Below are 243,793 nucleotides of genomic sequence, written 5' to 3' on the forward strand. Positions count from 1 at the left end.
CCTCCTCTGTGAAGCCCACTGAGATTCCTCCACCCCCACTGGAATGGTCATAATCCCTAGCATTATTTGAACATTTACCTTGTGCCAGGAACTATGCAATCAAGTCTAGACCTCAGCCTCTCTCTGCTGCCCAGGGACATTGGGGCACCAATCACTCCTTGGTCTTTTCACACTCTCCTTCTTTTTTTTTTTTTTTTTTTTCACCCTCTCCTTCTTGACTAGATCTTTTTCTCTCCTGTCTTGAAGAAATCCTCTATTTGTCTCACCCAGTTGTAGGCTCCCCAGTGCCTACAGGACAAAATCCAGATTCCGTTTTGTGACAGTTGGGGCCCTTCTTGATCTGGCCTTTCTCCATTTCTCCAGTTGCTTCTCTCACCACGCCTGCCTGGTGTTCTATATTCCAGCTGCATCTCCTCATCTGTAAAATGGCCTAATAACAATCCCTGCCTCATAGGAGTGGTAGAGGATAAAATGCTCTAATGGACGGCAAGCTCAGGTCACCAAACTCAGGACATCAACACCGAGGCAACATTGGGAGGAAGAGGGAGCAACATACAGAAAGACTGCTGGGATTTCCAGGAATTTCAGCTTCAGAAATCCTGGGGTTACCTTGAATCATTATCCAGGACTCATTCTCAGCTGTAAATATAGCATCAGGGGGAGGGGCAGAGGGTTTAAGATGAGTCCTGCCCCCCATTTTCCAGAAAATGTCTGTGCAGTAATGATTCAGGGCCATGGAGAGAGGCACACAGGTAGTTTCTTGGGTATGAGAGGTGAGGAAGAAAGGTGAGAGGGAGAGAGAATTTTTTTCAGTTATACTGAGCCCAGTCTCACTTATTTATCCGCAGAGCCATCAATCCACGCATCCTTGGATTGATGGAAGGTCGTGCTTGTTCCTTCAAGCCTGAGGGACGCCACTGAAGGAGACACAGTGGGAATGGCTGCATGGGACAGGGCAGACCTGGTTGTGGCTTCTTTGTTGTGTCAGACACTTTATACACTCTATGCAATGTAAACCTCACAACTATTCTGTAAATTTTAGTTTTCCAATCTGTAGAAAGGAGGGATAGTAACTGCCTCTAAGAATAGAGCCCTAATCTTACATGAGAAGTTGTCCACTGCTAGCTGGCACTCATTTCTGAAGTACCCCCCTCCCCAATTAGTTTCCAAATGAAAGATCCATCCCTTGTTTCCAGGGATGGAGGAAAATCCTTCATTTCTTTTTATGAGTAAATTACCAGCTGCTCTGCGTCCCCGTTAGTGACATCAACTTCCTCTTACACCAAATGGCTCAAGTTGAAGGCAACTAATAATAATTGCAGTAATGGTTGTAATGACTGAATTAATAGATCATTTGTGATTGCAATGACTGTGGGAATGGTGAGTGAGAAAATGAATTCAGGTTAATAGATCAGTGAGGAAAGATATTGAAAAAAGTTTGAGTGTGGGGAAAGGACAAGGCGGGGTTGGGGAGAGGATAGGGTGAGAAGGATGCTGATGGGAGCTGCTAGAGGCTGAAACCAGCCAGAGGAGGGTGACAACAGAGCTTCTCAGGAACGAGCTTTCTCCACCCATGAGGCTCAGGCCAAGGCCTAGCAGGTCTCAGGAGAACTGACAAGATGTGCCAGGGCTGATCAGTTATTGGCCCTTCCACAGAGATCAAGCATCTCCCAGTAGGTCAAGGCAAAAGGATGTGCTTCTCCATGTGCTTCCCAGCACTGTCTCTGCATAGACACAATTGTTTCTGAAATGCCCTGACTACAGTTTAACCCCCCTGTTGCTGGAGAGAGGGGAGGGGTGGTGGAGGATCCTGGGGAAGGAGTCAGGGCAGCTGCAGTGGTGGATGGGACGGATTGGCAAGACTTAGGGGCTTGAGACCGCAGCTGTTTACCAGCTTATTCAGGAGCATGTCAAGAGGCTTCCCTGGTGGTCTGGTGGTTAGGACTCCATGCTCTCACTGCAAGGGCCCAGGTTCGATCCCTGATTGGGGAACTAAGATCCCACAAGCCACGAGGTATGGCCAAAAAAAAGAGAAAAAAAGATGTCAATATCTTAAGCCATATGCCTACATACCAGCTGACCGTCAGCCCTGGTCAGGGCTTAGCACTCTTGTTGAGTGAATGGATAAATCATAAATGAATGAAAATGAGCCTGCAACACATCAGTTAAATAATTAAGTTGTTGAAAATGCCTAAGTAAGGAAGCGTTGAAGCCACTCTGGGTCTCTGCGTCGCTCCCACATGCTGTAGGAACAACCTACAGAGAAGGGACTGCTCAGAGGCTGCAACCCAAACCACAGACAGGGCCGCCTCCCTTTCCCAAGGCTGTAATGAGGGGTGAGACTCCATTAGATCCAAATTGCTAAAAGCCAGAAATGCCTGTCCACTGGGGGTTTGTCCTGTCCGCTGACATTGCAGTTTCGTTTAGTATTAATAATAATAGCAACCACTTCCATTTATTAAGCATTTACTATGTTCCAGGCTTTGGCACACACGTTAGTTCATTTAATCCTCCCAACAGCCCTGTGAGGTAGGTGGTTTTATTACACATCTTATAGATGAGGAGACTGGAGCTAAGGAAGGAGGTTGAATGATTTGGACATGGTCATGTGACTTAAAAGGGGTAGAGATGGGATACACACCCAAGTCTATCTGATGCTTCTTTTATCAACAACTGAAGGCCTACTGCCTGGGGCCCAGCATCCCTCACTGACAGGAGATCTTGCTGGATCGGGGAGCATGGCCATTTCTCATCCTGACCCAGGGGTAAAATGGATGAAGCCAACCTTGCCCTGGCCACCCCAGGAAGCTCACAGGAAGCTGCGGTGCTGAGCAGGCCTGGGCCTGGACACCTGTGATCACAGCTCCTGAGGTAGAGCCCCTGATCCCAGCCCTGGTCCCAGCAGGCCCCTGTCAGAGCTACAGTGGGAAGGACACTGCTGGTCCATTAGTCTTCCACTGACGGAGTGAGTGGGTGGTGGAGAGGAGGCTACTGGGAGGTGGGGTAGAAAGAGAGGGAAGGAAGTAGAATTATTCCCTCCCTGCATAAATGCCTAAAAGGTTTGCCTTTCCTGGGAGGGACACACCATCCTTGTCCCAGAGGTAGATACAGGGTGGGGCCATGAAGAGAACACTGGATTCAGTATCCAGGTGATGTGCCTCTTGCCAATTGTGTGACCATGGGCAAGGCACTGTTTTACATGCCTCAGTTGCCTCATCTGGTAAATGGGAACAATTAGCTAGACTCTGTCAGCCTCATACTAGGGCATGCTCTGCAGACAGTGAGCTCTAGCCAGGCTGTCAGGGCTGTGGGTCTCCTTCTCCCCTGGGGTCAAGGGCTTGATCCTTCACTTGGTAACCAGTGGGAAGACTTCAGATGAGGAGCTCTGAAGTCTGTTGCCAGGACCTGGAGACACCGGCATGGAGACTTAACTCTCTTTCCATACTCTCTGTCTCTCCTTCACCCCTGCTACTGTTTGAGTGGCACCAAGTTTTTCAGCTCTAGATAAATAACTGACCCCTCCCTCCACAGGGCATGGGAGTGTCCTATGAACTAGAAAAGTGAATATCACAAAAAAGTGACTCACACAAATGTTTTGGATTTCCAGTGTATATAGAAGTTACGTTTATACCTTTCTGTAGTCTAGTAAGTGTGCAATAACACTGTATCTAAAAAAGCAATGTACATACCTTAATTTTTAAATACTTTATTGCTAAAAAATACTGATCATCATTGCTCAGCAAGTTGTGATCTTTTTGCATCAGTAACATCAAAGATCACTGATCACAGGTCACCATGACAAATATAATAATAATGAAAACGTTTGACATATTTCGAGAATTAACAAAATGTGACCCAGAGACACAAAGTGAGCAAATGCTGTTGGAAAAAAAAAAGGCGGCAATAGACTTGCTCGATGCAGGGTTGCCACAAACCTTCAATTTGCAAAAAATGCAATAGCGGCAAAGCACAATAAAACGAGGTGTGTCTGCTTATAAAATGTCCAGAAGAGGCAAAACCATGGAGACAGAAGATGGGTGATTGCTCAGGTTTGGGAGGGATGGGGAAGAGAAAAGGCCCTGGGTTTCTTTTGGAGGTGAGGAAAATGTTCTAAAGTTGACTGTGGTTATAGTTACGCTTGTCTGTGAATATACTAAAAATCATTGAATTGTACACTTTAGATGGGTGAATTGTATGATATGTGAATTATATTTCAAAGCTCTAAGAAAAACAACAAACAGGACTTCCCTGGTGGTCCAGTGGTTAAGACTCCATGCTTCCAATGCAGGGGGCACAAGTTCGATCCCTGGTCAGGGAACTAAGATCCCATATGTTGTGTGGCGCGGCCAAAAAAAAACCCAACAAACGTGATGGCTTCCCATCCCCGCCAGGGAGACACTCACCTAATTACTACCATCACGTGATAGCTCTTACTATGTGCTGGGTGCTTTAGCACTTTGTAGGGCACATCTCATTTCACCCTCACACAACTCTATAATTTAGGTGTTATGCTGACACCCATTTTGCAGATGGGAATACTGAGGACAAAAGATGTTTGAGTGACTTGCCCAAGGCCACAGAATACCCTGTGGTTTTGTCTAGCGTGGGTGCTTCTTGCAATGTGTTGTAAGGATCTGTTTACAAGTTTCTCCCCACTGATCGGGAGGCTCGTGGGGATTGGTGATGGCATCTGGTTTAGCACTGTATTCCCTGCCCCAGGCCCGGTGACCATCAGACCTGACTCAAGAACCTGAGAAGGATGTAGAAATGCACTGGGGGTGGGTTCGGTGGTCTCACAGCCTTGGGCCCAGGTTTTCCTTGACAAAGGCAGCTCCTACCCAGCTCACACCCTGCCACCCCCAGCAGGAGATGGATTCTAGCGAACGTTTTCTCCTGGGTCCTTGTGTGGATTCCCTCCGCAAAGCCTGTCTCTCCTCCTGGGGCTTCTCCCTGTAACCAAGAGGTTGGCCCTGCCCACAGCCACTGGCTGCACCCCTGTGGCCCGGCTCTGCCCCCAGCTGCCTCCAAGAGCAACAGGCAGCACAGGAAGTTCCTCAAAGGCCTGGCCCAGCCCTGGCTCTTCTGCCCACACCAAGTCCCTACCGGTGTCCCCTAAAGCCCTGGCAGGTGGTGCTGGATTTGGTGGGGGTTGGGGAAGGCCCCCCTGGCTGGAGACTGGGCCTCGGTGAGGTGGATAGAGACGTATGAGGAAATAGGGGGTTTCTCAGAGGAGAGTGGGCAGCAGGAATGACCACAGCTCCTGGGGGCTCGATGATGATGACTCAGCAGGGGAGTCACTCCAGAGGGGAAGCAGACAGTGTCTCCGCTCTCAGTGTACTGTCCCCTGCTGCTAACCTCATTCTGAAAGTCATTCCCTGCCAGCCTCTCTCCGTGTCTCTCTCTCACAATCTCCTGGACCACAGAAGTCACTTGCCAACACGTACCAACATTTTCTGTGGCTCCTCTGTAAGTAGCTCTATCCAGATGACTTGGATTGGAGCTGATCTAAGGTAATTTACTCAAAACCCTAGAGCATGAGTGCGTGGGAAGCAAGGACTAGCCCCCATGCCCCTCCCTGGCCAGGCCAGCCATGCCCTCTGACACACGTGTGTTCCCACCCTTGGCCCAGGCCCCCCCACCCTGAAGACATGCTGAAATCGGTGCAAAGGCGAGGCCCAGAGGGCCCCAGCGAGAAGTTACCCCCAGAGGAGCAGCCCTGGGGCAGCCGGGCCCCGGAGCCCTCAGTCCATGGCAGGGAAGCCACTGCCTGCTCTTGGAAACCAGAGCTGCCAGAGGCTGACAGAACTCCGGGGGCGGGGGGGTGCCTGGCTCCCCTCCTGAGAACATGGGGCCCTGGGACCCCATGCCAGGTGCAACCTCTGCTGATTCACAGCCCCACTCAGGAATGACTCCTTGGGACAATGCCCCCGACCCCTGCAAAGGCAAGACCCCCAACTTGGCTGTATTTCTGTGCAGAATTTAGCTCCAGGTGGCTCTCTGGAATCCCCTTCCCAGCAGGGATGTGTGCAAAGTCAAGCTGTGATGTCCAGGAGCAGAGATGAAGGAGGACAGCAAACAGAAGCTCTCTAGGCCCCTGGACCCCTCTCCAAGGGGGAGTAATAGACCAGCTGAGAAGGGGGATCTTCCCCCAAGCCCCCGGCACCCAGCTCTTTTCTCTACCTCCCAGGCAGGGAGACTGGTGCCTGCAGGGAAGCGTGGCTGCTGACCCCAGGCCCAGCCCCTGCCCTGGAACAAAGAGTAGCACTTACCATAATGGAAAAGATGAGGGGGATGAGGTTGAGGGGCCAGATGGGGCAGAAGCAGGAGGTGATGGCAAGGACGAGGTAATCTTTGGGAACTTCTCTGTCCCGGGTATAGGAGGTGGTGGCAATGGAGGATGCCCGCCTCGAGCTGGCCCGGGAGGATGCCTGGGGGAGCGAGGCCTCCCGGTGCCCCTCGGATACCACCTTGAAAGGCAGACTGTGGCAGCCCTGCTCCAGGTCCAGAGCCCCCGAGGGGGACTTGGATAGCTTCAGGGGCTTGTCATCCTGGCCCCCGACCTTGGTGAGGAGTTTCTCCATCTCCGGCAGGTCCAGGGGTGAGACGGTGCCTGGCTCCTGCGCCGGGGAAAACTGAGGCTGCCCGGGGTGGGCCATGCTGGCCTGGGCCTTGGGCTGCTCCAGCTCCAGGCCGGGACGAGGGGCTCCAGAGGGACCTCAGCGCACCATTCCTCAGCCCAGACTCAGGGCCTACAGGTCAGGGGCAGACGTGTCACCCAGGAGAGCAAGGGCCAGCTGGGGGCTGGGAGGGTCAACCTCTCCGGGCCAGCTGAGTTCAGAGTCTCAGGCTGGCCTACTGCCCCATGGAGCTCCGGGAAGCTGGAGCCTTCAGCTCCATTCAAGTTTGAGGCCAACTTTGCCGATGCTGCTGACAGCACAGATGGGCGGGGAAGCAACAGAAAGCAGCTCGAAGAGCAGAGAGAAGACTGCTGTTCTCCGGAGTGAGGCTTAGACTAAGTCAGGGAGGGTGTGTGTGTGTGTGTGTGTGTGTGTGTGTGTGTGTGTGTGTGTGTGTGTGTGTGTGTGTGTGTGTGTGTGTGTGTGTGTGTGTACATCACCCAGCCTCCCTCCCTCCCTGCCCTCCTCAGAGATGCTTTTCAATTCCTCTCTCCCCAGAGAACCGCCCAGCAGCATTCTGCCTCTGCCCCAGCCCTGCCCAGCCCAGCCCAGCCCAGGGGGACTTGGGCCAGCCTCTGGCTTCCACTATTGACCCAGGACCTGCTCTTCTGGGTGGGGGCTCTGGATGGGGAAGAAAGACAGAGTGGGTCCAAATGGGTGTGTCTTCAACTGTCACGGGAGACTGAGCCCTCTGCTGCTCCTCTACTGGGGCAGGCTCCCGCTTCTCCTATCTGTTGGGAAACGCTGGCCCCTGGACCTACTGCATCCCACCTCGACCCTGACCTCCAACGCCCAGAGGCGTCCAGGCCAGAGCCTGGCTCCTAGCTCCAGTGGGGCTACTACTAGTGTGGCCCCTGGATTCTGCCTGGACCCTCTGAATGGGTGTATGAGCAGCTCACAAAGGGGTGGGGCAGAGGGGTTATTAGGGAGGAGTGTTGGCCCCATCTCATGGCCATTAGAGCTTTTCTAAGGTGCTTTTAAAAAGCCAGCAAAGGGGCTTCCCTGGTGGCGCAGTGGTTGGGAGTCCGCCTGCTGATATGGGGGACGCAGGTTCGTGCCCCGGTCCGGGAGGATCCCACGTGCCACGGAGCGGCTGGGCCTGCACGTCCGGAGCCTGTGCTCCGCAGCGTGAGAGGCCACAGCAGTGAGAGGCCTGCGTACCGCAAAAAAAAAAAAAAAAAAAAAAAAAAAAAGCCAGCAAAGATCCTGTTTCAGGAGCTCCTTAGCGCAGATGCCGACTTGAAGGGCCCGGGTTCTGGCTGCCTGTCCTCTGTCTCTTTGTTCTCTCATGTCTCCTCCCTCCGTTTCTGCCACCTTCTCTATTGTCTGCATCTCTTTCTATGTCCCCGATCTCTCTCCTTACATTGTTTTATAAGGTGACCTAGAACCACCAGGGTGTGTGTGTGTGTGTCTGTGTGTGGTTTGGGGGAGGGCATAGATCATGGGGGTTGGGGGTGGGAAGGGGTCTCAGAGGTGGTGGCGTTCAAATCCTTTGATATCACAGATTAGAAAAGCAAGGCCCACAGTCATCTCAAGCTGTATCCCAATCAGATATCAATCCCTGGTCCAAGTCCAGGGGCTGGCTTGGAGCAAGATGAGCCATTTTAGTGGAAAGAATTATCTTTGGGTTGTGTATCAAGCTGGCTTCAGAAATGCTGCTTCCAACAAGGGCCGTGACAAGGCAAAGGAGGCAGAGAGTGTGACGGGCAGGGAGTGGAGAGCTGGCCACAAAGGGATGGGAGGAGGGCTCCCCCAGGCCAGGGATGGGGCAGAGAGAGTGAGCTGGGCTCTTGTGCCCAGGAACTTCCAATTTTATTTATTTATTTTTTAACATCTTTACTGGAATATAACTGCTTTACAATGGTGTGTTAGTTTCTGCTGTATAACAAAGTGAATCAGCTATACACATATCCCCATATCTCCTCCCTCTTGCATCTCCCTCCCACCCTCCCTATCCCACCCCTCTAGGTGGTCACAAAGCACCGAGCTGATCTCCCTGTGCTATGCGGCTGCTTCCCACTAGCTATCTATTTTACATTTGGTAGTGTATCTATGTCCATGCCACTCTCTCACTTCGAGAGACTGGCTAATGTCATTTTAAATAAGAGACCTCCTGCAGAGGGTGGCGGGTTGGGTGCCTGAGACCCCTGGACTCTAAGTCCGTGTCCAGCTTAGACAGGATTCCGTGTTACAACCTGGGAGCTGATTCTTGGGGTGAAGGACTCAGGCCCTGTGGACCTACCGCTGCGCAGCCCAATTCCATAGCCTCCAGCCCAATGTGACTACCAATCGCCTGAAATGTGGCTCATCCGCACTGAGACGTGCTGTAAGTATAAAACATATACTGGATTTCAAACATTTAGTACGAGAAAAAGAATGTAAAATATCTCATTAATACACTGTATATAGATCGCATATTGAAATGATAATATTTTGGATATATTGGGCACATAAATCATTCTTAAAATTAATGTCACCTGTGTCCTTTCTTTAATATGGCTGCTAGAGAATTGAAAACGTGGCTTGCATTATATTTCTATTGGGCAGCACTGGCCTGGAGGACGGAAGGAACCTGACATAAAGGGATTTTTTGACTTAATAAAAACTCGAAGAGAAAAGAAAAAGCCAAGAAGTCCTCAGGGTGGCCCACGGCAGCGAGGTTACCAGGTATGCTGGGGTTCAGGGACTTGGGAGCCGCGTTTGCTCTGTCTGCTGTGAGATCCTCGGCTTGTGGTGCCACCTAGTGGCCGAGTGGTGGTGAGGGAAAGGACCAGAAGTGGGAGCGGAAACCAGGACCAGGGGCCCCGGGATTGGGCTCCGGGGCTGGTGAGCCCAACCCAGCCAGCTGTGCCTCCTCTGGCCCGATCCTGCCCCCGCCTGCAGGTGCGGCCTCCCCACTCCGCCCCAATTGAGGTCTTCGATGGAGGCCCACGGGCCACGTTCATCATGCAAAGTGGGTTTGGCCTGCACAGTGTTGGCTCAACAGTGTTGTTAAAAAATCCATTTCACAGACTTTTAACATGAAGATCTGGGAACCCTGGGCCCATTTTCTGCAGAGCAGCAAGCAGCTGGGCCCGCTGCAGCCTTCAGAAGGGAGGGCGCTGAGCTCCGACTCCGACTCCGCCCTCACACCGCCCGCGGGCCTCAGGTGGCGGCCTGCGCTGTGAGCGCCTGCAGCTACACAGGTGTATCGGCCTTTCTGTTCTGCTGCAGGCTGGCCTCGCTGTTCTCTAGTGTGGATGCAGGGAACTGAAGAAAGTCACTCCCCTCTCTGTGCCCCCTCCCTGATGGGCTGTGACGTCTTGGAGCGGGCAGGTGTGACCCCAGCTCCCTCGCCCAGGGCCTGACTTGCAGTGATGGCTGGCTGGATGAACCAGAGGAAGATGAAGACGCCAATAAAATGCCCAGGGTGTGTCCACACCGACGCTAAGTCCACCTCTGCCTGTCTCACCCTTGGTACACCCCGGGTGTGAAGGATGCTGAGGTGTAAACAGTGGAGTGGAAAGTGGACAGGGTGGACAGGGAAGCAAACCTCAGAAGGGTAGGTAAGTTCGAGCTTAATCCAAGGAGAAGAGGTAAAAAGCCCCCCTATACCTGTACCCATGGCCTTTTTTGTTCAGCCGTGCGGAGCTTAATTCCCCGACCACGGATCGAACCCGTGCCCCCTGCAGTGGAAGCGTGGAGTCCTAACCACTGGACTGCCAGGGAATTCCCCCCAAGGCCCTTTTTATCCCCAGCATCGCCTTGGGTGTCAGGAAACCATATGGGGCTGACAAGGCAGGAGTAATTAAGAAAACCCCACTTCTCACTGAGGCCTGCCTGGGCCCAGCTCCACTGCTCCAGGCAGCCTTCTGGTGTCTGCACACACATACACACATACGTGCAAAGTGTGAGCAAAACTTGATGTGGTCATGCACCCATCAGCAAGCACCCCAGTTTCACATCCAGGGAGGTGGGGTCCCTCCAAAGGAATCCTTGCTGTCTGTGCTCAAAACATTTCCCTACTCCTCTTTGGAAGGTGCCCTAAGGAAACAAAACTTTCACCTTTTAAAAACAATTATCAAGAACCTAATGGAGGGACTTCCCAGGCAGTCCAGTGGTTAAGACTTTGCCTTCCCAGAAACAGAGACACAGATGTAGAGAACAAACATATGGACGCCAAGAGGGGAAAGTGTGTGTGGTGGTGGTGGGATGAATTGGGAGATTGGGATTGACATATATACACTAATATGTATAAAATGGATAACTAGTAAGAACCTAATGTATTAAAAAATTACAAACAAAATAAAGATTAAAAAAAAAAAAAGACCTTGCCTTCCAATGCAGGTGAGGGTTCGATCCCTGGATGGGGAGCTAAGATCCCACATGCCTGGTGGCCAAAAAAACCAAAACATAAAACAGAAGCAATATTGTAACAAATTCAATAAAGACTTTAAAAATGGTTCACATCAAAAAAAAATCTTTACACAAAAAAACAAAAACCCTAATGGATACTAACCCTGTTACATCCTCCCAAATTCTCTCAAGGTCTGTTCCTGCACCTACCTGCTTGTCCACACTTATAATCAGCAGGCACAGACCAGTTTGTGATCCGCTCCCCGAACTCACCATAACTAGCATCCTGTCACAACACTAGAGAATGCTTTGCCCGTGCCTCTATGGTTGGGCATCTGTGTTGTTTCAAAATCTTTCATCGATAGGTACAGTGCCGATGGGACTGCCTTTTTGCAAATTTGTTTTTGCTTTTGGATTACTCCCTTGGGGTATTTTTACTGCGATTTTGCCAAATTGTTCTCTACCAAAAAGGGAACAGACACACAGTACAAGTAGAAATCTGTAAATGTGCCCTTTTCTCCATATCCCTGACAACACTGGGTCTTTACAATTATTTACTTTGCTGGCATGTCTCATTCATTATGCTGTAAAGCTGCTAAAAGTGCTGTAAATTGTTATTATTTTCTGCCCTTTCAAAGTGAACCCTCTCTCTGCTTTGAACACTATTTGAGGGATCTGTTGGGATTAACCTTATAGATACATAATTTCTGTCTTTAGGTATCAGTCGTTCATATCTTTTGGCCATAACTTTTAGCAGCTCTCTCTTATATGTGTTTTCTCTTTCCAGAACTTTCCTTTTTATATTCATTCAGTGCCTCTCCTTGTATTATTTTTCTCAATATTTGAATAAACCTATGTGGCCTTGGTTGATAACTTCCATTTCTTTAACAATCACAGATTTATCTTCTTTCCACAGCAGATCAGTTATCTTGGAGAATGGATATGGTCTTAGGAAGCAGATTAAAAAACTCAAGCAAGAGTTCCAGAAAACCTGGAAGGCACATAATTAAAGGTATTCTGGCCTAGCATCCCCTAAAGAATCAGGGAGAGGAGGGGGTACCTGTTAGGTCAATACATACACATATGCACACACACACATTCACAGATCTACACATCTCTGTAAGCATGCACAAAGTGTGTACATGTCAAAAGACCTGAGAATGCCAGGCAAATACTTACCATCTTGGAAATATGCAGATGTGCGCACTCAAACAAATAGCCCTGATGAAACAATGTTCATAACTAACGTGCTGGGGGCTTTAGTTTATAAAACACCTTCCCATGCATTCTCTCCTCATAACAACCCTGTGAATAGAACTTGTCTTAATAGCTTCCATGCAGTGAGTGCTTTGTGGGCCAGGCACTGTGCTAAGTGCCTTAAATGCATTCTCTCCTTTAGTCTGCACAACAGTCTATGATGTAAGTACTTATTTCAGCCCATTGTACGGATGGAAGTACCTAGGCTCAAAGCCCTGGGGGCGCCCTCGGCGGGGAAGAACGTCGTTTCTTTCCATCCTGGAACTTTGGAAAGCGGGACTTGATGGTCATTTTATTATGTTTCCAGAGAATAGAAACCTGAGGCGGAAGCAAGGTGGAAGCATTGTCCAGGCTGGTCTGTCATAAAATTATAATATGCAAACAGTACTAAGTTGTTGAACACCTTCTCATTGCCAGAAACTGTACCTTAGAACGAATGTTAATGCTCACAGCCACCCTGAGGTGGAATCATCTGTGTCAGAGGTGAGGCACTAGAGGCTTAGAGAGGTTAAGTGGTCACACATGTAGTAAGTGGCAGAACAGAGATTGGCTCCCAGGCCGGTCTGGCTCTTTCCTTTCCGCTCTTAGACTGTGACACTGCCTCTCCCTTATAGGGCATGCTCAGCGGGCAGGCCTGGGGCCAGAGTCCCACATTTTGCTCCTAGCTAGGCCCCAAGACCCCTCTGCCCCAGAGTCAAAGCCTTCCCGTGATCTGTATCTACCTGCCCTGTGAAATTTGGAGCCCTGAGGCCTGTGGACCTGATGCCAAGTGTGCCAGCCAGTGTCTCACTTGCAGAAAGCAAAGACACCTGTAATCAGGACGGTGAGCCTCATCTCAGCTGTTCTGGGGACACTTCACTCCTCCCTGGGTGACTATAGGCATCTCTCCAGCTTCTGTGGGGTCCCCCATTCTGAGCTGCATAACTCCCCCCACCCCAAGCTGGCAAGAGCCCAGCTCTCCAAGGAGACCAGAAAGCCCTCAGGCCTCCCCTGGCACACCTGGGTCCTCACCCCAGCAAGCAGCACCTGCAACATCAGCCGGGTCAGCCCAAGTGAGACCGGACACGAGCCCGGAGTGCTCACCTTAGATGCAGAGCAGCTCTCCAGACTTCTCTGGGGGGGCTGGCTGTCCCGCCCACTTCCTCAGCAGCCTTGGCCCGAGGCCCATCTTCCTGGATTCCAAGTCTGCCCCTCATCACAGAGGCCCTGGCTGCACTGGCCCACTCTTCCCTGGGAGCTCCATCCGCCCATAGCTTGGGGTACAGGCAGGACTTACCCCCCAATCCTTGGCCCTGGCCTCAGCTTCCTTCCCTGAGACTGGCCCAGACTCCGCCCTCATTGCCACCATCTCTGTGGCTCACTGCAGACAGCAGCTCTGCCGGGGGGCCAGAGAGGAGGCTGACCACATCCTTAGCCTCCCAGTCCCACCTCCTGTCTCCAGATAATGTCTTCTCCCGCAGTGCCCCTCACAATGCTCCGTCACACCTGGGGTCTCACCAGGAACCAGTGTCTTCAAGTACCTACCTGTGGGCCTCACTCAGTCCAGGGCCCAACATTCCAGGGTGAGCCTCCAGGCCTCAAGCCCCTCAGGCCTTCTTGCCACCCTGGGCTACTGGGCCCAATAGAGTCCTGGTAGCAGACAGAGACCATAGCTTCTCCTTTTTATTTAGCTGCTCCTGATGGCCTCTCCCGGATCACAGACTTGGGGCCTCAGCACAGGCAGGGGGAGGGGACCCCACACTGTGCCGTCAGACCACACCAGCTGCCACTCACACTCCCACATACCATCACCCCCCTGTCCAAAAGTCCCCATTCTCCTAACAAACAGCAGGACTTAGAGGCACAGGGATGCAAAAGTCACTTTCCAAGAAGAGTTCATCGAGTCCAAAGGTAAGAGCCCAGCAGGATCCTGCTCCTTTTGGAGCTGCCAACCCTGGCTGGGATTGGGGGGGGGGTTAAGGGGTGCAGCCCCGGGCTCCAGAGTTCCTTCCCACTGGCAAAGCGCCTCCTTTCCCCCTCTGGCCTCAGCCCATTCAGCTATGCCCAGGATGATTTTATAATCTTCCCTTCTGTAGTCATCAGGTCATTGGCTCCTCCCAGGCCGGCCTTCCTCCAGGCCCGCGGGTGCTCTCGGCGCCGGGTCAGGAGTGCTGGTAGCCCAGCCCGGGGCCCGCTCGCAGGTGGCCCCGCGGCCAGGCAGAGGGAGCCCCGAGACTTCGGCGCCAGCTTCCCGCGGAGGCCTGGGCCACGCCCCGCGCCTCGGCCACCGCCCTGGCCTGTCCCAGGGGCGTGTGCAGGAAGCACGAGGCGCAGCGCGGCGCGAAGGGCCCGGCGGGCAGCGGCGCAGGCTGCGGCGGGCTAGAGCCCGCGTCCGCCGCGTCCCCAGCGCGCGCGGCCTGGCCGTAGCACTCCAGGTGCCCGCAGGGCCAGCGGGGCGCGGGGCTGGCGCGCAGCACGAGGGAGAGCGCCGAGATGCGGTGGATGGCCCTGCGCAGCGTGGCGATCTTGGAGAGCCTCTTGCCGCCCAGGTCGTGCCGCAGCGCGCGGCGCAGCGCGTTGAAGGCCTCGTTGTAGTCCAGGATGCGCTTGCGCTCTCGCACGTTGGCCGCCATGCGCCGCGCTTTCGACCGCACCGGCCGGCTGCGCTTTCTGCTGCCCACCACCTCCTCTGCCTCGCCCAGGTCGCGGGGACTGCTGTTCTCTCTCAGCACTCCAAAATCCTTCCCGGCCTCCAGGCAAGAGCTCCCCAAGTCCTGGGCAGAGCCTTCGTCCCCCTTCAGGCCCCTGAGGCCTGGTCCCGGCGCGCCTCGGTGCATGGCCGCCTCCCGGGCCTTGGCGCCCCGGCTCCGGCTCACAAGCCTGACAGTCCACCTTCCGAGCGTTGACTCCTGCAGTCTGGACACTCCCGGGACAGGCCCTCTGGCTGGGCTTTATGGCACCACGTGGCTCTCCGCCCTCCCCATCCATCCATCTCCCTCCTCCTGCTTTATTACCTGCCTCCAGGTAGGTTGGTGAGGGAGGAACCCAGAGGAAGGAAGCAAGGAAGGGAGGACGCATGCAGATTCTTGTAGGAAGGGATCAGATGGGCAGCCGGGCCACGCCCAGGGCAGTGCTCCAGCCGCGGGGAGAGGTTGCCCTGCTTCACTCCAGGGCCTCTCTGGCGTGGCTAGGTTCCACCTTCTTCCTCCCGACCCCAAAAAGAGTGCCACATTTGGCCTCCGGGCAGGAGAGCTGATAGGTGCACAGAAGGGCCCCAGTTTTGTAGCTGAGTGTGTTTAAAGAACCTTGAAAGTTTTGTCAAGTCCTGTGGGCAACCACGGGGCTGTCACAGAGGAAAGCATGACTGTTCCAGCGGGACCGATAAGGGAGGGGCAGATCAGCTAGAGCAGGGCCTGCAGATGAGATGGACCGGGAACTTCTGGCTTTCTCAGCTCCCAGAGTGAGGCTGGCTGTGATTCTGAATTTGGATTTTGCTTGGGCCTTAACTCACCTCCTATCTCTCTTTACCTCCCTCTTCCGCAGGCAGAGCTGGGCTGAGTGCTGACTCAGAGGGTGATGGTGATTGTCTGGTGGCCCCCTGGCTCCCCTTGTGGTACCCATCAGGGCATCTTTTGGAGTCCAGAGTCCTTGAGCAGCTCAAGACACAGCACTGTGGGGAGGTGGAAGGGTAAGCTGGGACGAAGTGAGAGAGTGGCATAGACATACATACACTACCAAACGTAAACTAGAGAGGTAGTGGGAAGCAGCCGCATAGCACAGGGAGATCAGCTCGGTGCTTTGTGACCACCTAGAGGGGTGGGATAGGGAGGGTGGGAGGGAGATGCAAGAGGGAAGAGATATGAGGACATATGTTTATGTATAACTGATTCACTTTGTTATAAAGCAGAAACTAACACACCATTGTAAAGCAGTTACACTCCGATAAAGATGTTAAAAACAAACAAAAAAAGACACAGCACTGCCATGTTATGAACTCAGTGAACCCACTCACCACCCCCCACCCCAGGGATTTTTTAATTTTACACAGGGTATCAGAAAAAGAATAATGCTTAGTCCTAGAGAAAGACTCCCCCCGCAATGGAATTTCCAGCATCCACAAGTAAGTTGTATGGAGCACCAAGGTCAATATCATTCCCAGCCACAATCCAAATGCCTCCAAAATGCCAAGACTGTGTGATCAGCTGGGATGGATATGGAGTTCACATCCATCTCGCCAAACAGCAGCCTAACAACCCCATTACTTCAAACTGTGAATTGCTCTATGGAGAAAAAGAATAGGGCTGTTCTTTGGTTTTATTTTCTGCCTTGCCTACTAGACTGTAAGCACCCTAAGGACACTGTATTTCTAGGGCTCTAGTCCCCAAATCTGCAATGTCTGTGAAATTTAAAAGTGAATGGAAGCAGCTACAGCTGGATGTTTTCACCTCTCAAGCCGTTTCCCACCGTCCCTAGAAACCACAGACACACAATCATACAGAAATGCAGGCCTCAAGCAGGATTCTACCCTGAGCCTGAGCCTCACAGCAATCCTATAGGGAAGGCTCTATTTTTATAATACCCATTTTACAGACTGGAAACTTGAGACTGAGAGAGTTAAGTAATCTGCGCCAAGTCAGAGGGCTGAGCTGTTGCTGAGCCAGGATTTCAAATCAGGTAGCGTGGCTCCTATTTGAAGACCTAACCCCTAACACAGCACAGAGCTCCTAACCCCTCTGTGCTGGGCCTGCGTTCTGGGCTCAGTGAGCACTTCTCCACCCCCAGTGCGGACAGCCTCCACCGACCACCTGTAGGTAATAGAGGCCTTGCATCTGCCCTTTGAAACAACAGTCATCGAGATAGTCAAATAGTTTCAACTGCGTGTGAAAATAAAAAGCTTGGCTGCTGTAGAGAAGACTGGGAAGGTGGGGGGGGCGGGGAAGGAGGGTCCTCCAAATGGAGACAGACAAGCAGGAAAAATATAGAGAATCTGCGCTGGAAGCTAGGAGCAGTCCGAAGCAGCCCAACTGCCTGCCTCCTGGGACGGAGATTCGCTACCTGGGATTTCCTTGGCTAATTCTAACTCTGTCCCCAGCTGAACTGACGGCTGCTGGACCCCAGGGGGAGCCTCAGAGAGCAGAAGTGACAGGCCGGTGCCCACTTGCCAACCTGACCCTCCACTGCAGGTAAGCCAGGGCCCTGTAAGCCAGGAGTAGCCTGAGGGGACTCGGGATCAGCCTGCAGCCACCTGCATGCACGTGTTGGAAAGGCCTTAGGCCTCTGCCTGCTGGAGATGTGGATTGAGTTCAGTGGCCTGCAGTGGGTCACCAGCCCCGGCTGCTTGCCAACATTTCATCTGTGAAGCCAGCCCCGAACCCTCCCCTTCTGTGCTTTACCCCACCTTAGCATGTAGCAGATCATATTATGCTTCTTTTCCCATGTATTTATATGTCTTTTTTTAAAAATTGAAGTGTAGTTGATTTACAGTGTTGTGTTAGGTGTACAGCACAGTGATTCAGATATATATATGTATGTACATGTATGAATATATATATATATATAAGAATATATATATATTCTTTTCAGATTCTTTTATAGGTTATTACAAAATATTGAGTATAGTTCCCTGTGCTATACAGTAGGTCCTTGTTGGTTATCTACATATCGTATTCAATACTTCTATGTTCATGCTGGATCCACATCCAGGTCGCTTCTATATTCCCAGTACCTAGCACAGTGCCTGGTACATAGTGGATGCAAGGAGATATTTGCTGAATATTGAATAAATGGTGCCATCCCTGATATTAAGATATTCACGAGGGCTTCCCTGGTGGCAGAGTGGTTAAGAATCCGCCTGCCAATGCAGGGGACACGGGTTCGAGCCCTGGTCCGGGAAGATCCCACATGCCACGGAGCAACTAAGCCCGTGTGTCACAACTACTGAGTCTGTGCTCTAGAGCCCACGAGCCACAACTACTGAGCCCGTGCCCCACAGCTACTGAAGCCCACCCTCCTAGAGTCTGTGCTCTGCAACAAGAGAAGCCACCACAATGAGAAGCCCGCGCACCGCAATGAAGAGTAGCCCCTGTTTGCCACTGCTAGAGAAAGCCCGCGTGTAGCAACAAAGACCCAACGCAGCCAAAAAAAAAAAAAAGAAAAAAAGATATTCACGAAACTCTGGAAACTCCACACTGGTCTGATCAAACAAGCTCTATATTCAAATCTGGTAAACAGTTATTGAACATGTACTAAATACCAGGCCCAGTGCTATAGGCTGTCATGTGTGTTGACAGCCATGAACACGTATATTAAGTATATAGAAGCTCCATGGGACTTCCCTGGCAGTCCAGTGGTTAGGACTCCGCGCCTCCACTGCAGGGGGCATGGGTTCAATCCCTGGTCAGGGAACTAAGATCCCACATGCCATGCGGTGTGGCAAAAAAAAAAAAAAAGTATATAGCTCCATATTAAAATAGAAGGAAGTAAACCTTGCAGCCAAAAAGAAATGCCATAGAATTCCCCACCCCACCCCCAGTCACCTGGGGGGAATTTGATAATTGCCAAAGCTGTATTCACCCATGTGGTTGTAGTGGCAGCAGCAGAACATTATAACTTCTCAGACCCCACCCCAGATCTACTGAATTCAAACTTCTGAGTTAAGAGCAAAGTGGTTCAGATGTTCAGAAATATATATTTGTTCTTCCAGAATCTAGCCCAATCTAAATTTTACCTTGCTTAAGAATGTTCAGGATTGTACACATAATGACTTATTTAAGGTTAATTTAAGTCTTATTCAAAGATAATTTTGAGTACACACAATTTTCTTCTTGCACATTAACTTGAGAACGTCCCCACCTATACTTGGATGGAGGAAAAAATACTCATGGCAATAGACACCTCTGGGGCTCAAATGTAACAAGATAGTCGTAGAATATCAGCAAGGAAAGAAAACGAGGTTGAACCACAGATTCCTCTGCTGGCCCCCGACCATGAACCCTCAAATCGATATGAAAAGGAGGTCAGTGAAAGTAAAAACAATGTCCCAAGGGCACAAGTTCCCCGATGCTGGGAGCAGGCCTGCCGTCCCATCCCTTCCCTAAAACAATTCTGGCTTTTCCTTCCCATGTGTCCTACTTCTCCAGGCCGGCTCCTCCGCCCTTCCCCGCACACGTCAGGAAATGACCCTCGGCTCCAAGTTAATAATTCTGAGGCCACACACTCCTGACAAATGGCCGGGGCTCCCAGAGAGAAGCGCCCCCGCCCCACTCGGCCCCCTTCCCACGAATCCCTGGAATCCGAGGGGACCCGTGTGATCCCCGGCTGCGACCCCCGGGGCGTGCAGCTCGCGGGGGCCTCGAGCGGGGTTGGGCCGACTTCAAAGGCCGGCGGCGGGGCAGGCATTTCCGCGGCATCTGCAGCGGCGGCCCGTCCCTCCCGCCGCGCGGCTGGAATCCGCCCCCGCGGGGAGCGCCACTTCTCCCGGCCGGGCCGCCAGGAGGCGGGCGCAGGGAGGAGGGGCCGCGCTCGTGATTTAGGGCCGGGAGATTCCGCTGACGGCCGCGAAGGTACCTATTACCTCTCGGCGGGGCTTGGATTTCAGAAATTCCTGCTCTTCCCCGGGAAGTTCCGGCGTCGCTCCCCCGAGGGAAGACAGAACTCCCACCTTGGAGAGAAAGCCGGGATCCAGGGACGGGCCTTCCGGAGAAACCGAGTCCAGGGCGTCCTGAGAACCCCGTCATCTCCGGAGAGCTGGCCTCCAGAAAGGCCCACAGCCTCCCTTCTCTCCCAGACCGGGATCCTCAGCGTTCAACTTAGAGAGAAACTTGGCGTGGGGGAAATGTGGAATCTGGCAGTTCTGGGCTCAGTTTCAGGCTCTGTGCCTTCATTCAACAGAAATGTGATGACTGCTTCCTGTTCTAGTTACTGATGCAGAGTAGTGAATTAAACAGGCAAAAAGCTGGCCTCACGGAAGTCATATTCAAGTGCAGAGAGCAAATAATAAGGAAAATAAGTAATTTATGTAGTAAATAAATACTATTAGAATATATTAGAAAGTGATAAATGGTACAGAAAAGATAAAATCAGAAAAGATAGAAAGTGGAGAATGTGGGGGTGGGAGGGGTCAGGGAAAGCCCACCTGAGAAGGTGACATCTGAGTAAGGACTTGAATGAGACAAGGTATTTTTGTGGCTATCTTGAGGAAGAGCTTCCAGGCAGCAGGAACAGCATGTGCAAAGGCCCTGAGGCAGGAGCTTGTCTAAAAGTTCCAGGGGCAGCAAGGTGGCCAGTGGGGCTGGGGCGGAGCAAGAGGTGAGCTCCAGCTGGTGACATGGTTGCACAGTCTACTGCAATATCTTGCACTTTTACTTGGCAAGAGATGGGAAGCCATTAAATAATTCCATCCCCTCACTTCATGAGTCTTAAATACAAAAGAAAACCCATTAGCTTTCTCTTTCTCTGACTGCTGGATGAGTATTCCATAAGCCATCATAGTATGATGAGGAAAATACAGTAAATTGGCCAAACCATGATATGAGAAAGCAGGGGGTGATGGGAGATGAAGCTGGGGGTTTACTAGGCATCATGCCCAAAAGCTTGGATTTCATCCTGTAGATAACTGGGTACCACAGAAGGATATTAAGTTAAGGAACGACACAGTCATGTTTGGATGGTAGCTAGAGCTCCTTCAAACAGTGTGGAGAAGGGATCTAAGGCAAACTCCAGTTAAGATACTGTAAAGATCCAGGTGAGAGCGGAGTGCCCTGAGTTATGCAGGTGGTTGTGAGAGAGGTGGGCTGGAGTCCACACCTGTGTGGAAAGTAGAACTGGCACATGGGGGTGGCCAGCTGGAGGTAGCAGATGATGAAAAGGAAAGTGTTACCATCTCCATATCCTCCTTCAAGAATCTGAGGCCTGAGATTTCTGGGCAGCCCCTAGTGATGGGCTCTCTGAAATGCAGAGTCCTACTCTGGATGTGGGAGGAGGCTCAGGAAGGACAGAGAGTTGATGGCCTTCTGGTCACTTCTTCCCAGGGGCTGGGAGACCTGGGGCACGTGGGGCTTGCAGTGAATGTTTTTTTGTTGTCATTGTTGTTTGCTCTGCAGCATTTTAATAGTCTGTCTGTCTAGGGGAGGGACGCCTCCATGGTGGGGCTCTGGGTGGGAAAGACTCCTGGCAGCTAGGACAGACAGGAGTCTAGGTACTTGACTCCTTGACTTGAATACGGAGCAGGTGTCCCAGAGAAACAGGCTCTTGGGGAGAAATTGCCTGTACTGGGCCAGTAGCTTCCAGTGTCCTGTGGGGGCATCCTCAGGAGCTTCCTGGCTGGGCTGTGGTTCCAGCCACCCAGTTTCCTATAATTCTAACGAGTTTCCCAAGCTTAATCCCATTCAATTTTCTACCGATCCTGTGAGCTATCTCAGAGCTGCCCAGCAACTTCCTCTTCCTCTTAAGTGAACCAAGTTGGGTTTTGTTATTTATGACCCAAATCCTGACACTCTAGAGCCGAGAGGAAGTAACTGCCCTGTTGCTGCTCTCTTACTCCCAAATCAGTCCCTGTACTACCCTACCATTTACCAGCTTTGAGACCTGGGGCAGGTAACTTAACCTCTCTGAGCCTCAGTTTCCTCAGCTCTAAAATGGATTGGTAACTGCCTCACAACCGGAAGGCCCTTGGTGCAACGCCTGGCAAACTTCATAATATTTAGTTATTGTGTTATTTTTATCCTGTTTCTGGCAGACTTACTCAGCATCCCAGGGGTACTTTCTTCCAAGCTTATGTAATATCCCTTTCCCCTGCCCCTACTCCCGGCCCACAAAGTAACATCGCTCAGTCAGGCATCTCCTGACTGCTTGCTCCTTCTTGGTCTAAAGCTAGAATGTTTCTTGGACCTTCCCCTACACTCACCTCTGCTGTGCCTATAACAGTGAACAACAGAGTGGATGTTTGGGCTCTGGAATAAGACCATCATTTATTAACTGTATAACCTTGGGTAAAATGCTTAATTAACCTCTCTGAGCCTCAGTTTCCTTATCTGTGAAATGGGGATATGCAATAATACTGCTTCATCAGATTAGTTGCAAGGATTAAATAAAACAGCGTGCTATGCTCTCATAAGAGGTCCTGGCTCCTCTGAGGTGCTCTAACTTTCTCATCCTCCTGCGGCTCTGCTCCCTTCCCCAGGCAGCCTGGCACTGCAGCTGTAAATCATCCAGAAGCCAAGAGCACCCTCCTCCCTCCCACCCCGGTACCAAACTCCTCATCACCTCCACCCACTAATGACCTGGTGATTGGCTTCTCATTAAAGCAATGACAAAGAGGCCTCTGTGCTTTTAGCTGGGGTCTAATCAGCCATAGATCTGCCCCAGGGTCAGTCAGGGGTGAAGGAGGAATTCTGGTTCCTGGGGCCTGGCTTGGCGTTGAGGGAGGGCTCTGTCTTCCTGTCTCCTGGGAGAGGCAACCACTGGCCTGAACTGGAATTCTCGGGACAGGGTCCTGCTATTGTGGGGAGGAGAAACTGGGCTCCTACTCAGTGCCCAGGAGACTGAGAGCCTTGTGTGGTCTGCTTTCCTGAGATGCAATTTTCTCATCTGTCAAGTGGGAATAATAAATGATAATACCTACCTCGTGGGGTTGGTGTGAAAATAGACATAAATAAATCAAATGTACATTTCTAAAACTTTGTGGTTGTCAACAAATGGTAGCCATTATCGTTGTGATTGCTTTCATTATTATTGGATTTTTATTTTAATTTTTATTGGAAACCAAATGCCAATTTTTCCACCTCCATTTGGTGAATAGTTTATTCTGTCTCCAGTGATTCATAATGCCACATCTCTATAATGCCACCTCCAGCCATCTCTGTTTAATGCCTGTCTGATCTGGCAATCCCTTGGCCTCATTGCTCATTTTCATAATTTTCTTGAGTATTCTTGGCTCTTTACACTTCCATGGGAATTTTAGAACCCCTTTGTTTAATTTAATCATCCATATGATTATTCTTCTGTGATTCTTTTCATATCTCTTCTATGTATATTTGTTTCTCAAGGTGGCTTCCCTCATGGTGGCAAAATGGCTGCAGGAGTTCTAGGAATCACGTACATACTCCATCATGCACAAAAGGGGAAGAGACTCACCCAGGTAGGCCGCTTCTCAAACCCTGATGCATAGAAACTGTGAAGTAATAAATGCTCATTGTTGTTTTAAGCCAATATGTTTTGAGGTAATTTGTTACATAGCAATAGATAATGAATACAGCAGTTATACCATTTCCCAGCCTTTCCTCCAGTTGACTGAGTTCTCCTCTTAATATGAGCTTGAGTGATGTGTGTCACTGCCAGGCCTGTCCATGATAACTTCCCATGTGCAGCCTCCACACTCCTTCCCCTTCCCCCTGGATCAAAGACTCAGGGCAGCCATGGGAGCCGCAAGCTAAAGATGATAGAGCCAAAGGGTAGAAGGAGCCAGGCCCTTCATCGCCTGGAGGAGAGCTGCCCAGGAAAACTGCCTGACCGGGAACACCCACAGTGAATGATTACACAAGTGAGAAATAAACTTTTATGTTAAAGCCTTTGAGATTTGGGGATTTATCTCCTACAGCATTTAATATCATCATTTTTTTAAGGTTTTTTTTTTTTTTGATGTGGACCATTTTTAAAGTCTTTATTGAATTTGTTACACTATTGCTTCTGTTTTATGTTTTGGTTTTTTGGCCATGAGGCATGTGGGATCTTAGCTCCCCAACCAGGCATCAGACCCGCACCCCCTGCATTGGAAGGCGAAGTCTTAACCACTGGACCACCAGGGAAGTCCCTAATACCTTCTTTTTAAAAAAATTTTTTTGTTTTTGGCTGCGTAGGGTCTTTGTTGCTGTGTGTGGGCTTTCTCTAGTTGTGGTGAGCGGAGGCTACTCTTCGTTGCGGTGCGCGGGCTTCTCATTGCGGTGGCTTCTCTTGTTGCGGAGTGCCGGCTCTAGGCATGCGGGCTTCAGTAGTTGTGGCTCGCGGGCTCTAGAGCACAGGCTCAGTAGTTGTGGCGCATGGGCTTAGGTGCTCTATGGCATGTGGGATCTTCCCGGATTAGGGATCGAACCCATGTCCCCTGCGTTGGCAGGTGGATTCTTAACCACTGCACCACCAGGGAAGTCCCCCTAATATCATCTTAATTAATACACTTTTCATATAGCATTTTACAGATCTTTTTTTAATACAATCAATGTTCATTTAAGTGTGCTCATATATTTACTAATTTCTTTGCTCTTCATTACTTCCTGCATCTCAGACATTCCATGTGGAATCTTTTTTTTTCCCTGCCTGAATTATGTCCTTCAGAATTTCCTCCAGTGAAAGCCCACTGGTGATGACTTGCCTTTATTTCTCCTATACAAGTCTTGTCGGTTCTGCTTTTTAAAGTCACTTTGAAACTATGATGTTGTCTTCTTACTTTCATTACTATGGATGAGATGTCAGCTTCAGAGTAACTGTTGCTCCTTTGACGGTAATTTTTTTTCCAGATTGGTTTTGAAATCTTTTCATTGTTTTTGGTTCCTGATATTTCACTATGACACATTTAAGTGTGTGGGTTTAAAAAATATGTATCTTCTAGGATTTGTTGGGCTTCTTGAATTTGTGGTTTGATACTTCTCAGATGGGTAAATTTCCTCACACTTTGTCTTTTCAAATACTGCTTCTGTTGCACGTTCTTTTTTCTTTTCTTATGGTTCTTCAATCACATAGGATAGACTTTCTCACCGTCTCCTTCACATCTATTCTCACTTTTGCTTTAGTCTACAGATACTTTTTAAAGCCATTTCCATAAGCTTCAGTTTAATTTGATTAGCTATTGCTATTATGCTTAAATTTTATTTATATGTAAATGTATTAGTTTAGTACCGTTGTCATTTCAACAAGGCCCTCAGAATTCGGGATCCTCTCTGGTCTCCTGTCCTCCCACCCCTCCCACCCCTGTCACCCCCGCCCTTCCAGGCTCCCCTAGACTTGCCCAGACACAGGACTCAGCCCGCCCCGCCATAAATCAGGCCCTGCAGACCCTGGGTCTGTAATTAACAAGCCGAAGTGGGCGGGTCTGGGTGACCCCGCCCACCCCGTCCCAGGGGCTTCCTGCTCCCGCAGTCCTCCCCAGAAGGGGGAGGGAGGGCGCAGGAAGGTGTGTGTGGGGGTCTCTCACACCCCTCTAATTTATCGCCCTCTGTGTGAAGGAGATTTACGAGCTACGAGACCGGGAGCAGGTACTGTGAGGAAGGGGTGGAGGGGGCGGCGACGGGGGGACCCAGGGGCTAGGCGAGGAGGCAGGTGGTCCACCCGCCTAAATCCTGCAGGGTGGCCGTGCGCGTCCTGCCACAATTCATGGTCCCCAGGTCCTGGCACCTCCCTCACCAGGGTCTCCCAGGGCCAGGCTCTGAGCTGGGGGTTCCACGTGCTTACTGATTCTTGACGACATCCTGCAGGTTCTGGTATCTGTTGCCCTGTTTTTCAGATGAGAAAACGAAATCTCAGAGACTTCCTTTGCCCTGACTCCAAAGCTTCAGTTCTGTCTATTGTTCCATCCTCAATTACTTCTTGGGGGTCGATATGAAAATTTTCCTACAATTTAGCTGTATCATTCCCCCATAAAGGAAAGAGCCACCTGCTTGGGGTGGGTCAGGGAAGTGGGGAGAGGGAGCAGACATTCTCCAGGCACTGCAGAGGCCTAGCTTAGCTTCAGGACAGCTCTTTGCTGTGACCATTTTTATGCCCAGTTCACAGAAATGGAAGGAGTTTGCAGCTTTGCCAAATTTATTGACGCAGGATCCTTTTCTCACAGAGCATCTCCCAGGGCAAGCTTTCCAGCACACACACCTGTTGAAAAATTGTTAATTGGTTGATTGTTAACTGAAACGAAGCAGGAGTAGGGCTACACTCGATAGGAAGGATCTTCAGATAACCTCCTTTACCTCTCTCAGACTCCATTTATTCCTCTGTAGATGGGATAATAATAACCACTACCTCAGAGGTGATTTGTGAGGATTAAATGAGACACGCTTGGAACATCACACGACACACAGTAGGTCCTCAGTAATGGTGGTCGTGTCCTCTGCTTTGCTGGCGCTTCCTGGAGGGAGGAGGCAAGTAAAAGACATTAGCTCTGAGACACATAGCTAAATTCTTGCTCTTCAAAGGTGTTCCTTTGGGCTAGTTCAAAGAGTTTATCGTCCTTCAGATATGGCTGGCTCAAAAAGAACGTTTTACTCTTGGAATCAGAGAGAAAATTGGGAGATCTAGGACCGGGTGTGAAAAAGTTGGGCAGTGTCTTGGCGCCCTCTGCTGGTCAAGTAGTGGAACTCCAAGGAGACGGTCCAGCTAGGCCTCTAGGCCTGCGGCCCAAGGTTCTGCCTTTTGGGGCAACACAACTCTGTGACGTGAGAGGAAATTGCTCTTTTCTGCCTCTGGTCAGCTTCCTCTTGCACTCCTCTCACGGGCTCTCCAAACTTTTGCCACTTGCAACCCACAGTTTTTCCACAGGCCCTCTCTCAGCAGATAGCCCACCCTCACCTCTTGTGTCGTAAAGGAAAAACTGAGGCCATCAGGTGGAAACCCTCAACTTCCTGCCGAAGGCCTACAAAAATATCTGTCTAAAAAAAAAAAAAAAAAAAAAAAAATGTCTGTCTGCACCCACCTGCGCCTCCTTTCCTCCTGCCGTCTGAAGCTAATTCCCCTCCTGGGGAATAGATAAAATAGATAACTGATGAGCACCTACTGTATAGCTCAGGGAACTTTACTCAGTGCTCTGTGGTGACCTAAATGGGAAGGAAATTCAAAAAGAGAGGGGTTATATGCATATGTATAGCTGACTCACTTTTCTGTACTAGTGGAAACTAACACAGCATTGTAAAGCAACTATACCTCAATAAAAATTAATTAAAAAGTAAAAAATAAAATAATTCCCTGCTGGGCTGGGAAGCCCCTCCCCTCCCATCTCTTACAAAACCTACACTTTGTCCCTCGCTCTCCTGTATTTTTAAAAATTTTTTTTGAAATAGACTATCTTTTAAAAATAATTCTAGATTTACAGAAAAATTGAGAGGATAGTACAGAGAATTTCCATATGCTCTGCACCCAGTTTTCTTTATTATTAACCTCTTACCAGGTACATTTGTTACAATTAATGAACCCATATTGATACATTATTATTATTAACTAAAGTCCACAGTTTATTCATATTTCCTTAATTTCCTAATGTTCCTTATCTGTTCCAGGATCCCATCCTGGATACCACATCACATTTATTTGGTGGAATTTCAAATTATTTGGAATTCTTCTGCACCGGAGATTTGTCTCTTCTCTCCTATTCATTCATTCATTCATTCATTTCATTGTGGGCTCATCAATATTTATCTTGTAAAATTTAATATAACTTTGGTTTAATACTACTTTATTTTGTTGCTTATTTTGTTGCTTATTTATTTTGTTGCTTTATTTTGTTTCTCTCTCAAATATTTTTAACTTCTTCCTTCTCTGGTGTCAGACACATAGGGATATTATGAAGGCTTGTTCCATGATATTTATCGCAGCACTATTTCAAATAGCAAATATGGGAAATAACCTAAATGTCTATCAGTTGGGTTAGAATGATTAAATGAGTTTTGGGTGTAACCATTTTATGAAGTACTAGGTAGCTCCCCCCAACTCCCTGTCACTTTCTTTCAGTGAAATAGATCTTTGTATACACCTGCATGGAAAAATATAGTGATTAGGGCCACGGGCTCTGGAGACAGGCTGAGTTCAAATTTTGGTATGGCCTTGGGCAAGTTACTTAACCTCTCTGAGCATCAACTTTTTTAATCCACAAAATGGTGATTACAAAAAAAAAAAAGGTAATTACAAGAGAATCTCTTTTGTGGGATTGTTGTGAGAATTAAATAATACATGGAAAGTGCCCAGAACTATGCCTGGCACATGGTAAGCTTCAATAAATGTTCATTATTATTGGTATTATTATGGAAAGATCTCCAAGACATTGTGTTGAGTAAAAGGGGCAAGTTGAAGAAAAATACTTAAAGCATATTACCATATGGTATACGTATTCATTACATAATAATAGGTAACACCATATGCATATAAAATGTGACACTGGATCAAGTCTATTCCATATGAGGGGGAAAAGTCTCCCTCTGGCCGGCATCTCCTGCCATGTATGCTCCTGGAGGGAATAGTTTCTATTTATATCTCTTTATCCCAGCAACTGGGAGAACTGTGGGACAGTAATAGTAATAAAACTAGCTAACATTTATTACTCTTGGCTCTTGCCATGAGCCAGACCCTGTGCTAAGCTCATTTTATGGATTCTTTCATTTATTTCTCCCAAAAAGCCTATGCAGTAGTTGCTACTATTACCTCCATTTCACAGATGGGGAAAGTGAGGCCTAGAGAGGTTTAGAGCTAGCTAGCAAGCAGTGGAGCCAGGATTCAAACCCAGGCAGTTAGACCTTCCATAATCCTTTACCTAGATTCCCCAATTTTTAGCATGTTGTCCCATTTGCATTATTATTCATTTGCTCTTTATATATGTATATATTTATGTTTTTTTCCTCCTGAACAATTCGAAAGTTACAGACATCCTATCCTGCTCCTTTTACCCCTAAAGACTTCCACGTGTATTTCCTACGAACAAAGACATTCTCTTACGTAACCTGAGTACGATTGTCAAAATAATCAATACTATTATCTAATCTACAGTCCATATGCAGATTTGTCAATTGCCTCATGAATGTCCTTTTGAGCTCTGTATTTTTCCCCCCTGGTCCGTGCATTGCCTTTGGTTATCATGTCTTTTTAGCCTCCTTTAACTCGGGGCAGCCTTTCCCTGTCAGAGGCCTCACTCTCAATCCCCATGTCACAGGGGTGAAGCTTAGCAGAGCAGGCATGGCACCTTTGTTTATTCGGGAAGTGCTACAGAAATTTTCACTTATGCAAATAAAATTGAGTCCCAGGTCTACAAGACTCAGACTGATGGGTCTTTTCCTAAGAACAGAAAAACTCCCCCCTGTGCATGAAGTTGAGGCCAGCAGATATCATCAGAGGTATGCAAACTGCCTCAGAATTAGGGGTCTAGTGGTTGAGGGAAAGGCAAAGAGAAGTCTTCACAGGCTGCTGAAACCTGGCAAGCATTGGGGGCACCTGTGAGAGGTGGAAAGTCAAGCCTTTCCTCATCCCCACCAAGGCTATGTGGTCTCTGACTCTCTTGCCTGAAGCTGTTCCGGCGTCAAGGGGCCAAAGAGCCTTCGAGAGAGGCGTGAACTGCATCCACAAAGGAATTGCTGCTCCAGACCGCCACCTTCACCCACAGAGGAGCTGGTGGGGGTTTCTGGTTGTTTTCCTGACACCCATTCCCTCTTCTCCCACCAAAATGATCTTAATTTTCTGTTAGAGGTTCACTGCTCTTTCATTCTCAGCACACTGGGTGGGATCCCGTCAGGAGGTCTCATCCTCTTGGCCATAGTACATGGTTCAGGTGTGGGCAGTTGCCAGCCAAAGGCAATAAGATACCCAGAGACGTTTGCTGGAGCTTCCAAGAATCTCAAGCCTCCATCGTCCTGTGTGGAAATTGCCTGAGTAGACTCACCTGCTGGATAGGCAAGAGCCTGGCTCCAGCTCTGGGGGATGGTTATTTCCATCTGGCAAACCATGGGGGAGAGCAGGCCTGAGAATGGAGCTAGCATCAAGGAAGGAGAGCCAGGAAGGTTGGTAAGAGAAAACCCAGGTTCCTGGTCACGTTATTTGAAGACTAGATCAAGCCAGATTTAAAAATCTACCCACACTGTTCGGTTACGTGAGCCAAAATAGTCTCTTTATTATTTAAGTAGTGCCTTTAGATGGAATTGTTGTTTGTAATGTGAAGAGTCCTAATGAATACAGATGGTCAGATTCCATTGATTCTATTTAATGGGTATTTCTTGATCATCAGGCTTTTCATGAGGGGCTGGGGAAATGCAAAGATAAACAAGAGGGGGTCCTGTCCTTAAAGAGCCCCTTTTCAGTCTGGAGAAGAGGACGAGGGAAGAGAAGGATGGCTTGAACTTGAACCCTGCCTCTGAAATGCAAATATTCCTCCGAGGAGTTCACACAGCTCCTATAATCAATTAATAGACTCACCCTAAGCAGCCCAGCTATGAAAGCCCATCTCTGGATATTGCTGGAGACGCTGCTGGAGAGAATTAACACCTGATAGTTTTGCTCTAAGCATTTGGGATTGAGTAAGTCAATGTGTCCATCAGGGAAATAGCAGCCGATGAAAACCCAAATCCCACATCGTTCAATGTGGTCAGCAAGGCTTTACTTTCGATTTTCAAGAACGAGGCGCCAATTTTGCACCTAAAAGCTGCCCAATCTGACCTTGCTAAACAGCAAAATGAAGAGCATCCTTACACAACTGATAAAATAAAGGCAGTTAGGTTACAAGACAAACTGTCATTACAGATGAACCCAGCTTGGTCTTTAAATTTTTTTGGTCGTGCCATGGGCCATGTGGGATCTTAGTTCCCCGACCGGGGATCGAACGCGCGTCCTTAACCACTGGACCACCAGGGAAGTCCTCAGGCTTGATGTTTTTAAAAAATCAAAGTTTTCGGGTTTCCCTGGTGGCGCAGTGGTTGAGAGTCTGCCTGCCAGTGCAGGGGACACGGGTTCGTGCCCCGGTCCAGGAAGATCCCACATGCCGCGGAGCGGCTGGGCCCGTGAGCCATGGCTGCTGAGCCTGCGTGTCCAGAGCCTGTGCTCCGCAACGGGAGAGGCCACGACAGTGAGAGGCCCGCGTACCGCAAAAAAAAAAAAAAAACCAAAGTTTTCAAGAAAAATTCCAGCTCTGCAAGCCCAGATGTTTCTGTATCCTAGAAACATCCTAAAGAATGAAGAGATACGACCCAAAATGAATGCTATCAAATGCTCCCTTTGGCAGCACATCTGCTAAAATTGGAAAAATACAGAGGAGATGAACAGGGCCCCTGTGCAAGGATGAGACCCAAATTCCTGAAGCATCTCATATTTTTCAGGTACACTCATCACACACACAAAACAGTGACTGTGTGAGGAGATGTATGTTAATTAACTTGACTGTAGTCATTTCACTATGTATATCAAATCACCATGTTGGACCCCTTAAATATATACAATTTTTATTTATTGAATAAAATTTATAAAGAGAGAAAGAAAAGAGTCATCACCATAAAAACAACCAAACAACGAAACAAAATGCTATCAAGATAACCTTCCTCTCACTGGAAGACACAAAATAGTGTAAAGTAGTTGCTGGAATCCCTAAGCATTACAAGGTTCTCCTCCTGTTTCTGGTGAATTCACAGCAGTGAAAAATGAATATTTTGCTTTTTTTTTTTTTAATTTTCTTTCGTTAAGGCAGCCTGTTATCTGGGATCAAATAAGAACCTGAGTAGGAAAAGAGGCCAGACCCAGGGAGGTGCCTTGTGGTCAGGCACCCCAGAGAAACAGAACCAATAGGAAATTGTGATATTGTGATTTATAATAAGAAGTATGTAGTTGGTGTTCATCCCCATTCCTGGCACAAAGCCCCTAAAACCCTTGGAATTTCCTAAGTGATGAGAGTTATAAACATGTCTACTGTTGTATTAATGAGGTGACTATTAGACTGTATCTTAGGATGGGGGCTGGTTGCCAGGAGAACCAACCATGTGATTAGAGTATTGGAACTTTCAGTCCCCAGTTCCTCTGGGGAGGGGAGAGGGGCTGGAAGTTGAACGCATTGCCAATGGCCAGTGATTTAATCAATCATAACTCTGTAATGAAGCCTCCATCAAACCCCAAATGGTTGGGTTCAGAGAGCTTCCAGGATGGTGAATACATGGAGATTTGGAGAGAGTGGCACACCGTGCCCTTTGCCCATACCTTTCCCTATGCATCTCTTCTTCCTGGGTGTTCCTGAGTTCTAGGCAATAAGCCAGTACTATAGTAAGTAAAATGTTTCAGAGTTCTGTGAACAGCTCTAGCAAATTAATTGAACCTTAGGAGGGTCATTGGAACCTCCAGTCTATAGCCAGTCAGTCAGAAGCACAGGTGACAACCTAGACTTTTGATTGGCATCTGAAGTGGTGGGGCGGGGGGTACAGCCTTATAGGACTGAGCTGTGGGAGCTGATGCTACCTCCAAGTAAATAGTATCAGAATTCAGCTAGTGTCAGAGAATTTTTTGGTGTGTGGGAAAAGGCCACATGTCAAAACTGGGTGCAGAATTGGAGTTTCTGGTGCAGAAAACTGTGTTGGGTATGGAGGAAGCTGGGTCAGGTTGACTGGAGACAAAAGGACCAGCAAAGGCAAAAGATACTGCACCAGTTCAGGCAAAAGATAATGGATAATGGAGGCCTGAATTAGAGGTGGAGCAGTAGGGTGGATGGGGAAGAGGGAGTAGATTTTTAAATAGACAAGACTTGGTGCTCGATTGGATGAAAGGAGTGAAAAAAGGGGAAAGTCTAGAATGACTCCAAGGTTTCTGGCTCAAGCAACTTAAGTTGTCAAGGAATTGCCTGAAATAGGCAACTTTGGAGGAGGAACGAGTCTTGAGAAGAAAATGAGCTTAGTTTTGGAAACGTTGACGTTGGGGTGATTGTGGGACATCCAAGTGGAGATATTCACAACAGGCAGAGGGTTAAAGAAGCGCGAAGCCCGAGGGAGAGGTGAGTGTGGGGATATAGACTGGAGAGTCAGCAGCACATGCTGGTGGCCCTTAACACCAGGTGAAATTGCCCAGGGGAAACGTGTAGAGTGAGAACAGCGGTGAGTCATTAAGAACGTTAAAGTAGTGGGTGGTAAAGAGGACCCTCAAAGGAAGCTGAAGATGGAGGTCAGAGAGGTGGAGAGGAAACCACGAGAGAAGATTCATGGAAACCAGTGAGTAGCACATTTCAAGAAGGTAGCCACGGTCGTGAGCTAGAGGCTCTGGAGAAGTCAAGTAAGATGATTAACCGTCGGGTACCGGCTGGATTCTGAGGTGGTTTCAAGATACAAGGAAGGGACTTAATTTACCTTAGGACAGTGGTTCTCAAACCTTAGCGTGCATCAGAATCCCCCAGAGGGCTTGTTTAGAACATGCCTGCCTTCCAGAATTTCTGATTCAGTAGGTCTGGGGCAGGGCCTGAAAATGTGCATTTCTAACAAGTTCCCAGGTGGTCCTCATGCTGCCGTCTCAGGACCACACTGTGAGAACTACCGCCTTCAGCGTTACCATCCTCAGGGAAGTGAGGTAGCAGGGACGCCTTCATGGCAGCCACACAGTGACCCAGGGACACAGGGAGAACTAGGACACTGGCTCGTTGGAATTCCAGTCATGGAGGAGGTTCTGGTCTAACAGAGGGTTGAGAAGACAGGCCCCCTCTGCACAGAGTGAGGCCAGTTTCCCTCCCGGCAGCCATACCTGAGAGGGCATCACCCTTACGAAGGGCAACTTGGCAACAGCTATCAACGTAGCACTTGTATATTCCCTTTGACCCAGCAATCCTACTTTTGTGTAAAATAAGAATATAAATGTTTATATATAAATATATGTACATACTTGCATTTGCATAAAGAAATTCTTTTTTTTTTTTTTTTGCATGAAAAAAATTCTTGAAGGATAAATGAGAAATAATAGTGGTTTCAGAGACTGGGGTGGGGTAGGACTGGACGGATGGAGAACAGAAGTGGGAGATAAACATTTTACTGAATACTCTTATGCTTTTTTTAAAAAGCATTTGGACCATGTGACTCTATTATCTTTTTAAAATAGACTTTATTTTTTAGAACAGTTTTAGATGCACAGCAACACTGAGCAGAAGATACAGAGATTTCCCATATGCCCCCTGCCCCAGCACATGCACAGCTTCCCCATTATCCACATCCCCCTTCACAGTGGTGCCTTTGTTACAGTCGCTGAACCAACACTGACACATCATTACCACCCAAAGTCCACAGTTCACATTAGGCTTCATCCTTGGCTTTGTATATCCCATGGGTTTGGTTAAATATATGATGACATGTACCCACCATTATAGTATACAGAGTAGCTTCACTGCCCTAAAACCCTCTGTGCTCTGCCTGTTCATCCCTCCTCCCTCCACCCCCTTCCCCTGGCAACCAAGTGTTAATCTTTTTTTTTTTTTTTGCGGTAGGCGGGCCTCTCACTGTTGTGGCCACTCCCGTTGCGGAGCACAGGCTCCGGACGCGCAGACTCAGCGGCCATGGCTCACGGGCCCAGCCGCTCCGCAGCATGTGGGATCTTCCCGGACCGGGGCACGAACGCGTGTCCCCTGCATCGGCAGGCGGACTCTCAACCACTGCGCCACCAGGGAAGCCCTGTTCATCTTTTTAAAACTTAAAAAGTGTTTATTATTCAAAGAAATAGACTAATATCTTCAGTCCTGCTGCCTGGGTTTGGCTCTCCTCCCTACCATGGCTGTGTAACCTGTGGCACATGGATTAACTTGCTTAAGCCTCTGTTTTCTTATCTGTAAAGTGGAGGTGCTAATAGTATCTATGTTGTAAGACTGCTGAAAGATAATCTAAAATTTGAGAAGCATTCAGCCGGGCACCTGGCACTTAGTAAACACAGATCCAGGTACATACCGTGGTTATCATCTGTCATCTTGTCATCTCTGTGGAGGCTGCCTTTCATCGTCCCAGTGTGCATCTCACATTCATCCCTCCAGAGAAAATCTGATTGGGTGACGTTGTCGTTATCCAATATGGAGCATCTCTGTTAGACAGACTCTTACAGACCCATATCATGGGTGGTTGGTCATTTTGATGTCCAGCCTATCCATAGCCACTTTGGGCTTGGGCCCCACCCCCAGACTAAACCACTGGCACCAGAAGCATAGTCCAGTGACATGACACAAGACAGAACAAGAACTGCCCCCCACCAATGTAACCAATTTCCTCAGAGGAGGGCTCTGGGGGTAGCAGGCACTCAGAACTCTTTGGCTTGTGCAGTACAGTTGGTTAGGAAAGGAAAAGAATCCAGAAAGAGCCTGGAAGAAAATGAGGGGGGACTTCCCTGGCGGTCCAGTGGCTAAGACTATGTGCTCCCAGTGCAGGGGGCCCGGGGTTCGATCCCTGGTCAGGGAACTAGGTCCCACATGCCACAACTAAAGATCCCACATGCCGCAACTAAGACCCAGCACAGCCAAATAAATAAATAATTTTTTTTTTAATGAGGGAACAAGGGATTAAAAACTCTATTATTATTGGTTTGGGGTTGTTGGGAGGATTAATGGAATCAATCCACATACAGTATTTCTCGAAGTGCTGGGTGAGCTGTAAGCACTCAGTATATGGTAGCCTTGAGGATGTCAGTGATGATGGTGGTGATGACGATTATGACTGTTGTCAGGTCTGTTTGAGGCTGAAGAACAGGTACAGGTAGAATGATGGGGAGAGGGAGATAAAGGACGGATTGTACTCAAGAGAAAGGCCATTAGGGTTTAAGGTTTCAAAGCAGGAGTAGCTCCTGGGGATGTAACAGCCCAAGCCGAGGTCCTAAGAGTGGCCGTGTGACATGCATACACCTGGCAGCTCCTTCCTCCCTGCACCTACACATAGACTGAGTGTCCAAGATCTGTATTCTCCTAGGGTCTCACGCAGTGCCCACTCCTCCTGCCTCGGATCCATGGGGAGTGCTCTGCCACTACCTGATGCCTTTTCAGAGGTACCCAATTCTCTCCCCTCCTAGGACTTCAGAAAGGGGCCAGTGTTTGAGGTCCTCCTGCCTGCAGAGCCACTGGATGGCACGTACTGGCAACTGGTGTGAGCTTGGGCTGCAGGGGAGGTTCCAGAACAGGAGACTATTTATAGCCTGGCACAGATGCCCAGTTCCCAGCTAAGGGAGGGGGCGTGGTAGATGGGAAGCAATCGTGCTTCCATTGTTTATTATTTTATTAACCACTTAGGAGACTGTATGCAGTGAGCATCACCTGGTTTCATCTCTAGTTTTCCTGTTTGCGATTCCTTCCTGCTTTTTACCTCAAGAACAACATTCTTCCCCAGGGGCCAAAGAGGGGCCAGGGAGAAAATGAAATTGACCAAGTGACAATGAATGACGGCAAAGAAGGGATAAATATTCATCCGGCTCCATCAGCAGTGGGAGTGGGTCCAAAAAAACACTTAGCCTCACAAATTGCTCACTTATCCTCCCCATAGTGAGTTTGCTCCAAACTATTGCCGCTAATCAAAGGCGTCAGGCCCTTTGCTGGAAGGGGGCCAAGCACGGGCCCAGCAGGAGTCTGAATTGTGCCTGGATTCATTATCTAGTCCAACATTTTAGTGGTAGGTTTTTGTTTGATTTCAAAGTGAGATGGTTAGGTCATTATTTGTTAAATTATAGCTTTTAATTAGCAGCTCGATTAAAATGAAAAGCCTAAGAGAGGCTCACATGCCTCTACGTTTTTGTTTGGAATTTATAATTGTTGCTATTTGGAAAAGATTAGCTGGGGGCGTTAAAGTTTGTTTGTTTGTTTGTTTTAAAGAAAATCCTCAAATTATATGCTGTTGGGGAGGGAGTGATGGGGGATGCCAGCAAGCTAGATACAAAGACCTTACAAGAATGCTATCTGTATTATTACCCATGCCCAGTGTTCTTATATTTGCAGAAAAAGAGGGGGGACAGATGTTTTATAATAATTCATACATTTTCCCCCAGGTTGAGCCCAAGATGGGAACTGAGGCATTAAGGGGTAGTGAATTTGCCAGAAGAGTGGTTAGCCAAGGCCCTGGTTACAGATGGAGTTTTGTTCACCACTTACCCACTCCTGATTCCCCCAGAAGGTTGGGAAGATGGGGGGCCCTTGATCAGCCTTGGTAGATTTCTTCCCCTTGGCAATTTGGTTTCTGCATTTGGGAGGAACGAGGAACAATCCTTATTCCTTGCTCCAACTTTGCGGCCATCATCCCACCGGGTTTAGCCCTCGTTCCGCTAGTTGCAGAACAATCTTAGATCCAGCAGGGGGCGCGCCGCTGCCTGATTTAGAGCTCGAGCCTCCCTCCCTTGCGAAACCACACCCCCACCATCTGCACAGAAAGTGTGCTTTTCTTCCCGTCTCTGTGTTGGTTTTCCTTCTCTGGTAACAGCAAGGATGTAGATTACAATCTCTGCACGTTGGGCCTCGGGCTGGGAGCGGCTGTCAAGGCAAGCGCCTTGGTTTTCTTCATCTTTTCACACCCAAAGAGAGCATCGCCGCCCACCCCATGGGGGCTAAGGCAGAGAGAGGACCCCCGGTGTCTGAGCCATTTCCCTCAAGACTCCTTTGCTTTGTGCTCTGCAGGTCCCACAGACAGCAGGTGGGAAGCGTCTCTAGAGCGCGGGGTGAGCCCACATCCATCATCCCTCATCCGAGCTCCTGTGGTGCTCGGGCATCTTGTACCATTGGGCCACAAATGCCATTAGAGCAAAGATCAGGGTTGTCCTCTGATCTATTACCGACACATGTATCACGGATACATGATACATAATGAATGAATGAATGAATTCATATAAACCTTTCTTTAATTATTTCATTCTTTCATGTACTGAGCAAGCACTCTGTGCCAGACACTGAGGAATCAGAGATTAAAATATAATCCCAGTCTTCAAGGAGATTATAGCCTGGAGACAGAGACAGACATGAATCTGGGCAACTAGAATTTCCAGCTTCCCCTAGTTAGTGGTTAACTAACTTCATTTAGCCAGCAAAATCACACCAGTCACGTAGTAAGGGTACATACTGGCTGGACACGACAACATCCTTCTGAAATTCAACCACCTCTTACCTTGGCAGTGAACTTGACTCCCACCCTCTTTCCCAGGGTTGTGGGGCAGGGTTGGTTCCAGTTCAGATGCCCTTAGTCTCCTATTACTCTGAAGCTCCAGATTACGCTCTACGTCCCATATCTCCTGTGGAACCAGGCCACCTTGCCGAGGTCACTTTTGACCCAAAGCCCTTTGGCTGTGCGTCAGGGTCTCTGTGAGTGATTTTTCCCTCAGGAGGGGAGATGTGAAAATAGCCCATTAATAAATAACACTTTGTCCTGAAGGACTTTTGGACGTATGCTGTTATTGATGTTTTGTTTGTTTTGATTTTGCTTTAGAGTATAGATTTGATGTTCCACCTCCCCATCTTGCTTTCATCTTTATTCTTAATGATCACATTTTATTCCACTTATAGGAGTAATCAAAGAGGTAAAACCCTCTGCCTGTGGGGGAGAACAGCACAGATAAGAAGCCCAGAAATAGAAACTGTTTTCTGATGAGAAAATGTCCAATTTTATAGGAGATTAGCTTTGAGTATTGGAGGGAGGGTCATCATTATGGCCTGAAGCAACTATACGTAGCTCTAGAGTTCTGATGGCCAAGAAAGGTGGAATAAATGTTTGGGAAGTGTTTTAATATTTTGATCTCTGAAAAAGGCTAGAGCATGAAATAAGTAAACGAAAAGACTTTAACGCTTTTTGACTCTTGGAGCAAAAAAAGAAAAAAGACCCACAAAAAATTAACCTTTATAATTTCATGGTATTGAAATTTTACTAGAATTAAATTGTTTTAAATCACACAATTGCTCCAGCTCCAGCTGTGTGCGCTGGTGTGAATCAAATACTGTCTGTCATTTAGATTACACTTCTCCCCTCCGTAGCCCCCCAGCAAGGGTCCCAATGACTACAATTAAAACCACTGCACTACATGGTTTCGCAGGGGAATTCTAACAAACCTTTAAAGAGAAGATAATCCCAGGGCTGTTTAAACATGCTATATAGAAAAAAGAGGAACTTTTCCAAAATCTTTTAGAAATATGAGCACAAGACTGACACCAATCCAGTGAAGACTTCATTAAATATAAAAACATAGGTGCAGGTCATTAATTACTATTAATGCAAAAAGTTCAATTACAATATTAATAAAAGGAATATAGCATAGTAAAATTAATATATCATATGGAGTTTGTTCCGGGAATTCAAGGGTGGTTCAACATATGGACCTCTACTACCAAAACCCAGAACATCCTCTTCTGGTAGTAGTGGACTAGATAATTTAGAAGAATACTTTCCACAAAGAAAAATCTTTAAGTTAGACAAAGTATAACAAAAATATTTTAGTAAGAGTTAATAAGATAGGGATCAATTACCGAATGAGGTTCTGGGAGAGGTTGGGAAAGTGGGTTGGTGAGCAGAGCACTTGGGGTCACTTTTTCCAGAAAATGTGCTGAGAGTCTAAGATGTACTTTGTGCAGTCCCATAGGGATGGGGGACAAAAGATGGAATCCACCTAGAGTAGGGACTGTGGTTCCATCCCATAGTATTTAATTCAGATAGAATCTAGAAGCAGTGGGGGAATAGATTGATTTCTCAGTATGTAGTATTGGAACAACTGGGTAGCCACTTGAAAAACAAAGTTGGATTCAGACTTCACACTACATATGAGGATAAATTCCAATTGAATCAAAGTTCGAAATGGAAGAAAAATGAAATCATGAAAATAATAGAAGAAAATATGAGAGGATTCTAACTCCAAAGGGAGCAAGGCCTTTCTCATTATATCACAAAATCCAAAAGCCACTAAAAATAAATCGATACATTTGGCTACATAAAAAATTTTGCAATGCAAAATACAAACAAAGACAAATGATAAACTTGGAAAAATATGTTCAACTCAAATCACAGGCAAAGAGTTAATTTCCGTAATATTTACAGAGGAAAAGATTACTAGCCCAAGAGAAAAGTGGGCAAAAGATGGTCCACAGATGGTTCACAAAAAAGAAAAGAGAAATGACTCTTATTATGAAAAGATGCTCAACCCTAGTCATATGAGAAATGCAAATTAAAACCACATTGAGGTATCATTTTTCACCCATTATACTGGTAAAATCCAAAAATTTGAAATCAGACTGAATGGGTCAGAAAACAAGCATTCTCACACGTTACCAGTAAGAGGGTAAAATGACACCCCCTATCAAGGGCAATTTGTCAGTATTTATCAAAATTACAAATGTTTATACTCTGATCTAGCAGTCCCAGAATTTTTTCCTGCAGATAGCCTTACACATGTGCAAAATGATATTCATAATTACGTAATGGCAAAAGAATGGAAACAGCTAAATGTTCAACAATAAAGGATTGGTTAAATAAATTATGGTCCCTCCATATGTTGGAATATTATACAGCTGTAAAAAGAGAGTAAGGAAATTCCTTATGTATTTTATGGAAAGTTCAGCAAGGTACGTTCTAACAAAAAAAGGCAAAGTCCGGAGCAGTGTGCTACCATTTGGGTAAAAAAAGAAAGAGAGAAAAATAACGTATACCCATAGTAGTTGGTATACACATAATTTTTCTAGAAGGATAAACAAAAAACTAAAATCAAGAGTCACCTATTAAGGGACATGGGCACTGAGTGGATGGGAAAAGGGTAGGAGGGAGACTTTTTACTACCTGTGTTTTGTTTTATTGGATGTTTGAACAATGTGGCTGCCTTATTTATTTACACCTCTGAGGTGTAACGTTCAGTGTCATGGCCAACCTCCTAACCCACTATTAAAGTAGCAGATGGACTCTATTTCCCAGCAACCAGAAGAGATTGCCCTGAGATGAACTCTCTTCTGGCCAAAGGCACTGATTTCTAATCACCAGCTGGGCTTGGAATGCAGCTGACGTGGTTTATGAGACAGAATGGAGCTAACAGGCCCCTACTTCAATTTTACCTCTAACTTTGACTTAAGAAACAATTTTTTAATCGTGGTAAAATATACATAATATAGAAGTAACCACTTTAACCATTTTTCATTGAAGTATAATTGATTTACAATGTTATGTTAATTACTGCTGTACAGCAAAGTGATTCAGTTATACATATATATACATTCTTTTTTAAAATAGTCTTTTCCATTATGGTTTATCATAGGATATTGAATATAATTCTCTGTGCTATACAGTAGGACCTTGCTGTTTATCCATTCTATATATAAAAGCTTACATCTGCTAATCCCAACCTCCCACACCAGCCCTCCCTTAACCCCTCCCCCTTGGCAACCACCAGACTGTTCTCTATGTCTGTGAGTCTGTTCCTGTTTCATAGATAGGTTCGTTTGTGTCCTATTTTATTTTCTTTTATTAAAATTTTTTTTAAAATTTATTTATTTATTTTTGGCTGCATTGGGTCTCCACTGCTGTGCGTGGGCTTTCTCTAGTTGTGGCGAGTGGGGGCTCCTCTTGTTGCGGAGCACAGGCTCTAGGCGTGTGGGCTTCAGTAGTTGTGGCACATGGGCACAGTAGTTGTGGCACACAGGCTTAATTGTTCCATGGCATGTGGGATCTTCCCAGACCAGGGATTGAACCCACGTCCCCTGCATTGGCAGGTGGATTCTTAACCACTGCACCACCACCAGGGAAGTCCCCTGTGTCATATTTTAGATTCCACATATAAGTGATATCATATGGTATTTGTCTTTCTCTTTTTGACTTACTTCACTTAGTATAATAATCTCTAGTTGCAACCATGTTGCTGCAAATGGCATTATTTCATTCTTTTTTATGGCTGAGAAGTATTCCATTTTATGTAGGTACCACACCTTCTTTATCCATTCATCTGTCAATGGGCATTTAGGTTGTTTCCATGTCTTGGCTATTGTGAATAATGCTGCTGTGAACATAGGGGTGTATGTATCTTTTTTGAATTATAGTTTTGTCAGCATTTTAACCACTTTTAAGTGTACAATTCAGTGGCATTAAATACATTCACAATGTTGTGCAGCCATCTCCACCATCCATCTCCAGAAAATTTTCATCATCCCAGATAGAAAGTCTGTACCCATTAAACAACAATTCCCCTAAATTGGGGGGAAGCCCCATTTAGCATAATATTTTGAAGGTTCATCCATGTTGTAGCATGCACCAGAATTTCATTCCTTTTTTATGACTGAGTAATATTCCATTGTATAGATATACCACATTTTAGTTCTTCATTCATCAGTTGATGGATATTTGATTTCTTTCCACTTTGCGGCCATTGTGGATAACGCTGCTACGAACGTCGGTGTCCAAGTATCTGTTTGAGTCCTTGCTTTCAGTTCTTTGGGGAACATATACCTGGGAGTGAAATTGCCCTTATTTTGGCTTTTAACCAAATGAGCTAACCAGAGCAACCCTCCTCAAAGATTGTGAAGACTCTTGACTGCAAGGAAAATCAGGAAGAAAGTTAAAATACAAACCATTAAACAATGTAAAACAGCCAAGCACCGTCTACACATAAATGCATCACAACCAAAATGAACATGAGGCAACTGAATGCCACGGGCTTTGATGTCGTCGACTTTTTCCCACAGATGATCCACAGCTGTGCTGGTATCTCAGGTTTGTCTTCATCCCAGGGCCGGAAGGATTTCAAAGGATGCCTGGCACTCCCCCTATAGGAAGCACAGATGGGTCTGCAGTTTCTACCTACTCACAGGTAAATTGGAACCTGAGCTGTGCCTCATGGGATTTTTGGCACTCAGCAAAGCTGCCCTGTGGTGGCACTAATGTATCATTTGCTTTCTGAACTCTGAAAAAGGCTGCTGGCAAGCTTAATAATTTGCTGGTGGCGTTCTGACCTCCTCTGAGAGGGCTTCTGGGCAGGGGCATCCTAAACGGCATTAACCCTGAGCCAAGGTATCACCAAATTTGTGAAGTAAGCTCCCTGCCCTTCTTACTTCTCTGGCATCCGTTTTTACTCATCCTGAACAGTGGGTGAGTGGCTATTGGCAAGGCTGCTTCCTCTATGTAAAACTTCTCAAAACCCTCCTACAGTGGGTCACTTGTGAAGTCCCACAGTTGGCCACGGAGAAGCGCCTGTTAGGTACATAGTCGCTCCACATTCACCCTGTGTGCAGTTCTCACTGTGGCTTGCTGCCAGGCAGATGGCAGAAGAGGCTCACCCTTAACTCCAAGAAGATAAGGGAGGGATCATGTACGCAAAAACAGCTTCCTCTGCCTTGAGGAGTTGAAAGAATGACACAATGAACTCTTGGAATCGGGGGAGCTCTTTTTTGAGTACCCTTAGTTCAACACAGAGCAGATATTTTTGTTTGCCACCCCCTCTTCTGTCCACACCACCCTAATTTCTCATGGGGGAATTAACCCTTCCCTGGTTCGCAGCCATGTGGTACTTTTTGTTTTTTGGTTTTTTATAGCCGTGCCACGTGGCTCGCGGGAGATCCCCAAGCAGGAATCAAACCCATGCCCCCCGCAGTGGAAGCACGGAGTCCTAACCACTGGACCACCAGGGAATTCCCTCAGCCACGTGGTTTAGATATACCTAACCCTGCCCCACAGTTCCAGGGATGGATCCTGATTTGCTTAAGACAGAGTGTCCCCGCCCTTGGATGCAGTGATTAGTTTAAAATGAGTAGTTAACCCAAGCCAGTCAGATGCAAGGAAATGTTTGCTGGTGTTTCTGGGAAGGAGAAGCCCCCTTTGGGGGCAGAAGTATGCAAATAAGGAAGGATGTAACCTCAGGAGTGCCTGGCAGCCATTCTGCTACCATGAGGGAGAGCATGCCTGAGATTAAAACTGAGGACGTTGAGAAACCAACAGAGAGAAACTGGGCACACCGTTTGAACCTGTATCAAGCCTCACCTGAAGTTAACCCCGTCTCTGAACCATTCAGTTACGTGAGCCAATAAATGACCTTTATTTTTTTAAGCCAATTTGAGTTGGAGTTTCTATTACTTGCAGCATAAAGTTGTCCAGCTAATTCAAGGCTTCATAATCAATGCTACAAGAAATATAGATCTTCCAGTGAGAGAAAATTGTTAGTTGTTTCCGTGATGTGTTACTGGAAGTTCAGCAGAGGATAAGGGCAGGAGGATGGAAAGCATGTGAAGAGGAAGTTTGGTGTCTGGCCCAAGGAAGTGAGAGTCCCGACTGAAGACTACTCATTCAGGAGGGGAGTTGCTATGCCCCAGGTGATGGCATGAGAACCATTCTTGTATAAATTGAAGAAAGAAGACAAGTTTGTCTTGGTCTGATCTCCCCCTACTATTCTCATTTCCTCTATAAAATGAGGATGTTGGATTTGGTGAGCTCCAGCATTCTTAAAGAGCACAGGCTTCCGAACCTCACATACCTGAGATCGGATCCTAACATCAGCTGAACAACCTCAGTCAAGTTACTTAACCTCTCTGAGCCTCAGTTTCCTCAGCTACAAAATATGGGTATCGATTATACCTTCCACACAGTGATTTTTGTGACGACCTAATGAAATACCACGAATGAAGGTGCCAGCACAGTGCCTGGCATATGGTAAATATCCTATAAATATCAGCTCTCCCTCCCCAACCCCACTGCCATCTCTGTAAGTATAGAACAAAGGGTGGGCAACCTCTTGCTGACGGGGCCAAGTCTGGCTCCTGCTTTTGTAAATAAAGCTTTATTGGAACACAGCTGTGCTCATTCATTTACACATTGTCTATGGCTGCTTTCTAGCTCTAAGCAGAGTGTTGAGTAGCCAGGACAGAGACTGTATGGCCCACAACACCTAAAATATTTACTGTCTGGCTCTTTACAGAATAAGCTTCCTGATGTAGAACATAAGGCCTGATCTAGATTAAGGAACCTGAGTCATTTTGCCAGCAAGGAGGGGAAGTGTTGGGAGGGTATAAAGAAACTTCTTGATGCCTCTTGAATCTTTCATGCTGACTCTGGCGGCCAGTCTCAAAGGAGAATAACTCACGGCAGGAAAAAATCCCAGGGAAATAGTCAAACGTGGTTCAGGATTCAAACCTTCCCCAGCACTTGAGGAAAGGGGCCGAAAGGAAGGTTGTCTCTCTAGATATCACACACACACACACACACACACGCACACAGCTACAAGGACGTGACCAGACTTTTTTTTTTTTAAGTACTTACACAAAAATAGTAATGTTGCAATAGGTCTGGGATGCTGTTCTGGTGAGAAGAAACAACTTCCTTTGGGGCACCATTTTCTGTGGGTGTGGCATCTGGAAGAGATTATGTCAGGGTCACGAGCATTCGTTGATCACGGGATGCTTGGGTGGCCCCAGCACTGACTGGAGCTGAGCTTAATGCCCCAAACAGATTACCTGACCCACCGTCCAGAGCCATGTATGGTTTCCTCTGTACCTGTAACTGTATGAGAAAATGGCCCGCCCCACAGATCTAGCTGTTGCCCTTCTAGGTGGTACTGACCCACGGTAATTCACCATGACTTTCCCTGCAGAATGAGTGCAATTTACACCCCTCTGAGCTGCACAGCCATCTCCATAGAAGATACTATCACTGGTAACTCAGCTTCTTCCTTAAACAGATAACACGAGGCACACATGCCACTGAAAAATGTGTGTTTTTTTTCCCTTTTTAAATTGAAATATAGCTGACATACAACATTATGTTAGTTTCAGGTGGTGGTGTTTTTCTTAGCAAGACACACCTTAGTGGGTGAGGCCAGGGGCGCCGGGCCCTGCTTGAGTAACAAAATACCTCAAGGCACTTTTGTTTGTTTGTTTTGGGTGGTTTTTGTTTATTTGTTTGTTTGCTTTTAGCCTTTGCTCTGTGAGAGAAGCCCCCACCTCTGTGTATTTCTGGGTACTCGGGGCTGGAGACCATTCCCCGACCCCATCACCCCCACTTCCTGGAGAAGTAGTTCTGATTAACTTGCTCTGTCTTTCTTCCTTTCTCCCTGTCTCTCTTAGAAAAACATAAACTGTGTGCTTACCTCATGGCACGTCTCACCCTCTTGTGGTGATGACACAGCCTGCATTGCCCCGACAGCAGCCCCTCCAGGATCTGGATGGGGCTGCTTTAATGCTTCAGCTGCCCTTTGGCGCTTCCTGTGCTTAGGAGCTGGTCAGCTGCTCAGATGTTCTGCCAGTGACACCAGAGAGAGGCTTGCTGGTGTGGACTGGAACCACCCCCCACCAGTCCTGAGCCAGGAACTCTGAAGGGAGAAAATGTTTCTAAACTAGGAACTCTCAGTGCATGGAGATGGAAGGGGTTACAAACCTTGCCTTCGAACCTGGAAGGGATTTCAAATCATTTCCTCCAACTTCCCCATTTTATGGATGGGGAAACTGAGGGCTTGAGGGGTGATGTGGTTTCCCCAAGACACCCAGCTGGCTCTTGGCAGCTCTGCAAATCAAGTCCCAGGTCCTCTTTGTCACATCAAATGGTAAAGCGCATTATTGCCGTTGTGCAGCTGCGTCCAGCACCAAGTGAAGGCAGGCATTTGGTCTGGCTTTTCTCAGAACGTGGTCCTTCTCATGAGAGACAGGTGGGCACAGGGCAATGACCGACGTCTCTCCTCCCGTTTTCATCACAAAATGCCAAAGCCTGTAGGGTAGTGATTCCCAGAGCGTGGTGCTCATACCACAGGTGGGTTGTACATGAGATGATTTCAGGTGGTACCCACTTATTAAGTGTTAACCCTAACCCTAACCAGGTAACCTCTTAACATTTATTTAATGTGTATTTATGTTAATGTGCACTAGGGAGGTATATAAGTGGACACCAAATCTATTCATGTTTATTGTGCTTGTATATGACGACTTAGGAGGGGGGTGGTGCTCATTAACTAAAAATATATTCAGTCAGTAATAGCATGCGTGATTTGTTAATTGGGAAAAGACATACTAAGCAGATGACTGAAGTTCAGGAAATGCGGTGTGGAGGATACCAACGATTTGGGGGAAGAGACTTAAACCACTGACTTGCCAGTGATGAAGAAACACCCCCTCAGCCTCATTAATCACCAGACAAATGCAGAATGAAAGTAGAATGAGATACAATTTTCCAACTTTCAGTTTGGTCAGGATTATATAGTTTGTTCTCACTTCAGCGGCACAGATACTAGATGTAGAATGACACAGAGAGCATTGGCAGGGTCCCTGGGCACAGATGACATGCAAAGTGATGACCAATCCCGTGAGGCTGTTATGTGAGTAATCGAATTAGTATTATTGAGAACAGGGGCTCTTTTCTGAGGAGGAAGAAGGAGAAAGTGAGATCTTTGAGAGTAAGTGAAAATTCTGTCATCCTGAATATTAACGGCAAAATTCACTATACACTCATGACATGGTTTAAATGTATATATTTCTTAGCTTTTTCCCCTGAAAAGACCTATAAACAATGACCAATCCAGTAGCAATAAACGCCACTAATACCTTGACTGAGGTCTCCAAATGCCATTTCCCGCTAAAAAGAACCAGAGCTCTTTGGAGAAACAACTGATCTTATGTCTAGGACAGGAAATATATAAGATAAGCCTGAAATATCTTGTCAAACAAGAAAGAAACAAAACTATCAAAGACTACTAGAGTGATGTCAAAAGGCCTCAGAAGTTACCTTGAAGAAGCTCCCGCTGGCCAAAGATGGGACAATTTGAATGTCAAGAAGGTTAATAACTATACTAGAACAAAATGCATAAATACACTTAAATCCCTGAATTTATCATTATACTAAAAACAAGTCAAAACAAAAGAAAACCTCACTGGTTCCTTTTCAAGGATACCAGTGAACCAACTCAATTTTAAAAATTGGAAATAACGGTAAAGAGTCAAGTAATCATCCTGTGTTTCATATGTGAACTATACCTCTGGGTCAACAAATAGTTGATGAGGGGAAGTTTCCTTTTTGTTTCTTGGGTTTTTTTGCTCTTTTTAAAAATTTTTTTTGTTTATTTAATTTTGGCTGCATTGGATCTTTGTTGCTGCACACAGGCTTTCTCTAGTTGCAGAGAGCGGGGGCTACTCTTAGTTGCAGAGCACAGGCTCTAGGCGCACAGGCTTCAGTAGTTGTAGTATGCGGGCTTCAGTAGTTGTGGCTCACGGGCTCTAGAGCACAGGCTCAGTAGTTGTGGCGCATGGGCTTATTTGCTCCACGACATATGGGATCTTCCCAGACCAGGCCTCAAACCCCTGTCCCCTGCATTGGCAGGCGGATTCTTAACCACTGCGCCACCAGGGAAGCCCGAAGTTTCTCTTTATAGGCATTTTCCTGCTGCTACATGGAGAAGGAATGATGGCATAACACCTTTTGCACTCATCATGAAGAAAAGACATGATGACATGATTACCATCCGAGGGAAGAACACAACTCCACCTGCAAAGCAGTCCTACCCTCTCCCCCATATTAAATCTGATCAAGGCTCTAGATCTAACTACCAATTCACAGAAGGGACATGTTAAAGGATTCCATGAGGTTCCCATCAGCAAAATACAGACTGTGGGAAACTCTACAGGATAAACTATCTAATGTCTTTAACAAATAAGTTACAAGGACAGATGAAGGTAGGGGTTGAGGGCACATGGAAGGAGAACCTATAAGTTAAAAGAGACTTATAGACTGTAATCTATGGGATGTTTTGAATGCTGATTCAAACAAACTACCAATAAAATTATGAGACAATAGGGAAATTGAAGACTGATATTTGATGATATTAAGGAACTATTTTTTTATTTTGTTGAAGTATAGTTGATTTACAATGTTGTGTTAATTTCTGCTGTATAGCAACGTGATTCAGTTATACACGTATATACATTTTTTTGCATATTCTTTTCCATTCTGGTCTATCACAGGATATCGAATATATTCCCTGTACTGTAGAGTAGGACCTTGTTGTTTATCCATCCTATATATAATAGTCTGAATCTGCCAGTCACAAACTCCCAGTCCATCCCTTCCCCACCCCCTCTCCCCCTTGGCAACTACAAGTCTGTGCTCTATGTCTGTGAGTCTGGTTCTGTTTCACAGATAGGTTCATTTGTGTCATATTTTAGATTCCACATATAAGTGATATCATATGGTATTTGTCTTTCTCCTCCTGACTTACTTCACTTAGTATGATAATCTCTAGGTCCATCCATGTTGCTGCAGTTGGCATTATTTCATTCGTTTTTATGGCTAAGTAGTATTGCATTGTATGTAGGTACCACGTCTTCTTTATCCATTCATCTGTCGATGGGCATTTAGGTTGTTAAGGGACTATTGTTAATTTATTGAGTTGTCATCAGGGGATTGTGGTTGTTTTGTTTTGTTTTGTTTTGTTTTGTTTTGCAATACGCGGCCTCTCACTGCTGTGGCCTCTCCCGTTGTGGAGCACCGGCTCCAGACATGCAGGCTCAGCAGCCATGGCTCACGGGTCCAGCCGCTCCGCGGCACGTGTGATCTTCCCAGACCGGGGCACGAACCTGTGTCCCCTGCATCAGCAGGCAGACTCTCAACCACTGCGCCACCAGGGAAGCCCAGGTACAGGATTTTTAAGGGTAACTTAACAGTGTCTGTCCATATGTCAAGGGTACCTATACTCTGACCCAGGAATTCCACTTCTGGGAATCTAACCTAAAGGAATACTCAACAAGGATGTTTCCTGCAACTTTGTTAGTGTTTGCAAGAAAACTGCAAATACTGACAACATCTATCAATAGTGGATATTGCAATAAACCACTGTTAGCAATAGCAGGAGTAGGCAAACGCCTGCAATGTCTGTCAATAGCAGATGTTTAAATAAATTATGGTACATCTATACAGTGGACTGCCATGAATCTATTAAAAATAATGAGGAAGATCCACACCTGCGGTGAAATAAAAAATAAACCATTAATCTTTGTCCCTAGTTCCTGGCTCAGAGCTCCTAAACCCTTGGAATTTACTGTCTATTGTAAGTTAATGAGATGACTCATGATAGGGGGCTAGATAGCTTCAGGATGGGGGCTGGTGGCCAGACAAACCAACCACAAGATTAGAGGCTTAGAACTGCCTCCCCCTCTAGGGAGGAGAGGGGACCTGGAAGTTGAGTTCAATCAGCAGTGGCCAATAATCTAAACAATCATGCCTACATAATGAAACTTCCATAAAAACCCCTAAACAGCACGATTCAGAGAGCTTCTGAGTTGGTGAACACATCCGTGTCCTGGGAGGGTGGTGAAACCCAACCCCTGCTACACTGAGGACCTTCCAGACCTCTCCCTGTGTACCTCTTCACCTGGCTGTTCATTTGTAGCCTTTATAATAAGCTGTAGTAGTACATATAGTGTTTTCTTGAGTTCTGTGGGTTGTTCTAGCAAATTATCAAACCTGAGGGTAGGGTATGGGAATCCTCAAATTTGTAGTTCACTGGGCAGAAGTGTGGGTAGCCTGGGCCCCCATTTGTGGCTGGCATCTGAAGTAGGGGCAGTCTTGTGGGACTGAGCCCTTAACCTGTGGGATCTGACTTACTTCAGGAAGTTGGTGTCAGAATTGAATTAAATTGTTAGTGTCAGAGAATTGTAGGATTGATTGGTGTCAGAAAGAAAAAAATCACACAACATGTATTGTCATAGAAGGATCTCCAAGACCTATTTGAGGTTAATTTTTTTAATAGCAATTTTTGGTTCATTGGGAAGAGTGCAAATTCTCTTATTGTAAAACGAAACATTTACAAAGCCACAGTAATACAAACTGTGGTGCTGGCATAAAGACAGACACATAGTCCAATGGAACAGAATAGAGGGCCCAGAAATAAACCTTCATATTATAGTCAAATGATCTTTCACAAGAGTTCTAAGACCACACCATGGGGGAAAGAACAGTCTTTTCAACAAATGGTGCTGGGAAAACTGGATATACATATGCAAAAAAAATGAAGTTGGACTCTTACCTTATACCATATGCAAAAAACTAACTCAAAAAAAAAAAAAAACCCACAAAAAAACAAAAACCAGACCTAAATGTAAGACATAAAACTACAAAACTCCTAGAAGTAAACATAAAGGGAAATTTCATGACACTGGACTTGGCAATGATTTCTTGGGTATGACACCAAAAGCAACAAAAGCAAAAACAGACAGATGGGACTACATCAAACTTAAAAACTTTTGTGCATCAAAAGAAATAGTCAACAGAGTGAAAAGGTAACATGGAATGGGAGAAAATAATTGCAAGTCATATATCTGATAAGGACCTAATATCAAGAATATATGAAGAACTCCTACAACTCAACAACAACAACAAAAATAACCCAATGAAAAAAATGGAGGGCTTCCCTGGTGGCGCAGTGGTTGAGAGTCCGCCTGCCAATGCATGGGACACGGGTTCGTGCCCTGGTCCGGGAAGATCCCATATGCCGCGGAGCGGCTGGGCCCGTGAGCCATGGCCGCTGACCCTGCGCGTCCGGAGCCTGTGCTCTGCAACGGGAGAGGCCACAACAGTGAGAGGCCCGCGTAACGCAAAAAACAACAAAACAAAACAAAAATGGACAAAGGACCAGAAGAGACATTTCTCCAGAGTAGATATACAAATGGTCAACAAGCATATGAAAAGATTCTCAACATCACTAATCATTAGAGAAATGCAAAACATATATGACAAAAGGTCTGAATAAAGAATATGTGAACTATTACCACCCAAATATAAGAAGACAAACATCCAATTAAAAATTAACAAAAGATTTGTATAGATTCTTCACAAAGAAGATATACATATGGCCATAAAGCACATGAAAAGATGCTATACATCACCAGTCATCAGGGAAATACAAATTAAAACCATGATGAGATACCATTACACACTGTCTAAAATGGCTAAAATGAAAAGACTGACATCACTAAGTGTTGACAAGGATGTAGAGCAATGCAACTCTCAGACATTGCCGATGGTAATGGAAAATGGTACTGGTACAGCCACTTTGGAAAACATTACATAGCAGTATCTTCTTTTTTTTTTTTTTTTTTTTGGCTGAGCCGTATGTGGGATCTTAGTTCCCCAAACTGGTGCCACCTGCATTGGAAGGGCAGAGTCTTAACCACTGGACTACCAGGGACGTCCCTAGCAGGACGTTATAAAGTTAAACATATATTTGTCATCGACCCAATAATCCCATTCCTATGTATTAGTATTTTTTAACAGAAATGAAAACTATGTCCACAAAAAGACAGCCAAATGGCCAGCAACTGGAGAATGGATAAACAAATAGGGGTATATTCACAGTATGGAATACTGCTCAACAATAAAAAGGAGGTAATTTATACCAACTCTCTCAATCTCATCAAACCATAATTTATTTATCTGCAAGGTGGTGATAATACTTCTGTCACAGCACTGTGATGGGGGTTGAACGTGACAAAGTACATTAAAATGCCTATTCACTTGACCCTGGGGGGAGAGGGAGGGAAGGGATGAAATATAAATACACATAACAGATGAAACTCAAAAACAGGACACTGAACTTCAGCACTCAAACACCAAAGATGCATTCGTTCATACAAAAATCTAGAAAAGGCAAAACTATAGTGACAGAAATTATAGAAACCAATTATTGCTTGGTTTCCTGACTGGGAGTCAGGAAAAGGGGTTGACTGCAAAAAAGCAGGAGGGAACTCTTGAGGGTGATGGAGCTATTCTGTATGTTGTTTAATGTGGAGATTACACACATCATGGTTTGCAATGACCAAAATTCATCAAACTGCATACTTAAAACAAATGAATCTATTGTATTATACCTCAATAAAGGTAAAGAAAAGAAAAGAAAAGACCGATGTGGGGTCCCATTCCTGAGATTCTGGATGAATTGGCGTTGAAGCAAGTCCAAGGCTGAATAGTCTTAATTGCTCCCCCAGGTTATTCTAATTTGTACTCAGGAGAACTCCTGCATTAGAGGAAGCAAGCCTGGTAGAGAGGGTCCCCCCAAAGAGGGGCCTTTTTTCTGTGTTCACACCTTTAGCACTCAAAGATGCAGGCCTCATCCTAGCCCAGTCCTCCCCAGGTTACCCTTCTCCTTCTGGCTGCACTCCGCTTCCATTCTCCTTCCTAGTCCAAACTCCCAGCCCTCTAATACGAACCTCAGATAACTGGAAAAAGCAAGGGAGAAGCAGTTCACACTGAAGTGTGAATGACTGATAGTCACATTTTATATTTCCATAGAGGCTGCTTGTTAATCTAAAGGAATTTTGTAAAAAGCAGAGTTCCTGACAGCATGAGCTCAGAGGTGTCTTCCCACTTTTCCTTCGGGTGAGGGTGGTCCTGATTTAAGATAGCGTGAGGTTATGGTGTAAAGAGTCCACTCACTCATTTATCATCATTCATTCATTTATTCCCTTAGCAGACATGTACTAGGCACTGACTCTGGCACCGTGTCAGGGGCTGTGGCAGTAGGAGGAATAAGAGGTACCAGCTGGCTGGAGCCAGGATTTCCTCAAGGAGCCATGGAACTAATTACAATGTGGCGTGACTAAGTTAAATCCCTCTGTAGACAAGCACGCCTAACTGGACGTGGGGAAGGGAAGGCTTCAGAGAGAATGTCACAGGTGAGTTGGGCTTGGGCAGGTGAAAAGGGATCTCATCCTTTCACACTGGAGGAAGCAACATGGCAAAGGAAGACAAGAGAGATGGGGGAGTAATTGGGGGAATGGTGAAGCGCCTTGTGTGGCTATCAGAGAGGGTGTGGGGAGGCTGGAGGGTGTCTTAGTGGGGGGACCAGAGGGGCAAAGCAGGGACTGACACAAGGACCCGGTACAAGTATTTTAGTCAGGAGATTATTCCAGGAAGCAGGAGTGAGGGAGAGGGAGACAGACAAGAAGGGAAAGCCAATAGAGAGCTCATCATGGATTGATTACCACTGTGAACAGTGGGGGCTCATTCCTCTCGGAGACCACTGAGCAGCCATGCAGAATATACCTCAGGCCCTCCAAAGACAGGAGCCTGCGGCATTTATTAACCAACTCCCACCATTTATTAAGCAACTCCACTGGCCATGGGATGCCCCGGAATAACTTCCCCCCAAAGAAGCTTTCATCTGGGATGCTTGAGAAAACCCCTAGGACAGAAGAGTGGAGAGTAGTAGGGGTGGGTGTTTGAGGTGAGACCCCAGCAGCCCTTGGGAACTGTCCACTGCAGCTGCCGCAGAAACCCAAGATGGGCCAAAGGGAGGTGGCACAGAACAGAAAAGGCATCTTCTCTGTGGGTGACTCAGATTGGGGGCCTGAATGGGTGCAGCAAGCAGAAGAAATTCAAGAAATGGGGTCGGACAAGTAGGCTGGGGTCAGAGGATCCATTGTGAAGCGTCTGATATGCCAGGTTACAAAGTTTAAACTTTATGTGCCAGGCTCTGGAGCTTAATAGGTGCTCAACAAATATTTATTGAATGAATAAATGCTGATGCCCAGATGCACCTGGGCCAAGCCCTTGCAAAGCTACTGAGCTTTAGACTCCAGAAAATTAGCTGTGCGACCTCTAACCTCTTTGATCTTCCATTTCTCTCTCTCTCTCACTATCTTGACAATAATACCTTCTTTACCGGGTTGTTGTCGAAATTAGGTGAGATCAAAGATGCATGGCCACTAGAAGTGTGGACTCAATAAATGTCAGCCACTCTATCCCTGCCCCCATGATGACCCAAAGCCAAGTAATAAAGCTGAACTATCGACCAGCTAGAGACAATGAAGGTTGCTCCTGGGATCTGTTTACAGATGATGAATGCTGGCATTTCTGGCTATATTGGTCCTCGTGGAAAAAATTAGTGGTATTGGTAACAGCTTCCTTGGACAGAAAGGGAATCATACTGCTGCTTTAATTAAAGGACAGAGTTGAAACTATCCTCCCAGGGAAATTACAAATTCAGAAACGGATGCTCATAGTAACTTACAGGGTTTTTTCCTTTGTGCATTTAAATATACATATGGAAACATCTTCCAATCAATACGCTGTTGACTGGGGTTATCCATGTCTGCTGTGCTGCATTTCTCCCCCATTCTGAAATCTTCACAGAGGCCAAGATGCTTGTGGACTCCGCTTGATGGAACACTCCTGCACTGGCTGGCTGTAGGCATTGGGAGCACCTCAATCCCTCCCAGTAGACAAAGATGGTGGTGCCCTCTAGGGAGGTAGGGAGAGTCTCTTCAAAATATGAAGCAAAGGTGGAAGAGAGAGCAGCTTAAGGGACTAGGTGAAGGACTGAGAAATCACACAAGCTGGGGAATATGCAACTAATGTTTTTTAAAACATATCCATTTCTCCATAGCAATCGAGCACAAAGACAAACACAGAGATGAGTCATACCAGTGGCACAGCAAATTTAAAAAGAAAAGCAGGAAGGAAGGAAAGAAGGGAGGGAGGAAGGAAGGAAGGAAGGAAAGAAGGGAGGGAGGAGGGAAGGAAGGAAGGAAGGAAGAAAAAGAAAAGAGAAAGAAAAAGGAAGAAGGGATATTGGGAAAGTGAGTAAACACAGACTTTGTCAAGGAAGGAAATTCCAGAGTTGAGAAGTGTCTGTGGGAAGCACATCTGCTCCCAGCCCAGAGTGATTCACAACTGGAGCAGCGAAGCAGGAACTGCAAGGTGAGGATTCAGTCATCTGCCTGTTCATTCATTCATTCATTTCATTCAACAATTATCAGCTGTCTGTCAGTCACACTCTCCAAGAAGCAGCAAGAATACAAAACTGGAAAAGACACAATCCCTGACCTTGAGAGCAGCTATGAGAAAGGGAAACAAAAGATGTCACTAATTATTGCCATAAAGTGGAACAAGGGCAAAGATAAAGACACATACACGATGGAGTGTGACACAAAGAGGAGGGAGAGGGGCCGGAAAAGTTTTCTCATAGGTGGAGCTGGGTCTTAAAGGAGGGTTGGAGTCCCCCAGGCAGCAGGGAGTTGGTAAGGCTAAAGCCTAGGAGAAAGGCAGAGAGGTGGGCAGGGACCAAATGTGCGAGGACCTCCTTTGTCAGTGGAGTCTGGACTCCATCCTGGAGGTGTGCGTTATGAGGAGCCGCTGCAGGGTTTTGTTTGTTTGAAGATTTTGTTTTGTTTTTTTGATGTGGACCATCTTTAACGTCTCCATTGAACTTGCCACAATACTGCTTCTGCTCTATGTTTTTGGTTTTTTTTTTTTTTTTTTGGCCGTGAGGCACGTGGGATCCCAGCACCCCCATCAGGCATCGAACCCGCACCCCCTGCATCGGAAGGCGAAGCCCCAAACACTGGACCGCCAGGGAAGTCCCTGCCACCGGAGGGTTTTGAACAGAAGCATGACACTATCTCATTTGTGGTTAAATACTTTCTGGTATCTTTCCAATATCCAGCCTTGAGGGATAGGCTGAAAGGGATTGGAAGGTGGGAGAGGGATGGCCTGTTCACATGGTTCAAGTGAGCGGCTAGTGGCAGGGATCTGGAGAGAAGAGGTCGCTGAGTTTAGCTCCAGTCCCCAAAGGGCATTGTGGCCAGGAAGAATTTCCAGCTGCCAAGTCACTTAGTCTCTTACAGGATCAATTTCCAACATCCTTAAAACGAAGAAAATGTGAATCACCGACAAGGTCCCCCCTTGAGGACAGCGCGAGACAGTTTATCAGGCCCTCTCTCTGCAGACAGTAGGACCTCACCGAAGACCCTAGAAAAGTGGTGCAGCCAGGTGTGAAGAGGAGGCGAGGCGGGAGCCCTCCATCCGCCCCACCCGGAGTGTCAGGCCAGGCGCCGGTACCAGCTCCTCCCCAGGGGAATTGTTGAGGCCACAAAGAGGAAGCAGAGTGGAGGGTCCTCTTAGACGCCCAGGTGTTTAAGGCCCCTGCCAGTCATGGTTTGATTCCATCACAACAAGTCACATGGGCGGATCCTCAGCTTTGAAGTCACAGGGGCCTCTAAGCAGAGCCACTTGGAGCTGTCACCCTTGCCTATTTCTCACCTGAAAAGCTCTAGTGAGCAGTGGAGAGAAAGCTTTAAAGGGTCTCAAAAAAAAACAACAAACCAAAAAAACAAACAAAACAAAACAAAACAGGTTTATCCCCAGCTTTGGATTAAGCAGCTCCGTGATTTTGGACAAGTTAGTTCAAGGCGCTCCATAAATCCCAGAGGAGGACAACCCCGCCGGTCAGCCCTTCAGCACCTGCCCTCGCCGCCGCGCCACATCGCCTTTCCCCCACCTTTTCCTTCTCGGCCCCAGGCGCCGCCCGGACCCTGGACAGGCGAGGCTGTGGAGGGCCGGGCGAGCGGAGGTTGGCTGCGGCCCAGGGCGACCCTGCGCGCTCCCTCCCCGCCGCTCCCGCCTCCCCGGCCGCGCGGCCCCGCGCTCGGCTGCAGGGAGCCGGCGCGCAGTGCGCCGGCGGCGACGGGAGCGGCGCAGCCCGACAGGCCAGGAAGATGCGAGCCGGGCCTACGGCGGCGGCCAGCTTCAAGTATCGCCGGCGCCTGTGGAGTGGGCAGCACCGCAGGCCCGCCGTACCAGGCCCTCTCGCAGCCTCTCGGCCGCCGGCGCAACCCAGAGCTCGCCCGCGAGGCTCCGCCCCCGCCGCGGCTCTCCAGACACCGGAGCCCGCGGGGCGCAGGGCAAGGCGCGGGGACTGCAGATCGCCGGCCCAGCGCGTCCTGCCCGGGGCGGGCCCTGGGCGCCCAGGCGCCCGCCTCCGCCGCCGCCGCCGGTGGCCGCTGACGTCAGGGAGGCGAAACCCAGAAGAAGAAGAAGAAGAAGAAAAAAGGCACGAGGGCGGAAGGGGAAAAACTTTATTATTTTTTTCTTATTCTCTTCTGGGGCTGAAGGGAAGGGCAGGCCACTGCGCCAGCGCGGAGACAGCCGAGCGCGACACCAACCCGCTGCGCGCGGAGGAGCTGGGCCCCGGAGGCCCGAAGGGGCTCCCGGTATGTGGGACCCCCAGGACTTTGAGCGCCACTGGCAGGCCGAGTTCCCTGGGGAGGAGGCGCCTGTCATGCGGCTGGACTCGGTGCCGGACATGGAGCGCGAGCTGGAGCGCAGCAAACTCAACCTGAAGTGGCTGCAACAGGTGCTGGCTGAGGAAAAGTTCAAAGTCGGCTACCTGCAGGCGGCCCTGGAGAAGCGGGACCTCGGCTGCGGGCGCCTGGAGGGCGGAGACGGGGACAGCAGGGGGGCCTCGGCTGAGGAGCCGGCCGGGCCGGAGGGGGAGCCGGCGCCGCTCGAGGAGGAGGGCGCAGCGGGCGGCGGCGGAGACCCCCCGGGCCCGTCGCTCCCCTCCACGGAGGTGGCCGCGAAGGCCGAGAGTCCCCCCTACCTGTGCCAGGACCTTCCCACCTGGCCCAGGGCGGCGGGGGCTGGGGGCGCTGTTCGCAGCTTGACCGCCGCCATCCGCCAGCAGCTACTGCAGCCTCGCCTCCTCTTAAGGCCGCGGGAGGACTGCGCGCCCCCCGGCCACGATGGCACAGTTTCCAGCGCCCCGGGAGAGGAGCGGTCCGCCCGGACCCGCGCGGGGCGGGGCTCGGAGGATGACGAGCCGGACGCCTCGGGCGCGGACGATGGGGGCGACAGCAGTGACCACGACTTCGAGATGGTGGATTTGAACGAGAAACTCACCCCCACCCAGTTGCTCGTGACCCCTTGCCGGCCCGGGACCTGCGATGAGGCGGAAAAGCCAGCGCGGGTGTACAGTTCCCATCGCTGGATGCACCTGATCCTCGGGAGCCGGCGGCAGCCGCGCGGGAGCCGCGACTTGGAGCAGTTAGAGGCAGAGGTCAAGGACGGGCGGGGCTCGCCCCCGGCGGCAGAGGAGCTCCTTCAGCGTAGGGCTCGCGAGCCCCTCCCCCCGTGGCGGCGCAAGAGGTTCCTGGGGCTGCCCGAGCGGGACTCGCCCAGTCACAGCTCGCCCGACAGGGGCAGTGACTGCAGCCACACCAGCTCCGACCACGAGGATGGCTCCTTTGCAGGTAGGCGCACCCCTCTAGATCCCCGTCTCTTATATCCTGGGCCTCGCCTGCTGGCCGCTTCCCCACCCCTCCCTGGCACACCTCGCTGGTTCTGTTTAACCTCAGGCGCCTGGGCAGAAGGGAGATAAAATTTACCTGTTTACCTTGAAGGCACTCGTGGAACTTAAAAAAAAGAAAGAGGGTGCAAAGTGATTTCGGCTTGGGCAAGTTTAAGAAAATAAGCATTATGGCGATGGTAGGGGATGAGGGGATGATGCATGCGCTCGACCAGACCAAGGGAGGGAGGAATCTTTCACTTCAGACCTCAGCCTTTCTTCTGTATTGCAACATCACCGCCCTCCCCGCCCCCCACCCCAACTCATCCTCTGCAAGTCGGTGAGATTCCCTTGCACCACCCACACTGATAGTATGCTTCTCTGCAGTAACTTCAGTGGTTCCCATTTCCTCCAGATTCCTTGATGTGGAAGTCTAAATCTTCCACTTAATGTTCTGAACTTATCGCTCATCTTCTCCAGCCTGTACCTTGTGTTCTGGCCAAAATGAAAGAACCCCTCACTGTGGGAAAGGTACATAATAATCCTCACCACCCGCTTCCTTTGCTGACTGTCCCCTTCCTAAGAGGCACCACCTGATCTGTCAGCTTCCTAGCCGCCTAGGAGCCTGAGTGGGAAGGGGAGGGCTTGGAATCATAGAGTTTTTGAGCTGGCCTAGTGCCCAGAGATCATGTCTAGAGCAGTGCCTTCATTTGATAAAGGAGGAAACTGAAGCCCAGAAGGATTAAGTGCTTGTTGGAGTGAGCTGGGACCTCCACTCGGCACTCCTGTCATTTTCTTGCTTCTCCTCACATCTGCCCTCTCTTCTGAGGACAGGACCCGGTCTTAGCCATGTTGTGGTGGAATCCCCTTTCGGTGGTCAGCACAGTGCCTTGCATACAGTAAGTGCTCAATAAATACTTATTGAATAAGTGGATGATTACATTGAATTTTAATTTTATTCAATTGATTTATTTTTGGCTGTGTTGCGTCTTCGTTGCTGCACGCAGGCTTTCTTTTTAGTTGTGGCGAGCGGGGGCTACTCTTCGTTGTGGTGTGCTGGCTTCTCATTTCAGTGGCTTCTCTTGTTGGGGAGCACAGGCTCTAGACGCGCAAGCTTCAGTAGTTGTGGCGCATGGACTTAGTTGCTCCGCAGCATGTGGGATCTTCCCGGACCAGGGCTCGAACCCGTGTCCCCTGCATTGGCAAGCAGATTCTTAACCACTGTACCACCAGGGAAGCCCGATTGCATTGAATTGAATGTGTCTTCCAGCTCCCCAGCTCCCCATAGGTTGGGAGTGGGAAAAGGGCTAAGGAGGAAAGGACAGATAAGGATGTGGGCTGTCCTGTGACTGATGCTTTGCTGCCCCCAGGGACTGTCACGGTCTCCTCAGCCATAGGGAAAGCATAAATTGTCATCTGATTGGGTCAAGCTGTGACCAGGAACTTAAGATGCCTTCCTGCTCAGTGAAAGAGGAAAAAAAAGAAATCACTGATGCTGGGATTCTTCCAAAATCTCCATTATTAGATCTTATCTAGGTGAGCTTGCATTTGAATGAAAAAAACTGTCCACTTTGCTAAAAGCGCATTTGGAATGGCCATCAAGTCATCTGTTGTGATCAATTACACTTACTCATTAGCAGAGACTGACTGCTTTTCCCATAGGTAATGCTTTTGCTGCCCATGCTAGTAACATTTTTATGTGCCCCTTTAACTTGGAGTCTGAAGATTTCACTCTATAGTGCCAAGTTCCAAATGCGCTCAGTGGAGGTTACCCAAGTGGCCCAGAGCTGCTTTATTATTTTTTAAATTTATTTATTTATTTTTGGTCGCATTGGGTCTTTGTTGCTGTACGTGGGCTTTCTCTAGTTGTGGCGAGCGGGGGCTACTCTTCCTCGCAGTGTGTGGGCTTCTCATTGCAGTGGCTTCTCTTGTTGCGGAGAACGGCTCTAGGTGTGCAGGCTTCAGCCGTTGTGGCTCGCGGGCTCTAGAGCGCAGGCTCAGTAGTTGTGGCACACGGGCTTAGTTGCTCCCCAGCATGTGGGATCTTCCTGGACCAGGGCTCGAACCTGTGTCCCCTGCATTGGCAGGCGGATTCTTACCACTGTGCCACCAGGGAAGTCCCCCAGAGTTGCTTTAGAGCTGGCCCCAATCCCGTCTCCCCCCGAGACCCACTTCAATCACCCTGCCAGGTGTGCTCGATGCACTGGATTTTCCCCAGGGAGTGATTTTTATTTCTGTGCTCTGTCTCCTCTATCCTTAAGGGCACTCTAGCACATAGAGCACCTTGATTCAGATTAGGAACTAGCATTCCCTCTGGCCTAACTCTTTACAAGAGGTGCTCCCTCTGGGTGGACCAGTGATAAAAAGATTTTCCTTCCTCTGACTTAAGACTCCAGCCGGGGCGTTATGTCTGGCGCTTGTGGCATTGGCTGACAGTGCCTGGGCTGTTTTTTAGGCCCCATTCCAGGACCCCCTCTGCAGGGCAGGCTTGTGTAGGGAGCCCCCGGAAAGCTGCATGTGGGAGCCCTGCCTCCTGTCTCCCAAACGTCCCCAGTGAGGAAGCGGATGGGGTGGACATGTGTATGCATACATGCATGTAGCACATCCATGCATGCCTATCCATGTATACACATGTGCACGTAGTCACATACAAGCGTGCACGTGTGCACAATCTAGGAGGAAGAGCCTCCAGACATATAGGACGCACTGGAGTGGAGAGATTAGGGGCCAGGGTTTTCCCGCTGTGAGTGACAGCCCACTGAAATCAGCATAGTGGGGAGTGAACACATCATGAGGCCTTCTCTGGCCACCTTGGCCTTCCCTGCTTTACTTTTCTCCATAGCACTCACCAAATTACCACCTCAGATGCTACGATTTTGCACGTGGATCTTATTCACTCTCTCTCTCTGGTCAAATGCAAGCTCCAAGAGGGCAAGGATTTTTATCTCTTTCATCCACTGACTTAGCCCCAAAGCCTAGAACGGTGTCTAACACGTAATAGGTGTTCCATAAATATTTGTTGAATGATATATATTTTTTAATGGAATAGAATAGAAAACACCAGAGCGCATTGCACATGGTAATGGTGAGTAATATTCTGTTTTAAAACTTTGTTTCAGTTCTATATAACTGTGTGAGTGTATACTGGGTCCTGATGTAGAATGTGTTTCATGCCGTGGGTTGGGCCAAAAGGTTGGAAAATGCTGATAAAGACCGTGGGCTCTGAAGCCAGACTGCTTGTGTGACCTTGGGAGAAGTTATTTGAATTTTCCGTGTTTCAGTTTTCTCATCTGCAAAATGGGACTAATAAATACAGGTTACATCATACCATTGATATGAAGAGTAAATGGGATATTATTTCTAAAGGACTTTGAACAGGCCCTGGCACACAGTATGCACCCATAGTATTAACTAACTACACCTGTGGGTCATTTTCTTTGAGTTAATGCTTCCAAGCTTCCCACTCCCAGATCATTCTGGATCACAGATGGTTCAGTTTTCTTTTCTTTGCTTTTTTTATTGGGGTATAGTTGTTTTACAATGTTGTGTTAGTTTCTACTGTACAGCGAAGTGGAGTTCTCATTAGTTATCTATTTTATACATATTAGTGTATGTATGTAAAATCCAATCTCCCAATTCATCCCACCCCCCCTTTCCCACCTTGGTGTCCATATGTTTGTTCTCTATGTCTGTGTCTCTATTTCTGCCTTGCAAACAAGTTCATCTGTACCATTTTTCTAGATTCCACATATATGAGTTAATATATGATATGTGTTTTTCTCTTTATGACTTACTTCCCTCTGTATGACAGTCTCTAGGTCCATCCACATCTCTGCAAATGATCCCATTTCGTTCCCTTTTAGGGCTAAGATTCCATTGTGTATATGTACCACAACAGATGGTTTGGTTTTCTATGATGCACGTGTTTTTTCTAGCAAGGCTCTGGCTCTTTCTAGAACCTTCCAGGAGCAGGGCAGGACCCAGGGCAGAGTGGTAATCTTGGCTCATGAGGCTTTCTTGCTGGATTGGCCCTCAAATTGTTTCTCCCTCTCCACCAGCAATCAGGCCCATTATCTCTACTCAGAGAACCTCACCTGATGGGGTTTTATTGCACAATTCAGGCTTTGCCTTCCTCTCAGCATTTGGAGGAGAGCATGTGAGGCCTCCCATAAAAAGGCCCAAAGGCAGAGGTTCTCCCCTCCTTGGAAAAGGCCCGTTTTCTCTTAGCTCAGGGACAGATCCCCATACCAGGACACACTTGGGTTTGTTCTACATGTAGTAGGCAAATCAGGGTTTAAGTCAGTTAGGATGCCAGTTCTTTTAGTATCTTCCCTTTAGCACCTTGCAGCCTTGGTTGGTACCAAGAAAGACTAGGCCACGTTGGCATGGATGCGGGTGGTAATGTGAATGGGGTGGGGTGGGGGTCGCAGACCTAGAATCAGCCGTGTTGGGTCATGTGTGCTTTGAAGACAGACTTGTGTGTGTGCCCAGGCTCTGCCCCACAGCAGGTGTGAGGCCATGGACAAGCCACTGGCCTTTCTGCACCTCAGTCTCTATTAACAGAAATAACAAAAGTAACTCATCTTCCTGGGGGCTTACTTTGTGCCCACTCCTGTTCTAAGCATTTTACACATATTAACTCATTTATACCACACAACAGCTTCATAAGACAGGCACTATTATTATTTCCATTTTACATATGATAAGCATGAGACTCAGAGAGCTTAAATAACCCTGCCCAAGGTTACCCAGCTTGTAAGTGGCACTTGGGATTTGAATCTAGGCAGTCTGACTCCCAAGTCCGTGCTTTTAAACAGCAAACTATACTGCCTCAAACAATAGCACCTACTTCCCAGGGTAGTTATGAAAATTACCTAAAATAAAATACTTAAAGAGTTTACTTTTTTCACACAGTGACCATTAAGTGCATATGTGTGATGTGTATGCATTAGTATTATTTTCTTTATCACTAAAGTCCCCAGAAGACCCCAGTTCATCTGCTGTTGAGGTGAACCGTGAGGGCTGCCACCTGCCCATGGGGCTCCTGCGTGGACTTGGCCTCACAGGTGAGCAGACCACCTGCTGGATTTTAGATCTCCCCTCCTCAGCTGGGGGCTCTTGGGCAGACACAACTGCACACCCACATGTGGAGGTCTTGGTATTTTTGCTTTCATGTTGGCATGCTTCTGTGCCAACCCTGCCAAAGAGGTTGGGTAACATGTCCTTCCAGGAGTTTACATATCCCTCCTGTAGCCTGTGGCATCCCCTTTGCCACACGTGGACCAAAGTGCGCTCGTCCAGCTAAAGCCCAAGTCAGGCATCCTTTTGACTGGCAGCAGCTATTCATCTGGTATTCTGATGTAGTTCAGATGACAAAGTCAATATCATTAATATTTTAAATTGGTAGTGTTTTCTCCTTGCATTAAACTTTGCTTAGTGGAGGATGAACAGTCATTTTTGCCAGCCCTTGGAAATCCTTCATTCATTCACTTGTCCATTCCACTCGATAAGGATTTATGCAGGTCTTACTTTGTGCCAAGTCTGTGTTAAGGGTCAAGATGGCAAAAGTCGGTGACCTGCCCTCAAGGTTCTCACTGGCTTTTTTGCTTCCGGGGTAGAAACCAAAGGTTTTTAGATAAACAGCTTTCCAGCAGGTAACTTGTTAAATCCTGAAATGAGTGACTAAGTAAGGACTGCCATTTAGAACCTCAGTGACAGAAGAAGAAAGGATCTTAGATTTGGTCTTCCAAATCTAGGATCTTCCTGGCCCTCTCCAGACAGATGAGGACCCTGGAGCCCTAAAAGTAACCTCAGGGTCACATGCTTATGACCCTCAAGGCAGGGTCTAGGAGCCAGATCTAGGCTGTTTCCATTGCATCCTATGGCCTTTTCTTTCTTGGAATTTTAAGCAGAGAAAACTTAAGATGTGAGTCCTATCAAACAGCAGTCCCCAACCTTCTTGGCACCAGGGACTGTTTTCATGGAAGACAATTTTTCCAAGGACCAGGGCGGGGAGATGGTTTCGGGATGATTCAAGCGCATTACCTTTATCATGCACTTTATTTCTATCATTATTACATCAGCTCTACCTCAGATCATCAGGCATTAGATCCCGGGGGTTGGGAACCCCTGCTGTCAAAATCATAGTAACAGGAGCAGCAGACTGTCTCATTTAGCCTCATTTAGTGGGTGGAAGTTATTTGTCCCACTCTATAGGTGAATATGCCGAGGCTGGGAGAGGTGAGGACGTTTACCCAGCATCAAACAGCTCGTGGTGGAGTCAGCATTGGAACTTGGGTCAGGCTTACAAAACTGACACTCTTTAACTTCCAGTATGTAAGGCTGTCCTGGACCAGCTGTAGAATTCCAGATTTCTCTACGACTTGGGAGGCCCTGGCATCAGATTCTCCCGGGCTGCCAATGGAGACTTTTTAATCTTCATGGGAAATGCATTTCCTACTAGGCACTCATGTTACCTAGTTCATTTGGGACCTGATGGGTTTTTTTCCCCTTCCCATTAGTGACTCATGAGATTTTTGCTCCAGGAAGAATTCCTTGTGTTCGTTGGATGTGTCTGGATATCTTAAGTCAAAGTATGGAATTTTCAGCCTTAGCTGTGAGGGAGTAATTTTTTTCCCATTCCCTGTTGTGGAGAGAGATTAAAAAACTACTCGAGACGCGTGAGCTGGTGGTTGGCTACGATTCATCTGTAGCCAGAGCTGACATGGCCTCACTGTTTGCTTGGTTCTTTAATGCGTGGTACCCCCCACTCCTCCCCCCGCCCACCTTAGCAACATCTACACCTCGTGAACATCATTCGGCCAGGGGGTGTGGGTGGGTTTGTTAACAATGTGTTCCTCCTCTACAAGAGGTAAATGTAACCAAGCCTGAAAACTTTTCTATTCTTCTCATCTGTTTTTCTTCTGGTGAAGAGACTATTCACAAAGCAATTGGCCCTGTGTTTGATTCTGAATCTTTGTGTGTTTTCTTTTTTATAGATTTTGTTTATTTATTTATTTTTGGCTGTGTTGGGTCATCGTTGCTGCGCGCGGGCTTTCTCTAGTTGCGGCGAGTGGAGGCTGCTCTTCGTTGTAGTGCGCAGGCTTCTCATTGCGGTGGCTTCTCTTGTTGCGGAGCACAGGATCTAGACGTGCGGGCTTCAGCAGTTGTGGCACACAGGCTTCAGTAGTTGTGGCTCACGGGCTCTAGAGTGCAGACTCAGTAGTTATGGCACGTGGGCTTAGTTGCTCTGTGGCATGTGGGATCTTCCCAGACCAGGGCTCCAACCCGTGTCCCCTGCATTGGCAGGCAGATTCTTAACCACTGTGCCACCAGGGAAGCCCTCTTTGTGTTTTAAGTCAGGATCTTCATACCTTTTCTTTTTTTTCTTTTTTTTTTGGCTGTGTTGGGTCTTCATTGCTGTGCGCAGGCTTTCTCTAGTTGCAGCAAGCCGGGGCTACTCTTCGTGGCAGCGCGCAGGCTTCTCATTGCGGTGGCTGCTCTTGCTGCGGAGCACGGGCTCTAGGTGCACGGGCTTCAGTAGTTGCAGCACACGGGCTCAGTAGTTGTGGCTCGCGGGCTCTAGAGTACAGGCTCAGCAGTTGTGATGCACGGGCTTAGTTGCTTTGCCTCATGTGGTATCTTCCTGGACCAGGGATCGAACCCATGTCCCCTGCATTGGCAGGTGGATTCTTACCCACTGCACCACCAGGGAGGTCCCCCATACCTTTTCTTAGCTTTGAAAGAATGGTGCAAACACTTTCTGCATCTGAAAAACGGGCTGGATGTTACCCAGCTTGCAGGGTTGTGAGGCTTACCTTGGACAAGTTACTGACTCTCTCTAAGCCCCAGTTCTGTGTCTGCCAAATAGGGGTGATAATGATAGGACTGTGTCATAGATTTGTCGAGAAGCTTCACTGAGATAATGTGTACAGGGTGTATAGCACACAGCAGAGCACATAAGTGTTTAATAAATCTTAGATGGTGTTACTATCTAAGAGTTACTATCTTCAGTCCAGGAACGTTCAGCTGGCTGAACCAGGCCACAGCTCATACTCACATTTCTTCATGGAATAAAGTCCCCAAGCCTCTTCATCTGCCTCTTTGTTTCCTTTCTTACCCTGCTCCAGCTCCAGAGATGTTTCGCTCCTTCAGAGGGAAACAAGCTTTCTTAGCCCTCCGTGGTCCCTGGTCCTTCCCCAGTCAAGCCCTGTCTCCCCTGCAAAACCATCATCTGACTTCTCCTTATTTCCTACTCTCTACCCACTTGGCTTCGGCCAGTGCTCCTTCTTGCCAGTGTCCTTTCCAGTGCTCTTTCTGGCATTTGAGATGCCCTCCCCCCTTCACTTCCCCAGTTGGAAAGCCAACCCTTCCTTTAAGGCCTGGCTTTTCTGTGGAACCTTGTATTGGTTAAGATATGGGTTTGCTGCATTCGACAAAACCCAAAAAAGCAAGATAGAGGTTTACTTATCTCTCATGTAAAAGAATACTAGAGATAAGCAGTCCAGGGAGAGGATGGTGACTCTATGATCATCAGGAATTTAGGCTTCTTTTTTTTTTCTTTTTTTTTTAACATCTTTATTGGAGTATAATTGCTTTACAATGGTGTGTTAGTTTCTGCTTTATAACAAAGTGAATCAGTTATACATATACATATGTTCCCATATCTCTTCCCTCTTGCATCTCCCTCCCTGCCACCCTCCCTGTCCCACCCCTCTAGGTGGTCACAAAGCACCGAGCTGATCTCCCTGTGCTATGTGGCTGCTTCCCACTAGCTATTTTACGTTTGGTAGTGTATATATGTCCATGCCACTCTCTCACTTTGTCTCACTTACCCTTCCCCCTCCTCGTATCCTCAAGTCCATTCTCTAGTAGGTCTGCATCTTTATTCCTGTCTTGCCCCTAGGTTCTTCTGGTCTTTTTTCTTTTTTTAGATTCCATATATATGTGTTAGCATATGGTATTTGTTTTTCTCTTTCTGACTTACTTCACTCTGTATGACAGTCTCTAGGTCCATCCACCTCAGTACAAATAACTCAGTTTTGTTCCTTTTTATGGCTGAGTAATATTCCATTGTATTTATGTGCCACATCTTCTTTATCCATTCATCTGTTGATGGACACTTAGGTTGCTTCCATATCCTGGCTATTGTAAATAGAGCTGCAATGAACATTTTGGTACATGAGTCTTTTTGAATTATGGTTTTCTCAGGGTATATGCCCAGTAGTGGGATTGCTGGGTCGTATGGTAGTTCTGTTTTCAGTTTTTTAAGGAACCTCCATACTGTTCTCCATAGTGGCTGTATCAATTTACATTCCCACCAACAGTGCAAGAGGGTTCCCTTTTCTCCACACCCTCTCCAGCATTTATTGTTTGTAGATTTTTTGATGATGGCCATTCTGACCGGTGTGAGATGATATCTTATTGTAATTGTGATTTGCATTTCTCTAATGATTAATGATGTTGAGCATTCTTTCATGTGTTTGTTGGCCATCTGTATATCTTCTTTGGAGAAATGTCTTTTTTAGGTCTTCTGCCCATTTTTGAATTGAGTTGTTTGTTTTTTTGATATTGAGCTGCATGAGTTGCTTGTATGTTTTGGAGATTAATCCTTTGTCAGTTGCTTCATTTGCAAATATTTTCTCCCATTCTGAGGGTTGTCTTTTCGTCTTGTTTACGGTTTCCTTTGCTGTGCAAAAGCTTTTAAGTTTCATTAGGTCCCATTTGTTTACTTTTGATTTTATTTCCATTTCTCTAGGAGGTGGGTCAAAAAGGATCTTGCTGTGATTTATGTCATAGATTGCTCTGCCTGTGTTTTCCTCTGAGAGTTTGATGGTGTCTGGCTTTACATTTAGATCTTTAATCCATTTTGAGTTTATTTTTGTGTATGGTGTTAGGGAGTGTTCTAATTTCATTCTTTTACATGTAGCTGTCCAGTTTTCCCAGCACCACTTATTGAAGAGGCTGTCTTTTCTCCACTGTATATTCTTGCCTCCTTTATCAAAGATAAGGTGACCATATGTGCGTGGGTTTATCTCTGGGCTTTCTATCCTGTTCCATTGATCTATATTTCTGTTTTTGTGCCAGTACCATACTGTCTTGATTACTGTAGCTTTGTAGTATAGTCTGAAGTCAGGGAGCCTGATTCCTCCAGCTCCGTTTTTCGTTCTCAAGATTGCTTTGGCTATTCGGGGTCTTTTGTGTTTCCATACAAATTGTGAAATTTTTTGTTCTAGTTCTGTGAAAAATGTCAGTGGTAGTTTGATAGGGTTTGCATTGAATCTATAGATTGCTTTGGGTTGTAGAGTCATTTTCACAATGTTGATTCTTCCAATCCAAGAACATGGTATATCTCTCTATCTATTTGTATCATCTTTAATTTCTTTCATCAGTGTCTTATAATTTTCTGCATACAGGTCTTTTGTCTCCTTAGGTAGGTTTAATCCTAGATATTTTATTCTTTTTGTTGCAATGGTAAATGGGAGTGTTTTCTTAATTTCACTTTCAGATTTTTCATTATTAGTGTATAGGAATGCAAGAGATTTCTGTGCATTAATTTTGTATCCTGCTACTTTACCAAATTCATTGATTAGCTCTAGTAGTTTTCTGGTAGCATCTTTAGGATTCTCTATGTATAGTATCATGTCATCTGCAAACAGTGACAGCTTTACTTCTTCTTTTCCAATTTGGATTCCTTTTATTTCTTTTTCTTCTCTGATTGCTGTGGCTAAAACTTCAGGCTTCTTTTTGCTTTTCTGTCTCAAGGTTGCCTCATGGTCCAAAATAGCTGCTGGAAATCCAGCCATCACATTCATGTTTCAGACAAGAATTAGAAGAAAGGGAGAAAGGACATAAGAGTGAGTAGCAGCTGTTGGTCTGCCTTTTAAGGCACTTTCCTAGAAGCCTCTCATGACAATTTCTGTTTAGATCTCATTAGCCATCTCTAGCTACAAGGGTGGCTGGGAAATGTAGTATTTTATCTGGGCATATGGCCACCTCAAATAAAATAGGGGCTCTGTTACAAGGAAAAATGGAAGAATTGATATTGAGTAGGCAACTAGCAGCCTCTGGCACAAGCTTTTTCCAAGTACTCCAACCCATCTTGTGGTTCTTAGAGTGAGCCCCACATGTACACAATTGTTTTATTATTGTGCCGTCTATTAATTCATTGACCCGATGAACAAATAACAACTGAACCACTGCTCTGTGCAAGGCACGATGCCTTTTATATGTTTACTGTTAAGTGTTGCTCTCAAACCTAAGAGGTTAGCTGGCTCCTTGAAAGCAGGGATCAGGGCTTATGCTTCTTTTTCTCCCTCACAACAGTATCTTTCACAAGGCTGGGCACACAGCAGGTACTTGAAAAGTACCTGGTTGATTTTCTAATAGTCGCAAAAGAGAAGCTCAGTGAAGACTTAAATTCCCTAATGTGGTACTGTGCCCAACTATTCTGGTTGTGTAAGGTTTGTTTTGGGTTCAGTCTGGTTTTGAGGAACCATAGCAAGGAGAGTGGGGCCTGGGTCATCTCTAAACATCAGGGCTGTGTTGTGGCCACACGGACTTGTCCAGGTGTTGGGGTGGATTTGGCTATTTTGCAAAACTGGATTCTGTTTGGATACTAAACTAGAATGATAAGCAGAAATGTCTGCACCCGCCTGACTTTCCTTAACACTGCTCTGTCTGTGTAGCTGTTTTCACACTGCATGAATCGCTCCCGTTATTTCTGCACTGCATAGCTGCAGAGTAAATCTTCAGTCTTTCCGCAGTGAGCATCAGCTTCTGTCCGTGTTCCTGTCTTCCCATTCGTTCCCTGCTCTTGTCTGCCTGAGATAAGACTGTCTGAAGGGAGGTTGCCTAGAGCGTATGTCACATCTTGTGGCTGAGAAAATGATTGTTTTAAAATTTTTATTGGCACTTAGGAAGAAAGGAACTAGAAGATATTTTGCTTCTACAACCTGCAAGGTACTGTGTTACATGCTTAACCTACATGGTCACATTTAATATTCAGAACAGTCTACTGTTCTGTTCTTACTGTAAAGAAAGTAATACTATTCTCATTTTGCAGATGAGGAAACTGAGGCTCTGACCTGTTAACTAACAAGCCCAAGTTTGCTTAGGGCTAAGTGGTGGAATTATTCTTTCTCCCATTAAAATAATTAATTAATTTTATTGAGAGATAATTCACATACCATAAAATTCACCTGTTTAAAATGGATAGGCATGGTTTTTACTATATTCACAAAGTTGTGCAGTCATTGTCACTCTCCCAATTCCAGACCATTTTCATCAGGTCAGGTAGGACTGTTTCGAGCCTAGACTTCTCCTACAACTTTGCCATTTCCTTTTCTAATTTGCCACATGCAGTGATTTAAAATAACTAGACTGGATTTGGAGGAACATTAGGGCTTGTTTGGGTGAGATGTATACATAAAAAGAGCATCGCCTCTTAAGTCGCTTTCTTCCCATTACTGAAACAGTCCTGGTGCCCCTTGAATTGCTGCAGAATGGGGCTGGCTTTAATTTCTCTGGGCCCCATCCTACCCCATTTGTGTTTCCTGAACTTGGGGCAGGGGGCAGAATATCCCAAACTTGAGGTTCCATGAGCACCCCTCATTCCTGCCCTGGGGTTGTGATTGATATGGTGAGAGGCACCCTTATTCTGACCTGTATCTTATTTGTCTCTGTAGCCCCAGAATGTCGTAGTGCCTGACATAATGGGAGATGCTCAATAAATGTTGATGAATACCCAGAGGTTTATTCCATTACCTCTAATGTAAATCACTGCTATAACTTATTGTTCTGCCCTTAGCCTTTCTCCTCCAGCCCCAGTTATCTTCCACATTAAAGACAAAGCGATTGCTCTAGCCCCTAAATCTAATGAGATTAGACTGCAGTGATCATACTGGCTGACTGTCCCTTTAAAAGACTTTCCCCCAAGTCCTACCTAGCAACTGCTACTTCCATGCTATTGGCCAACACTGGGTCATATTGCCCTTAGCTGCGAAGAGGGCTGGGCAATCAGGAATTTACACTCTTCAGCCTCTGTAGTAAAGAGTGTTAAGGTAGAAGGGGACTGTGAATGGCTTTTGGAAAACCAGCCCAGTGTTGGCTCCACAATCCTCCCCTGAACTTGCGCATTCATTTGAGCAATTATAAAATGATTTAAAATGGTTTGCCTCTCTGTTTTCCCCACTGGATTCCAAGCCCCTAAATTGTGTGTGTTAGAGGATGACCATTTTTAAAAATTCTAGTATCCCTGCCCCTAACACCATGCTGGCATACGGTGTTTATTGAACAATAAAAGAAAGATTGTACATTTTCAAGTAAGAATTTTGTGGGATTGGGACTATCTGGGCAGACTCTTGGGGTCTTTAAGCATTTAAAACCTTTTTCATTTTCTCTTCCCCTTCCTCTTCTTATTCTTTACCTTTATCTTCATCTCTTCTTCTCCCTTCTCCTCTTTATTTTTGGACCAGTAGGATAAGATGTATTCTAGAGCTGTGATTCTCAAGGGATGTGCTGGCTTTTTCTTCCTGAAGCTATTTTCAAACATTACATGCCCCAAGGAGATTTTGATGTCTGCCCTTCTGGCTTACTACCGCAATCCACCTGCCCACCAGTTGAGAATTTGCCGTTTTGTGCCCCTCTTCCTGAGAGGAGTGTGCTGTTTCCGGAAGGTGGTCAATGCACAGAAAGGCCGATATTCAAACCTGCCCAACTAGGCCCTCCCCAACTCATGGAGAACTGTGCTAGTCATTAGGACCATAAACTAAGCATTTTGGTTCCCCTTTGCTGTCCAGGAACATGGTAGGTAGGATTATATTCCTGGTTCCCTTGAAACTGAGTAGGACTATTTGCCTAGTTCTAACCAATGAATTTGAACGGAAGTGATTGTGCAACTTCCAGACCAGAGCATTTCATGCTGGTATGAGACCCTTCAGAGCACTTGTTTCCCTTTGCTATTGCAATGTATACTGTTCCAAATGGTGGCAATTTTGTTAGCCTGGGTCCTAGGGGGAGGGCAATACAGAGCAGAGCTCCTATTCAACCTTCAGTGGACATGCCCTAGAGTGAGAAATAAACCATTGTTATTTGAAGCCACTGAAATGTTTGGTGCTGTTAGTTACTGCAGCATTACCTCATTTATCTTGACTGACACAAACACCTGACTTATTTTCATACAGAAGAATGGCTCTCTGAGCCTCAAAAATCAAAGTAATTTCCTGAAAACCTCTAAGTTCCCTTCTCACTAAGGCCAAGTGGTAACCATAGCTGTTTGTACGTGTATATGAGAGGGTAGGTCTCAAAAATGTGAAAAACAATGTTAGAAATGGCTAAACGGTTTCACCACTGTTTCATTCAGTGATTTGCTGGAGGGATTTATAAGACCCAATAGCAGATTGTACTCATGGCTAAGTTTTTTTTTTTACAGAGGATACAGAGCAAAAGCAAAAAAAAATATATGTATCAACAGACTCCAGAGAGGTCCAGCACAGGCTTTTGATGTCCTTCCTTGTCATAGGCCATATTGGAATGCTCTCTCTCTAACAGCAAGTACGAAGGCATATATGGAATATCTTCCCCTAAGGAAGTCTGTTTCAGTCTCAAGGTTTGAGACTGTTTTTTACCATAAAGAATAGATTATACCTATGCAACTTTGTTTATTTGATTGACAGAATAAAACACACTTTAGGGGCTTCCCTGGTGGCGCAGTGGTTGAGAATCTGCCTGCCAATGTAGGGGACGTGGGTTCGAGCCCTGGTCTGGGAAGATCCCACATGCCACGGAGCAACTAGGCCTGTGAGCCACAACTACTGAGCCTGTGCGTCTGGAGCCTGTGCTCCACAACAAGAGAGGCCGCGATAGTGAGAAGCCCGTGCACCGCGATGAAGAGTGGCCCCCACTTGCCACAACTAGAGAAAGCCCTCGCACAGAAACGAAGACCCAACACAGCCAAAAAATAAATTAATTAATTAACTAAAAAAAACCCAACAACACACGCCTTAGGATAATATTTTATCCTAGTATTTATGCAAATAAACAACCTAACCTTATACCTAAAGGAACTAGGAAAAGAAGAACAAACAAAACGCAAAGTTAGTAGAAGGAAAGAAATAATAAAGATCAGAACAGAAATAAATGAAATCGAGAATTTAAAAAAATAGGAAAGATCAATGAAACTAAGAGCTGATTCTTTGAAGAGATAAACAAAATTAATAAACCTTTTGCCAGACTCATCAAAGAAAAAAGAGAGAGGACCCAAATAAATAAAATCAGAAATGAAGAAAGAGAAGTTACAACCAGCACCACAGGAATACAAAGGATCATAAGAGATTACTGTGAACAATTATGTGCCAATAAAGTGGAAAACCTAGAAGAAATGGATGAATTCCTAAAAATGTACAATCTCCCATGACTGAATCAGGAAGAAATACAAAATATGAACAGACCATTACCTGTAAAGAAATTGAATCAGTAAAAACAACAACTCGCAACAAACAAAAGTCCAGAACCAGAAGATTTCACAGCTGAATTCTACCAAACATTTAAAGAATTGACATCTATCCTTCTCAAACTATTCAAAAACATTGAAGAGGAAGTAACACTTCTGAACGCATTCTACAAGGCCAGCATCACCCTGATACTGAAACCAGACAAAGATACCACAAGAAAAAGGAAATTACAGGCCAGTATCACTGATGAACATAGATGCAAAAATCCTCAACAAAATATTAACAAACTGAATTCAACAGTATATTAAAAGAATCATACACCATGATCAAGTGGGATTTATCCCAGGGATACAAGGATGGTTTAATCCCTGCAAATCAGTCAATATGATGCACCACATTAACAAATTAAAAAATAAAAATTATATGATCATCTCAGTAGATGCAGAAAAAGCTTTTGACAAAATTCAACATCCATTTATGATGGTAGTATATTAACTTCATTTATGATGATGGAATGCCTAAATGTCTGATTGCCCAGATCTCTGAGAAATGTGATTTCCTCAGGGATTTTGCACACTTGGAATGAACATGACACTTAGAAAAGTTGCAGAAGTACAGTGCAATTTTCCAAGGTCTTTGTCTGTTGATTAGATCGGGGGTGGAGGGGCTTCCTCACAACCTACTCACCACTTACACTGTTATTTCAAATCATAAAGAACACACTTGTAAACAAAAGTTTGAAACTATCAATCTGTGATTTGGGGATACCTGACTATAATGATATGGTTTTGCCATGCCGAGTGTTTAGTACAAGTATATATTACACACGTACTTTAATCAGTATAATCCCATAAGACCAAGTATTATTATTCTTATTCTATAGTAATAATAAGTCTAGAAACGAGTCACTTAGCTAATAAAGAACAGGAGGCTTCCCTGGTGGCGCAGTGGTTGAGAGTACGCCTGCTGATGCAGGGGACACGGGTTCGTGCCCCGGTCCGGGAAGGATCCCACATGCCGCGGAGCGGCTGGGCCCGTGAGCCATGGCCGCTGAGCCTGCGCGTCCGGAGCCTGTGCTCCGCAACGGGAGAGGCCACAACAGTGAGAGGCCCACGTACCGCAAAAAAAAAAAAAAAAAAAAAAAAAGCGGGGCTAGGAATAGAGCCCAGCTCTTTCTGGGGCCAAAGTTACTCTACTCCATCTCACCACTAACTCTTAATTTCTCCAGGCTACGGCTCCTCATCTCTAAAATAAGGTGATTGGACTAGATGATTTTCCAGGCCTACTTTTATGAATACCAGTAAATTGGATGAGCTGGGACTCTGTACCAAGTAATGGTTAAGAGCTTGGCTTTGAATCAGAGGAACCTGGTTTGGATCCAGGCTGCAGGCTGCTTGTTACTTTGTGCCCTTAACCAAGTTACTTCACTTTTCTATAAACCTATTTCCTTTTCTGTACAATGGAGATGATTATATCTCACCTGATGTTGTAAAGACTAAATGAAATAATGGACAGAAAATATGTAGCACAGGGCCTGGCATACGATAAGCTCTGTATAAATGCAGGCAGCCGCCGGTATGGTGCTCAAGAGCATACCGTCTAGGACCACATTGCTTGGGTTTGAATCCCAGCTCTGCCACGTAACTGCTATGTGACTTTAAGCTAGCTTAAATTTTTTGTGCCTCAGTTTCCTTATCTTAGACTGAGTGATAATAATATGATATCAATACCTAATTAAGTGTGTGTGAAGATTAAATAACTTGATATATAAAGCACTCAGCACCTGACACTTAGTAAACAGAGCGTGTTGACTAATTTTATTATTATCACAAACATTACTGTTGTTGGCCGTTTGCATTGCTGAAATAGACAATAAGGGTGAAAAAAACGGTATCTGGCTCATCTTGTTGCCTGGTCATATCCTTAATTGAAACCCGAGGCTTCTGGAAATCCTGCAGTTTGAATAATCCAAGAGCTGAAGCAGTGGAGCGTCCAATTACGGATGCCTCACGGCCGGAACCCTGGGGAGGAAGGTGAGGTCTCACCATTGTCTAGCTGAGGTTGTGGTCCTTTTAGGAAGAAAGCCCTGCTTTGTATGCAGCTGCCTTGCCTTCGGTTTGGCTGCATAATTGCGCCTTTTTCTTTTATTTTAAAGCATCTTGAGGAATTCAGAGTCCTCTCCCGCTGACAGTCAGCAGAGAAAGCCACTGAGTGTCACATCTCTAATGAGCCTTGTGGACACTCTGATGGCCCCACTGAAGCAGCCAGTCAGGGAGCGTGCAACACAGGCCTGTGCCTACATCCACAGGCTCCCTTTGAGCACAGGCCACCACGCTGGACTTCATTATGGGGCTCCCTGTGCACCCCCAGCATCTCCCATGCCTGTCCTCATTGTCTCAGGAGGACATGGCATTCTTCCTGAATGCCGGGCTTGTTGGTAACCTTTGTGGGCTGGCAGTGAGAAAACAGAAATTAATTATTCATATCAGTGGGCCTGAAGAGCTGTTGTTTGCAGAGTTGAGTCTTCTCCTGGCTACCAGACCCAGAATTCCCCAGGGCCTCTGGACCAGCAGAAGGTGGTGTGATCCTTGGAGACAGCTGCTCTGAAAGCGGGGATGGCAAGTGTCTGGCCCCGGGGCTACATGCTACGTGCTTTGTCTGGGCTTCAGGGGGTTAAACCAAAATTGAAACAATTTAAAATTGGGAGATTTTTACATAAAATCTGGATTTCTGAGTTTTCTTGAAAGATGGGAAGGTCTGCAGTACATGTGGAAATTACGGGTAGCGCCGGGGAGCTGACCCCTTGAGATTGGACATGATTTCGCTGATTGCTTCAGCTTCATCTGGCCCCTTTATTCACTCACATTGTGAGAGGTGTGTGTGCATTGTGGTGAACAGAGCTGCTGGCCTTGCATCCTGCCTCTGCCACTTACTAGTTATGTGACCTTAGGCAAATTACTTAACCTCTGTGGGCCTCAGTTTCTGCATCTGCTAAATGGGGATTATAACCGTTTACCTCACAAATCTGTGAGAACTAAATGAGTTAGAATAAGTGCTTAGAATAGTGCGCCTGTCACATAATAAGTACTGCTTAGGTGTTAATATATAGTAGTATTAACGCTACGTACCTGCCTAGTGTTTTAGGCATTTGAGATGATAATCCTTGTGTTACACAGTTTCCCATAGAAGGAAAAAAAAATTGTATTTATTTCCTAGTGTGTGTCTTAACTCACTAATAAGTGTTTACTCCCTCCTCCAGCTCCTAAGCTCAGCGCCTTGGAATGTAACAGAGTAGCGCTACCCGCCGTAACAAAGTGTCAGTGGCTTAACAGGCTAAGTGTAGTATGTGCACATGTTCCTGATGGGCAGGTTTGCTTCCCATGGTTGCTCAGAAACCAGGCTCCTGCACTCTTGTGGATCTGCCCTCCTCTAGATCTCTGTGGTTCTCAGTTATCAGGGAGCATTGGAGAACCAGAGAGTGAAGACACACTTGCTGCTGCTTTTTCTTTTTTTTTTTTTTTTTGCGGTACGCGGGCCTCTCACTGCTGTGGCCCCTCCCGCTGCGGAGCACAGGCTCCGGACGCGCAGGCTCAGCGGCCATGGCCCACGGACCCAGCCTCTCCACGGCACGTGGGATCCTCCCGGACCGGGGCACGAACCCGCGTCCCCCGCATCGGCAGGCGGACTCTCAACCACTGCGCCACCAGGGAAGCCCCACACTTGCTTCTTAACTCTTTTAGCCCAGAACCGATGTCCATTTCTTCTGCTCATATCCCATTGGCAAACACAAGGTACATGTCCCCTCTTAGAGGCGGGGGTCTTGGCAAATGTAGCCCCTGACTGAACAGCTGGTTCCCAGCAACAGCCCTACTCTGGGGAGGGGTCTGGGGCAGGAATATTTGGTGAACCCTCAACTGTCTTTGCCACCACGGTCATATTAAATAAGCTCCGAATCAGCATCTCCCTGGACCTATTTTCTTGTTCCTTTTCGCCTATGAAATGTCTCCAAGGGTGACTGCCTTGTTTTTGTTTGGTTTTGGGGGGGAAGAAGGAGAGAAACAACCATTTTATTTTTTCATCTCATGCTTCAAATTCATATGTACCATAAAAGCATTGATTTAGGATATCAGAATTAGACTTGAGCAATAGTGTTTCGTCTGGGTTACTTACTTGGAGGGAAATACAACTTAGCCGTGGTGCTGACATGTCCATTAAAATAGCTGCCAGATTAATGGAAATATGACATTTACAATCAGAATGTTTATATTCAAATCTTAAATCTCTCCGACTGTCTTCCTTTATATTGGGTTCATTGTAGACATTTAGCATTTGGCCTTGTTAAGGTAGGTAATTTAAAAATTAAGGCAGTCACTCATGAGGAAATAGGAAGAGAGAGAGAGAGAGAGAACAATAAAATATACTAGATAAATTCTAAATATTGATGAAAGCCAAAATAAAATTTTAGGTTGGAGGAGCTCTCTAATAGCTAATCTTTAGGATTGAGACACACACACCCACACACACACAAAAAGAGCATTTCACGTCTCCTCAAAATAAAAAGTCTTGCACTGCCTTTTTTTAACCAGTTTGTTTCTTTGGAACCACAGAGCCTGTCATCTTTGAAGACATGCGATCACTGTGGGGTTAAGACAGTGTCTCTGCTGCAGTTCACACACAATCTCTGAGAAGCCAGCGCAGAACTTCTTCTGAGTTAGGAATGACCTTCAACCTCTGTGGCCTTAATTCAGACGAAATAATATCTGCTTAGTCACCTAAAACAGGGTCATCTTCCTGATTTTAGATGCCTCTGAATTTGCTATTTGGGTCCCAAACTGCCTGACACCTCTCCCTGTACCCGGAATCACAGGCTTCGGGTCAATCACTGGCACCACGTGGAAGGAAAATCCAGAATCTTCAGTTTCACGTCTGACCACTTCCCAACCTGACCCGACTCCCACCCCAAGCACATTACAAAATCAAGAGGTTTTAGAAAGTGAGAAGTGGAAAGAGCCAGGTTTCTCCCTTGGTCCCAGGCCGCAGCTTGTTTGCTGCCACGTCTTGAAGAAAGATCTCTGTTAGGAAAAAAAAAACCTCTGTGGATCTGTCTCATGGACAGATGGGTTGATTCTCTGTGACTCCTTTCCAGAATTTGCTAGGGAATTTCACAGTCCTTTCGCTGTTTGATGAAGAGGTGAAAAATCTCTGGCGTCCAAACTGTGGTCCCAAACATGGCTCCTCCCCTAGGACTTGTCTTCGCATCTCAATTTAACACGTATATCATTCTGCCCCTTATGATGGTCATTTCAGGGACTCCCCCACCTCACAAGGCCTGCTGAAGGTAGGAACTGGCTTATGGCGGTAAACAGTGCAGGCTCTGGCATCAGATCTACTAGTTGTGAGGATTTTTCAAAGTTATTTCGCCTCTCTGTACCTAGTGAGCGCTCAGCAAGTCGTAACTCATTATTATTTACCCTCTGTTTTCCTAGCATCTGCCACAGTATCTTTTGTGTCTTGCCTACTTGACAATTGTTTGCTGGTTAACCTGAAAGAAGAATTGAGGAACTTACTAAACTATCATTCTTCTACTTTTGGAATAATCGAGATGAAGTACTGACTGCAAGTCAGAATCCTCTTTAGGGACACTGTAAAAAGACAGATTCCTGTTACCAGAGCCCACTGAAGTGGAATCCCAGTGGATCTGGGCAAATCTTTTTTTTTTTTTTTTTTTATAAATTTTATTTTATTTATTATTTTTGGCTGCATTGGATCTTTGTTGCTGTACGCAGGCTTTCTCTAGTTGCAATGAGCGGGGGCTACTCTTCTTTGGGGTGCGTGGGCTTCTCATTGCGGTGTCTTCTCTTGTTGTGGAGCACGGGCTCTAGGCGCACGGGCTTCAGTAGTTGTGGCTCACAGGCTCTAGAGCGCAGGCTCAGCAGTTGTGGCACACGGGCTTAGTTGCTCCGTGGCATGTGGGATCTTCCCGGACCAGGGCTTGAACCTGTGTTCCCTGCATTGGCAGGCGGATTCTTAACCACTGCGCCACCAAGGAAGTCCCTGGGCAAATCTTGAATCTATATTTTAACAGGTCCAAGGGGATTCTCAGCAGCCAGCCACAGCTCCCCAGAGTTTGGCAGGCTTTGCTAAGTGCTTGATATGAGGTGGTGGTCAGTGTCTGGTGTTTTTCTTGTTGTTTTTGATGTGCACTTTTATAGTTTGTTTCATTGAAAAAGAAATTGTATTACAATTACCACCAAATGTGGAAAACAGAGTTAGGCTATGTACATTATCTCTCTGGTTTTGTTTTTTTTTTCAAAAAATGTTATTGTGTTAAAATACGCATAATATAAACTTTATCATGTTTAACCATTTTAAGTGTACAGCTCAATGGCATTAAATACACTCAGAATATTTTGTAACCATCACCACTTCCATCTCCATAATTCTTTTCATCTTGTAAAACTGAAACTCTATACCCATTATACCCCACCCTCCACTTCCCACTGGCTCTAGCAGCCACTATTTTACTTTCTGTCTCTAGAAATTTGTCTATTCTGTGAGTACCTCATGTAAGTGGAATCATACAGTATTTGTCTTTTTATGACTGGCTTATTTCACTTAGCATAATGTCCTAGGGTTCATCCATGCTGTAGCAGATGTCAGGATTGCCTTCCTTTTTATGGCTGAATAATATTCCATTGTATGTATACGCCACATTTTGCTTATCCATTCATCTATCCATGGACACTTGGGTTGCTTCCATGTTTTATCTATTGTGAATAATGCTGCTATGAAATTGGTGTACAAATATCTTTTTGAGACCCTGCTTTCAATTCTTTTGTATGTATACCCGGAAGTAGAATTGCTGGTTTATGTCTGGTGAGGCCCTTTCTGTCTATACAGCCTAAAGGTTGACATTAAAAAGGAAGCCAGAGCTTCCCTGGTGGCGCAGTGGTTGAGAGTCTGCCTGCCGATGCAGGGTACACGGGTTCGTGCCCCGGTCCGGGAAGATCCCACATGCCGCGGAGCGGCTGGGCCTGTGAGCCATGACCCCTGAGCCTGCGCATCCGGAGCCTGTGCTCCTCAGCGGGAGAGGCCACGACAGTGAGAGGCCTGCGTACCGCCAAAAAAAAAAAAAAAAAAGAAATCTCCAGTTTACTTAAGAACTTTAGATGCTTCTAAGCAAAATGTGGAAGGAAAAGCCCTTTTGAGTTTGTGTGATTAGATAAGGAGTTGCCAGACAGTCGATTAAATAATCCATTTGTGTTAGGAGCCAGCAAGCGGTTAGAGGGAGGAAGCAGCCCAGGGTGACCTTTGGCCCGAGAGCAAACACAGCAGCAGAAAGCTGAGTGACATTTGGATGGTGGAACAGAGAAATCCATTGAGATCTGCTATTTCAAACCACCTGGCCAGCTGTGATTTGAATTATGTAGGTGACCCTCTTGCTGCCCCTAGATAGTGATCATGGTGTTTGAAGGTGTCAGGTTCCAGGTGTGAAGGCTCACCCACATTCATTCTCCCTGCTGAGCTCTGGGGAAGGAGGTCACTGGGGTAGGGTCACTTCTTTCCAACCAGGTGACAAGTGACAGCCCCTAAGTCCCAATAGGCAGGCTGAGTTTCTGCCTCTCCGAATTCCATTACTTTCTGCCTCTCTCAAAGAGATCAGCCTTCCCTGATTTATCAACAGATTTAGGTGGCATGAAATACGTGTGTGTGTGTGTGTGTGTGTGTGTGTGTGTTTTCTTTGGCAGGAGAGATCAATGTGATATTAAGACGACAGTTTTGCTGCAATTTGTAAATTTGCTGAGTTCATAAATAGGCAAACCTGGCGGACTTTGATAAATGGAACTTTTTCTGGTAATTTTTAAAAGTCACTGTGAGAGCATGGAGTACTTATAACCTCCAAACCCACCAATAAAAAGGTCGACAAAACACCTTTAATTCTCAATGTTTATGGGGTATCTAAATCACCAAGTATTAGAGGGTTAAAAGAGAAGGATTTGGACAATAAAAATCACCTACTTCAAAGCAGGTTCCCGAGAGTAAAGCATTGCATGTCTGATTTTATGGCCACGAGAGACCAGTTCTGGGCTACCATAAACTCCTTCTATCTGTGAAAAAGGGATGCAGGCACCATTAAAGCAACCTTTATTGACACCTGAATTGTGCCAAGCAGTGAGCCAGGGGAAAGGGTTCAAATCTCTGCTTCAAGATCTCACGGTCTCACTGTGGGACTAGGCTGGTAAGCAGGTTTTCACCACCTAAGTGTATAGACAATAGAGACCCAGGCTAAGGGCTTGCCATCTTCAACTGTCTCATAAGACCCGAGGTAGGTCTTTATAAACTGTTAGCAGCCACTGCTGTTCAAATACCAACCACACCTTTGCTGGATGACCAGTAGTTATGAAAGTGATAGCACCGGCTCCACAATCTTGAGGGCATATCATTTGGCACTTTTCCTTATTTCTTCAGCTCCAGTGCCCACGTGCCTTCCAGCAGAAAGTCCAGCAGTTCCTGAAGCTCTCCCTCACAGAGTCAAAGAAGGAGCAGTGCTTGGGGCTACCATACCCGAGTCTCCTTAACAGGAGGGACCTCTCATTTCACAGGCCAACAGATGTCCCTGGTACACAGAGGCAGTGGGAATGCACTGATTGAGACCTAGCACAGGCTGCTGCTATCCTTGGAGAGAAGACAATGTCCATTCCTCAGTGCTGAGCTCAGCTGGGGACACCTACTCCTTACACTCACATCCTTCAGGTCACAGGCAGAGCTGCTTCCCATGTGTCCATCTGCCCAGGAAGGCCAGGCAGGACAAGTTCTAGAATCCACCACTATATCCTTTCCATCGCTGGGGACCCATCTGGGGGGAGGTCAGACTACTTTTCAAACCCTCAGAACACAGGGGGGCCTCTTAAACCCTCTTTCATGTCAGTGGCTCCAAAGCGGTTGATCTTCTAAGAGAAGCTGTCCAAGGGATTATGAGGTTATAAGGTCTGTGATTCCAAGAGTACTTTTTCCCCAGCACTTCTCGTTAGAGAAAAGGCAACGGGGACAAATCTAATCCTTAGCAGGGTATCCCCATTTCTGCTATTCCAAACAACGCCACAGTGAAAAACCATGTATGGTACACAGCCCATGCGTGCACCTGCGTGAATATTTCTCTAGAGAATATCTAGACATAGAATTGCAAAGCTGAAAAAAATGTGCATTTAAAATATTAATAGATATTGTCAAATCGTCCTCTGAACATGTTGTTCCAGTTTATACTCTGGCCATACTTTTTGAGAGAACCAGTTTAGTCCCTCACCAATATTTGTCATCATATTTCACTCGTGCCAATCTAATGGACAAAAAAATGGCATCTCAATGTACATATGACCCTGATTACTAATAAGGTACAGTATCTTTTCTTGTATTCTTTGGCTATTCGTATTTCCTCTTCTTTGTGATATTCTTTGCCCACTTTTTAGGTTTAATGTGAATACATTTAACATTTCACCTTGAATAGTATGCTAATTCTAGATTTCCCTAAGTTAAGGAAATTTGTTGTAATTTTTACTTCTAGTTTCCAGGGGTATTTTTTTTTCTGTTCTTTTTAAGCAGAAATAGGTGTTAACTTTTAACAATGTTTTTATCAAATATGTTAAGAGAAATATGTTTTTTCTTCCTTAATCTATGAATGTGGTGAATTACACAAATAGATTTCTAATGTTGAACTAGGCTTATATTCCTGGGATAAACCCTATTTGATCTGATATACAGGGATTGGGGCGGCTCAGTTGTACACTATACAACTCACTCACATGGCATCAAGTTGTGCAGTGCACAACCTGCACAACCGTGCACAGTGGTTAGTTAGGTAGCTCCCAGCTGTTTCTATGTCCTGAAACAGTTTTTATAACATGGGCATTTTCTGTTGGTAAAGGTTTGGAAGCTCTTGAAGGATTTTCCTCTCAAACCATCATCTGTATATTTTCCTGGAAAACTGATCATCTCAAACTTTTGATCAAGTTCATGCTGTGAATTCATGCTTTAAGTTAATCCCTCTGCTCTAAACAAAGCCATGATAAATAAAACATGTTTTTAACATTTAAAAGGTATAGGTGGGCTAAAACATAAGATATATATCTCCATGAACCAGAAATGGAATAAAAGCCAAGTGTGAAAAAGAGCTAGAGCCAGAGCCTTTTGGGCCCCTCCTGCTTCCTCTCCACTTGTCTCCCAGATAGCTGGCCCTGGAAGCTTTCCTGCTCCAGGATCTGCTTCTTCCCTGCACCCTACCCCACCCCACATGTTGGCAGCAGTCCTGTCCTAGGCATGCTGTGACCTGTGGCTTCCTCTTTCAATCTAATACCCACATCCTCTCCTTTCAGGGATTACTTAGAATTCCTCATCCTTGTGAGTACCCTCTGTTATTTTCCTGGGCTGTTATAGGTTTGGGGTTACTATATGACAAAGCATGTCTAGAGATTTGGGTTAAGAGGGAGAGGCATATGACAAATTTATCATAATGGTATAAAACAAACAAAAAAACTACATGCATTCAGTCTTCCACCTTGAACCAGAAGTTCCAAAGGAAAATTAAGTTAGAACTAAGATCTCAGTTTTAAAAATTAACAACTGAGTATCTACCATGAAGCAGTCCCTGCATGAAACATAAATGTATTTTCAATATAAAAGATGCAAACAGTACTGAAGTCTTTGGAGTAGAACATGAAAGTCTTGTCATTTCTTCCCCACCACTTTCAATCCTCTCTCCAGAAGGAACCTGCAGTTAACAGTCTGTTGTGCATTTTATATCCTTCTAGTCCTTTTTGGCACATGTACAAGTATTTTTCTAATCTTTGCATTGCTTCATTTATTCTCACAACAACCATAAGAGGTTAGTATTAACCCCATTTTATGGATAAGAAAACTGAGGCCTAAGAAGATTGGGTAATGTGCCAAGGAGCACACAGCTAGTTCTCATTTTGAAAAGAGCCAATGCCTTTTTTTCAGGAGATGGAGGCACTACTCTTGGGGGGCAAAAAAAAAAAGGAATGAGTCTTGTTCAGTGGTATATTTCTAACAAACCCAAACCGGTCTGAGGGAGTCCCAAGGGACACTGGGGTCTTTCAGCTCAGCTATACTCTCCTCTAGCAGCTGTCCTTTGGGAGACCTGAGTGGGCGAGCCCTTGATTTATAATTTGAATTTCAGGCGACGCTCATCTGGATTTCAGATCTTCCCTTTTCTTAGGGCGTGTTGAAAAGACATCCTTGACGTGCCTCCAGGAAAGGTTTTCAGGTGCCGGGGACCCTAACAGTTCTTCCCCCAAGTGCCCTGGGGGAAATCCAGGAGACCCTGGCAGTGGCTTCGCCTAGGAAGAGCTGGAGTTGAAGCCAAGAGGAAATGGGCCGGCCCAGCGCCTTGGGCAGGTGGGCCTGTGCTCTCTCCCTCATTCCGGCTCTGCTCCAGGGACTTCCTCAGTGGACCCAGCACCTAGGCCAGAAAATGAAAGCTGTTTGATCTGTTGATTTTTAAAGACAATAAACGTTGGAGGTGGTTTCACATCCCGCATCAGGCAGCACCTCCCTGAACGTCTGCCGCTTCCTGCTGGTGTTGGCCGAGGCGTGTCAGCTCCCACATAAATGCCACACCCACGTATTAGGGAGAGCCTGGGCCTCCCTTCACCACCACCCCCAAGTGCCGAGCGTGTAGAGAGGCCCCCAGAGCGTTGTGGCATCTGCCTTCCTGGGAGAGCCACAGAAAGCAGGCCCAAGACCCGGAATTCATGTGCATTGCAATAACTGCGTAAACCTCACAAACCCAGGCTGCCTCGCCTACCCGGCTCCATGAGCTGCAGGCCACCACGGGGTTTCTCATTTGATGTCGGATTAATCATGCGTGCAGACGGCGGCAGCGCCGGTGGCCCGCGAGGTTTAGCTGCCGGTGCTAGATTTCACATTTAAATGCCGCAGCCCCCGTCACGTGACTGCGAGCCTGCGGCCCCACCCCGTGGGAGCTGGCGGGGAGCTGGCCAGGAGCCCGGCTGCGAAGCCCCATCGATCCGATGCTCACGTGAACTAATGGAGAAGCTAGCAGGGGGCGGGGAGAGTTGAATTTACCGTTGCTGCAGGCGTCTGGGGGCTCCTCGTTTAAATGAGAGAGCCGTTTGTCTTCAAGCCAGCTGTTTCCAGCCGCAGTGTTTCTAAACAAGCCCTAAGCCTAGGCAGGCTTTCATCAGGCGTCTGCGGATTAGGAATAGATGATTATGAATCATCTTCCCTTCCCTAACAGGATCATCAAATTTCATGCAACATTTACCAAGGGCTAATATTTTGAGAAGGCGATACTACACTCTGGTGGGCACACCATGGGGGAGGGGGCTATGATACCTTCAGAAGAGAGTTGGGAAGTTGTGCCTCTTGTCCACAGGGGAAATACCCTTAAATGCCCTTAAATGTATGCCCTTAAAGGTGTGTGTGTGTGTGTGTGTGTGTGTGTGTTTCCTGGCACATCTGTGTTTGGAGACCGTTTGCTGAAGAGTATATGAAAAGGCAGGAAGGATACCCTTTCAATTTGCAATTTAGAGTGAGCCATCACACTGAAGTTCCACATGAGTAATAGACATAGACTAGAGATTTTCTCTTTAATGTGAGCTGTGGGGCTCTAGCATAGCTGAATCTGTTATTATAAGAGGTCCTTCCGGATCCCATGTCCCTATAATAATAGTGACGTGCCCTAAAATTTATAATTTATTTGTGTAGAATTGTGTGTAGTGGGGAGGGGGTACACTAATTTATCATTTTAAGAAAAAATTTTTTTTGGTCCAGGATTTTGATTGAGTGTTTACTTTGGGTAAACCAAGGTTTATAATTTTAACATGAAATTACTCATATATCTTTTTTTTTTCTTTGAACGCATTTAAACACTTCAGACCTCAGTTTCCCTTTTACTCAAAGAGGGTACTCTACCTAGGTGCCCTGGAGAAAATTCTATTTGTCAGGAGAGCTTATAGACTGTACTCAACTTTTCAGTTTCCATTGTCCTTGAAATCTTTCAAGGACAGTGATCTTTAGCAATGTAGAAGTTCCTGCCTCTCTCCAATACGACAGCCCTGACTTGAAGGCAAGGAGATTATGTTTTTCTAGATGGGATCTTCTTTTTCTTATTCCAGCTGCTATTGAATAGCAAAGTATGGAGGGGGCACACTTAAGAAGAATAGGGTTGCTTTGTCTCTTAAAAATGCTAAAAAATTAACTCTGCAGTGACAATGAGACAGCTACAGGAAACGAAGTGTGTGGTTTGGCTTTGGTGGGTTCAGTATAAGTCGCAGTGTCTCTACTTTAGGTTTGCGGTAATCTTTTCAGCCAGGTTTCACTTTTTGCCTTGTTTGGCCCTCAGGAGAGAGATGTGAAATGTGTGTGTGTGTGCCTGCAGAGTTCAACCACCATAATGATAATAGCTAACTTTGCTTGGGTGGATATAATGGGGCAGGCACTGCCCTGAGGGGTCTAACATCTGTTAATCTCATTTGATACTTTCAACCATGGAGTTGAGGCAGCTACCATAACTATCATATTACCATGAAAGAAACTGAGGCTCAGAGAGGTTGAATTGCTTAAGGACACCAGATCTTGAACCCAGGTCCGTTCTATCTCCAGAACCCACATCCTGACCTATACCATTAAGCTCTGCATCCGGAACTCTGGAACTCTCTACACAGCTCTGCAGAAGCCCAGAAGCTGGCCTCTTGAAGCTCTTGCTGATGTGAGCTGCTTGCAGGGGACCAAAGCTCCTGGTAGCAGTGCCCAAGGGAATTAGCCGGTGTCCCTACCCCCAGGCACCTGGAATGGGAGGATGGGCTAACCCAGGCCGGGAGCATCAGAGAAGAGCTGCTACCGTGTTGGCAGTTCTGCTTTTGTAAAAGTAAGTATCAGTCTCCACCTTGGCCAGGAAACAGGAACTTTTTGACAAGATCGGCACAACCACTGTCTGACCCAAGCCATGGCATTCTCCTCCAGGCTGTCAGTTCTGCCTTATCAGCAGCCATGCCCAGCAGATAGGATGTCCTCCTGGGAAGTGTGCCCTCAGCCCCGTTGTCTGGGTGTGAGGGTGAATTCACCTGGACATTGCCTCGTTTCACCTGCTATGGGGGCTGGCATTGCTGCCTTAGAGGGAGTTTCACTGGCTTTTTCTTGGCATTGTGGGGGCTTCTAAACTCTGAAATGCTTACGAAGCCTGCGGCCACCTGGGAGGATTTGTTGCAAGCAGAAGACCATCTCTCCCCACTGCCTCTCCCAGGGCTCCCCGATCCGTGTGCCTAGAACAGGCTGAAGGTGTGGGGAAATACTGACATCTCAGCTTCAGGGCAAGTCATGGGGCAGCGGAACAGCCCCCCTCACCTCTGACAGCCGGCAGCTTTGTCTGCTCATGGCAGCATGCTGTGCAAACACTGGCATTTCCTGCACACGCCACCGGGTGAAAAAGTTTGGCCAGCGCTTCTCTGTCCTGCTCTCCTGAGATGGGAACGGCAAACCCAGCCCTCCACTCGTTCCGTTCCTGTCTGGGGGTTAGGGTTTAGGCAGTGAACTTCCGCAGAACTTTGTCTTTACCATTCTCCCTGTTCCTCCCTCCCCTCCTCCTCAGTTTCCTTTGCTGAAGGGCTGACATCACTAGGACAGCCCCTCTGAGGCAGGTGGGTAGCCCTGGCCAACCCCCAGACTCCCTTCCCATCTCCAAGCTGACACCCAGCCCCGAGGAAGTAAGAGGCCTGGGGCCCCATCAGGAGCAGCTCTCGCTTCCTACCAAGGACTCTGCAGATGAGACTTTATCTCTGGTGTCCCTGGTGGCGCTGACAAGCGGGTGATGTTCCTCCCTCCCCCAAGGAACCAGAGACATCTCACTTGCACTGTGAACAATCTTGGATGGCGAACTAGAGTTTCCACACAGGGGCTGATCTTTGTGTCTGGCGCCAAGGAGACCCTGAGCAGAGTGAGGTCATAGCTTGTCTGGGTAGCGGTTGCCCTGCTGGACGTAACAGGACAGGGGCGGAGAACGAAGGAAGGCTGGACCAGCTGAGGATCCGTAGCCGAGAAGCTCCTGAGCACACTCCGGAGAGCCCTGGTGCACATACCAGAAAGGGCTGAAAAATGCTAATGCGGCGGTGCATTAGCAGGTCGCATTTCACTCTTTTACTGTCTAAATTTTTTTTAATTGTGGCTTTCCTTTCACAACAGGAAAAACAAATTGCATAAACTTATAGTTAAAAAAACCCAACAGCCTATATGCCTCACACCTTCTTTGAGGCCTCTGGTGACATGTGAAATGCATACAAATGAGCAAATGGCAGGGTGCTAATTGCAATGTGGCTTCTGAGCGGACAGCTTAGGTGTTCTTCACAGCAGGACCTCAGCCCGGCTCCTGTTTCCCCATTCTTCCCTGCCACCTGCAGAGCGAGAGAGAACTTGTTTTCCAACACGAGGTGTCTGTGACCCTGACCACTCCTGACAGAAGCTTCCACACCTTCACCAGCTGCATGGGAGAGAGTGTCTTGTCCTTGGAACCAAGCACCTTTGCCAGCAGGATCAGGCAGGCCAGGTGGAAAGTCAGCTGCTGTTAGTGGCTCGGGCCATGTTCTCCTGGACAAGGCAGAACCTCTTCGTTTTGGGTCCTCAAGCCACGTTAGAAATCAGCAGAAGTGCCGCCCACGTGTCCTGCTGTTGGGGTTCGTGGTCTTGTAGGAAGTCAGAGCTCCTTGTGGCTGAGCCTGGAAAGAAACGTGGCCTGCCTGCGTGTGCAGTTCCACGTGTGGCCTCGGGAACAAGGAGCCCCGCCAGAGCTCCTCTGTGGCTCCTTCCTCGTCTGTGGTCCGCTGTGATGGGAGGCACACAGAGTCTCTTTTTACAAAAGCGGCCCGCTTACCTCCAGAAAAAAACCAGCCCAGCGTCCCTGAGGGCCCCCAGAGAACTAACCTCCTGTCTCAGCAGCTTTGCTCCAACACTGCATTTGCCCCAAGAGCCAGGGATCTGAGGGGCAGAGTGGGCCCGGAGCCAGGGCCAGCTGGTGCTAAGAGGAGGCACCATGTCCTTCCTGGCCTGTCTGGAGTGGTTGCTACTGCCTTCTGCCTTGGGCTGCCTGACACAGAGCCCATGTCAGGGGCCTCCTGCAAAAGAGACTTTCTCCGGGGAAACTGGAGACCAAGTCAAGATCTCATTTGGGGCTGCACTGTCTCCCCCGGGTGGCCCCGGGCTCCCTGGGATGCTGGCTGCTCGGAGTGGGGAGCCACTACCCAAGGCTCTGGGGTCTTCCCAGCACCCTCTCCTCGCCACCGGTGACCTATGGCTACCCCCACGTAACGAACACGTGGCTTCCTGGAGGAAAGAAACTTGATTAATCAGATAGAAATAGGAACCGGAACCTGGAAAATAACTCAGTGCGGCACGTAAGAGATTGGGCAATGAGTTGTCTAGAAGACCTTGGGCTGTGAGAGGGGGATTAGGGTGAGGCACCATGTTTCATCCGAGTCATGGCTAAGATCTAAGGAAGTCTCCAGAGCTTGAGACTTTGGAGGGGGCAGGGGGCAGAGGGACAGGGTCTTCCTGTTTGCCACCTGTCAGACTGGACATTGGATATGGGGCCCACGCTGGAAGGGATGTGCAGGGGCAGGTGTTTGAAATCATTCCGAGGAAACTGAGGCTGCTGCAGCTCCCACTTCCCAGCCCTCACCGTCTCCACGCAGAGCTTGAGGTCAGGCCCTGTTTCCCAGGTGGCTCTGGAATAGGAAGGATTCTCTCTAAGTGCTCCTTAATAATTCTCAGCTGAGCCTGGGCCAGGCAGGGCTGGGGGCTACCTTTGTGGGAGAGATGCCTCAGAGATGAGCCAACCCCTGCAGCACTGAAAAGTGCTTCCGCCCAGGTGGCACTGCAGGGGCCGGGGCAGGGCGGGGGACTGAAATTCCTCAGAGCCTTTGCCTTTTGAGATTCTGTGGGAAGCTTTCTCAGAAGCACAGTGTCCTTCTTTAGGAGAGTGAATCTCTTATACCTTACCATGAGGTGTTACCTTCCCCCAAGGCCTCTAGCTCTGTTCAGAGAACAAAGAATTTTCGAGAAAGTTCTGAGTATACTGGTCTTCTTTTTTAGGGCCAGGGCAGTGGAGGCATGAACATTTGGATAAGGCAGGATGTAGAGCTGATACCCCAGTTTTCTCCTGCATTCCCCTGACAGGTTCGCGAAGGGATGATTTTCCTTAAAATGCTCCTTACAATACTTGGATGAACCTGAGCCCAGGCAAGGCTGGGGGCTGCTTTTGTGAGAGACGTACCCCAGAGACTTCCTATTGCATTGCAAAACACCTTCACCACCAGGAACACTCCAGCTACAGGCCTCGTGCCCAAGGAGTAGTCGAAAGATCCCAGAGCTTGTCAGACTTCAGTTGAGGAGAAAGGATGGAAACGTACCTTTGTGTCTTCTTTGGGGTTTTTTTTGGTTTTGGCCGCACCAGCGGCTTGCAGGACCTTATTTCCCCAACCAGGGGTTGAACCCGTGCCCCCTGCAGTGGAAGCATAGAGTCCTAACCACTGGACTGCCAGGGAATTCCCTCTGTGTCCTTTTGTGTCTGGAGAATAGCTTTAAGAGCTATGCCGATAAATTCACTTTAGTGTTAGATGCCAAAGCTGCCTGGAATGCCCGGGAACTTGGCTCCCTTGCCAGTGAAGAATCTTGGGGTGTCAAAAGCTAGGATGCCTCATGCGGCGTCATGACTGGTGGACAGGCACAGTCCATGGTGGGTATCTTGATCAGCTCAGGCTGCTATAACAAAATACCATAGACTGAGTGGCTTAAACAACAGGTGTTACTTTCTCACAGTTCTGGAGGCTGGGAAGTCCAAGATCAAGGTGCCAGCGTGATCGAGTTCTTGGTGAGGCTCTCTTCCTGGCTTGTGGTCATTGCCTTCTTGCTGTGTGTCCACACGGCAGAGAGAGAGCTCTGGTCTCTTCTTATAAGGGCACCAGTCCCATCATGGAGACCCCACCCTCGTGACCTCATCGAAACCTAATTGCTCTCAAAGACCTCACCTTCAAATACCTTCACATTGAGGATTAGGGCTTCAACCTATGAATGGGGGGCACGGGGGGACACAAACATTCAGTCCGTAAAAGCTGTTGAGGACCTAACTCACCACTGTAAAGCAATTATACTCCAATAAAGATGTTAAAAAAAAAGTCAACTGGAAAAAACAAAAAAGCTGTTGAGAGCTTGGGCTCTGGACCCAGTCAGATCTGACTGAAGTTGGCTCTACCACTTACTAGAGGTGTGACTTTGAGTCTGTTCTATAAAGTATGGATAATGATTGTGTCTTCCACGTAGAAGTGTCATGTATTAAAGGTTAGAGTTACATAAAAACAAAAAGTAGAATGGTGGTGAGCAGGGGCTAGAGGACGGCAGAAATGGGGAGGTGTTGGTCAAAGGGTACGAACTTTCAGTTATAAGATGAATGAGTTCTGGGGTTCTAATGTATAACACGGTGACTCTAGTTAGCGATACCGTATCAAATACTTGAAAGGTTCTCAGAGAGTAGATCTTAGATGTTCTCACCACACACATACACACAAAGTAACTACGTGAGATAATAAATGAGTTAACTAACCTTATTGTGGTAATCATTTCACAATACATTCTTATGTCAAGTTATCACACTGTATACCCTAAACTTACAAAATGTTTTTTGTCAATTATATCTCAATAAAGCTGGGGAAAAAAAGTGAGAGTGAAAGTCATGCGCTTAGCACAGTGCCCAGAACGTAAATATTGGTGAAGCCGGGGACACATTGATGGAAGGGCTTTCGGGAATGAGTGCCTCTGCCCACAAACTCACAGGGAGGGGAGGTGGTCCTGAACCTTTGTGGGCGTTGCAGGGGGAGGAGGTGCCCCAGAAAGGCTTCTTTATAAAGACAGGCCTAAGAAAAGCTGCAGATTCTGTTGTGTCCCTGATTCATGCTGAGGTTGCACATCAGATTAGCAAGTCTGTATTCTCCCCCAGTTCCCAAAAGAACCTTCTCCCCAGTCATCCATTCTGGTCCCCCTCCTCATCCACTTTTTGCCTCTGTGTAATTGCTTATGCTTCTCCCCCCACCCCCCGCCAGAATGCCTGCCTCCCCACCCCACCATTTTTGCCAATGAAATATGAGATGTCCTTCTAGGCCCTGGTTCAAATGGCATTTCCTCCAAGAAGCGTTTAGTCAGCAACTCAGTTCCAAGTGGTGACCCTCCCCACTCCCTCCATACCGTACTGTCTAGACCACTCTTTGGGCACAGCAGGGGCTGCCTTGCCTCTTGGTGACTTCTGGGCATGTCTCAAATCCACTGTCATAAGCATCCTGAGCAAAGGAACACAGTCTTATTTATATAGGGTTCAGGGACTATTCGATGAGGTAATGAGTAACTTTTCTAGCCCTCATAACCCATGGAACTTCCTGAAATCTTGGGCAACTGAGGCATAGGAAAGAAGAAAGTTTTCCTCTCCCTCATCAGCTGTTTCCTGGTCATCTCTCAAGGAATGATAGACTGGGCAGCCTTCATCCATGCATGTCATGGTGAGGAAACAGAGGCCCAGAGATGGAAAGAGAGTTCCTCAAGGTCACACAGCAGGTTAGGGGCAGAGCCAGGACCTGGATTCAGGGTGTGCTCAGTTTAGTGTGTTTCTTTGGGGAGAGGAAGTAGAGTGTTGAAGGGCAAAAATTTGGATTCTGGGGTAGTTGGGGGTTACTGTGATAATTCAGTGATTTAATGCATGCAGTCCCTAGATCAGCCCTGGCACGGGAAGCACCATGTGTTTGTTGCTTTCACCTTTATTACCCTTCCTCTGCCCTTTGTTGTCAACCACTGCCTCCTCCCGGCAGGCCCCTTCATTTCAGGGAAGAGAAGTACACAAAGGGTATTAACTACGCCAGAACTTCTTTACTAAGCAGTAGGTGAGAAGTTGGCAGGTAGCGTAGAGGACTAACCATCTGGGTTACTGACCCCAGTGGCCTAGGGTGATGTCCTGGACCATCGAGACCCAAGGCCCAACAAATCAGACCTGGACGAATAATTGGACATTGTATTTGTGTCTGTTTTGGTGAAGGGGAAAATGAAAAGAAACCTGCTTCCCTTTTCGCAGGTGCCCAGCAGACCGGGTAAGTCTGGTGTAGTGCCCTCCAGGGCTCTCAGGTCTGCCCAGTGGTCACCATAGCTCAGTGCAAGCAGCAGCCACAGAGGGTCTGCCCAAGCCCTGTCCGTCTGTCTGTCCAACTGTCAGGCAGTCTGTAGAACGTCTCAAGCTGGGTCCTCAGGAGGACAGGGTGCCCAGAATCAGTTTCCACCTCCTTCTCCCATCACTGAGCTGAAAGCAAGATTTCCCATCTGTCCGGTTGAAGGGGCATCAAAGTTATCACTGGAAGCTGGTGAGTGACAGCTGCAGCCTACAGCCCCCTGGGACACGGGAGTTCAGCATAGCTACAGGCCACTGGCATCTTCTCTCCTGGACTCCCAGTGTCCGCACCCTACCAGGAGGAGAGACAGGACAGGAACGTACCCAAATCAAAATTAATTGCAAATTTGGGACAGGCCTAGGAGAAGGACTCTGAAAATTGAGACCAAAGTTCCCTTAGTGGGCTGAACCATTTCTCAGTTTCTATTCCATTTCCATGTTGGTGTCTGATTGGGTGAAAAAGAGTGCAGCATCAAATGCTGGCTGCTTAGCAAGGGAGCCGTGGGCACTGGGGAGTTTTTAGTTGGGATTTCGTGTGAGCAGTTAGAGAATTAATTGGAACAGCGATTCTTCTGCTCCAGATCCGACTCTAGGATCCTGTTGTTTTTCTGCATCTTTCGGAGAGTGAGACCATTCTCGACGTGACATTCCAACTGGTCTTGACTGTTGTCTTTTTTTTTTTTTTTTTCCTGCACTGCTCAGCTTGTGGGATGTTAGTTCCCCAGCCAGGGATTGAACCCCGGCCCTCAGCAGTGAGAGCGCAGAGTCCTAACCACTGGACCACCAGGGAATTCCCCCCAACAGTTCTTTCCAGTTGGAGCTGGGTCGGCTGAAACTTCTGTACTCCCGCATTCTAAGGTCTTAGTGACCAGGAGCATCTTTGGTCATTCATTCATTCATTTACTTATTCGTTCATTGAAACCACTATTTCAAGGTGCCAGGGGTACGGTGGTGAACAAGAGAGATGAGGTTCATACCTTCTCGGAGCTCTCAGTCTAGCAGAGGAGACAGGCATTAGGTGATTTACTAGAGCACTGAGTCATCTGAAATGCAGGCCTCCCCGGTCTGGTGGTTAGGGACAGCTTCCTAGCAGAAGTGATATTTACGATTAGAGGGAAGATAGGAGGTATCTGGGCAGAGTTGGATAGAGCATTTTAGCCAGAGATGTCGTCCTGTTCAAAAGTTCCGAAAAAGCAACAGAGAACCGGGAGAAGAATGTGCCAGATGAAGATGAGAGGAGGGGAGGGGCCAGGCCACAGGGCCTTGTGTGCCACTAAAAGGGTGTGGTCTTTATTCTGACAGCAATGGGAAGTGTTCTCTAGTTGCTGTTTGATGCTGGAAAACTTCTTCCCCCAACTGATCGTTCTAGCCATGATGTCAGCCTCATGAGCCTACGACTTCTCAGACCAACAGGCCCAGCTCAGCTGTGACCACTGTGTGGCTTCCACTGACCACTGCAGACGGTGTTTCATTCTTTTCCACTCTTCCTTCATTAGAACATATGTCACGTGTGTTGGTTTCTCATGTCAGCCAGTGGCACCAGACAGTGTTCATGAAACTGAGCTGACCAGCCCAGATCAGGATGCGGTGAGCTTGGGGAAGGAGAAATTAGGACTCACCGGGTTTCACGATCAGTACTTGAAAGTGCCTTATGTGAAAGATGGGTGTCACGGGACAGTTTGGAGACAGAGAACAAAGCTAGGTTGAGTCATCCATGTGGGAAGGAAGGCAGGGTGGCCCCTTGGGGGAAGGAGGGGCCGGTCTTCTGTGATTTCTTCTCAGAGACCATCTGCTGCTTCCTAACGGTCTGAGTCAGGCTGCCAGCCTGTCTGCCTTTCCCATCTAAGGGTCATAACAGCCCAACGCACACTGGGTGCAAGTGTGTGCCTGGCTTTGGGGGAGGGGCAGCCAGGGGCACTGGCGTTCCTTGTGAAGGGGGCCTTGGCCAGATCACTCCCTCTCTCCACCTCTAAGGTTATAAAGGTAAAATTTAAGGAGGACGCCAAAGGCAGAATGATGGGGAAAAGAAGAACGGTGGTGTGTGTGTGTGTGTGTGTGTGTGTGTGTGTATGAGGTTGCTAAGGAACAAGCCGCTATTCCTCCTAACCAAGTAGTGTTCTTAACACTGTTGGCATTTGGGGACAGACCTTCTTTGGGATACTTCTGCATACTGCAGGACATTTTAACATCTCTGGCTTTAAAATGCTCCGACACATTTTCAAATATACTTCCTGGCGGGGCAATACGAACTAGCCCTCTCCTAATTGAGAACTACTGTTCCAGTGTTTATGGGAACAGGATACATACAGGCCTTATGGCCTGCAGATGGCCAGCAGGAAGACTTGATAAGTCCTCTAATTTCAGAATATCTTAGAGAAGCTTTGGTCCAGTGGGATGGTTATTCTTCCCAGGCCACTCATGGGGGCTCCTGCTGTCTCCTGACCCCAAAGGGAGTTCCTCCTGACTTCTGTAGCCTCATTGCTCACAGTGGTAACCCAAAAGCCCAGAGCAAGATCCGGTGGACGAAGCTGAGATTTTGGTGCAGGTATTTCCAGGCCTCTTGGCTGGACTGTGTCCAGGGTGGCAGGACTGTGTCCAGGGTGGCTGAGATGCTGCTCTGTTGGACCACCAGATGGCGCTTGGGAGTCCCCGTTGTCTGCCGCAGGACCACTGGTGGCTGGAGTGACTGCAGAGGGAACTCCTCTTAAAGAGGCCTGGTCCTTAAAGAGACAGGGCCACACACCATGAACTTGAACGGTAACCCCAGAGCGAGACTCCACTGATGACAAGCACCACTGGCTAGGCTCCAATGCTCCTTTGTCCTCCCCTTCTTGAATGCTGAGCCACCACCTCTTGGAGCTGGTCTCCTTGACAGCCAGCCCTCAGCCCCTGCAGCCACTCCTGGGCCTGACAGGGACAGGGCCAGCCTGGCGGGTGGCGTCAGAGCTCGTGGCAGAGCAGCGCAGGGCTGGGAGGCACCTGCAGAACTCTGGCTGAGAGAGCAAGAAGCACAGCCAGCTTCAGGGGAATGGTGACCACGGGAGGGCAGAGGGCCAGCCTGTGAGCTCTGGCCCCAGAGAGACATGCCTTTGCTTCACTTGGAGCTGATAAGGTTGGAGCCATTGAACTTTGTCTCTGGGTTTTGGGGACTTGTAGAATCCTTCTGTCTCTTCTGCTTGCCTCTTTCCAAATGCTGATGGGGATGCTGTGGTAAGTAAATCAGGCAGGGGGCTCCAGACCCTACTGTCGAGCCCTCTAATCTGCTCTCGGAAACCTCGCATGTTGACCTCTCGGTGGAACGATCCGAGCCCTGTCGGGTGAGGGCCACTTTAGCTGGGGCTTGGCCCGAGACCCTCCTGAAATTGCAGCTTGCTTAGTGTACTCTAAGGCAGCTACTCTTCCGGGGATGCTGGACTCACTGTGGCCCTAGCCATGGGAGTGGGGCTTCAGCACAGCCCCCGAGAAATATGTGGGTGTCTGTGGGGAGCTTCACAGCTACAGGGACCTGGATGTCACCGTGCTTCTCCCGACCAGGGTGCCGAGGGAGGCAACAAGGAGGTGAATGTAATCCTTTGGTTTACATCTTGCCATGACTCTTACATCTCTCCCGTGACTCAAGCTGACGCAAAACTTTGGAAGAGAAATGAACAGCGAGGAGGGCTTCCAGTAAGCCTGTGCTGCCTGTAGATCTCGCTGTCTGCTGGAAAAGTGAGGAGCCTCGGAAGAGACGGGAAGGAAGAGGGCAAAGGACAGACTGTTAGGCCAGAACTTCCCACTTAGAGGTGACCCAGGAGAGGCCTGGGGAATTCTCTTCTTTCCAGGCCCAAGGGGTGAGGGTGAATCTTAGAAGAGTAGATGCTGATTTACTGTACAGAGGTTAAAGGAAATGAAGCAAGGAGCCAGAAACAGGCCAATCCGGGGTCTGCCAGGGCAGATAGGAAGCCTGGAGGTCATCTCCCTGCTCCACCTGGGTGCCCACCTAGAGATGTGAAAACTGAGGCTGGAAAGTGGTGTTTGGCGGGGATTAGAGTTCAGGAAATCGTCATCGGATCGATTGCAGCTAGCTTGTCTCCAGGGTCCTGTGCCCTGTTGTAGTAGATGCGGTTTTCTTTGGGAACCAGTTCTCTTTCTGCTTAATCATTGGTGGCTCTGGGGGGTTCTGGAATTGCCTTCCTCCTGTAGCTCCAATTTCATCCTCCCTGAGTCTATAACTTCATTCTGTTTATTCATTTATTCCCTCATTGCAGCCCCGTACAGAGATTACACATGTGGACTCCGGATTCAGAATCTCGGTTCATTTCCAAGTATCACCACCTGCTAGCTGGCCAATAGCATAGCCTTCCTGCTTCTGCAGGACGGAATGGAGAGACTAGTAGTGCCTATCTCATTGGTTCATTATGAGGACTAAGAAAGGTGGTCTATGTGAAGCAGGGCCTGGCACTCAGGAAGCACTCCATCAAAGTTAGCCATCATTAGTTTTATTTATTCAGCATGTATTATTGAAGGCCGATCTATGGGGCTTTTGGCAGAATGCTGGTCTGGGGGCGCAGTGTAGTAACGGCTGCCTTGGAGGTCTACCTGCTTCATTCATCCACGGGGCTGAGTGCAGTGAAAAAAGATGCAGTCCCAGCTTTTAAAGAGCTGATCTGCCAGAAAGGGTGCCAACGGGTTTTTGACTATCACAGTCTGATTTTGTTTTTGTTTTTGTTTTTTTGGCTGCACCGTACGGCATGCAGGATCTTAGTTCCCTGACCAGGGATGGAACCCGTGCCCCCTGCAGTGGAAGCGAGGAGTCCTAACCACTGGACCGCCAGGGAAGTCCCTTGTTTTTGTGAATTTGAATGCGGAGCCCACCGCCACCCCACCCCTGACCACCTGTACCTCCAGCCTGCTCACGCTGGTGCTCTCTGTGGGACTCAGAGTGGGAAGAGGTGAATGGACATCCTCTTCATCAACAGTGACCCCTGCAGGGACTCCCAGGGGCCTTCCTGTTGTGCACAGTGGAGCTGAGCTGCTAACAGCAAGGAGGGAAGAACAATGGAGATACCCAGTTTTGTTTCTAAGCATGGTCACCCTTTTCCCATTGGAGAGGGAGTGAGTAGCACAGCCCTGGGGATTAAGGGCAAGGCCGCTGACCTTCAGGATGGGATATATCTTCTTCCCACTCGGCCCCTCATCATCAGCCCAGTGCTCCCAGCAACCTACCCTTAAATCCCCCTTAAATCTGGTGGTGAGGCAGGAGCAGGCCCGTTGCTATGGGAAGCAGGGAGCCAGGACAGACTGAGTGCACAGGCCAGAGGGGAAGGAGGAACGTGTTCACCCAAAGGGCTAGACAGCAAATGGTTAGCGCAGACTTGGAGGACGAGGTGTGATGGGTGCTGATTCAGTGCCTTGGGGTGCACGGGCAGGTCCACACTTAGCTGAATCAGGGTGGCCTGTCCACGGAACGTCCCCCTGCTGCTCTGACAGATGCGGGTTGCTGGCAGAGCACTTCACCTTTGGCACAAGGCGAATGAGAATGACTCTTGCAACTCCTTCCTTCCTAGGATGTGGTATTGGGTCTCCCCCCACCTCCTCTCCACCCTCAGTGCCAGGAATCTGGAGGTTTCTGTCCTGGTCTCATATCACCCTGGTGCTTCCACACACTTGTCTCTATAGCCAAGGTTAGATGTTAATGTCTAACGTTTGTGATGTTAGTGTCTATTGGAAGCCATCCAATATAGGCATCAAGGGATCTTGAAGTAACTGCCCTTTCCTGGGACATATGTGTGAGACAGTTGTATGGAGATGGAAGAGGATTGGGAGAGTTTTCTAGAAGGTGGTCTCTAACCCACGGACCCGCGAAGATTTCCAGGGACCTTCGCCATCCTGCTTTCAACTCTGACAGTGGAGGCAGCATGCATGGCATTTTAGCTACACGAGTAGACTGCCAGGGTTCAAGTCTCAGCCCTCCACTTACTGTCTGGACAGGTTACTTAGCTGACCAGTGCCCCAGTTTGCTCATCTGGAAAATGGAAGGAGCTGAGCTAACAGTGAGGTTGTCATGTAAACAAAGCCTTAAGATCCAAGCCAGGTCCACTGCAGGCGTTCTCTGTTAAGTATTAGAAGTGTTCCTCCTTATTTTCCTCCAAGATCCCTCTCCCCTCTCCCCTCTATTTTGTTCTGGATTGGGAGGTCCAGGACAGGCTTGGACAGAAGGTAGAAAAAAGCAAACTATGGCAGTGTTAAGGAGAGCAACTGTTAACATTTTAGTCTGAAAATAGCTTGTTCCAGCCTTTGTAGATAAAAATGTAAAATGTATGCAAATGTATGTGACTCACGCAGAAACATACATCCATGGCCTCCTCGCAGTCAGTGCCCAGATGTGGCCATCAGGCAGCGTGCAGAGAGGGCCCAGGCTGCCTTGGTGGAGATGGGGGTCCTTGGGGAGGGGGCAGTGCTGCTGCTTCCCCGGGCGGGGCTCCTGCTTGCACCTTTCTTCTGGGTTCTGTGCCTCCCGTGTGGCAAGAAGAGAGGCCCTGGGCCCCTCTCTGCTCCTCCATCTCACTGTCCTCCCTCTGGTTCCTCCAGGAGCCCGTTTGCTTCCTCTCCCATCCTGGCTCTATTTCTGGAGCATCTCATTGGAGATGCACGCCCCCCTCTCTGCCAAGCTCCAGGTGCCTGCTTGCTTGGTCCTCCCAGTCTTGTGTGCAAGTCAGAGACGGTGGGAGGGTGACAGCTGAGCAGGGAGACCCACAAGATCCAGAGCCTGAGCCAGGAGGCCTGGGGTGCTAGAGAGCCAAGTGGATGCAGTGAGGGGACAGTGTCACCTCTAGGTTGAAAAACACCCACGCAGCCACCTATGGAGGCTTTTCACTCCCCAGAGCATCTTCCCCTGCAACTCCCAGGGGCTCACCCAGCCTGCTGTGAGCCTAGTGGCCACCACCTCCCCTTGGGCAGTTCTGGAGGCAGCTCCCTAAGCAGCTGCAGGGGCTGGGTGCAGGCTTCCTGTCAGCATCATGGGTGAGGGTCTGCTTCTCCGCTTAAGAACAAGGTCTGAAACTAATATAATATTGCATGTCAACTATACTTCGATTAAATTTTTTCTTTTTTAAGAAGAACTAGATCTGTGGTTGTTTGAGATGATGAGCCCGCCCCCCCCAAATGCTCTGGAGATGCTGACAACACTGCCCCCTATAGAGGCCAGGGTGAGCTTTGCCTTGTAACCCTGTCCATTGACCTGGGTCCCATGAAGTCTTTGCCCTTAAAGCTGCTTGGACATGAGGGGTGGGAGGGTCTGGTCCATTATCAGAAACCTCACTATCTGAGGTAAAAGCAGGGTAAATGGTCCAGGGCAGGGTTCCCTTGTGAGCCCGCTGCCTCCCTTCCCTTGGGTTCAGGAAAGGAGATTTAGCCCCACTGCCCTGGACCACCCTAGCCTGACCCTCCCTCCTCTCCAGTCCCTTCTCCAGGGTCCTTTGTTCCAAGGAGGCCTGTAGGACCAAACCTGCAGCCAAGTTGCCTTGGGTCACTTAGAACGTGCACCCAGGGCACAGGTATAAAACTCCCCCACTCCAACCTCTTCACAGCTTTTGGGGGGCGGGGGGGGTGGGTCTTAGAAGGAATTTTGTTTCTAAAGGTCTGTTCTCAAAGGCATCTTGACCCCAGCCTTCCCTCAGCTTGTGATTAGGCATGCATGGTGTCTCTCCTTACAGGGGCTGTGGCTGGGATCCCCAGAGAAGGCTCCTGGAGGGAACCCAGCGGAGACCCTGGGGTCTCTCCTGTAACCCAGTTTATCCTCCACAGCCCCTCGACGAACCCCGGCCTCCCGCCTTTCTCCAGCCGCCGCCCGCTGGTGTGTAGGGCAGGAACCGCCCGGCCTTTGGGTCAAGGGTGTTTAAATAGATGAGGCACTGTTAAGGTTTGGAAGGAAAGAGTCCTAGGGCAGCCAAGAATTCCCGCGGGCGGGCAGGACGTTAACCCCGTCAGCGCCGCTCCCCAGGCTTGCCTAGGGGAGGGGCCTGGGAGCCTCACTGGCCCCTGAAACTGCGCTTAGAGATCCTGGGGTGGCAGGTGATGTCACCCCTGCGGGCTCGTAGGTCTCCCCGCGGCACCTAGTCAGCGGGTTGCCAGAATTTGGCCGAGCCCAGCGAGGGGAGGAAGAGGAGCCTGGGCCTGCGCCGCAGCCCGGAGACCCCCCGCGGGCCACTCCTCCGTCACCGGCTGGAGCGCCTCTCGCGTGGGGACCCCGGCTGCTCCCCACACCCCTACCCGGCTCTGGAGGCGTGCTGCGGGGAGGGGGCGCGGGAGCCTCGCGCCGATTGGTCGCGGCCCCCGCCCCCCCCGCCCCTGGGCGCCGTGCAGCCCCGGAGAAGTTGCTAGTTGGCGGGCGGGCTGCGGGGCCGCCGCTCCGGGATCCGCAGCGGGGCTCGCGGCGGTCGCAGGGGCCGGAAGGGCTCCCGGGGGCGCTCGCCGGCCCTCGCCCGCCCTCCCCTCCTCCCGGGCAGCTCCGGCTCGGTCCTCCCTGCTACCTGTTTCCCCGCCTCCCCCGGCTTCCACCCCGCGCTCGGCAACTTCGGCCTCTGGGGCTGGCCGCCCGCCCGCCGCCCGCGCCCTCCCTCCTTTGTTGTGCGATGAGGGTCGGGTTTCCGATCTGACGGAGCCGCCGCCGCCGCCACCGCCGCGCGGAGCCGCGGGCATGGAGCCGCTCAGCCACCGGGGCCTGCCGCGCCTCTCCTGGATCGACACCCTCTACAGCAGTACGTGTGCGCTCGGGCAGGGGAGGCCAGGCGGGAAGGGGCCCCGGCACCCCGCGCTGCGCCTGGACGGCCCCGAGGCCCGCGATGCCGGGCTTCTCTGGGGAGCCCCGCGCGGACTAGGGGCTGCGGGCACGGCCGCCCAGGTGCCCGGCGGGCCGGCAGGCGGGCGAGCGGCGTAGGGTCCCGCGATCGGCCGCGGATGGGGTCCCCAGAGTGGACTTCAACCCGGAGGGGGTGCGCAGTGGACCGACGGGGCCAGGAGAGCTGTGTCACCCCTCTCCCACCTGTTGTGTAACCGAGCACTCCCCAACCCTGGGGAAGAGGGGAGAGCTCTTGTAGGGTGCTGCCTCCGCTCCTCGACTGGCTTGTCCTTCTGCCCACGTTGAAGCAGAAAGGCCATTTTTGGTAAAGTCCTTGGCGCCTGAGTTTGCCACCTCAGGGACATCCTGAGGCCAGTGTGTTTCGGGGTGGGGGTGGGGTCGTGTGGTAAGGGAGACTGTAGGTGCACATCTCTGTGGGGGCCATTTGGATTCAGGACCTGAAAACCCCCAGCTCAGCAGTACTTCCTGCCGGGCTCAGCATCACCCGCACTTTCCCCCTCCCTCCCCCTCTCCCCTCCTTCCACACCCCTCAAAAAAGAAAAAACACTAACCTCGGCGGCGTCTCCACCCCCTCGCTCCCAAATCTGCCGCGATCACGTGATTGCCCTTGCACTGCCGCTGGGGATGTGTAACTGACCACTCGTACCTTCCGGGGGCTTGCGCCCAGCCTTCAGCGCCCGGACCCCGACCCCGACCCCGACTCCGACTCCGACTCCGACTTGCTTAGGTGGCTAAAGCACTGCATTTCTCCCACCCCTCCCTTGAGACACCTTCCCCTAGCTTTCAGTGGTACAGGAAGAGGGTCCTGATAACCCCTGAAGAAGATAGTAAGTGGATTTCACCCTCCCTGATCGGTTCAGTGGGACCCTCCCACTCTCTCTTGCTAGGTCTCCTAGCCCAGAGTCCTGAGGCAGGGGCAGGGGTTGGGGGAGATAGGTGGAGCCAGGTTCTGGTTCTGGACCCTGGATGCCATGGGACAAGGACATTTTTAAGGGTCAACCTGGCTCGAATTCCTTGGTAACAGTCTTACGGTGGGCGGAGTGGACAAGGTGATGCCTTGAACCCCAAAGGCTTGCCCTGGAGGCTCCTCAGTACTCAGTACCCAACCTCTGACCTCTGTATCCCCTTGGGTCCCCACCATTCCGCATACCTTTTTCTTCTCCCTCTTCTCCCTTCATCCTTTTTCCTTTCCTTTCCTCCTCCCCACCCCATCCCCATCCTTTTCCCTTTCCTTTCCTCCGCCTCCCCCCCGCCCCAGCTCTCCTTGTGATGGTTCATTCTGCTTTGGTTTTTCAACATCAAAGGGACAAAGCTGGATCCCCTGGGTGTCGGTCCCCCGCCAAGCCCAGCCACTCCATCTGCTCCTTCCCCTGCAGAGGCCAGCATCGTTGGGTGAAGGTCAGGGCCCACGGTTGCTGTGTGGTGTGTGTGCACGTGTGTTTGCCTGAATGGGGCACACATCTGTTCAGAGCCCTGCTGCAGATCAGCTCCTGACCTGAAGGAAGGATTAGTGACCTTCTCTTAGCTGTGCTCTTGCAAATAACAGTGATAACAATGCCTCATATTCACATGCAGCTTATGTTCCTGAATATTTCTGACTCTTTGCAAAACCCAGTACTGCTTTCCCTATTTCCCAGAGCATAGAATCCTATGGAAACCTGTCTCTGGCTTTCTCTTCATTGCCTTAAAGAAGACTCCCCCACCTGATCATCTGATCATTTCCAAGTTTTCCTACCACCCCCAACCCACCCCAACACCTAACCCCACACACAAACACAACCTGGAGCAAAGGAGCAAAATTGCCTGAGGGTGCTTTGAAAATTTCCCACTGGAGGAAGGTGGGATTGGAAAAGGGAATTAGACGGAGGCCTTCTTTGAGGGGTGCCTGTTTATCAGCCCTGACTCAGGCAGGCTGGCATCTGAGCTGTCTACCCTTATGCTGCTGCCCTAGCCTCTGGGCTCCTGGGGCAGCCTGGATGGAGGGGAGGGGGCACACCAACTTGGCAGCCATGTGAGGAGGAGTCCTTGCCTCCTTCTTCCAAACAGCTGATTGGAGAGCCGTAGAATGAGGCTTCCTGGGGAGGTGCTGTGCAGTCATGTTTGGGCTGTTAGCCATAAATTTTCCTCTTGACAAGAGCCTAAATTAAAACAAATACCCAAGCTGTCATTTGCCTGGCAGCATGGTTTTTGTGCCTCCCAGAGGAAGTTCCTCTGCCTCTCAGGAAGCTCTCTGCTCACAAGGTTCACAGGGTGGCAAGTCCCCACAAAAGCCAAGTCCATCAGGAATTGTAAAGGGGATGTACCCAGGGCACAGGGTAGCCCGTGTACTTCTTAGGGATGTGAATGACCCAGTGACAGAGGCTCCTTCTAAGCTCTGCTCCAGGTGGCAGTGATAGTAGCATCTCCTGAGGACCTACCATACGCCGGCACTGTGCTAGGCACTCCATCCGGGCTCTCCATACCTCACAACTCTGCAGGATAGGTAGTCTTATCTCCCTTTTACAGGAAGAGAGGCTGAATAGGCTAAAATCATTACCCAAGGTCACATGACTGGTAAGTGACAAAGCTCGGATTTAGATCATACCCTAGGATGGCGAGGAAGACCCTGAGTGTCACCTAGATATGCCTGAACTTATTCAAGGTCTTGGAATGTCATGGAATGGGGGACCTCTGTCAGAGTTCTCCCCAAAATGGTCCAGCGGGGTAAGTGGTCTGAATGACTGAGCCTAACTTGCCTCTGTGTCTCTTGGAGGAACTGAGGGCTGGCCCTGGAGCCAGGGCAGGGGTGGCTGAGGCTCTGTCTAATTTCACTGAGGCTGGTGATTCTCTACACCTAAGATGCCAGGCTGACAACCAGCCCCTCCCCTCACACGTCTTACCTTTGTAGCTGTCGGCTCAATCTTTCTGGCTTTAGCATATGTGCACGCTTCGGCTGCAGGCTCATGGTCACTTGATAAGGGGTGAACCTCAGACCCCCTCTTTCCCCTACAGTAGAAGTCCTGAAGGTCTGTAGTGATGGAGATCTGTCTGACTCAAGGAGATGGGCTGGCTCCTAGCTGCCCGTGTGACCTGGGACTGATTGGAGCACGGCCTTTGCTCCCGGTAAACTAGTGTGGTGGATGAGAGTTCCGGCCACCCCACCTCCTGTCTCTGGACCATTCATTTTCCTACATGAATGTAATAGTGTCAGCTTTGCCCCCTCAGTGCCTTGCCTAGATTCTTTCCCTGGAGCTGGTGTGTTTCTCTCTGCACGTCTTTTCTGCCTGTGTTCTTCGTCTTATCTTCTCTCTGTCTTTCTCTCACCACTGTTTCCACTAGACACCACTTTCTCTTGGTTTTCTTCTATACCACGGGATCAGGTTGGATCATACTAAGTTCTATGGAATAACAAAAACGGGAGGTGCTCTGAAACTTTCTCTGTTCCTCCAAGTAGAGACGAAATCTTTCAGGATCTGTGTAAAAGAGAACTGAGGGCTACATTTAAGGTCTCTTCCTTGGCCATTCCAGCCTCTTTTTTGTCCCAGGCAATTTAGCTCTGGCCTCAAACATGCCGACTGTGGAGCCAAGCAAAACCTCTAGATATTTGGGCCGCATAGAAGACAGAACATGATCATCTGTAGTTATTAGAACCTGCCTTTGGAGCTCACTTCTGTGACCCCAAGCGACATTTGCAAGGGAAGTCTCTGGTGACATTTTGATGCCCCTTACAGACTCAGTGCCCTGTCCCATGGCCAGGAAAGCATCTGGGGCTGTGGGGATACAAACCCATCTCCAGATGATCAGGAACCTGCCTCCGTTTCCCACCTTATTCCTATATTAGCTGCACCAAGGACCAGGCCACTGGCCCGACAGTCGGTGTGGATTTGATCAGGGCAACTCTCCTACCCAGGTGGCATCAGACCACTCTGAGGTGCCAGTGAACACCTGCCAATGGATGCTTTCTTGTCCTGTGACAAAGCCTCCGTCACGTATGCCTGCTTGTCAACACCAGCCCATATTTGACGTGGCTGCTGGAGTCCCAGAGGTGGGCCTGGCAGAAGAATTAAGTCTCCTACTCAGAGAAATGTGATTTTTTTGTTGCTGTTGTGATCGCTGCTGTTATCGTTCTTTGGGAAAAGGAAGGAATGACAGGAACATTGGTGAAGAAATAGCTAGGTGGGTAGAAGAAGCGGGGAGAGCCGGTAGGATGGACGACTTGGGCTGTTCTCTGGGTCCAGGGGCGATTCTGGTACCTTCCTTACTCACACTTCTCTGTAAAGTGAGGCTACGATGTCTCCCGTGGGTGCCACGGGGATTAACTGGTTAATGTTTCTCAAGTGCTTTGAAGATGAGGAGTGCTATTGAACTGATCAACTGTCCAGCTCCTCACAGCCTCTGTCACTGAACAGGGATCCACGAAAGGCTTGCAGAGGAGTTTGGAAGGGGCTGGGAAGTGTGTGAGGGGACAGGCAGGGGCAAGAATGTTGGACCAGGTTCTCAGCTGGTGCCTAGCCCAGTGCCTTGTGCTATAATCAGCCCACAGTAATTTCCAGTTGTGTGTGTGAGTATGAGAGGGAAGAGAAAACTTCTGGGTTCTTGGTTCCTTTAACTCCTTACTCCACCAGCAAACCCCAGAAACCCGTTAGCTGGTCCATTCACAAGTTTCTGGCTGTGTGGATCTGGTAATTGTAGACCCCCCAAGGGAGTCCCACGCATTGCTAGGGCTTGTGATTATGTGATTGGAAGCCTTCCCCACACCAGTGTTGGTGCTGCAGCTGTTTGGCTCAGCTGGAGCCCTTTGGGGCAAACCAGGAGGAAGGCAGCTTCAGGACACCTGCACGTCATCTCCACGACGTCTGCCTCAGCCGGGCCCCTGGCTCTGGTAGGCTGAGGGGAATCCATGGGGGAGTTCCCACCACATTCTACCTGCAGGGGCTTGGCGCTTTCCACTGAGTACCAGGGAGAGAGGCCTGCAGGCTTACCTGTCTCCAGGGCTGGATAGGAGAGGCTGATTGTCTTGACTTGTGGCCTTGGTCTGCCCTAGCTTGCATTCCTTCTGGCAAGATATGGTCTGACGGAGCCATGGATGGCCCTGATTGGCAGTGGGAGCGTTCTGCTTGTCTCTGAAGCTTGGGGAGAACCTGATCCTGTAAATGGGGAAGAAGAAGGAAATCAGGGCAACAGGCAAACTAGAGGATGCACCCCCATAAGAGGGTTGGGGATAGACGCCCAAGCCTACTCCCTGCCCAAGGCATTTGGCAAAGAGCCCTTTGAGGTGGGGCCGGCTGCAACCGTGACCCACTGCAGATGGGACAGCCAGTTCTCTTCCCCCAGGTTCAGACCTCATTTGGGCCTCTCACTCCGTTTTCTGCCCCCTGTGCTTTATTTCTGTCTTCTCTTCCTGCCCTTCCTTCCCTACCATACTGCGGGACGAAAGACGAATGTGGATTTACTGGCCATATAGAAACTGACAGGGTCAGTGTGGTCTTCGGGAGACAGGGCGGGCTCTGTGGTGACCTAATTGGTCAGCTGCCCTTCCCCTCTTTCCTCCACCTTCACCTCTGAGGCTTCCGTGTCCCTCTAGACCACAGATAGACGTAGCAGATGTGGTCAGGCATTTTGTCAAAGGTGGGCAACGTCTCCAGGAGTTGGGCAGCTGGGAGGACTCAGGTGGGCCAATGTCGATGGAGCTCAGAGTCCTCGTCACTCCAGGCAGCATAGCTCTTGGCCTTCCTGTGGTGTCAGTGGAGCTGGTACTACCTAGAAAAGCCCCAAATTGGCTAGGGATCTGTGGGTTTACTCAGGGCTGTTGGGGAAGGATGTGGCCATAATTACCTTCATGGGATTGAAGGGCTGATCCTATTAGTGTGTTGGGCTAACCCCTTCCTCCTGGGCATTGCCTCCTGGCCAGCAGCAAGGGTTTAATGGATCAAGATTATGGAGACTGAAGATGTTATACAATTAAGCCTAGTTATTTCCCTAGCTGGGGGATAGCTACCACGGACAACGGCAATTGGTTTCCTCACTTGTGGTCACTGTTCAGGTGCAGGTTGCCCTGGGCCTAAGCAACATATAGTCCATCTTTTTGAGTGAGTTTCACCCTTGAAGGTACAGCTTTATGAGAAAGATCCCTTTCTGAGAGGTTTGGGGTCTGGGTGGCTGTGTGCTCTATGAGATGGTACCCCTGGAGTTGTGCAGTGGGGACCTTTTAGGGAAATGTGTCTGAGCTCTGCAAAGGAGAAACCTTTGAAACCTCATCCTTGAGGCTCTCACAACCACTGGACCCAAGGAAGAGAAAGCCCGTTAGTCCAACCAAGTTCAAGGAAATTCGATTTTTCCATTTGGTCAAGGAAGAATGGCAGAAAACATAAAGTTTAACCAGTCGTACTATGTGCCAGATGCTGTGGTAGGTACTTCCTTACCTTATCCTAACAACACACCAAGGTACCTTTTATCATCCCCCTGGTCTATGGATGAGGAATCTGAAGCCCTGAGAGGTTAACTTATTGCCGAAGGTCTCCCAGTTTGAGCTGCATCGGATCTCAGATGGCTCCAACTCTGTATAGAGCCCACTCAGCTGCCCACAGCGATAATGATCTTAGCCAACATCGATGAGGACCTACTATGTGTCAGCACGGTCCCGGGCAGTGCCCGTGTGTTATCACTAATCTTCAACAGCCCCTACCTTATGAGGTAGGAAGGAATTATCTCTATTTTATAGGGAGGAAACTGGGACTCAGGGAAGTTAAGTAATTAATTCAAGGTCCTAGCGCTAGAGTACAAGCCAGGAATGGAGCACAGGGTTGGCCTGACTCGAAACCACGCTTCCTCCCACACTCCCTCGCCTTTCATGGGAGCTGGTATTTCGTGGAGACTGATTGATCCGTTCACCTCTCTAGCTAGAATGACAACTGTGGAGACTGTCTTGGCTGCCCCCGTGGTATTCGGGCAGCTCTCAGCCTCTGGGTTCCCTGTAAGTGCCCACCAGCTGGGCTGCCTCTTCCTAAGGTTGATTCCCAAGGAGCTCTCCCATGGGTACTTGGAACCCGTACCCCAGAGTTACCTCGTCCCTGGATTATTGGCAAGAGGCACTGTTTGTTAACCCCAAGATAAAGAGGAAGTAGAGAAAATAGACTCTGGGGGTAGGGATGGGGTACAGCGAAGGCCCAGTTTCCAGAGCAGAGCAGGGCAAGGGACAAGTAAGTGGGGACTAGAGGAAGAGAGGACTTGGCAGAGCTGGCACGCTGGCTCTGATCTCAGGCCTTTTAAAATTCACCCCCATAGTTTCCAAAGGAAAATAAAGAGAGCTCTCGGCCATAAATCAGGCCACTGCGCACCAAGGTCCTTTGCTGAGGCCCAGGGCCAGTTGGGCTACAGAACCAGCTTCTGCATTTGAACTCACCCACACAAAGCATGCTAATGATGGGGCGGCTCCGGTGCAGACCCAGAGTCCCCCGCCGAGAGTTCAGGCCTCTGGAGGAAGCCTGTGCCTGGGGCCTTCCTCCTTAGCAGACCCCTCTTTGGCTGGAGCCAGAAAGGCTAAAACAAGATAGGAGGGCTTGTTGCACAAAGGGTTTGCGTGTGGAGAGTTTTTGGGGTATGATAAAGGGGGTGAAAGACTGCCTTGAGCTGACAAGCGAAGCAGGAAGGTAAAAGTGGGGACGTGGGGGAGGGGAAAGGGTCCCACAACTCCATTCTCGTCCTTTCCCTTTGCTGCTCAAGATGTCACTGGCAGCTTACTTCCTTCTCTGAGTCTGCGGGCATTTTTAGGAATTCCTGCTTGGTAGGGTGTAGGGACCCATGAACCTTCCCCTTGGCTCACTCGTCCGTTTGTAGGGGGGCTAGTGTGAAATTTCAGCTTGCGCTGGGGCCTTACGCGCTCCGGACCCCTTCCTCGACCCCCACCTTGAACCTGCTGCCCCAGTCTTCTTCCTCCTGCTGCCCTGGCGGCGTGCTCCTGCCCTCCCTGTGGGTCCAGGATGCAGCCGGCCAGAGGCTCAGCCTTGACAAGTCCATCCTTCAAGTGCCACCCTGTGCTGAACTCTATCCCCTCCCCCACCCAGAGCTTTCTCCTGTTCTTCCTGCCCTTCCCCCAGCCTCCTTCCCCCTCTCCATCGCTGCTCTTCAAGGGAAGAGACATCTTTCAGGGAAGACCAATGAAACAGAGCTGCCCAAGCCTGGGAGGGTTCAGAGGGCCAGGAGAGCAGATCCTGTGATGGGGATCCTGTCCCTCCAAAAATGACATGTCTTCATGCTAGTGCATCTCCACACTTCTTTCTGTGCAGGTGCCTGAGTCTTTCCTCACCTCAGCGGGGCTGGGAAGCATCCGTTTAATAACTTGTGGCAGAGACTACTATTGTCAGTTCTGTCATGAGAGAGGAGCCAGAGAGCTGTGGTGGGACCTCGACACATGCTCATGGGTGGTCTGGCCAAAGGAGTCAACTCCTTCCCGTTGGAATTAAGTTAGCAGAGGCCAGGGGCACCTACCAAAGGGAGAGTGGACTCCATGAGTGGCTTGCTAACTCTTTGGACCACAGCCCATACAGAATACAGACATTTTACATTGTAAGCCAGGACACACACAAACTGAAACAGAAGTTTGTGGGATAGTATTTACTGTTTTATCACATTTGCAATGTTCTCATAATTTTATGCTCTTCTAGTCTATTCCACTCCATTAAAAACAAACCCAAGAAGTGCTGGTCATGACCTACTACATTGATTTCATGACCTGTAATATGAAAAAAGTGGACGAGCTGATCTCAGCGGGCTCTTATGAACTGTAAGGAATAGTAATTTACCAAACTGCCGTGATTTATATCCGTGTTGTGATTTTTGCCAGATTCACACACTTCTGTTATCATGGACCTAACTGTTTTTCTTCAATTTGACTCATTGTTTTAAATATCAGTTACTTAGAAAGGAAACGAATGGAAGATCTGTATCTCTTGCAATAAATAAAAAGTTTCCTTACAAATAAATGCACTAAACACTCAACAGTGTTATTAATTCTAGTTACACACTGTTGCCCTTGGAAAGCTCTAGGTCTGAGCCTCCTATGTCTCTGTTTAAGGGAAGGAAACAGAATCGATGTTAAAGACATCTACTACCAAATAGTAGTGGGAAAGATTGAAAGGCATCAAGAAGGGAGTAATTTTCTCAACATGTGCTCTCGTGTGCTTTAATGCAGCATGGCAAGCAAGCAGGTGCTAATCAAAGGGCCCTGCGGCGTCAGCATCCTCTACTTCCGTCCACCCGGAGTCCTGGGCCCCGTATTTCCTGAGATGGGAGAGGAGAGGGGAGAAGATGGTTTTTTCCTAGGACCAAATATACTAGAGCAGAGTCTCAAACTCTACTGTGCATTTTAATGGCCTGGGGATCTTGTTAAGATGCAGATTCTCATTCAGTAGGACTGGACTGAGGCCTGAGGTTCTGTATTCTAGCAAGCTCCCAGGTGATGCCAGTGCTACTGTTGACGGTCTAGGGACCACGATTTGGGTAGCAGGGCTCCAGGGTCCTTTATACCCTCTCCCAGGGGACTGACTGTGGACCCTGAACCAAGTCAGGCCCTTCTGTTTCCCAGTAAAAATAAAAATAACAAAGCAATTGATGGGACACCTAGTGGGTACCACACCTGAGCTAGTGTTCTCATGTTCGCAATCTCATTTAATTCTCAGAGTGAAGCTGTGAAAGGTTGTTAACCTCATCTTAAGGATGAGAAGAGGGAGCGGCCATTGTGATTGGTCTCTGCTGGAGACTTCACCATGGGAGGCACCCACCATGGGAGACATACCAGGTTTCCTCTGCCCACCCGCTTCCTGAGTGGCAGAAGCCCAGGCATTTGGCCTTTATGAGTTCCTCTGTCTAGACAAAACCTGTCCCGCTCCACCCCCCCACCCCCCACACCCCATGCCCCCCACCCCCACCCCCACCCCACCCCGCCAAGGGCCAACTTTGGTGTTAATGGAGCAGAAAGCCTTAGTTGTTAATTTTCTAGTGCATCATTGAGAGGGTTAATGAGAGACCAGCTGGTGTGCCACCCAGCCATGTGGAAGGGCCATTTTCCTTTGCATTTGGTCCGCAGACATTTTGCAGACCCTGTGGCAGCCACTGACCTGGATGGGTCAGTGGGCATCGTGTGCCGTCTTTGGGTGCAGAAACTTTAGACACCCGAAGCAGGATCTTGTTCTGTCTCCTGCTCCCTGGAAAGGAAGGATGGGATGCAAATTGGATGAAGAGCTATTTCTTGCCCGGGGACCCACGGTGGCCGCCACCACAGCCAGGCCCTTGCTGCGGACACCTGAGCATCCTCAGGCCCCCTCCCTGACCTGAGACACCACTCCCCATCCAGTTGCCTGTGACTACACTAAACCTGCTTCCATCCGCCTCTCCTTTGCCCAGAAACCTTCAGTGAGGCATTTTCTTTCCACATCCAATCCAAACTGCCTTCAAGATGCCCCACGCTGGGGGACACCTCGCACTACCCATCCATTAAGATCTGCCAGCATCCCAGCACGTGCCCCCCTGCTCTAGCCAGTGAGACCCTCACCGTTCCAAGCCAACCTCTGTGCTCAAGCCTCAGCTCAAGCTACCACCACCTCCAGGAAGCCCTGCGTGATTATAGCACCGGCCTTGGTGAGCACCCCAGTTCAGAACCCAGCACTTCTTGCTGGGTCACAACATTGAGTTCTTTCTTATTTATTGTTTTGTAGTGTTTACCTATGTAGGCTTTGTGCCCTGTTGTCATTTCTTCTCAGCCAGACTCTACACTCCTTAGAGGCACAAAGAAGAATAACAAAGGCTGCCATTTATAGGGGGCCAGACACTGTCCTTAAGCACTTGACAAACAATGTCCCGTTTAGTTTAATCTTCAACCCCCGCTGCAGAGGGCTCAACTATTTTTATCCACTTCTAAGGATGAGGAGACTTTTTTTTTGTTTATGATCCTAGAGAGGGTAAACAGTTTTCCTAAGGTCACGCAGCCTAGGAAAAGCTGAGCTGGGCTCTAAACCCAGGTCTGTGGGATGCCGGAGGTTGTGCTTCTCACCAGAGGTGCTCAAGTGCCGGGGCCCTCGGCATGAGAACCTGGGGTTGGGCCCAGCATCTGTGTGTTTGCAAAGCTCTTCTGAACACCCTGACTCTTAACCACTGCGTGCATCTATCTCCCTTTGCCCCGAGCACGTGGGAGCTTGGAAATGCTTTGTGGTTGGTGAGCGGGTATGAAGAGAAGGATGTGCTAGGGGGCTGCGTTCTAGCACTTAGGGCCACCTAAGAGAATCACGGAGCAGGGAGGATGCAAGGAGACAGTAGAGCTGAGCACGAGGAAGGCAGAAGGGCAGTCAGAAAAGGCTACTGGAGAGGTCAAACCAGTGACCCTCTCTCCACCGCAGCCGTAACTCGGCCTCACCTAGACATACGAATCAGCTGGGGCATCTTGTGAGGATGCAGATTCTGGTCCAGCAGGTCTGGGGCAGGGTCTCCTGTTTGGCGTTTCTAACAAGCCCCCAGGTGATGCCCATTCAGTAGGAAGGCCCTGGGGTCCTCAAGCCCTCCTGGAGGATCTGATTCCTTCCCTCACTAGTCTAGCACCTTCCCGCCTCCCTCCTTCCTAGAGGAACAAATCTAAACTCCTAGCACAGCACGGGAGCCTTTTCAGACACCATCTCCAGCCTCACCTCCTGGCTCTCTTAACCACACTCCCCACCCTGCAGCTGCACTGAATCCTTCGCTGTTCCCCAGACACACCATCCCCAGCCAGAGTTTGTTGCTTTTTGCACAAGCCATTACTTTGCCTGGAGGAATGTGCTTTGGCCTTTCTTGGCCAGGTGAGAAGGAAGCTGAATGTCGCCTTCCTGGGAAGTTACAGACTGGGGAATGGGCTCTAGACTCCTGGGTCTGGAGACAAGCCCTCCAGAGGTTCTTGGACTCCCTTCCCTGTCCCTGCTCCCAGCAAAGGCCAGCCATGGTCCCTGGCCGTGGAGAGGCATGGAATCAGGCGACTTAATTGTCCTGCTTTGGACATTCGTTGTTTCTTGGCACCTTCGAGTAAAAATAGAGCTGAGAATGACTCAAGCGAAGCCCCAGCTTGGAATCTGGAGAGCAGAGTGGAGCATGTGGGACATTCTGTGGAGCCCGGGAGGCCAGGCCATCTGCGGGAGCTCTGGGGAGGGGGCCCTGTGACCTGGGCCGGGGCTACCAGGATGCTGTGGTCATACCCTGGGCTCTGAGAGGCCAGCCCATAGCTGCTTTCACTTTAAACTTTTCTCTCCTAGCTGTGGAAATATTTCAGGACTTCCGGAGAAGTTTCCTTTGGTGCTTCCTGAGTTTTCTCCTGTGATTTTTTTGCCTCCAGATTTCAGCCCCAGGCAGGGGGCAGCTCCCGGAAGAGCTGCGGGTGCTGCCCTGGCTGACTGCAGCCCTCACAGGACCTCCTCCCTGTTGCCTCCCAACCTCCCTCCCCTGCAGGAAGCCTCCCCGTGCACTGGTTTTGGGGAGCAGTAGCCCCCCCTCTCTGGGAAAAAGAAGTATCTCTTCCTGCATTCAGGCTCCCGCCTGGGGGCTGTGGGCAGGTGATCGAGGGCTGTGTCTCTGGCTATAGGCCTGCCCCCCTTCTGAGAGCAGAGCAGCTGGAGGGAAGCGCCTGCTGCTGAGGGGGAACCAGAGCCTTTGAATACTTGCTGGGATTCACCTCTTTGAGCTTCATTTTCCTCACCTGTAAAATGGGAAGAAGCTTACCAACCCCACCAAATAGGGTGGCCAGATTTTTTAGCAAATAAAAATACAGGATGCCCGGTTAAATTTGAGGTTTAGTTAAACAATGAATCCTTGTTTAAGCATAAGTATATCCTATGCGATATCTGGGATATACTTATACCAAAAACTTATTACTCGTCCAAAGTTCAAATTGTACTGGGCGTCTTGCATTTTATATGGTGTCCCTGTTGCTGGATTAAATGGTGTGTATCGTATGTAACACTTAGCAAGGGCCCCATCTAAATGTTCCTTGCTCGTTTCATTACTCTCTTCTCTCCTCTGTGCCACCCTCTGACCCCTGGAGGCCAAGCTGATGAGACATTTCTGTGGAGCAGTCACAGAAATATTGAGATTGTTTTTATAAAAGTGACACAAAAATGAGTGATTAATGGACAAGTGCCAATAATAATAGCTGTCACTTACCTAGCACTGGCTGTGTCCCACGCTGTTCCAAGCACTTTCTGTATATTAATCCCCTTACCCTTCACAATAATCCTATGAAGAAGATGCTTATCTCCACTTTACAGATGAGAACGCAGAGGCACAGGTTAGGTAAATAAGTTGCTCAAGGACACATAGCTAGTAAGTGATGAGCTGGATACGAACCCAAGCAATCTGGCCCCTGTGTTCTTGGTGTTAAAAGGACGTGTTGCTGCATCTTGCCTACCAACTGCCACAGTTAAAGATGTAAAGTTTCTTTAAGGTCAAGGACATGGAAACCTACAGGGATGGTTTCACAAAGCAGGTGATAACACAGCACGCTCCCAGAGGGAGGTGTGACTTCCCGGGTTCCCCCGCCGAGATCCTTGCATGGAGAGAGGGTTCAGCCAGGCCTGAGGAGCTCACACTATGGTTTATCTCTTCCTGCCCACCACCCCTGAAGGTCACAGAGGTACTGGCCATGTGCCAGCCTGTCACCAGGTGAAAGTCTCCAGCTCATCCCTGAGGCCCTGCAAACCCTAATCCAGGTCCTTTTCAATCTTATTAATTCACAGATAACTGTGCCACCGTGTGATGTCCTCTTCTTGAGATCCTTCACGGTTTTCCAGGATACAATGTTTTTCCTTTTGTAAAATGAATGCATATAGTTATTAAGGACTAGAAAAATACCTAAAAGTAGAAGGAAGGAAATCCATGTGCCACTGACCCACCCCCTGAGGTGAGTCTTCCTCCTTGCTCTTGTCTGTGGCCCGGGGTCTGGTCATGCAGCCCCACTGTGCGCTCTCGGCAGAGGCCAGGCTACAGGCCAGAGCACGATAGAAAACTCAAATGGCCCCATATCCCAGCACCACCCCTGGCTGCTTGTGCCAAAGGGGATGAGTTGGAAACAGGGTCTGGAAACCAGTAGGCACCATCTCGCCTTCTCTAGAGTCCTGGCTGGCTCTTTGAGACAAGGTGAGGATCAGGTGCCCGCAGCTCCCTTCTCTCAGGGGCTTCACGTGCCCACCTGTCCTCACCCCCACCCACGCCATGAGTAGCAGTGCAGAAGTGCCCGTTGTTGGAAGGGGCTGCCCCGTCCTGTCTCAGCTTATGACCAGAGATGGGTTTCCCGAACACTTTGTAGGTAGCACTAAAGGCTCTGCTGGCCCCAAGCCCAGATTCCAAGTCTTGCCACCTCTTTTCCCACCACAGGCCTCCCCCAGGCCCAGCTTCTCAGTGTTGTGGTCTTTCCCCATATTCTGAAGGTTAACTCCAATTAATTCAAAGAGAAATCTGAGACTAAGAGCTTGGCCTGTTGCCTCTGCTCCTACCTCCTTCCGTGTCTCTGCCATCTTCCTTTTCTCCCTGTCCCTTCCCCACATGTCCCCAAGGGACTATTCAGTAGATGCTTGTTGGCAGGTTCAGAGAGGCCCTGGTTCATTCGTCAGGAGACCAGAGTCCCCAACCAGAGTCCCCAACTTAAATGCCTCATCTGTTAGGGTCCAGCAGGAAACAGATGACACACCCAGCTTGGGGGGTTTGGGGAGAGCTTGTAACAAGACTACGACCAAAGTGTGGGCAGGGTGAGGGGAGGGTCTGGTTCCCATACCTGGAGACACAGAGGCCATGGGGGCGGCTTCCTGGCAGGAGCTACGACACAGCCTGGGTGGCCCACAGGGAGGAGCTGTGGGGAGAAATATTCCAGCTTCCCTCGCACCCCTCCCTTCCTGTGATCTCCTGCTGGGGCAGAAAACAGGGTGGAGGGGCAGGGAGAATGGACCTGGAGGGGTGCACTCCAGGTATAATCATTCTCTCTGCATCTTTCCCCATTTGCAAAGGGAGGGTTGGAAATACCTGCCCTGTGTATGTCCTGGGGTTTGTAAAAATCAACTAAGATGATGAATGGTGACGGTGTGTGTTCATCATTTAACACCAGAGTAAGGGATAATTGTTATTATTGATAAACACTCACCAGGTACCCCCGACAGAATGAGTCTTACACGTTCTCACTTCTGCTGGGGAGCCTCTCATCTCCAAAGGACATATGGGTAAAGGAACAAGAAATTGCAGAATTGCAAAAGCCTGGATTTGAATCCCAGAGCCCCTGCTTAATGTTCATAGGGCATCAAGCAAGTCATTTAATGAGCCTCCCTGCGGTGAAATGTACCTCATTGGCGTTCAGAGGAGAGTGGATGCCGTCGTTACTTTTAGCCAGCCGCGTAGGGGGTGCTCGGAGGACCTAGCAGCGTCCCTCATCCCTCAGCTGAGTCCAGGCCCTGCAGTGGTGCCCAGGCTCTGGGCTGTGGATCCCTGGGTCTCTCTTCTCAGTATCACTGACCCAGGCCCAAGGACGTGGAAGCAGCTCCTAATGTTAACAGTAATAACCACCACTGATGTTACTGATTGCTTACTGTATACAGGCACTGATCAGTTCATTCTCTTGGACTCACTAGAGTCCCCATGGCTAGAATAGCATTTTAATATAATTGATTTCCTTTACAATCCTATGTATTTAATGCATTTCAAAACATTCTTAGGAAAAGGGACCATTGGCTTCACCAGACTACCATGGATAGATCAAGGCATGAAAGAGTGAAGGGTCCCTGCTCACTCCCAGGGGACTGTGAGTTCCAGGTTCCCTGTAGTCTGAACTGAATTCAGCCTTTTCTGGGTACCTCTGGGCCATGGCTGTGATGGTGGCCTTTACTGAACTGGGAGGCAGGAGACCGGGGATCTTCCCCTAGCTCAGCTACTCCCTGGTGACCTTAGGCAGGTCCTCTGTGCCTTCCACTGCAAAATGTAATGGTTGGACTACCCCTACCTGGTTTTTATTTCTATTTTATATAGGAAATGTATCATATATACGAAAGAGCATATACAATGTCTGGGTTTGGTTTCATAAAGACTTATAAGACAGACATCCATTTGCCCTCCATTAAACTTCAAGAGACCGCTGCCAGTCCTGAGAAACTGCTGTGTGCCCCACTGTATTTATTTGCTAATACAAAGCACCTCAGAGTAGGGGCACTTAAACCGCAGTGGTTGATCGTCTCACAGTTCTGGAGACCAGAAGTCTGAAATCAAGGTGTCAGCAGAGTGGGTTCCTCTGAGGCTCTGAGGGCCATGCCTCTCTCCTGGCTTCTGGTGGATTGCTCTCAAGCTTTCGCGCTCCTTGGTTGATCTATAGATGCATCACCCGATCTCCGCCTTGATTAGCTCTATAAAGACCATGTTTCCAAAAAAGTCACATTCTGAGGTGCTGGGGGTTAAGACTCCAACAGATTTTGGGGGGAACACAATTCAACCTGTCAACCTCACTGTCCCCCTCGCCGTCCTGAATTTTGTGTTAATCATTCCCTCCTCTTCTTTAGAGGTTTATTACATAGGTATGTGTCCCTAAATAATATAAATGTAGTTTTGCCCGCAATTTATATAAATAGACTAATAGTAGAAGTGTTTTTCTGTGACTTGCCTTTTTCTGCTTAGAATTATGTTTTTTGGGATTTGTCTTTGTTTTTGCCTATAGTTCTAGATTATTCATTGTCAAAGCGGCATAGAATTCTATTATAGGAATAAACTACAGCTCACTTAGTGGTAACAATGGTACTCCTACATTTTTGGACAAAATCCTTAGTAGGGATTTCATTTTATACTGCAACACAGCTCACACACCTTGTGTGTGTGTGTGTGTGTGTGTGTGTGTGTGTGTGTGTGTGTGTGTGTATCTGAATTAGCTTCATAAAACTATCCTCCCTTAGTATGTGAGTTGCTGCTTTTCAATCCATTTCAAAGGTGACCTGCCAGACTGATTGCGTGATCCACTAACGGGTCAACCTGCAGTGGCTGGATGCTCCCCCTCATGTGTCCGGCGTGGTGGCCCTGTGGTTCCGTGCCCAGCAGGCAGGCATGGCCTTGCTGCTCCGCACAGGGCTGTCTGCCTGCACACACCCCTTGGCACCAGACCACGGTGCCTGCTGGTTCTTGTCCTTCCATCTGTCTTGGCTGTTGTCTTCTCCCTGCTCCTGCTGGGCGTGTTCTAGCTCTGGCCTTGCCCTTGTAGTTGCTGCATCTCATGGGCTGTGACCTGAGGGACCAGACCCTGGGGCATGTTAGAAATGTGTGCGCTGTAGCGTTACTGATTTAGTCAGGTAGCAAGAGAGAGTGTAGTGTCTGGAATCAGACTGTCTGGATTCCAAGCTTAGCCACTCAGTAGCTGTGTGTTGGGCTCAGTTGGGGTGCTACTGAGCCCACCTGTGCCTCAGGGCTGAAATCTGTCTAATTCTTTGTTAATATCTCTGGGCACAGTGGCTATACTAGGAAGAGGTCAAAACACCCAGTTAAAAGGAAGCTGGAGGTGGCTAGAAGAGCTGGTTCTAGGACTTCCCTGGCGGTCCAGTGGTTAAGACTCTGTGCTTCCACTGCAGGGCTGCAGGGGCGGGGAAGTAAGATCCTGCATCCCCGGCAGCATGGCCAAAAAAAAAAAAAAAAAAAAAGAACTGGTTCTGCGCTCAGGCTGCCTGCGTTCAGATCTCAGCTCCATTATTATTGTTATTTGACCTTCCTGTGCCTCCTCTTACCCATCTACAAAATGGGGGCAATAATAGAACTCACCACATGCTTGTTAATAGGATTGAACGAGATAATGTTCATAAAGCTTTCAGTACAGCATCTGGCTTCGCCTTCTACCTGGTTTCCAGCCTGATACTCAAGAGACAGCTGGGGTTTTCGGGGCGGGGGTTTTGTTTTGTTTTGTTTTGTTTCCTGCGCCACGTGACATGTGGGATCTTAGTTCCCTGACCAGGGATCGAACCCATGCCCCCTGCAGTGGAAGCGTGGAATCTCAACCTCTGGACTGTCAGGGAAATCCCTTTTCTTTCTTTCTTTTTTTTCTTTTTTTAACATGAAAAGAGGTTTACTTTCTCACTGTGACCCCATGTGGAAGGAGCGGCCACCTGGCCCCAGGTTCCCTCTCAGCAAAGGTTCATTTTTTGGCACTGCTCCACTCACAAGCCCACTGCAGCCAGAGGCCTGCGCACGCCCCCCCACCCTGCCCCCCACAAAGTGTGTGCTCCTTAGAATACTCACCTTCCCTCTGGTGTGGTCTGGTGGGGTGGGTGTGGAATATTCGCCTTCCCTCTGGTGTGGGCTCTGGGTTGGGTGTCTTCATTCGGGTCCCCACAGGACTCCCGTTGTTTTCAATGAGGATCACGTTGGAGTCCAGCCTGGGGGTCATCTGTGCATAGGCATGTAATGCCCCCCAGTGAGCACTTTTCCTTCTGTCCCTTGATAGCCAGCAGATGCCCCCCTACCCGTCACCCCGTATTCTTGTTATAGACGTGGATGCAGTGAGGTGGAGGATGGTGTGGGACGTTCCCAGTGCACTGCTGTCTACCACACGCACCCGAGTCATCGTTTCTCCCCAGCCCTCCACAGCTGGTCAGCCAGACCACCTGCCTTCCCTTGGAACCGCCTCCCAGCCACCTTAGGGTGTCCCCAAACTAAAATCAGATCAGGTCCCCCTCCTGCTGAAAACCCTTCCGTGGCCCCCAATTGCCCTGTGGGAGGGAGGGGTCCCGCTGCCCAGCATAGCCCCTGGGCCTGTGTGGCAGGCCGCTGGCTTCTCCAGCCGCATCACTCTCCCCACCCCTCACCTTGCACTTGAACCTTCTACTTTAGTACTGCCGGCCCTCCCCCACCCGAGTGTTTCCCAAACTCAAACTTCTTCCCCATTTGCTTGCCTGATGAAGACCTTCAAACCCAGTTCATGTCACCTCCCTCAAGCAGCCGTCTCTCACTCCCAATAGAATGAAACACTTCTAATAATACTCAATAGCATGTCATTGTTGAGAACATGGACCCTGGAGAAAACTACCCTGGGTATGAATCTCAGCCACACCATTTACTAGCTGTGTGATCTTGAGCTAGTTACCTAACCTCTCTGTGCCTAAATTTTCTCATCCATAAATTGGGGGCTCTCAGAGTACCTACTTCACTGTGGGGCTTGAGTGTGTTACTACATGTACCAGGCACGTGGTAAATGTGTACTATCCCTCCACTGGGTGTAAGTCTCCTGAGGGCCAAGGCTGAATCTGCTTTGCCTCCAAGTTTTGTCCCTATTGCCTGGCACAGTGCCTGGCACATAGTAGGTGCACATCAGATATCTGTCAATCGAATGAAGGGAAGCCGTGTTTACCTTCCTTGGAGAAAAGTCCATTCAGATCCTTTGTCTATTTTTTGGTTAAGTTGGGTCATGTGTCATTTTATTGTTGAGTTGTAAGATTTCTTTATATACTCTAGCTACAAGTCCCTTATCAGATATATGATGTGCAGATTTCCCCCATTCTATGGGTTGTCTTTTCTTTTTTTTTTTATAACTTTATTTATTTATTTTATTTATTTTTGGCTGCATTGGGTCTTCGTTGCTGCGCGCGGACTTTCTCTAGTTGTGGCGAGTGGGGGTTCCTCTTCGTTGCGGTGCGTGGGCTTCTCATTGTGGTGGCTTCCCTTGTTGCGGAGCACAGGCTCTAGGCGTGTGGGCTTCAGTAGTTGTGGCTCGCTGGCTCAGTAGCGGTGGCTCGGGGCTCTAGAGCGCAGGCTCAGTAGTTGTGGTGCACAGGCTTAGTTGCTCCACGGCATGTGGGATCTTCCCGGACCAGGACTCAAACCCGTGTCCCCTGTGTTGGCAGGCGGATTCTTAACCACTGTGCCACCGGGGAAGCCCCTCTTTTCACTTTCTTGATGGTGTCCTTTGAAGCACAGAAGTTTTTAATTTTGATGACGTCTAGTTTATCTATGTTTTCTTTTGCTGTTTGTGCTTTTGATGTCATATCTCAGAATCCTTAGCCAAATCCAAGGTCATGAGCTTTATCCCTGTTTTCCTCTAAGAGTTTTACAGATCTTCAATCCATCTTCAGTTAATTGTTGTATGTGGTGTGAAGTAAGGGCCCAACTTCATTCTTTTGTAGGTGGATATCCAGTTGTCTCAGCACTATTTGTTGAAAAAACTATTGCATGGTCTTGGCGCCCTTGTCAAAAATCAGTCGACCAGGGCTTCCCTGGTGGCGCAGTGGTTGGGAGTCTGCCTGCCAGTGCAGGGGACGCGAGTTCGTGCCCCAGTCCGGGAGGGTCCTGCGTGCCTCGGAGCGGCTGGGCCCGTGGGCCGTGGCCGCTGGGCCTGCGCGTCCGGAGCCTGTGCTCTGCAGCGGGAGAGGCCACAGCAGTGAGAGGCCCGCGTGATGAAAAAAAAAAAAATCAGTCGACCATACATAGATGTGTTTACTTCTGGACTCTCAAGTCTACTGCATTGATCTATATATCTGGAGAGCCACCTCCATCTCTAACAGTTTACCGTCTCTGCCCATCTGCTCTCAGCAGTCCTGGAAACTCCCACAAGAAGCGTTGATGGGACATCCCACAGCCGAGCGCCATCTCCCGAATGGCCCCCCTGGAGTTAATCACTTTCCGCATCTGTCAGGGGGACCACTGGGAGGACCCAGTGTGACCCGCCCTTGAGGGCATGTGGGGGAGGATGCCATGGAGACGTGCTTTCTCTCCCTTCACCTGCACGCCGCCGGCACATCTCCTCCCAGAGCAGGTCCTGTTTGTGCTGAGGCCCAGCTCCGAATTGGGTGGATGCCCTTGATGCGGACCAGGTAGTTACCTAACCTCTCCTGGCACTAGAGGCATCTTCACCAGAACAGCGGCGTTGGGAGGGAGAGCCTGCATCAATGGGTAGGCACTAGGAGGCTAGAGAGGGCCATTAGCATAGCCAGGCTCTCTTCCTAAGGTGGCTTCTGTCCCTGTTTCCTTTGTGTGTGTGTGTGTGTGTGTGTGTGTGTGTGGCTTGATCCCCCTCCTTTCTGAGGGCTTGTTCCTTCTGGTTGGGGGACGTGTGTGCTTTAAGAGGTCGAGTGGCTCTTGGCCGGTATGTCCTTGGTGCAGGACTGTGGTCTCACATTGACTCTAGCCAGTGAAGAAGACTCCCCAGGGCAGCCAGAGCCCCTTGCGGAGTGGGATGGAGAGCTGGGAGGATGGCGCTCTGTGATACCACGGGGACACTCTAGCTTGCAGGGAGCTCTGAATTTATGGGTGCTTTAGTGCAGCTCAGGCAGAGAACACAATTGAGCAGAGAATTGTAAAGTTGCATTATACAACTTGTTGAATTCTACAGGGCAGGGCTGCCTGTGAGCTGAGAGAAGTTGGGGTGCTTAGCTGGTAGGGTGCTGGCTCAGAAGGAGGAAGGGGCCACATTATAGTAGAGAGGCCCATGGTACAGGGTGTCCCCTGCCCCTCCAGATCCCCTAAGGCTTTGGAGATGAATCTTCCTCAAGTGGCAGCCACTGCAGTGACATTATATTTGTTAGGGACCCAGGAGGGGAATCCACTTCTTCCTTCCTTAGATCCCTAGAAGCAGAACTGAGGGAGAGCAGAGATTTCTGTAGAGTTTGTGTCCATCTCCTCCCTCTTCAGCTGTTCTCCCCGCTCGCCCGCCCCTGAGTGGGAGCAGAGCGGTGTGAGCTGGGTTGGAGCTGCTCACTGCCTTAGAATTGCATCAGCCCCGCCTGGCAGGCTGGAGCGGGAGCCTGTTGCTATGGTGACCACTAGGCTTCAAACCAGTGAGAAGGATGAGTTAGTTAGTCGCAGGGTGTGGTTTTCTTGTCTTGTGATGATGTCTTGTAATAGGCACACAGGGTCTGTGTTCTCAGCCCTTGCATGGGGAGATGTGTCATCTGCTCAGGTGGGCATGATGGACAGCTGCTCCAGAAACTGTGTGGGCATTGACCAGGTTGGTTACGTGTGACAGAGGACACAGTTGGCTCCCTTCTGCCTCATTCTGGCGGCAGTGGGTGATTTGACCAAGTAAACCAGATTCTGGGGGAAGGGAGGGGACCAGGATGCAACCTGTCACCCAGAACGGAAGGCTGCTCTGAATCCCAGCCAATGAAACCTGCCCAGGCTTCATCATGATTTTTTTTCAAAACCACCTGACAGAGCTCATCATCTTGCTAAAGATAACGGCTGCTTGGCCAAGCCAGCACCGTACTTATTAGTTCAGATCTCTCCTCTCACATTTTGCCTGCAGTGGGAAAGGAGATAAAAAAGTTTACATTCCAGCCACATTGAGCACTTTCTGTGTGCTGGGCACTGCACTAGACACTGCCTCATCGTTTTATCATCTCCTTACCTCTGCACTCGGGAGCAGGTGATGCTGCCCCGGTTCTGAAGGGGAGCAAGCCCTGGGACCTGGAGAGTTTAAGTGACTTGCCCAAAGACTTAAACCTAAATCTTTGGGCTTTATGACTGGTGTTTTTTTGGATTCCAGATGCCCTTAGAAACAGGAATTCTTAGGATGTCCAGTAAAGAGACACACTGTACATCTCCTAGTGGAAAAATCTTGGCAGTGTCTCTCCCCAGAAAAAACACAGTTTCTATGTGGCGAATGGTTGACTGGAGCTATTTCTGATTTCTGAACGGGAAGAATGAGAGATGTGGGCGTTGCCTGCAGACAGAGGAAAACCTGGGAAGCAGTTGGTGAGGTCAGGGCAGGGCATTGACAAAGCCCAGACTTGGTACAGAGACAGCCTGGGATTTCTGCCTGGGGCCCTCTACGGGTGCGGATCAATTGTCAGATGAGTTCTCAACAAAGAGGTGTCTGGTGAACTGGTCCAGGGTAAGATGTAGAACCGGAAGAGAACTAGGGCCTCAGCGAGAGCCTGACAGTCATCAGATCTGACTTGCTGAGCTTACGAGGAATAGTAACGGCAGTCAGTTCTCAGATGGTGCCGTCACTCTTTGAAGTGCACTTTAGATATAATTACTCATTTCATTTTCACAGAATCCCTGGGAGTTTGGTTGCTATTATTCCGTTTTGAAGATGAAACAGAGGCACAGAGAGGTTGAGTGACTTGCTCAAGGTAACACAGCTGGTAAGAGGTAGAGCTGGGGATTCAAGCCCAGGCAGTCTGACTCCAGGGCATGAGCTCTTGACCAAATGTTCTACTGTCTCTGCTCGTACCTTCTGGAAAGATGATAGGGAGTTAGCTTGTATGACCCACACTGAGGAGTGTGTGTGTGTGTGTGCGCACATACATGCACACACACACATACACCCTAATATACTGGCGGTGGGAAGGAAGGCTCGTGGCTGCACTTGTGAGCTTCTGTGTATTGATGGCTGTGCCCTGTGCATTTGCGCGGGCCCAGGGAGACCTGTACGTGCGTGTGATGCTCCTCCCTTCTTCCCTCCCTCCCTCCCTTTGTGTTTCCCCGGAGGCTGGGTGCTCTGCCCTCTCTGGTGTAGAGCTGTGGAGGATATTGCTGCAGACCTTGTGCCTGGATTGCTTGCCTAACTGTGTTGAAGGGCCCCGGGCTCTCAGGAAGGAGCTCAGATCTAGCGCTGAGAGTGGACAGGGGCCCCAGGAAGAGCAGGCAGGGAAAGTGGGAGCACAGTTGCCGTGTGTGTGGGGGCATTCTCTTGTGCCTCTTTTGGTGCTTGGGTCACCTGTCTGCTACCCACACAACATGCAGCTGCTTCCAGACAAAATGGGCTTCCTCCTGTCTTCCCCAGGGCCAGGATTGTAGGGAGAAATAATTAAGATAATAATAAAAATAATGAAATTAACAATAACAGCAACTAACCTTGTTTACTACATGGCAGGCACTGTTCTTAGTGCCTCTACTTGAACTAACTCATTTAACTGTCACAAAAGCTCTATGAAATAGTTTTATTATCAGTAGCTTCATTTTATGAAGGAGGACACTAAGGCACAGAGAGGTTAAGCAAGTTGCCCAAGGTCACACAGCTAAAACTGGAATTTGAATTGTGGTAGCCAGGCTGCAGAGCATATGAAAGCACAGTACACGACTGTGTCCTTTCATGCCTCCTAGGGGAAGCGTCCAGCCCTTGTAACCCTTTTCTGCCCCCAGTTTAGAATCTTGTTTTTATTTTCCTGAGAGACTGGGTTGTACTCACTTCCCTGCCCACAGGTCCTGTGTATGAGATGTGGCCTCTGACATCATTCAGTTTTTGTGGGAATTGTGCCCCTTCTCTCCTCTCATGCTCAGGTGCTCAGGCATGGAAGTGACGTTTCCAGGAGCTCTCCTGGGAGCAGAGGTAATTAACTTTGGCCATTGCTGCTCTGGCCTCATCCCGCCAGTCTGCCTGCACACAGGTGGTTCAGTGTGAACACCTGGGGCAGGGCAGGTCCTGCCAGCCCTGGAGGCCCTGCTGCCTGTTTCTCTCCTGTCCTCTCTGACCTGTGGTCTACAGCCGCCCTTGTTATGAGAGCCGAGTTGAAACATCTCTTTTTCCTTTCCACTACTTGTGACCCCCAACCCCCCATCTCCTGTCAGTCCCTGGGCCGTGTCTGGTCCTGAGCTTGATTCTTGGAGGAGGCTGCCTTCCTGTGGGAGAAGGCTGGCATCTCTTACTGCCAGGTGGGAGCTGTGTGGATCTGAGTAGAGGACTTGGGAGGTGACAGAGGGATAGGGGCAGATCCAGGGAAAAGGGGTGACCTGGGGGAAGTTTCATATCCAACCATGACCCCTGGGGGTTCTGCATGCTCCCCAAGACATTGCCTTTGCCACTGGAAGGTTGAACTTGGGGTGCCCAGGTGCTGCCTGATGGGGGAAGGAGTATTGGAATTGAAGCTGACAGATGCCTGGCAGCCCCTGCCTAGGGCAGAGCCAGGCTTGCCTTGTGCCAGGAAGTTGGCAGCAAAACAGAAATGAGCTATGGAGGTGGAACTTGGCTTTGTTACTTAGAAGGTGACTCGAAAGCTGTCTTTGGAAACTGATGGGTTCCAGGCCTAGTTTAGTCCCTGTCCCCCCCTGCTAATTCCCATGAAAGAGTTTCTCTGGTATTTCTCCTTCCCTATGTGCTTTTTTTGAAGTTATATTTTATTCTATTTTTAAAGTTGCGGTAAAATACATATAACATAAAATTTACCATCGTAATCATTTTCAAGTATGCAGTTCGGTGGCGTTGAGTACATTCACATTTTTGGGCGGCCATCGCCACCATCTACCACCAAAACTCTTTTCATCTTGAAAAACTGAAACTCTGCACCCATTAAACACTAACTCCCCCTTCTCTCCCTACCCCCGGCCCCCTGGCAGCCATCATTCTGCTTCCTGTTTCTGTGAGTTTGACTACTCTAAGAACGTCATGTAAGTGGAGTCATACAGTCTTTTTGTGACTGCTTACCTCACTTAGTGTAATGTCCTCAAGGTTCATCTACATTGGAGCACATGCTAGAATTTCCTTTGTCTTTAGAGTGAATAATATTCCATAGTATGTCTATGCCACGTTTTGTTTATCCATTCATCTATCAATGGACACTGGGGTTGCTTCCACCTTTGGCCTGTTGTGCATAATGCTGCAATGAACATGGGTGTTCCCTGTCTACTTTTGGGCTTACTTCACACATCAGCAATGGGCCATCCTTGGGGCTTGGTCAGGGATGGGCCCACTGACTTGGCCCCAGGAGAGTGGGTGGCTCACCAAGTTGACGGGGAAGGCTCGGCCCTCTGGTGTCTGCTTCTACCAAACACTAAGATGTCAGTGCTCCTGGCACCAACCTACTTGCTTGAGGACATTCCGGATTTCCTTCCCCTCTGCCTTCAGAAGAGGGTGCTGGATTCCTGGTTCTCTCATGGACAGGAGGAGGGCAGCGGTGGTTCGCCATGAGCCCAGCATGGGTGGCGTTAGGAGAAAGTGACTGTCAGGTGTTGGGAAGGGCCCATGCAGCCTCTCTGAGAGTGGAGTGGCCAGGTGACCCCACATGAAGGAGCTGGAGGGCAGGCTGGTAATGCCGGGGAAGAAGCTTAGTGCTGAAATCCCCATGACTGGGCACAAGCAAGGTTTGCTACTTGCTCACCTGGTCCATGGCAAGTGAGGCGGGGCCTCTGCTCCACGTGGTCACTCAGGGACCCAACCTAATGGAGGCTGCACCATCTGGAACCCAAGGCCTTCAAGGTCACTGCCGCAGGGGAAGAAGGAGAGGGAGAATTGTGCGTGAGGGCTGACCAGAACAGTGGGAGTCAGGGGCGTCAGGGCCTTAAGGAGGTGAGTGTGTCTGTATATGTGTGAGCGTATGTGTGCATATGTGTGTGCTCCTCTGTGTGTGTGTGTGTGCGCGCGCACGCGTGTCGGCAAAGAGAAGAAACGAGCTGGCGGGGGGGAACCCCATTGCCCTTCCCCAGCTTAGCCCTCACCTGGCTTTGCACCACGCAGAAGAAAGGTGACTTTGGTGTTTAAGGAAGAGGCCATTGACTTGGGGAGTTCCTCTCATCTCCCCTCAGTGGGTGACCAAGCTGGAACAGGCGAAACCACTGGCACTCTGGAGCTGAGGGGAAGGGAGAAGGACGTGAGTTTTGGAGGCATCCTCTTATGGCCCTGGACAATCGTAGAAATTTTTTAAGGTCTAGGGAGACTCTGAGTGGATGGCCAGCAGCTTGAGCTGAACGCCAGCGAGCCTGGCCTCCTGGCAGCAACGGACAGAGGTGCAGGGTGTTTCTGTGGGTGTATGGGTGAGGGTGTATAAGCATGTTCAGGTTGGGAATGTGTTGGCTGATTCTGCAGGTGGGAGTGGGGAACCTGGAGCCACCAGGCTCTGGGATTGAAGGGAACCCCTGATGTAACAGGGGGGGTCATAGATTCTGATCCTGGCTGCCACAAACGTGCAAGGCCCTTTGAGAGTCTTACTGGCCTCTCTGGACCTTCTATTACATGGTTGTTCTATGAACTGCCCCTGCCTTTTCTCAGCACTAGATTGAGAGTCATTTAATTTTTTCACAAATACCCCAAGGACTCATGAAACCATATATGGGAGAGGGGCTCTGAGGCCGGTGATAAGTGGGATTGGATCCAAAGGTCATTGTCATAATGGTCCTTTGATTCCTCCTCCTCCATTGCCTCCTGGCTGCTCCCACTTCTCCCCCCTTGGGGGCCCAGCTGCATTTCCCACCAGCAAGCGGGGAGAGGGGAGGAAGAACAGAGCCTTAAATCAAATCAGTCCAGGATCATTACTTGTTATCAATTCATGACAGTTTGGAGGGGAAGCAGGAGGCAAGTTAAAGCTGTTAACTCCATCAAAGGTTAGAACCCCTATAGGATTTGTCAGTGACCTCCTGGCCCCAGACCCTAAGTAATTGAATTGGCTATTATGGGAAGAGATTAGAGGATTTTTAAGCGATTGTATCAGGCAGTTATCCAGCATCCACTGTGTGTGAACACTGTGCCGAGTGCCACGAATAACATGAAGAAAATAGAAGTGGGCCAGCCTGGGACTTCCCTTGTGGCACCGTGGATTGGACATTGTGCTCCCAATGCAGGGGGCCCGGGTTCGATTCCTGGTCAGGGAACTAGATCCCACGTGCATGCCACAACTAAGGAGCCTGCCTGCCACAACTAAGACCTGGTGGAACCCAAAAAAAAAAGGAGGGCCATCCTTGCCTTCCAGAATCCTGCCATCTAGTGGGGAAGCCAGGATATACCAAAGGCCAAATGAATATGCACTTGACTTTCTTTGTAGAGGATTTTTATTTTATTTTTTATTGTTTTGGTCTGATTGATTGACCACTGTACTCTTTGTGAAATACTCTTCTTGTCTGGTGTCTCTCATTGGTCTTCAGAGCAGCCCCGTGGACTGGGCATGGCAGCTGCATCATCCCATTTTCCAGTGAGGAAGGAGAGGCTGTGTAGAGCTGGGACCAGAACCCAGTTCTATCTGACTTCTAGCCCGGGCTGCCGATCTTTGGCTAGCAGAGGTGGGAGTGCTGACTGCTGCTTAGGGTCTGTTCCTGTCACTGTCTGGTATGTAATAACTTAGGAGATGTTTGTTGAATGACTATTGCTCATTCACACATGAAGTAAGTTTTCCTCCATTATGGTAAGGTCATCTGGTCATTCTGCACCATTATTCCCATATGTTTGGTGGACATATAACTGCATTTCCTAAGATCAATTAGGAATTTTAGGCCCCTCTGCCCAGGTGGGGAATTATGTCAAAGTACAACAAGCAATAGACTTGATCCAAAGAACAGGCATTAAGTTGTGGCTCACTTGTTTATTAGCCAGGTGGCTGTGGATGAGACCCAGAACCTCTCTGAGCCTCAGTTTTCCCCTGTGTAAAATGGGGGAGTAATATCTACTCTGACAACCTCCCCGGGTTTTGAGAATGAAATGAGATCCTGGCTGTGGCCTTGATTTGTACACTGCAAAATACGGTGCAGATAATAGCGTTTCTCATCCATCTTTCTGAGCCTGGACACAGTGAAGCCTCGCTCCCTTCTCTGCCCAGGGCCAGTTGGCAGGCCCCCCATCCCTCGCCTGCCTCGTCTGCCCCAGCTACTGATGCCCAAAACCTACGACTCCTTTGCTTCAGGCTTTGGAGTCCTGGCTTTTCCTGGCGTCCACGGCCTCTGCCTCCTTCCCCCGGGAGCCTGGAGGTGGAGGATCGGATCGCGTCTCCATGGCAACCAGAGAGTCCGAGCCGCACCCCCGCGGGGGGCCAGAGTCTGTTCCAAGCAGCGGGGGCGGAGCCAGAACTGAGCGTTCCAGCTACGCGGCAGCACCTCCGGGAACCAGCTACCGGGTCGCCTTTGCCGGGTCTTTCAGTTGCTCCTTTGCGGGGCTAGTGCCCCTGCTCCAGGCCTGCCGGAAGAGCTGGGGGTGAGGGGTAAGCCATCCTGCGGTCCAGGCGACTGCTGCAGGCCGAGTCTGAGGGCTCTGTGTGAACGGGACAGGGGCTGCCCTCCCTGCCTGCCCACGGTAAAGCCCTGTCTGTGCGCCTCCTTCACCTCGTCACCAGCAAACCTCCCAGTCCTTCAAGGCTTAAGTCAAACCCTGCCTCTTAAAGTAACCTTTCCTGTGCTTCTCATAGAGCCTGGCAGATGGCTTCCTGGGGCTCTTTCAGAGTTCAGTTTCGTTTGACTTTAGGGGCTGTGACCTCAGGGTCCTTGTCTGAAACTGGTGGTTCTCGGCCTTACAATACATTAGAATCACCTGGGGAGCTTTTAACAGCCCTGCTGCCCCAGCTAACCACACCAACTCAATACGGATCTCTGGGTTAGGAGCCAGACACCAGTCTCCCCAGGGGATTCCAGTGTGCAGGGAAGGTTGGAACTGGTGTCTTGAAGTTCAATTTTTTATTTATTTGTTTGTTTGTTTGTTTTTGTTTTGGCTGCACCGTGGGGCTTATGGAATCTTAGTTCCCGGACCAGAGATTGAACCTGGGCCCACGGCAGTGAAAGCACCGAGTCCTAACCACTGGACTGCCAGGGAAGTCCCAACTTCAAATTTTAAACACTCCCATGGCCTGTGGTGCCTTGCTTGATGCTAAGCCTACTGAACGTAGGCTGACCGATGAACAGTTGGGTCCACTGATGAAGGAAAGCCTGCTAGAGCCTAGCCCGGTTGTATGTTTCCAAAGCTCTGGTTTGTTTTGGTGGTTGTTGTTTTGTTTTTCAAGGACTAGGAGATCTCTGAGGGCACTTACTGCTCAGGAAGAGGACTGGGGTGGTAATGATAATAGCTACTTGTTTATTTAGCACCTGCCCTGGACCAGGTGCCTTTCATTGCATTTATTTTTTGATGGGGACCCCACAAAAACCTCATGAGGTATAGGCATTGTGTATTATCCCCATCTTACAGATGAGGAAACTGAGGCTCTGGAAGGTTAAATAGCTTGCCCAAGGTCCCATGGCTCTTAAATGATGATACTGGGATTGGAACCTGAGTCTAACTCAAAGCCCGTGCCCTTGACCACTGCCCTGTCCTGGCTCCCAGCTCCCTCTGCCATCAGTTGTAGGGCAGGAGGTGCTGAGAAGGAGGCGGCTTGTCCCATGGGAAAGATGCTGGTCCCAGGATGCCTCACCTTGGTGCCATGCCACCACTGAGGGGCTCCCAAGGGGATCTCCGGGGTCAGCTGGGGTCACGGGGCCCTGAAAGTGTCCAGCCCTTTCTCCTCTTCCTTCAGCATCCTCTCCTGAGGACTGTTCTGCCCAGATGCTGTCCAAGTTCTTTAACCCCCATAATGTTTAATGTCTCACAACCAGCCTGTGACACGGGCATTGTTATTCTGTTTCGAAGATGAGAAACTGAAGTTTGGGGCGGCCAGAGCCAACCAGCTGACAATCCGCAGAGCAGTCCTCCCGGTTCTGTGGCTCCAAGGCTCTGGACTGAGTCTGCCTTGGGGATCTTGGCGTCCCCCAGGTTGTTGGGGGAGAAGAGGCCAACTTCTGGAGCCCTGTGTGCCTCGAGCTGTGGGAAGGAGATGAGGGTCACTGTGTGCGCTTATCAGCCTCAGAACGGACCCACCTGTTGAGAACAGCCAGTGTCCTGGCCCGCTGGGAATGTGTGGAGGAGTTAGAGGATCTGGGGGGAAATGGGCAGCTCTGTGCACCTCCCAGGGGAGGGGCCGACACTGGGAAAACACATGTGCACGGTTTCACAGCAGGATCAGTGCAGGCCTCAATCCAGTGCCCGGCATCCAGGGGAGGTCTGAGCAGGGGACAGAATCATTTGCTGGGAGCTAGTGACAGGAGTGGCAAGTTGGAAGGACTGTACCCGTGCAGGAGGGACCTCAGCTTCAGCGACACCAGTCTGTTCATCTGTGCCCTGAAAAGAAGGGCATGGTCCTGCCCGGGGTCTTTGCAGCTCTGTCCCCCTCAGTGGGAATGGCCTCTTCCTGCCCCTCTTCTCTCACTTCCGTCAAGGCACACTCAGACCCTTCGCCAAACGGCCCTCTCCTCCTCCAGACTTTGATTCAGGTTGTTTCTTCCACTCATGGGCCCTGAGAGCAGCCTGCCCAGGTGGCTTCTTCTACTTGTACAGGTCCTACACATTATAATTGTTGAAACACAGGTCCCGGAGTCAGACGAGCTGGCTAGTCTGTTAAGTGCATTTAACAGCCTTTAAACCTTGGGCAAGTGACTTAATCCCCTATACCTTCACTTCCTCAGCTGTAAATGAGAATCACAATGGTGGTACTTAAACTTGGTTTTCAAATTTTAAAAAAAATTTGAGTGCACCAATGTTAAGCATACAGCTTAACGAACTCTTACGTACGTCTGCTCATGTACCCACCCAGATCGAGATGTAGCACGTTTCCAGTAACCCAGAAAGTTCCCTCAAGCCCCTTCCCAGTCAATACCCACTGCCTCCTGCAGCCCACCCCCAGGTAGCCACTACTGTGAACTTCCATCGCTGTCTCTTAGTTTTGCCTGTTCTTGAACTTCATAGAGATGGAATCCTACTGCACGTGCTCCTTTGGGTCTGGTTTCTTTTGCTCAACACATGGTAAGATTCATCCATCATAGGGTTGCTCTGATGGTGAAATGAGGTAGTGTACAGCCCACGGCCCGGCCCAGTCACGGATGACAGTGAGCATGCTAGGACCACACTGTGAGGTCCTGGAGGGGAGGACGGAGCCTGTGCCCTGTGGCCCTGTCCCCACCTGACACAGCGTGTGGCATACAGAGGCTTCTGATGCTCTCTGAGGAAGTTTGATGCTGCTTTGGTGGGAAGGATGGGCAGGCCTGAGCTTCCCTCCGCTGTTCTCCTAAGGTTCCCTCCACCCGCACTCCCATTGTCAGTTCTAGGGCAGAAAGTGGGTTTAATCACCTAATATCAGCCTTTGTACCTCCCCTGCTGGGAGGGCAGGACCTTTCCACACCTGGAACTTATCTTTATCCTGTACCCACAGGTTCTTAGAGTGTCTAAGAGGAGGTTGGAAAGAACCCGCAAACTTCCCTCAGCATCTGTTTTCGGGGATTGGGATACCAGGATGGATTCTTGGCTGTGTCCATCAGTCGTTGGCGATGGGCAGTCTCAGGGGAGCGTTGTAAACAGCTTGACACCTGTGTGCCTCCAGCCACCCGGGCGCCCCTTCCCCCCCGCCTTGCGCCTCCCAGAGCTGAAGGTGGTAGAAACGAGAGCTGGTCATTTGGGTTTGAACTTACCCCCACTGGCCAACTCTCCACCTTGCCCCGAAAGAGCATGTTTGAGGTCTCCACGGTCTGTCACTGGTTGGTTCATATCCTTTCATCTGGCACAGACTCCATCACAGGCTTAGCATAGGTAACCCTACATTCACATGTGGTCCCAATCTGGGCTGTTCCTAGGTGATCTGGAGGTCACAGGATTCTGCCTGCATTGTAACTCAGCAGAGGAACATGCGCGTCCATTGGGAGAAATTATCTAAAGTTAGAGATGCCCGGCAACCGTGTGGCTGGCAAGACCCCACTGTAGGAAGTGGTGCAGATCAACCGTCTTCCCTGGGTCCTACCTAACTCTTAGCTCAGCTCACAAGGCCCTGGGTGTGCTGGTCTGTGCCCACTTCTCCGGTGCAATCTGCCCCTCAGCCCCCTGCTCACTCAGTGTTCCAGCCAGGCTGGGCTATTTATAGCCCCCTAAAGCACTTTGTGCCTTTGCCAAGCCTCTTCTCATTGCCTGGCACTCGGCTCCTGTCCCCCATCTGCCTGGCAAGCACCCACACATCTCTCAAGATTCGATTAATTATATTACTAATAGCAGCTAAGATTTATTGGGTGCTACTACGTGCTGAGTGCCTTGCGGGCGTTATCCAGCTTAATCCTTGCAGTAGCCCTGTGTACTCCATCTCTTTGTCATCCTCTTTCACGGCCATTGGTTTAACCAGTATCCATTTATAAGTGGCTGCCTTGCGCCAGCCACTCTTCTGAGCACAGAGGAGTGGGATGTGATTCAGCCTGGATTGGAACCTAAACTGTGGGACCCCAGGGTCCTTGCTCTTAGCCACAGCGATAAACCACCTTCCTTGGAGTATCACCCAAGCCCATCCAGCCATCCTCTCACCCACACTGTTTCCTGCTCCCTCCTCTTTGCCTTGCCCGTGAGGTACTTCTGTCATAGCATCTAGGATGTTTTCATGCTTGTTGGACTGCCTCCCTCTACTGGGCTGTAAGGATTTCAGTTAGGAATGTGTTCATTTTATGTGGCAGAAAATCCAACATATAGGGGCTTATAGTTCCCATTTAGCAAGAGGTGAGGTAGGCTGTTTCTAGTGTGGTTCACTAGCTCAGTAGCATCCGGGAAATGTCTGCATTCTTTCATGATCATTTCCTCATGGCAGCAGCATGGCCACTGTAGCTCTGGTCATCACATCTGAGTTCAAGGTATAAAGTCCCTTTTTAATTATCAAAGCAAAGGCCTTGTCAGAGGCCTACACTTGCATCTCATTGACCAAAAACTATGTCAAATGGCCACTCCTAGTCGTAAGAGAGGCAGAGAAAGTGGGTATTTTGCCAGGGACTGGGTTCATTGCCACCTCATATGAAACCAGCATAAGGTAAGCAGGGAAGGAGAGAAGATAGATATTGAGTAGGAGACAAGCAGTGTCTGCTAGTAACCTAGAGAGCAGAGACCATGTATTAATTGCTCCCAGATTCTCAGAATCTGAATGCTTTATAATTATTTTGTATTGTTGCCTTGCAGGCAACGTACAGACATATGCACATACAGAAGTTTTTTTCAAACACAGTGTACTGTACATACTATTATTAATTTCTTTTTCACTTAATAAGATGATGTAAGCCATCCAGATAATTTTTAATGACTACATAGTAGTCCATCTTGGAGAAATCCCATAATTTACCCAAGTCCCTATAATTAATCATTCAGCTTATTTTTAATATTTCACAATCATAAACAGCCCTGTGATTAATAACCTTGTAACTTTAATTTTATGTACATTTATAATTAATTTCTTAGGACACAGTCTTAGATTATGCTGGGTTAAAAGCTGTACCAACTGTTAAAGCTTTTGATACCAAGTTGACTCCAGAAAAGTTGTGCCAGTTCTACACATCCTCCAAGAGATTTTGAGAGTGCCTGTTCTCTTACAAGCTTGAGTATTTTCCTTGCTGATTTGATAGGAAAATTGCAAAAAATAGAGGTTTGCATTTTCTTTGATTACAGGTGAGGTTAACATTTAACATATATATGTTTTATATATATATATATTATATGTATATATATATATACACACACACATTGGGCATTTGTAATTCTCTTTTTAATTTTCCATTCATTTCTCTAACTCATTTAGAAAGTTGAGGTATTCGTCTTTTTCTCATTGGATTGCAAAAGCGCTTTATATATTCAGGAGGCAAGGAGGTTCATAGGAGAAGGGTGGAACTGAGCTGGATTTGAAGGCTAAATAGGACTTCGCTGGGCCGTCAAAGGGTGAGGAGGGTGTTCTAGGTATAGGAACAGCATGTGCAAAGGTCCAGAGGTGGGAAACTGTGTGTTTGGGGACTGTGTTAATTTCATAGGGCTGCCATTAAAAAAAATCATCACAGGAGGCTCAAGAGGGAGGGGATATGGGGATATATGTATACATATAGCTGATTCACTTTGTTGTACAGCAGAAACTAACACAACATTGTAAAGCAATTATATACTCCAATAAAGAGAGATATATATATATTTTTTTTATGTTGGGGGTAGGAGTTTATTAATTAATTTATTTATTTTTGCTGTGTTGGGTCTTCGTTTCTGTGCGAGGACTTTCTCTAGTTGTGGCAAGCGGGGGCCACTCTTCATCGCAGTGCGCGGGCCTCTCACTACCGTGGCCTCTCTTGTTGCGGAGCACAGGCTCCAGACGCGCAGGCTCAGCAGTTGTAGCTCACGGGCCTAGTTGCTCCGCGGCATGTGGGATCCTCCCAGACCAGGGCTCGAACCCGTGTCCCCTGCATTAGCAGGCAGATTCTCAACCACTGCACCACCAGGGAAGCCCCTAGATATTTTAAAAAATTAAAGTAAAAATAAAAAGTCATCACAGGGACTTCTCTGGTGGTCCGGTGGTTAAGACTCCGTGCTTCCACTGCAGAGGGCATGGGTTCGATCCCTGGTCAGGGAGCTAAGATCTGAGAACCTGTGTGGCCAAAAAAAAACCCCAAAATTTATTTTCTCACAGTCTGGAGGCCACAGTCCAAAATCAAGGTGCTGGCAGGGCCATGCTCCCTGCCAAGGCACTAGGGGGAGAATCCTTGCTTGCCTCTTCCAACTTCTGGTGGTTCCAGGCATCCCTTGGCTTTTGGCCAGATAACTCGGGTTTCTGCCTCCATCTTCACATGGACTTCTTCTCTGTGTCTGTGTCTTCTCCCCTTCTGTTTCCTATAAAGACATGTCATCAGATTTGGGTCCCACTCAATTAAAGTAGGATCATCTCATCTAGAGATCCTCAATTACATCTACAAGGACCTTTTTCCTAAATAAGGTCACATTTATGGGTACCAAGGTTAGGATTTGGACATATGTATTTGGGGGCTACTATCCAGACCCTTTCAGGGACCTACCTAGAAGATGTCTGATATTACAGGGCAGCAGAATACGACTCTGTAAAGGAAGAGTCAGGTGCTGACTAGGAAAGGCCTTGAGCCCGGGAGTTTGAAGTGAATGGGGAACTGTTGAATTTTGAACAGTGGGGAAACACGATCAGATTTGCAGTCTGGCAGTCGTGGGGAGAGAGTGTTGGAATTGTCCTTGTAAGAGTTGGTGAGGGTGGGAAGGTGGATAGGGAGTGGGGATATTTCAGGGTATAGGAGGTAAGGAGGAAGAGGGAGGAATCTGGCCCGACTCCTAGGTTTCCAACTTGAGTGATCTGGCCGACTAACTTCAGGAAAAACTTGGGTTTGAAGTTCCTGGGGGTGGAGATGTCCAGGAAACAATCAAAGAGATGGGTCTGCAGCCCAGACCTCTCCCTAGAATATAAATAAAATTTGGGAGAGGGAGTAAAGTAGAGGTGACAGAAGCCTGGAGAACACCAATTTTTCCCCATCATTTTATTATGAAAAATTTCAAACATACCTAAAAGTTTAAAGAATTGTATAGTGAACACCCATGTACCCACCATCTGGAGTCTATAATTATCATTTTTCTCCACTTGCTTTATCACACATCTGGCCATCCCTCTGGACATCATCAACCCATCTTGTTTTTTATGTACGTCAGAGTAAGTTGCAGACATCAATACATTTCACTTCGACACTTAAACATTCATGTCACTAACTAGAGTTAAATATTTAGTGAAATGCACAAATCTTTGACGCGGTGTACTATCTGACGAAGTCAGTGAACACATCCGCCTGTGTGCTCCAAATCCCTGTCAAGATACAGAACATTTCCATCACCCTAGAGAACTGCCTGTGCCCCTTACAGTCAATTCCTGTCCCTACCTGACCCCCAGAAGCAACCACAATTTTCTTTTTTTTTCCAAGCGTAAATTAAATTTGTCTGTTCTAGAACTTCACATAAGTGGGCCATACAGGATGTGTTCTTTTGTCTGGCTTCTTTCACTTAGCATAATGCCTGTAAGAGTCATTTCTGTGTGTCTCAGTATTTTGTCCCTCTTACTGCTGAGCAGTATTCTATTGTAAGGATGTATAGGGAATACCAATTTTTAAGGGGTGGGCGGGGAAAGAGGATTCCACCAAGGAGACTAGAAGGAGCAGTGAAGACCGTAGGAAAAGCACCCAGATAGAATGTCAAGGAAAACCATCTGGATCAGTTATAATTAGGTTTGACTGCATATAACGTAAAAACTAAATAACAGTGACTTAAATAACATAGGCATTTTTCTTCTGTCATGTAAAAGAAGTCCAGAGGTAGACATTCCTGGGGTGGTATGTTGGCTCACTGTGCCGTCACGGGCCCAAGCTCCTAGCTTTGTGCTCAGCGATATTCAGCACTGGGTTCTATCCTCAAGGTCCCCTCATGGCTCAGTATGGCTGCTGGAGCTCCAGCTCTCCTATCTGCTTTCCAAACTGGCAACAGAAGGAGGAAGCATGGAGAGAGGGGAAAAATACCTTCCAGTGAAAACAATCTCAGCAACTTTCTTCAAAGTTCCACACATATCCACTCAACATCTCATTGGCCAGAACTTCATCACATGGCCCACACCACTAGGAAAAGTAGCCTTTTAGCTAGCCACGGAGCACACTGCCACTCCAAAGATAGTGAGATTTCTGTTACTAGGAGGGGAAATGGATATTGGCTGTCAGCAGCCTCCTCTGCCTTTTCTCTTTTGACACCTGCTGGCCAAGCCATGGTCCACTCAGCCTTCCTGTCTGTGGACCTGCACAGACTGAAGGCTGTGCTTGGCAGATTTCCACCCTCCTGAGTCCCCAGGGCTCCTGCTTTCTCAAAGGGTTGTTTCTCTGTCTTTTGTATCCCTTTTCCTGGTAGGATTCTCCGGGGTCTCTGGCTGGCTTCCTGGGCTGTCAGGGTCTCCTGGAGGTTGGAATGAAAGGGACAGTATCCAGGAACATCTGCAGAGAGCTCTGCGGGCACTCTCCTCCACGCCCGGGCACCCCGCTGTTGTGGCTGGCAGCCCTCTCTCCCCTCCTTGGTCAGCCTCCCCAGACGAGGGCTGTAGAAGGAGATTTCCCTAGAAGATTAGTGAGATTCAGAGGGGGAAAGATGGCATTTGGAGACAGACTTGGATTCAGATCCTTTCTGTGCAAATCTCTCTGAGACTCAGTGACTCTGCCTGTGAACTGGGGATCGTGAGAGCAGCCTCTCCGATGTGGCTAGGTTGAGATGTGGGGTCCAGGGGCACCACTCTGATAAGGATGAATTGGGCACACATGGTGGAAGGCTGCCAGAGGCCTTCCCACCCTGCTGTGACCCAGGCAGCTGCAGACTGTGCGGCAGAGTCAAGCCTCACCACTTTCCCTGTGGTCCCTTCTCCCCTTGCCCTTGGGAAATATCCTGAGAGTGAAGGCTCTGGTCCTGTGACCCCTGGGAATTGGTCAGTGTCCAGGAGAATCAGCGGGGCCTGCTGGAATCTGAACGGATGGCCAGGCCAGGGTTCATCAGAGTTCACATCCCCCGCTTGACTCTAGGCACCAACAGGGCAGCCTGGAGCCTCCTGGAGGAAAGACCGCAGGTTAACGTGGTGTTTCGTTCCCTCCTCGTGCTTCTCCAAAGTGAGTAGGTCTCACCAAACAGCCGGGCTCCCTCGCAGTGCCAGACTCGGGCAGCCCGGATGCTGTGGTTCCTCTTCCTCCCTCCCAGGATCACTGGGGGCACTAGAGGGCCACGCACTGTAGGAGTTCTGAGCTGGGACGCCAGGGGGGACACTGTGGAGGAAGTGATATCTGAGCAGATGATGGGACAGACCCAGCCAGGGGTGGAGGTGGGGGAGGGTCCCTCACACAGCTGTAGGAGAGACCCCCACTGGGGGGGTGGAAATAGCAGAGTCGGCTTACCCCCACCTGCTCCTGAGACAGAAGCCCTGTGTCCTCCCGGCAGTGGGTCTTGTTTCCCGGGTGCCTGGCACACACACGTCCCAGTGTCTGGATGGCTAGGTCCTGTGGTTCTTCACGTGCACGCCTGTCCTGGGGAAAAAAATAATAGCTCACGTCCCTGACAGCTTAATGGGCCGTCAGCACAGGACTGGAGAGGAAGTCGGCAGGAACAGGTGCAGCGAGGCTGGGGGACGCTCTCGGCTGCCAAAGGGGCAGATTGGACTGAGTGTGGCCGTGGCCGGGCGCCCTGGTGACCCGTTGACACCATTCTCAGGCTGCCGGCGGCCCCGGGGGCTGGTGTGTTGTGACAGGAGGAGGAGCCAGGGCCCCCGCTGAGAACTTGGCTCAGGCCTCAGACCTGAGAGGGACGGTGCATTCCTCTGCCCATTCACTCACTCCACACACGTTCCCAAGAACCTGACCCACGTGGGCCGTGGCTGCTGGGCACACAGCGATGGCTGTCACCCAGTTCCCGCGCCAGGTGCTCAGGGACGAATGGACAGGATCACTGGGGGCACTAGAGGGCCATGCACTGTAGGAGTTCTGAGCTGGGACGCTGGGGGCGGGGTGGGGGGGGGACACTGTGGAGGAGGTGATATCTGAGCAGATGATGGGACAGACCCAGCCAGGGGTGGAGGTGGGGGAGGGTCCCTCACACAGCTGTAGGAGAGACCCGCACTGGTGGGGTGTGATGAGGGCCTTTCTGAGATGCTGCCTTGTGCCCCCATGGACCCGGCCTGCTGTCCAGGAAGGGGGTGTCTGGGTGGGGGCTCTGGCCCCTGAGTGGTGCTGGCAGAGCCGATGGGGTTGACGGCAGCTTGACTTCCCTGTGGCTGTTTCTTCCCTCCTTTTCCCAAGGAATCCTACATTGAAATTACAGAAATAAGTGCCGGCTTTCGAGAAGTCTGCTGTGCAACCGCATGCCTGCCAGGCCCGGCCGCCTTCTCGCCCATGCTCTGCCAGCCTTGGGCTCTGACCTTTGCGGAGCCTTGTTCGAGGGGTGAGGGCTCCCTCGGGTGCCGTTCCTCAGCCCCCACCCCGAACCCTGCTCTGCCCCCCGATCCAGGGATGGGGCTCAGTGTACAAATGGTACCCAAAGAGGAGGGGCTCAGGAAGTGACATCGCTCGGCCCGCCCGCACCTCCTTATTCCCTATAAAAAGCAAAATGGTGACTCAGAGAGGAGAGTTGGAAGCGTCCTGCTGCCTGCTACCACTGTTAATTTTTAGACTTGGAATTAGGCAGGAGGCAAAGGAAACAGCAGCTCGAAATACGCGACTGACATGCTATTAAGCCGGTGGCAATAGCGGAGGCGCTCCCGGTCGACTCCCAGCGGCGCCTGAACCGCAGCGCCTGGTGCCTGCTGGCGCTCCGGGCCGCGCAGCCCTGCCCGGGCTGGGCGTGGATGGTGCGGCCCGGGGCATGGCAGCTGGGGACCGCCGCCGGCGCCCACTGCGCTACCAGTCCCTGGCAGCCCTCGTGGAGGACTCTCAGTGGCCTTTCTTGTTCCTTGTCTCAGACTTCAGCTACGGGGCAGACGACTACGACGGAGAGGGGAATGAAGAGCAGAAGGGGCCCCCGGAGGGCTCGGAGACCATGCCGTACATCGATGAGTCGCCCACCATGTCGCCCCAGCTCAGTACCCGGAACCAGGGTGGCGGGGACAGCATCTCCCCCACCCCACCTGAGGGGCTGGCACCTGGGGTAGGTACACCTGCTTTTCCTTCTGGGTTTGGGAAGAGGGGGCTTTGGGGGAGGGGGGGCAGGCAGGCATGGGTGTCGTGGGCCAGGCTCTGCTTGGAGCGCTACTGGGGTGCAGGACTCGGGAAATTTGGGCTTGCTCTTGGTGCTCCTGGACCTCTCAGATTAGCCCCCGCCCCCCGCCTGCTGGTCTCTCTGCCACTGCTGCACCTACCCCTGCCTCTTCTACCAGCCATCTGCTCCCCCTGCCTCCTGGACACCTCACTTGCTCTTTCAGCTTTCTCTCTCAGTTCTTCTCTAGCAGGATGGGACCTTGTGGGAGGGAACAGGCTCTCCGCTCTGGGCCCGGGCTGGGCAGTGGCTGCATATGTGAGTTGTGGGCTATAAACGCACAGGTCCCAGCTCAGCAAACCAAGGCTGGCCTCGGCGCGGCAGTGGGGGGAGTGAGCAGCTCCTGTAGCATTCCCTGAGGACCCAGGGCCCCGTCCAGCCCTCCTCTGTTGACTCTGGAAGGGAATGAGCCGTAATGGTGTCCACCTCTCCTCTTGTCCACCGATGAGAGCTCTGCTCCAAAGAGAAGCATTTTACAAGCAATATTGAGGATGTGCTCCGAGACAGGCGGAGGGATAGAGATGCGAGGAGGTTTGCAATCCTTGTAATTAATGCTGTTCCTGGGCCCAGAGACCAGCTCTGTCCGTGCTCAGCTTGTGCGAGTGTGTCTGAGACACAAGAGCAAGTGAGACAGAGGGATTCCTGGGGGCTATTTTTCAGAAATTGGGAAGAATCAAATTTCTTCTTGGGCGGGGGGTGGGGGGGTGGCTTGGATTGCTTGGTCCTGCTTGGTAGGGGGCGTGTCCAGGTGTGTTTTGTAGGGGGGGGTCCCCTTTCTTCCCTCTATTACCCTCGAGGAGCAGTCACTGAGTTGCTGCGAGATACTTGTTTCTCTCCTGCAGGGCCCAGCACACACCCACTCCAGCCAGGGGACTGCCTGGACCCTACCATTTCTTGCGAACCCCCTGCTTCCTTCCCTCCCAGCCTCCTCGGCCACCCTCCACCCCTGCGTAGAGCTCTCACCCCCTCTTCACACAGCCGGGTGGCTGTTATAGCCTTTGGCAACAAGGGCCTTGGCAACCAGCTTCCCACTTGGGGGAAGCCACATTGTTGCCATGGCAACAGAAGCCTAGGCAGAGCTTACCAGCTGCCAGGCAGTGCAAGTTTGGGAAGGGATGGTGGGGGCAGGTGGGAGGTGGAAGTGATGGGCAAGGGCATCGATCAGGTTCAGGCCCCCCACAGCTGACGTTCTGGGGTATTGTCCTGTCGTCCTAAGGAAGGGTGGCAGGTGAGAGACAGCCATCTTGGACCTGCGGGGCAGGATTCTTGCTACTGATGGAGGAGAGGGTGCTCTGGGACCTGAACTGACTCTAACCAGGGGAAGCAAAGTGACAGCTCTCGCTTCCCGTCTCTGCCTTTAGGTCTCTGACCACAACAGGGCTTAGAGACATGCCCCTCCCATCCCGGAGACTCAGCTATTACCCCTGTGAGCTGGTGCGGAAAGAGTCACTGTAGGACTCAACACAGCGCCAGGAATCCTGGCTGAGAGTTGAGAACGTGTGGCCAGACTAGAGCCACTTGCTGAAGAGAAAAGCCATTTACTTCCCTTTCTCCTCTGCCTTCCTGTCCTGTCTCCTTCCCTCATCACATGACCACCTTGCTGGAGCGCTTTTTGTCCATCGACTTTTAGGTTCCCTGGTGGAAGGTACTCAGGTGCTTTCTCTAGTGAAACGGGTCACAGGCATAACAGGGAGATGCCCCCACCTGGAGCTCTGAGGCTTCGGGGCAGGGACTTCCTTTACCACGATGCTGCCCATTTTGCTTGGTGACTCCCAAGGGAAGAGCTTGGTTTGAGGACTTTGAAATCCAAGAGATGCTACAGTGACAACTGGCCAAAGTGCTTGCGAAGCCCAGGATTAATTTTTGCACCATTGTCTAGAAATTATACAAGGTAGGGGTGGGGAGCATTAATCCAACTTGGGGATCCTAGCAAAGATTCCAGCCCAGTGTACCCGCTGCCTGCCTACCTTCCCTCCTGAGTTGCATTTCTGCCCTCTCTGCTGTGTCACTGGCCCCATCTAGTGGACTCAGCAAGTATTGCTGTGTACGTTGGGGTGCTGGAGAGAGTTGACACACCTCTTCCGGAGTACTTGAGGGCTGTTTCAGTTTTTTTTTTTAAAAAAAAAAGGAAAGAAAAAGAAAGCCAAGGTTTCTGCTGCTTGGCTCTGCTCATTTGACCAGGCAGGTCCCCTCCCTGCCAGGCTTCCTGTTGGGGCGTTGGGAACCAAGGGGACTTTTGGACCAAATCAGATGATTGTTCTAGATATTCAGATATCTACCCTCTGGCAGCCGGACATTCCACACGCAAATGTGCATCCAACTTGTTCCTGGAAGCCCAAGGTTTGGTCTTTATATTAGGGTTCTCCAGAGAAACAAGAGACCCGGGAGAACGGACAGTATAGTTAGTTCCAGTCTGAGTCCAAAGGCTGGAGAATCAGGAGAGTTGATGGTGTAAGCTCTAGTCCGTATTGAGTCCAAAGGCAGGAGAAGACCTATGTCCCAGCTCAAAGACAGGCAGAGAGAGTGAATTCTCCCTTATTTAGCCTTTTTGTTCTATCCAGACCTTCAACTGATGAGATGAGGCCCACCCACATTGGGAAGGCAACCTGCTTTACTCAGTCAACTGATTCAAGTGTTAATCTCATCCAGAAACACCCTCACAGACACACCCAGAATAATGTGTGGCCAAACGTCTAGGTATCTGTGGCCCCGTCAGGTTGATGCATAAAACTAGCCCTCACGGTCTTACTCTCCCAGCAGCTCAGAGAATGGAAGGGACGTGAGCTCTGCATAGATGAACATGTTCTGCTCTCTAGCTGTGGGACTCTGGATCAGTGTCATAGCCCCTCTGAGCCTCAGTTTCCTCATCTCTAAATAGGACTAATCACCTGAAGGGTTGTTGAGAGGATGGACTGGGATAGCTCAGGTGAGGCCTGCAGCGCTGGGCCTGGCTCACTGTGGGTCCTCAGTCCTTGGCACCCAGGGCCCACGAGACTCTTCTCACCAGCCATTAGAGGGGTGGGGAGCCCAGAGCACTGCGAGGACCTGGTCTAATGAAATATTTGCTGGACAGCAACTGAATCTGCTTTTGCAACCTCCTTTCTGGGGTCAGATCTGTCCTCCCAGGTGTGGTAGCCCAGATGAAACTGGGTCTCCGGTGTTGCAGGACAAATGCTCTTCACTCCCCAGAACGCCCTGCAGCCTCACTCTGCCCTCACCTTAGATGTGCCCCAGTGTGCAGCCCAGCGAGGTATCAGGGTGAAAGCTGAAGCCCCGCCCTGCAGACCCTCACTCTCCCCAAGCCCAGGCTGAGTACAGCTCCCTCTGGTGGCTCAGTTCAGCAGAGAGGGCCTGCTTTCACCCTGGGAAGGACGGGCGGGACTCTGCATCTCACTGACAAGCAGGGCACATGTTCCCCTGCCAGGACCGTGGTCATTCAGAAAAGCGTGTGCCCCACAAGCCATGGACTCCTCTGACTCCCCTCTCGGGAGGCACCGTGAAAAGGGGCCACAAGGCAGAGAGAAGATCTGGTTGTTGTCTCAGTGCCACCACTTCCTAGCTGTGTGACCTGAGGGATTTCACTCATCTGAGCTCCAGTTCGCTCATCTGTAAAGTGAAGATACTGAGAATTTCCTCCCTCCTGACCTCACACAGCTCTTGGGAGGCTTCTATGAGATGCTGCCAGTAAAGTCTGTACATGTTAGTACTGCACTAACTGCTGAATTGAGGAGTTTAGACTCCAGACGGCAGGATAATTTAAAGATAGGTGGGGGAGAGTTGAGATGATCGCCGTTGTCATCCTCATCTTCCCCCCTCCCCCGCACAACCCCCCCTTCCTCACAGCTACTTAGACTCACCTTGAGCCTTTTACATGGGGAGCCAGAGATATACTTAAACTTGGTCTTTCTTTTATTCTTTTTTTTGGCCGTGCCTGCATGTGGGATCTTAGTTCCCTGACTGGGGATTGAACCCGTGCCCGTTGCATTGGAAGAGCAGAGTCTTAACCACTGGACTGTCAGGAAATCCCTAAACTTGGGTCTTTCTGACGCTGGAGTCTGTGTGGTGCTCCCAGGTCCCCTCAGATACCACCTCCCTTGTGAAGGTTTTCCAGCCCATGGCTGAGCCCTCCCCTGTCTGGGGACCATGCACAGTTACTTGTGGGGCACGTCTGCCCTGCGAGATCCAGAGCCCTGATCCCCGATCATCTCCGGGACCCGCATCAGCCGCTCCCGGGCACCTAGGAGTATTCACCCGGCGTTTATGGAATTGAATCAAGTAGCACTGGGTTGGCCAGGGAGCAGGGAGGCAGGGCAGATACAGTCTCAGGGGATGAAGCTAGGATGAACTGCTGCCCCCTCTTCCCTTCCTGGTCCCTTCTGAAGCCTTGGGGTTTGGGATCTGAGGTGCAGGACGAGGAGGTCGCTTCTAGGTGAAAGGAGAAGCCACGTGGCAAGCCGGGAACATCTGAGGTGGTGTCCCGGTCTGCTCTCTTTGGACGACGTTCGAGGCCTGGGCTGGGTGGGTTGGCGGCTGCCCTTTATCTTTACGCCTCCCAGGAGTTTCCAGATGCAGGTAAAACCAGAGACATCTCTCCTCAGGTTGCCGACCTCCTGCCTCAGCAGCCTTGCTCCCCATTGCCCCCTTTCTGGATCTTGGTCCCCACTCCAAAGAGGAGGAGCTTGCCTGGCTCCCACTACGTGCCAGGTGCTTCATCACCACCTATCCCTGCAACCACTGGGAGAGCCCCCCATTTTGTAGATGAAGGAGCTATGGCTCAGGGGGTTCCTTGGCTTGTGTGAGTTGAGGGGGATGTGAATAGGAAGTAGGGAGACAGTGCCCTGGTTGTGGTCCTCAGCCCCTCCATGGCTGGTGCTCCCTGGCATTTCTGGCTCATCGCCCCCCTTTCACACATGGCTGGGATCTGGGCTTCCCTGACTGACCACACGCAGCCGACCTGGAGCATCCCCTACTGCTCACAGCCTGCCTGGGATCTCCCTCTCCCTGCTACTGTGCTGTGTGTTTCACATCAGCCAGTAAGGCGACTTCCAAAGCAACATGTATTCGGTGAAGGTTTGCTCATCTCCTGCAGGTCCCGGGGACAGTGGATAGGAGAGTGAGCCAGACCCATTCTCTGTCCTTGAGGTTCGGGAGTCTTTGGGGGTGGGGCAGGGAGGCCAACCGACCCGCCTAATCGCACCAAGAGGTGTGAAATTGCCCCTGAGAACGCCTTCAGTTTGAGACGTTTGGCCACACAGGTGAGCCGCCAGGGGGCAGAGGCTGGATGTCCCCCTGGGCTCTGGGTTCTGCCAGGGTGCAGAAGGGCAGGGAGCATCCCAGCAGCAGGCTGGCTCTTACCCACGGACTCTCTTTTCCATCCTCCTCACCTAGTTCCTCCGCTAGTGGGTGCTAGCACTTTCTTCCCACGATGATGCTCTGATGATGCCCTTGTGGACCTTCCTCCCACAGGGTTATGGGCTGGTTGCTTCTGTCTGAAAAGCCACACAGCCCCCCTCCTGCCTATGTGGCAGAAAGAAGAAGAGAGAGAAGAGAAACGCTTCCATAGCGCTTACTAAATGCCAGGCACTGTTGTAGCACTTTATAAATACTAACTCATTTAGTCCTCACCACACCTTGGGAAGCAGGCACCGTTACTGCCCCATTTTACAGATGTGAAAACTAAGGTGCAAAGAGGTGACATAACCCACCTGAGGTCCCACAGCGGGTCAGTGGTGGGTGCTCACCACCGCTGTTCTCTGCCACCTCTCCAAAACAGGAACCTCAGTGCCCTTGCCTTATGTCTTTCTGGTTCTGTGATTTTGGATAACCTGTAGAGTCTTGGTCCCCTCAGCTGTAAATAAGGATAAATACCTCCTATCTGGAAGGGCTGCTGGGAGGACCGAGTGACACAGTGCCCCTGGCACTGGCCCCTGGGGTCAGTTCTCATTGGCCCAGGGTCTGCTGAGCTCCAGAAAGTCTGGAGGTGGGACTTGAGCTCCTACCAAGGAAGTTGGAAGGGCCAGGGATAGGCAGAGAGGAGGGAGAGGGGGCTCCAAGGCAGGTCAAGGCCTGGAGGTGAGAATGCACCTGGCCCTTTCATGGGACAGCAAACAGCAGAAGTTGTTGTCAACCGTTTGATCAGTTGAGTCATCAGCAAGGGCCCCACTGCCCTTGTTAGGGCTGACTTGGTGGCTTCCTGCTGGGTACAGAGTGAGCAGTGTTTTAGAAACAGTAATCTGATGTCAGCAGGAGGGATGCACTGAAACACTGTCTGGTCACTCCCTGTAAAATTCTTCAATGCCTGCCCGTAGCAATGCTGTCAAGGCCGCGCCTGACCTGACCACTCGACCTCTGCCTACCTCTGCAGGCTCATTACAACCTCCCAGCTAGACTGTGAGCTCTGCCACGGAGCTTTGTCACTTTTGTACCAAAATGTTTGCTCACTGCAAACTGTAGTGCCTAGAACTGCGCCTGGCACATAAGAGATGCCTAGTAAGTATTGGTTGAATGGATGAAGACTTGCCACCCAGACTGAACTCATTTCATTATGCCTCATGCTATCCTGTCTGCCCCTGAGTCCCCCTGGCATGGCTAATCCCTGTTCATTTTCAGGTAGAAGTTTTTTTTGTTTTGTTTTGTTTTGTTTTTTGCGGTACGCGGGCCTCTCACTGTTGTGGCCTCTCCCATTGCGGAGCACAGGCTCCGGACGCGCAGGCTCAGCGGCCATGGCTCACGGGCCCAGCCGCTCTGCGGCATGTGGGATCTTCCCGGACCGGGGCACGAACCCGTGTCCCCTGCATTGGCAGGCGGACTCTCAACCACTGCGCCACCAGGGAAGCCCCAGGTAGGAGTTTTAATGTCACCTCCTCTGGAGAACCTTCTGTGACTCTCTACTTGCCCAATTATAGCACTTACCACACTTCTTTTTTAAATTTCTTTATTTTTCCTGATTACATCACTGAAAATTCTAACTTTACAGAAACATATAATATGGAAAGTGAAAGTCTTCTTAAGTCTCATCCTACAGAGAGAATGTCTGTTAAGAGACATCTTCTTTTTCCATGTGAGATAGTACATATATATATATATACACATATATGTAAAAAGTACATTTTTCTCTGTGTATATATTATATATATATACTTTTTAAAAAAGTGGGATCATACTATTAATACTGTTATGCAATTTTCTCTGGTTATTTAATAAGTCTTGGACATCTTGCATATCAGTAATTAAAGACCAACTCATTCTCCTTCATGACTGTATGCAGTGTTTCTTTTAATGGTTGTACCATAATTCCCTTAGCCAGTCCTCTTCTGTTAGACATTTGGGCTGTTTCCAGTCTTTCACTGGTGTAACCATCATTGCAGTGAACATCTTTGTACAAAGATCTTTGAGTCCTTGTAGAAATGTTTTTGCAGAAAAATTCCTTAACGTGGAGGTGCTGAGTCAGAGGGTGAGAACACATGAAATCACAATAGCTTTTTCCACGTTATTCTTTCTGGAAGAGTTGTACCTTAGCCCCAGAGTTCTGAGATCGTGCCCTTCCCCTGGCCCTGCCTTGGCTCACGGTGGTCAGTCTGTCCCCGAGACCATCAGCCCCCACGGAGGTAGAGACAAAGCGTCCCACTTGTGGCTGTGTCCTGGATGCTAGCACAGCACCTGGTGCATGGTGGGCAATGAATAGATACTTGTTGATTGAGTGGGTAAGGGAATGAGGGGATGGAGAATGAGTGTGAGAGAAGGCTGTTGGGTTTGGGGAGAGTAAACTGTTGGTGGCGTGGAAAGCGTGGATTTGGTGGGTGTCTGAAATCTCAGTCCGTGCCCCTTGTTCGTGGGGGAGTGGTTCCCGCCCACTTCTCCAGGTTCACCACCTGCCCCTTTTCTGTCCTCCAGCTGTGCTTCCTGGGGTTCCTTACAAAACATTTTCCTCCCTTTGCCTGGAAATGCTTCCCCTTTTTAAGATGCTGCTCAGAAGCCACGCCTCTGTGGAGCTTTACCTCTCAGGCAGGGTTAGTGCCTTTGTCCTGTGTCCCCACTGTGTTGACCAGTGAGAACACTGCCTCATTTGTTTATATGTCCTTCACCCCCTGTGGGTTGAGAGCATTCTAATGGCAAGGCCTGTGTCTCCCAGGTCTGTGTATTTGTAATGCCAGGCCTTCTCTGGGTTGAATGAACAGATAGGTGGACAGGCAAGATCAGAAGTCAAAGTGGAATATTATTGCGGTTATGTAGGTGTGAGATTCTACAAACCTTGGTTGGGGTGGCGGCTTTGGAAAAGGAAGAGAAGGAAGAACCAAGGGGACTTGGTGAAAGGGACGTGGGGCCCGAGGGAAGGAAGAGTCACAAGATGGCGGCCCCGCCAACAGAAGTGGAGAAGCCAGAAGGGGAGGCCGGTTTAGGGAGGGGGAAGGGTCGTTTGGTCTGGAGATGTGGAGCTGAGGGGCTGCTCATGGGACAAGTGAGGAGAACCAGCTGACAGCACAGATGTCACACTGCAGCAGAGCAAGATGTTGGAGCTGCAGATGGTGATGGGCAGCCGTTGGCCTAGCAGTGAGAAGGGATGAGTTCTCCAAGGATAGAGAGCAGAGGGCTGCGGCCTGGTCCGAAGGGGCGACTCCACACGTACAGGAGGCAGGAAGAAGAAGGGCCAGCCGGAACCAGAGCGATCAGAGGCAGCATCAGCACGGCCACAGAAGCTGAGGGATTTAAGAGCAGCCAGACTGCAGAGGCTGAGGAGCAGAGAAGGCGGCCTCTGACTTTGGAATAAGGCCGTTTAGAGGCCTTTGGAGCAGCTGCTTCTCTGGAGAGGAGGGTCCGGAGCCAGGCCAAAGCAGGCAGAGTTGTAGAGGACGCAGGGAGGAAGCTCGTGTCCAGGGCATTGGTAGGGGAAAGGGAGGAAGCACCATTGGGACTTGTGAGTCACTTCCCTCCAGGGGCAGAACTGAGTGGAGTCTGTGTGCCCAGTGGAGATGGAAGGGCATTCAAATTACTCACTGGAATTTCCAGCCAACCCGGGTGGGGTGGAGTGGAGATGCCTTGGATGTTCAGGGAGCAGCTTCTGAGAGCTTTCAGAGTTTGGAAGAAGTGGGTGTCGACACTGCCGTGCTAGGTAGGGGCATGGGGAGTGGAGACAGGGGTACTCTCGGAGACTCCTGAGGGCCCCTCATGTTCCTTTGGGTGGGGGAAGGGACACTGTGCCGGGGGGGGGGGCGTCCCTTGGGCTGTTAGGCCCTTCTCCCATTACACCTGCTTGTCCGACCGGAGCGGGCAGCCCATGCCGTGCACTCGGAGCCTGCAGGATGGGAGACAGACTGGCACAGAGCCCCGGGCTGGCACACTTGTGCCCTGGGGAATGCCAGGCCTGGTTTTTCCCAAGCGCTGGGAACAGCCTCACCCGCCCAAACCAAATGAGGAATTGTGGCTGAGAGGGCCCTTCAGATCTACGCCAGCTGTTTATAACCCAGCCCAGGCGGGGACAGGGAAGAACCAGGGATGAGGGAGAGGGCGGGTGTGGGGTGGGCTGTGCCGCTGGGGAGCCCCGTCAGCCCTGAGGCCCCAGAGAACCTACGCCAAATCCCTCGGTCTGCATTTCAGCTATGGTGACAGGGAGAAACCTTTTACTGGTGAGGACAGCTCTAACAGAATGGCAGGAGCCCCACCCAGAGCTCAGAACCTCCACAGACTTTTTTGGGGGAGTTGGGATAAGGAACCATGTCCATTCCTCTCCTTTTTCCCTCCTCGCTCTTCCTCAACCCTCCACCCAGCTTGGAGGATCAGTCAAGGGCCCTGTTCTCAGCTGAGATGCCCAGTGGGAAGGAGAGGTGACGACCCCAGGTGGGCCTAGGATGGCGCGCCGTTAACCCCCCCTTTGGAATGCATTTCCAAACGAGCTCCAAAGAGCTGGACTCTTCCCCCTGTGGCCATACAGTTGCCACCTGACAGGGGATGTGCCGTGTGTATAAGGAGGCCGGTGGTAGACACACGAGGCATTAATGGACAACTCAGACACTGTATCATTAAGAACCACACTGGCTGGTCTGGCAACTGTGTACTGGGAGAGACACTTGTGAGGTAGAAGCATCAGGAAGATTTTGAGGAAATCCCTGACTAGAGACATGGTTTGGGGGCTGGTGGGAGATTGAGGGGATTGGCGTGAGTGGGGCTGGAGCTTCAGGGCTCATTACTCAGAATCCGGAGTTTTCACTTGATCTGTCCGGCTGGTGGCACGTATTATACAGGTTTATAAAGATAAGTAGTGGGCTGGTCGTGTGTGAAGCTGAATTTGATTCCAAGATGCCAGGTCCAGTGATGAAATGGGACAGAGGTGATATTCAAGGAACAACCCCCCCCCACACACACACCCCTCCCAACCTTCCCTCAAAGAAACACAACCAACTGCAAGAAGGCAGCAACCTTGTCTGTGGGCTTGATTCAGTGCACAGATGTGTTTCATTGAGACTGCATCATGTTTTGTTTTTTAAATATAATTTATCTGCCATCATTTTTAAGTTGAGAGCTATCACCTAACAATCCGGATTCCAGCTTCTCTTGAACAATCCAAGATGGGGCAACCTTGAGCCTGCACTGCCCCTGGCAGCCAGCAGCTGGAGCTGAGTGACAGTTTCTTCAGTTCACCTGGTCCCTACCTGGCTCATTTCACTAACTAATCTTACCTGCACCCTCTTGGGTGCTGGAGTTGGCAACCTTTGCCCTAGGTGTTGTGAAAGAGCTTTTCCCAGCTGCTGCCCTTAAACTCCACCCCCATGAGAGTAGATGGATTACATCTCTGGATGGGGCTAGGGGACCAGAGTTTAGCTTCTGTAACCATGGAAGAAGCCAGGGGAAGCAGGCTGGGGGTGGGCAGGGCTGGCGTGCTCCTGGTCCTGGGTTAAGTGTACCCTCCCCTGTGGGGCTGGTTCTACTGGGCCCAGGCCCCTCTTGAGGGAGAAGAGCTCTGAGGAGGTGTGGTGTTGCTAATCTGTGAGTAGGAGGTGTGGCACCTCCGGCTGCCCGAGGCGGCCCAGCTGCAGCCCCTGGCTGGCACTTGTGCTTTCGTGGCGAGGCAGGTCAGGCCTCCTTTGCACAAAGCCTTGTTCCCTCAGCCACGGTGGCGATGTAAAGAAACTATGGTTTCTCACCAGGGCTTGGCCTCCCTTCCTCAAAGGTGTCAGAGCCTGAGGCGGAAATGAGAAGGGGCTCGTAGGCATCCCAAGGTGACACCGAGGTTGGCCCGGGGGCCCGCGAGGCTGTGCGGGCAGCTGCTCGTCCGCTCCGCCCCCGCCTGCCCGCGGGGCCGGTGAGGGGCTGTAAATAAAGCCTGTCTCTGGGAAGCGGACCTCCCCCTGCGCCCGGCCCGGCTGCGGCCTCGTCGCCCCTCCTCCGCGCTCCCGAAGCCTCCGCCAGCCGGCTGGCCCGGCGACCGCAGAGAGGGAACGGCTCCACCTCACCCGTCGAGTCGTGCATTTCCTGTGTCTTGAGAGCGAACGCGAACCTCCGCGTCCAGGAGGGCGGGATCTGTGGGGCCGGCGGCGGCGGCGGCGGCGGCGGCGGCGGGGCGCCCGGCCGGGCTGGGAGCGGCGGCAGGGAGCGGGGCCCCGCCTGCCTGGAGAGCCGGCGCGCACGGCAGGAAGGGCCGCGGCGGCCGGCAGGGGCGCGCGGGCTCCGGTGACAGCCCTGGAATCGCGGCGGCGGCAGCGGCGGCGGAGCTCCCCGCGAGAGGCGGCCGGGGCCGCACGGACGCCCCGCTTCCCCTTTCTCCGGGAGGACCCGGAGCCGGCGGGCGGGAGAAGGCTCATAATGGAGCCTTTCATCGGCAGCCGGTGGCCGGGCGCCAGGACGGACTCCGGGGAGGCCCGCGTGCTGGTTTAGGCCTGCCCTGCACGCTCTTCCCGTCCCCGCCTGCCGGCCTCGCTCCTGGGCGCCGGCGGCCACGGCTGCCGCTGCCGCTGCTGCTGGGACCCTGCTTCCTGTTTGCCCTCCGCGGCTCCCGCTGCCATGGAAGAGGAAGAGGAGGCGATAGGCTTTTTGGACAAGGTCCTGGAGGATGAAGATGTGTTTCTCCTGGAGGAGTGCGAGCTGGGAACCCCGACCAGCCCCGGCTCAGGGTCCCCATTCTTGGTGGCTGTGAAGGTGGGAATGTGACACGCCCTGGATGCTTGTCGGGGGAGGGGGCAGGGCTCGCAGCTCTGACTGCCGAAGTCTGTGCGGCAGAAATGGCTGATTTGTGCACAAACCTTGTGGCCGAGTGGAAGCACCTCAGCCTGAGAGGGGCTGGCGCCTGCCTGCCAAGGGATGCAAGGGGCTGTGCTCTGGGCACAGCTGTTCCTGGGGGAGAGGCGCAGTGCCCGCCGCCTCCCCCTGGACCAGTTGTCCTCAGGGGGAGTGGCTGCTGGCTTTCCCCAGGCCAGTTGTGCAGAGGGCTTTCTCTGGCAGTGACATGAGTCCCCTGGTGGGCACGCCAGTGGTGTCAGCCTGCTGCCCCAGAGGGGCTGGTCGACGTGAAACTAGGAGGCCGTAATTCCTTGTTTCCATGGCAGCAGTGGGATAAGTGCACTTGTGAAGTTCAGGCCAAGGGAGCCACTCTCTTCCAAGCAAGTGGAATCTGGTGAATCTGGGCTAGGGCATGAGAGCATTTGGAGAGATCGAGAGCCAGAGGTCCCTGAACTTCCTTGAAGGGAAAGAATTGGATCAGCCGAAGAGGGGTGGTAACAGCTGGCTTGGAGGCAGGAGCCAGGTGGCTAGGCACTTTACCCAAGGTGGGCATAGGCAGGAAGCATCTGCTGGACCCCAGCCCACCGACTCTGGGGCTGTCTCGGCAGCAATGCCTCTGTTTAATCAGAGAAGTTGCCTCGAAGGTAGAGCAGGAGGGGAGTGGTTGCCTCAATCCCCTTCTCTTCACGCCCCCCCACCCCGCCCCCCCACCCCGCCCCAGGGGCCGGGATTCCACTTGAAAGTGCACCAGTGCTGTCTAAGGCATGCGCACCACACCGTCCTTCCTTTCTTTCACCTCTAACCTCAGTGTTTTGCTCATCTCCTCTCTGTTCTGTGGCTTGAAGGGAGGGCCAGTGAGAACGTATGGCAGGGAGTTCACAGACTGCAAGCCAGGCTGCCTAACAGAGCGCCCATCTTGTGGGGCCCGAGCCTGTCTGCCCTGGCAGCACTGCACCCCAGAGGGCATGGTGCACGGAGCATTGCTCTGGGCAGGAGGCTGTCGCTGAGCCTCTCTGGGCCTCTTTGTCCCTCCTGTAAGATGGGGATCACTGCCCTGCTCCACCCGTGCTACAGTGTGGGTCAGAGGAGGAGCTAATGGAGGTAAAAATAGACTGCAGACCCACGGGTAGATGGCTGATGTGTGGAAGGGGCGGAGCAGTCGCTGTAGGCCTGGGTGTGGGGCAGAGAGGAGCCGTAACGGGAGGCTGGCAGTGGCTGGCGCCCCAGCCCTGGTTTTCTCATCTGGTGCTACCTCTGCACACTGGGGTAAGTCACATCTCTCACTGGGCCCCCAGGGCCTTGCCCTTAGGGTCTGCCCAGCCATCCCAGGAACAGGATGGGGAAAAGTCTGTTTATGAGGCAAGAGCACCTGCTGGGAGCTTAGTAGTAGTAGTGTGTAGGGTGGGACCTCTGTGGGTTCCTAACGGCCCTTCTCTGAGACACCCTCCCCAGCACAGATGGGGTTCCACTCATATGCTGCCTTACGGGTCCTCCCTTACTCTGGACCTCTAGTCTGGCTTATACCGGGCTAGCCCCTGTTTCATTCTGTTTGGAACTCTAGACGTGTGCCTCTCTCCTCCAGGGCAGGGCCCTCTTGTTTTCATTGTGAACGCTGCACGGTGCTTGGTGTGTGGCTGGTGTCCAGTGGATTGGTGGAATGAGTGAGGCTCCATGGGGCCCACACAGGGCGTACCATGTCCCTGGCCTTATTCCATCTCAGAGGTGTTCTAAGGAGGAAGCACACGGATACCAAAGGGGCTTGGGTGTACATCACACCTGAAAATGCTGTTCCTCCCAGAGCCCTGTGAGCGCCAAGATGGAGTCTTCCTCTCTGCCTCGCCGCCTCAGTGTTCCCGGACCTGTCTCCAGCACTGGGGGGAGGACCCCTTTCCTGAGTGTTGGGGGATTCCAAGCCCCCTGTCCCAGCCTGAACACGTCTAGGATGCCCTTCTCCTCTACCAGGCTTGGCCATCTATAGAGGGAGAAGACGAACAGAAAGCTCATTGATTCATTCAACAAACACTGTCAGGTTGTGTTCTATTCAAAGCAGGCTGCCTGGGGGAGGAGACAGGTGAACAGGTCCTTTCTCAAAAAGAGTTCACAGTTCAGGGTAAGGGGGCAAGTTCCCAGATAATAGGAACATAATGAGAAAGTAGGCAGGGCCATGAGAAGGGTTCTGATAAAAGGGTACTAAATTCAGAGGAGGAGGGACCACTTCTCGTTGAGTCAGGGCTGGACTGGGCGCATGTGTGTGCACGTGTGCGTGTGCATGTGCCCATGTGCATGTGTGAGGTCAGGGCTCATTTCTGGAGGGTGTGCTCCTGTCCTGTGCTGTGGACTGGGCATACTCCTGCCTGGTAGACTCTTCTTGGCGGCTGGTAGAGATCCAAGGCAGTTCTCTCTTTGCTATTACTTTGCTTCAGGAGTACTTAACCTTACACAGTAGTCGTGTTCCTGAGCACATGTCCAAAGGCCAGTCCTATAAATCAATCCTGTTTTCAGTGTGATTTCCGAGATGCTTCGTCTTCCTGGGGGACAGATGCGAAGATGGCAGCGGTTTTCTCCAGAGCTGGAGCTGGAGCTTGCTATGTGTTTCAACCCACACTCCCCTTTGAGGAGTTAATGGTCTATAAACGGATAATAACGTGAATACTGATAGCAGCATCACCTCCCCTCTGTAAAGCGTTGTGTACGTCCCCCAGATCTTTCATAGGATTCTATTTAAAGGTACCTAGGGCTGATAGGGGCCTTGCTATATAAAGAACTCATTTGTCAGGAATTTTGAAATCCTTTTGTAATGCAGATTAACCCTTCAGGTTAATTCTGTGCCGATTTTTAATGGATTATCTGAACAACCTGTGTTTCTTTTTCACTTGTCCAGGTCTCCGCTCCCTCCACGTGCAGTGATGGCCATGCCTGTGTCCCCCACTTAGGTTTTTTTCCCGAAGTGTGGGCCACATGTGAGATGGTTTGAGGGATGATTTTAGGTGGCACCTGGATATATATTTTGCACTTTAATAGTTAGGCGTAAATTTTAATGTATCTTAGAAAAAAAATAGGGACTTCACTGGTGGTCCAGTGGTTAAGACTCCGCGCTTCCGCTGCAGGGGGCACGGGTTCCATCCCTGGTCAGGGAGCTAAGATCCCACATGCCGCGTGATGCAACCAAAAATAAAAATAGAAAAGTGACTTGCACATCTTTCCTGTGATTTCAAATATAATGCTTGGGATAAGGCTGTGCTTTTAAGAAGCCAGTTGTTGTGAAGAACAGTATTAAGTAAATAATAGTGCCGGTGGTACGTATGACAGAACTGCAAAGGTGTGGGATGTGAATAGCTGAACTCTGAAAACACTGCTGGACCCCAAGGGACCTGCCTGCAGCTTCAGACAGCAGGGAGCCCAGAATATGGAGATCTGCCCTTTAGGAGGGTCCCCCAGCAGTGCCCGCCCCACGACCCCCCCCCCCCCACTCTCTATTCTGCTGAGGAATTAGCTGAAAGAGACCTCCCTGGTGCCTAGGGCTGGCGAGAGGAGAGAATGGCTGGAGTTGAGTCCCTGCATCGACTCAACTCAGGGAGGGGCCAGCTGTCCTGAGGCTGAGGCTGATACTTGGCATGGACGTAGCGCCTAGACCCAGTGGCATCTGCTCTGACCAGACCCCCCCATCCACGGGGTGCTCCTCGCAAACTGGTGTGGCCCATGGACTGAATTCTACTGTCTGTGGAGCTGCTTGGCCTAAGGCTCTGAATTGCAAGTGGCCCTGCTTGTTCAGCCCACGTTGTTGTCCTGGAGGAGGTCAAGGCTCCTGGAGAGAGTCTTGACTTGGCCTGGAACCAAACCTTTGGAGACTTTATTTAGCCCCGACTGTAGAAGACCAGGCCGGGCCAGAGCCAGCTAAGCCTTACTTGCAGATACTGTCCCTACCAGAGTGACTTGACCTCTTGGATTTGGGGCCTCAGGCTGACACTTTCAGCCCAGCAGATTATGTAAAATACTGGGCATGAACGAGCCCCCCGTGGCTGCTGCATTTCGTAAGCTCCACTTGGGGAGGAAGTGGGGACAGTGTCACTCAGATGGCAGCTTCCTTGTGCTGCAGGACTGGCAAGCAGCGTGGCACGGGCTCTGGGGGCCCTGAACTCCAGAAAACCCCTCCCTGGAGATTCTGGGTGTGTGGGCACCTCTGCAGGGCTCTTTGGGGGCAGAGACTGTCTCCTTCACTTGTCTTCCCAGTGCCGGGCACATGGTGGGGAATGAGTGAATGGATGTCGAGCCCTGGTGTTTTATGGGATGATAATAGCTCCAGGAGGATTGAAGAAACAATTGTGAATTTCCAGATATTCCAAGCCAGGGACAGGTGGGGTCTGAGGAAAGTGAAGATGGACGAGGTTTTGGGTGGTGACTGACAGCAGGCCACCCGTTGGTAAAATGCACAGAATTTAATTTCACATCCTTTCCCATCACCTCCACCCCCACGCCAGCCAAAATGTCAGGGCGAATGTGGCCCGGAGTGGGGACTCTTGGGGGTGACTACTTACTGCCTTCTGGGGGGTTCTTTCAAGATTGGACTCTGAGGTTGGAGTCTCACGAGGAGCGGGTCCTGCTGCAGTGGGCCGTCACGGGGCCTGACACAAGGGTCTGTGCTCATGCCAGGGCGGGTGAAGGCTTGGTGGGGCTGTGAGTCACCCCGTCTTCACCCTGGTCCTGGTCCAGCCAGCTCTACATTTAAGCTCACGTTGTGCTTAAGTGACTTCCTTGAGAGGGTGTTTGCCAGGCCCTCAGGCAAATCCCCAGCTGGCAGGGAACGGGAAGGGAATGGGGCACAGGAGGGGAGCGCTGGCCCCCAACGTGGAGGGCGAGTTCCCATTTGTCAGGCTGGGGAGGCAGCAGGTCTGACCTCGACCTCCACTCCCACCTCCAGGGCTGCGAGCCCTGCTCCAAGCTCCGGTCTCATTCCTTGGAGGGGGTGCTGCCTGCCTGCGATGCCCACAGCTCTGGGCAGCTGGCATTTTCCACTCTCTGTGCCTCAGAGGGATAATGATAACACCTTCTAGACTGTGGGATTCCAGTGAGTTAATCCACGGAAAGTGCTTAGAACAGTGCCTGGTACTTGTGAAACCATCAATAAATAACCATTGTCTCTCCCTAAAGCTTGGCATCCATACTGGTCTCCTAATGCCGCCGGAAACAAATTACCACACATTTAGTGGCTTAAAACAACACAGATTTATTCTCTTACAAGTCTCAAGGGTCAACAGGGCTGCATTCCTTCTGGAAGCTCTAGGGGAGAGACCCTGTTTCCTTGCCTTTTCCAGCTTCTAGAGGCCCCCTGCATTCCTTGGCTCCTGGCCGCATCCTTTGTCTTCAAAGCCAGCAGTGTAGCATCTTTCAGTCTTGCACTCAATCTCTCCCCGTCCCCTTCCGCCTCTCCCTCTCCTTCTGCGGGCTCATAGCCTTTTCTCTTGCCTGCCTCTCACAAGGACCTTTGTGATTACATAGGGTCCACCTGATCATTCATTCCCAGGATAATCTCCCCACCTAAAAATCCTTAACTTAATCAATTTGCAAAGTCCCTTTTGCCGCATAAGGTGACATAGTCACAGGTTTTGTGGATTAGGAGGTGGACATCTTTGGCAGGACCTTGTTCTTCTATCACAGGATCAGATTACATTTCAGAGACTGGGAGAGGCAGCCTCCAGCACAAATTGCTAACTAGTTTGCAGATGGAAGGTCAAGGGTTAAGTCCTTCACCTGGGGAAAGGGCAGGAAAGCCTGTGAGAACATGCTGGGGTGGCCATGCAGCAGGGGGAAAGCAGCTCTCCTTCGGACGTAGGAGATTTCTGGTAGCTTCAGACACTCTCCCAGCTTATGCTAAGGGTGTGCATTTGATGCCCAGAGAGGGATCTGTTTGAGATTCCAGTTAAGCATCCAAAGCTTGAGAAAGGAACAGGAGAGTGAGGAAATCATCAGAGCAGTGGATGAGACGAGAATTTGGTGTTCGAAGACCTTCAGGGGAATCCCAGCTCTGCCACTTTCTGGCTGTGTGGTTCTGAGCTAGTCTCCTCCCTCTTTGAAATCTTATTTGCTTGTTTCCATTCTTATAATGGAAAAATATAGTACCTCCCTCAGGGAGGTATTTGAGAGAGGAATGAAGCTAAATGAGAGAGTGGAAAGGACTTACAAGGCGCAGGTGCCCACATGTTCGGGGCATCACGTGGTGCTGGGCTTTAGGGGTGTCCAGAGGGGTGTGACACAGGTGCTTCAAAGACCCTACAGAATCACCGGGCAGGTAACAAGACAGGGCGCGCGTCAGGTGCTGCGGCGGTGCCACAGATTCTGACACGAGGGCTGACCCTGCAGGCCAGAGGCTTCAGCTGTGTCTTCAGGAGAGAAGACCCCATGTGGGAGAAGGCATTTTAGGCAGCAGGGATGGCGAGAACCAGAGTTCAGAGGCTGGAACATTCCTGGCATGTTGGAAAGGCAGAGATCTGATGGCTGTTGGGGAGATTGGACAAGTAGGGAGAGGCACTAGGAGCCATTGCAGGTGTTTAAGGAGAGGATATGCTGAACCCGCATCACACTTTGTAGTCATATATTTATATTCACTCGGCTTTTGTGTTTTTTTGTTTGTTTTTTAACATCTTTATTGGAGTATAATTGCTTTACAATGGTGTGTTAGTTTCTGCTGTATAACAAAGTGAATCAGCTATACATATATGTAAATCCCCATATCTCCTCCCTCTCACGTCTCCCTCCCACCCTCCCTATCCCACCCCTCTAGGTGGTCACAAAGCACCAAGCTGATCTCCCTGTGCTATGTGGCTTCCGCTTTTGTTTTTTAACGTCTTTCTTTCCCACTAGATTATAAGCCACATGAGCACAGGGGCTATTGAACGCTTGTTTCCCGTTGTATCTACAGGGTCTGGTGGGCATTTGTTGAATGAATAAATAAATGAGTGAAGAACCTACTTGAGTCCCCCAGTAATCACATTTTGCAGCATTGAGTCTTTGACAAGCCTCAGGTGTAGGGTGGCGTTCTGGGAAGGTTCATCTGGCTCTGGTGAGTGGAGCGGAGGCAGGAGAGAGCGGCACTTGGAATCCAGTGGGGAGTGGGATGCTGTGGGTCTCTACCACAGCAGAGGAGAGGGTGGCGCAGAGGGAAGAATCCTTGCAAGAGATGAGCAAGGACACTTTGAAGAGCTTGGGGACTCAGTGTGGCAGAGGAGGGGGAGAGAGGAGGAAGAGGGGGCCAGGAATGACTTGGGGATCTTAGGTGACAAGAAGAATTTTACGTCTTTTCACTCAGGGAAAGTTTTCAAGCACTTTCTGTGTGCGGGGCACTGTGCTAGTTGGTGGCCACTCAAGGCTAAATGGGGTATGATCTCCACCGTAGAGGAGAAGGAATTCTGGAGGAAGGAGGAGGCCTGTTGGCGTCTGTGCCTTACACAGTCAGGAAATGCTGGCGGGGCTCGGGGGGTACAAGGGGTAAAGTTGATGGCCCACAGCCAGCACCTTCCATTGTGGGACTGAACCCCCAGGGACAGGAAGATATAGTCAGAGGTGTAGCTGGAAGGCCGCTCGGCCGGGGTTCCCATGCCCGCTTCCATCCCATCCTCTCTATCCCTACTCCTCTCTGTTTACACATCACTTCCCCGGAGCACCTCCTCTGGCCCCTGCTGTGCCCTCCACGTGACCATGCCCTGCCTCAGTCATGACTCTGATTTCCCTTCTTAACTGTCTGTATCCCACCACCCCCACCCCCATTAAACTGCTCCCACACATGGGGTCAGGTTCTTTTTTATCTTGCTCACTATTATAAGGTTGAATAGGTGGATGGATACAAATAAGGAAATGTGGGGGAAAAAAAGGATGGGAGAGAATTAAAGCAAGACATTAGCAGTAGGAGTAAGGGTGATTGTTTTTCCTTTTATATTTCTGTATTTTACAAATTTTCTGTAATAAGTATTTGGCTTTTATCCCCTGCAAAAGTGTGAAAGAAGAGAAAACAGGCAAGAAAACAGGCAGCTCAGGGTTTTGGTCTCCTTGCTCATGAGCTGTTGGCTTTTGACCTGCTTTTACAGGTGGAAGCAGGGAAAGGCCTGGAGATGAGGAAGCTGGTTCTCTCAGGGTTCCTGGCCAGCGAGGAGATCTATATTAACCAGCTGGAAGCTCTGTTGCTGGTGAGTATATACTCTGGGGCCTTTGTGCTCTAAAACTGCTTTTGGAGTTGGAGAGGGAGGGGGACCTGGACCAGTCCTTCCCAGGGGCGGGGTCTGTGGTACTACTCTGCCTATGGCTTGGCAGCCAAGGTCACTGAAAAGGCCTCTCAGCCCCGGTTCTCCATTACCTGCCCTGGGAAAGGTAGAAGAAGAAGCACCACCTGGTTGGGGGTGGCAGACACTCCATCATCCCTGACTACAGTGCAGGCATTACTAATGGATCACAGTTCTCTGTCCAGGTGGGGTCTTAGCCTCCGACTCCGGCTGGTACTCTGGGCAAATCTCAACAAGTCAGTCACGTGGAGACCTCTTTGTCATCCCTAGTCCCGTTCCTTCCTTCTCCCTGGAGTAGTTAACCGTTCGCCCCATCCTGAGGCCCTCTGGCCGGAAATGTGTTGAAGGGCTGTCTGTGTGGTTCTGAGAAGCTCTGAGGCATTAGACAGGCTGCCGCCCTCTGTGAATGTGCCTTAGTTTCGTCTCCAAGACGGAGGTGTTGTTGTGAGAATCGGACTGAGAGGGGAATAATACAATGTTTTCAAAAGGCAAAAGTAACCACACAGACATAAGATGTTTTTGCCTCTGAAGAAAGTGCATATGAGATGCGTCTGGATACTTACTGTGCAGAGTGATTGTGGCATGTGAAGTCCTCTTCCTTGGGTGTTGCGCAGTCTGACACATCAGCTGGTATCAGAAAAAGGAGGGATCAGAAAGGTAGATGGAAATCAGTAGATAGTCGTTCTTACAAGAATTGTAAGATACGCGTTTATGTACTTGCTGAGATGTGAGGTACTGTCACCCGGTGTCCCAGGGACTTGGCATTTATTACCCCAGGAGTAACTATTGAGATGAGTAGCTGCTTTGTAACATGCTGGGATGAGTCGGTGGTCGATCTCACTGGGAGTTTGTTGGTCTGCACAGTCATTTTTTCAAGGGAGGAACAGTTTGGCAGGTCCATAAGGACTCGGGTCTGGGGCCAGAGCTAGGGCAAGACTTGACGCTGCCATTAATAGTAGACTTATTGCCCCTGTCTTTCAAACTGTGCAACTTAACCATTAGTGGGTAATGTAATCAGTGTAGTGGGGTGAACCAGCATTTTAAAACCAACGAGAAAGAAAATGTTGGCCTGCATCCCGTGTAGTAAGAATAAGTACTATTTCATGCAACTTTTGGCTTGTGTGGATATGTGTATGTACGTACTGGGCCACATGCTTTCTTACATGCGTTGTCGGTTTTAAAAACCACTGGTGGGACTTTCCAGGTGGTCCAGCGGCCAAGACTTTGCACTTCCAATGCAAGGAACAAGGGTTCAATCCCTGGTTGGGAAACTATGATCCCACATGCTGCGCGGCGCAGCCAATAAATAAATAAATAAGTAAATAAATAAATACGTAAGTAAGTAATTAAAAAAAAAAAAAAACCGGCTTTGGGCAAGCCATGGGTAACCTTCTTGAGCCTCAGTTTCCTCATCTGAAGATGAAAACAAGGCCATTACCTTCTCTCTCTCCTTCATGGGGTTGAGAAAATCAGGTGATCCTTTTGGGGACCTAGTACAGTGCCAGGTACTTAGACACCGAAATATTATCCGAAGGAAGGAGGACAGACAGACGAAATACACCTTACAAACTATGAATTGCTGTGCCCAGACACAGGGGCGTAGTTGTCATTACTTAAAGGATGCATATTTGAAAGAAGTTCAGAGGAACCAGACTGCCTGGCTTTGAATCCCTGCTCAACTGCTTACTAGCTACAGACCTTCAGCAGATTAATGAACCTTTGTGCCTCATTTTGTCCACCAGCAAACCGGGTATGCTAATGTTAGTACTCTCTTCATGGGGCCGTTGTGACGGGTAAGTGAGTTTGCAGGGGAAGCTCTTAGAGCCTGAGTGTGAGTGGGTTCTAATTTTTCCTCCTGTTCTGGGAAAGAGCGCAGGTTAGAGCTTGTTTGTTTCTATCAACCCAGCGGTTCCCTGAAGGAAGGGGAGGTACATGTTCCCATCAGAAGCATGCCCCTCTTAGATTACAGCTCGTTCTAATCTGTCACTGGGCCTAATTTGAGTCCCATTTGTCTGGGTAAAGATAACAGATTTAGGGGCCAAAACACTCCCTACCTGCCTGCCTTTCTAACAGCTCACGCTCTCAAGGTAAAAACTGGGAGGCTGAGGCTGCCAGTCCTGGGGTGTGACCCAGGGTAGGTCCCTCCTCTTCCCCCCAGCTTGTTCATCCTGGCTTGGTTCTTTCTGGAGCAGAGGCAAGAGCTAGGGAGGGACGGGCCAGGAGGCCTGGTCTGCACCTGGAGGCCCCTCCGGAAGAGGGGGCAGGACCCTCCACGGCCACAGTCTCAGATGATAAGCCTCAGAGATGAGGAATCAAGCCCTCCTCTCTCTCCTGGAGCTGGGGGCCCTTCCCAGCTACCCAGGAGCTAAGCCCTTTGCTCTTTGGGGTGATCTGACAAAGGCGTTCAGAGAAGAAAACCTGTCTTCCCCAGCTCCCTCCGCCTCCCACGCCCAGCTCTCCTTGCCACCCTACCCCCATTCCCGCAGCTCTTCTCCTGAGTGTTTGTTCTCAGTTTCACACTTCCTGATACGCAAACAGCTGGTCGTGTGTAGCCTGGACTGTGGACACACAGACGCAGACGGGGAGGCCACACAGGAGGCTCTGTTCCCGCCGCCTGGGTTGCTGGCTGGGCAAGGTTTGGTAACCTTCCAGAACCCTCCAGGTTCCTGATGGGCTCAGATGACAAGGGAAGAGGGTCTGGGAGCTGGGGCTGAGGTGGGGAGTGGAGGAAGGGGGCAGACCAAATGCATGTAATTCTGCAAGTCTCTGCAGGCTGCAGGTGAGCTGGGTGCTCCCTCTGGCCTGCCTTTGCCTTAGCACCTTCCAGCCCTGGGTCCCACCTGGCCCTCCTCTCTTTGGCTCTCCTTCTGGAGTTTGCTTCGCTCCTTATCTGTAAGATAGGTTCAGGACGCTCCTCCCGACCCCTCCACCCCCACCCCCAGCCTGTGGTGATAGTTAACAAAAGTACATGTGGCAGCCTCCAGGCCTCTTGGGATAGGAGGTAGAGGAAGTGGGCCGATTTCTTTCCCTGGTTTCGCAAGTCAAAAGGCAACTTGCTGGGGGACAGAAGAGCCAAATGACAGTGTGAAGTCATGAAAGGAGTTCGAACCCGCCTGGCCCGTCTTCCCGAGGAGCACTTCATGGGACACCCAGAGCCAGAGTTAACTCTAATAAAATGGGGAACTGGCGCCCCGTCCTCTGCTGCAGGATTCTGGGAAGAGGGAGGGGGAGCTGGTGTGCTCTGTCAGGAGAGCAGGGCTGCCTGTGCCTTTCTGCTGCCCTCCCTGCCCGAGGCCTATTTTCAGGCCTTCACCTCCCAGGGTCTCAGGCCAGCTGGGGGCACACATCCAGCACTTTCCCTTCCCCCAAAGGCCCCCCCCAACCTTGTCCTGAGAACCAACGGCCTGATGCCCCAAGCGCAGTCCCTGTCTGTGTGACCTGCCCCCTGTGTGACCGGCGCTTCCCCTTTTGCAGACAGAGTGGGACTTCAGGAGGAAGCAGAGCACTTGTGTCTTGTCCCTGCATAGGCCTGAGTGCTTCCCCAGCAGCTTCTGAGAAATCCTGACCGCCCCTCCCCGCTCCTTCCCCAGGACTGTTCTCTCCTCTTTCCTTTATTCCCCCCGGGTGGGGATTGCACCCCGGCTGGGACAGGGACTCCGCGGTGACTTGGACCCTCCTCTGGACCTGGGTAGATAGAGGTAAAAAGGATAAACTCTGACGGATCCCAAGGGCCGGCTCTGTATCCTTCACGGAACATCGGGAGCCGTGAGCTCAATGTCGCTGCCCGCCTGGGGTGGGGAAAACGTTCTTCCTTTCTCCTGGCCCCGGTTCCCTCTGTGTCCCTGCCTGCCATGCTTCCCCAGGCCCCAACCCTCCACTTACTCTGATATTCCCTCTGAGGCCCTTTCCCATCACCTCCTCTGTGAAGCCCTCTCCGAGCTGTGCCAGTTGGTTGGTATTTACAGTCCAAGTCGAGTAATAAGTGTATCTCGCTTTGTCCACGAAAATGTTTCATTTGTGTTTGTCCAGTTTACCCAAATAGATTGTAACGTTGTCCGGAGCAAGGAGCATGAGTCATAAAAATAATCTCCTGAAGGGAAAATTGGACCCCGTCACTCCCCTGTTTCAGTCCCTCCGGGGAAAGCCAGGTCATTACATGGGCTTAAAAGCCGCATTCCTTCCCCCTGTGTGATCTGGCCTCTGCTCACCCCTCCAGCCCTCCTTTAGGGCCCTGCTCGCCAACCCCCTTGCTCGCAGCACACAGGCTCACTGCTTGCTTCTAGCTCCTCTCTCTGCCCAAGCTCTTCCCACCTTGGGACCAGGCGTTGAGGAGCTCTGCCTGAAATACTGTCCCCTTTGCCCCCACGCTTCCATTTCTTGTCCTTCAGCAGGACATCCCCTTCTCATTTCCTTCATTGCACTTATGTGTGATTTTGTGTTTGTTTCCTCGTGTTTTGTTTGTCTCCCCTACTAGATCGGAGGCTCCACGGGGGCAGTGATCAGTGAATCACTGACTACCCACTACACCCCCTGGTCTGGCCTTACGTGGGCACTTGGTCCATTATTTGTGGGGTAAATAGTAATAACAGTAGCAGCTAACACTTACTGATTGCCTTCTGTGTGCCAGGCACATACTCAATATTTTAGGTAAATGATGGCGTTTGATCTTCCCATCAGTGTTCTTGAGAAGGTAATAGTATCCTGGTTTCACAAACAAGGCTGCTGAGGCCCAGAGATGCTAAGTGACTTGCCCACAGCTATTAAGCGGCAGAATTGGGACTCTGGCCCACACTGCCTGGCCTGCACCAGGTCGAACCCCAGCCTGCTTTCCTAGCAAAGGGCTGGACGTTAAGGCCTCATTGGTTCCAGCACTGAGAGGGTCAGAGGAGGACTTCTGCTTTTTCCTGCTTTCATCATCACGTCTGGATTTTTTAGAGCTGGGAGGACAGGGGAGCTAGCAGTCAGAGCACTGTCTGGGTCTTTAAGTAGAGGGGACTTCCCCTTGTGGACAGACAGATGGGAGGATAGAGTGAAGCCTGGCTGGACATCCGGCAGCCGTGGCTGGCTCGAGCTTGGGGGTCTTCTCTCAGGGTGAGCCAGCGATAACTTCGGCCTCCCTCAGGGGAGGTGTTCCCTGCAGTCCAGCACTGAGTCACCCGTTCTCTGCTAGAATGCTTGCCTCGTCGGAAGCTCGCTACCTAATCCTGTGAGGTAGCGGGGGGCAGCTCTAGTGAGCCCATACCTGCGCCTGCAACTTCTCCTTTCTGCCCTCTGGGTCTCCAGAAGGACCCAGACTAAGTCAAAGACCTCTTTCCACACAGCCCTTTATCTTCACAGTAGATGAAGAACACCAAGCGTGTCCGACTCAGGCTTCTCTCTCTCAAGTACGCGTACCCCTCCCCCCACCTCCCCACCCCCATGCCTTCTCTACGGGGCAGGTTCCCAGACCCTCTCCCCTGCAGGGCCTTTGGTGTGCAGTCTGGGCATCTTTGGGGGCTTTAGGGCTGAAGGAAGCTCAACCATGGAGGAGCTCTTTATCCTTCAGTATCATTGATTGTTTGTTTCAGTGATAAATTTTAATAGCTTTTTTTCCTGATTATAAAATTAATATTTACTCACTGGAGGTGATTTAGAAAATACAGAAATCCCACTGAAGAAGATGTATCCAAGGCTCATTTTCCCTTCATGTTGGGCTTTACGGTGATAACTTCAGCCAGCAAGTGTTGGGGATGGTCCTGAGCTTCCATCTGTCACCTCACCCTCTCCACCAGCAAGCCTTGGAGCACCTTGGTGTAGATAAGCAGAGATGACAGATAGGGATATTGCATGTCATCTTGCATGTCAGCCTCGGCATTGAGAAAGAGTCTGAGGCTACGACAAGGCTCAGTGAGGAAGGTCATTGTGCTTGCTTAGCAATGTCTGCCATGGGTACAGGAGGTAGCACGGTGGCATGCGTGCCACGCTCACTCTCTCTGTACTAAGTGATGGGAACTTAAGGTATCAGTGCAGCTGAGATTGGTTTGGGTCCCTTAGAAACTCTATTCCCCAAGTCCTAGAATCATGTTCTGTTTCTTGGAAGGAAATAGCTAAGGGGTTGAGTTCCCCGTCAACCCTCCTTCCCACTGAAGCATGACAAGGGAGTTTGTGACTCAGAGCATGAGGCCATTGTGGAAGAAAGCTATGGACCCTGTTAAACCATCAAGCAAACCCAGTACAGGCTGAGAACCAGAGGTCCCTCAGGGGACACAGGGTGGGAGAAGTGTGTCCTGGCGCCACCCCTCGGACCTGATGGGACTGCTGGACCAGGCTCCCTCTTCTTACAGTAATGGGTGGCTTGCTGGGGCCTGTGACAGCAGCTGCTCCATTCAAAGCACGCTTCAGGTCCCCTGGCCTCAGTGGCCTTATCTGGGCAGAACTCGAGCAGCAGGAGGGCCTAATCTGGGCCCTGGGCCTGCTGACCCTCCGGTTGATTTCCCTCTCACCTCTGCTCTTTCTTCCTCTTCTTGCCCAGCCCATGAAACCCCTGAAGGCCACTGCCACCACCTCCCAGCCCGTGCTCACCATCCAACAGATCGAGACCATCTTCTACAAGATCCAGGACATTTACGAGATCCACAAGGAGTTCTATGACAACCTCTGCCCCAAGGTGCAGCAGTGGGACAGCCAGGTCACCATGGGCCACCTCTTCCAGAAGCTGGTGAGTCTCCCGTCGATGGAGGGCCCTTACCCGGGACCTCAGTGGAGTTGCCGGTGTTGAGAGAGGACTGGTCAGCCCCAGACCTCCTGGCCTCCTTGAAGGCCTGAGTCATTTCTGAGTCCTGGAGGAAAGCCTGGGCTTCTGCCTTATGGGGAACCTGGGCCTGCTGCCCCGACTCCCGGCCTCCCCCAGTGAAGCCCTAGACTGCTTCTAGGGCTGCCAGGGACAGGCCACGTGGGTAGGTGCCCTTGGCAGGGCACTGTTTCTCTCACCTGGGGGCTCCAGGGCTGGACCGAAGGCTCCCCTGCTGGGCTGCAGGGCCCTGTACCTCAGCCGGCCGAGGGCCAAGTGCCAGGTGGACAGGCAGGGACTGCTCACCTGAGACTTCAGACGCTCGCCTCGCTTCCGCGCTGCCTCTGAAGTGAAGAGTCCGGAGGGAGACCATGTCAGCCAACGATCCTCTCCTGAGGACCCTGGAGCAGGAAGCACTAAGAGCCCAGCCCACCCGCAGGGCAGGGAGAGGGACAGAGGAGGTGGAAGTAGCGTGCGGCCTTGGTCGGGAACGACCCTCTCCTCTAGCTCGGCGTCCGTCTCTGGCCGCGTCCCCTGAGGACCCCCAGTCACACCCACAGGGCCCCCACCGGCTCTCCGCCACATAACTTCTGCCAGTCCAGCAGGCGGGATGGAGCTCAGAAGTCTGTGGCCCTATCCTCTGGGTATGGGTGGGGGCGGGGCAGGGAGCAGTGCTTCTCCGTTTCCTCCCCTGCAGTGGTGGGACCTGTTGAATGGGCAGGGCTCTGCTTTTCTCACATGGAGAAGACTCTTGCTTGGATGCTCCTAGGCCACAAGCTCAGATGCTAAAAACTGAACTCATTGGCTCTGAGGTTCTTTGCTCTTTTCCCTGCCTCTGTCTCAGTGGGTGCGGCCATGTCCCAACCACCGTCCATCCATGACTCCCGGGGGCTCATCCTTGGCACCTCCCCTCCCCCACCCCCTAACACCTCCCTGCATCCCATGGAGTCCACTTCGTTAAAGCTCACAGCCACCTGCTTCTCTCCAGTACTCTGGCGCCCTCACCTGGACCACTGCTGTGGCCTCTTGAGTGGCTTCTGCCCCAGACCTGCCTCCCAGGCAGCCTCTGGCCTCTACCTAAAAGCAGGAGAGCGTTTTCTAAACTCCTGACCGGACCTCAAGTCCCCCCTGCTCAGGGGTTTGGATAAAGGCCAGGCTCCGAGGAGTGGCTTATGAGACCCTCTGCTGCTGGCCTCAGCAACCCCCTCTGCGCCCCCGACGCTGAACCTTCTGGTCTCAGTTCACGCTGCAGGCGCGCTTGACCTCTCTGCACTTGCGCTCTAGCCTGAAATGTCCTTCTCTGTCTTATCTGGCTTCTCTGGTCAGTTTCCAATTTAGAAATGACCTCTGTGGAGAAGCTTTCCACAGCCTCTGAAATGCAGCCCCTATGCGTACCCACTCCATGAACACTAAACTGCCTGACTCCCCAGAACCATAAGCTCCAGGAGGACAGACTGTATTTTCTTCAGTTTGGACCCCCAGAACCAGCCCCGTGATCAATACATGAATGAGCGAGTGAGTGAGTGAATGAATGGGTGAATGAGTGCACCGTGTCCTTGACCCCTGGGACCAGGGAGAAGTTGGAAAGGCATTGAGGAGACATCACAGGACCTGAGGTCTGTGTCCTGAGGGACAGCAGTGTTACAGAGATGAGCACAGTTTCTAGAGCCAGGTCGCAGCTGGGTTTGAATCCGGGTTCTGCCACAGGTTAAACTTGTGACACTGGGCAACTTACCCAACTTCTCCTGACTCAGCTTCCTCATCTGTAAAAACGGGGATAATGATGGTGTTTACTTTACTGGGTTGTTGTGAGGACTGAGTGAGTTAATACCTGAACAGTTCTTGGAACAGGACTTGGAATATAGTAAATGAGTAAATACTGCGTAGTTAGCCATTATCATTACTGTTATTACTATTATTACCGCTATTATTATTATTATTAGGAAGAAGCACCCCTGAAAGGCGTTGTTGCCAGGGAACTCCACACTTCTGGTCTGTCAGCCCCAGAGTGCTGGCCCCAGTTCAGGGATGATGAGCGCCCAGTCATCACTGCCCGCCTGGTCCAGGAGCCTGAGCTGATTGGCTTGGTGGGCAGCCTCTCCTCAGCCCTCAGGAGGGCAGAAGAGAGCAAACCCCGGTGGCGGGGGCGGGGGGCGGTGGTAGGAGTGAGTAGCCTGGAGCATAGTGGAAAGGCTGTCCCAGTTTATCTTTGTCACTTGGACCCTGCTGTCACCAGGCTTCCCCATTCTGGTCTGAGCTTCACTGGCCTGGCTATGAATTTGCTACCCCTCTCTTCCCTCCCCCTGCATCATGAACTGATGTCTGAAGCCCCTGGGGCTACAGGCTTGGGAGGAGGCCGGGCAGGCCAAGCATCTGGAGACAGTTTATTTTCAGCTGGTCTCCGGGTATTTGATTATCCATTACTGGGAGAAGGGAATTAGCATCTCTGTTATTTGTTTTATGGGATCACCCCAGTGCCAAGCTGCTGTTTCCAAGCAACCTCCACTTCCCAGTTAATGGCCCTGGCAGGCCAGGCCTTGGGCCCTGCAGACTAAGGTGCTCCGTGGAGATGGCAGTGCCTGGGTTGGCCGGTGACCCCTGCACACAGGCCTTCTGCCCAGGTGGCTCCTGCTTCTGGCTCACCTCCGGCTACTCCCTTCTGTAGTGGGATAGGAGGGGGTAGCGTTGCACCCTGAGCACCCAGCCTTTATCCTTCTGTGGGAAGGGGGACAAGGAATGCGCATACTTAGAAGAATAGCAATGATACTTTGGTTTAGGAAGTGACTGGCTAGCACATCCCCTGTAGCGCGGGACACCAGTGGGCCAGGGCTCCCTCTGGAAGAGGAAACGAACTCCATCCCTTCCCGCCCCTCCCCATCTGGGATTTTCCTTTCTGAAAAGTCTGGCCCATCTGGGGCTGAGACCTGCATGGCTCTGGCCCTGGCTTCTTCACAAGCATCCCAGCTCTCACTTTCCCCTCTGGCTTTCCTGCGCCCCACCTGCCAGCTTCCTCGAGTTCTGTCTCTCCCCTGGGTGGCTACAGGTCCCCCACTCACCTCTTCGGATCTTTGAGGAGCACAGGGATTCTGCAGAAAGCAGAGTCGATCCGGGGCAGGGCTCAGGGGCAGCCCACTTCCCGCCTCGTACCTTGGTGGGTAGAACGTCCTTGCTACTTCATTGGAAAAAATTTTAACCAGAAAATCTAGAGAATAATGTAGCAAACAATGGTGCAGTCACCTCCCAGAATTAACAGATGTTAAGCTCTGAAGATATATGGAAAGACTTTTCAATCAAGAAAATAAAGCGTTACAGATGAGAATGAAGTCTCTCTCTCTCTCCCTTTCCTCTTGCCCTTCCTCTCAACCTAGAAGCAGCTACTGACATGAATTTGGTGTGTAGCCTTCTAGGCTGCAGTTCGTGTTTTCGCTATGCATATATATCTTTTTATGGCATTGCATGTACTTTTAAAGTGTATATAAGTGTGTCTGTATGTATCATATATTTTGCAATTCAATCAGCATTCATTTTGAAACTTGTCAACGTTGCTACACAAAGATCTAGTTCATCCATTTTAACGGCACTGTGTGTATGGGTTCCCCTACACATTGTGTGTGTATGGGTTCCCCTTGTGGGCATTAGTTTCCAGTCTTTTCACAAAAGAAAGAGTGAGGCAGGTAAATACCCTTGTTCACATTTCCTTGTGCACACACATATTCAAGTTTCTCTAGAGCAGTGCTTTCCAGTAGAAATACAGTGCGAGCCACGTATATAACTTAAACTTTTCTAGTGGTCACATTGTTTAAGTGGTCCATTAAGTGACCATTGTCTAGTGGTCACCTGTTTAAAAATAAACAGGTGAAATTAATGTGAAGAATATATTTTATTTCGCCCAATAGAGTCAAAATATTATCATTTCAACATGTAAACAAGATTAAGAAATTAATGAGATCATTTACATTCTCTTTCTCATACTAAGCCTTTGAAACCCAGGGTGTATTCTACACTCAGCACATCTCAGTTTGGACTCGTCCCATTTTAGGCACTCAGTATCCCCGTGTAGCAAGTAGCCCTGGGGTCTGTCTGTAGAAGAGGATTTGCTAAGTAGCAGGCTAAGCTGTGCATATTTTCAACTTTATTAGTTATTGACAAATTACTCTCCAAATAATTATACTAACTTACACCCCCCGCAAGCAGTCTGGGAAAGTTCCTATTTTCCTACATTCTTTCCAACCCTTAATATCATTAGACTTTTAAATTTTGACCAGGTTGATGGGTATGAAGTAGTATCTCATTGTGGTTTCATTAGAATTTCCACCCTTTGCTCTGGTAAGAGGAGATGTACGTGCAGGGCACAGAGAAGGCTTTCCATAAATATTTGCGGAATTGAATTAACGAGCCTTGGTTTCCCCTTTTGCAGAAAGGGCTGATGGCATCTGTTCTGCCTCCCCAAGGGGGCGACGAGGCTCTGTGTGGTCCGAAGCTGTGGAAAGCTTTGTGTTAGGTTCAAAGCGACATGCAAATGTGTAGAGAGGAAGGACCTCTGGCTCCTTGAAGGCTGAGGAGGTGGGGACAAGGACCTCGAGGGAGGCCAAGGGAAGTGGGGACTGTGCCTTTAAATACAGTTCCCCACACTGAGCATGGGGAGTGGGGCACTGAGCAGGCCACATGTGCCCACCCCTCTCCCTGTCTCCCCCTGCTTCAGCTAATTCCAGGATGTGAAAGATGCGTGAGGCATTAAGGGGCTTCAAACCGTGCGAGACTTTGATGATGCTAAATAAAGCCAAATGCTGCAATGAACTGAGTTTTGGCATGCCAACAAAGGCCGTGCCCTGCTCCCCCCAACCCCCAATACCCCCTTGTTAACCTTATTGGCTGAGCCAGTTTCCATGGAAACTACCAAGTTCAAAGGGATACTGTAGTATGTTCACCCTGCCTTTTCCTTCTGCTCCCAGCTAGCCGCTCGGACTGAGTTAGAGGTTCTGAGTGCTAAGGGAGCTCCAGGTGCTCTGGTTATGCTTTCATCCATTCATTAATCCTCTCTCCCCACCCCTCTCCTGCCCTTCTCTCTCTTCTCCCTGCAGGCCAGCCAGCTTGGCGTGTACAAAGCGTTTGTGGATAACTATAAAGTCGCTCTGGAGACAGCTGAGAAGTGCAGCCAGTCCAACAACCAATTCCAGAAGATCTCCGAGGTGGGCAGCTCCCTGCACAGCCACCCCTACGACTCGGGGTTTGGGGGGCTGCTCAGAGCCTTCTAGCCTTAGGGCCTCTCCTCCCCTGCTTGCCAGTGAGGAAGATGGTTCCCCGGATGAGTAACACTGAGCCTGATTTGCTTTCTTGCCCGCGACACTTTCCCTCTTAACATAAGAATATCGCTTTATGTATGATTTTGTTATTCTCTTTTAGGTTATTCTGCATTAGAACAGGGGAAGCAAAAAAGGAAATTAAAAAGGCAGCATTCTCCCACACTGTGGTGACCTTAAGCAAGTCACTTCCCTTCTCTTGGGCTTATTTCCTCTGCTGTAGAATGAGGTGTCTGGATTGATCCAGCTTATCCCAAGCCTGCTGGACAAGAACCACCAGGGGCCACTGTTTAAAATGCAGATCTTCAGGCACCTTCCCTGGAGCTTCAATTCAGAAGGTTTGGGGTGGGGCCCAGGAGTCTGTATTGTTAACAAACTTCCCCAGGTGATTTTTATAATCGGGAAGATTTGAGGGAGTCTGGACTAGGTGATCTTTTAAGATCCTTGCAGTCCCACAGAGAGCGGACAAAGGCCACGTGGGTAAGAAGCCCTAGACCTTCTGGCTGGGAGTATGCCTGTCCCTGCGGCTGCAGCCCAGCCCTCCCACCACCCTCCTCCGCAGGGCAAAGATGTGGCATTGTCTGCCGCCGACACTCCTATCCAGGAAGTGGCAGGGAAGGGCTCTAGGATTCCTCAGGAGCACAGCCCAGCTCACCCCTTGAGCCAAAAAGATCTCAGGGATACCCCCCACCCCCCACCCCTCGCACCCAGGCCACTGGCTTTACAATCACAACACCCAGCTCCAAGCTCGGGGCAGGAGAACCTCTGGTTCCAAGGAAAGGGAGCTCCTTCTGCAGTTTTGGAAGTCCTGCCGTATAGGTCCCCTCTGAATCCTTTGCTTTCTCTCTCAGCTCTGTTGCTGGAAAAGTTGGTGAGGTGCAGGGTAGTTTTCGAGAAACTACTGGGGTTACAAGGGTCATACCCAAGTTTGGAATCAGCTGGGAGGCAGTACAAGAGTAGGGCAGATGGAGATGGAAATGTCAGCTTGATTACTAGTCAAAGCCGGATTGGAAAAACGTGGACACGGACCTGTAGCCACACTGGATTTGCTAACACTTCCCCTCCACGTTCAAACACATCTACTGGGGGCAGAGAGAGGAGGGCTGAGCTCTGTTTCTTCTCCCAAACCCAGGGGTCGGGTGAGTCACCCTCTGCCTGGGAGGACGGAGTGGAGTGAGGGGTGGGAAGGTCCCTCTAAGTGGAGCAATGAGGCTGGAGAAAGGGTGTTCCTCTCACGGCTCCCCGCCCTCCCTGGGAACAAACTGGGTTTCCCATCTGTGTTCAGAGTGACCCTGCCAAGGCTGCCCGGGTGCCCGGGTCATGTGTGGTCCAGAGAGTGGTCAGGGGGTTCTCCTCTTAGCCTGGGCTGACTGCCTGTTCTCCATGGTTGGCAGAAACCCCCGCGCTCTTCCCCAAGCCCCTCTCATAGCCAGCTGGCCCCAAGGGCAGAGCGAGGCCCGTGGCCTGCTGCCAGTGGCTTCTCACCCTGACTCATGCGCAGACGCTGTCACTTCCCACTGCTGCTGCCGCTTAATTACTGCAATTAGGCCCTCCTCCTCTGCAGCAGAGCGATTTCATACCTCTAGGCTGCCCTGGAAGGGGACGTGGAGAAAAATTCCCTAAACCTGGGAATCCAGACACATCCTTGAGAAGCTGAGTAACCTCCCTTTTCCCCAGCCCCACACCCCAGGCTCAGTCCCTGGGGGTTTTCTCTGTCTAGAAACAGCTTGAGGCAGGAGTAGGAAGTGTGGAGCCCCTGCTGCCTGGGCATTGCCTCCCAGGCAGAGCAGGCAACATCACCTGGTACCTGACCTTGGCCTCACCTCGTCCCCACCTTCCTGCTGACACGTCCCCCGGGAACACCCCCCCCCCGCCCCCCGCCAACCATGCACTCAGTCTTCCAAGTGAGGATTGCATTACAGCTCCAATTACAGGCCACGCTGGTCCAGTGGCAAGGGCTAGAGCTGGAACCTCTGACTCTAAAGGCAGGTGAAAGAGGTTAGGATCAGATAAGCTATCCCTGGGGTCTGTTTCCGGCACTCACTCCCTGTCACTTTGCACGGGATCCAGGAGGGGTGTTGCCTCTTCCTTCCTTGAAGTTTCCTCTCTGACGCCCAGCCCAGACATGGTGGTGGGGAGTGCGGGTGGGGCCGGTGGCTGGGTGAGTCCCTTTCAATACGCTCGGACTGCCTGCCCCTCCGTGCTTCCCCCTGTGCAGGTGTGTGGGGCCCTCCACTCCTACCTCAAGGGCTGCTCACGCCCAAGGAGCAGCTGGTGCCCTGGTAGCTTGTCCACTAAAAGCCTGTTGGCCCTGGGCTGGCGTGTACAGACCTCCAAGTAGTGGCCGCTGCTGCGGGGTGGAGGAAGGTGTGGGCCTCCTCTGGAAGGCCCTCTGAGCTGCTGGGGAGGGGCTTCAGGGGACCCCCGAGGCTCCAGGAGATGATGGGTGTGGCCCAGGGGCTCATAAGTGGAGAGGCAGAGGGAGGCCTGCACGTGTTAGTCTTTGTGTCTCTTCTCCTATTTGCACCCCTGGGTTTCAGAGCCCTGCTTCCTGCGTTGCTCACGATGGGGATGGGGAGGCTCACGGGACAGGCCAGGTAGTGATTCCTCTCCTCTGTTTGGCAGGAACTGAAAGTGAAAGGTCCCAAGGACTCCAAGGACAGCCACACGTCAGTCACTATGGAAGGTACTTTGGGGAATGGCTTGGATAACAGTCACCTTCCTTTGTCTGGCTTTGTGGACTATGGTGCCCGGCTTGTGTGTGTGCGTGCGCGTGCATGCGCGTGTGTGTGGGAGCATGCGTGTGTGTGTGTGTGAGCGTGTGCACGCGAGGCATCCAGCCTCCGTCCCCAGGCAGCTGGCCAGCTACAAACGTGCTCCTCCCTAGGATGCCAGCAGGCGGCTCACTCCCCCCCTCCTCCCCCCTCCACGCACGCAGCCCTCCCCTCCCCTCCCCTCCCCTCCCCCTTGCTAGAAGAGCACTCAGAAGCGGCTGCTTGATTCTGGAGGCTGTGCAGCAGCAGCCGGGAAGGTGGCTGAGTGGCCGGGCCGCTGATGGGAGCTGGGGAGCCGGGAGCGATGGCCGCCCGCTCCTGCCGCGGGGACGGAGGCTGCCATGGAAATTCTCCTCATCATTCGCTTCTGCTGTAACTGCACCTATGGTAACCCAGGCCCCCTCTCCCGAGAGGTGGTGTGTCTTCCCACCTCTGGGGGCTGGCTGGAGTGGGCTGAAATGTGGCCATCAAGGTTTGGGGGGCAGCAGGGCAGGGAGGGGGGACAAGTGGCTGGACCTGTGTTAACCCCGCGCCAGCCAGCTTCCAGCCTGGAGTTGGAGCCTGGGGGCCGCTCGGGGCAGGGCGGCTTGGAAATGGGAGGACCAGGCTAGAGGGGTCCAGGTACCCCGAGGATCTGTGGGGAGCCTCAGCTTCAGAGGCTGGGGGCAACTTCCTGGAGAGGCTGTTGCAGAGAGAAAGTGACAAGGCTGGGCCTGCAGGGGTGGCCACCCTGGGGTTGGAGAGGGGTCAGCAGGGGCAATCAGAGGGTGACAGATGGTCTGGATGGCAGTGCCTTGTAGCGGAAGGGCGCCAGCCCCGGCTGGAGGGAGAAGTTGGGAGTCTCTTTGTTTCGTGAGAGGCCAGGGTATTGTGTGCCTGGAGTGCACACACCGCCTTAGCTCTCTCCTCTCTGAATGGCAGGGGAGCAGGAAGGAATTGGATTGCTCCCAGGGGGTTCGTTTCTAGCCACTGGAGACCCTTGAGCTGAGGTCTTGGCCGTGAATGCTGGTGGGAGAGGGGGGCGTGGCCGGCTGCTGCTTTGTGAAGGTCACACACCCACCATACAATAGCGGGGACGGACAGAGCATCATCTTCGCAGCTCCCTCAGGGAGGAGGTCCTGGGACAGGTGTGTGCAGTCAGCCAGGCTCTTGCTCAGAGGAGGCTGGCACAGATCTAGGCAAGGAAGTGTCCGGAAGCTAGTGGGCCCCGCCTTCCGAGGCCAGAGGTACCTTAGGGATGAGCCCCGCTGCCTCTGGCAGGGGCATAAGGCTCAAATGTTGCCCCAGGCCAGCTGCTCTGGGCTCCTGTGGCAGGCAGCTGGTTTCAGGACCTTCTTCTCTCCCACCAGGCATTGTGTCTCTGCACCCCTCTCAGTCACTTTGCTCTCATATCTCCGTGGTAACCCGGAGCTCCTTGTTGAAGGCTGAACAGAGGGGGGTGGCAGCATGCTGGAGGAGCGACGCTGAGGTTTCTCGGGCTCTTCCCGGAGGCCGCTGTGCACGATCAGCTGTCCCCTCACCTTCTCGGGCTGTCCTGCATTGAAGACTGCTCGTGATGGAGATAGCCCCTGAGGTCGCCCCTCTCCAGCTGTCCCAGCAGGACAGCTGTAGTCACAGGCAGAAGCTGACCTGGGTCCCCGCCCCTCGGCTGAGATTCTGACAGGCTTGAAACTGGCGTGGTCCTAGATCTGAGGGGAAAATGCCCTTTTTGGTCAGGCCTAGGAGTTGGTCAAGTCTCCAATCAGTCTCCCTAAAGAGGAAACGGTCGGCCCTTTGCTTCCTCTTTCTTCCCCCGAAAGAAGCTTAGTTTTAGTGAAACAGGCCTGGGACCTGGAGTTCAGGGTTTCTTTGGTCCCTGCAGCAAAGTCAGCTTTCAAGTGAGGGGTCAGGAGTGAAGGAGCCCTTGCTGACCACGCTGTTTGACTCTTCTCAGCCCCTCCAAGGGGTGCTGGTTGTGGGGTATCAGGGAGGCTGTGCCACTTGGGGCTCACTCTGCAGGTGTCTGCCTTAGCGGTTGTGTGCCGAGCGCCCAGTCTGCAGGGCTCCAGGGCCACACGCAGTGGAGGTGCAAGGAAAGCCGCGTGTGACCCAGGCTCCTAAGAAGGGGGCTCACCTTGGCAACAAGAGAGGCCCGCTCATCCACTCCTTCCCGGTGAATCTTTCCCAGAATCCTCCCGAGGGCCACTGAGCTTTGGCAGGTGCTGCCTCCCCTACAGAAGGGGACATCTCAAAGATAGGAGCACGGGTAGACCATGCGTAGATTCAAAACCCAGCTGTCCCTTACAGCTTTGTGACTGTGAGCAAGTTACATAATTTCTCTGTGCTTTCGAGAAGTTTCTGCATCTGTAAAATGGGGCTAGTGATAATTGCTTCCCTTTTTAATTAAAGGAAATAACGCACGTAAAACAGTGCCATTGGACACAGAGCAAGTACTCAGCAAGCTAGAGAGAGGCCAGCTCGCACATGTCATGGTTGGACTTTTAGGCGCTGTGAGTGTTGCTTGTGAAAATCCTGGTTAGGGGAGGCTTTCTGGAGGAGGGGGAGAGACAGGCATTGCAACTTGGTGAATGGTGTCTGTCCCAGAGACAGGAACCCCATGGTGAGGAGGGGCAAGAGTGCGTGAAGCAGAGGCAGGAAGCAGGCCAGCCTGCTGGAGCCGTGGAGCAGGTGAGGTGGGAAAGATGGGCTCTTCACCCTGCATCCTCAGGGGAAGCAGGTGTGCAGGTGCCGTGGAGAGCATGAACGTCAGGGCCGCACTGGTTCCTTCCATATCTGACCGTGGCCCCAGGGCCCTCTCCCTGTACTTGCGTCTCCCCACCCTTCCTCCCACCTGCCCCTCCACCACCTGGGGCTGATGCATTAGGACTCATTACACGGCCACAATCACGTGGACTCTTGAGGTGACTCTAGGCATATTAATAACCCGTCTGAAACCCAATCCACCATTTGTGCAGACCTCTGAGCTTAGTCAGAAACCTCTTCCTCCTGGGACCTGACAGCGGGGCAGAGGGAGCTGACACTAGTATCAGCTTTCCCTGGACGGGAACTCGAGGGCCCACCCTGGCAGGTGTCTGCTGAGCTTGCACTTTCTCTGGGTCTCTGGGGTTCTCAGGGAGTGATTTTTTTCCCCCCTGCAGATGGGCTGAGCCACAGGTGGGTATCCTAGACAGCCTCAGAACTGGTCCCCTCCTGGGCTGGTAACTGGGCTGTACCCTCACTGTCCCAAGATACCCCAAGCCTGGTCCTGTCCATTCTAGCTCCCATAGCCCACGGGGAGGGGCTCTAGAAATTGCTTAATTAAGAAAGGGCTGCAAATAAATCATGGGAGATGTGTTTGCACAAAGCAGTGGTTTTCAACCATTATGACATATCAGAATCGGCACAGGAGATTTTTTTAAATGGTGATGCCTGGGTTCTGCCCATCAGAGCCTGCTGTTTAGTTGATGGGAGAGGGGGAAACAGGCATCTGAATCTTTTAAGAGTTCCCTGGTGATTCTGACGGGCAGCCAGGCAAAGCCAACAGATGAGGCTCGAGGCGCACCACTGAGACTGCATCTTCTCCGTAGCCAGCACATTATTCCCCAAAGTGTCCATTTAGCAACGCGCAGGGTATTTATATCTAGGGCTTTGGGGAATTCTCTGGTTTGGGGGCTGGCTGGGCCATGAATGTCAGCTCTGGGACCTGTCACGGCCTTGTCCCATGGGACACCCACTCTGGGGTCCTCCTCCCCAGACCAGCATCCTGCCTCTTACTGCTCCCACGGCAGGAGGACAAAGGTCATGACCTCATGGACAGAGGTGTCCAGGTGCAGGACCGGAGCTGAACCCCCCAGGCTGGGAGGGGCAGGGCACAGCTGCTTGCAGGAGCCTTGTTTGGAAGTGTCAGTGGGCCAGCTGCCGCCGCCACCTGTCCCTGCTGAATCCCAGCAATCCTCATTTGGTGTCCTGGTCACCGAGGGGTGTGGCCAGTGGGGGCCCCGATGAGCTTGCATTTTCCCAGCCTCTTCAGGGGCTCTCATACTCGAAGCCCCACCTGAATTCCTTTAGGAAATCTTTGCCCCTCAGCTGCCACTAGCTTGAGAGCAGAGCCTTTCTGTGGAGGTTGGGCATGCCTCCTTGGCCCTCAGCCAGGAGGGGGTTGAGGGCATGGAGAGGGGTCTTCCTCATGGAGATGAGGTCAACCGTGTGGGTCAGAACGATGCATGCTGTTCCCAGCTGGCGGTGCCAGGCCTTGGACCAGAGGGATATGAGAATGATGGGGCACAGGGACACCGCCCTCCCTGGAAAAACAGTGTCCCCTTCCTGCATTCTGGGGTCCCGGGTGTGACCCCCAGAGTCCTGGAGCTCTGGGGGGTAAGGCTGTGTGATTCATCGTGGAGGGTACAGAGGAGTATCTGTGTCTACATTGAGCCTGGTCAAGCCAGGACGGGCCTGGGGGATGCACAGCCCTCGAAGAAGTCACATCTGGTGGGAGAGGAGATGAGGAGTCAGGTGGGAGGGGACCCGGGCCACCAGAGCTGTGTGTCCCCCTTTTGGTGTTATCTGGCCTGCCTGGGGTGAAAATGGAGGTGTGGGTTACCATGGAACCCACTTTGGCCTTCTGTAAGTGGGTGTCCATGCAAGGGAGAGAGGCGGGCGGGGGCATGAGGCTGCCCCCTAAGGTCTCAGGCTGCTCCCTGTATTTCATCTGACCTGTCTCCTTTCTCCCTGCCCCCAACAGCTCTACTCTACAAGCCCATTGACCGAGTAACCAGGAGCACCCTTGTCCTACACGTGAGTGTATACCCTGCTGAATGGCCTGAGAGGGCTTAAGAGTTGGATGGGAGACTGAACTCAGGGTGGGCGGGCACTGGAGTCGCTGAGAACAGCCCATCTGGGGAGTTGGGCAGAGGGTCGCTGGGCCCTGACTGCACCTGCCTGGCCTGTGGTGACCATGCCGATGGGTCCAGGGCCTAAAAGTAGCTTGGCTACTAAGCTTGATTTTGGGCCAGATGCTCCCCAGGAGGCAGGCACTTCCTGCCTCCCGATCCCTTGACTGATGGTCTCGAGTGTCCTTGGAGCAGCTGTGGGGTGAGTAGCGGGGTGTCTCTCCCAGCTGCTTGGTGACACGAGACTCCACCTGGCCTGTGCTGCCCGGGGAAAGAGTAATGACTGCAGCAGGAATAAAGCGGCACCACTGCCCTCACCCCTGCTGCTCCGACCCTAATTTTTATTTCAGATTTTGCAGGCATGACCAGGTTAGAGTGTGGGTCCCTAGTGTCTCCCTCGGAATTCTTTCAGTGAGGGTAGAGTTCTCCCCACTGTCTTCTCACTAAGCCCCAGAACCGCTCCCCGCAACTCACCACCCCATCCTTCCCAGGACCTGCTGAAGCACACACCTGTGGACCACCCAGACTACCCGCTGCTACAGGATGCCCTCCGCATCTCCCAGAACTTCCTGTCCAGCATCAATGAGGACATTGACCCCCGCCGGACTGCAGTCACAACCCCCAAGGGGGAGGTGAGCTCAGGACCCAGCATAGCCCAGCACCCAGGTTGCCCGTCCCTGCTCTCCTGCCCCGCTCGGGCACCCCTGCCCAACGCTCTGTGGCTCTCCAACCCTGATCTCTCATTCCCTGCCAAGGAGAGGCCTTCAGGTCCTGGACTGACAGCTTAAAGTCCAGCATCTCATGAACCTTCACAATAGTCCACAGGAGCAGAAGAGGAAACGGGGCCCCGGAGAGTCTCTCCAGGTCTCCTGCATGAGGTCTCTCGGCTATAAGTGTCGGAACTGGATTCTTTAGCTGGGGTTATCTGTCTGCGAGCCTCATGTGCTGACCCCCAGACCAGGGCTCTGGCTATCTCGTTCTTGAATGCAGACAGCCCCCTCTGGGCAGTAGGATGTCCTCAGAGTCCCCTGGAAGATAATGGCTCGGGCTGAGGGAGCTTGTGGAGTCAGGGAGAGATAACTGAGGCTGCCAGGTGGCTGGACTGTCCCAGGTGGGCACCTAGGTGTGGCTAGCAGCTCCAGTTCCCTGGGGGCCCTTTTTGGTGGAAGGGTGGGGACACCTCAGTGAGGGGAAGCACTGTGAAAAATCAAAGGGACCGTTACCTGCATGGGTCAGCAGCCTGGCCCACGCACGGGGTTTCCTGTCCAAGAGAGGTAATTAAGTGGCGTGTAGGAGTGAAGGCTGGCTGGGTTTATGCTCCTTTTGTGACATTTACGAGCCTTCAGTGTCTCCTGGGGAGGGAAGTAATGAGGGACACGTTCTGGAGAGTGACTAATAGGGTACAGAGAGCTGTTCCTGGTGCAGCTCCCAGCCCTGGTTTGCAAACCCTGGAATGTCCCCAGTTTGTTGGACTCTGCGGATGTCTGAAAGAGCTCCAGAGGCCCTGGAACATGACCAGTTTCAGATCATTTTAGTTGTGTACTTTCTAGGTACTCACCTACATATGGCAACGTATATAGGTCACGCGGCACGTAATACGGGGAAGGCTGGGACAGGTAGTGGCAGCCCCACAGCAGCCTGCTGGCTCTGAGGGCGGCAGGGAGGAGGCTCTGGAAGTTATGCCTGGAGCAGAATGCTCTGGGCCAGCCGGAGCCCAGGTTAGAGACGGCTGCAGGTTCCGCAGGACACTGTGATGGCCCCACGGAAGGAAGTCCAGGGTCAGAGACGGTGTAAATGGGCCTGAGTGGTTCTGCGGGTCGAGGTTTAGCTGAAACTAGATCAACATCTTAGGCAGGGTTAGGGGGGTTTTATGGTGGGGGTGGGAGGGAGTGTTCATCACCCAGGGTGGGTCCTTCCAGGTGTGAGCTGTTGAGAGCTGCAGGGAAGTGGAAAGCCACCGCTTGTTGATCACATCTTACATGCCGGCCACTGTGCTAACTGTTCTACATACACCATGACTCCTACCTTGCGGGGCAAATATCGTCATCCCCATTTTACAGTTTCTAAGACTGAGGCTTAGAGAAATCGGGGAAATTGCCCTCAAGATCACAGCCAGGAAGTGGCAGAGTCTGGATTTAAGCCCATGTCCCTGACCCCAAAGCCAGTGCTCTTAACCACCAGACACTACGGTCCCTCCCTGGAGCTCCACCCTCACCCCCACAGCTGGATGGGTGCAGGCTGGGCCCTGGGCTGACTCCCAGGCGGGGGCGGGTGTACCATCTCCCTCAGACGCGGCAGCTGGTGAAGGACGGCTTCCTGGTGGAGGTGTCGGAGGGCTCCCGGAAGCTGCGGCATGTCTTCCTCTTCACAGACGTCCTACTGTGCGCCAAGCTAAAGAAGACATCGGCGGGGTGAGTGTGCAGGATGGGGGGCTAGAGTGCAGCTAGACCCTGCCCACTGTGGAGCCCCTCAGCAACCGGGGGCAGTCTGCATTTTTTTTCCCCTTTTTAAAAACATACTAATTAATTTTATTTTACTTCATAGCCTTTTTCTAAAAATAAATCATGGTTTTAATTGTAAAGATAACGCAACCAGATTACAGAAGAAAAAAAAAAACCCGTCACCCACCTGAACATAAGCATCGGTCTCCTGCTGCTGTATTTCCTTCCAGTTTTTTAAAATGTTCTTATGTTTCTTCGTATACTTGTAATCAGAGTGAATACCCAATTTGGGGCTCTGCTTTTTCCATTTCACGTCATAAGCATTTTCCCTGTTGCTGCCTAATCTTCATAATCATCATTTTACTTTCCTGCGTGATGTTACAAGTGGATATGCCATAATTTACTTAAGCATTCTCCTTTTATTAGACATCTCTAAATTTTTGCTAACTGCAATTCAGTGAATATTCATTAAATCTGCTGGTATCGTTTATTGAATGGTTATGCCGTGCCAGGTGCCACGACAAATGCTTTGAATATATTATTTCTAATCTCCCCAGTGACTCCACAAAGTAGGTATTATTATCCCCATCTCACAGATGAGAGAAAAGGCTTAGAATGAAGTTAAATAAGTTGCCCGAGGTCGCACAACTGAAGTGGAGGAGATGGGATTTGAACCTTAATCTGACTTGAAAGCTTCTTTCCAGCTCCGTCACTATACCCAGTGATATGGGTGTCCCTGTGTCATGAGCAGAAAAGCTTATTCAGTATTCACTCCCACATCCTTCCAGCTGTATTTCCTTATCATCTACGGTGTGCCAGGGGAGACAAGCCATACGCTCAGTGTTGCAGGGAGGTGCAAACCAAAGTCCTGGGGGAAGTGAGAGAAGGAGAGGTTATTATGAGTTTCAAAAGAAGGGATGACTCCCTGGAACTAGATGACATTTGAGATGATTCTAAAGCGGAGGTGACAGTCGTAAGTATACGTACCTCTGCCTTAAGTCCTTTGCCCAAGGCAGACGTTACTAGTGGACCATGGCACCGTTTCTCGTTAGACTTGGATGTGGCTTTTTTTTTTAAGGTACATTCTCAGAGATTACTTCTTTTTTACTCCCTTTTTAAAAAAATAAATTTATTTATTTATTTTTGGCTGCGTTGGGTCTTCATTGCTGTGTGCGGGCTCTCTCTAGTTGCGGCGAGTGGGGGCTACTCTTTGTTGTGGTGCGTGGGCTTCCCATTGTGGTGGCTTCTATTGTTGCAGGGCACGGGCTCTAGGCACACGGGCTTCAGTAACTGTGGCTCACAGGCTCTAGAGAACAGGCTCAGTAGTTGTGGCGCACAGGCTTGGTTGCTCCACGGCATGTGGGATCTTCCCGGATCAGGGCTCGAACCCGTGTCCCCTGCATTGGCAGGCGGATTCTTAACCACTGCGCCACCAGGGAAGTCCCTTGGATGTGGCTTTATAATCCTCAACTCAGTATCCCATGTGACCTCTATTGATAAAAGTTGGCATTCAAAATAGCGTCTGTATTCTATCTCTAGCTTAGAAGATAATGAATATAAGCTAAGTATAGACAGGCTAGAAGGGAAGGAAGAGTGTGGGATGGGGAACAGGAAGGCATGAGACCACTCTTGCTCATACCCTAGAGGTTTGGGCTGTTTAAGAACATCAGTTGTTCTGGGCCAGAAGAATGACAGGCCCAAGGTCCAGAGCCCTTACTGCTGCCTGACCCTAGAACCCAATTCTCATAATTCCACAAGTGTTTCCTGATTAGGCTCCTCAAGGAGGGGGATCGTTCTTGCCTGTGATGAGTTCTTAGTAAATCCCTTTCAGGTGGTGTTTGGTTCCAGCAATTCAGGCCTGAAGATCCAAATTCCTCTCTGGCTCACATCTCCCTCTGACTTGTTTGCAGGAAGCACCAGCAATATGACTGCAAATGGTACATCCCCCTGGCTGACCTAGTGTTTCCATCCCCTGAGGAGTCTGAGGCCAGTCCCCAGGTGCACCCCTTCCCAGACCACGAGCTGGAGGACATGAAAATGAAGATCTCTGCCCTTAAGAGTGAAATCCAGAAGGAGGTAAGCAGAGCCTGGCCTCAGCTGGGGCAGGGAAGTAGGCCATTTTTATTGGGGCCCTTTGAACTGGGTGTGCCAGGGAGGTGGAGGGAGGGGAAGTGGTAAGGTTTGGGAGTCTGACAAGGGAGGCAGGATGTAAGAGTGGGAGGTCTTTCTTTATAGTCTTCAAGGTACATTTATGTGCCCAGGGAAAGACTCTAACCATTAGCACAGAGCATATGGAGGGCGGGCCAAGGAGGAGTCAGTGCTCGGAATGCAGTGGGGTTAATTATGGGACGTTTCCTGGGGAACAGTGTATGCCAAACACTGCAGAATAGGAAAGCAAGAGAAGAAAAAGTCCTTCTTAAGGAAAAGCAAGATGTATGCAAGAGAAAGGACCTGGGAGGCCCCTCAGAAATGGACAGATCAAGTTGGCAAATAAATAACAGAGGGAGCCTTGAATATCACTTGATCTAAAAATGCACAGAATCTTGTGTCCTGACAGAGAACTGAGATTCTGTCAAACACACATGGAACATTCACAGACATTTATCATGTATTAGACTGCATAGGAAATCTCAAATTGAAAAGAAAAAATGATAGTGTACTGGTCATGTTCACAAACTACAGTGCAGTAAAATTAGAAATTAACAGCTAGAATATAGTTAAATATATGCCTGGGAAGTTAAAACTTTCAAGATAAAGAGGAAATCAAAATGGAAACTGCAAACTGTTTAGACCTGCTTGAAGATGAGAGCACTCCATATCAAAACCCATGGGATGTAGCCAAAGTGCTCTTTAGAGGACAATGGATAGCCTTAAATTCACGTATTTGAAAACAGTGGCTAGAGGAAAGCACCTTACAGGCAGAGCCTTACGCATGAATGGAAGGAAGAGCGTGGAGGGGCTTGGTTGGTTGGCCTGGTCTCTCCTCTTCACCCATCCAGGCTCGGCCTTAGGCCTAACCTCACCTGATGACCCTTCCCTGATGTCTGCCCACTACAGTCTAGGTTGGGTGCCCAGCTTCCTGGTTCCAGACGTTTACCTCTTTGCTTTGCTTTGTTGGTACTGAATGAAAGTTGCACGCTCTGCTTTCTCTTTTCCCCACTAGAATTTCAGCTCTAGTGAGGGGGCTGTTTGCTCCAGTCCTATGCCCTAGTACTCAGCACGTAATAAATAGGTGCTTTGGGAACAGTTGTTGAGAAATACATGACCAAATGGCCTCTAAGGAGTCTTTAAACCCAGGCATCTCTCTTTGAACAGCGGAGAGGAAGACCATAGTAGTAACCCCAGGGATGTTTGGTTCAGGGGAATGTCCTAGGGCTGAGGGTCAGACTGCGGGTGCATCTGCCCAGAGGGAGCCCCCTGACAAGCACCGGTGTCCTCCTCCTGAACAGCCAGGCTTACCCTGCCTCGGTGGAGCCTGTTTCCCCATCAGGCTCTGTCCAGCATCCCCACTTCAGGGGCATCCTGCATGCATGTTTCTCACCTGGTCCTGGGAGCAGCAGGCTTTGTGCCCTCTGTCCTTCCCCGGGTGTGCAGACATGGCCTTCTGCTTAGTTGAATCCATGCTTACACACCTCTACTGGCTGCTGGCTGCAGGGGTGTGCCAGATGCCTCACAGACCTCCGTATCCAGTGGAGAATGAAGACATCCCTGTGTGTGACCACAGCATGTGACACAACGTGATAAGAGTCACTGGAGAGGCACAGTGTTGTTCTCTGAGTCACAAAAGAAGCAGCAATTTATTCTTTAATAGTATTTTTTTTTTTTTTTTTTTTTTGCGGTACGCAGGCCTCTCACTGTTGTGGCCTCTCCCGTTGCGGAGCACAGGCTCCGGACGCGCAGGCTCAGCAGCCATGGCTTACGGGCCCAGCCGCTCCGTGGCACGTGGGATCCTCCCGGACCGGGGCACAAACCCGCGTCCCCTGCATCGGCAGGTGGACTCTCAACCACTGCGCCACCAGGGAAGCCCAATAGTATTTTTTAAACACAATTTTTTTTCTAATTACCAATGTAACACTAGCTTATTATAACAAGAAATGCTCACAATATCAAAGTGTATAGAGTAGAACTGATTATCATCACCCCACCATTATCACCAGTTTGAGGTGTATTCTTCTAGACTCTTCTATGCTTATACGTGTGTGTGTGTGTGTGTGTCTGTGTGTGTGTTTGTGTGTATGTATTTTTTAATGAGATTAGACTACACGTGCTGTTTTGCAATTTAATCTATCAGATCCTTTTTTTTTTTTTGCGGTACGAGGGCCTCTCACTGCTGTGGCCTCTCCCGTTGCGGAGCACAGGCTCCGGATGCGCAGGCTCAGCGGCCATGGCTCACGGTCCCAGCCGCTCCGCGGCATGTGGGATCTTCTCGGACCGGGGCACGAACCCATGTCCCCTGCATTGGCAGGCGGACTCTCAACCACTGCGCCACCAGGGAAGCCCTATCAGATCCTTTGTAACAGCTGCATCCTCTTCTGTTGCTCGACTACATGACAACGTATTTGAGTCTTCAGCTTGTTTCTCGTTCTTTAGTCTGCACTCATATTTCCCTCCGGTAGATTCCCTACAAGTGGGATGTCTGGGGCAGAGGGCTTGTGCATTTCATTACCAGATTTACCTCTGAAAAGTTTGCATCCGATCATGTTCTCCCCAGCATTGTGTCACAGTCACTGTTCCCCCACACTGTCACAGCACCAGCTGTGAGCAATTGTCACAATTTTGCCAGTCTAGTGGGTAAAAAAAAGTGCTTCAGAGGTGCATTCTAACCGTGGAGCTTGAGGACGGCGTTGGAACAGAGATATGAAACATGATAGCAGTTAATAAAAGGAAAGGGATCCTTTATAAAATATAAACTTGAAAAACTGGAGAAGGGAACACTGGCTGAGAGGGGGGACAGCTTGTTAGAGAACAGGGATAATAATAGCGTGATGCTGGGGTGGAGGGTGCAGGGGGCGAGTGACGGGACATCGGCTGGGCGTGGAAGCTGGAACCCAGCCAGGGGAGGCCCCGCGTGGGAGGCCAGAGGTGGGGTCTTTATGCTGAAAGGTGTCTGCAGTTTTTAAGCAGGGTGTCTCAGTGGTAGCCGGGATCTAATTTATGGAGATGAATGAGTGACAACTCAGAGATGCTGATGCCACTGGAAGATTTTTATTACTTATATTTATTTTATTACTTATAGTTTCCAAGAGAAGGGGGCGTGCCACATAGGAGAGCACCAGTTTCGGTCAAGAGGCAGAAGGAGCGTGGGGAGTGCGTGGCCCAGAGCCTGGATTGTGTTTTCCACAGGAAACAACTTAGGACTGGCTAGTTTGAATAAGGCAGCAGGCTCTGGGCTAGAGTAGTGGTGTCTAGTTGCCCTGGGTTATCTAGGGCAGAGGAAATACTGGATTGTGTGTGAGTTCGTTAAAGGAGATGGTTGGAGGTGTGGACTCAAGATCGATTGGTCTGCACACGAGAGACGCACTCACAGAGGAGTCATTTACTAGCTTAGGATTTAGCATGTCCTGGGAGGAGCAGTTTTCTCTGTGGCTGGCTAGGCCCCCCAAGACATCAAATCATCATAAAATATAGAAAAGGGAAAAAAATGATGAATACACAGGGGAATGTTGTACATAGAGCTACTGGGTGAGAAGTGGAGTCTGAGTGTGAAGAGAACCGTCTGTGCCCTCTGTCCCCCGCAGAAAGCCAACAAAGGACAGAGCCGGGCCATTGAGCGCCTGAAAAAGAAGATGTTTGAGAATGAGTTCTTGCTGCTGCTCAATTCCCCCACAATCCCATTTCGGATCCACAATCGGAATGGAAAGGTCAGAAGGGTGGGGACGGAACAGAGACAGTTCCCTTCCTCGGTCCAGGGCTGCCCACTCTCTATAGCTCCTGGCCCTGACCCGTGGGAATCAGGGACTCAGGCCCCCAATTCCCAAGGAGGCTGCCATGGCTCCAGCCCTGGACTCCCTCTCCCCGCTGATGGGGAGCCAGTGCCCTCTGCTGGCTATCACTGGCACTGCCACTCCTGTCACCAGGCTTCCTAGGAGGAAGGCCTTCCTCCTAGCTGCCCTTCTCCAAGCGTAGGGGTACCTGGGTAAAGGAGCTTCACTGTGGGCCCCAGGATCCAGAAATGTCCTGACTCTGGTCATCCTACTGAATTCTCTTCTCCTTTCTACAGAGCTACCTGTTCCTACTGTCCTCAGACTATGAGAGGTCAGAGTGGAGAGAAGCAATTCAGAAACTACAGAAGAAAGGTAAAACCCTGCCCCAACTACGCTACCCTGATGGTGATTTGCTTTAGGCATACGATGAATTAGCAATAGGACTGACCCAAAGCCCAGGGCTGTCCAGCTCTCTGTCTCTTGCTCTTGTTGTCTCGTACACACATTCGTGAACCCCTCTAGTTAGACCCTCCAATTCTTACCCCTCCAGCAGCACCCGTGACTATTCCCAGCTGAATGTCTACTCTCCCTCCCTGCCAGTGACCCACTCTGCCCCTAGAGCTCAGCTTTTTTCCTGCAGTAGCCCCCAAGGAAGAGCAGTAGGTCCTAGTGGACCTGTGGTGACATTCCCCTCTCTCTTGTCTCCTCCTGCAGATCTCCAGGCCTTTGTCCTGAGCTCAGTGGAGCTCCAGGTGCTCACGGGATCCTGTTTCAAACTTAGGACTGTACACAACATTCCTGTCACCAGCAATAAAGACGGTAAGATCTGGAACCCAAGGTTACTCAAATCAGCAGGTCCAAGCCCCCAGGGCATTGCTGGGGCCTTGCACAAAGACCTAGCTAGACACTCAGCTACAAATAGCTGATCTCTGCTCCGCTGGGCTGGGAAGACTCAGTTGCCAGGTACACAGTTTGAATAGGGGTTGTTCTCTGCTGAGTCTCCAGACAGCCCCCTCTACTCCCTGGCCACCTCTGGCTGGAGAGAAGATCTGGCGCCCTGGTGCACTGGGATTGTGTTGTTAATATGTTCCTGAGGTCGTCAGTTCATGGAAGCCAGTTCATGGAGTAGGGTGGTGGCGGAGGGGAAGGGTAGGTGGATGAGAGTAGTGTATGAGAAATACGGCTAAAAGTTTCCAGGGATCAGATCTTAGAAGGCCTTGAATGCCAAACAAGGGAGTATGTTGTTCAAGCTGAGGAGCCTGTGGGAGGTTCTGGAGTAAGGGAGGGGTTTGAAAGCAAGCTCTCCTCCACAGTGGGGGTCATCTGCCCCGCATGTCCCAAAGAGGAGGCAGAGCTGGACCTTCTCTTTGCTTGGCACAGAGTGACTTAATATTGGTTAATTTCAATTCGGAAGGCTAAGCTGAGTCGGACAGTCAGGGGTTAGGCAGGATTCATGGGGGAGGGAAAGTGCCCCGCGGGAAATGGGACGAAGTCCCTGGCCCAGGAGGAAGGTGTGAACTGGCCACCCAGGCTGAGTGGAGGGAGAAAGGAGCATCGGCCCACATTCCCGGAAGCAGTGGACTGTGGAAGCTTCTTCATCTGGCCACCAGGTGGTGCTGTCGGACCAAGGCACAGACTGTCTCCCGCCCTTTCTGCATCCAACCAGCCTGGGGTCAGGAGGGGAAGAAGCAGACCTCTCATCACCCCCTTCCCTGGGGGCTTTTCTCTCTTGCAGACGACGAGTCTCCAGGACTCTATGGCTTCCTCCATGTCATCGTCCACTCTGCCAAGGGGTTTAAACAGTCAGCCAGTAAGTACCCCTGGCCACCAGCCCCAGGAAGAGGCTGGGCGGGCCATTGTTCATCCTTTCACAGAAAGTCCCTGTGGACCCATTGCATAGGGCCTCCCACTGCTCACCTGCTCTGCTCTTGTCTGCCCAGGCTGGGACCCTGCCAGCTCCTCTGAGATGTGGGGCATTCCCCCAAAGGCCAGGAACCAGCTCCTCTTGGCGGGGGATCATCCCTGCCCTTTGTCTCCAAGGTCTGCTCTTCCCCAAGCCCTTCCCCACCCCCAGGTATCAGAAATACGGGGCTCCAATCCCACATCTGCCGATTACAAGCTGTGTGACCTTGGGCAAGTCACTTAACCTCTCTGAGCCTCAGCTTCTTTCTCCATAAAAGGCAATCATGCTTGTTAATACAGACCTAAGAGCAGGCTTAAATATGACCTGTATGTGTAGTGCCAGCACACTGCCACACACACTTTCTTTTTCCTTCTAAATCACCATCTACTACATTAGTGCAGTTCTTAGTATTTCACAAAATACAGTTCCATTTTTATCTAATTTTTCTCCCTGTAGGAATTTGTGAGTCAGTTAGACAGCTAATAGTTTCTCCCCATTTGCCAGATGAGAAAACTGAGTCACAGAGAGATAAAAGGACTTAACATCATGTAGGATCAGAAACCCAGGGCTCCTGACTCCTCTCACTCCCTCTTTTCCCCTCTGGCGGATGAGATCTGCCCTTTGCCTCTCTCCCTGCAGAGCACCACGGAGAGGTTATGCCGTTGGCTCGCAAACAGTCATTTAATAAACATTCACTGTGAAGCCTGAATTCCTGCAGTAAATCTGCCTCCCCTCTCTGTGTTCCCATCACCCCAAGGCAGCACCTGTCATACTGTTTTGTCACTTAAAATTTGCCTCTTCGGGCTTTCCTGGTGGCGCAGTGGTTGAGAGTCCGCCTGCCAATGCAGGGGACACGGGTTCGTGCCCCGGTCCGGGAAGATCCCACATGCCGCGGAGCGGCTGGGCCCGTGAGCCATGGCCACGGAGCTTGCGTGTCCGGAGCCTGTGCTCCGCAACAGGAGAGGCCACAGCAGTGAGAGGCCCACGTACCGCAAAAAAAGAATTAAATTAAATTAAAATAAATTGCCTCTTCTGCTATGAGTTCGTAGAGAACAGAAACCACATCGCCTTAATCCTTGGATGAACAGGAGCTCAGAAATGCTGAACAAAGTAGTTTATTTCCAGACACCTACTGTGTGCCTCGGTCCCTTACTAGATGCTGGAGAAAACGCAAACGTGGCCAGCAAGTGGATAGTGCTTGACACGTTCAAAGCACTTTCAGGTGCGTTATCTGCTCTGATTCTCCTGGCATCCCTCTGAGGTCACTGATGCCATTCTCACTTGGCACACAAAGAGGCTGAGGCCCAGCAGGCTCCAGGGACTTTCCCAGGTGGCCCAGTAGGGCACACAGGTGGTGGCATCAAATCCATGTCTTCTGACTCTGAAGCCCACGTTTTTGCCTCTAGAGCAGCCCTTCTCTCGATGTGGCCAGGACCACCCCTCTCATCACTCCAGGCTGTGCTGGTGGTACATGCGACAGCTTCCAGGACCCTCCCCACACCCACAGAATGCCCTGGCGAGGGGGTGGCCCAGGAATATTCCTGGTCAGTCAGCTCCTCGGGGCTGTGACACACACCCAAGTCTGCTGCCCACTGAGCTGGACCAGGTGCCCAGATGTCTCCTGCTTACTGTCTCTCTGCGTCCTTTTGGCTGGGATGGGCCTCAGGGAGCAGGCCCATAGGGGTGGGGCATCCCACTGCCCCAGAGCAGGGGTTTTACCTCTCAAACTGGGTCAGGGTGCTCAGACATGGGGTGAGGTGCTGCTACAGGGTCTCCCCTCACCTCCAGACCGTCCTCACCTTCTCCTTCCCCCGGCCCCCTGACCCACTCAGGCATTCATTCTGACTCAGGGAGTTAAGCCTTGGGAATCTTCAGCCACGGCTTCTTGTCATAGTAAACTCGTCACATTAGGCCTAGGGTGCAGGCACCGTCGTCATTCCTGACTTACAGATGAGGGCAGGAAGGCACAGAGGTAGGGCGTCTGTGCAGAGCTGGGATTTGACCTGGACAGTCTGACTGCAAAGCCCTTCCTTTTATCCCAGGAACTGTCCCCTGGCCCCTGACAAAGGGTTCGCTCGTAGCAGAATCAGTTAAGGGGCCCTTCACGCCCCTCCATCTCTCAGCCACCCAGACGCGTCTCTGCTCTGATGGAGGCCAGGGTGCGTCAGGCCTTCCGCGTCATTCGCCTGTTTACCTGCGCTCACAGCCTGTTGGGCTCGGATACCCGGTTACATCTAGTCTCTGTCACACCCAGTTAGAGGCAACTCAGGGATGGCTGTACCCGCTCTCGCCTCTGTAGGAAAGCCCTTCTGATGGAGGATGGCCCAGCTGGGCAGCTCCTGGGGCCTGGGAGGGGCACTTATGTCCATCCTCTGACCTCTGCCCCTGACCTCATGATTCACACTGCAGAGGATTGGCTGTAGTGCCCCAAAGCCACCCTCCAGCACACACCATTACCCTGGGAAACAGCCTTGGCACCACCCATGGAGGGGAAGACTGCCAGGGCCTGAGCCCGGGAGGGAGTGTGTGGATTTGCAGACCGCCCATGCGGATGCTGGGGGGACCGATGAGTGATCCCCCTTTCCCTCCCGGGTTCCTGAGCCTCGGGCCTCACTCGGTGTGTCTCTGCCTGTCCCCCCGCAGACCTGTACTGTACCCTGGAGGTGGATTCCTTTGGCTACTTTGTCAGCAAAGCCAAAACCAGGGTGTTCCGGGACACCACAGAGCCCAAGTGGGACGAGGTGAGTGGAGGGGCTGGTGTCCCCATGGGGACCCCTGGGCTTGTCTCCCACCGTGCCCATCCCACTCCTGGTGCTCATGTGCTATTGGCTGGTCCAGGACAGCCAGGCCTGCTGTTGGGCCAGCTCTGTCCCTCTGCCCCCACCTCCCTGCTCCTCTGGCTCTGATCTCGGGTTTGCATTTGGACACGGCGTTACAGCTCAAGCCCTGAACTCCACTTCCTCAGCGATTCGGAGGCCTCTGGATCTCCAGAGAATGAGGACGCTGCGCCAGGCCTCACGACGCGGTCCTCACAGGCCCACCTCACCCCCTCTCACCCTTGCAATGGTGGGGCGGGAAGCCACTGGGAAGCCAGGTCAGCTTTGGAGGTTCAGGACCCTGTCCCTTCTTTCCCCAGGAGTTCGAGATTGAGCTGGAGGGGTCTCAGTCCCTGAGGATCCTGTGCTACGAGAAGTGCTATGACAAGACTAAGGTCAACAAGGACAACAACGAGATCGTGGACAAGATCATGGGCAAAGGGCAGATCCAGGTGAGAGGCAGGCACAGCCAGGGCACCAGGGCAAGGCTCGGGGAGCTGTCAGGAGGTGGTGCCAGTGGGGAAGGCGTCCTTCTCCTCCACCTTCTTGGTCAGGGTGATTGGCCTTTTGTGACTTGGGTTCAAAGCTGTTCTGAGAAGCGTTCTCCGAGGTGGTTATTCTTCCCTGCTGGAGATGGTGTCTTATTCTAGCCCCAGAAGCCCACATGTGCCTGGTTCCTTGGGCTTCCACATCTGGTGCCAGTGGATCGTCCACACTCCTGCAGGACGGACAGTAAGGATGACAGCTACCTTTGTTTTCGCATCCCATCTTTAGCCTACTAGTGGCTTTTTCCAGGAACACTGTGTTAAGAAGGATTCTGAGGCTGTATCCGTGAGAGCTGTGTTGGATTAGCCCTGTCTCCCATGGTAGGAGTGAGACCCCCAAGCATTGGCCACTGGACCGGAAGGGCTTAGGATCCAGCTGAGTTGCTGGGGGCTGGTCTCTGACCTGTTGCTAGGGTTGCTGGGCTGACTCACCTGTGCCAGGAGTTCATTGGCTTAGGGTGGGTCCTGTGGTACGAGCAGGGGCAGGGTGAGAGTATATATGCCTCAGCTACGTTTTTCGGTGCCTTACAAATGTACAGAGAGAAAAGGGCTTTGTTTGCAGCCTGTGTCTTTGGAAGTTCTGCCAGTTTTGAAGATGGCGGCTATGCACTTACCTGTCAAGGGGATGCAGGCTTGGAGGGGTGCCACTGAGTGTGGAGCTATCCACATTCCATCTGGCACCTTGTATGGCCTCGTGCTTTTGACACAAGTAGCCTGCTTTGGGTGTGGATTCTCTGACCGTGCAAAGGAAGTGCTAACTGACACCCTGCCGTTGAGCCGTGGGCCTTGGGTACTCTAGGTTTCTTTTTAATTAATTATTTTTTTTAAACGTCTTTCTTGGAGTATAATTGCTTCACAATGGTGTGTTAGTTTCTGCCTTATAACAAAGTGAACCAGCTATACGTATACATACAGGCTTCTTAACAGTTGCCCCAGATGTGATCTGGGTGCGGGGAGCACAATGATGCTTTTTCACAGGAAGCATTTGTTCTCTGATGCACTGTTGAGGCCGCAGAGTTTGGTACCTGACTCTTGACTGGGTGTCCTTGGTGGCAGTGTCCCCTTGGGGACTTGCGTGCGCCCCCCCCCCCGCCCCGCCCCTGTCTCAGGCTCCTGTGTTTGAACAAGGGAGATGGCATCATTCAGCGGGGGCCCAGCCATCTGCCTCATGTCACCCCATGTTCCTGAGCACATCCTTTCTTAATGCTGGGGACCTGCACCTCACTCTTCAGCACCGTTGCCAGGGAGATAGTGCTGCCAGGCAACCATGAGCCGGTCCTTCATTATTTAGGAAATGGGAGCTGATGAGAGTGAGCTCTAGATTCAGTCCCGGGAAGCTACTTCCTGCAGGGATGAGGATGGGGGCCCCATCTGCACATCCCCGGCCTGTCCAGCCCCGGGAGATACCCAGCCAAGAAGCGTGACCGGTGGCCACGCCCCCGGGTCATTTAGTGGCTGCAGGATGGAAGAGTTTAAAAGGGTGTCCTGGGCAGCCAGCTCAGTAAGCACCGTGGGCGCCAACCCCCCAGCACCCGGATTCCAGGGCTCGAAGGCATTGTCCCCACCTGGACTTGCAGCCCTGTTGCTTCCCTCCTTCTCACCGCTGTCAGCTGCACGGGCCCCAGGGGAAACACACCATAAATCATTACATCTTGGAGACAGGAGCAGATGGAGGCGGTGGGGGAAGGGGAGGAAGCCAGGTTATGTTTGGCAAAGCAGAAAGCACAGTCTGGTAAGGAAAATGTTTCTGTGTTTAAGCTTCGAGGAATGTTAAATGCCTGGGAGTTGATATTAAAAGAAACACAAACCTTCCTGCTGCCAGCTGACCTGGGCCTGTGAGCCTCCGGTTCAGAGACAGCGTCCTCTGGAGGGCTGTGAAGTTTCCCAGCCCTCAACTCCCCAAGGCCCAGGCCTTGTCCTCAGATGTGGAGCTGTCTTGCCCTCCCTCCTGTGGATCAGAGGGCGGGCTGTCCCCACCAGGGGTGTGCCATGCCTTGTAAAGTCCTCTCACCCTGGGACTACCCTCGGAGCCACCCAGGATGACCGGGCTGGGTTGGAGAGACTGCACTGAACCCCACGGAGCCACAGAACGGTGTCTGTTCCCACAGCTCACTCCCACCTCCCCTCCCACCTCGTGTCCAAGGAAGAGAATTGGAACCAGCCTCTGGCCCTCGGTCCTCTTCCCCTTCAGCGGGCGCCGAGGATGGAGCGAAAGGTGGCCTCACAGTAGGGGCCGTGTTCAGGGGATGTTCAGGTGGCCTGAAAGAAAGGCAGGGGAAGAAGGCCCACTCCTGTTGCTCCCACTTCTTTCTAAGCCTGTCCTCCCTCAGCTCATCTAGAGAACAGCGAGGGATCCCGTCTCCTAAGCTCCGGGCATTTGCTCCAGAATGAGTCTCCCTCTCTGGGTTGGCCTCATGTGGCAATGGGGGCAGGGACCCTGCAGCGGCAGGCTGGGGGGTGAGGAAGGGGCAGCAGTTAGTGACAGACAAATGGCAGCGCTAATCAGCAACAGGTGTGGCCAGCACTTGTGCTCTTGGAGGCCCGTTCCCAAATGTTCTCGTGTGATCCTTGCGACAGCTCTGTGAGGGAAAGGATGGTCGTATCCACCCCATTTTATAGATGAGGACGCTGAGGCCCTGGTGCCTCCGCTGACGGTGAGCAGGGAAGGCCCTGCTCCCTCCTCTGTGCTGTGTCTCCATGGCCCAGGCCTTCATCAGGGGACGCCCCAGCCTGGGTGAAGGGCACTGCATGGCTAGTGGCCTGGAGAAGGAGCTGGGGTGATTTCCCAGCCCCGCATCCCTCTCCAGCCTTTGTCTGGAGTCCTCTTAGCTCCCCTCAGGGGACATGTCTGCCTGGTGTACCTGGAAGGAAGCAGAATGAGTGTGCGTGGAAAAGAGCCAGGGAAGGGGGACTTCCTCTGCTTCTGCAGTGTGCCCCTCACGGACTGGCTGCTCTGAGGTGCAGGGGCCTGGCCTCAGGGAATCGACTGCCAGATTGGAAAGACGAGAGTATCGATATATGCCACGCCACTAGGGAACAAGGCAAGGTGCCAATAACGATGCTGGAGATGGTGGTGATGCTGGGCTGCTGACGGTGGGGGTGGGGGTGGTCACATCAGAGAGCTTTCCGTGAGCCCGCACTGGGCTAATGCTCACAGCTGTTACCCCGGGGGATCTTCACAGTACCCTGTGGGGTAGGAAAGTTATCACAGTTTTAAAGATGAGAAAGCTGAGGCACGAAAGGGTTAAGGAACCTGCCCAAGGCCAGGCAGCCAGAGGGTAGGAGAGCCAGGAGTCTCCAGAGCCCCTGCCTTGCCCTCTCCAGGGCATGCCTCCCACCGTTCCCTGCATAATGAGATGGAAACTTGTGCTGCAGGAATTCAGACAAGGAGAGATCATTGTGGGCTGGAGTTAGGGAGGCTTCCAGGAGGAGGTGGAGTGAGGGATTTGAGAGCACTGGGTTTTTTAAATTCCAAAAGCAGTGTTTATATTAGAAAGAGAATTGCAATAATAATAATGAGACTTGAAACATAATCACTGACCGTCCCTACTGCCACTCCTCTGAAACAGCCATCTTATTTTGTGCCTTTTCCCTTCCTCGGGTATACAGATTTTTATATGGTTTTAATGATGGTGCGTATTTTTTTTTCTATTTTCAAGTAGCATTACCATAAACCCCCTTTTTTCTAGGTCTGAACGTAGTCTTTATAATTACCTTTCTTGTTGCATTGTCCAAAGTACTTTATAAAAATCATTTACATAATGGCCAGCACATTAATTACCATTTTAAGGCTCTGCTATTCTAGCGAGGTGGGCAGGCTCTGCATCAGCAGAGAGCAGCGGGGTGGGCATTCTGGGGGAAGGGCCCACGTGGCCCAGAGCAGGGAGGGAGGCAGGAATGCACAGGGAGTGTCCCAGGAAATTAAGGAGCCCGCCTGCCCTGGGCTGGAGGGGTTGTGAGCTGTGCAAGTAAGAGGGAGGTTGAAGGAATGAACGAACAAAGGGGGATCGGTAGGGTTATAGCCAGAAGGAATCCTGGAGGGCATTTCATCCAATCCTGTTTTGAGGGGAGAAGGAAACTGAGACCAGAAAGGGTGAGTGGCATAGCCACAGTCACACAGCTCGTTAGTGGTTGAGCAAAGGCTCCAGATTCGGGATCTTGATCCCAGTTTGGTGGTGCTTGGTCAGCTGCTGGGCAAATGAGTGAACGGGGCAGGGGGAGACCTGGATGTCAGCCTGTGACTCTTAGGGGTCAGCCCTTCGTCACTGCAAATTTAGTAGAAGATCCCACCAGCTTGGTGCATTTCTGAGCCCTCCCTTCCCTCCCCAGACCTCCAACTTCTCCATCCAGGCCACCCCCACGGTCTGCTTCCTCCTTGCTGCCCCGCCCCTGCCCAGCCCAGGAACCCCTCAGCCAGGAGGCCCCCCCTTCTTCTGCCTTGGCTCCCTGGCCCTAGGGGACTCCTGTATGTTTGTCCCAGTCTATTTCCAACCATGCTGCTCCAGGCTCCAGATGTGCTGTCCCCTACTGGGACCTGCTCCCAGGCTGATTAGCATATTCCCAGGATCCAGCCCTCGTTGACTGGCTGGGCCAGAGGGGAGAGTTCTCCCTGAGGACTTCACAGCTCAGTTCCTGCCACTGACTTCAGACTAGAGAGGGGTCTGAGACCTGGGATCCCCTTCATGCCCCTGCTCCCCTGCTTCCCAGCTCAGCCACAAGCCTGGGGACGGGCCCCCAACCTTCGGCCCTGTTCCCTCTGGTGGGACATAGCTACACTTTCCTGTGAGCCTGCTAGGGGTGGTCCCCTGGGCCATAGGAGAGCTCAAGACCCTGGGGTGAGCTGGGGCAGGGTTCCAGGCCAAGAAGGAAGCTCTAGCTGTCCTAATGCCTGGAGTGGTAACTCCCTCTCACTCCCTCCACCCCATCCCCCTCTTTGCAACATTTAGGCCCGTTGGGAGCCTCGCCCTCTGTCCTCTTCCCATCTGGAGCCTGGAGCCTGTGTCTGAAGGGGAAAGGAGGGTGATTTCTTTGACATTCTTGACCTGACCACTTGGAAGCTTGGAAGTGAGAGGTCAGAGCTATTAGAAATGACACTCAGAGGAGGTCATGAAGGCCAGTCCCCTGCCTTCAGGAGTTGGGTGTGTTCTCAGAGCCCAGATTGGTACGTCTGACAATATCTAGACCTTCTTATTTTTTTGTTCAACTGTGGTAAAATATATATATATACCATGAAATTTACCATTTTCATGATTTTTAGGTTTACAATTCAGAGGCATTCATTAAGTACATTCACATTGTTGTGCAACCGTCACCACCATCCATCTCCAGAACCTTTCATCTTCCCGAACGGAACCTCCATACCCGTTAAACGGTAACTTTTCCATTCCTCCTCCCCCAGCCCCTGGCAACCAGCATTCTACTTTCTATGACTTTGACGATTTCTGGGTACCTCGTGTAAGCGGAATCCTGCAATACTTATCCTTCTGTGATTAGCTTACTTCACTTAGCACAGTGTCGTTAAGGTTCATCTATGTCGTATGGCAGCGTGTGTCAGAATTTCCTTCCTCTTTAAGGCTGCATAACATTATACGTATAGATCACATTTTGTTTATCCATGCATCCACCAATGGACATTTGGGTTGTTTCCGCCTTAGACTTTCTTACTTTTAAGTGCAGAGAAGAGCGTGGTCTCTTAGCCTCCTTCCCTCCAGGCCCAGGGTTACCACGCCCCCTCCCCCACCCCTTGTTGCTCGTCTCTCTCCAGCTGTAACAGGAGATCAGGCCCCCCAACCCCCCAGGACACAACTGGTCACCATTAGCCTCTTTTTAAGATTTTGTTTTATTTATTTTATTTTTGGCTGAGTTGGGTCTTTGTTGCTGTGCGTGGGCTTTCTCTAGTTGTGGCAAGCGGGGCCTACTCTTCGTTGAGGTGCGTGGGCTTCTCATTGCGGTGGCTTCTCTTGTTGCAGAGCACGGGCTCTAGGTGCACGGGCTTCAGCAGTTGTGGCTCATGGGCTCCAGAGCACAGGCTCACTAGTTGTAGCGCACAGGCTTAGTTGTTTCACGGCATGTGGGATCTTCCCGGACCAGGGCTCGAACCCGTGTCCCCTGCAATGGCAGGTGGATTCTTAACCACTGCACCACCAGGGAAGCCCTAGCCTCTTTTTTTTTCAATCAATATTTTTTTATTGAAGTATAGTTGATTTACAATGTTGTGTTAATTCCTGCTATACAGCAAATTGATTCAGTTATACATATATACCCATCCTTTTTTTAATATTCTTTTCCATTGTGGTTTATCACAGGATATTGAGTATAGTTCTCCGTGTTATACAGTAGGACCTTGTTGTTTATCCATTCTACATATAAAAGCTTACATCTGTCACCATTAGCCTCTTCTAGTTGAAGAAAACAGCTGCCGCCCGCTGGCTTTCTCTCCCCCAGGTTAGGCATCCCTGTCTCCTTGCCCCTCCCTTCCTAACTTGTTTGTCTTCCCCTCGGTCAGTGGTTTAGATAGATGGAGTGTGGAGTGCAGTTACCCTGACAGTGTAGGAAGAACACTGGGCTGAGGGTGGGAAAATGCATCCAGGTCCCTTGACCTTCGGAGGCCTCAGTTTCTTCATCTATTAAATGGGGACAATTATCCCCACTGTGCCTCTATCAGAGGCTTGTTGTGAGGCTCAAAGGATGGAATGTCCCTGGAAGAGCTGGTCCGTGCACATCCACGCTTTCACTAGTTTATTCCCGCATTTCTGTTTGTTGAACTCCCTCTAAGTGGCAGGCACTGTGTGGTAGATGCAAAGAATGAACAGGACCTCCCTCCCCATGTAGTGAAGAGAACAGAGGAGAATTGTGACCATTCAGTCAGTGTTGAAGGGGCTTTGAGGCCAGACAGATCTGGGCTTCAGTCTAGCTTTCTCCATTCATGAGTTGGGAGAACAGGTTACTTTACCTCTCTGAGCCTCAGTTTCCTCATCTGTAAAATGGGTGGTAAAGAGAACAGAAGGGGAAAGTCCGTGAGGCCCTTGGCACAGGACCTGGCACAAGGCCTGTCCTTGTCTAATGATGACAGCCCTTTGCCCAAGCCGGCAGGTCCAGGTCCACTGTCCTCCGCCTTCCTGCAGGGATTCTGGGTGTAGCTTGTCAAGCAAACCCCCTTCCCAAAGGCTGTCACCTGCAAGTGGCCCCTGTGTTTGGGCCTTAGGCTGGCTGAGGCCACATCTGTTTTCTTATGCTGTTGGAGTCAGACCAGCTTTGATGAACCGACCTCGGAGTGGGCAGGAGGTCAAGGTTGGGGCCTCACGACCTGCCAGCCTGAGGTTTCCTGCTGTGCCCCCGCCCCGGGCTGAGCAGCTCTGGGCTCATCCCCCTCAGAGCCGCGTTCAGCTCGACGGCGTGGTGCGGTCAGGCCCAGAGTGAGTGATGAGCTGGGAACAAGGGGTCATTGTCAGCGGGAACTACTTCTGGTTTCAATTACTCTGCAGGGCATGAGGAAATTTGGAGTGAGTGCAGGTCGGGAGGCTGCTAGGGCAGGAGTCGAGGGCTCCCCCACCCCACGTCCCTCCCTCTGGCCCCCGAGGTGTCTGTTGTCCCCGTTTGACTCTGCCCAAGGGTCAAGCATCCCAGCTTTACTGCCCTGGAGCTGGGCTCTGGGGCATTGGCCTGGTTGACCCAGAACCCCTTCCACTCGGGTTCCTCACAGCTGGGTGCCTGGGTCCCTCCCTGTGTGGAAAGACAGGGGTGTCCTTAACACCTTCTCCCATGCATCCTTCAGGCCACACTGACCACAGCCAGGCCCTGTCCCCTGCGAGTGGCCGGTTGTGACTCGGATTGGGGGGAAGGGCAGCTGGGAGAAAACTTGCCTGTAGGGAGGCAGCTAGGCAGCTCCCCGCCCTGGGACACCGCAGTGGCCATGCAGGGTGTGGCTTTCCAGCCTCTCCCTGGAAGATGGACCCCTCCCCTGCCTTCAGCCTGGGCTGGGTGTGCACGTCCAGGGGAAGCGTCTGCCTCGAGAGGCCGTGTTTTATATCTGTGCTGCCTCCTGCTCTCAGCAGGTCCATGGGGGGCTCTTCCCTTCGCTGCCATCATCACCACTGTGCCAGCCCAGGAGCACACGGACGGGGAGGGACGGGGGCACCGGGACTGTTCCTCTCCCTGCCTCTGACACCACCTCCTCCCAGGGCCCAGGTGACTAGAGCTGTTTCAGACCCGTTCACCGTCCAGTGCCTCACCTGCTGTCCCTCTTCAAGGCAGGTCTGGATGGCTCGGTTGTACTTGGAGAGCAGAGTGGGCAGCGGGATGCAGGAGAGCCAGGGGAAGGATCCTACGAGAGGGGATCTCGTAGGATCCTGCCCCTGGCTGTCCAAAGGCCTCCCGACACTTGTAGGACAACCTCTCTCTTCCGGCCCCCGCGTAGCTACCTCCGTCTCCGGGTGTTCCTGATCTTGGGAGCCTGGGCTCCGCCCAGGGGGTTCTGGAGACAGGAAGCATTGGGCAGGAAGCAGACGGAGGCACGGGTCTCCTCTGCCTCCTGCCCTGCGTGGGAATGCCCCCTGCTTACCTGGGAGAGGTGAGAGGCACAGAGAAGCTGATCTGGAGAGGACCTTGGGAACTGATTCCTTCAGGCCCTTAGAACAATCCCGCCTCTCAACAAACCAAAAGAGGGTGCTCTCCCAGCTCTGGGCCCCGGGGGCTCCTAGACTCAGAAGCAGAAGACCCAGGTTTGATCGCAGCTCCACCATCTAACAGCGAGGTGACCTCTCTGTGTGTTCCCTCTCAAACCTGTGCAAGGACCAGATGAGTCCTGGGAGGTAACAGTACCTGGCTTACTGCTCGCTCCCGGTAACCGCTCACCTCCCTGCTGGCGGAGGCTGCAGCTTCAGCCTCCTGGGATGGTCCTGTCTTTGATTTTATTCAAAACCTTTGAGAAAAGGACTTAGTAGGGGAATTGCCAGGGACTCCCTGAGTGAGGGCTGAGGCTGTACGTGAATGCTGATCGGGGGCGCCTCGTGTGGCTCTCCCTCGCTGTGGGCGCTGCACAGCCCACCTCAGCGCCTCACCCAGCCCCGCCTGGCCGTGGCACGAGCCGTGGGGGCAGTGGGGGCTCTTGGTGAGGGTCTGACCGCCAGGTGCCACCCGCTCCCCATGGGCTGGCACAGGGGAAGCGAGGCATAGCCTGCTCACACCCTTGGAGGCAAGAGCTGAGCTACACTGGCTGCAGGCCGGAGGTGACCCAGAAAACACCAACCAGACTGACTCCATGAGATAAGCGTTATCCTATTGTAAGGCCACCGAAGGGAACCCACACCAGCAAAGCAGAGGCCCAGAGTTTTCCCAAAGCAGGGAGAAAAGTAGAGATAAAACATGAGTTTTGGATCCAGGACTCTGACCCAAAAGTTTCCTTAAAAAGCCCCTAATCTCCCGACTTCCACATCTGCCCACCCTGGAGGGGAGCGAGGGCCAATGGCCGTGGTAGAGGAATAGCAGTTCTCATGGGAACTGTCCTCCTTTAAAGCCTCTGTCCTTAAAGGAGGACCAGAGGCTTCAGAGTCTGCGGGGCTTGGGGATTACTGGGGCAACCGAGGAGGTGCTCCCAAGGCAGGGAGTGGTGGACAACGGCAGTGTGAGTGGGTAGGGCCCTGAAACCCCACTTCAGCCAGGGGCCTCTGCTCCCTGCTTCTGCCGTTAGCTGATTGGGGGCAGGGAGACTTTGGCCTAAGGTTTCATTTAGAAAGAAAGCGGGCTGTATCCTCTGCTTAAAAAAAGTTCACTGCGGACCACTTGTCTCGTCCAAGATCCTGTTTGACAGGTGTGGAAACTAAGCCCAGAGAGAGGGAGTGGCTGCCACAGTGACCAGGCAGGACCCACACCCTGGTTCCGTGGCTCCCGGGAGCTGTCTTCTGTTCATTTGGAGCTCAGAGTGGGTGGAAAAGAGTTGCTTAATATTAGCAAAAGAGAAAAAAAGCATGGAGGCTCAGCGGACCCTGACCTACTTTCAAACCCCCCTGCCTGAGGCTGTTGTGTTTTCAGTCTGCAGCCTGGGAGGCCCCCTGGGGTGCTCAGGCCCCTGGCTGTGCTGGGAGACCCCGGCCATACTGCCTCCGTCCTGGGAGCAGGCAAGCGGCCAAGGGGGTCTGGGTGTCAGTCTGGCTGTGAGTTCCATCCATGAGTTGTGTGGGAAGGAATGGATGGATGTGTGGTGGGTGTGCTCTACCCACTCCATCCCTGGTGGGTTTTGTTTTAGGTATACAAGATGTTCCCAAAGGCTCAAGTGGATTTTCCACCCTTTTTCCGTGACCAAATATGCTGTGAGAATTACTAGGAGTTGCCAGGGCCCATTAGGACATTAGGACAGTCCTGAAGCAGGCAAGCCCTGCGGCTGTCTCAGCCTCTCCTAGAGCCACCAGGCACCCTCGAGACACCAGCCTGGGCTGGCCAGGCAGAGTGGAGGGTGAGGCTGTGTGCAGAACAGCCCGTGCTTTGCACTGTCCTCTGACTCCAAGGCCAGGCCTCGGGAGACGGGAGGGTCATGGTACACCTTGAGGTTGGGCTGCAGAGCAACTACCTTTGAGTCCTGGCTGCCGCCTGTCCCAACATCCTGGAAGCCGCTCCCCAACTCCCTCTCAGGTGGCCATCTAAAGCTACCGGTAACCACTAATCTACAGAGTTGAGGCTCCAGGCCTTAGAGACCTGTAACCCCATGCACAGCTGTTAGCAGGCAGGGTCCAGACCCCGGAGTCCTGGCCTGGATGCCTGGAAGAGTCCCCAGTTGCTAGCACTTATCTCCTTGGGTGGCGGGTCAGCGGTGGGTTGGCTAGGGCTCGGTTTGGAGTTTCACAGCTCCAAGTGAGCTGTGACCCGTTCAGGGTCCTCCCCACCTGGCATGTGGTGGCTATCTAGTCAGTGATGAATGAATGGGTAAATGAGCGAAAAAGTAGCTTCTAGCCTCAGCTCTGCCATTGGCTACTCAGTGACTTTGAGCAAAGGGTTCCTGTCCCCAGGCCTAATGCAGGCCTGGAACATAGCAGATGCTCAAAAAGTGTGGATGGAAAAACATAAACGGGTCTCACTTTCTCATTCTCTGAAGATCTCTGCCCTTCCGATCCACAGTTTGGGTTAGGATCGGTACAGGACGAGGTGAGAACACACGTTAGGAATGCAGAGACCCCAGGGCCATTCATTTTAAAGGGACTCTCCCGCCCCCCTTTCTCACAGTTTCCCTGCGGTGTGCCACCCTCCCTGCCAACTCACACACCCTCTGCGTGGGCCCCGGGCTCCCGTGCACTGCCCGCCCTGCTGGTTCTCTCTCGGGCTGGACTCCGGTGCCTGTCTCTGGGCAGGAACCACCATGGGCTTCCTTTCTGCAGCCCTCCCAGCCTCACACGCCACCTGCTCTCCACCCACACCCTGCCTCCCAGCTCTGCTCCCCTGGGGCTGAAGGGAGCGCACCTGGCTGACCCCGGACCACACCCCTCTCGGCCCTTCTCAGCGCCATCCCAGGCTCCTCTCCAGCTCCCGCTCCTGCACCCAGCCTCTCCGGGTGGCCCTTTGGGGCTCTCCCCTCCCCCTCACTCCCAGGCTGTCCTCGCTGGGGTGCCTGTGGCCTTGGTCTAGCTGGCTGCTCAGAAACCCCCTTTCCTGCCTCCAAGTCACTTGGCTGGAGGATAGGGGCAGGGAATCGGGGTCCCAGTCTGGACTGAAGGGAAGATGAAAGTCGTTGCAGTGGGGAAAAGGAGGTCACTCCAGAGAAGTAGCAGCAGCATCCCAGGGTTCTGAGAAAGAAACTTCCTCCTCGTGTTCACAGGCTGGAGGATTTGCCTGGAAGCCGTCCCCATCCCCAGCTGTCACCGTGCCGCACTGGTGGCAGTCCCTGCCTCTCCTGCCCACACAGCTCAGGCTGCATACATTCCCTGTTGACCTTTTTTTTCTTCAGTGATGCCTCTGCTGATCACTTTAGCCTGATTTTGCCTCAATCATAGCTGTGCTGGGTGGCCGGTCCCAACCACCCCAGGTGTATACCCCTCCCTCGGTGTAACCTAGGGTCCTGCCCTGCACCTCCCTGGCGACGGCCCCTCTCATTCCTTTGGCAGAGAGCCTGGGGAGGGGGTGAGGGAGGATGGGACAGTCTACTAGGAATGTTTTTAATTCCAAAGGCAGCGACATCTGTTCATATGGGCCTTCCCACCCAGGCTCTGTTTATCCAGACAGGGGGCCCTTGCTCATCCTCAGAGGCCGGTTCTGCCAGGATGGACAGAGGGGAAAGGGGTGCCGTCACTTCCAGGGTGGCCGGGACAGCCTGAGCCTAGCCCACCCAGTGAAGCTGAGGAAGGGTCTGTGGTGGGCTGGAGGGAGCAGAACTCAGACGGCTGCTTTTGAGGAACTCCCTAGGATCATTTGTCTTGCCCAACCCCCCTGCTGCAGCCTGCTCCTAGACCATTGCTTCCAGGAAGCAGTGAGTCAGGCTTGGGGAAGAGAAGGCAAATCTGTACTGTCCCTAGAGAGAACCCCCAGCCCACAGGGAGGAAGGAAAGATGAGCATCTCAAGGGAAGAGCCTCCCAACAGCTATCCATCTGCTAAGGCGCTTATGTCACCATGGAGACCAGTTGACCATCTTTCATCCAATCAGAGCTTGCTTTACCCAGACAAGTGTTGAGCCTGGGGTTCCTAAGACAGACAAGTATAAAGCTTTGGGAAGAGGATCTGCACTGCCCCCCTTCTCCCGCACACCTGGCGGGGGACGCACCTTACTCGACATCCCCCAAACTGCATCCTGTGGCATGTGACCCAGATAGAGGACAGAGAACCTTAGAAAGCCAGTGAGGGGCCAGTTCTGAAGTTAACAGTTGGCAGTGCCCAGCACGCACCATGTGTCTGCAGCAGGTGAACGTGGTTAGCAATTATAATGGCACCTTACCGGCCAGTTACACAACCAGCACTTGCCCATTAGCTGAGGGATGCAGAGCAAAGCCAGGGAGGGTGATCCTTTTTTCTCTTTTGGCCCATGCCAACCCCTCCTCCAGGAAGCCTTCCCTGATTCTCTCTGGCTAGAATTTTCCTCTCCTTTCTCTCAGCTTTCGTGGCACTTGATCTGTGCTGTTCTTGCGGCATAAGACTGGGTTTCTTGAGGGCAAAAATGATGCTTTGTCCATCTGGGTGTGACGTGTGGTAGGTGCACGATTGGTAAATGCCAGATGCGTGAATGCCTTTCTGCCTCCTGTTAAGAGGTGTTTAAGCCTTTGTCTCCTCTCCTCTTTTGGGTTGTCAGCTTTGTCAAGCACAGCCTTTTGATTCATCTTTGTGATTCCCCAGCCCCTATCCAGGGTTGGGCACATAGCCAGGCCCTCAGTCAGTACCTCTTGAATGAAATCACTGGGATGAAGAGGTGAAGACCACAGGAATGGGTGAACCCTTGGAGGAGGTGGGTTTTGTGCAGCTGGTGGGGGCAGCTGCTGGCCACTCATGGGGCTGGAGGGAGATTCTCTTCAGAGGTGGCCCCCAGGTGCCCTGGGAGAACAGGTCAGGGGTGGGTCAAGAAGGGTGGCTCAGGCCCCGGCTGGGCAGGGGACACAGGCATGTCCCTGCCTTGGTGGGTCTCCCCGTCCCACTCAGGGGTTACTGGGAAAACGGTTGTGGCTCTGCCCCACTTAGCTGCACTGGCTTTGGGCAACTTTAGCTCAGGTAGCAGGAGGCTCTGTGCAGCCTTGGCGGCGCCCAGCCCTGTCTGCACTGTGCAGAAGCAGGTGTGGAGCATGAAGCCCTAGAAGAGATGGGGCTGGCCCAGCCACCCTGCAGGGACCACCAGAGTCCAGCAGAGTTCCAGGACTCCACGTTCACCTCCAGGCAGAAGGCAGCACAGGACCAGACCCTGCCACACTGGGATATCACAGTGGTGAGGGCCTAGCCAGACCTCTGTTCGTGGCCTGGCCCAGGCTGGTCTGGGCAAGTGGCTTAGCTTCTCTATACCCTTAGTTTCCTCAGATGGAAAAATGGGGATGTGAGGACATACTTCCTCAGGTTGGGGGAGCAGTGAGTGAGGTACTCCAAGCGGAGGGTTAGCGTGGTGCCTGTCGCATAGTAAGCTCGGTGAAGGACGTCTCTTGTCATGATCAAGGCTTGGCTCCCTCTGTGGTGAAGCCGCCCCTTTCTGCAAAAGCACCGCGGGCTCTGATGATAAACCCCAAGACGTGTGCGCTGGTTGAGATTCAGCAGGTGCATTCCAGACGCCAGGGGCTGCTTCTGGGCCCCGACCCACCTGCCCTGGTGGCCTGACCCACCTCTTTTCCCCGAATCCAGAGAACCAGCCACACTTCAGTGGTTGTGAGCACCAGGGCCTTTGGAGAAGGCCTGTCACTAGCCAGCTGCAGTTCTGTGACCTCAGGCGAGAACTTCATCTCCCTGAGCCCCAGTCCTCACAACTCTAAACAATACCACCAACGGCACAGAAGTCGCAAGGCTTCAACGCCAGCAGATACTTGAACACCCTTTGCATGGGACCCGGCTCACGGTTGGCACTGCGAAAATACTGGTTTCCTTCCTCCCCCCATGCCAAACTCTACAGGGTGTGATGCCTGGGCACCTCTGGGGTGTGTGGACCCTAATCATCTGGGGTTCAGGCCTTTCTCTGTTCTCCAAACACCGGACACTGACTTGTTACCTTGTGAAATGAACATTCATCAACCTGAGAGTCAAGAACAAGTTCTTAGTTCTCTATCCCAAGGCACCCAGCACAGAGTGGCTTTTGTTGCCATTCTGTCAGTGGACGTCCTCTGCCCCCAGCAGCACAGCCCTTTTTTTGGCTTTTCTGGTGAAGGGCACCAGTGATGGTTAGAAGTGGCCCGTGAGAGGAGCACCTCTTGCTGGGCATCTGTAACCCGTGTCGTCCTTGGATTTTTTTGCTCATGTCCCCAGAGAAGGTCCATAGTAGCTGATTCCCTCTGGGGCTGCTAAAGCCCAGGAGGTTGCCCAGCCAGGGGTCTTCTTTATCCTTTACACAGGAGTCCACGCGGGTCGGGCCCTGTCACTGAGTTGGCATTGAGGGAGGCATCTGGGGCAGGAGTAGAACCCCGGGGCAGGACTGGTCCTCTGCCCGGGACAGGGGCAGCTGTTGATGGCTCCTGGCCCTGAGCCCTGGGCTCTGCAGACCCCCTCTGGCTTCCCCCAGCCTCCCGCAGACACCCCAGCAGCGAGGCGCCGCCTGGTGGGGAAGGGGTTAACCAGGGCTCTAGAGGGGAAGGGCCTGGCTGGTTGTGCTGCTTGTCAAACTTACTTAAGGAGGGGCTGGAGGGAGGGCCGAAGGATGGGTGTGGAGGAGGCCCAGCCTGCCAAGAGTTAAAACCGGGAGGTTGGGTGTTTTGGAGGGGGCAGCCTCCCGCGCCTCTTTTGAGTCACTTCCTCCACTGGGGGGGGCTGGGGGCGGGGGCTCCCCGGCAGCCTCGGGCGCTGTGCCGCGCGCTCGGGGCTGGCCTCCCGCTAGCCTGGCCGGGACCAGCGAGCCGCTGCTGCTCCAGCGGTGTCTCCGGGGAGGGAGGACGCAGAGGGAGGAGAAAGCGGAGCCCCGCACCATGCGCTTCCCTGCCCGGCTCGAGTAACAGTCCCGGCGGCTGGCTGAGGCTGCGCCCGCTCCCACCCTCCCTCCAGCGGTTCCGGAGCCCCGGCGGCCCGCGCCTCCCCGCCTCCCCGCCTCCCCGTCCCCGGAGCTGAGCTGGCCCCGCGGGCAGGCTCGCCGTCGGGTCGGGCTTTGCCGCTGCCGCCGGCATGACAGACGTCCTGCCTCAGCCCGACTGCAGCTTGAAGGCGGTGTGCGAGCCCCTGGAGCGCTGCTGCCTGGACCCGCTGGAGGAGCCGGGGAGCAAGCGGCCCCCCAACACCGGCGCGCGGCTCTGGGGCCGCGTGCGCAGCAAGCTCCTCCGCCAGAAGGTGCCCGAGGGGCTCGAGGGGTCGGCGAGGGTGGGCGAGAGGGACTGAGGGGGGCGGGGGGCCTGCTGGGGCTCTGGGCGGCCCCTTCTCGGAGCTCACTGCGCCTCCTACCTGACTGAGGGACCCTGGGACAGAGGCTGGGGTAAGCTGGGGTTGGCTCTCAGTGGCCTTAACGTGATGATTAACGCTGTTGCTACCCCAGCCTCCGAGCCCCGCTCTCTCTGCCTCTGTCCCTGTCTCAGGAAGAGGGGGGCTGTCTCCTGTGGGAGAGGACTGCCTGCCTGCTTTCTGCGCCTCTGCGGGTAGAAATATGAACAGATGGGGCGAGGGGCTCCTGGGTCTCAGTTTCCCCTACAGCGCCCAGCCCAAGCCCGACCCCCTGCGTCCAGTGGCCGCCCCTTCTGCAGAGGGGCACCGGCGGAAGCACCTCAGTACCACCGGCTGTGTGAGGTTTCTTTGGGGTTGTGGGGAGCTGGCGGTGCTGCCGGGTCTGGGGCCTATAGGCTACCTCTTCAGGGACCACCCAGAGGCCTGCTGGCCCAGTGCTAGTCAGGCACCAGGCAACTCAGTCAGTGTGCCAGGGGTTTCCTGACCCAGCAGGCAGCTCAGACCAAGCTGAGCCAGGGCAGACTGCCCATCCTGCCTGCCGCCCCAGACCTGGGCGGGGATGAAAGTCTGAGATAGAAGCTGACTGTCCTGCAGCTGGGCAGGCTGCCGCAGGGCTGGCTTTGGGCCCTGGCATTGGGCGTCTGAGGAGGAGCCAGGCCATCGCCTAGCACACAGTGAGCGCTTGGTAACCGTAGACCAGATTAACCACCTAAGCAAATGTCGCAGGGTGCCTGTCCCGGCTGGCCAGGGCCATGCCTGTCCTTCGAGGTAGTGATAACAGAGGCTTGGCTAGTCTGTGCTGCTGGGGGGGATTTACAGGCTCTCCCGTGGGGGCCCGAGGGGGGTCCCTCTGCGCAGGTCCTCACTGCCAGCCAGCATAGAGGCTCCTGGCACCTGCAAGAGGATGTGATCTGGGGCCCGTTGTCTCCTTATCTACTTTCATCCTCTTCCAACGGGGCATACGTGACCTCCCAGCGGGGACAGCAGTCCTGGAAAGTGCTGGGCAGGGCAGCAACTTGAGCTGTCCTGCATTGGCCCCTGTGTCACCTTCAGCCTCTCTAGGGACGAGGCTAGCAGAGCCCTGCTGGCCTCAGCTGCTACCAGAGCCCCTCTGTGCTGAGGCAGCTGTCTGTGCCCGGCAGCCCGGAGCCATCTCCTGCCTGTACCCCCTTCCCAACCCCTGCTGAGGCCAGCAGACACCAGCCCAAAGCTCATTGTCCATTTCCAGACGTAGAGGTTGGCGAGAAAGTGACCCAGCAGGTTCCTGGCCCAGTCCCAGCCAAACAGAGTCCTTCCGGTTTACCTGCCCCTTTGCTGGGGTTGGGGGGTGGCAGGTAGGGGGCAGTTTTTAAACCTTGAAACTCCAGACTTTCAGTTCTTTTCCCTGGGCATTAGTGACTAGCAAAACCAAGAAGCCGCTTCAGGAATCCTTTAGCCAGCTTCACCTCTGGTGGCGTCTGACACTTCTGTGTCTGATGGTGCCCTCTGGGCAAGAGTGGCAGGCCAGCCAGGCTCTGGGCTGCTGAGCTGATTGGCATCAATGCAACTGCAGGGTGGCTGTGGCGCTGGGATGCTCTATGCGGCGGGTGATTCAGTCCTCTAGCTCCTGCTGTGTTGCAAAGTATGTTGGTGTCACAGACACAAGGGTCTGTACCGTGGGTGACAGAGGGACATTCATTCACCCGGCTGTGCCTGCCTTGCTCTGCCCGGGGTTGGTGGGGGAGCAGGCAGGCTTGTGGAGCCAGACCCGCTGCCCACCTCCCTTCTTTCCCCAGCTGCATTAACCTATTTTTTTTCCGTGCAGCAGACTCACTGCCAGACGAGGGGGCTGGGATCAGGCAGCAGCTTAGGTGGGTGGGGGAAGGGTGCCAGGTACTGCCCAGCCTGACAGGAGGGGTCACCTCATTAACTCCTCATTTAACTTTGCCACAAGGATGTGATGCTGTGGATGCCTGAGACACCTGTGGCCCTCCTGCTGCCACTTAACTAAAGATTCGTGAAGCCTGGAGGGGGGCGTATGTGAGTCATCTGGGGACCCCGTGCTGGGGCCGAAGAATCTGTTTGAATGGAGAAAGCCCAGTGTTAGCCTGTGGAGCCTCTGGCCCCAGGAGTCTGCGCTTGCTGGAAGAGGGGCAGTAGGGACCACTCACAGGCTCTCCTTTGGGTCCTCAGTGGGGGGCTCTGTTTGGGGTTGTGCTTGTCCCCGAGGAGAGTCCTGGGGCTGAAGCCTCACTCCAGACTCTGACTTGGCAGTTGGCTTGTTGTGCAAGCATTGAGCAGAGGAGACACGTGGCATTTGAGTTTGTGGGTTCTGCCAGTGCTCTCAGCGTTTAACTTCACATTTCTGCTTTCCTTTTCCTTTTTTTTTTGGCTTTAAATCACACTCAAGACCAGGCTCAGTGCCTGGTCTTCCTCCCATCCTGCCTGTTTCTAGATCCTTAGGTTGCACTTGGGAGGGAGAAGGACTGAACGAGGAATCCCATCCCTACCCCACAAAGTGTCCAAAGGTTTTAATGGGGTCACGTGGGAGCCAGAGAGGCTAGGAGTGCCCCAGGGAAGCAGCGGCCAGGCCAGAAGTTTTTGTCTCTGGGCAGCGGGGATGGGGAGGGACAGGAATCCATGCCCCTACTGTTGCCCTGCAGCCAAGGTGAAGACGTCCAGACCCAGAACAGGCCAGATACTGGCTGGAGGTAGGGACTCAGGCTGAACTGGCAGGGTCCAGGGGAGTGGGGGAGAGTTGAGGATGGTTCCTGATGACCTTGCCTCTGCTTCGAGGGGTTGCCACATGGGTCTGGGAATTCCCCACCACCCAAGAGCTTCTCTCAGGAAACCAGAGGCCAGCAGGGTGAATTGAGATGTTTCCTGCTGAGCTCCAGGACGAGTCCACCTGCTCTGAGGTGGGCTTTGCTCCCCTCTACTTCTAGGGAAGGTCAGAGGTGCAACCCAAAGAAAGACAGGATGGGGAGCCCTCTTTGGGCCACTAGTCTGGGGAGCCTAGGGTTCAGGAGGGTCCCTTTCTTTGTCATCTTGATCGCAACTGCAGGACAGCTCCAGACCCCTCCCAGAGTGTGTAATATAACCTGACAGTTTCCTAACAGGTAGCATCAGGTATGCAAACCATGTGCCTGTCCCCAGGGCTCAGTCGGCCATTCACTGGCTGTTCCAGGCATTGAGGGTAGAAGGGTGCCGGGGTATAGAGGGATGTCTTGGGCTCATTTACTTTCACTTCATCATCTGGCTCTGGGCATCAAGAAAGATCTTGAAACCTTATTAGACGCCAATAGATACCTCTCCTGCCCCGGCTGCCCACCTCTCTTCCCTACCCCCTTTCTCCCACCCTGCCCCCCATCACCTTATTTACCAGAGGGAAGGGACCTGCATCCTGTCTTCACCATTCACATGCCCATTCACACCCCTGTAGCGATCCCTCAGCTGTCGGAAGCGGACAGTAGTGCCTCTCCGCGGGGCTGGAGACCCCTGCGGCCAGCCATTTCCTCCCTGGCCTCTGTGTGGGCCAGGACTGTGACCAGGCTGGCTGGCCGGGGGCTTGGAAGGGGGAGTAGTGAGACCTCCCTGCATCCCTGCAGCCAGCATAGGTACTCCCTAGAGGGAGAGGATCTTACTCCTGGAGCCACATGGGTGGCCTCCTGACCCCCCCTGTTCCCTACTTCTCCACTAAGCTGGCTCCCAAGAGGCCTGTTTGATTCCACAGAGCAGGAGTCCTCGACTCTGAGAATGTGATGACAGTTATGGAGCTCCACCCAGACCCAGAGCCACGCATATGCACAAACTGTATGCTGTTTCAGGGGGGGTCACGGATACCCAGGTAGGAACCCGTGCTCTGAGTGCGCTTGGCAAGCTGCTGTTTCTTGGCGCCTGGGGAGGTTAGAAGGGGCATCGGCCCTCTCCAGCATCTCTGTGGTCCACAGGTGGCTTGGCCAGGCAGCCATGCTGGGCTTGGTGCCCCAGCTTTTGGTTGGCCTTGGACCAGGGAGAGCTGAGCCTGCCAGTTCTGCCCAAGGCCAGTGGTGCAGGACTCTCCAGAGGCCGTGAAGGCCCAGGAGGGCAGACGTTTTGGAAAGAGCCCAGCAACTTCTGCAGGTGCCGGTGTGGCGGAGTTACCAGGCGCTGGTCAGGGCGCCCAAGTCTGAAAGGCCCAGCCCTCTGCTGAGTGGCCTTGCTGGATGCCCAGGTTGTCAGGAGCCGGTCCGCAGGTGCTATTTTGGCTTCCTTTTCCCCATCAAATCGTGCTGGGAGTTGGAAAGATGTTCGTGTTCTGACAGCTCCCTTGCACCCAAAGGAACACACGTCCCCGTGCCTGGAACTTGCCTGCCCAGTCCCCGGGAGAAAGCCAGAGTCTGTCCTGGATCCCAGTAAGGCTTAGACTAAGGCCCCATTGTCCTTGGTCCCCCAAGGTGGGCCTAGAGAGGGAAGTGACCGTGGGAGCTGCTGGTGGGAGTCTGCTGCAGAGAGGCTGGGAGGGCCCTGTAGCCCCACGGTGATTTCACCAATTCTGCTTTGGTTGAGAGAGAGTGGAACTCATGCCTGAGCCAGAAGGTGGAACCGTCTTTCTCCTGGACAGTGACCCCAGCCAGGGTGGGTGCCTCAGATGGGCACAGCCAGAGCAGCGACAGCCACAGCTCCCCTTCCCATCAGACACCTGAATGCCCCCCTGTGCGCTCTGGCCTCCTCCTTGGAGCGCCCCACCTCCTCTCAGGCTGGTGTAGCCTAGGAGGCCAGAGAAGGAAGGGCACTGGGCTGGTAGGAGTCAAGAGGCCTCGTTTTTCTAATCCTGAGTCTACGGTCTTAACTTGCTGTGTGACCTTGGGCAGATCGCTTCACCTCTCTGGTTCTCTGGCATCAGTATAATGAAGGAGCTGAACAGGATGATCTCCTAGATCCAGTTCATATGATGATTTTGGCCACGTCTCAAGATTCCTACGCCTAAGCCTTAAACTCTCAACATGCTGGGAAAGTCTGGGTGGAAGAGGTCACAGGGCTGCCCCTGGGCCACGGCCAGCCATTCACTGAGCACGGGAGGAGAGAGGCGAGCAGGCATGTGGGGCTTCTCGACCCCTGTCCCGAACAAAGGGCATTGCTTTCTCCAGCCTGCATAACCCACTTTGTTCATTTGGTCTCTGAATATGTTGATGGCGCATCTTCATGTGCTGGGCTCTCCAGAGGCAGCCCAGGCAGAGGCCGTGCTCTCAGGGAACTTGCTGTCCATAGGAGAGTCAGGCAATAAATGAGATCATTTTATGCTGCACAAGTACTGCAGGAAGATAAAATTGGGTAGCAGATCAGATAATAAAGCAGAGGGGAGAGGCCTTGCTTGAAGAGATAATTCTGAACTAAGATTTCAGTGACAAAAAGGATTCTTGAAAGATCCGGGGACAATGCCTTCCAGGCAGAGGTGAAAACCCCGCAGCCTGGGGGGACCATGGTGTGTTCAGAGGCAGGCAGAGGCTGTGTGGAGCATAGGAAGTGACCTCGGACAGAGGGGGCAGCAGCCTTGCAGGCCTTGACGAGGAGATGGGCTTTTAATCTGAGTGCAGCGGGAAGCCACTGGGGAGTTTAAGCCCAGTTTTAGTGATGCTGACATGTTTTGATCCGGTGCTGAGTACCAGGCATCATTCTTAGCTCATGATGTGAGTTAGGTGATAACCCACGAGGTGCTGTTAGGCTCAGAGGGTGACACGATGAGGTCCCACTGAGCGGCTTAGTGCAGGAACTGCTTTTAGCCATCATGCCCCCCGCCGAGGAGGAGGCCCAGGGCCCACTCGGGTTTGCGGCTATCTCTTGGTTGTCTGGGTGGTCATGGGGCCCCACTGGGGTCAAGGCTGCGTGCCCTCGATGGGGAGCTTCCGGGGGTGTAGAACCCAGCCTAGCAAGCTGTGCACAGAAATGGGCCCGCACGTGGGGCCTGGGAAGAGCCCACCAAGAGGCCCCTCAGAGCGGGTACGGGCAGTGGGTTTGCCGAGCCACATTCTCACCAGCAGGCTCTGCGCCCAGACGGTGTTCCTGGCCTGGGCAGGGAGCATGAATTCAGCTTCAGAGAAGGACTTTCATAATTCTTACCAAACCACGGTAAGTCTGGAGGGAGGCCACTGAGCCCACGGCAGTCCTAAAGGCCCTTGGCCTTTCTTTCCGTGGCAGCTGCATGAGACTTCCCGGTCATACCTGGGGGAGCCCCTCGCTTGGGACTTTGACCTCTAAGGTGGCCCCTTCCCTTTGGGGACAGGGCTGCTGGGGGCTGCCCCTGTGTTGCTTTAGCCCTGACCAGTCCCTTTCCCGAGAGTGACCCTGTGCTCGTCAGCTGGTGGCCCTGAGCTGGGCGGGACAGCTTGCTGGCTGTTGGTTTGAGGCCTGGCTCTGGGGTGAAGTCTCCAGGCCGGGCAGGCCGTGGAGGGCAGGCCAGCTCTGGGGAAGACGGGTCCCCGGGGCTCGGGGCAAGACGGGCCCTCTCCCAGTTCTGTCTGCAGCTGTGCCGGCCCGAGGGCTAAAAGCGTGGCGGCACAGAGGAGGCTGAGCCCTGGAATGCAGGGCGCTGCGGGGGCAGGTCACAGTGGGTTCTACAGGGCTAACCTGGCTTCAGTAAACGCCTCATTCAGAGCTGCTAAACCCTTCCCATACGTGGGCCTCAGGGAACTGCACAGTTCCGGGGGGCAGGGAGGCAAGCAGAGGCGAAGTGGCCTCATCCCGGTGCCTGGAAGGACAGTGTGCACAGGCCTTCCGTGTGGCTGTCCTGGAGAGGGTGCCCGACCCTGCAGGGCCAGGGCTGCAGGGACAGAGCTTGCTTGACCTTATGGTGGGGGGGGCCCGGCCCCTGGGAAAATGGGCTCAGTTTACTGAGGCTGACCTTGGTCTCCCCTCAACCAGCTGCTGAGCTAGAAGCCAGGATACAGGCCCCAGCGCCCCCTCCCACTCCGCCCTGCCTCTCTTGAGTTTCTCTCAAGCGGCCACGTTGACGGAACCCTACAGTACCCTTCCCGGGGCGGGGGGGAGGGGGGCAGGCTCTTGGCAGTGCCCTGTTTGTTCCCCCAGTTGCCAGCCCTACCGTGCCTCTCACGCCTGTGGTCTGCCCCAGTGACAGGCTGGCTTTGGTGTCCCAAGGGGACCAGCCCAGAGCATGTGCATGCACTTGGGGGAGGGCAGGAGAAGGCCAGCCGGGGCCGCCACCGTGGCCACTGACCTGGGAGCCACAGGAAATGTCCCCCCGTCAGACAAAACACCCGGCTCAGGGCCTGGTCTCCACGGCCCAGCGCTCAGCCTCCGGCCGGGTCCCCAAAACACAGCCACACCTCTGCCTTCTATTCGGTGTCCTGTTCACCTGTGAGGGTGACAACTTCAGCTATACTATGGTTTACTGCACTTAGTTTTTATCAGCCCCCAAAACAACTCTGGGCTTCGAGTGAAGTCCATGCCACCAACCCAGGACAGGCCCAGGATGCCAGGCCCCAGGCCCAGAGGGCAGAGGGTAGAGCAGTGCTCAACGAAAGAAAGAGTGGGACCAGGCCCAAGAGGGACAGGAGGTCAGGGGTCGTGCACAAGGAGGTGGGCTTCCTCAGGGCCTGTGCTGTGGAAATGACAGTGTGAGGTTTTGAGGGAAGAGGCTCAGCGCCAAGGGGCCACAGGGTGGGAAAGTGGGGTCTGGGAGCCCTTGGGAGCCCAGGTGAATACTGTTTTCACGGGTCCCTGTCACCCGCAAGCCCCCGTGTTACCTCCCAAAGTAACTGTGCCGCTGCTCTGTGTTCTGTGCTGGGACCATAGCTGCCGGTTGTGACAGGTTATCCCACACTGACCCCTCCTTGTGGATTGAGCCCCCGTGAGGGCCCGCAGGGAGGGGCGAGCTGCGTGGCGGAGGGAGTGTGGGATGGTGGGAGGACCGTGCCCACGATCCAAAGGACTCTGTCACCTACTAGGGGGAGCAGGAAGGGGGCCCCCAAACTTGCTGGTGCCTCCGAAATCCCAAGCACTAGGAAGTAGCCGTGAACAGCTCTGGAGCCAGAGAGGAGAACATTAGGGTCTCCTGCCCCAGGCTGGGGAGAAACGGGTGGGAGGAAGGGCTTAGACCCCTCAGAAGAGACCCCTGAGGACATTCCTGAAGCAAAGGCCGCACCCACCACCTGGGGGGTGTTTGGGTGCACATAGAGCATCCTCCCCTGGCCTCAGGGCCTCAAATCCTCTCAGCCCCCTGCAAGACTGGGGAGCCCATTTCCTGTCCTAGATGTGAGGCTGCCGAGGCCCAGGAACGTGAGGCAGCATCCCAGCCACCTGCCAGATTCTCTCTCAGACGCTGTGGACTCCTTGCCTGGGTTGCAGGATTCCCAGCGGGGGCCCAGGATGTTGTCGCAGGGGACCTGGGGGGTTCTCTCGGGGACATCAGTCCCGGAGGGCAGCGGCTTCTCCACAGGAGAGGTCTGAACGTGCAGCCGTGACCTGACCAGGTCTAAATGCAAAGGCAAGAAGGACAGAATCGAGCTGCTCCCAGAGGCTGCGTCCAACCACTCGTTTGTAACTTTCTCCGGGATGTTCTATGGCCTGCTTCTGTCTCCTGCCTGTGCTCCTCGGGGGGAGCCCCACTGCGTTTTTGTTACCTGTGTGGTGAAGGAGGGGCCCCTCTTGAGGGGTTTCCCCAGCCTGGCCTTTCGCAGCCCCATCTGTGTCACTACCTCAGGTGATCTGGTATCCCCCTGGTACCTGGTCCCCAGGCGGGGGGGCACAGCACCTATCGGCTGGGACTGGAGGGTGAGCGGTCAGGTGTTCCTATCCACTGACATCCAGGGAGCTGGTTCCTCCACCCCCAGCGCTAATCTAATCAGGAAATAGCAAAGTCCACATTTCCCAGGGGTTATAAATAACCACAGCAATTCAGACAGCATTATTCCTCTGGAAAATGTGCCATGTCCCTCTCTACTCTGCACCCTCCCTTCTCTGTATTTAAATGACATCCTGAAATAGACTTGGTTTCTGGAGGCTGCTGGCCTCCTGGGAGACAGGGCTTCATTGTCAGGGCACCGAGGGGCTGGGCAGGCCTCCCCACGCGGGTGGCAGGGCCGCACCTGCAGACGGGATTTGGCATAGGGCGGTGGCAGGACTCACAGTAAAACACGACAGTGCCACCTTACCCAGACCTGGCCTCAGACAGGCTGAAACAAGAGCAAACTGTGCAGGGGACGGGGTCCTAGCATGGCAGGGAGGCAGAGGGGAACTGAAGGTTCCTGAGGCCTGGAGTTATCTGGGAAGGCTTTCTGGAAGAAGCAGGGCTGGGATTAGGCCTTAGCATCAGGGCTTGCTAAGGCCCTGTCTCAGATGTTCCCAGGAAAATGTAGGGTTGCTACTTGGCAGCTGGAATAGAAGTGATGGGGAGGGAAGGAATGAAAGAATCGTACTGGGGTTGGCCTGCCAGCACCCAGGTCAGCCTGTGGGGCCAGGCCGTGGAGGGCCGATGTCTCCTTTCTAGATAAATAATGATCACAGCAGCTGCCTTGCAAGAGGCAAGGATGCCAGGCTAGGTGCAGTACACCCAGCTGGGCTGGGTAGGATCTTGCAGGCTTAGCTGGGGCGAGTCAGGGATACTTGATTTTGTACCCCAGCTCTCACTGCCTAGATGTGGAGCACTGGGCAAACTCCTCATTCTCTTTAAGCCTTGGTGTCTCATCTGTAGAAGGGGAGCAGCTAGAAAGGCTTACACCTCATGGGCTTGTTATGATGATTGATTGAGATGCTGTATGTCAGGGGTTTGTCATAGAGCCAGACTTACAGGAAATAGCTCACCACACATCAGTCGCTGTTACTGTTTTCCATAGCAACACTCTGAGGCAGGTATGGACACCCCTGTAGGGAAATTGAGGTGCCAGGAGGTTAAGTGACTTACCCACATTCACACAGTTGAGTGGAAGAGTGAACATTTGGACCCAGGTCGGTCTGACTCTCATTCCCTGCACTTTCCCCACTTGGGCTATGTCCCCATAGCACTCAAGGGCCCAGGGAGGGACCACTGGCTCAGTCCACAGGAGGTGCCAGGTCATGGGAGGCTGGGGCAGGGGAGGGGCACTAGGGGCCAGGACCACAGAATTGGCCTGAGGCTTATGCTGATGACTGGAGAGAGCTGCATTAGAAGCAGGTGGTCATTCCAGAATGTGTGTCCCAAGGTAGTATCTGCCCCAGTTGACGAAGAGCAGTGGAGATCTCTCTACTCCAGGTGGCCACTGCTCGAGGTCAGGGCTGGGGACAGACCAAGGCCCTGTGTCCAAGACCCAGGATTCAGGAGGGGATGAAGGAAGTGGAAGGAGCAGCCTGTGCCACAGGCCTGGTGAGGGTTGGGACAAAAAGTTTAGGGGAGGAAGGTTTCAGGGGCCCAGTAGGACTTGGCCCCGAGCCTTGCAGAATAGAGTCGGGGCAGCAGCCGGGCTGTGAGTCCCACACGCTTCCCTAGCATGTTTGAGGAGGTGTTCAGTCCTCTCCACACCACTCTCCCTCTGTCCTGTTCTCCAGGCTGGGCCTGGGCCCAGATGGAGGGCCCAGACCCTGTCGGAGGCTTGGGTGCCCCCTGTCCCCAGCGGGTGTGTGGGTGATAGAAGGTGCGGGAGTCTTACCTTGAGCTGTAAGAAGCACCGGGGCCCAGCCCACCCTGGACTGACTCGGGTCCAGCTTTCCTTTGTGGCGAGGGGCCTGTTAGAGCAGCAGTGTTCAGACTATGGTGCACATGCCCTGGGGCTGCAGAGACGGTCCAGGGGTATGAGGGCAGAAGAGTTTTAAAGCATTCAGCTTGCAGATCCTCAGCTCCCGCCAGAGCTATTGCCAAAAAGCGACCCGCCAGAGAAGGGCCTTGCACCACCACCTCGCTCTGCAGCGGAGCCCGAGGCTTCCTGGGGGACTCGGCTCAGGGCTCCCAGGCCTCCTGGGTGGCAACAGAGGGGCCACTTGAAGTGCTGATGTAGGAGCTGAGAAAGTAAAAGACTCTAAAAGCTGGGTTTCCGACCCTTTCACAAGTCACGTGGTTTCCAGTTCTTTCTTTCCACAAAAGTGATGGAAATGGTCAGCTGAGATCATTTAAGATAAATATTGCTAATAGGTATCTATGCAATTTAAAGCAAATACAGAGGAAAGAGGTTCAGCCCCATCTACTGTATGTGAACAAGATGTTTCACCCTTTACATCTTTAAACACCAAACCAAGGGACTTCCCTGGCGGTCCAGTGGTTAAGACTCCACGCTTCCTCTGCAGGGGGCATGGGTTCTATCCCTGGTTGGGGAAATAAAATCCCACAAGCTGTACTGTGCGGCCAGGGTAAAAAAAAAAAAAAAAAAAAAAAAAAACCAAGATCTTTAAGCAGTACTAAATGCTAATTAAATCATGTCACTCCCTGGGTAAAAATCTTGGTGGAGTCTCATTAGAATAAAACTTTAATTAAAAAAATGAAATAAAAATTAAAACAGTATTGATGCTAAAACCCCATTTCACCCTAGCAAATATTTGTATACATACATTGAACTAAAACAGAAAAAATGCTCTACCCATCTCATTAAGTGATGCAATTCCACCAGAATGGTACTTTGCTGCTGAATATTTATTAAAATTTGTACTGTGTTGGTCAAATTTTTTATTATGTCCTGCTAATCGTTGTAATAACTAACCCAGAACATGTTTCGAACATTTGGAGCCTAGTGGTCTCAGGAGATCTTTCATTTCCATTTATACAGACATTTTTGTTGAAGCAAAATATAATAGGGTGAGGAATAAAAGACTTTAAAAAAGAAAAATGCAAACTAGGGCATAATTCTTTGGGAGAAATAGACTAGAAACACAAAATCAAAGAGAAAAAGGAACGTTGCAGGGTTTCTACAAGGGCAAGAAGAACTTGTTTATGTGTTTTTTAAATGGATGACGGTGGATATCAAATCACTATGGAATTTGGATTCCACTGAATACATTTAAAAGAATGATGTAACAGTTTTATTTTAAGATGTAAATATTTACATTATTCTGGAAATTATATTCTTTGCAGCTATTTAAACTTGCTCTGGAAATATTCACATGTTGACTTAAGAATGTGCCAGGGTGTGCACTGTTTTTCCAGATTACTTTACGGATGCACAGGGAAAACAGTTTGAAGGCCACTGAACCAGAGAAACAGAGTCCCGTTTGATCACCTGTGGATGTCTCTGCGCTTCCCCCTGCCATCTCCACTTCCCTGGGGCTCCTGCCCAGTTTGGGGGCCTCCTCTACAGAGTGTTTGCTTTCTGGGAGACCAGCCATTTACCCGTTATCTTACTGAGTCTTCACGACAGTCCAGCAAGGCAGGTTCTTTACTGGCTGCAGTGAACAGATGAAACAAATGAGGTTTAGCAAGGTGAAAACTTCCCAACGTCACACAGTCGGCAGTGGCAGAGCTGGGATTCAGACCCAGGGCTCTTCACCTCTATGTGGCACCGCCTCCCGTTCGCCACCTCCAGGTACACGGGCTACGTCCCCTGCTGTCAACTCCAGTTCAGGAAGTTGAGCAAGTTGCTGATGGTTTGTGAGCCTCGGTTTCTGCATCTGTGAAATGGGGTGATAATACCCGTCTCGCAGGGTGGGGTCAGGAGTGAATGAGAGGTGATGGGTGAATGTGCCTAAGAGCGCACCCCACCTCCCTCCCAGAGTGGGGGCAGTCCTGCACTAGCCAGGGCAGGAGGGGCCTGGGGGCTGGAGCCCCCTGAAGGACTGATGTCAAGAGAAGCATCAGCCCCCAGTTCCATCTTCCTGACCTTTTAGCCAACTTCTGAGCTGTGGCTGAGCAGCAGGGAGAGCTCTGGCTTGGTCTCAGCTGTCATCTCTCTCTCTCTCTCTCTCTCTCTCTCACGTTCTCTTTCTTTCTTTCTTTGCAGCTGGATCCACAAACTGTAGAAACGAAGAACTGGCACACAGATGTGATTGAGATGAATGGGGTGAGCCCAGAGAGATAGGAAGTGTCTGCACAGTGGGTGGGCAGCCTGGCCTCTGCTGGTGCCCTGGGGGGGCTGTCGGACCCCCGCCTCCTTAGCCCAGCCCCTCCCCCCTCTCCTCTGCCTCCACCCCTCTCGCTCCCACCCTGTAGGTGTTTCAGGGAGCCCTGGGTGGGAGAGGTAGCCCTTGTTTGCAGTCCTGGGGGGCACTCCTTGGGCACTCATGCCCTGGGGGATTGTACCTGCCTTGCCCCCAACCAGATCAAAGTGGAATTCTCCATGAAATTCACCAGCCGAGACATGAGCCTGAAGAGGACCCCGTCCAAAAAGCAGACCGGCGTCTTCGGTGTGAAGATCAGCGTGGTGACCAAGTAGGTGCTGCGCCCGGGGTCCCTGCCAGCCCTGCCCTCCAGGCCCCCCGCCCTTGTCTGGCCCCTCGACAATCACTTTCCAGTTCAACAGTCACCACGGCCAGTTTGGAGGGCAAAAGTGGCCTGCAGAGGTGTGTTCTCTGCCTCACACGATGCTTTAGAAATAAATGAGCTAGCACTTAAGCATTGGGAGACTGCACATGAAGATCCCGGATGGTCAGCTTCTTGTAATAGGTGGGAAGGTCTGACACCTGTAGGCCCGTGTCTTGGTGTGACGGTGGCAGGCTGGAATCCAGGAGTGGCTGCTCCTTGGGAGAGGGCACCCTTCAGCCCCCCTGCCCTCCCCTTGTCTCCAGGACCTGGCCCACCCCCCTCTGTAGGTAACCTGCTGGGTGTCCCCAAAGCATTTGAATCTGAGCCCTCTGTTCTGAGGAACACTCTTTCTTTAGTCTTTGGGTTGATCTCCTAAAACTTCCTCCCTCCCACCTTTGTCCCCTGCTGTCCCTCAGCTGCAGGCAGGCTGTTGGGGGGTGGGGTGGCGTGGCCTCTTTCTCAGCCCTCTCCTTGCCCCCCCACCTCCTGATCCCAGAAGCCAGAGCTCTCTAAGGCCAAGGTTTGCAGAGAAGGGGTACATATAGCTATCACTGGGGGGCTCCCTCCATCCTCCGTCCCCTCACATCCCCTCCCTACCAGGCGGGAGCGCTCCAAGGTGCCCTACATCGTCCGGCAGTGCGTGGAGGAGGTGGAGAAGAGGGGCATCGAGGAGGTTGGCATCTACCGGATATCAGGGGTGGCCACAGACATCCAGGCGCTGAAGGCCGTCTTTGATGCCAGTGAGTCTGGGAGGCCCAGCTGGGCAGCAACGGGGAGGGGGCGCTCCGGCAGGCTCGTGGGGCTGGGAGGAGAGCGCAGCAGAAGCGGGAGGCTTCTCCACGGAGAGGCCTCCACGAGCCAGTGGCAGAGGAGCCTCGGTCTGTGAACTACAGCCCAGCATGGCATGGGGTGATCCCCTGCCCTCCAATCTCTTCTCCATTGCTACAGATTAGGAAGCTGAGCCTCAGAGAGGCCAAGTCACTTGCCCAGGATTACTCAGTATATAGGCTTTGAGCCTGATTTAAACTCAGATCTTTCGGGTTCTAGAGTCTGTGTTCCTGGCTCCCTGGTGCCCAGTGGGCTGCAGGGAAACTAAAGGGCTTTGAGCCTGGGTTGGCTGACACGGGCACCTCCACCTTCTCCCAGGCCCCCAGTGCCCTCTGGGAGGGGCATTGCTGCCTCTCGCTTTGACTGTGGGCTCCTTGGTGGTGGTGCCTGACCTTTCTGGTTCTTTCCCCTATCTCGCCGTTCAGGCTGCAGCAACAGCACACCCAGTAGTCAGGACACCTGAACTGGCCGGGCAGTGCTGATTCCATGGGAGCTGAGAGGGGGCCTGGTGGGTGTCCCTGGGCAGCTGCCCGGCAGACGTGTTCGGGGAGCCTGGGGTGGGGAGCTGGGGACGTGCTGGCACACGGCTCCTCTGTGCCACCTGGAAGCTGAGGCTTCGTCGGAACATGATTTTAGGTACAAAAAAATGCACAGCGCCTTCCAGAGAGGGGCTTAGCCGTGGGGCGATTCCAGTTGGAAGGAGGGCGTGTGACACGTGGCGTGAGTGTGGCTCCAGGACTCTGGACGACGATCTATGCTCCCCTCCCCCCACGGAGCTGAGTCACAGGCCACCTGTGGACACTACCTACATCCTGCCATTCCTGGGGAGAGCAGACCAGAGACAGCGTGGGGGTGTCCCGGGCAAGCTGTCTCAGGATGGATAGAGGGACGGAACAGGGCTACCTGCCCAGCTGAGGGCTGCGTGGGGGCGGAGGTGGCTCAGCCAGCACAGCCCCTGACCTCCCGTCTCCCCTACAGACAACAAGGACATCCTGCTGATGCTGAGTGACATGGACATCAACGCCATCGCTGGCACCCTCAAGCTATACTTCCGGGAGCTGCCCGAGCCCCTCCTCACAGACCGACTTTACCCAGCCTTCATGGAGGGCATCGGTGAGCCTCCAGTGGGGGCCTGAGGGCTGGGCTGAGCCAGGCCTCCCTGACCAGTAAAGAGTGAGAGAGGAGGGCTTCCCTGGTGGCGCGGTGGTTGAGAGTCCGCCTGCCGATGCAGGGGACACGGGTTCGTGCCCCGGTCCGGGAAGATCCCACATGCCGCGGAGCGGCTGGGCCCGTGAGCCATGGCCGCTGAGCCTGCGTGTCCGGAGCCTGTGCTCCGCAACGGGAGAGGCCACAACAGTGAGAGGCCCGCGTACCGCAAAAAAAAAAGAGCGAGAGAGGAGATCTGTGGCTTCCCTTGCTTGTTGATCTGCCCACTGCACAGGGCCGTGTGGCTGAGTGGCCTGGAGGGCAAGGTGTGGCCTGCTGGGGCCTCATCTGGAGGCTGGACCCTCTCTCCCCTGCCCCTTTCCCGTCTCATCCCTCTGGGCTGCCCTCTGTGCTTCCTCTTTGGACACTGACCTCCTTGCCTAGAAACCCAGGCACCCAGGGAAATCTGCCCTGAGGTGGGTGGTCAGGCGCTGGTGCCCTGGGGCCAAGAAGAAGTGAGCAGGCGTACACTTGACATGGCCTGTACCGAGCCTTCCAAAAGGAGCACTGTCTCATCTCTGACCTATGCCCAGGGTGGGGAGGAAGCTGGGAGCCCTGGCTGGCAGGGCTCCCGGCCTCTACCCACCTGGGCCAAATCCTGGCCTGGGTGCATCCCTCCTGCCTTGTCTTCTCCTGGGTTGGATCACAGGAATGAGGAGCCCATGGAAGGCAGCTCACTGCTGGGCTCCGGCAGCGGAGGTACTTGAAGAAGAACATTCAGGGAATTCCCTGGTGGTCCAGTGGTTAGGACTCTGTGCTCTCACTGCAGAGGGCCTGGTTTCGATCCCCGGTCAGGGAACTAAGATTCCACGAGCCGCGTGGTGCGGCCAAAAAAAGAGAGAGAGAACATTCATGCCATGACATCACTGTCTTAAACTCAGCCTTACAGTCCAGGTATGGGGAATGGCTCCAGCCCCAAAGGCTTCTGCAGGGAGGGGAAGGACAGTGTCTGCTGAACCACCAGCCTGCCTCCTGGCTGAGTTACAGGTTGTGGTGGGGCCTCCTGTAGGAACCTCCAGTAGCCCACTGTTGGGGAAGTACCAGGCCCTTCCCTGCAGGGTCTGCTCCCCTGACCCCCTGCAGCCTGGGCTTTCCCGCAGTGTCCCGTAGCCTCCTGACCACAGGGCGCTGGCTAAGGCCTCCCTGCCCAGAGCCGAGCCCCGCCCCAGCCCCTTCTCTCCCCACAGCCCTGTCAGACCCTGCTGCCAAGGAAAACTGCATGATGCACCTGCTCCGCTCCCTGCCAGACCCCAACCTCATCACCTTCCTCTTCCTGCTGGAACACTTGAAAAGGTAATGGGGAGGGGCCCGGTCCAGGGGAGGGGGCAGCTGGGGGGAGGGCACATCCGCTGAGGAACCCACATCCTCCGTGCCTCCAAGTGGGTGCTGGTGTCTGCTGGGACACCATAGCAGGGTGAGAGTTTGCTCTTCACATTCTTGTGTTCACATTCTTCTCTTTTGAGAAATATTTGGGTCCTAATGGCAACCTCGAATACTGGCTAGAGAATGCTTAGAAAGGCAGGGCTAGAGCCAAGGACTGTAGGTGGATTTACAGTCAGTAGGTCATTCGGTCCACTTAGCATTTTTTAAACGGAGTAGGAGGGACAGCCTTGGGGTGCCTATTGTTCTGTTCAGTTACGCACGTTGCGTGTGCTGGATGCTCAGGTCAGACGTGTGTGTGTGTGTGTGTGTGTGCGTGTGCTTGTGGGTCACAGTCAAAAAAATCTGAAGCCCGCTGGTCTTGACCCACAGCTCATCGAACAGATAGGGAATCTGAGTCCCCAGCCCAGCAGGGACTGCCTGGGGTCAGCAGCAGCTCTGCCCTTAGAAGCCACATCCCCCAGATCCTCAACTACAGCCCTTCCGACCTTCTCCTCTGCCCCCTCCACAGTCAGGTCAAACCAACAGCTGCTCAAGTTATGCCTGCAGCAAAGTTCATACTGGAAGCTAGCCCTGACGGTGACCTTGCACTCACTTTTGAGTCCAGGACTGGTCCCAGGTGTGAGTGGGGAGAAAAAGTCCCCAGGCGTCCCTTAAGTCCATTTGCCACCCGGGACCAGGGAGCCCCTGGTGAGGGGCCGTGAGCCCTCAGGCCCAGGCTCCCAGTGGCAGCTCGGCCACCAGGCCAGGCCAGGCTCTGGAGGGCCAGAGACCTGGGAACGCCTGGGCTGCTGTCTTGTTTTTCCCATTATGAGACATTTTCCCTCTGGTTTGGCCAGGACCGAAGTCCCAACCAATTCCCGAATAGTTTGGCGAGCACTGTGGGGAGGACACACAGAGGAGGAATGGGAAGGAAAATTCATTAGGTTTTCCACCCTGGGAACCGGGCACACTCTGTTCCCACATCTGGGCCCTGGCCGGGGTGTGTGTTTGTGTGTGTGTGTGCGCGCGCGTGTGTGTGGTGAGGGGCTGGGCCAGCTGCACAGCTGCCTCCTGGCATGGCAGTGTTTTTCTGCCTGTTTCCAAAGCAGTCAGCAGGCGCATCGATGGCTCCGGCCTGGAGGGTGGAGTGACGGTGGAGTGGGAGTGCGGCGAGGGGCGCTGTTCAGGGCGGCTGGGTCTCAGCCCCAGAAACATTGCTTGGGACTGGGGGAGGCACAGGGCCTCTCTGATGAGCTGGCTGGTACTGAGCCTGCTGGACACCAGCCACAGATGGCAGCCCCTGCTGTCACTCGGGAAATATCTACAGAGCATCTGGCTTATTATGCAAGAGAAGCAGAGGAAGATCCAAAGGGAGGCAGCTCTGGAGCCCCATGAGGCAGACCCTTCTGGAAAAGCTTGGGAGAACAGCCCCTGGGCTCCATCTGGGTTGAGGGTTGTTCCTGCCACAGTGCAGCAGGCAGACCTCAGGCCTTTGCCCCCTGCCCAGCCCCGCCTGCTCGGACTCTTCCTCAGGGCCCCCCCTCCACGGCTGGGCTGATTGTGGGGAAGAGCCTGGGCTCTGGAGGCAAACTGCCTGGGTTCAGACCCCAGCTCTGCCACTTGCTAGCTGTGTAACCTCGGGCAAGTCACTTAACCTCTCTGTACTCTGGTTTCTTCATCTGTACAGTGGAGATGATAATATTACCTACGCAAAGGTTTGTGATGAGCATGAATTACTATAGGGAAAGTTCTTGAACCAGTAATAGTATCTCTAAGGCAAGGGAGTTGGAGTGGGTCCTTCTGGCTCTGACAGTTTACCATCAGTTCAAGGGGCGGCCCAGGAGCTGGGAATCTGTTACTGGAACGTACTGGAACATAGCTTGGAACTTGGTCCCTTGGCTGAGTCCCCTCCCTACCAAGCGGTCTCTACCCTCAGGAGAGGGAGGCTAGTGACCACCTGTGGGAATCCTTCCAGGAGTGGTAACAGCTCAGGGTCTGGAGCCCCACGTGGCTGCCAGGAATGACTTTTTTCTCCCCTCCCCTCCCCTCCCCTCCCTCCCAGGGTTGCTGAGAAGGAGCCCGTCAACAAGATGTCCCTTCACAACCTGGCTACTGTGTTCGGCCCCACGTTACTGAGACCCTCAGAAGTGGAGAGCAAAGCACACCTCACGTCGGCTGCCGACATCTGGTCCCACGATGTCATGGCACAGGTACCTACGCACTGCCCATGGCCTGCGGCTGCTGGAGGGGAAGGACAAGCCTCCCTGAGGGGTGGAGAGAGAACAGCTAGGACTCCTAACCCCCTCCCCTCCTGACAGCGGGGACGATGGTCTGTAGGATGTCACCAGGGAGGCAGGGCTCTGGACAGTCCTGCTGAAAAGTAGGAACCTAGACCAGGGGCCCAGAGGTTGTCTGTCTCAAGTGCTGGCTGCAATCCTGGGAGCGCCTGGGCCTCAGAAAGCAAGCCTAGGGGTATCAGAAAAATCTGGGGCCTTGTCCCCACGCACGGAAGCTCTAGCATCGCTTCCAGGGTCAGGAAGCTTCCCTAGGAGCCCTACAAGACCCAGGGCGGGGTCTGGTCTGAAGCAGGGCTGCCAAGCCAAAGCCCAGCTCTGGAGCAGGTTGGAAGTTTATGACTGAGGTTGGCGAAGTGGCCCCAGGCTCCCCACCCGCTGCCCTGCAGCGCCCTCTACTGCTGAAAATGGGCAGCCACACCTGGGCTTCAGAGGAAGGGGAAGCGGGGAGCCACAGGGGCCCAGCCTGGAGACCAGGGCTTCTCAGCGGGTCAGAGGGCCTCCAGGGCGAGGACCCCAGCCTCAGTCTCCCCTGTCTTCCCGCAGGTCCAGGTCCTTCTCTACTACCTGCAGCACCCCCCCATCTCCTTCGCAGAACTGAAGCGGAACACACTGTACTTCTCCACCGATGTGTAGCCCGAGGTGGGAGCGTCTGGGGGGGTGGCCCGAGCCAGCCTCTCCAGCTGGGGACCCAACCCAGACTTGAAGGACTACAATAGAGAACTCCCAAACCCAGCGCTCCAGACTCCAAGGGACACAGATTTCCAAGAACTGGAAGACGTGCATCTTTTGTGCCACCTTGTACAAAGCCAGCTGACCCGGCCCCAGCCTTGCTGCGCACCCCGGGCTCTGCCCTCTGTTCCTCTAGTTGTGTCTAATGCTCCGTGCTGTTTGGGAATTGTTTTACGTCTACTTGTCATGCAGGAAAGGTAGTGACCGACCCGGTGTGGGCACACAGACAGCCTGCTTTGTTCTTTCATTTCCTCCAACACTTTCTTTCCTCCTGAGTCCGGTCCAAGGGCTTTTATTTTGCGCTCTGTGACTGCTGCCAGCTTCTCCTCTCTTGGCCCTGCCCCCAGATCGCAGTCTCCTGGCAGCCTCCCCTCGGTCTTCCTCCGCCCTCTCCTCCCTCCCAGCCTGCCTGCATGCATGTGCAGCCTTGGTTTTTGATCCAGCGCCTCGAAAGCTCTGAGGAGGCCCTGGGCGGCGGTGGCAGTGGTGGCCCGTGCCGCGCCGCCGCCTGCCGCCCCCGGCCTCTCCTTGCCCTCTGCCTGCGGAAGCGCACCTGCTTGCCTTGCCGCCTGTGCAAATGTTGGACAAGGAGACAGACTCACACTAATCCTCAGCTTAGCACAGGCTGGAGGGCGGATTTCTGGGATTTTTCCACCTGAGACTCTCCATTTCTGGGTTTATCTGTTCTGTCTCCAGTACGAGTGAGGCATCTTTGACTGTTTCTTCTGCTTTTCAGTTCCTTTTCCCTTGCTGTTCTGTTTCCTTTGAGTATACAAGACTCACAAGTGACCTGCTACCAAGGTAGCCAGAGGGTCAGGAAAGAATCGGGGGAGGTGGGAGGGTCAGGCCGCCGGGGAAAAGGGACAGGTGGGACGTTGAGAGGAGCGCCAGGGAGCGCTGGGTGTCCTAGGCTGGGGGGAAGAGGCTCTCGGCAGCAAGCAGTTGTGGTGGCTTTTCTCGTGGAGCTGGGCTTCTGGGAGGGCAGCTACTACGGCTGAAGCAGGTGTCCAGAAACAGGCAGGTTCTGTCCAGGAGGGCTAGTCCTTCCCGGTGCCTCCCGTACCTCGTGGCACCTTTGCCTTAGGGTTTACACTTTCTCCACAGCCAAGCACTGCCAGGGGCAGCCCCCACGGCCACGTGTGCTCCAGGCCCTGGGAAAGGCAGGCACGGTCCAGCTAGCCAGCCGTCCTGGTGCTGCCTTCCACCCTCGGCTTCTAGATGCAGCCTTGTAGGTGAACTCGGGGAAACTCCAGGAGCTGGGGAAGAATGAGGAGTCACAGGTACCTGCCTCTCTCGGGACTGGGTTTTGCAGGGGACCCTCGTTGTGGACGCTCTGCTCCAGAGTAGGGGATCAGCAGGTTCCGATCCCAACACCGAGGCCCGCTGCTCAGCACTGGAAAGGAGAAGTACCCCCAAAGTGCAATTTCTCCCCACCTGAGCAGGGGCCGCTGGCCTCTGGCAGTTAGCCTGGGAGGGCAGACACTCCCGGGCTGCAGAGATTGGAGCTGCAGTACACAGCTCCCTGGCTCTCCTATGTGGCAGAGACTAGATTCTAGGCCCTCAGGATTGGAGAGAAGAGCTCCCCTAGCTTGAGCTCAGAGCTGTTTTAAAGAAGGGTTTAGGGCCCTAAAGCCGTCGCACTTGCTCAGTGAGAGGAAGGGCCCTTTCTCATCTTGTTTACACCTGTTGCCCAATCATGGGCAGAACGGTACACATTCTGTGCACATCGGAGGAAAGAGATGCCTAAGAGGAGGGCAGTACTGACCCCCTAGCTGCCTGCTAGCAGCTCAGCAAGGAGCCCCGCTCTCTGAGACAGGGGGTAGAGAAAGAAGGCCGCTTGAGTCTGAAGATCCCCAGTGTCTGATCATCCCTGGAGTCTGCTCGGCACTCAGGAGCTGGTATGTGGCATGGAAGGCTCTTGCTTCCACAGCCATTGACTGGAATGAACTGGAGGGCCAGCTAGAGCTATTTACAGCCCCAAATGGGTGCCTCCCACCTCCCCAAAACAAGGGAGGTTTGCTTCTCAGCATCAGGTGTACTGCAGCCCCCCAACCTCACTTAGGCAATGAGAATGGGAGGAAGGCCGGAAGGGCTGAGAAATGCAAAAGGCTCAGAATATTTATAAATTCCACCCCCAAGAGCAGGGAGGGGCGGGGTACCAGACCTGGACTGAGCTGCACTGAGGAAATAGCCCGTGGGTTCTCCTACGAGACAGGGACTGTGCAGCCCAGAAGCCCCAGCCACTGTGCCCAGCAGGGCAGTCTGTGCCAACAGAGGCCCGTCAAGACAGGCTACAGGAATCCTGCATGCCTGTCCTTGCTGGCAACGGCTGTGGGCCACCGGTGTTTGCTGATACAGGTAGGATGGGACACTTCATTAATATTTGACTTTAATAAGTTGGTAAGGATATATTTTTCTTTGGTCTATGTTCTGTTTCAACTTACGTAGATTATAAATTGATGTAAACCACGTGAGAGGAAAATGTTAATAAAAAAAATGCAAAGCCCCAACATTTGCACACAACTCAGCCCTGTGGTGTGGACGTTTGTGTTCTCAGGAGTCCAGGGAAGACCACCAATCTAAATATTTAACTCTTCCAGCTGCATCCAGATGTGCTTCCAAGAATCTGTTTACCTAGTGAACTCACCCTTGAGCGTCCCTTCGGCCTGTGGAGACTGTGGCGGTTTTGGGGGGCGATGAGCCCATGCCCCGTCCTTGCTCTTTCACCAACGCCTCCACCTCAGTCACCAGCCGGTTCTTTTCATGAAATACAACTGCCCCACCAGGGACGTGGCCATCAGTGTGCCTCAGAGAGATGGCAGGAAGTTGTTGTCCATTCAAGTGGAGGCTTATCTTATGTGAATTTTCTCTCCATTTTCCTTGGAAGTAGCAGGTCCTTGGGGCAGCCTTTTGTCCTCATCTGCTCGTTGGCGAGTCTGCATCCCCTAGAGGCCCATCCTCCCGATAAGAGAGCTAGTGGGGTTAATGTAGGCTTCCACCAGCCTAAGCCATTGGACACTGTGTTTATTCTGGAGATCAGGAACAGATGTCTCTGAAAATTGGTGTTTGGTTTATGAGCTCATACTGCCTCCTTAGCCATCTAAAACAGGAAGCTATTCATCTCCTCTCTTGATTGAATAGTCAACGTGGACAATGCTTGGCTTATTGAACTGATGGCTACTGACAGCCCGGGGCTCATCTTTTTCAAGGCAGTCGTGAGGACAGTTTCCTGTACTCAGTCAGTCAATGTATTTGACCCCACGCACTAGACTGGATGGTAGAAGATGCTGGGCTTCTAGCACTGTAGCAGGTGCCAGGGTAGGAGTATCTACTCTTGCTCTAAGTGCTTATAGGCGACTTATTTACAGACGGTAGAGGAAACACTCCTACATTTGTTCTCTGACCTGTGAGGATACTCCAGCCAGCCTAGCCGCAGTGAAGCCTCGTGACTGAGACTGGGACAGGCATTCTATAGAATTCCCCATAGAAGGACATGAGTCTTGTGTACTGGCTCACTCATTCCAAAGGCAACAGCAGACATGGCCAGAGGAAGGTGTTACCAGCTGGGTTTGACATTATCTCACACACACACTCACTCAGGATGTCTGGATGGTTCAGCTGAGTCTGAGTTCTGGTTAAGGGTGGGTGAGCTGGAAGACGGCAGACAAGGGGGCCGAAAGCCAAAAAGAGGCAAAAAGGCAAAGGTAGAATAAAGGAGACGTTACCACTGGCTTACGGTGGCTGGAATTGCATGGCCCCCACCAAGCTACCTGCCTGTCCCGAGTTCATCCTCACCCCACCACCAGAGCACCCGAGTAAAGCAGCATCTGTGGCAGATCCCAATTGTAAAAGGCTATTTCTTTGCATATGGCACAGAATTAGGCTGAGCTGCTACTGTCAGAAAAAAAGGCTACCAGGTCAAGTCAAAAAGACTAATATGTTTAAGGAAGAAAGAAAAACGCTGACATCAGAGAAAAATGGTAGCGGTGAACAGCTCCTCAACTCGGTCTGATCGTAACCAGTGGCTGCTGTGACTTAGTCACCAGGAGGACCAGAGCAGGACCCTTCACACACTGTGTCCTTGAGCCGGGCCTGGTCTGGTGGTCAGAGCGGAACACCCGTGTGTGGTTTAGACCGCAGGCATTCCCATTGGCCAGCCCACAGGAGGGATTTCTTAGAAGAGGCCAGCAGGGGTTATGCGTGGAGTTTCAACGCATCCTAGGACATGGCTAGGCTGGGCTTCTTTAGGGGAAGGCCCTGGCCAACGTAACAATCTCAGTGAGGATAACGCTACTCTGCAGATCCTGGGAACCTAACATTCCCAAACTTCGCAGGAGTTTGCTCACGCTTTCCCTATGTATGTTCAATCTTTGGGCACCTGGAACCATTTTTGGGAATTGTGGAATTTGAAAATAAAAATAAGCCAACCTTTTAAACTGTAATATAAATACATATATATATATGTTTTTTAACAAGGCAGAACACTAAACAAAATGACATCATTGGTCGGATGGCATAAATTCACTTTGCCCTGCCCCAGTGTGTGAGATGGATGACGGCATGGAGGTCCAAGGTAGAACAGCTTCCCGGGTATATGTGAAGTTCCCTCCATTCCCACGGCACCAAACCACCAGAGGGCCAGTTGTGGTCAGGACTGAACGTCTGCGGGACTCAACTCCTACAGGTCAACACGCTGACTCCTGATCTGCCCGAAAGAGAGCGGCTGGCGTGGCACAGCCCCCCACAGCCTGGCTGGAGTCCAGGAGCAGAGAGCGTGGCAGCTCAGAGGTGGCAGATTGCAGCCAGGCAGCTCCCTCACGACACCAACTATGTGAGGGAAAACAAATGTCTTCAGTCTCTGAAGCAAGTGCCCCGGCATGGTGCAGACACTGCCCTACACAGAACAGCTCTGATCCTGGGCTGGCATCATCCTTCCCTGGAGGCAACTGCTCTCACCGTAGGTAATAATCGATCGCAGCAGAGAAAGCAGCAAAACCTCCACAACCAATGACCCCAGCCTTTACGCCAGCTGCAAAGCAAACACAAATGACATCACCTGTGGTGACAGATGCCGGGTCAGGCTGCACTCAGGAAGAGCCTGGGTACCCGCAGACGCAAAGAAACCGGCGGACGCGTTCCAAATCATTCAACCTAGCAGAGAGCTGGAAGACTTCAGTGAAGCTGTGCACACGATCTGATCCAGTGTGCTTTTATCTAACTGTACGTTCATTTAACTTCTCTCGTTCTAAAGAATTACTATTTCCAGCCTCATGAAAATAGCCCCTCACAGGCAGGAAACTGGTTAAGAGAACCAGCCCTTGGAATCAAGTGAAAGCATATGGCCTGTACCCTGATTTGTTTATGGAATAAATTCCTGGGAAGGTGATCAAAGCAATCCTAGAAGGAGCTGAGCCTCTCAAAGGCCCTGACAAAGCTGAGACATGGGAAGACCAAAGGGGAAGTTACTCCATAAATCACAAATGGCTGTTTGAGGAGGAAAATCAGGTTTTAATGATAGCAAATTATCCTGCCTCTCAGAAAATGAGAAAAAAGGCTTTTTGCTTTGGATAAGTCCGGGCACAGCAGATGGAGAGCAGCCCAGCAATGTACACTGTTAAGAACACCCTGTCACTGACGCGCTGCACCACACTCTTGACAGACACACCAACACGGAGAAGTGGCAGGGAACCGGTTTTTTTCTTTGTTGTTTATAGATGATAATCCAACATTTCTAGAATACCTATATTTGGCTTTCAAGGGGTAGATATCTAAGAACCCTATTACCGTGATAACTTACACACAAATTAAAATGACAGTTGTATAGTACGAAGAAAGATGTCTGTTTGCAATGCGTGAAACTGAAATTTCAGCAGAGCCTGCCATTTGGCCAAATGGGGCCCAGCTATGCTTCTGTACTTTCCCGCATAGCAACACACACCTGCATATTATGAGGAAGTTCTTCCCGTACGTTCAAGATGGGGGCAGTTCTTTTTTCTAAGATAGATCTAGATCTCTCTGTGGTTCTCACCTGGGGGTGACTTTGTTCCCCAGGGGACATTTGGCAATGTCTGGAGACACTTTTACTTGTCACCACTAAAGGATGCTACTAGCATCTAGGGGGTAGAGGCCAGGGATGCTATACATCCTACCATGCACAGGACAGCGCCCCCCTCCCCCTAGCAAACATGTATCTGGTCTAAAATGTCAACAATGCCAAGGATCAGAAACCCTGATCTAGATACTAGAAAGTTTCCAAAACTGAGTTAACACAGAAGCAAACGTGATTTACTTGTCAGAAGGGAAGAATATCAAGTGTCCACATACGCCTTGGGCTGTCCTTGGAATGCTCATATGTTTAGAAATGTCAACTTCAGCATGTTGTCCAAGGCCACAAAGAAAACCATCTGAGAACTGTTTACTAACCTCTGAAACCAATGGCTCCTCCAGTGATGCAGCCACTGATGACACTGTTCTTCCAATCTGATTTTCCCCGGTACTGTGGGTGGAGAAGAGCAGTTCAGAGCCAAAGAAACACACCAGACAAGATGATTAAGGAAAAAAAAAGATGGGGTTTCTGGCTGGCGAATTTAGTCCCTCCCCAAAGGAAACCTATCTTTTTCTCTTTCAAAAGTATAGTTCCTAAAATTTGAATGTGTTCATAAATGCTTCCTGCAGGTGGTACCAGAGCGCTGAAACCAAGTGTAACATTTGAGAAGTAATCAAAATCTCGTCTCAGTTCCCCAGTAAGTATTCTGTTTAAAATCATTCACTGGGAATTCCCTGGCAGTCCAGTGGTGAGGACTCCGTGCTTCCACTGCAGGGAGCCTGGGTTCAATCCCTGGTTGGGGAACCAAGATCCTGCAAGCAGCGCGGTGCAGCCAAAAAATAAATAAAACTCATTAACCAACTTCTAGCCTCCAAAAACAAGTAAAAAATAATGCAAGCCCAAATCATAAACGCACAAAAAGTTTACATTAGGGACTACTTCATGGAAATTTAATCTAGCAAGTATTGGACATTTCTGACCTGCTTTCTAGTAGCATTAAGAGTATTTCTCTTGAGAAGTCCCAAGATGGAAACAGGCAAGGCTTTCTCAGAAGACAGGGACACTTACAGATTCTACCAAACACTCAGTGCAAGAAAACATGGCGCCCACGATGGCAAAATTTTTGGCGTAGGACATTCCTCTCTGCCCCATGTCTTTAAGAACTTCTTTTGCTGTAGGTGTGCGGTAAGGATCCTTAGGGTCAAAGCCCACATTGGTATCAATGCCAGCAGTGAACACCCCAAATGCACCTCCCAAGACAAATCCTAAAAACAAACACAGAGATGAAGATTTCTTTGGTATGTTTTCTGGATTACTGTAATGGGGTCATACTCAAATAGCACCTTTTGGATGGCCACCAGCGAAGAGGACGCCCCTTCTTGCCTGGAAAACTCTCTACTTGTCTGGTTTCCACGTTACAAAATCCAGAATCTATCTTGTTGGCAGCTTCTTCTCTGACTCTTCTTGGATTTCTTCCTCCTTTCATTTTCTAACATTCCTCAAAATTCAGTCTTTAACCCTCTTTCTCTCTCTACACTCTCACATGTAAACCAGTCACCCTCAAGTTCAGGTATCAACTTTGCAAATCACTCCCTTGACGACGGTGACATCCATAATACTCATTTGGTAAATACCATGTGCCAATCACTCTGATGCTTTATAGTCCCAGCCTCATTTATTCTTCACAATAGTCCTGTGAGATAGATATTATTATCCTCTCCTTTCTGTAGGTGAAGTAACTGAGGCTCAGAGAGGTTAACTAATTTCCCTAAGGTCACAAAGCTACCAAACGGCAAACCCCACACTGCTGTCCACAGCTGACCTTCCTGAGCCTGCTGGACATTTCAACATGGATGTCCTCTTGCCACCTCAAGGTCGGTATACGTTCAATGAAATCATGGGCACCTCCCCTCCAGACTTTCCTGCTTATGGCTCCTTCTTTCCAGTCACTCCTACTCCAAACTTCAGGGGCATTTCTGACTGTTTCTTTGCTTCCCCCTGTAACCCTATGTCCACAATTATCATCCTAGTCTAAGGCCTTTATCACTTCGCCCCTGGTGCACTACAAAGACTCATTCATCATTTCAACAGATATGTATTTATTAGGGTCAGGCACAATGATGAACAAAGACCCAGTCCATGTCTCACGGAGCTTCAGTCTAGCAAGTTCCCTATATGGTCTCCCTATCCACAGACTTTCCTTTCCTTCATCACACTCCACCTTGAGTCATCATGCTCATTACCACTTGTTACCCTCTAAAAAACCATCAACGGGGACTTCCCTGGTGGTCCAGTGGGTAAGACTCCACGCTCCCAATGCAGGGGGCTGGGTTCGATTTCTGGTCAGGGAACTAGATCCCACATGCATGCTGCAACTAAGAGTTCGCATGCCGCAACTAAAGATCCCGCGTGCCGCAACTAAGACCCAGCGCAGCCAAAATAAATACATACATAAACATTAAAAAAATAATTTAAAAACCATCAATGACTGCCCTAATGCCTGAAGGCAAAAAGCCCAAATCCCTCACCCCACCCCCAACTTGAAATGCTGTTTCTCCTCCTCTTTGTCTAACCCCATTCTCTCAATCCTCCAAGACACGCTCTAGTCTCACCTCCTCTTGTGGCCTTCCCCCAACCAAAAAAGATCTTTTTTTCTTTCTGCTCTACTTCACATGTGCACTCTCACCTACATTCCTTTCTTAATTGCCTTTCATCCTCAATGAGACTTCAAATCACCTGCAAATGTGGCCACCCTCTTTATTCTGCATACAGGAGGGACACATACATTCTCAAATCCTCAAAACGTTAAAAAAAAAAAAAAAAAAGCCAAGTCCAGACTTCTTTCCCCCTCTTTCCCTGCTGTCTAGTCACACTGGCCTCACTGGCCTTTCTGTTTTTCTAACCTCAAGCCACTTCCGGCCAGACCTTTGCAGGTGCTGGGCCCTATGTCTGCAGAGCTCTCCTCCAGGCTCCTTCTCAACAATTTTCTATGTATATTAAAATGTTAGCTTCATGAGAACAAGGATCTTGTTCTCACCCTGTCTTTCCACCGCCTGACACGTGATAGCTGCAAAGTAACAAGTTGTTGGAAAATGATTATTTAAAAGCGAATGAATGAATGAAGTCAACCATCTTAGAACCCCCAGGTCCCGACCCAGGATCGATTCTCTGATCCAATTTCCAGAGGCGAAAGCCACCCTCGGGATCTAGGGAGGCGCTGCTCGAGCTCACTGAACCAGGCGGGGGTGGGTCAAGGTCGAAGCCCATGGACTCCTCGCCTCCCAGGCGCGTGGTCTTATTGGCAGGGGACCCCTATGCCGCCCAAGCCCTAAGCCTCCCAAAGGCCCCCCTCCTCGCCTCACCTCCCAAGCAGGCCAGCGCCGCCTTGAAGGCGCAGCTTTCCATCGCCCTCTCGACCATCTTCTGCTCCTCACTCTTGGCCGGACTCGGGATCCCGCCCAGGCTCCCAGGCTCCAGGAGCCGGGGCTGACGCTTGTCACCCACCAGGTACTGCAGAAGAAGGCTGTACTGCAGCGGGGCTTCGGCGGAAGCCGCCTCCCCAGGCGCGGAGCCCGCGGCACTGCGGGCCGTCTCCCCCATGACTGTGGCTGCCTAAGAAACCTGGCTTCCCTTCTTCCCACAGCAGATTCCACAAGCCTCCCGTGGGGCCTTGCGCTCCCAGCCATTGTGTCGCAACGGCAGATTCGCCACACCGAGCGAGACCGAGGAAGCAGCGGAAGCCAAGTCCGTTCGTGCACACCCGGCGGAAGAGCTATCACGTTCTCCCAAAACCTCCTGTGAATACTGAATCAGGCTTGTGCAGCAGTCCCAACGACACTGACAAAGATTCAGAGTCACCAGAAAACACCCTCTTCGGGGCTGCAGCGCGGTGGGTATCGGGATTTGTAGTTTAACACGTACACCCCAGACATTTCCCAGGAAGCTTTGCGCGGGCACTAGCGTCTCAGCCTTCTCTCGAGCTCCTGACGGGCGGGAGGGAAGGGAGGCTGAAGCGCGCCGGGACGCCAGCAGGAGGTACGCGCGCCCCGCCACTGCCCTTCCAGCCTACTAATTCCTAGCGTGTGTTGTGAGATGTCAATAGGGGAAGGTGCTTTGTAAATCAACGTGAAAGCGTGGTATAAATGTATGGAATAAATGTTTTATTCAATAATTAAACCGTTGAGGGGAGAGAGAAGGAGCCAAAAAATGAGTGAAGCTATTTAAAAAAGAAAAAGAAAAAGGAATTCCCTGGCTGTCCAGTGGTTAGGACTCCACACTTTCACTGCTGAGGGCCCCGGTTCGATCCCTGGTTGAGAAACTAAGCCTCCGCAAGCCTCGCAGCGTGGCCAAAAAACAAACAAACAAAAATAGTGATGCTAACCAAGCTTAATAT

General features: G+C 51.3%; 4 protein-coding genes and 2 non-coding genes across 13 annotated transcripts in view; 3 read left to right on the plus strand and 3 right to left on the minus strand.

Moving 5' to 3' along the window:
* Positions 1-6,656, minus strand: part of LOC115856010 (trafficking regulator of GLUT4 1) — a 10,847-nt gene extending 4,191 nt beyond the window's left edge. Inside the window, exon 1 of the mRNA XM_030861909.2 lies at positions 6,270-6,656. Coding sequence (XP_030717769.1) covers positions 6,270-6,656 — 387 coding nt within the window. The remainder of the gene's footprint in view (positions 1-6,269) is intronic.
* Positions 6,657-13,926: 7,270 nt separating this feature from the next.
* Positions 13,927-20,115, minus strand: BHLHA9 (basic helix-loop-helix family member a9). 3 transcript variants are annotated; one of them, XM_030862345.2, is made up of 2 exons: positions 19,822-20,115; positions 13,927-15,918 (listed from the first exon to the last, which is right to left on the minus strand). In XM_030862345.2, exon 2 carries the CDS (start codon positions 15,083-15,085, stop codon positions 14,411-14,413), a length of 675 nt encoding a protein of 224 aa, XP_030718205.1. In that variant the 5' UTR covers positions 15,086-15,918; positions 19,822-20,115; the 3' UTR covers positions 13,927-14,410. The 3 variants fall into 3 exon arrangements, with proteins under 3 accessions (XP_030718205.1, XP_060146499.1, XP_060146500.1); XM_060290516.1 differs by having other exon boundaries at positions 13,927-16,056; XM_060290517.1 differs by having other exon boundaries at positions 13,927-16,056; positions 19,909-19,924.
* An 11,066-nt stretch (positions 20,116-31,181) lies between these two features.
* Positions 31,182-31,288, plus strand: LOC115856207 (U6 spliceosomal RNA). The gene has a single exon (XR_004040731.1). It is a non-coding gene; the product is annotated as a U6 spliceosomal RNA (small nuclear RNA).
* A 26,429-nt stretch (positions 31,289-57,717) lies between these two features.
* Positions 57,718-235,877, plus strand: ABR (ABR activator of RhoGEF and GTPase). Of its 5 annotated transcripts, none has more exons than XM_030861900.2 (23): positions 57,718-58,887; positions 143,403-143,587; positions 163,984-164,082; positions 170,687-170,872; positions 176,026-176,133; positions 178,870-178,930; positions 183,739-183,791; positions 184,378-184,518; positions 186,176-186,297; positions 188,238-188,403; positions 192,066-192,188; positions 192,548-192,623; positions 192,966-193,070; positions 193,987-194,061; positions 196,798-196,895; positions 197,291-197,422; positions 226,412-226,471; positions 226,730-226,839; positions 227,533-227,672; positions 228,739-228,873; positions 230,154-230,259; positions 232,391-232,538; positions 233,169-235,877. In XM_030861900.2, exons 1-23 carry the CDS (start codon positions 57,852-57,854, stop codon positions 233,256-233,258), a joined length of 3,555 nt encoding a protein of 1,184 aa, XP_030717760.2. In that variant the 5' UTR covers positions 57,718-57,851; the 3' UTR covers positions 233,259-235,877. The 5 variants fall into 5 exon arrangements, with proteins under 5 accessions (XP_030717760.2, XP_060146957.1, XP_030717761.1 ...); XM_060290974.1 differs by lacking the exon at positions 57,718-58,887 and adding an exon at positions 97,666-97,811; XM_030861901.2 differs by lacking the exon at positions 57,718-58,887 and adding an exon at positions 102,691-103,339.
* On the plus strand, positions 229,693-229,765 carry TRNAE-CUC (transfer RNA glutamic acid (anticodon CUC)). Its single transcript has one exon. It is a non-coding gene; the product is annotated as a tRNA-Glu (tRNA).
* TIMM22 (translocase of inner mitochondrial membrane 22) lies at positions 232,370-243,208 on the minus strand. Of its 2 annotated transcripts, none has more exons than XM_060290975.2 (4): positions 242,763-243,208; positions 240,469-240,665; positions 239,778-239,850; positions 232,370-238,181 (listed from the first exon to the last, which is right to left on the minus strand). In XM_060290975.2, the coding sequence occupies exons 1-4, from the start codon at positions 242,998-243,000 to the stop codon at positions 238,033-238,035; spliced, it is 657 nt and encodes a 218-aa protein (XP_060146958.1). In that variant the 5' UTR covers positions 243,001-243,208; the 3' UTR covers positions 232,370-238,032. The 2 variants fall into 2 exon arrangements, with proteins under 2 accessions (XP_060146958.1, XP_030717768.1); XM_030861908.3 differs by having other exon boundaries at positions 232,371-238,383; positions 242,763-243,171.
* Between the last annotated feature and the right edge of the window lie 585 nt (positions 243,209-243,793).

The sequence above is a fragment of the Globicephala melas genome, chromosome 20, assembly GCF_963455315.2.
Source record: "Globicephala melas chromosome 20, mGloMel1.2, whole genome shotgun sequence".
NCBI classification, from domain to species: Eukaryota; Metazoa; Chordata; class Mammalia; order Artiodactyla; family Delphinidae; genus Globicephala; species Globicephala melas.

Excerpts from the sequence above, each read along its gene's own strand:
- BHLHA9 (XM_030862345.2), bottom strand. The coding sequence starts at position 15,085 with ATGCACCGAGGCGCGCCGGGACCAGGCCTCAGGGGCCTGAAGGGGGAC.
- ABR (XM_030861900.2), top strand. The coding sequence starts at position 57,852 with ATGTGGGACCCCCAGGACTTTGAGCGCCACTGGCAGGCCGAGTTCCCT. Across the intron at positions 192,624-192,965 it reads TCAGAAACTACAGAAGAAAG|ATCTCCAGGCCTTTGTCCTG; the intron begins GTAAAACCCTGC and ends CTCCTCCTGCAG. Across the intron at positions 193,071-193,986 it reads TGTCACCAGCAATAAAGACG|ACGACGAGTCTCCAGGACTC; the intron begins GTAAGATCTGGA and ends TCTCTCTTGCAG.
- TIMM22 (XM_060290975.2), bottom strand. The coding sequence starts at position 243,000 with ATGGGGGAGACGGCCCGCAGTGCCGCGGGCTCCGCGCCTGGGGAGGCG. Across the intron at positions 240,666-242,762 it reads GGCGCTGGCCTGCTTGGGAG|GATTTGTCTTGGGAGGTGCA; the intron begins GTGAGGCGAGGA and ends GTTTGTTTTTAG. Across the intron at positions 239,851-240,468 it reads CTGAGTGTTTGGTAGAATCT|TACCGGGGAAAATCAGATTG; the intron begins GTAAGTGTCCCT and ends CTCCACCCACAG.